The sequence below is a fragment of the Amblyomma mixtum genome, chromosome 5 (assembly GCF_055824585.1).
Source record: "Amblyomma mixtum isolate Tamu chromosome 5, ASM5582458v1, whole genome shotgun sequence".
Classification (NCBI taxonomy): domain Eukaryota; kingdom Metazoa; phylum Arthropoda; class Arachnida; order Ixodida; family Ixodidae; genus Amblyomma; species Amblyomma mixtum.
Window position 1 is genome coordinate 56,084,688 of NC_143016.1, and position 288,358 is coordinate 56,373,045.

A 288,358-nucleotide genomic window follows, 5' to 3' on the forward strand; every position below is an offset into this window, starting at 1 on the left:
CTGGGCAACCATCTCTTCCCAGATATTTTACATTGATGCAGTGCTCTCATGTTTCCTTTCTGCATCGGAGAAGAATATATGATATGTAAAGCTCACCTGGAGCAGCGATGTGTCCTCGTCCGATATTGGCGCGGACTAGACCATGAACCTGACCAAAAAGCAGCATGATCATCGTTCTCTGCTTCCTAATTAATGTTCTGCTCAGAAGTTTTCTTGTGACCATTAAACACGGCGAAAATTAATTGCAGAAACCACAGGGCAAGTAAGTGCGCAATCGCCTGAGTAACGATCGCTAAGCAGTGAACACCCTTGCCCAGATGCATCGACCTATATTATTGCATTTTCCTGACTGCGAAGTATTTCGTTATATCGTACAAAACGGCCCCCGTCCCCTCATTGTAAGGCTCTTCCGGACCCTTAGGTATGTAAATAAAAAGCAAAACTTAAAATATGCGTGGGCACTGAGCTCCAGATAAGCCATTTGTGCACTTGGTCCGGTGGTTACTGAGACGTCGAGAAAGAAAGCTTTTAATAAAAAACATATTTGCCGGCGTTTACCCTTGTGGTAATGGAATTTCAGTCACACTTGAGTTGGAGCGAAATGTCGATGCCAGTCCTAGTGTTTAGTAAATGTGTGTTAGTGTGTGTGGTGCGTGTGTGTTCGAGGGTCAGGGCAGTGGTGGTGTAGGGGTGCGGTAGGCCCCACGCTCAGTCATGTATCGCCACTCATACATCCATACAGGGCGGGCGTCTGCCGTGACAAGCGCGACGAGATAAACGAGAGAGAAGTGGACGGTGAAAAAGAGCAATGCGCGAACGACGCCGCAGCCGCCGACGACGACGTGATTTCGCCGAACCTCCTATATACAGCTCTCGCTGCAAAACAGGAATCTTAGGCAGCTTTTTAGAAACCGCCGACACACTGAGTAGGAGGTAGCACAGGCGTACTCACTGTTCTGCAAATGATGAGAGTCAAGCCAGCCAGACGCATGCCGAGGCAAGGCCCGATCGAAAGACGCAGCTAAGGACGAAAAGACAGCTATCAAGATTGAAATGGAAAAGGGTTCACTCACCTGCAGCCAGATGTCAGCGATATTCTTGTCTCAGGGGCTTGGGGCTTGAACTCCATGGGCGCTGAGTCAGTGCACTGAGCTGTAAGAGTTCAAAAAATGCATCATGACAATAGGCAAACCTTAAAGGCGATTGCACTCTTCAATGAGGGCATTTCCACTTCAGAGCCTTGCCGACATCGGAAGCCTACACACGACCAACTGCCGAGACGATGTCCCGCGGTATTCATTCTCAGAAAATTTCCCAAAGTACGAATTTGTACGCCGGCAAGTGCAGCGTTTTTCAAAAGTCCCCTGGCCACAAGGTCGGCTGCTGAGCCGCAGAGTAAGGCTTTCTGTGGCACTTTAACTACTCACCTCTAGATATTCTGAGCTCAGGAGCTACAATACCACTCGTGCTGCCAGCATCCACGGTGATATGGAGACTTGCGACTTAGATTTTACAAGCAAGGAGTACAAACGTCCGTATCACCGTCATCGTCGTGATACAAGTATGTTCATCACGGTCTAAGCCCTTTCCCGCTGATCGCCGATTAGTCCTGTACGGCGCCAGCCGTGTCCACTCGAAGAGAACGAATTCGCTAATCGCATGTCTCTACACCTAACTCTGCCGTCTCCGGAAGCGTTTCACTTCACTTGGAATACTTGTATTTGGGCGTGTTGGTTCATAACTTTTCAGGAGGACGCAGGGGCGCAATAAAAGACACGGACATAGAAGTAGACATGGACGAGCGCTCGTCCCTGTCTACTTCTATGTCCGTGTCTTTTATTGCGCCTATGTGTCCACTTGGAATCCACCTGCTACTTTACTTTAAATCACCATAGGTTCTGCCCATGTCCATTTCCTCCTACTGATTTTTACTGTATAGATGTCCATTTTAATTTGTCCTTTAATACGTGGCGGTAGTGGCGCAAATAAATTGGTGCTATAGCTTACGAGAAAGCTCCTTAACCATACCTCGTCTGAGCTTAGCCCTCGGTATGGCATGCCAGGTCCGACGTTAGTACCATATTGTTGCGCGTATACCTGTGACCGGAGAGCAAGCTCCAATTCCTTTCAGTCGAACTTCGCGACGCTTAGCAGTGAACTCTAATTGAATGCCACGCAGGTCGGTCCAGATACCTGGAGGAATAAGATAACAGCACAACGCTGCGCCTCTCGCAAGCGCTCGCTTAACTCCGTCGCTTGCACTCCCTATACGTGAGCAAACGCAGATAACAGCACTCACCCGAAGATGTGCGTGCCTTTACGCTCGCTTGCTGTGGTTCTTTCTTTTTACTCCCTTCGCATTTGTATTATCCCGAGCTGCGCGTCACTTGCACAATCGTTTACCAAAGGTCGCTAGAGAGCTCGAGCGCGATACAAAGGCTTTCTTTCGCACTCTCCACTGGAACGCTGAGAGACGGCGGCTCTGATGAAAAGTATGCGACATAGATTACAATCCTTATGAGATCGAGTGCAAACGCCCACAAGGAAAGGTCGACGGCTGACGAGAGCCAGAAAGGGAGACAGTTTCGAAGGAGACGGGATACAGGTGCACTTTCTTGGTTGACAGGTATGGTCTCTGTATGCCATCTCCGTCATCATGTGTCCGCCCCGTCCCATTCACGCCCCAGTCCAAAATACCAGTGCTCATGCGATAAAAGGTGTATACAGTCCCACTTGATCAATGAGTTTCTTTCCTTTTCGTTTTCAAGTTTTATGGAGATGCACTTCGATGCACCACTGCATTTCCTTCACACACTTTGTCTTCTGAGTCGCTTAATGACGTACGTGAAGGCATTTTATAATGTGATTGCAAAATTTGTTTCGCTATTAACTTTTCTTCCTCTGATTTCAAAGTTCCCCTCAGGCTATAGGCGTGATCAAAAAAAGTGTAATTGCCGCAGCATCATGTTAAAGGCTGTGACGTGCTTCTGACGTGACCGAGATTTCAGGCCCCATGCTGTCGTCAAAATGTCCACATCTAGGCTGCGCGAAACATGAGTGATAAAATTTGAACCAACTTTGAACGAAACCACAGGCGATCCACTACGGAGCCTTCATACATAATGCAGCGTTGATTGATTGATTGATTGATTGATTGATTGATTGATTGATTGATTGATTGATTGATTGATTGATTGATTGATTGATTGATTGATTGATTGATTGATTGATTGATTGATTGATTGATTGATTGATTGGGTGGGTGCATTCATTCACTCATTCATTGGGGATAAATTCGAGCAGTTGTGAAAAACCAAAAGCCCAAAATCCTCAAGGAGAGTCGCACTTTTGGCTGCCCACCAGGGCACTAGGCACTCGAGCCGGGTGGCCCTTTCTTCTATTTCGCGGCATGTGAGGAAAGCTTGAAGGTGACATCAGAAAGGCTGGGTACCACTTCTGCTAACGACAATTTTAGTACCCCGCTATTTGTTCCAGATAGGTATAAGTGCTTTCATATCTCACGAGTCTCCAACATCTCCTTCACGCTTGCATAGGCATATTCCTTCTCTCTGCACGCACTGCAGAAGGCCACTGGTGTTCGAGAGTTGGCTTCATAAGCTGTAGCTTCCAAAAGCTGCAAATACTGGCTTGCGTATCAAGTTTGCATACAGTAGCTTGCATTGGAATTCAAAAATTTATTAAGTATTTTATTAACTAAACAAATAAATTTAGTAAATTCATTCAAAGTCGTTTGTAAATTTAAAAATCGGTTTGTTCTCTTTCTTTGGAGGGGTGCAGACCTCTCCAAACATGGCGATTCGGAGGTGATGAAGCGAGAGGCGATGATGGAGATTGCGCTCGAAAAACTAGCCACCCTGTATACGCAATGCCTTATGACCTCGAGCGTACCAGAAGCTTGGAAGAACGCTAACATTATCGTAATTCATAAGAAAGGAGACGTCAGGGACTTGAGAAAAATTAAATACCGATCAGCCCACTGTCCGTTACCAATAGGTATTTACTAAGGGAATCACTAATAAAGTTGGGACAGCCTTAGCTTTCAACCAACCAGATGATCAGGCAGGCTTTTGTAAAGGCATTCGACAATAGATCATATTCACACTATCAATCAGGTGATAGAGGTATGTGCACAATATAACCAGCCCCTATATATAGCCTTCATTGATTAACAGAAAGCGTTAGACTCAGTGGAAACCTCAGCAGTCATGCAAGAATTGCGGAATCAGGGTGTAGAACAGTCTTATGTGAAAATAGTGGAAGATATTTATAATGACTGCACAGCTACCATAGTCCTTCACAAAGCCAGCAATAAAATTCCGATAAGAAAGGGTGTACGGCAGGAAGGCACGATCTCGCCAGTGCTATTCACCGCCTGTTTACAGGAGGTATTCAGAGGCCTGGATTGGGAACAGTTGGGGATTAGAGTTTTAAACTGCGATTCGCTGATAACATTGCTTTGCTAAGTCACACAGGAGATGAATTGCAAAACATGATCCATGATTTAGACAGGCAGAACAGTACTGTGGGTCGAAAGATTAATGTGCAGGAAACCAAATTAACGTTAAACAGTCTCAGAAGGGAACAGTAGTTTACAGTTGGTCGCGAGGAGCTGGATGTGGTAAGGGAATACGTCTACTTAGGGCAGGTAGTGACCGCTGATCCGGATCATGAGAGAGAAATAACAAGAAGAATAAGAATGGGGTGGAGCGCATGAGGCAGGTTCTAGTTCTCAGATCATGAATGGCAGTTTACCAATATCTTTCAAGAGAAAAGTATATAAGAGCTGTATCTTAGCGGTACTCACCTATGGGACAGAAACGTGGAGGCTAACGAAAAGGGTTCAACTTAAGTTAAGGACAGGGCAGCGAGCTATGGAAAGAAAAATTATAGATATAATGTTAAAAGACAGAAAGAGGCCAGACTGGGCCAGGTATCAAACACGGGTTAACGACATTCTAGTCGAAATCAAGAAGAAGAAATGTGCTTGGGCAGGGCGTGTGTTGCAGAAGCAAGATAATCGATTATCGATGGTTTTTAGAGGTAACAGTCGGTATTCCAAGGGAAGGAAAGCCTGGCAGGGGGCGGCAGAGAGTTAGGTGGGTGGGTGAGATTAAGAAGTTTAAGGGAACAGGGTGGCAGCAGCTGGCACAGGACAGGGTTAACTGGAGAGCCATGGGAGAGGCCTTTGTCCTGCAGTGGGCGTAGTCGGACTGATGATGATGATGATTCGCTTCCTTCATCGGCAGCAAAACATAAGTTTTCTATGCGCACATTATGACAGTCATAGAGGTGATATACCGAATTTTTTTTGCGTGTCCTTTTGTGGAGATCAGTGTTGCGTTTTTCGTCAGGTACAGCTCCAACTGCATGACTTACAGTACCCCCCCTAGCGCTTCACTGTTTCGCATGAATATTCGTTTTGCATGAATATTCGCTCACGCAGTCCATTACCACAGAAATATTCGATTCGTACTCGCATCTGTTCGTTGATTATTCGATTCGTATTCGATTGAGTCCGCACAGAAGCTACGCTATTCGTATTCAATTCGGTAGCGAAGCCAATCTCCTCGTATTTGATTCGGTTTCGAAAAACTAAATTCGCATATCCGTAAACATAGGTTCTACCTACTCCTTTTCCCGTCTTCCGTGTTTTGTTTTTTTTTCCCTCCTCAGACGCTTTTCTTGCCTTTCTATAGGGTTGTATGCTCTGGTTCCGACGAGGAGACCGCTCAAATATTTCAGGGACTATTTGCAGTCCTGACTGGACGAGAGAGTTCTACCTTTCACAGTGCTGCATACTATTTGCGAAATGGAGCACAGTTGATGGAACAGATTGGGTGCATGTGTGCGTGCGTGCGTGCGTGCGTGCGTGCGTGCATGCTTGCTTGCTTGCGTGCGTGCGTGCATGCTTGCTTGCGTGCGTGCGTGCGTGCGTGCGTGCGTACGTGCGTGCGTGTGAGTGAGTGAGTGAGTGCGTGTGAGTGAGTGAGTGCGTGCGTGTGTGCGTGTGAGTGCACTGAGGGTCGACCGCCTCTAGAAATGCTCCGTGTTGTCGGCACAGGCTAGGCGATATAATTTTTCATACTTCTCTCAACGCCCACATTAATAAACGCCTTTATTGTTGGTTGACCTAAGCTGAACAAGCCGTTTTGTTGGCCAGTGAGGAATGCTGTGCCGGCCAACAACATGTCGACAAACATCAGTAGAAGACGCCGGAGTGTTAAATGCCACTCTTTTTGTATCGCCTGAAACCTTTTTTTTTTCTGCATAGTTATTTACAACAGTCCGTAGAAACAACTGCATGCCATACTTCAGTCGGCGAGAAGGTCCAAAATGCCACTGCAAGTGAAACGCCGCATATGCCGCGTGTAGCTGATTTCTGAAGAAATGTATCGGCATGGTTAGTATGTGATGCTGCGGAAGCACTTGGAGCTGTCGCACAGGCCTAGATAGCAGTAGCCTTTATTTGAGGTGAAAAATTACACAAAATTGGTCCTTGATTACTAGGCTAAGGCGGTTTCAATCGTAACGAAGCCATCCAACCCTCAGCAGCAGTGGCAACTACTTTCAGAATTTGATTGATAACACTTGTAATCCAATACAAGCAAGTCATAAGAGCGATATTGTAGGTACAATACATATTGAACATGTATGTATAACATATTTTCAACAGAATGCAAAAAACACAATGGCCGCCGCGGTAGCTCAGTGGTTATGGCACTCGGCTGCTGACCCGAAAGACGCGGGTTCGATCCCGGCCACGGCGGCTCAATTTCGATGAGGGCGAAATTCTAGAGGCCCGTGTGATGTGCGATGTCAGTGGACGTTAAACAACCACAGGTGGTCGAAATTTCCGGAGGCCTTCACTACGGCGTCCCTCATAGCCTGAGTCGCTTTGGGACGTTAAACCTCATAAACTAAACTAAACTAAACAAGAAACACAATAAGTCATGATGAAAAATACAGGAGAATGCCTGCTTATGCACATCACAAACGAAATAAATCAGTCAGATGAAATAAAAATGAGGATGTACCGCTAAATGCATTTTACAAATTCAAAGTATTATTTGACTTTGTACAGAACAAAATAGGATACATATGACATAAGACAGCTTCATCAATACCTACTTAAGTTACATATGTTCAATGCTTTTTTGATTTCGTGTTGTGACGGATTGGCCGATAGTATTTCAGAAGTGACAGGATATTGATTCAGTAGACTTGGTTTTGTGTGCATAACCTGCGATCTCCATAATTCGTGCGTGATCTGGACATTTGTATTACGTCTTGCCTAAGTTCATACTTTCGGGCACTAGAGTATCATGGCATGACGAAGAAAGTTGCATCGCTATAAATAAAGATTGGCAGGCACAGAGAAAGAGATGCAGATTGAAACATGCGCAACATTTCTAGCAAAAATTATCAATATTGAAAAACTCTAAGGTACTCTTAAGGAAATATTGAAGGTAATGGTACATTCTTCCGATATGTAGAGAAGTCTTACTTTTAAAGTGTTTCCATGACTCGCATGGAGCAGTTAAGACTGCCATAGAAAACCAATGGGGAACGCTTTTGACGATAGCAAAAATGTTAATGTTAACAAGTTAAAATGTTAAAAAGTGCAAGCCTGTTGACGGGATATGGGCGGATATATTCATTGTTATAGTGAAACCTTACAATATATAAAAAAACTAATTGCGTTCATAAACTCTTTACCGTTCAAAAATTCATTTCACCAGAGTTTGGTATACGCAGCTGATGTTATTTATAACCCGTCATCATCATTTGCCCACTTACGTCCAGTGCAAGCCAAAGGCCTCATTCATTGACTTCCCCTTAACCATTTCAAGCGCCGTTGGCCATTTGCCTCCAATAAGCAATAAAACTATTAAATTTTCATTAGTCTCAACAGAATATCACAACTTCGTGTTTAGCCCCATATATAGTCTGCTGCCAAAATAATTCAATCTTCTTAAACTTAAATCTTAAAAATTCTTAAAATTTACGTAATAACAAATTGTAATAACTAAACGCTTGCGTTAATCTAGGATGCCAGGTTGATCGAGCTGCACACTCTTGAAAAATCAGGCGGGCAAAAATTCGTGTCTTTTCGACCACTTTCTCGTTCATTAAGGCTCACTTCGCAATTTTGTAGCGAAAGCTACACTATGCTAGCAAGAGCACATTTCGCGGTGCCCGCAAAAGACCACTACTGCGCATGCGCCGTTACCATGGCAACCATGGCGCCGCAGCCGCTGCGCCGCACTGCGCACGCGCAGAGTCGCGCAGCGCAGCTGGAATATAAGCCGGAAGCGATGCGCTCGCTCCTCAGACGCTACCATGGAGGAAGTAGAGCGGCCGTGCTCGTCACGGCAGCAGTACAGGCTGCGTAAAATTGAGCCTTCCGATCGAGAAGTCGTCGCATGGTACAAGGCCGGCCGACAGCGTGAAAACGAGGCAAGAAAGGCTAAGCGGGTGGCCGAGACGCCTGAAGAACGAGAGGAACGTCTCACGAAGAGACGCCGCCAAGCTGCTGAACGACAACGACGGCGTGTCGCTTCCGAAATGCCAGTAGATGAAGCTACCTTTGCTACGTATATGTCCTGGCCTAGCTGAGCTAACCCACTGCCATTTTTTTTTCTACCTAAAGAAGCCAATCTGGTCAAACGTGGACTCACTTGTAGTGAATATGTGGCGGTTAATAGCACGGGAATATAAAGTTGATATAATTGCTCATTTGTTAGGGGGCACTAAAATGTCACTTTTTGCCCCATGCCGCGTTTTGCCCCCACTCTCCTAACTTGCGTTTTGTCCCTGAATTATTCTGCTCTCTCTCTCTCTCTCTATCTTTGCGCTCAGCAAAAGTTGCTAATTTGAGTGAGCAGCTTCCGTATAGTCACCAGCGCTTGGGTCCGTCATGCCACTTACATTACTACACTTCCGCATACCAAAACGGAGTTCGATAAGTATGAAGTGATGCTGAATACGGAAAGGCCTTCCTTTCCGTGTTCATGTTCATGTCAGTGCTGCTCACCTTCAGCTCATGCAAGTTCAGCTCACCACCGGAACACTTTTTCCCTCGACGTCATGGATGATGTTCCTTTGCACCAGATGACGTCACTCCGTGCGAGTAACACTTGATCGAGGATATCCAAGGTCAAATCGAGTCTGTTCAGCGAAGCGTGAAAGCTGTTTGTGGCGTGTCGCATTCTAAGCGCGAGCAGAGCGCTGTGAAGAGAGTACAGCATTCTTTTTTTTATGTTTTATAAAGAGCATGTCGCGAATGCTTCAGCCACGCACAAATAACATGCAGCGATGAGCTGCGAATGTCGAGTTTAAAATAAGGCATTAAGGACATACCGAGCGTGCGGTGACCCGGTTGCACACGGGACTTTTGCAAGACTTCATGAAAGAGCGGCGAAACTGTAAAGGTCAAAGTTAAGCGGCTCGATGTACGGCAAACATTCTGTGCTTAGCGCGCTTAATTAAAGGCGCGTAGCCGACGAAACACGTCACCAAAAATTTCGACGCTCCTTCTTAATCCTGCGCTGAAGTTTGCAATGCCGATCGCAACTTCCGAGGCATTTCTCATGTCACGAACGCCCATGTCTGCCGTATTCTGTGCCGAAAATTAGAATTTTCTTGTCTCACTGCGCACAAGTGCCGAAAAGCACACGGAAAAGAAAGAAAGCCATTCATACTCTTGCAAGGAATGGTACGGGACACATGTTGTTGCATCGTGAACAGCAGGAAGGTTATAGAATAGTGGACATCCTCCGCGTTCATTCTCAGGCACGAGTATGTAGCATTTGCATTGGCTGCTTGGTAGTCAAACCTGGACGAATAAGCAAATGGGAGCTACTAGGATGAAGCGAGTTAAGACAATAAAATATTACCACTTTGTCCGTGTATTGCCAATATGACAACAGCGAATCTCAGGCTGACTGCACAGCGAATGTCTTCTAGACGCAGCTTTTCTGGACAAAGCTGTGCACGCATTCTACTATTTAAAAAATTCACAGAGGCACTAATTACATTATGTGTCGGTAATGCGATAGCGCTGGAAGCTGTTGAAACCTTTACCGAAAGACCGAAAGTAATGACGCTTTCCTCCAGCCATTGGACGGATTTTATGACTGATAACGCATTTTTTTCCTGATCGGGTTTGTGGACGCAGTAAGCCGGGCAGCGCGAGAGCTGGTATCTTCTTACTGTTCATATCGGGTAAGGCTTAGAGCAGCTCATAACTCGTTGGCTGAGATAACAAGGGATGCACCCTCATTAAGTGCGACAGTATGTTAGTGCATTACATGGCTAATTTTTCGTAATTATAAAGACAGCACGCGAGTGCGCTACACTTAACATTACGAGAAAGAGGAGAGAAAATTTGCTGAATACCAAGTCTGGTGATCCAGCTCTGCCTAAAAGCTTTCTGGAAGCACGCCAACGCTGCGTCGATTAGGAGCGGCAGTACAAGATATTGGAGCTGTTTTGTTTGTCCGGCAAGTGTGTTCGATGTGCAACGTTCACATTCTTGGTATAGAAGCCGCCTCACAAATATGGGGTACTTCTTAACGTACACGCTGCGAAAGGAAAGAGTGGTTTGCTGGACTACTACCACACAGTGTAAAATGATGCCTCTCCCTACCTCAGCGGAACTTTATCTGGGGCTGTAGTTTCTCAATCTCAATTTCGAAATGGAGTTAGCTCGAAGAAAAAATAAAAGACATGGCGCATCGAGGTGACGAACGCAATTTCAGGGCTATAAACTGTTATTTGAAAAGAAGCTCATGACTCATGCTTAATGGAGTTATCGAACACATCATACCTCATCTACCCTTCTTCTCGCGATACCGAAAGACTGTCAGCCTTGTGACAGTCTTTTTCCACCTTTTCTGTGCATTCTTCCCTTTCTTTTCAGCAAGATGGCCTCGGGCCAGCAGAAGGCCGTCGAATATGGCGTCTTCGGGGCATTCATGGCAGCCAGCCTGGGCACGGGCCTCTACTTCGCGCTGAGGAGGTGCTGGGCCAGAAAGCGCAAAGGGGGCACCACCGACGACCGTGCCGGTGGCAGCAGCAGCCAGGCGGACGAAGAGTTCCTGGGCGGCCGCAGCATCGGGACACTGCCGCTGGCGCTGTCCGTGCTCGCCTCCATGGTGACTGCCACGGGGCTGGTGGGCTTCACGGCGCACTTCTACGCGTACGGGATGCACCTGCTCTGGGGATCGGTGCCCGTGCTTGTGATGTTGCCCTTCATCGCGTACGTCGTCATCCCTCTGGTGCGGAGACTAGGCGTCACTTCCGTCTTCCAGGTGAGAAGGAAAATGATGCGTATGAACCACGGTGTCCGCAAAAGAGCTCGAGACCCGCCTGGCAGTTGTAGGGGTGTGTTGAAATCGAGACAGGAAGCTGATATCCGAGGCAGGAAGCCATTAGATCACTGTGTCAGCATTTAGCCGTAAGACCTCTGAGTGGCGAAAAACTGTCGGCGCGGCTGTAGGAAAGTACAACAGCCACACCGGAGCTCCTGCCGCTCCCTACCACCGAGCACGGACATAAGAACAGCCCGAACTGGATGTCTGCATGACCGTTTGAAAGTTGATGGTATCGCCCTAGGACGTTCCATGGGCGGCAGTTAAGTAATTGGTGTCAGAAGTGCTGGCCTGAAATTGACTTGTATTAGAAAGTACCGTAGAATAGGCCTTAACGTGTCGCTGTGTTGCTAGTATTGTCACGTGTCGCTACTGGTAATCTCAGTGATGTGATCAAAAATTAGAGCCAAGCTGCTTTCTACAGCCAATCCACGCAATCCATGCAACCAATTTCCCATGCAGAGCGTTAGCATAGCACAATGATCATGTGTGTGAAATTTAGTTTGTACAGTACGGTCCACCGTTAAAGAGAACATGCGATCGCGTGGCCTCCATCCGTCGCGAAGCGCTACCACCGATAGCCGGCTTTAATCGGAGCACAAGTCGCATCAAGTCGCAGCAAGTCGGAAGCAAATTCTCACCATCTCTCAGCGGAAGCTCTTCGTGAAGCGCGGAGACCACGGGATCTCATGTTCCCTTTAACAGTCGGCCGTACTGTACATAGACCAAGATTCGCCGAAAAAAATAAAAATGGGTTTAGCGCCCCTGCACCTTTAAAGATCAATTTATTACCCAACAATGATTTTTTTTTTCGGTAAGACAGCGCTTCCTCTTGCCCGTCATATTTTCTCATTGGCGTATTTTTGATTATGCATCACTTTCCGGAGATAAATTAACTTAGTTCTGTCTTATGCTTTAGCACGCTATAAAATTCACAACTGACGGTGTTTTCGTTTTATCTTCATTCTTCCCGAGCAGTACATCCGGCTCCGGTTCGGCAACAAGGTCGGCATCGCAGCCTGCGTTGTCTACTTCATCCTCAACGTACGTGGCCCCATCATGCGTTCCCTGCTCTTGTCTTCGCGTAATTCAGTTCGTGTTTCTCGCAAGCCCAAAATACTGTTATACATGCCGAGGATCTAAACGCGGATGTGCAAATGAATGAGACGACACAAACAGACAAGATGCCATGGTCGATGCTTTCGTTCGTAGCTTTTTCACATAGTTGCGGGCTTACTGGCCACAGTTGCCGCCGAGATTTCGTTGCTTAAAGAATACACAGCCGCTCTTAAATATTAAAAAAAAGGAGAGAAATGAGGGTGGTGTGTGGGAGGGGGGCATTAACAGAAAGAATACTGCACAATGCCGCTAGGAGACTGTGCGGAAACATAAATGTGCGACGCATTGCAGAACAAGCTTTCAAAGGTTACGGTGAAAGAGAAAAAGCATGAAAATGTGGGCACTTACTAATCTCTGCCTATACAAATAGTTTCAAAATGCCTTTGGAAAGAAGTGGGTGACGTCATCTGATACCTGTTGTATACGGAAAGCCGAACACATTAATCACCCGTTAGCTCTCTGTTGTGTGCCTCGCGTGAACATTGCTATGTGAACACTGCTAAATCATGCGCACGATCTTCTCTTGTGCAGCAAATCCAAGGAGCCGTCAGCATATTTGCGGCTGCTGTTGCGATATCTACATGTGAGTGCGTGTTCGTTTGTTCTAGCTGGCCCCCCATGCTACTTTAACACAAAAGTGAGCAATACGTGCTTATGTTGACACTTAATACGACAAGCTTCGCACGCGAAAATTTCTCGCTGAATTTCGGAAAGGTTCTGTGAAAAAGCCCCTCTTGCACCACGTTGAAAACTTTTATTTATAGCGTGGGTTTATAAACGCATACTCGGCCTATGCGCCACGCCCATATATTTTAATCAAATTTATTGAAAAGACAAAAGATCATAACCGAGCAAATGGTTTGGTTCCTATTATTACTGCCTACTTTCACCCCTTTAGAACTGCTCCGCATATGTCCGCACCAGAAGACTCAGAAACACTGCTTCATGATACTAAGCATTGAATGAAAGCACGCTAGCTTCGAGAAAGCCAGCGCCTTCTGCTGTTGGATTGTTCAAGAGCCGTTTGTTGCAGTTATTAGCTCTTCGTTCCGGACTTTATCCAGCTTTCGCCATTTCATTCGCAATATTTGAGTAGTAATGCGTCTCATCCACTGCACGAGTGCATGATAGCCTATAAGCTGCTTACGCTCCAAGTATAGTAAGCCCCACACTATACGTTATGCACTACTCTATGATTGTGATAGTTATGAAGGTCATATAACGCTGCGCGGTAGTAGGGTCGATAGTTCAGTAGCGTGGCTTTTTGGGCTTGTTGGTACATAATTCCAATACACTGTAGCGCAGCAAAAGACGAGGACACAAGAGCGCTCGTGGTGTTCGTCTCTCGTCTCTTGTGTCCTCGTCTTTTGCTGCGCTACAGTGTATAGGGTCTATAGTCGGATACAACTTAAGTCTGCAGTGAAGCTCCGCTCACATTCAGCCTGCGCGCACAGAATTCTTCCACGACGAAAAAGTAGTCCGCTTCTTAAACGTTTCTTGCTACCTGAACAAGAATCTTGTCACAAGAAAAAAATTATAAGCTCTTGAATTTTGATACGTGGATTGTTCGATATAGTCAAACATTAAAAAGCTGATTTCGTTGACTGTTGCGATTGGCCAGGGGAGTAATACAGGACGCCGCGGGTCGCGGCCCAGAGTTAGCAACTGCTGTTTTTTTTTCTTTAGTTGTAGCCTACTATAATAAATCTTTCCGGTCTTTCTCGTTTCCCGAAATAGGCCTAAAATTCGATACGTTTTCTAGCGAACGTGCATTATTTAGATTGGCCACACATGTAAGTGTTGAGAAGATGATCAACCGAACACTGCTTAATGTGCAATCGCGTAACGTTGTGCCCAGTTTTCGGCGTGCCCCTGATGTACAGTTCCCTGGCTATCGGCGTATCGGGTACACTCTACACTGCACTGGTGAGTAGACGCTCATTAGATTCAGCTAAGAATAACCATTTTGCATTACATACCATAAGGTCGAGAAATCGGAGTGTTGCTGCAAAGAAACCTTCAGCTGCCGTCTGCAATGCCGAAGAGAAATGCATTTCTGATCGCTTGTCTGCGGCTAAGAAATTACCAAATATTTTTAAAAATGCTACTCTTTTTCAGGCTAATAGCATCGGCAGGCAGGAAAAGGCTATCACCTTCATGATTGAATGAATTCCCATGAATTTTCAGCAGTGTTCTGTATCTACTTATGAAGAGTCACTAACTGTTCCGCGGCGGGGTTCTTGTGGGAGCCATGGTTGTGAAAACATTTTAATATGACATAGCCAAAAACGGTACACGACTTCCCTGAACAAATTTATGTGCTTCGAAATACGCATTGTGAATATGTTTCTCAGATTTTCCATGTTTATTTTTCTACCCCTGCCTCCTGATGACATTTCATTTTAAAGTTATACATTCTATCAACAAGCAGATAGAATAATAGCGGTTGTGCAGGTGCGCGGGTCGTATGTAATAGGTGCAATATCAGTCAGACAAAGCCTAATTTTTGCTTACTATACGCAACGCATGATAAACACAGTCATAAAATATACAGAGCACAGCCTTAACATATCTTCCCAGCATAGCTTTTCAGCTGACACCAGTTCTTAGAACGTCTCGCAGCTCACACCCCTGCTGCTGCGGATTCATTACTGCAATGTCGGTCACCCGTCACCATTTGATTTCTTTTATTTCTACCTGCAATCAGGTGGCCGTAATATACGGATCGAACACAAATATTAGCTCTCCGAGCGAAGAAGCCTAAGACTAAGTCGAGGATTTCTAAAATCAAAGTTTGAATAAAGGCTCTGCGTTTGTCTTTTTTAAATAATAAATCGAAAAACAAAAACAACAAAGGGTGGAAGGGAGATTTAAAATTGCGGAGAGCTATTCTTGACATTCACTCACAGCCCCGACACGTTCATCATGAGGCCAAAGAACAAAGTGCTATCCGCTATGCTCAATTCGAATTCTCCATATGGCACTCCACTCTCAAACCGCATCTTCCTGTGGCAGCCGCTTTCGATGCATATTAAAGAGACAGCGAAGACAATTTGAAATTGGCCTGTATCAACTTATGACTGCGTTCTAACCACAAAGAGGCTCCATTCTAATTGAAAACGGAGCTTCCATAAGCTAAAAAAAGGTGAAGTTATAAATACATGGATGGCCAACTAGGTTGTCAGGAAAGTACTTTTCGCGCATAGCGATCACGGATTCCTTCTTTAGTGTTGGCGTCTCTCAGTCAATTCAAATTCTTTATTTATGCTTGCAATCGCAAAAAAATCTGTGTATAACACGGTCTGTACCCGTAACCATAGGTTAGTCATGGGTCCAAAAAATTAAATACAATCGTACAGGCACTCCATCAAATGCACATTCCCAACCTGGAACAGCTGGGAGAGAGTCATATACAGTGTTCTGCAACTTTATCGGCACAGGTTTGAAAAATTCTCCCGCCACAACCGTTGGCTCGTTTGTGGTGAAACCGCGCACAAAGCTTCCTTATTGTTGTCCGTTTTAAGGCATAGTAAGTATAAAAGTGGTACTTACTAGGTTTGGTCACGCGAGATGCGAAACAAGAAGCACCTGTGTTGAGATCGAGCCGCCGTCATCGAATTTCTGCCGAAAGATACTTATGGCGTCATCTGGCATCGCTGAAGGAAAGCGCCGCGAAAGCAGACGGCAGAAATACGACGAGACAATGGAGAACATATTTTTTATTGGTAAATCCCCGTCAAGTCATTTAATTTGTTTACGATAGTTTCCAAAATGCGTTGGCCGAAAAATATTTCACGCGCTTAAGCAGACGACATGGCCCGAACGACGCATTCAAAGCACGGTGTAATTCAAAGCAAGCCGCCGCGCTCGTTGCAGCGCTCGCCTCGGCGCTTCCGTCGCGGCGCTTTCCTTCAGCGATGCCAGATGGCGCCACAAGTATCTTTCGGCAGAAATTCGATGACGGCGGCTCGATCTCAACACGGGTCGGGTGCTTCTTGTTTCGCATCTCGCGTGACCAAACCTAGTAAGTACCACTTTTTATACTTACTATGCCTTAAAACGGACAACAATAAGGAAGCTTTGTGCGCGGTTTCACCACAAACGAGCTAACGGTTGTGGCGGGAGAATTTTTTAAAACCTGTGCCGATAAAGTTGCAGAACACGGTACATGAATACAACTCTAAAAATCAACAAAAAATATCACAAGGAACGATTGCATAATATCGAGAAACATCGTACATGTTCAAAAATATCAGGTACACAGCTGGCTGAGTAAGTTTGTCTTACAGTATGCACGCACCTTTTTTTTTTTTTTTGCTGTAGGAGCAAAATTTTGAGCATATTTTACTTCTTGCGGAAGAGTATTCCATGTTTCCTGCTGCCGAAAAAAGATCAACACACCCAGAAAGAATGGCAGAATCGATTCTTACAAAAAATAAAAACTGGACGTAGCCTGTCCCCCATGTCCCTGCGTAGCATGTGTAGCGGCGGGGACAAAGTGCGAGCCCTTGGCGGGCGTCTCCGTGTCGCCCCAGGGCGGCATGCGAGGAGTGGTGTGGACGGACAGCGTGCAGGGCATCCTCATCCTCGTCTGCCCGCTCACCATCCTGGGCACCATCGTCTACGACTCGGTGCACGCCTCCTCGTCCGGCCGGCTGCTGCCCTTCCGCGACATCGACGTGAGGCCCTACCTGCTGGAGTGAGCAGCCCTCTTCTCCCTCGCGCGGTGGTCATTTGAAAGTCACTACACGGCTTTCTTGATCTTTACTTGCACGCTAAAGCTGTGCAGAAGGAGACACTCTGCAACCGATCTGTGGCCTCTTCACATGTATATTATGCTGACGGGTGCAAGCAAAGGAGGGAAATTTTTTTAGTACGAAAGCACTACTTCACTAACAATCTTGAAAAAGCAGATGGGTCTCTGAAGCCGCGGCCTTTGACCATTGATCGTTGACCGTTGGCCGTAGACCCACGACCTTTGATCTTTGAGAAGAAATGACTTGGGCTAGGGGAAGGTCACGTGGTGCGGAAGTTTAAAAGAAATTGTCTTGGAGTAGCAGGTCAGGGCCATGTTACCACCAGCCGACCTCTCCTCCTTTTCCTCTCATTAAAATTCCTCTCTCGGTCTTGGAGGACAATATAAGGCAATGTCTAGGCAAGACTAGAGTTAATTCGAAGGACAAGCCAATGTTTAGGCAATAGTCAAGCTGATTCGAAACCAAGTGTTTTCTCACGTCATACTCGGTTTAACGACGTCAAAACTCCTGTCATTCTTTTCGCATTGGTAAAAAGCTCTCCTTCTCCAGTTCCCTTCGGCATCATTACACCGAAACTGCTCTTCTTTCGATTCATGCGCCTGGCATTGGTAAGGCCCTCGCAAAAACGATGCGCACATGCACTTTAAGATGTATTTCAATAGCAACACTGGCAGCGCCCATGGCTGCAACGTCAAGGGGCTTTCATCAACGGACATAAAAGAGTGCTATATAGAAACAATTGAAAGTCTCTTATGCGTACAGGCAGCCGCTGTTTTACCCTTTTATTCCTCGTCGCGCCTTTTACATTCTGATTACAAAAACTGTCTCACACACGGGTCAGTCAGGCCAATAAGAGTAACATGTTTTTTTGTTGTTTTTTTTTATTAAACGACATTACTACAGGAGCGCTTTCGCCGCTTTCTCTGCGAGTTTAGAAAAAATCACTGTCACACACTTGAAGATTTCATCTGTTCTTAAAACAGCATCCAAAGTGTGTAAATCACGACTCACCGACACTGAAGCGAACATCGTGCTAATCGCAACTCTCTCTGCATGGTAGCCCGACTCACGTTGACGCGCCAAGATTTTTCTCGGTGAACCTTTACGAGTGCCAAACGAGCGAAATCTCATCAACACAGAGGAATTCGCCTCGCCTTTTCACGGAATACTCATACGGGTCAGCAAGGGAAAACAAGACTGACTGTCGACAACTGTAGTTGCTTTGTGCAGGGCCCGCTTGGACTTCACCAACGACGAGAACGTGTGGGCCTGCGCTGTGGGTCTGCTGGCCGGACATGCCTACCGCATGGGCATGGACCAGATGGTGGTGCAGCGGTACGCGTCCGCCAAGACACTCAAGGACGCCCAGAGGTATAGGATCGCAGTTCTGCACGTGCCAGTGTTTTAGGCAGGTGTGCGTCTGGCTGGCAGAGGGATGTTTTCGTTCCCAGCAGCCATTCTCTCCTGATGTTCTAACTTGTCTTACTGGCTCCCCGAACAGTTATTTGCAAACTTCAAGCGAGGCGTGCGCTCAGTACGAGAGAGGGAAAGAGTTTATTGTATTTCGTTGCTTAAGAAACACGCGGTTTTATCTATGTACAGGGGAGGTTCCATAAGCAAAATTCCTAAAGCGGTTTCTTATAAAAAATATAAACATAGCTAAACAAAAGAAGCTGCACCCGGAAAGCTTATTTATATTATTGAATTTTAGCGCGAAGAAAACACGCTGCGTGTTCTAGGGACAAGCAGAACGACAAATGCGTTGCTCGTGCAGGTGAAATGGCACTTCGTTTTCATGCAGAAGCGAGGGTTTTGTACAGAAAGAAACAGACGATTATTTCCTTTTAATAGCATAAAGGCAGCTTAACCAAATAACGCCACGTCTAAAGCGTCTGGCCTTCACGAGGTGGGGCCAGAGACCATTTTCTCCAAGGATTTTACACCAGAGAAACCGAGCACCACGCCAGGAAAAGATTGCACCCATCGGTAAAACGTCGGGTTGGTTCACGGTGATGCACTGGGAGATGAAGCCACGCACACCCCGCATACGAGATGCACAGTCAAACAAATAAGCCATCGTGAAAGAAAGTTTTGTAAGAATATTTGTTTCCTGCACTTCAAGTAAGAAAAGTACAAAAAATTAAAGCTGCATATTTTAAACCGTGTATTGTGACATCAAAGGAGAAAATACACAGGTAGAAGCTGTTCGATAATAAGGTCAAAGGGCGTATACGTAGAAACGATGACGGGGTGAACCACAGCGGCCGTTGCGCTCCCGGCTCGCGGAAGCCGTACCGGTCGCGCTCAGGAGAACCGCTCCTTGGATCTCCTGTATTTGATTAGCGATATATGGGTTCGCACAGTTGCATAAGCGCACCTTGATTACAAAGTGTTTACTAATACCTCAATATTGAGAACTATAGTTTAAAAAAAAAACATTCCCCTGCGCTTTCCTTGGTTTCGATTCCTTTTGGAATCCTTAATATGCAAGTAAAATTTAGTTTAAGTTGCTCTTTAGGAAGAATTCACAACCACCGCTTTGAAATTGGCAGCCGTTTACACTTTGCCCACTTTGAACAGGACTGCCTTCTTGGGTAGCGCTCTCCTTGTGGTGTCTACGTTCCTCCTGGCCGCGGTGGCCATGGCACTGGTCTACTGGTACAAGGACTGCGACCCGCTCCTGTCCGGAGCCATCAAGAACATCGAGGAGGTGAGGAGGGGTCAAGCTTCGCGAGGGGAACGCATCTGTCCGGACTGTGGGGCTCAGTATCAGCAATGCAAGCCGAGGGGATTAAACGACGCGTCGACTCACGGCGCTAATTCGACGTACGTCCATTAGTTCGTTCACATTGCCAGAGATTAACCCCTGGAGCGCATAAATCTAGGATAATCGATTAGCACTATCGAGATTAGCACTATCATGTCATTCTGTTATCATTAAAGCTATAAAATTCTCGAAAATGTGGGCAGGGATAATAAAACAATTGTGAAAATAATTCCGTTCCATTTTTCTTCAACCCTTCGTCTAGCGTTCACTCTTCGTCATTCGCCCAAGCCGAGTGATATACAGCCAGCGCGTGGTTTCGGTTCAGGCAATAAAGAAAGGAGGGAAAAATAAGAATGGAATGGAATCAGTACAAAATTTACATATTTATACCGCTTTTCGCTGCGTTCCCTGATGTGCCGCGAAAGTGAGCACAAGCATATTTCTTCGTTCATTTCCAGATCATCCCTTATTACATCAACCAAAGGCTCACTGCGTTTTCAGGCCTCACGGGACTATTTCTCGCCGGTGTCGTCAGTGCCACACTAAGGTATTTTCTCTTCATGTTATCCCAACAGGCCGCAAATCTCCGCGGATTTCTTGACATGCTCTAGCATTTTATATTTTCAGCACAGTGTCATCCGCTATCAACTCCCTCTCCGCCTCCGTCTTCTTGGACGTGCTCTCACCCTTCATTGTCATGAATGAGGGCTGCTCCAGCATGACTATCAAGTCTCTCGGTGAGTATACCGCGCATACCTACAACGACCACATCTCAGCCTGTTCTGGGCATTTCCGTCTTACCTCCAATGGAACCAGCACAAAATCACTAAGCTATACATTTTCTGACTATGCTCCGTGCCATAAATACTAACCAAGGAAGGGCACAATTACTTCACCACCGGGCAAACTGAAGCCGTTTGTAGCTGAGAGGCCTGTGGCTACAGAATTCCATACGGGCCCATCAACACCATTTTAATACCCTGAATTTCTTAGAATTCTGTGCGTAGTGGAGAGATGTACCACGCATGGATAGCGCCAGGCAGACTGTCGCATTAGTACGGCTTTGAAGACCGTAGAGTTTTTTGTGGGTGTTAGAATCTTTTCGTGCCGACATTTTTCACATCGTCGGCTCTGCAAGGCGTGACGATGTTACGCTTGCCGCTGAAATAGATTTCAATCAGACCTCTAAGTATCACAATGTGTTTCTGAATAACCAACTGAATTCTTAAGTACCCCGACTACCACACTACCACTCTGTCACCTTTCTTTGCCTACGCAGCGTTTCTTTTCGGCGCCATGATGACTGGACTGGCGGTAGCAGTTCCCTACATCAGTTCAGCTGTTCGTGTAAGTCAGCTCACTCTTAGTCCTCTTGGTGTGCGGCATCTATTATGCGAGCCTGATATTGTTCGCAGGCCAATTGCGTTTAAACAAATTTGATACAAGGTTTAAATACGCTCTAAATAAAACGAAAAACGAGAATCGCAAGTGAGGTTTTGTTGTCATTTATGACACCAAACTGAACAAAGGCAGTTTGTTTTAGATAAAAGCGTGGATGCATCTGTATCCTGCTGTGTCCTGCGCACGGGATTGAACAAAAAGGCTAGAAGGTATACGGAGTAAGCATGTGTGTCCAGCAACAGGAAGCTACAGTCGGGTACAACTCAAGAACGAAGCGGCAGATGTCCCTCAAAGGAGACCCTCCAGCCAACGGCGTCGACCGATTTTCATGACGCCGCGGTTAATCCGATTAAGCCGTGGTTATTCCCCATTCATCTACCACCCCCTGCGAGTTCACTCAATCAGGTCCAAGAGGGTCGGTCATGGAGGAGAATCACTCGACGCTTTTGGCTGGAGGGGGTTTTTTAACAGGGAAAAGCCGCTTCTTTCTTGAGTTGTACACGACTATAGCGCCGTGTGATCGAAGAACCTCTAAAACCATGTTTATAACAACAGCAGAGGCCTACATCTCATGCATTTTGGCCACTCCTGGTTGAGCATGTCAAAAGTGAGCTAAAACAACACATACTATATCTCAACACGTTCATGTAATGCAGGACGAAGTCTCGGTAAATGCGCTTCTTCAGCTCGGGACACACGTCGTTCAAACGCGCTTCCCTACCCCCCCCCCCCCCCCCCCTTTCCCTGCATGCGCAGCTGATCATGGTGGTCCACAGCAGCGCGTCGGGCCCCTTCATCGGTCTCTTCGTGTTGGCCATGGTATTCCCATGGGCCAACACCAAGGTGAGATGGTTGCGAAAATTTTCGCTCAATAAAACTTCCTACGTTCACATAAAAGGGGTTAGTGAGCATGGTGCATATGGTTGTTACTAATATCACCGTGCATCTTTGTAGTTTGTTCGTTCATGCTCCAAGCCGCCGGCAGGCGGCTTTGTCGTTCTGTTTGAGATGCCAGATGCCACCAGACTTATCTCGTTTGATCGCGGGCACTAACAACTGCTTCCATAATTTTCCAGATTGTAGTTAGCTGCTTTTGGTTCCTTATTTCGAAGGTTCCTTGCCAACTTTAAATTGAGTGTGGCCAAGAACTGCAGGCATTCTGTTCGGCGACCGCCGAGCACGCTTGTTTTTGCTGCCGCCGAGTCATTAAGTACATTGTGAGCGCAGGTCACCGCAATAAATAGTTTTCATTTAGAACTTTTCGCTGTCTTCCTGCCGTCAACACAAAGTGACAATATGCTAAGATACATGCTGCACTGCACTGCTTTCGAGATGAACTCAAGCAAGTTAGAAAATTTGTTCGACAGAAACTATTTTTATCCACGACTGCCTAAATTTCGGCAAAGCTCTGCTTGGTTATATTACAACCAGCAAATAAGATAACAGCTAGAAAAGAAATCACAATACGACTGGTCTATGTTGCACAGGCGCCAGCAGATGTGGATTTCCTCGATCTTGAGCTCGCTCACAATCTTCTTTCGAATCACTGACAAAAATGCTGTGACGTGTTTCCATCGCTAGGCAATCACCAGACATGCGCAGAACGTGCTCTTCGGGAAGTTCTGATAAAAAACCTCCCTCTGGCCAGCCACTAGAAACTGACCATGAAATGCGCTCAACACAAGTACAGACGACCATTCCAAAAACTGCAAACCGTTCCACGACGCGAGCCATGGTTTATATTTTTTTCCCAGCTTTGCATAGCGCTTAAACCATATGGAACATTTTTCAATTCAAATCGATTTTATTTCGCTGGATGCAGTCAGAAAAATATGCATGTGAATCGTCTGGGTCCTTAGACTTCTCGTATAGACTTGGGCCCATGAAGTATAAATACAGAAAATAAAGTAGCCAGACAAACTCCGGATAAAACTTTAGCAACGAAATTTACGCAATAGTTACATGCACAACAAAAAAGAGACGAAAACGAAACGCATTTAAAGCAACACTGGTTGAAAATGGCGTCGCATACATCCAGAAATAATACAGTAGTTACACATATAATGCAAAAAGATAAAAGTGTTCTGCACATATATTTACAATGGGGTCTGATGCTGGTCACACCGGTACAATTTCTTCAGTTCGCCAAGAATGCTCATGAAAGCCTTGTTATTTCATCGCCGCTATTTTCCCTTCTCTCCAGCAGTGTAGCCTCCAGCAATCCAGCAATGTAGTCTCATTACTCCTATCTAATTTTACGCACGCAGGTAAGCCTGAGGTAACGCATGCACGAAATTAGGCGTGCCCCCGAAAGACAGGAGTAAGAATTACGTTAGGTAAATGGCGCCCAACACTCGCCACCGCGCGAGCCGATTCGCGCGACCACCCTCCTTTATTGGTTGGAACCGGAACCGGGCAAGGGCAGTGAGCTCATCTTGGCAGCGTACACGCTGAGCCGCTTCACGACAAAAGCCTGGGAAAGGACACGGAGAGACAAAACAGATCAGCGGAGGCAGGATACGACAGCACAAATTTTATAAAACAGTCAGCGGCTCTACGGCCTAAATCTGTTTGTAGCATAAACCCGCACTTTAACGTCCCGAAGCGACACATATGGGCTATGAAGGACGCTGCGGCCGAGATTCGAACCCGAGACAATGTATTCAGCAGTCGAAAGTCAAAGCAACAGAGCCGCCGAGGCGGGCAGAGATGCAGGTACAGAAGGAATAGGATTGAGTTGTCCCTTGGTGAAGGAGTCACGCTGTACAGAAAAGCACCTCCTTGCGTTTTCTTAACAGGCAGGGTGAACTGCGTCCGTTATTCGGGCGCATAGTATTCCTAGCCTCCAGTCGCGTGTTTTTTATGGACCCCGTAACAATATTATTAGCAGGCTCACTATGAATCATCCCTTGATTGACTGACAGCCGTACTTTCAAACGCATCGCAAGTTGTTCAGCCAAGAGATCTGTGGTATATATATAGGGTCCTTTATTTTCGGGTATTATTTTTTTCGGAATAGAAAGGACGGGGGGTGAGAGCGGAAAAATCGGGCGATATTTCTTCAGCTCAAATTCAAGTATAAATTCAGCAAAATGCTTCAAAATTCGTGTTTTATAGGGTCGTTTCTTGCTGCAAAAGACAATTTGCTATACAGGGTATCCTGGCTAAATTTAGCCAAGGGTTAAAAGATAAAATATTTGAGGTAGGTCAGGGAAACCACTTACATACACGTACCAATCGGTTTGCGCATAATAGGCAATTTTTTGTTCCGCAGTTATTTAATTAGAAATTAAGATAATTTTTTCTAAGCGCGTAAAATTGACTTCAGACAGCAAATGTAAATGACAAAGTTGGAGAGCACCTTCAGAAACCCCCATTCTATTTATTTACGATAGATAAAGTCTCACGTGTATCGTTTTTTCGAGCTCCAAAGAAAGTCCGCGAAATACAAAAAAAAAAAATCACGTGACAAGCGCATTATAATAATAGATTCCAATCATAATAGATTGGAATAACTTGCCATCACACATAGCTATTGAGGTTAACCCACAATCGTTTCAGCATTCGCTAAAGCAAACCACGGACTAACAGATTTGGTATTTTTGTTGTATTATGTGCATTTACTGAGTATTTTATTCTGCGTTGTTTGTTGTTATTATTTGTGTACATTACTAGTTTTAATTCATTATTACGTGTATTTTGTTCAAATTCCTGTGCCATATATTTATGATTGTATCGCCCCCCCCCCCCCCCCCCCCCCCTATGTAATACCCTCGCACGAGGGCCCTTAGGGGTATTGTAAATAAATAACCCACCACGGCGGCTCCATGGTTTTGGCGTTGGGCTGCTGATCCCAGGGTTGCGGGTTCAATCCAGCCCCGGCGGCCGTATTTCGAAGGAGCGAAATACAAAAAAAAAAAAAATTCGCCTGCGTTCTGTGCTATGTCAGCGCCCGTTAAAAAAACCCAGTAGCTCTAAATTAATCCGCAGCCCTACACTACGACGTCCTTCACAGCCTAACTGTCCCTTCGAAATGTTAAACCCCACAATTTGCGATTTTCAATTTTTTTTTACATTTCTGCAGCGCTCAATTTTGCGCGGGATATAAAATACTTTGTTACGTTGGTAACTTTATGAGGACACAGAAATGGCAAAGTAGCCGCCGCGGTGGCTCAGTGGCTATGGTGCTCGGCTGCTGGCCCGAAAGACGCGGGTTCGATCCCGGCCGCGGCGGCTGAATTTCTTTGGAGGAGAAATTCGAGGCCCGTGTATTGTGCGATGTCAGTGCACGTTAAAGAACCCCAGGTGGTCGAAATTTCCGGAGCCCTCCACTACGGCGTCTCTCATAGCCTTAGTCGCTTTGGGACGTTAAACCCCATAAACCAAACCAAACCAGAAATGGCAAAGTGCACTACAATATAAATCGTTTAAGCCAACTATTTCAGAAATCTTTTAGGGGTGTAAAATTCCATGGGCCGTATATAAATTCTTGCGAGAATGACGGAACGCGTGAGAAAGGAGCATTACTCTGCAGGAATCCGGGACAGCGCTTATCCAGTGCGGCTAAGCGTAGAGTCCTATCATGTTCTGTTCTCCAGCCACACGGTCATTCTCTTTCTTACGTGTTACGGATGACGTCAACGCGCTATTTTCGAACATTAAAAGCGATGCACCGCATAGTGGTGGCCAAGGAAACTATACGCGATTGTCCAGAATCCCTTGTAATGGAAATGATATTGGATGTATAAAGCACCGGTTTCCAATCTGTTTGCTTGTCAAGCGTAACCATTAGGTTTAGTACGACCAATAAGTTACAAGGCTGTACTAAAAGAAAGACAGTTCCCACTTAGAAACTTTTAGATTTTATTACACCAATTGAAGTGGCGTAGCTACGGGCAAGAATATATCCAGGAACAATATTTTCTTTTTATAATTAGGAGGAAGAAAAATAATGCCTGGTACATAGTTTTCAAGTTTTAATGTAAGAAGTATCTGTGAATATTGAGAGATACTCTGAGCGCAGAAGTAACCTGCCAATGAACTCATATTGTTCGGCGATACTCTTTGACTAAGACAAAAAGAGAGAAGAAACTAAAATCCGTCTCTATGCGGACACCTATGAAAAATTAAAAAAAAATATGACATATATGCATGAATTGCTAGACACTAACACCACAGACAAAAATATTACGGACTGATGTATTAAATCTGTTTTTGTTTTTTTGTTTTTGTAGTCGCATACGGTGCAGACGGGTAACTTGGACATGGGAAGGTACCTACATCAATGACGACGTTGCAGATGAATAGGCCGCACGACAGGTACATGATAACGTCCTGGAAGTTTTAAAAGGAGCTTGTTAAAAGTGCGGTAAGCGAAATGTCGTTTCTAACAACCACATTGATTGTGAGCACATCGCTGCGTCGAAGCCTTCGGAAAGCTGCAGAATATATTCCTCGCAAAATGTACTAAACTGAGATCAAAAAATAACAATCAGATAGTGTGACAAAACGTAACTTAAATGGGGATGAAGTCTGGTTCATACAAGAAGATAGGTTGATTTGTACAACAGCAACTTGTAGCATAAGCGTGGTACGTGGCCACGCCTAAAAAAGTGTAGATCGCTCTTTTTTAACATGCACAGGAATCTAGTAACTAGAGAGATTTAGCATAGTGCGAGCCGCGATCTGCTACCGTGATCCGCTTGTGTGGGGGGACCTACGGCTCCTGCGCATACGCAGTCGGCACCTCGAAGAACTCGGTCGCGGTAGCGAAACGCAAATAGCGTCGTGTTATATCTCTATACTATCACCGAAACAAGCTTACCGGATCCAACCGTATGACATGCTGTTGTAGCGGGGAAAGGAAGAGAGGGAGAGAGAGAGAGATAGGGGGGGGGGGGATAGAATAAAAAGCGAGAGGTCAGGATTGAAGTTCCTTACGTAGGTGTTCCAAAATGTTTCACAAGAGTAGTCTACTAGCTGACTGTGGCGTAAAAATCGTTCGATGCCATCAAATTCGAACATAAGTTGCATTAAAATAGACTGAATATTGAACTCCTCAGTCCAACGAAAATCAAACAAAACAATCTTAGATCCGTGTACGATTCGCACAGTTATCTTCATCACGCCTGATATGAGCATTATAGATTATAGAGAAGGCTATATCTCTTCCCGTTTTTTTTTTTTGCGTCTCTATTTTCAATTTTTTTTGTGTGTTTCACTCACTTCAACGTAAAGAGCCCTTAACGCGACGCTCTTTGTCTATTAAGCGAAAATAAATGCACGAAAAAATACTTACTTCCTCCCCATCATCGTCGGGGTTGTCCTGCGTAACCAGGGTAACAAATATCAGCCTACAGATATTAATCTGTCGACGCATTTATGCTGTATGCAGGCGAGGCGAAAATTTAATATATTGTAGTCAAGGCACCTCTGACACACAACGCATGGTCAGGATAATCACTTAATCTGAAACCCAAATTCAACTGCAGTGGGTTCAAGACAAAATGAGTGCGACAGGACCGGAATAAACTCAACAGAAATAAGAGGGGAGCAAACCAACTCAGCTCTAGCAAGCTTTTGCAAACAGCGGTGCCGGAGCCACAATCTATGACTACTGAGTATTGAGTTTGCTCCCCAAACACTTTCATCCACCAGAAGGCTTCTTCCTGAGATCACTGAATGGTGCGTGTTACGGCGCAGCGATCAGCGCTGCAAACTTCAGCACAGGTTATTTCCAGCATATGACCCTCTTTTCGACAAAGACACACTCGACAAACAGACACTCTACTCTAAAAACCTCATTGTCTTTGAGTAGCATGCTTTGTCATGTTACGTTAGCGCAGGTCATTTGTGCTTATGACACGTGACGTCGTAAGACGATCGCATATGAGGTGGATTGACGACGTTGTCATGCTTACTATGTGTTGGCGCATCACCATGTTGTTCAAGGCAACGGTCTTGTTGCTGGCGAGCTGCACAGGAACGAGCAAAGAAAGATTTCATCATCATCGACATCATCATCATCATCATCATCAGCCTGACTAAGTCCTCTGCAGGAAAAAGGTCTCTGCTATATCTCTTCAATTAACCCGCCCGCCCCTGTGTCAGCTGAGGCCACCGTATCCCCGCTAACTTCTTAATCTCACCGCTCACCTACCGAATAGAATGCGTCAGTAAGGTTAATTAAGGTTAAGTCCAAGCTCGCCTTCCAGCTTTTCCTTCCGCTTGAGATGACGCGATGCAGTGTTGATGAACGAAAATTGCACAAGGCGTCATGGTTACCATTAAAGACGCAGTTAAAGACGCTTCGCTGCAAGGCATAGCGATGACAGGTGAAGCACCTCCTCGTACTATGCACTATGCCATTCTGGGTGCAGTGACTGGGGCATACTCAACCTTGAAAAGAAAGCATATATCTCGCACAGCTGACGCATCAGAATTGGCGTTAGAAAACCGACACACTACGGAAGGGGAAAGTAACAAAAAATAGTCTCGCAGAAATAAGGTTGCGATGCACATGATGATAGAATAACAGGCGGCATGCTTCCGGTGAATTAAAAATTAAAAATAAGCATTGCGTAAAACATTTAAATAGTGCTTTCCTAATGTACAGAACCGCGCTAGTTGGAACATACAGTATATTTCTCAAGCAGCAGCGCGAACACAGCAGGAGAGAAGGAAGGAGACACTGGCGCTTCCGTTGTCTCACGTCCGTGTGGTCTTGCATGTTCCCTTCTTTCTGTAGTAATCGGTCCCAATTTTTCAAACCAACGTACCGAGTGCGTATTCTTTAAGAACGGAGCTCAGTGCAGCAAGCTGGACGTTTTCTTTTATAGCAACACCTAAACGTGGATTAGAAGTGGCTGTGGTAATTACGCGTGAGGTAAAATGCAACTATGCGACGCCCAGAGCGTCAATGCATGCATGTCCGATGTGCAGGACTCATGAATCAACAGATATAAAAAAGACTACCTGAGCGGCAGCGGAGGCAGCGGCGAGCACCTGGTGAGAGTGTAGCTGAGAGCGTAGCTGAAAGAGACAGAGAGAGAGAGAGGAAGCTTTAATGCCAGAAAAAACTTAACTGTCGCTCAATCGCGGATTCCACCACAATAGTCAAGCGTAGAGAAAGAACTATAAGTGTGCTTTCTAGCAGATTTTTGTGGCACACACTGTAGATTTTTCAGACACAAAAAACAGAGTCTGTAAATAGAGAAAGCATTTCATTAATAATCTTACCTGTACTAGTGTAACAGCCTGTCAAATCCGATTTTTCTTATATTTACCATCGGTCAGTATAAAGAAGATTAGTTCATGAAAATAAATGTTTCGTAATGTTAGTTGCCGCCTTTCAAGTTATACTCCCGGCCTGTTTGCACATCTAAGGCACACGTACACGAAAAAGACTGCGTCTTAAAAAAAATATCGCAGCTTAATGATACTAAGCTTGTGATGGGCACCTCTTCTTCATCCGTCGTCTCTGTTCGCGCTGTAAGTTTTTTAAAATTAATGATACTAAAGCCTGGAATGCCATGCCGGTTAATGTAATACAGACATTAGGCTTCCCTAATATAAGTGAACTGTGCTTTCATCTGCGTTCTGTTACCTATGTACTTTGTTTCAACGTTCTCATATTCCTATTTATTTGATTCCGGTTTATTTTTTTGTTGTTGGCCGCATTTAAGGTCACCACTTTTTTTTTTGCACGCAAGAAAGATAGATTCGTTTTTCTGTATTTGACCTCTCTGGCTGCTTTTCTTTAGACCTCAAACCCCCGACCAGCGACCACACATCTCCTATTGGCCAAAACAGTGTTCCGCGATTAGGGCAACAGAGGAATAAATATGAAATCACACAACTGCATTTAATCGAACCTAGGCCCTGAGCGCTGACGTCCACGTGACTCGCTGTGTCGCCATCGTCACGCTTACCGATGAGACCGGTGCGTGTGCCTGCGTTGCGGCGCCCGGCCTCACGTACTTGACTTCGATCACGCCACGAAGCTGCAACGTCGAGACGTGCTAACGTCAGTCAGGACGGCGTTGACATTCACATTTAGTCAGTGGAAAAGCACGAATAGTGCATAGAGTGCACCCTAAATATATAGTCATAATGATCACAAAGGTCTTATTCACCTTCATTATAGGATTAGCCTTCCCGTATTGAAGTGCCCAACCAAAGTTTATTTTGTAGGAAGATGGAACAAAATAAATAATCATAACTACCGCTTTGATTCCCATGTAATGCACAGACAATTTTATTATTTCCTTAACTTCAGTATCTGCCCAGCTTCTGTTACTCCGTATGAAATCAAGAAAAAAAGTGAGGGTGTTCTGTAGCAACAGTTTCATATTCAGTCAGAAAGTAGATTCTCAGCATAGGTTTCTCGTGAAAGTAAACTTAGAGTCGCGAACTGCATCAGCAATTAGTGCTCCTCTTCCCTCGCTGTACACCGCGACAACTTTTGTACACAGCGCCGAACCACGCCTTCTCTTTCAACGCAGCGAATGCAGCCCCCCAGTTGCACTTATTATTTGCATCTTAAGATCTAGTATATTGGCAGCACTTGCTATTTAGAACATATTTCTACCATAAATGTACATTTCTAACGTTCGAGGGTCACAGAAAAAAACTTTCTTTGATTGGAACAATTTTTTTAGGCATGCTTGGTTCCAAAAATCTTCACAGCTGGCGCCACCTGTTTCAACGACCGCGAAAAACGCGAAACAAGTTGCAGCTTGCGACGCGGATTTAACTAAGAGGAAGAATTATAGTGCCTACAATAAATTGTGAGGTGTGACATAGTTACAGAGACTTCGCCCCTGCACCTTTGCATATCTGCATACCTAACTGAAATGTTGCGTTGGTTTGGGTTGCCTCGCCTGAGTGCATAGCTGAATGTTTTTGATCTAGCAAGCGAAGATAAGTCGTTAGTTCACATTTCATTCACCGAACGACGCTAGTGAATTTGAACATATTGTCACGTTGTAGTGACGGCAGTCCAGTGGTCAGGAAGACACTATCCAGTCTTGGAAACGAAGCTCTTTATTTGGGCTGACTTGCGCCCGCAAAATAACTGAATCACTCGGCGGCGGTGTAAGCAACAAACGTGCTCGTCGGTCGTCGAACTACGAATGTCCGCCGCTCGCGGCATCGCTCAATTTAAAGCCGGCAAGGAAACTTCCAGATAACAGGTCAAGATCATCTACGGTAATCTGCAAAAACATAGATGCAGCCTTTCATGGCTGCGAACAATCTAGATTAGTCTGGTCGCTTCTCGCACCACGAACAAAAGTGATAACGACCCTTTCCTGCTGCCTTGAGCGTGAACGAACACACACTGCAATGATACGTGGCATAACCCCCCTTCCAAAGAAGCATCGTCTCGATGCTTTAAAATGAGAATAAACACGGACAATGAAAACTTCCAGTCCTTTAGCGTTCATAATATGGCTTCAGGCGTACGACATGTACGACTTCCGGGCGTGTGCGGCGTCGCTGAGATGCTGTCGTGCCGTCGGGGATGACTTCGTAGTCGAGGTTACCGATGCGACGGAGAACCTTGTACGGGCCAAAGTAGCGTCGCAGCAACTTTTCACTCAATCCACGGCGGCGAACTGGCGTCCATATCCAAACACGATCACCTGGCTTGTAATGCGTGTCTCGTCGGCGCAGATTGTAGCGTCGGGCGTCGGTGTGCTGCTGGTCTTGAATGCGAAGCCGCGCAAGTCTTCGGGCTTCCTCGGCGCAATGAAGGTAGGCGGCGACGTCGAGGTTGTCTTCGTCAGAAACGTGCGGGAGCATTGCGTCGAGTGTTGTAGTGGGCTTCCTGCCGTATACCAGCTGGAATGGGGTAAACCTGGTTGTCTCCTGGACGGCAGTATTGTACGCGAAGATCACGTAGGGCAGAATGGAGTCCCACGTCTTGTGTTCGGCGTCGATGTACATGGAGAGCATGTCTGCGATGGTCTTGTTCAGACGCTCTGTGAGTCCGTTGGTTTGTGGATGATAGGCAGTTGTCCTCCGATGGCTTGTCTGGCTGTAGTTTAAAATGGCTTGCGTCAGCTCCGCTGTAAATGCCGTCCCTCTGTCTGTGATGAGCACTTCGGGAGTGCCGTGTCGCAGGAGAATTTGCTCGACAAAAAATTTTGCGACTTCTGTAGCGGTACCATTAGGCAACGCTTTTGCTTCGGCGTATCGGGTCATGTAGTCGGTGGCCACGATGATCCACTTGTTACCTGATGATGAAGTCGGAAAGGGGCCGCGGAGGTCCATTCCTATTTGCTGAAAGGGCTTAGTTGCAGGTGGTATGGGGTTGAGGAGTCCGGCTGGTCTAGTCGGAGGCGTTTTGCGTCGCTGACACTCACGGCACGTTTTCACGTAATGGGAAACGTAGGTAGCTAGCCGCGGCCAATAGTACTTCTCCTGGATGCGGTGCAACGTGCGAGCAATGCCGAGATGCCCTGCAGTCGGTTCATCATGACATGCCTGCATAATTTCTTGCCTAAGATTCTTGGGCACGACAAGAAGATGTACTGTCCTGTTGGGCGCGAAGTTCTTCTTCAGGAGGACATTATTGTGAAGGACAAAGGACGACAGTTGGCGCTTGAATTCCCGGGGAGGCGATGCGGTCTTGCCTTTCAAATAATCAACTAGGCTTTGCAACTCAGGATCCGAGCGCTGCTGCTGCGCGAAATTGCTGGCGCTTACCGGTCCTAGGAAAGCATTGTCATCTTCTTCTTCCGGTGCTGCGTCTACGGGGGCTCGCGATAGGCAGTCTGCATCGGAATGTTTGCGGCCAGATTTGTAGACTACAGTTATGTCGAATTCTTGAAGACGCAGGCTCCATCGAGCAAGGCGGCCGGAGGGATCTTTCAAATTGGCCAGCCAGCAGAGAGCATGGTGATCGCTCACAACCTTGAATGGTCGTCCGTATAGGTAGGGGCGAAATTTCGACGTGGCCCAAATAATGGCGAGACATTCTTTCTCTGTCGTCGAATAGTTGGCTTCGGCTCTCGACAGTGAACGGCTAGCGTACGCGATAACTTTCTCCTCTCTGCCATTTTTCTGAACGAGGACCGCTCCTAAGCCCACATTGCTTGCATCGGTATGAACTTCGGTTTCGGCGTTTTCATCAAAGTGCCCGAGCACAGGAGGGGACTGTAAGCGGCGCTTCAGCTCGTTGAAAGCTTCCTCTTGCAGCCTTTCCCATTTAAAAGGCACGTCAGCCTTGGTAAGTTGGGTCAAAGGTTCAGCGATGCGCGAAAAGTTCTTGACGAATCGCCGGTAATAAGCGCACAATCCAAGGAATCTGCGTATAGCTTTCTTGTCATTAGGCTGTGGAAACTCTGCGATCGCAGCCGTCTTCTGGGGGTCTGGGCGAACTCCATCCTTGCTTACGACGTGACCAAGGAACAGCAGCTCCTCGTAGGCGAAGTGGCACTTCTCTGGTTTCAGTGTCAGGCCTGAAGACTTGGTCGTTTCCAGCACTATCCGAAGCCTTCTGAGGTGGTCTTCAAAGTTTGAGGAGAAGACAACAACGTCATCTAAGTAGACGAGGCAAATCTGCCACTTCAAGCCTGCGAGCACCGTATCCATTACTCGCTGGAACGTCGCTGGTGCAGAGCAGAGGCCGAATGGCATCACCTTGAACTCGAAGAGTCCGTCTGGCGTGATGAACGCAGTCTTCTCGCGATATCTTTCGTCGACTTCAATTTGCCAGTAGCCGCTCTTCAGGTCCATCGATGAGAAGTACTTAGCGTTGCATAGCCGATCCAGTGTGTCGTCGATGCGGGGGAGGGGGTAGACATCCTTCTTCGTAATGCTGTTCAGGCGGCGGTAATCGACGCAGAAGCGAAGGGTGCCGTCTTTCTTTTTCACTAGGACAACTGGTGCTGCCCAGGGGCTCCTTGATGGCTGGATGACGTCGTCACGTAGCATTTCCTCAACTTGCTTGCGAATAGCTTGGCGTTCTAGCGGCGATACGCGGTAGGGGCTCTGTCGCAGTGGTCGGGCGTGTTCGTCTGTGACAATGCGGTGCTTGGCAAGCTGGGTTCTTCGCACATTCGATGCTGATGAGAAGCAATCGCTGTACTTTTGAAGAAGACTGCGTATTTGTTCTTGTCTGCTCCGTGGTAATGCCGCGTTGATATCAAACGTTGGTTGATGGCCTTGGTTAGATGGTTCTAGGGGTTGGTCGGGTAGGGCACATATGTCTCTGATGTCTGCCAGCTCGTCGAGGATTGCGATCGTCGTACCTTTGTTTAGATGCCGGTATTCTTCGGTGAAGTTGGTTAGCAGCACCTGGGCTTGGTCATTTCGGATTTGGGCGACTCCCCTTGCGACGCCCAGTCCTCGATCAAGGAGTAACTGGGTGTTCCTCTCGACGACGCCTTCGGCAGTTTCGACGTCTCCAGTACCTATGCAGGCGAAGACACTTGATCGGGGCGGCACGCTCAGTACTTCGTCAAGGACGTTTAAGGCAACGCGATGAGTCGCTGTCGTCGCTGCAGATATGGCTTTGTCCGTGGAAAGCTTGATCGACTTGGATCGAAGGTCGATGATCGCCCGATGTTCATTCAGGAAGTCCATTCCTAAAATCACGTCTCGCGAGCATTGCTGTAGGATCAGGAAGGTTGTCGCGTAGGTTCTCCCATTTACAGTAACTCTCGCGGTGCAGCGTCCTGACGGCGTAATCAGGTTACCACCTGCGGTGCGGATCAGCGGGCCATCCCAAGTTGTTGTTACCTTCCTGAGTCGGACAGCGAGTGGCCCACTCATGACGGAGTAGTCAGCTCCGGTGTCCACCAAGGCAGTAACCGCGTGATCGTCGATCATAACTTCAAGGTCACTTGTTCGCGTTTTCGCATTGCACGTTGTCTTCGGTGTACGATCTCGGCTTCGTCGAGTAGTGAGGCTGCGGTGGGCGTACTGCGACGTTACATCACTGGGCAACGGTAAAAGCTTCAAGTCTGGCCGCGTCGTCGTCGTCGTCGTCGGTGTCGTCGTCGTCGGAGCTGTCGTCGTCGGAGCTGTCGTCGTCGGTGTTGTCGTCGTCGGTGTTGTCGTCGTCGGTGTTGTCGTCGTCGGTGTTGTCGTCGTCGGTGTTGTCGTCGTCGGTGTTGTCGTCGTCGGTGTTGTCGTCATCGGTGTTGTCGTCGTCGGTGTTGTCGTCGTAGTTGAGGCATGGTCTTGAGTACGCGTCGATGGAGGATCTTTATCATTGCGCTTAGAAGCAACCTCACCTCCAGAGGCTGCTTTATTTAGTTTAACATTCGGGGGCTGGGGGAGCGTCCACGCATGGCGTAACCTCGGCTAGGAGATACAAAGCGCGGGGACGATGGCGACGGGGAACGTGATAGGCGGCTCGGCGATGAGTATTCTTCCCGACGCAAAAACTCCTCGATTTCGGCTGGTCGCTGGCCGTGTCGGGGTCGTGGAGCGTCGTAAGAGAACCCTCGGATGCCCAGTCTTCTGTATGGGCAGTGCCAGAGGACGTGACCGGCTTCACCACAGTGGAAGCATAGTGGGCGGCGCTGGTCGGGAGTTCTCCACTCGTCGCATTTCCTCGGCTGCGCCCGTCGCTCGTAGGACGGGCGGGTTGGGGCGAGTGGGCGGCGGTCCAACGCAGCTGGCTGAGGGCGATAGGGGCTTGGGTCCCGTCGTCGAGGGGCAGGACGGCGCACAGCTGCGGCGTAAGTCATGGCTGGGGGCTGCAGAGGCTGCGTGGGTGTCGGCGTCACACCCAAGGCCTGTTGAACCTCGTCCCTGATGACGTCCGTGAGCGATGAAATTTGCGGCTGCGTTCCCGTTGGCAGCAATCGTCGGAGCTCCTCTCGCACAACTTGACGTATAACATCCCGCAGGTCATTGCTGTTAGCGGTGTCCAGGCAGCTTGCTGAGAAAATGCGCTGCTGGCGGTCATACTGGCGGGCTCGGGCATCCAGAGTTTTTTCCATCGTGGATGCCTCTTCTACAAATTCCGCGACAGTTTTCGGTGGGTTTCGGACGAGGCCGGCAAAGAGTTGCTCTTTAACTCCTCGCATGAGCAACCTTACTTTTTCTTCTTCCTTCATGTTTGCGTCGGCACGCCGGAAGAGACGCTTCATTTCCTCAGTGTACACAGCAATGGTCTCGTTTGGGTGTTGTATGCGAGACTGTAGCAGCTGCTGGGCTCTCTCCTTTCGCACAACGTTCGTGAAAGTCTTTAGAAGCTGCTCCTTGAAGGTTTCCCAGTTCGTGAGGTTAGCTTCCTCATTCTCAAACCAGACTTTTGCTGGTCCCTCCAAGGCGAAGAAGACGTACCTAAGTTTCGTAGCATCATCCCAGTTGTTGAAGGCAGCCACACGGTCGAACTGTTCCAGCCATTCTTCGGGGTCGGCGCCAGGCGAAGCGTCGAAGGCTGGTGACACCCGGGGCTGGTGAAGAATGATTGGAGCCGTCGGCTGGGGCAAGCTCATGGTGGACGTTCCTGCTGGCTTTCGTTTCCGGGTAAGGTCAGGCAGAATCCCGAAATCAGGTGCGTCTCCTAGCAGACGTCGGCTTGCGCGGTGGACTGGAATCAGGTCCTGCGGTGAATGACTCGAAGGGCTGGCGTCGCGACTTGCTGGGGGTGTCCGGTACATGGAAGGCTACCCAGCACCTCCACCAGATGTCACGTTGTAGTGACGGCAGTCCAGTGGTCAGGAAGACACTATCCAGTCTTGGAAACGAAGCTCTTTATTTGGGCTGACTTGCGCCCGCAAAATAACTGAATCACTCGGCGGCGGCGTAAGCAACAAACGTGCTCGTCGGTCGTCGAACTACGAATGTCCGCCGCTCGCGGCATCGCTCAATTTAAAGCCGGCAAGGAAACTTCCAGATAACAGGTCAAGATCATCTACGGTAATCTGGAAAAACCTAGATGCAGCCTTTCATGGCTGCGAACAATCTAGATTAGTCTGGTCGCTTCTCGCGCCACGAACAAAAGTGATAACGACCCTTTCCTGCTGCCTTGAGCGTGAACGAACACACACTGCAATGATACGTGGCAATATTTACAAAACTAGATGTATATCGAATATGTATATCGAATATAGTTGCGCACAGGGAGCTAGGACTACTGTCTAAGTTATGAATTTGGCCGAGAAGATCGATTTAACAGCTACAATTTATCACCAAACAGCTGTACCCAGGGATCCTGTCAGTGAACTGTAATAGGCGGTGGTAGTGAGGATGAGTGTAGTATGCTGAGTTTCCGGATACGCGCCTCTGTTATTGCCTTTACGGTGCCTTTACAGGCGTAGCCACAATGTTTCATAAAAGCAACGGACTATTCGATGACAAGTCTGCATATCACAGAATTATAGTTCGCCGCATAAAGGAAGAGTAGAAACTGCGCTTGAATTTCACGTTCAAACCTAATATTGGCTGAAGTTAGAGCCAAAGGTGGACGTGGGCAACTTATTGTAGACTTCGCTACGTATTTCGGAGGTGAGAGACATAGCTGGCTTTCACTTGAAGATGTGACGCACACATGTGTTGTCCTACGCTTGGTTTCTCAATTTTACACTCGACTACGCCAACATGCCGCAGTATTAAAAAATGTTGCGCTGTATGACAGGACAAATCGGAAAACCGCGGAGCAATAACGTGCGCGACTGAAAGTTCCCCTCTCTAACGCGAATCGATAGGGCTGATAGAACAAAGTCAGTAATGGGATGGAAAAAAAAAAAAGTCGGAGACGACTTATTTTGGAGCTACATTCTCCTCGGTGTGCAGGGCCTCAAGGTTGTGTTTTGCAGTTCGCGATTTCAAAGTCTCGTGGTGACTCCGCGGGTTAGTAGGACGAACACAAAGCAGATGTTATACCTCGGCGTTGAAGAGGGCCAGGAAGATGAGCAGAAAGAGGGGCCGCGTCTTGCAGGCGTGCATCATCATCGTCATGCCCTTCTGGTGGTCCTGCGAGGCGCGCCAAAGGGAGGGTGGCGTTGGTGGTGCGCGATCAGTGTGTCGTTGCCCATGTAGTAACGGCGTCAAATAAGCCCCCTCCTTCATGACAAGCTTTCGCAGTATTATAGGCGCAGTAACCCCAAGATACAAGCAGGAAATTTTCTTTTTTAAGATCTGTCAGCCTGGGTATCCGACAATAAAGAGCATTGAGTGCCTGTAAATGCGCAATTGTAAAAACTCTTGCGATGCCCGAGACGCTGACAGCGATGTGCTGAAGGCTAGACACAGACAAAAAGAGACGTTTCGGCTCCGCTACGGCAGCCTTGTTCACGTATTAACTCTAAACGCGGAGTGCATGCGTAAAATGCGCACACAGTCTGCGCCTGTATACTCACGGACACTAGGACGGAGAAGAGCAGAATCACGACGAATATGCTAGTCCCGAAAAAGATGACTCCGTAAGTGAGAGACACCACCATTTCTGCATGGAAAGGAAGCGCGCGGGAAATAATGAAAGGAGTGAATCATGGCGACCAGTTAGGAAAAATCAATAAAAGGAAATTATTTTACGACACTGTGTTTATCGCGTACAGAAATTCGTATTTCACACCAGGGGTGTAATTATGGGTCACATTTGGAGCGGGCCGTCCGGGACAAAAGGGGGGGGGGGGGGGGGCAGTCGCATTTGAACCATGTAATTCTTGGTGATTTTTAATTGAAAATATTAGGCTCACAATTGTTTTATTATATAAAATTCCTTGCTCGGGCGGTGGCCCCATAAATCCGCCCTGGTGATAAAACAGTCGCAAGGCAACTGCGGAGCTCTTTCATAAAAGAGCTCTACACAGTTCAGCCTTGCTCTTCTTTGTTTCAGTAAAATCACGTCCGTTTAGAACCTAGGTGCGTTTTATTCCGTATCTTTTATTCTTGTTGTTTTTGCTTTTACATCATTTCTTTCCTCCTAAGTGCTACTGCTTCTTTTTTTCGCCTCAAGACGCCCTAATCTGAACTGAAACAAGACAGAACATGAAACGCTGCTTTAGGCGCCTGCTCTAATCTTGACTAAGGGCTGATCTATGAGCTGTCCACCTCCATCATGGATCCTGCATAACCTTGAATCCGACATTTTCAAACTTTCCCGCCGTCGTCAGCAAGGAACGTTGCTGTCATGAAGGCAGCTACACAGGCTGCGTATACATAGGTTGCACGTGTCGTCACTTCCGCCCCCATCAAGCGCTTGCGGCCATGCTGCCGAACCATTCGGCCGTCCCCGCCCGTCCGCCCTGCGATGCCGCACCACTCCTCGGATTGTTTTCTTACCTTTCGAATGCGATGCCTGCTCCGCAGAGGAATGAACCGTTCAGTGAAGGCTACTGGTCTGAATTTATTCGATCGGCGCGTGTAGCTACGCAGACGAAGTGAAAATTATTGACGATACAGATCCGTACACGCTACGACCGGGAGTTGACGCGACGATGGGCGTTGATGTGCTCCTCGAAGTGGCCCACGGGGGATATCGTGTACTCCTTCCAGCTTTGTGAAGTTGGAAGTAATGAAAGCCTTCGAATCAATGCGCACACACAATGATTTCTACAGCAGGTGGGTGAGAAGCCTGTCTGCGATGCGCAAGCAACGAGACGAAAAGCTCGGCCTCGGCACGCCGCTTTCTCTGCCGTCATTGCTCGCTGCGGTCGCAGCGATCCGAAAAGGATTGCCTATTCCTGTAGCTAGGATGCAGCGACACGGGACCCAGTCTGGGTTTGTGTTTTCAGACAAATTAGATGGCGTCAATCAAAACAGCAACATTCAAGAGTGTAGCCACTGCTTCCCACGTTTTCGTTGAAAGGGGGTTTCTGCAGAAATGGTGCAAGGCGTGGTGTTCACAGCGGGCGACACAAAACGGCGAGCAGCGCAGAAGACGGCCAGTCCAACCCAAGCGATCTCGTGCAGAGCGGCGGCACTTCGTCTTTCAGCGACGCTTCGTCGTCGTTGGCGCTACGGCAGCGATCGGCCTAGGCGGTATCAGGCGCGCCCGTCGTGGTTCGCTACATCGTAAACATTAAGTTGACGACACAAGCCTCTTACCTGTCACAAAGTGCACTCCGAACACGATTAAATTTGTGTTGTCGGGGTCCAAATCATCGCGCTTAATGCGAGCCAGCCACAGCTCGCGCAGATTCCTACTACATGGAGCGCTCGCACTTGCATGCCTGCGATTATCTTGCGAATGCAGATGAAGTTCGTGTTAATCGGCTTCTTGTTTCACCTGGAGCTGCCGCTACAGTCATAGCAGCCAAGGGTGGCACACAAAACCATACCGAATCTACGGATGGACGAGAACCGACAGGCAGCGGAAAGCTAGAGGCGGCCTGGCAGTGGTTCGGCAGCATGGCCGACTCGCAACCGACTGCCACCGGATGTGACGTCGGTGCAAGCTATGTATTACGATATTTGTAGATGTATCTGTCGCCCTGGCTAACGTCTAACAACAGATAAATCAGGACCCCCGCCCTCATCGCACAGAAAAGTTCATTATCAGTGAAATTTTAACATTATGCGGCTAAATCTTTCAGCCATCAATCCGCTGTCATGCCATTGGTATACCACCATTGGTCTCTCGTTCTCCAATGCAACGGTGAGGAGCTGGTGTTGGCTGAGTTGGTGCAAAAGCATTTTCAGAAATGTTCTATTTACGATTTCAGACACATTGAAACTCACCGGGCTGTCAGTCTCTCTTGGGGAGACCTACAAAAACACCGAACAAAAACGTCTAGACTCTAGAGCACAAAAAAAAAGGAGATGTATGATATTTGTAGGACTATATGAATCCCGTCCTCCGTCGGTAGCGTGGCCGAGCGGTCTAAGGCGCTGGTTTAAGGCACCAGTCTCTTCGGGGGCGTGGGTTCGAATCCCACCGCTGCCAATATTTTTTTTTTTTTTTTTAACCGGCCATTATTTTGTTCAGGTGTTCTTCTCAAATAGCCACCGGGATAGACACCCAGGTGCTCTTTTTTTTTTTCCTCACCTTCCCATTGCAGGATGGATGCTGCGAAGGCTACTGTGTTCGCGCTCTGAAAGAGAATGCAAAACACATTAATGACAGCGGTCACTATTCACGAGGCAGTAACAACTATTCACTTGGCGGAGGGCAAAATAAACATTGCATAGCTAAGAACACCGTGCGTGTCGCTCCGAAACTCACCCCACAAATCACGATCAAGCAAGTGATGCCCACTTTGGTCTCGCACGACCACATGGCGGCGGGACTACGTTGAGATTCTGCACAAGAGAAAAAAAATGTACAATTCTTTTCTAAATAAAAGCTCCGGTGTCGTTGCTGCTGTTTCGCATGTGGTAATGCGACTTCGCATGCACAACACCGACGAGTAAGGTTGCCTGTTACAAAGTTCGTTCTAGATGCAGCAGAAATACGTCAGCGTCAGACACAGTGGCGAATTTGAATATTGCCTTGCGATAGGACGACTGTAGGACATTTGAGGAATTTTCATCCTCCAGCAAAATACAAACTCAGAATATCCTGTTCGGAATGAGGACGTTTGACTATTTGAGGACGTCCTCGGAACGTTTGGTGTTGTCTGGGACGCAACAGACGATGGAGTATATGCCAGGTGTCCCAGCTAAATGTAACCAAGCTTTTAAAAAACACGGGGTGTCCTAGCCGTCTGAAACCAAATGAGGGTTGTTTACAGTGGCGTGACCTAGTCTGCAGTACTTTTTTCGCTCTTCAAGGTTGACTAATTAGTTAAGCTTAATTGACTAACTTTTTAATTATTGATGTGAGGAACAAAGCGTCAATGGAAAAGTTGTAGATCGCTTTGAGAAACAGCTTACTGAGACATTTGCAGCAAAGTAACATTTACGTAAAGTAGTTTTTTTACCGGCCTTTAACCATAACCCGCACAATAAGAAAAAGCTTCCACATGACAGCTGTGCCACTTCAACGTCCCAAGACGCGCCTTAAAGAATAAAATCCGTTTTTTCTGAGGTCCTCTCCTCGATGCGACTTTGGGTGCACATTGGGGCAGAGAAGTAAGCGAGCAGCTAGTCACGTGATAACTTTCTTTTAAGGCCAATAAATGGAGCTACGAAAATCGTAACTTGACGGAAACAGCACTACTAGCGGTTTTTCGAGGCGATCTAAAACTTTTTCATTTACACTTTCTTCCTGAAGTCAATAATTAAAAAGTTAGCTAGTTAAACTTAACTAATTAATTAACTTTGAAGAGCCAAAAATATTCAAGACTAGGCCACGCGACTATGAACAACCCTTGGTTTCACTAGACTAGGACACTTCGCCTTTTTTAAAAGTTTGGTAACATTTAGCTGGGACACCCGGTATATCGCATTTAGAGTGCGATAGCGCCGTGGTAGGGGCCAAGGCGCTTTTCTCCGTATGTTGGTGCAAACACGTCGGTTCTGTCAGCCAGCCACTGGTATCAACACGGCAAATTCTTCTTTGCGAGTCGTCCCTTCGCGTAAACACGCCACGCGCATCCGTGCACCTGGCAAGGTGTAAGTGCAACTGCCGCGCAAAATCTCAGCGTGGCTAGGTCTCCATTTCGCGGCTGCAAGTAAATTATGTAGTTGGGTTGGGAGGTGTAAACTTTTGAGCCCTCGCAATCTTTATCCTGCGCCAGACCGGAGGCCAGTGACTACAAAAAGTCTAACTGGAAAATGACTGAGCGCGAAGCATCTACAAAGGCGGATGAGTCTAATTGCGCAGCTTTGTTTGCTGGAAGTAGAGTTTCATCTCATCTCTCTTTACTGTTACCACATACGACTCCATCATATGACCTGTATAGCCCGCTTAATGCAGACATTGAATGGCGTGATACAAATTTGGTCGCCCTGTCTAGGTAACGTGGAATATTCTGCACGAAAAGACAACGCGGGAACGGAAAGCACGATTCAGGTACCGGCCTGAACTGTCTTGCCTTGCTTACCGCTTTCACACTAGGCCTGGCGGGTCCGCAGTCTCTTCTTCTTCTTCGCTTCACCTTGCCCGCTGAACGCATGTAGGCTCGCGCGAAGCTCTTCATCTCCTCTTCAGCATGATTCACGTTTGCTGCCATGCGTTCTGCTACCCCGCCGCTCTGTCTTCGCTTGCAATCACCAGGTTTTCAGGTTCTGAATCCTTTTTTTTTTGTCTAACAACAACTGTGCACAGTTAGGGCCTCCGGAATAAAGGAACTATAGAAGACATGCTGAAGTGACATCATCATCATCAGCAGCCTGACTACGCCCACAGCAAGGCAAAGGTCTCTCCTATGTCTCTCCAATTAACCCTGCTCTTTGACAGTTGCGCCAATCGTATCCCCGCAAACTCCTTAATCTCATCCGCCCCCCTAACTTTCTGCCGCCGCCTGCTACGCCTGCCTTCTCTTCAGCGGTTATATCTGGCCTTCGCATTACATGCCCTGCCCATTTGTTCCTCTTGATTTCGACTAGGACTAGGATTTAGACTAGATAATTTATTAAACACCGATTTTCCCCTAGAGTTCCGGCTTTCATTTCCGCGCGCAGTGACGTGAAAGCGCATATGACTAGTGCCAGTTCTGTGATTCGCAGCTGACTACGGAGCAGCGAATAACAACGCCTGCAGCCAGACAATTGGAGGGGACACTAAAGCTCCGCCTTAAAGGTATCACACGACAATGTTAATGGGTTAATGCCCCAATATGCGGAACTGGTCATTCTCGACTTTACGTTCATTGGTAAATTGGTAAATTGGTTTTTGAGGAAAGGGAATGGCGCAGTATCTGTCTCACATATCTCGGCGGACACCTGAACCGCGCCGTAAGGGAAGGGAGGAAGGTGGGAGTGAAAGAAAAAATGGCTGAGGCTTAACTTGGTTAAGCCTGGAGAATGCGAAGCATCATCGTGTCGCGTAATTTGGAGGCGCACAACCACAGCGACGGCGCGAGGTGGGCCCCCGTTTCTCCACTGTCGTGACGTCATCGTGTCACGTGGTGTGACGTCATGTATCACGTGATGTGGAGGCGCATAACCACGGTGAAGGGCTGAAGTGGTAGCTAAAGTAGTATGCTTCGCATAAAAAGAGAGAAAGAGGTGCCGTAGTGGATGTCTCCGGAATAATTTCGACCACCTGGGGATCTTTAATGTGGACTGACATCGCACAGCACACGGAAGGAAGGAAGGAAGGAAAAACTTTATTTTACTCTAGTCCTTTTTCCTGCGGTTTGGGAGCATCTTCAGAGACGTTTTCTCCTTGATTTTACCCCCAGGAGTCTTCTCTGTCGAAGTCGTCCGCCTCTAATCAGTGGTCGGTTGCCCTCAGTCCAGGGCTCCGCTGGCCACTGCCGCCCGTTGAGCTCGCTGTACCAGACCTTCTTGGTCTTCACAGCGGTCGCTGGACAGCAGAGTCTCCCACTGCTCCGCACTCGGGTTTTGTATTTTGGGGACCACGTCTATCTTTTGGCAGGCCCATGTGATGATATAGAGAGTAGGTTTTCCGTCGCACCAGGGACATTTGTCTGCGTATATGGTAGGGTGCATTTTGTTTAGTATATGTAGGTTTGGGAAAGAGCCTGTTTGTAATTGTCTCCAAGTGACAGCTTCCTCTCTGCTGAGAGATTTGTGCGGTGGGGGATACCGCAATCTTCTGCCTCTGTAGTTTTGTAGTATGGCCGAGTAATCCCTGGGTGCTGGCGCGAGTTCCGCGGGCTCATCGGATGCTCGGAAAGTAATGTATCCTCGAGCTATCCTGTCGGCCTCTTGGTTTCCTGCCACCCCCGTGTGCCCCGGTACCCACACAATTTTGTGTGGGATCTTGTCGCTTTGTTCTTCCTGGTTTTTAATTCTGTCGCTCGCTGCGAGGAGTATACGGAGCGCGTGACGACCTATCCTGCCATTCATGTAATTTCGGCAGGCTGTTTGAGAGTCGGTGAGTATTGTTAGCGACCGCCCGGTTCTATAGCCCTCCGCCACCGCTATAGCAACGGCTACTTCCTCGGACTCTGCAGCTGTGCAGCCTCGGAGAGACGCGCTGGTCATTTCGCGTAAAGACGAATCGACCACCGCCGCCACAGCGATTTTGGTGTCTCCTCCTCTCCAAGACGCGTCTGCATACACGGTCGTGGCTTGAGGAGCGTATGTTCTTTCGATGAAGTCGGCCCTCGCTTCTCTTCTGCCTCGATGGAGGTTGGGATCCATGTTTTTTGGTATTGGCGCTACCTTGAGGGTCTTGCGAAGCTCGTCGGGGATCGTTGCCGTCCTCGTCATTTCTCGCATCTGCTCGCGGTATCCGAGCCCACGGTATCCGAGCACACGGGCGCCTCTCGCGTATCGCCTCCATTCGAAACGCGGCCGCCGCGGTCAGGTTCGAACCCGGGTACTCCGGCTCGGTAGACGAGCGCCTTACCACTGAGCCCCTGCGGCGGACTACGTGCGTAGGCCCTCATACCACTCCTGGCGCAGTGGTGAGGCGGTTTAGCGAAGCGGCACTGCCCTACGATGACAGGTGCTGGCACCGCGGTGGGGCTTGTGCGACCCAGGCTGCACTTCCCAAGCAACCTATCGCGTCCAGTCATTAATTTAATTGCCACCTGCAACAGCGGTCAGTTTGCTTACAATCCGGTGGGCAGGTTGTGATGACATCACAAGGTCACGTGAATGAGAAAAGTATTTAATGCACAGAATAAATCGCGTATCTGTTTTTTCAGCCAGCGTCCGTTCCGGCGGACGCGGTTGTTGCGACGCGCGTCTTTACTCTCTCTTTTACTCTGTCCTCTTATCTTCGAACTCTCTTCTATCTGCACGTGGCAGCGGTGGTGGCTCGGCAGGAGCCAGTTGGCAGGCCCGTGCACTTTTCCTTTTCATTCTTCTCTCAGTCGCAACCAACCACCGCGGGCCCTCATTGGGCCTAGGTTGCCTCTCCGGCATTTTTCGCTCACAACGCCGCCTCTGCCGCCGCCGACGGCGACGGATTTTCTGAAGAACTAGAGCCTTAACGCGTTAAACGCGTGGGCGGTGCGCTCTCCCAAACTCCACCGGCGCATGCGCATTGTGCACGCAGGGTGCCGCCGTGGCCACGACGTTGACGTTGGCCTTCCAGGCGTGGGCCGTTACGGGCAGGCTGCTCTACGGCACGAAGCCACCCAGGATGCCCGTCTCCCTGGACCGCTGTCCCGACGCCGATGCTCACCTCCTCGCCGGTAACTTGACCATGACCACGTGAGTGCTCGTGTCGCGCGCGCGGAAAAAAAAAAAATTCATTCCTGACGGAAAAAGTGAAAATTGGCTTTGAAGAAAGGCAAGACGCACATGTAACTCTCACCTTTCGGTGAACACTCGAACCGCGCCATGAGGGAAGGGAGGAAGGCGGGAGTGAGAGAATTAAGTAAACGAGAGAGCGACGTTGTAGTAGAGGGCTGCCTGTAAATTTGGATAAACTGTTAGGGTTATTTAACGTGTACTGAAATCGCACAGCCTATGAAAGCCTTGCCTAATCCATCGAAATACAAGAAGAAGGAAGGGATGAAAGAAAAGGAGAGAAGCGAGCCATATAATGCAGGGCTCCGAGAAGGAGGGGATGAATAGAATGTGAAATGAACAAAAAAAAATGCAGTTTCACTCGCAAAACGCTGTTCTTCGTTTACGATCTCCTAGTCTCCTTCGTCTTCCTTTTGGCACCTGAAGTGTTATAATCCGGATACGGCGTGCAGAGCTAACCTAACAGCGGGTGAAAATCCGCTGATGAAGCCCTACAGTGCACAAAAAAAAAATAAACTCCCAAGCCTTTCGTCCATTTTCGGTGCTAAAAGGAGAGGTAGCACTAGGCCAGCAGCTATACCTCAATTAGCTGAGAAGAACTGACACTGTACTGCTCATTGTTGTCAGTCAACAAGCCCAGACATCCGCATTACTGAGTCCGACTTTAAGCAGAAAGTATGTCGGACATTGCGATCAAGTGAAAGGCAGTTTTCACTGCGCTCATCTATTTCCTTTGCCGCAGGATTCACGGAGCGGAGTCCGTGTATCCAGTGTACCGACTGTCCAGCTACTGGGGAGGCCTGCTCTCAGCGTTGGCCACCGTCGCCCTTGGCCTCGCTATCAGTCACCTCACCGGTATGCGTACATGCTCGTGCTGACTGCTATTCTCGCGGTAATATGTTTGGAAAGCTTAAATAAGTACCTAGTGTTTTGATCGCTAAATCTCAAGCGATTTAAGGAAACAGCGTCACTGCTTTCAGCTGTCGTCGCTGCCATCAGTAGCGACAGGACTGAACCCACCGCTGAAGAAAGGCTTCTCGATTGGATTGGATTGGAGTAAACTTTATTTGTGCCTGCAGTTGGACGCTCGCGCGCCCCGACGAGGGCCTACGTCGTCTACGAGGCTGCCGTTACTCGGCGCGGGTCTCCGCTCGCCGTTGCCGGCTCGCTGGATCCCTGCCTTTCGAGCGCCCCGAGGACCTGCTGGACGGCCCATAGCTGTTGGTCATGGTCGTTGCTCTTCGCGGCTGCCTCCAGCCGCGGCGGGATTGTTCCTGATCTTGCTTCCTTTGGATTTTTGATGCAGTCCCACAGGATGTGCGTGTGATCTGCCGGCTCCCTCCGGCAGACTCTACACGTATCGGTCGGGTAGGTCTCGGGGTACATGCGATGCATCAGTCTCGGGCTCGGTAGCGATCCGGTCTGGAGCTGTCTCAGTAGTACCGCCTCCGCTCGACTCAGCCTCGGGTGCGGGGGTGGGAGAGTCCTGCGAGCCAGGCGGTAGGCCTTCGTGATTTCGCTGTAGTCGGTCATGCGGTCCTTGGCTCCGAACCACGTCGGACGGTCTGTTGCCGGGGCGCGGTTGGTTAGCGCTCGCGCCGCTGCATGTGCCGTCTCATTGTGGTTCGCACTGCGTTCCGACGCGTCGCCCGCGTGCGCCGGAAACCACTTGATTCTTACTCTTCTGTCTTGCAGTTTAGTCGCTCGTAGTACGCGCTCGGCCTCCCTGCAGACTTGGCCTTTGGCGAAGTTTCGCACCGCCTGTCTCGAGTCACTCAGCACCGTGTAGCAGTCTGCGTCGGCAATGGCCAGGGCGATGGCCACCTCCTCCGCTTGTTCCGCTCCGGCGCCTCTCACGCTCGCTGCCGTCTTCGTGGCGCCGGTCGACGCCTCTATGACGACCGCTGCGAAGGCGTTCCGTTGGTATTCGGCCGCGTCCACGTACCGCGCGTGCTCGTCGTTGGCGTGCAGGTCGATGAGAGCCTTGGCCCTCGCCGCTCTTCTTTCCTTGTTATACTCGGGGTTCATGTTCTTGGGTATGGGGTCGATTCTGGTCTGGCGTCGGACCTCTTCGGGGACGGGGAGCTTCGTCTGCGCGTCGTTCGAGTGTCCTATTCCCAGGTCGTCCAGTATCTTCCTCCCGGCTTTGGTCGTGGACAGCCGCTCCAGTTGAGAGGTCCGTTGCGCTTCGGCTATTTCTTCGAGCGTGTTGTGGATCCCGAGTTGTAAGAGGCGGGTCGTGCTCGTGGACTCGAACAGGCCCAGCGCCGCCTTGTACGCTCTCCTGATGATTACATTAATTTTGTTGCGTTCGTGTTGCAGCCATCTATGGTAGGCTGCAACGTACGCGACGTGGCTGATGATGAAGGATTGGACGAGCCTGATTAGGCTCTCCTCTCTCATGCCAGCCTTCCGGGAAGTTACTCTTTTGAGGAGTCGCATAGCGTTGGCCGCTTTTGCCGTGAGACGGGCGATGGTTTCGCCGTTTCTTCCATGCTTTTCGATGACCATGCCTAGGGTCCTGATTTTGCTGACCTCGGGGATCACGTTGCCGGATTTGGTTACGATTCTGATTTTTTCGCATTCGCGTTGTCTGCTCTTGCATCTGCCATTGTTGGTAGGTGGGAGTATGAGGAGCTCCGATTTGCTCGGCGAACATCTCAAGCCGGTGCCTTCCAGGTGGTCTTCTATCGCGTCGACGGCTGCTTGCAGAGCGCCCTCGATGTGGGCGTCACTGCCGCCGGTCACCCACAGTGTGATATCGTCCGCGTAGATGGTGGGCTTCTCGAAATACTCTCCAAATTACAACAGTCATGCGTCAACTCCGGCAGCCTTTCGCGAATGATTGCGAATTTCCTAACTTCGTCCACCTGTTTCATCCTCTGCCGCGCCGATTGCGTTCAGCTGTCCTGAATACCTACCTACTACTCTAATCAACCACCAATGATAAACAGTTATATGCGCCATCTGTTCTGCCCAAATCCACTTGTTCGGCAAAATTCTAGCTAGACCACCAAAACAAAAACGCAGCTGGCCGGCATCGACAGATTACCGCCTCCTAATGAATGACAACGAGGCTACTTTCACCGAAAACGGAACCTTCTTAAGCTAGAAAAGTTCCAAGAATTAAAAAAGTCATTGTCACCACCGGACAATTTTGCAAGTAAACTGCGATGACTTCATCCACCATGGAGAAGAGCAGGAATGCCGGGAAGATCAGGTTTCGTTTTTGGCTTGGCTGTTGTTTGGGCATGAAACATGAATTCAGCCAAGACAATACAGCTCTTCTCAAGGCATACCTCGAAGAAGTGCTGTGAAATTGTTTCCATACCGTCCTTACACTTACGGTAAATTTATTGAAGGGTAAAACGCACAATTAAAATAATTTAATCTTGGCGCTAATGAGAGAATCGCTGTGCAGCTGCTGATTCAGATGCAGAATCCACATTTTCGGCCCAACACTATGCCAAGCCGAATAAGAAACCTCGTCTTCTCGGCAGACCCGAAAGTTCAGCATGAGCTGACCGAAAGGTCTAGAGCGGCTTCCAGATCCAGTGGACTTCCGCAACAGCGGGACCGACCACCAATTTTAGTTGCAATTAAAATGTTTTACTCATTACCATCATTCCCGGTGTGGACGAACTCACATAGACGGTGGCACCTGCTTTCCCTTTAGGTATCAATGAGAAACTGTATGGATGTCAGTACCGATTTTCGTAGTCTGATTCCCAAGGCTAGGCTGCATAGCCATCTACTTCTAAACAGTGATCACGGAGCCCTTTGCCGTCTTGACGGCATCAGTTCCAAACGAGAAGTGGGAGAAAAAAACGACGTTTATTTTAAAATCAAATTTCCTCAATAGTAAATGTTTCTTTTCGTGCTGAACAATCGTCACAATAGCCTATGAGTCGAGTTTTGCAAAGAACAAATGAAGTTTTGTCCTCACTGTCGCTTTAACGGGGTTTTATTGACTCCGTTGATCTTGCTGCTCTCGTTTTATCTATGCGTTACGCGTAGCTTCTGCAGCATTACGGTATGAAATGCATGCTGGGGAGACTTCCGGTTGAGGGAAGTAGCTGCAAAGAAACACAAAAACAGTAACACGTTCTGCTGGGCAAGTTGGTTCATCTTGGTAATGTAAAAGCTTTTAGCGCAAAACGACTAAGAAAGGACGGGGACAGAACACAGACACAAAGGAGCGCCATAGAAAAACATACTTACGTAAGTATGTTTCTCTATGCTAAAGCATGCAAACCTTGCTGCGCTGCAGGAGGCCAGAGGAACGTCAAGAGACACGTACCACTGACGAGTGACGTCTTCGTGAGGATTTGGAGGAAAGCCAAGATGCTGGTGGATGCCGACTTGGTGAGTCCATGGCAGTTTGGTGGTTCGCTCAATGATTCGCAGCCAAGTGAACATTCAGCCAAGGTCCTTTGCAGCCGCGTGGCATTCTCGAGTCTGTTGAGACTTATACTGCGCCTTGCGCGAAATTCTGCGTCTTGCATGGAAACAGCGCGAGCTTTCCTTCAGATAACACGAACGCACAAACTATACAGACTGTTGCAACGCTAAACACGCACCATACGAAAGCTACTTGTTATGGGGGGCCGCCAATACTGCAGGTGACGCGGATATATAGTTAATACTTATCAGATCAGGAAAGTACTATCGCACCCAGTATGAGCTGCACCGCGCGAGCGCGTGGCCGAGCGCTCCGCTAAGTTGTACAGCGGCGCCGATCATGATGTGTTTCCGAGTTAACGGGCGAGAGTTTGGCTGTTCCAGCAAGCGCGCTGGAACCCCTCGGCCCCGTTTATCTGAAGGACATTGCTGTCATTTTTGTCTTGTTCATTTTGTTTTCGCTGAAGAAGAATCTGCCAGATGATACAGCATTTCTGCCACCGACCAGACATGGCGTGCGAAACTTATCAAGGAATGAGCGCTTCTTTCGTGCAAAAAGGGCTATGCAATTACTTTAGACATGACTTCAGCAGTATTGGGCACCCGGGGCACATGCTGCGAGTTGACGAACGGCTACCGTTATCATTTTCGAAACTGATATCACAACACTAAGGCGAGGGTGAGGGTGAAAGTAAGCAGAGTGGAGGTGATGCGCGCTTGCAAAAACAGTAACACGTTCTGCTGGGCGAGTTGGTTCATCTTGGTAATGTAAAAGCTTTTAGCGCAAAACGACTAAGAAAGGACGGGGACAGAACACAGACACAAAGGAGCGCTACTCTCAACTAAATTTATGGCTAGAAGAAACAGTCATTTTATACACTAGTTCCAGTACAGAATCTGGAACAAACTTGGCTGTTCATTGTAGATCCTGTGATCGGGCACGTACATGCGTGCCATTGCTAAAACATACACGGGTTATCGGAAGAGGCAATGATGAGGCCTCTCGGTTGTTGACAGAGGCGTTCCACATCAGGAAGAAGGGATCGTGTGTGTGTCAGCAGCCCCTCGGTGAAGTTGTACTCTAACGAGTACAAGTTTTTAGATAGGATTATCTTACAAGATGTGTGATCGACAGCGTCGCCTGGCGTGTGCGAATGTACGCAGTCTTCGAAATGTGAGCAGATTCTGTACTGGAACTAGTGTATAAAATGACTGTTTCTTCTGGCAATAAATTTAGTTGAGAGTAGCGCTCCTTTGTGTCTGTGTTCTGTCCCCGTCCTTTCTTAGTCGTTTTGCGCTAAAAGCTTTTACATTACTTTGCAAAAACAGAACAGCTACACTCTCTGGCCGCCGCGGTGGCCCAGTGGTTATGGTGCTCTGCTGCTGACCCAAAAGACGCGGGTTCGATCCCCGCCGCGGCGGTCGAATTTCGATGGAGGCGAAATTCTAGAGGTCCGTGTTCTGTGCGACCTCAGTGCACGTTGAAGAACCCCAGATGGTTGAAATTTTCCGGAGCCCTTCACTACGGCGTCTCTTATAGCCTGAGTCGCTTTGGGACGTTAAACCCCATAAACCAACCAACCAGCTACACACTCCACAGATAACTGGGAAATACGGCGCGATCGGCGCCACTGTAGTACAACCTTACAGAGCGCTTGGACACGCGCTCGCGCGGTGTGGCTCATACTGAGCGCAATAGTACATCAAAACTTGGTATTGAAAAAGCAAAAGGCCGTCGTATCCCATCTCTACGTCAAATCCCAGCGCGAATAAGAGAGTGGCTTAACCGACAGAAGCATTTCACGGTGCGCGTTTAGCGTCGCAACTGTCCACACTTCCAGATACCGCGGTTGTTAATGCGAAAACTGTTGACTGCTGTGCTCATACTCTAACCATCCTCTGCTTCAGGAGGAACAAGAACGATCGAGGTGCGAGGACAATCCCGTGCATGTCTTCACGATCGAAGACAAGCCCGACATCTTCCGGACAAAGCTGTAGGCAGCCTGGTGCACTGCTTGCGAGCGATGCCTGGTTCACTGCCTCCGCTGCAGCCACGCATCTGCCCAGCCACGTCAAAGCGCGAGTGAGAACGCAGTTGCTGCTCGTTCCGCGCGCACAGCGTGTTGCACTTTGGTTTTCTAGAACCGTGAAGTATTGCTTTGTGTACTTTATCCAACGAACCTTGGCCCACAGCCGCCGCTTAAGGTCAGCATACGCACTGCTAAGGGGGGAAAATGCAAGAGGGAGCAGGCTTAATATCATTATCATCATCTTCTTCACAATCATAAACGATCGTTCGCTACGATTACCAATCAGTCCAAGAAGTTAAAACGAGAGCTTCGTAATATATCGCTGATCGCAACTGCAAGGTCAGATTCATCCGCTGATAACGTGCGAGGCTGAGAACAGATTCGTCATTGACGACAGAAGCACAAGCAACACGAAGTTTTGGGCTCTCATGCTCCACGTGATGTCACGGAAGCCATCTTGTCGTATACCGTGGCCTTTCGCCATGTGCTCTATGTACAGTTGAACCTCGTTATAACGAAGTTTAAGGGCGCCGGCGATTACTTCGTTACAGCCGTAGCTTCGTTCCCGTGTTGACCGAGCTTTCAAGGAGAATAGTCATTCTTTCGTTGTATCCATTAGCTCGTTATAACGAGTTCGATTGAACAACAAAGTGGTGGCCACTGTGACTTCGTGCACTCCCTATATCATTGTTACGATGGAGTGTCTCTACACTCACCTTGTCTCGTTATGGTGAAAAGGCTTGGAGAGAATACAGCGATACAGGCTATCAGTTAAAAGCAAATACATCTCAAGATATTTCGTCGCCTGTCAGAAACTTTGGACGGCAAGCAAATACATCCATGGGTCATTCGACGCACTGGTCAAGCATCGAAGGGCGGAAATCACCTTGGGACATCCAGTGGCTACGATCGTCGTATACTGCGCCATATCTGTCGCTGTCCTCTTTACCTATAACCAAACCGTAAATTCTGAAATCTTTTGCAGGTGCAATTTTGCGCCCGTAAAAGGTTTGGTTGAGTGCTGTTCCGTAGCTGTTTTTCGGTCCCTAGTTTCCAGCGATTCCGCGAAAAATCGCGGGTTTAAGCACTTTTGGCGGGATCGTCTGTTATGTCACATTCTTTTTTTTATGCTGCTGTTGTTACTGACTGTAGAAACTAGTGTGATAAAAAAAAATTACTTTAATGCGAGGCGGTAGTTTCAGAACGAAGAATTTTAAAAGAAATATTACGATAATAATGCAATCTCAAACTGTTCACACCAATAGTGAACCCCCCACAAAAAAAAAAAAATAAAAGAAATCTCAGACGGCACGCTAAAGTAAGCAGCAGATATGTCGACGTATTTGAAAAGCAAGGTTCAGATGCGCGCGCCACAATAATTCGAAGCCAAGCCTCCGATACTTGATCGCACGAAGCCTCCCAGGCAGCAGCAGCCACCGTTTCCGCAGTGCAGCCTCTACTCGGTGTTTCGAGCTGTCCACTCCTGCACCTGCTTGCCCTTCTTTGCTTTTCTCATTCCACTCAACTTTTTCAGTGTCTTCACTTTCTCAACGAACTGAACTGCCTCCTTTTCATATCCACAGTCACCTTCTCCTTCACACTTGCACGCCGCGCGCATTGCTCCAAGGTAATTGAAAAGCTGGCTTCTCCTACCAACTCTGAAGTCTTGTGGAAAAGGTTGTTTTAGCTACCTTAAAAAATTCTCGGGGGGGGGGGGGGGGGGGGGAGTGAAAATTCACATTATATTCCTACCTTGGTTCCCAATTGTAACATAAAGTGTATTCTGAAGTATTAATTCATGCCTCCCGCGAAATTTCGCGGATCCTTAGTTCCCAATTCCAGGAATTAAAAATTTTCTGCCGTAGAAAGTTAAGGGCCTTAACTATAAACACACAACCCTCTAGCCTATGTGGTACGTGACTCGAACAACTATTATTGTGCGAGCCACATAGGTGTTTAAGGAATGTAGCAGGAATTGACAGTAGTATGTGGTTACACTGGTTGGTGCGATCTCAAGAGCATAAAAAAACAATGCGTTGGCACAGGGCACAAGCCAACACGCTATTTTCTGATCATAATCTCAAACAGGGGCAGTTGTAATTCACCATTTCAGACTAGTTATATGTTACGGCAGTTGTAGACAAAGCTAAAACTGTGATGAAATGGCTGAGGTAGTGCAGAATCTATGCAGCATATGTGCAAAGTGTGCCTCTTCTTGTGGAGCAAAAGCAATTGTTCTGTATGAATAAAACATGTTTCTTGCACATGTAACATCTGTTTTCTATATCTGGTGATAGATGGCCATGGCCACGAATAAATGCAATCTATAGCCAAGGTATAACTTTTGCTTCTTCTACCGGCATTAGTCAGCTATATTTTACAAAAAGACTATTTCAACAAGCCATATGCAAATGGGGTAAGGTGACTTAACAAGAGAAAAGATGGGTGGCCCACAGAAACCAAAAATCGGTCCAAACGTGGGCAAAAATGAAGGGGTCGTTGAAAGAAATATTTGGCCGCTTGTACATGCCTTTTTCTGTAACTTCGCGCCCAACACTTCTGCGTTGATGCAATCTAGTAATCTACATAGGTGACTGAGCTTGGCACCCGATTCAGGGTTAGCAACGTGCCAACGCAAAGAGGCAACCAAATTTGTATTTACACCATGCCGAGGAGCCATAAGTAATGCAGCAGTACCACAATAGACAAGCGTAGAATGGAACCAGCACCACTGATGTGGACCTATTATTGGTCGCCTAAAATACCATGGACACTGGATGGACCAAGGGCGCATGGAAGAAGTTGGCACAGTCATGAGGTGTACAGTAGACAGCCATCCTTCCTAAGAATAAAGGTGGCAGTGAACATTACTGACCCTTGGAAGCTACCCCACCTTGCAATATGAAGTGGGATTTTAGAGAAGATGGATGTTACGTGGCAGCGTGCCATCAAGCCAAGATAAACCATTTGAGGCTAGTTTCCAACGTTGGCACACTACAGCTGGTGCAACATCAATTATCCTACGTGGCACTTGATGTGTAATGCTCATTGCAGAACTTGGGCGTGGGCATGCTTGAAGTGTTTAATGCAGCTCAAACGCAAGACTTAAAACTGAGAAAAGTGTATGTTATGCAAGTATTTTTGCTTAGTGGCTGCAACAGGGCCGTGCTAGCATATATAACAGATCATTTGTAGGCACCTTGAAAAATTCCATCTTCTGTGCAAAACCATGGTGACATGAAGGCACCTGTGTATTACAGCAAAGTTGATAACTGATCAGGTCATGAAGAAATATAGGCAACGTTAGTAGCTAGCTCTTATTTCAAAACAGAAAAAAAAAAGATTGTCCCATTTTTTACTCCATGAGTTCAGCGAATCTTACACAGAAACACAAAATATTAAGGAATCATAAATGCTTGACTCTTGTGACTTTTATTAGCCGCACTTAAAGTGCAAATGCCTCACAATAAGCTGTACAACTCCCTAAAAAAAAGTTTCTTCCATCAAGCAACAGCGGCATGCACTGCGCTGGACAATAATGCGCATCCTTGTATAAAAACATACATATAAAAAATAATAGGGCAGCAACCAGAGCGGAGCGCCCTTTGGAGAAGTTTGCGATTTGCGCTGAATACTATCTTCTGCCAGCATGCACACATACACACACACATACCAACACAATGCTAAGAAAACAAAATGAAACAACAAGGCATTTTAGCTTGATTGTGAGCATGGCATAACAACAATGAATCCTTTCACACAAATGAGCAACAAAGATAAATTGTCACTTTCACAACACCTGCCGACAGAAGGCAGCATCCATGCACATACATCTGATGACCAGACTTGGCCGTTCATGTTGAGCATCCTGGAAATTGGTAAAGTACACACTTGCACACCGTCTTGTAACCAACAAGACTGTTCACTCCGCAAAAGCGTGAAATGCTACGCACAAAAACTGAGAAAGGCAGTTAGCACTTGTTCCTCAGCCGGCACTAGCACATGCATGAAGCACTTCCCGTACAAGCGTCTCTCACTAGCAGCATTGGCAACGACAGAAAGGGTGTGTAAAACAAATAAAACATTCATAGGAATATCTTACAAAAGCAGTGTACCGTGAAAATCAAGCAAACATATTAAAGTAACCGTCAATCTTAGCGGACTAAAACATGTTGTAATGGTCACAGTCATAGCCCTTTGCAAAGTGTACATCGTAAAAAAAGATTTCCTGAATTCACTGCCCTAGCAAGATCTTGCATTTGTACAAAATCAGTCTGTGAAAAGAAATACTACGATGCCCTAAGTAGAAAGTTCAATTTATTACAAAAATTCATTAAGGCCTAACGAAACCAAGGAACAAGGGCTCATAATAACACAGGTGTACACTCAGTAACAAGCATGATTAAAACAATCTGTCCACAACTGCTTCCAAGTAAGAAACATCTCCATCACTCCATCAGCACAAAAAGAAATGACTACAAAGTTTGTCCTTAAATTACACTGTGGAACACCGAACCATCACATAGTCTCGGCGTCTTCTGGGCACATTTTGCTCTTGCCACAGCCTTTGCCCCCAAGGAGCACCACCACCGGCGTAATTAATGCAGCCTCTTGGAGAGCACAGCATATGTATGTTTCATTTGGTATGAGGTGGGAAATGTCTAGAGTACTTGACAAACATAATTGTTCCTTGTGCTGACGCATCATGGTGGTCAGACCGGCGATCCTTTGCTTTCTGATTTCTTGGACTTTTTCTGTCGTGTTGACTTGGACGACGACTCAGCAGCATCTTCAGACTCAGACTGTGTCTCAGATGGTGCCTCAGCGCCTCCCGCTGTTCCATTTGGCAACTCGCTTCCTGGTGCACCAGCAGGTTTTGAGAAGCCTCCACTGTTCATCTTCTCAATGGCTTTTCTCAGCTTTTTACACGTAAAGGAAAAAAGGAGCCTTTAGTTGAACACTGCTGCTTTTTTTTTTTTGCTCTGACTGCCAAAGTGTGGCTATCATCTGTACGGAAGTACAGATCACTCTGTGCTTGTGTTATTGCTCATTCGAACTTTGTCATCAAGCAATTCTTCAAAAAAGAAAATAAATGGGGAATGTGAGGCAAAAGCTTCCTTAGCACAATGAATGCGCCCAGCTTACTTCAATTTAACGGCATCACATCAATTGGAAATGCTTAATAACCACATGCTCAAGTGTCAGAACAAATAATCATCAGCCAAATTCACCGCAGCATCTAATGACACAAAGCGAAAGGTACACAAAGACAAGAATGCACATACATGCAAGTACAAAATGAACAACTAAAGAACATAAACTTTAATAAAATTTGAGTCTTTTAGTGTACTACCTGGTCAGAACCAAAAGCGGACACCATTTGTGAAAAAATAGACTTAGTCAAAAATACACAGCTCACCGGAGTTTGTCTGCAGCTACCCAAAGATAAAGAGAAAAGTTTTTATCATCAACTAAGGTTGGAGGCCTTCAGGGGGTGGAGCTCTTAGCTATAGCTATTTGGATGGCCCAGGCAATCAGGACACGCTGGTCATCCAGAGTTGTGCTAGACAGGGTGGGTTCCCGTTGGGACAGGGAGGAGTGGGGTATGGGGCGTGCTGAGAGAGGATTAGGGCATTACTATGTGGAATGATAGAAAGCTGGATATGTGGCACAAAAAAGGGTTATTTGTGGGATAGCGTGTAGGGTACATGCTGTGCATAAGCGCGAGAAGGGGAAGTTTTATTCAGGAATTGGCGTCAGAAGGCGAGAGAAACTCTCGTCCTCATCCCCTTTAAGCTAGGACTTCCACAGGCACTACAGCCTCACTATGCGGCTGTAAAACCACTGAGCAAACCACTTGGGCTCTATGTTTTCGACAAAGGCTGTACAATTTTTCACCTACCTAGTTGTGTTCCGCTTAGCTGAGCAACTCCTTACACATCATACCCTGTGAATTAGGGTTCCTCCAAAGCGTACGCTGATGTGCCCATTACACGTTAAGGTGACGCTGCACTCTTGGCGATTAACGCATGTGAATGTTCGCATGCCACTATTTCAGAACATTACTTTGTTGCCGTGCTCCGTGCAGCAAGGTTTATGCTCTTGCGAGGGCTCCATAGGGCTGACCAAAAATGGGCACCTGCCCCGTTAACTGTCTCACGATGGTTAAAACACAAGTTACAAAACCTATCTAACACTGCCAGTGAGCATTTTATTGTCTTTGCAGACACAGCTGAGAAGTTGAAGGTCAGAACATGCAGTCAACAGCACAAAGTGAGCCTACCTCTTTGAGAGCCACCACTCCTATAAGACGTCCTATGGCTGTGACATATGCATGCTGCAGGCCCAGCATAGAGAATATGGAATGCACCTTGATAAAAGAAAGAGAACAAAATGAGCTCAGATTAAACTGCGCACGGCACTGCGAAAGATCTGAAGCTTTCTTTTTTCTTGCAACATAAAAAAAAAGTTTGCAGGCAATCATTGTGATTGACGGGGCAGGGTCCGCACTAACAGGGCAAATACGGTTGTGTGATGGAGCGCAGTACCTATTAGTCAGCAGCGACCTTCGAGAAACCTTAGCAGCAGACGGCGCGGTCGCTGACTGCCACTCCACAATTCCCCCTCCATGCATTTCTTTCTCTCCATTTGCCCCATTAAGTTCCTACTCTCCACTTCCTCGAAGAAAACACCGAGTTTTTTGCAAACCGACACTGCTATACTGCTAGCAAAGTAAAAGCATGGGCAAAAGTGTGCACAGATAGGTAAGAAAACTACTAGGGACATAGTTTACTGCGTTAACTAGCGTTAAACTAGCGTTAAACTAGCGCAAGATGTTCTTTCTGTACACAGGGCTCATGAGGTGTTCAGTATACCTTGATAAGTGTGGTCCGCTCAACCAGCTGGAAAGGTGCTGGGTCAATGTGACAGTGCGCATAGTCTATGGGCTGGGCCAGTTGCTCCTCTTCCCAGGAAAGTTGCTAGGCAACAAAGGCAATCAAAATAAATAGGCATAATTGGCTTCCAAAGCACTACAAAAAATGCACAGTAGTATAAAACAGATAGCAAGAAATTAAAGTTATAGCAAGGAATTAAAGATAGCAAATGAAATTAAAGTGAAATAAAAATCGCAGATACTTTTCAGCGCATGCTTTTTCTGCCTCCCACTGCTCTATGACTATTGCATTCAATAATAAAGCATGTCTGTCATATAACAAATTATAGTACCTAGTAGGATATAGAAATATTGCCCGTATACCACTTTATACCCTTAAAATGTACCACAAGTATCGATCTTAGTGCAGGAGGATTGATAACACAGCAATGTGCTCTGCTTTGTGAATCTGCATGGCTGAGTAATACTTTCTTGTTGTCAATACGTCCAGGAAGTACTTGGAATATTTCACCTATGCCTACTTGAAGTTTTAATGCGACAGTGTTTTAAAAAATTAAAACAAGGCAAATGCACACTGTTTTCACTGTTTTCAAAGAATACTGTAATATTATCGGTATAAAAAAAAGTAGCACATCAGAGAGTCCTAAAAGTGAATTAGACCCCATAATATAGCATTCAAACAAAAATAAAAGATCAGAAAATCTAAGATGCATTCTAGCAAATAATATGACAACAACATGACTGAGCCTATAATAGTGAGACTTACCTCCTCTGGTGACATGTCAATAATCCTTTCACGAGGCTGCGAAGAGAAAAAAGTATCATCAGAAGATTACAGTATATTCGACCAAATCACATCATCTCTTCTCTTGCTTAGAGTGTTGGAAGCAATGCCACAAAATAAGCAGCCACATATATTTTCACATAACTGTTACAAAGCATGACAGGAAAAATGAAATTAAAGGTAGACACACTGCATGCCAACATTATTTAGAAAGACAAATATATCCAGAAATAACAATTCTGTTAATCCTGAAAAACTGTGATAAACTGTTCCAGAGGGCAGAAAAAGAGCCAGAAAACTCACCAGCTGCACTCGCTTTGTGCTCGTGGGAGTGTTGGGCAAACTGGCATCCTGCCAATGGAAAGGCATCATGGCATTATCAAACATTAATCACAGTCAAAATGCAATACATCGGTACACATCAGAGAGGAGATGGACAAATGTAAAATCTCCTGCAGAAAACACACCTTCGGTGGATCTAAATTTAGTAAATGTTTAGGCCTTGGCACAAGTGTTCACAAAAAAAAAAAGCAATACAATGCCAGGGTAAAAGAAAGAATGGTTACCGGTGAAAGTTTACTCACCTTATCGGGATTTACATCCTGGAGGGTTAGTGATTTCCTGAATATAACTTCAAATGCTTGCCTCAGCCTTGAATCTGAAAAGTAAGAGAGAGATTGATTGGTTTCCAACTGTCTTCCTTGACTAAATGATATCATATGTTACATATTCTTAATTAATTTTCTTTCCGTGCTCCATTATACAAATCAAGTGCCCTCAGTAGACAAGAAGGCCAGGCATAAAATACTTGAAAATAAAGGTAGCTAAGTAAATCTGCTCATTCTTCTCTAAGCTGGAACTGTCTGGTGCACTTTTTGCAACGATCCACATATGGCAGTTGTCACATCTAGCATTCCCCACAAAAATTTTAAATACATTCATGAGGAAGAATTGAAATGCACTATCATCAGCCAACTGCAAATTGATCAATATCTTCGTCCGAGTGTTGTGTGTTTCTTCTCTAAGTGAACATGTTTCTTCGCTGCAGTTACGATACAAGAATATCTGTATAAAAAATTTAATGTGACAACTTTTCATTCAACGTGCTACATTCTACCCCATGAGTATACCAAATGAGATGAAATACCTTGTGATGTTATTGTTGAGTATGGAGATTGCATGCCGTAGTCTTTGAGGATAGACTTTTTCGGTGACTTTGGTGTCAGTGGAGGAGACGGAGGAGGTGAAGATTTTGGAGATGGCTGCAAATAAAAAACATGTGGCATGAGTACGTTTGTCTCTAGCAGACACTACTAAAATCAAAGCAACAACTTGTGATAATCATTAAGTAAGCAGAGGTAAAGAGAGAATGAGTTGTTGGCTAAAAGGCTGTGGCACTCTGTGCAGAGCCAAATCGTGCGGGCAATCAAATTTCGCGAGGTCTATTAGTCCAAGACCCAACCCATCTTTTTTTTTTGCAGTAGACAGAAAATAGTACGTTGTGAGCAATAACATGACCTTCGCAGCGATCGGCTGCTCATGACAAATTGTGCTCATTTCTTGTCATGTGTGTACACTTACGTTTTCCAGCTGATACAGTGGTTTGCGCCCAGCTTATAAGCCGCTACTGCGGTCTGCGCACTGAAATTGTACACACACACACGCAAGGACACACTGTTTCTAGCTGTACGGCGAGTTTGTGAGCATCCTGTGTTTTCTTGTTCTAACTTTATTTTTCACAGCCTTGCCAGTTCTCTTCAAACAAACTTTTTACTTCTCTCATACACTAATTTTACAACACCACTATGCTTTTTTAAAGTTGACAAGTAAAAATAACCTGCTAAAAAGAAATGCCATGCGAGGTTTCATTTTCGCGATCACAGAACAAACGAACATACACGCAAAAAACAGCCGCAATCTCAATTCTGACGCCGGCAAGCAGCCTTCACTGCATGTTCGGACGCTATGAGGCGAAGCACATGTATAGGAAGCACGAAAGAGGACCAGTACTAGACAGGTTTGGTCGCAGGGAAAGCAAGGTTTGATTTGATTCATGGGGGTTTAACGTCCAAAACGACTCAGACCGAGAGACGCCATAGTGAAGGGCTCCGGAATTTCGACCACATGGGGTTCTTCAACTTGCACAGACATCACACTGTACACAGGCCTCTAGAATTTCGCCTCCATCGAAACTCGACCGCCGCGGCCAGGATCGAATCCGCGTCTTCCGGGTCAGCAGCCGAGCACCGTAACCAGTGAGCCGCCGCGGCCGACGGGTCGGAGTAGAAACGAAAAGAAAAAGGCTGACACACCCTTCCGCTGTTGGTGACGGGAACCACCTCGAAGCGCGACTGGCGCCGCTGCTCCATGGGACTCTTGCGCGCCGTCATGTCCATGGAGCGGCGCCGGGCCACCTCCTGGAGCCGCCGCCAGCGGCCCAGCTGCAGCTCCATCAGCCGCAGAAGCTCCAGCCGAGGGATCGAGCCTAGCAGGATCATGGAGTCTGTACCACACGACAACAGACGTTAAGATTGCAGGGGAGAGAGAAACACGAAGGTGTGCCCAGTGTGCATGCTGCCAGAAACAGCGCCTAACACGCAGTGTTCATCTGCGGTACCAGCAACGCAGGCAACACGGTGCTTGCTACCTGGAGACGCCTGTCGAAAAGCTCCCGGGCAGGGCTCGTGCCACACGCATACACGTTTGATCAACCCACAATGCAGAGACGAATTCGTGCCAGCAATGACAAAGACACCATAAAGGTTTGGGCAAGTTGCTGCGACATGCTCTGGAAGGAATGGCGTGGCAAGGAAAGACATGGACGAAGGACGAAATAAAGAAAACAAAAAAAAACCCGCAAGATTCCATGTCTTTCCCTGTCACGCCATTCTTTCCAGAACATGACACAGACACAACGTACAAGATAAATAAATAAATAACAATGATATCTTGACAAGACATGAAAGGACGCCGTTGGACAAGGAACAGAAGTCGTTCATCATGGTCAAGCGAGTGATGCATGAAGCTGAAGTTAGTGAACACAGGCCCTGTGACTACCCCATTATACATCCACTAAGTACTGCTGGCAACATAATGAGCCCTAACTTATCCCAATACCTGTTTGCTATGCTCTAGAACAGACAGCTGCAGTTCAGGTGAGTTTCAATAATTCGTCTGCCCTTTTTCTCCTCAACATTAGTGCATGATAACACTGAAGTTAACCAGAACAAGTAAGCAGTTCATTACTTGCAACACCAACAATTATAACGTGGAATGACAGAGTATCGTGAATGTGCTTGTTCTGCCAAACACATCGGACGGAGAAAGCCATTTTTCTTTCCCTTGTGGAAGCAGTGGAGAGGAATGGATGCAGTACTCTGAAATAATTTCCCTTAACTCTCCCCAAATCAGGCTCGCCCTGACACAAAGCAAAGACATCGTGGGAGCTCACCGGGCGATTCAACGAGTGGAAAGCAGTTGAGGCGCTTGTTGGTGCGCAGCAGGTGCTTGAGGTCCTTGTAGGTGGCGCCCTGCCAGATGAACACCACGTCACGGACCATGATGTCCTCCACGTAGATGTTGTGCGCCCTGGATCACAGAAGCCGCCAGGGATGAAACAAACAAGAAAAAGAAAGCAAGCAGGGAAGAGAGCTCAACGAGGGCAACTGGTGTGCACTTAATAGTAACCTTGAGGGGCGCAATGCACCTCAGTGCATAATGTTTATGTTCTTTGTGTGCAAGGCCTGACCTACCGCACATGATCTCCCCATTAGTGATGCTGCGCACCTCTTTTGTGACGAACAACTTTTCGGGCTTGCATTGCGAAGCTTTGGTGCTGGTGCCAGGTGAAAAGACTAATTAAAATTCATTGAAGACACTGCCAGCGCTTTCGTTGGATGTATGATAGTGTATGCTGGCTGAAGACAAGAAAGCATCGTCTGATCACCGCATAAGGAGGGATCAGTATGAGAACTGCGACACGAAGGATGCGAGACACAACTGCTCGCAGAGCGAGCGGAAACGGTAAGGGAAAAATAGAAGTCAATTACCTCTGTCCAGTAGAACCCAATTATATCGAACTCAGTTAGATGGAAATATCTTTTATATCGAATAATTTCTCAGCACTGCAAAGCTAGAATATGAATGTATAAAAAAAATGTATGGCTATATCGTACAAAAAGTGTTCCTTTGTTTATAAGAGCAAAATTAAAGTGCCATTATAATGTTCCCCGTTTACGAAATACTGTCTCCTATTATCCTACTTGTTTCGCACATAAACCTGTTAAAAGCTTCATTTACTGTTTGCTGTGAAAGTTGAGAATTATTTACCATATTTGTATTCTAAAATGTGAGTACGTACTACGTGCCCTTGCTGTCCATGCAGAGCTACAATGATGATCTGATTTCCTGTTTGTTTGTTTTTTTCCTGTAATCGTCACAATGTATTAGAGTCCTAATATTTGCTATAGAGTGTTTTAGTGCAAAAGTATGTTTTGATGTTCAGGAAGAGCAGGCCATAGTCAGGTGGAAAACCACCTTTTGCTTGCTTTCCCTTGGTTTACTCGATGTAAATCAGAAGAAACCAGAATTAAAAAAAAAAATTAGACGTCACATGCGACAGATCGAACTTTGGGCAGTGCCGGGAGACTCAAGAAGCTGGCTTTCCCTCAACATATCTCCGGGGGTTAGCTTCCCCGCAGGTTAGATCGAACTACGGACAACTCCGGTCGACTCAAGAAGCTGGCTTTCTGTCAGCACATCTCCGAAGGTTAGCTTTCTCGCATGAACGTGTTGGTGCTAAATATTGGTGCTACGTAGCACGCGCAGACCAATGATGACGCGGATCTACGATGACGTAGCCGGCGGGCGCGTACCTGGCCAACCATAACGTTCATTTTTAGCCCACTGCGTCAGTTATGCCGGCGTTGTCACGCATAATCCGCGCTGTGAAGTTTGATTTTAGGAAACGCCTAATTGAACGCTTCCTGCAGAACCCGAGGACTGGAAGAGACCCAAAGATCGACCCCTTAGACGCCCTGCCTCTGCTGAGTGGACCGTGGAATGATGTAAAAAACGAAACTATGCAGACCTGCTTCCGACATTCTGGTCTCTGCTTTCCCGAAGACGGAGCAAATTCTTTGTCGGGTGAGCTCAACGAAGCCGTCACCGGCCTTGATACTTTGTAGAACCAGTTGTCCGAATTTGCTGGCACTATTTGTGATGAGGCAGCCCTGCGCGTCTCCGCGGACGACGACGTTGAGACCGCGGAAGAGCTTGCGGACGAGATATCACTGCCGACATCGCGGATAACCAGGACACCACTGATGCGAATTGCGACGAGGACTTTAGAGAACGTGTGCCCACGTGCTTCGACGTGCTCCGTGCGCTCAGCATGGTTCGTCGCGATTGCGCGTCGATAGAAGGCTGCGGTCTCTGCTGTTCGAAGTCCATCGATAACATTGAAAAATGTGTTCTGTCCGAGGCAGTGACGATGAAGAAACATAAAAAAAAATTCATGACTATTTCGCTCGGTAATCGCACACAGTAAGTAGCTGCCAAAGAAATATTTTTTTTCATCTCAATGTTTGTATGTTATTAAATTTACTGCTACTTTTATATCGAATTACACATTATATTGCCGCGTATCATTGTAGTGCCCGTTCGTTCGCGCAAGGCAGCAGGAAAGGGGTGTTATCATTTTTGTTCGTGACGCGAGAAGCGACCGGACTTATCTCGATTGATCACAGCCATGAAGAGCTGCATCTACGTGTTTCCAGATTAGTCTAGATGATCTCGACCTGTTATCTCGAAGTTTCCTTGCCGGCTTTAAATTGAACGATGCCGCGAGCAGCGGGCATTCGTAGTTCGACGACCGACGAGCACGTTTGTTGCTTATGCCGCCGCCGAGTGATTCAGTTCTTTTGCGGGCGCAAGTCAGCCCAAATAAAGAGCTTCGTTTCCAAGTCTTGTTGGTGTTTTCGTGACCGCTGGACTGCCGTCACAACAACGTGACAATATCGAACTCGTAGGCGATTTTTTTTTTATTTTGCGAGTTCGATATATGCGGGTTCGACTGCATATGCTGGTAAGCCACTTAAATGACTACAGGGTGCCTCACAGCGCCTGAATTGTGCATTAGCAAGTGAGCATTGGCAAGTTGGGCACGGAAGTAAATATCTATCGAAGATGGTAGAAGTTTCGTTTTAATGATGCGCCACGCTGAGCGGATAGCACGTGCATAGAAATACTGCATGATAATACTTCAGTGCTTCCGGCATCTTGTTGGCGATAAGACCAAAGCGCTTTTTTGCCGCTCCGATTGTCCGCGTGTCCCTTTTCCACAGCTGCACGCAGTTCGCGGCACTGAACTTATTTATCTTGTCTTCAAGTTCCGAGAACGACGAAAAACGGTCGCCGACTGCGAAAACCACTACGCTGTCGTCACTGTGCGCTTGCGGCTGCCCGAAATTGGGCACGTTCGCCATGTTCACTGATAAACCGCGCACGATAGAAATAAATGCTGCAGGTCACAACACATGCGAAGCAAGACGGAACAACACGTGCGAAGCAAGACGGGGCAACTATCCGCGCATCGACGCACGTGCATCAGTGCCGCGTCGGGCAGTGGTCACGTGACAATGCACAGCCAATGAGGTCGGGCAGTGGTCACGTGACAATGCACAGCCAATGAGAAGCGAGTGCCGTGAGAAATTCGCAAACACAATTCTCACGGCTGCCGGGCAGTGGTCACGTGACAATGCACAGCCAATGAGAAGCGAGTGCCGTGAGAATTGTGGGAGCGGAATTCTCACGGCTGCCGGGAGAATAGCCACTCCCTAGAAAAATACTACACTCACTCGGATGACGTAGAAAGAATAGGCGGCAGGTACGGGAGCTTCTTCAGCTTGATGATTAGATCATACACTGAAGGCTGAAGCATCTGGGATACGGCGTTTGCTATCAGCACCGCTATCTGCAATAGCAAAGGAATAAAAGAAGGTTTCCCCAAATAGATTAGGTGTCGCTCTCAATGAAAGTCAACAGAGTGCGCAAAAAACTGAGACAAATCAGAATCCGCACCTTCTGTCGCGCAAAATTGCTTTGTATGTGTTGCAGGAATCACTTTTTCTTTCCTCGTTAAAGTTATGAGCGCATTAACCACGCTCCGGAATTCAAACCTTCGCTTGGGGGGCACGGCTCCGGTCAACTGCTCGAGACTGTTGCGCATAGGGTGCGTCAACGTCCGCGCCGCCGACCGATCAAAGCACCCTATAGTCGCACCGAACTCACAGAAAATCCCAGCGCAAGTCCCGCGAAATTTTGTCCTCGACAGATCGTCGTCTTTCAGCGTTCAAAAAGCATACCATACGAGTCGAGGAGGGCTAACGGTATCGTCTAGGAGTCAATTTTTGCCCCCTCTGCAAAGTGCGCAAGAAAGTAACAGACGGTGGCCACTAGTTACACACGGTGCGCACGTTCACCCGCCTTTGCTTCTCTCTCATCTCTCTTTTGGAGCGTTAGCTCTGCTTAGCTCCTTCCTCAGTTTTGCGCCGTCGGCGTGGGCGCCGTCCGCACCATAAACCTTGGCAGCGTGCCTAGATTCTGCGAGCAGGGTAACGGCGCGGCGTGTTTAACGCCAGCGACGGTGGCTCGCCCGGCGTACTTGGCAGAATGCCAAGATTCTGCTTTGCCCGTCGGCGCATGCGCTTTGGTGAAGCCGGTACACGCTAAGCTGCATATCTGTGCCGCTGCTGTATCTTTTTTCCCTCTGTAACAAGCTCCTCGCATAAAATCGCAAAGCCCAGAAACTTTTATACAGGTCCTTCCAAACAGCCATCAAGCTTGGGATTCAAGGCACACGCGACGAACACTACTCACCATGACGGGCAGAATGTGAGACATCTGTCCGGTCATCTCGAAGGCGATGACAGCCGTCGATATGGTGCGGGTGGCGGCTCCGGCCATGGCAGCAGCACCTGTGAGCACAGATGGATAGAGGGAGATATAATTCAGCGGTGACGTTTTCAAGACCGGCAACCAGTTAAGTAGATAAGACGAACGGAACCGAAGACATAAAACTATCTGTCCCCTTCAGTAAACCTGCTTCGTTGCATTTGCGTTGTGTCCAGTATAAGCTAGGTCTTTACCATCTTGCCATTTCTCTCTCTCTGTCGTGTGCGTGCGTGCGTGTGTCGCATATAAACCTCAGGAGATTCGCGGTGAAACTTCAGAACGCCGCGACCGAATGCCGCGAAAGCCTTTATACCCCAGTAAACTCTACCCCTCCCTTGCGATGCTCTATAGATTTGTAACACGACGCAATTCTGATGCCCGCTTGCTCTATCAGGAGAGGCCTACACCGACAGTCGCCGAGGAGCTTAAGCATACGTATGAAGCGTGTTACGATGGGCAACCGCCAATGGTGCGCGAAACGATGCACTTGCATGAAGCAATGCGGGCCATTGAACCCAACGAAACTCTAACCAGTACGTGATATATATTTCGAAATGACTGCCTTCCTGACTCATATCCTTCTGCCAGTGACGCCTAAAGCAACGTTAGCCCTCGCGAACCTGGTTGCGGCTTGCTGAGGGATAGTGCAAACACCTGTTTGATTATCCACAGTTGAGAGTTTTTCGGAGCAATTTTCTTCCAGATCCCAACACTCGGCGCTTCAGCTGTCAGCTGGGTAGCGCTGAAAGGCGAGAACTGCTAAATGCACCGGTAATGACGCCGACGCGAAGCTACAAGCTTATTCCATCACACACAACTGCAATGCAAGGCTCCTCTGCTTGTATGAAGACAGTTATAATGACGTGGCTGTAACCAACGGATGTCTCCAATGAGTAGCTACTCCAAGCGCCGTTGCGCAAACACGACGCAAACGCATGTCACGGCGGTGCGCAGAGCTATCCAAAGACGCGTTTTCCATTTGATCACTTTTTCAAAAGTTGACAGCGCTTAACTGACGCGCAGACGGACACGGGTCGAATCACTGAAGCGTGAAGCCTAACCACAGCACAAACGTGAGCTTAAAGCGATGATTGCGGCAGCATGAATGCGCACAAGAACTCAAAGGCGTGCTTGTCCTTTTTAAGGACTGCGTCCGACGTTCGGCCTCGCCCTCTGTCAGAGTGAGACTTACCCGCCACGGCGTAGCCGCCAGGGATGACCTTGTTGATGTTTTCGCCCATGCGGATTCCCTCCGGAAAGAGCACGGCCATCGTTTCACCGACGAGTCGCCCGAAGGCGGCGCCTGAAACAAACAGCCGAGCGCATGCCGCTTTGTGACCTGTCGCTGCTCTCTGCCACGAAGACTGCGGCAACGTAAAGAGACACGCACGAGCATTCGCACAAGCGTTCAAGACACCTGAACAAGTGCAGAGTACCAGAAAGACACGAAGAAGACTCCCGCGAATTCTCAACTTTAACACTTTTAAGGAAGTCGTGCGGGCGGAGACCAAAGTGGTTTAAACTACAAAAAAGTTTGTATGGTTAGTTTATATTACTACGAAAAAGTTTGCATGGTTAGCTTGTTTATATTGCCACGTGCTATATAGATACACGTGAAACAATATGTGAGCGGCTCAATGGAGTTCTTGCATCGAACACTGCATGGTAATGAAGTTCTTGCATCGAACACTGCATGGTCCGCGTCGATATAGCTTGCTCGTGTGTGACGCTAAAGCCCCACCTCGATGGACACTTCCGAGGCGTACGGGCGGAGCGCCTACGCGCACGGGCGTACGCTGGAGCCTGTCTGCGCATGCGCGAGGCGCGACGCGCGAGCAGGCGCGAGCGGGGCGCAGATATCTGTACATGTCAGATATCCGCGCCTGCGCACGGGCGCTAGCGCGCGCGTCGGAAGCGGGGTCCGGTTGACAACAATCGGAGGACCGCGGGGCTCTGGAGGACTCTTTTCTTCATAGCTTCGTGTTCCCCGAACTTTTCTTCGCGGTTTAATTCGTCCTTTCAGCGCCCCCCAACCATCTTTTGTTCAGGGCTTGACATTCCTTCAGTCGGCTCGGGAGGGGGAGCGAGCCAGCACCAGGAGCATGGAGGTGAATGCCACTTTTCGACGCCCGTCGCGGCGCGTGCTGGGCGCGCAGGCGCTTCGCGTGTACGCCTGGGAAGTGTCCATCGAGGTGGGGCTTAACGCGTACGAAAGCGCAAGAACGAGCACGTAGAGCGCGCACGGAAAGATCTGGCAGCAAGCTACACGACATTACGCAGTGCCAAAATTTTAACAGGTACTGCTGATGCCGTGGGCCCTACAGAGGGCCACTGGCCTTGCCTGTCAACGGCGCGCACACAACTACAAGGAGTGGCTAGTGAACTTAAAGCGCAACAAACTTTCTTCGTGTTAAATCTTCGCACACTTTCCACCTCTTCACCACAAGCGGCGCTGCTCGTGGCCTTGACTAACTCTAGCCCTAACCCGACTCCATGGGTCTTGCTCTTTATGGAGCTCAAAAGCACACGTGACGAATGGTCGGAGTTTAGAGCCCGCTAGGACGATCAACAGCGAAGAGCTTCGTCGTACCCATCTTGAAGACGGGTATGAAGAGTCCCAGCGGCACAGGAATGGTGGCGGCCAGCGCGGTCATCCAGAGGTTCATGAAGATGAACAGGCCCAGCGTGAGGAAGACGCGGCCCTTGGTGGTGCCCCAGTGGTTGACCACCATGTGCTCGTCCACGCCCAGGTCGCTGGACGTCCACGTGAAGTTCGAGAACAGGTCGTGCACCGCCTCGTGCGTCGTCAGCTGCAACAGTTTCGAAAGGGGGACCCCAGAGCTGTCGAAGTTGCCATACAGTCGCGTCCCCAGCGCCAGCCTTCAATGCCCAGGAAATGTCGCAAAGGTTACGTGTATCCATGACTGCGGAAAATCCGTTTCGCTAAGTACAAACGCTTCTAGATTGTCCCATCTTCGAGGACACACTTTTTTCTCCATTTTCAGTATTTCAGGACAGGACAGCAGGCCACAGTCAGCATTTCTATCTATTCGTGAATTAGACAACTGCCAATCAGACCAACGTAACAAGGATCTTGTAACTTTGAATACGAGGACCCTGAAACCGAAGCTCAATCGTTGATTCCGCCAGCGACAAAACCGCGTGCGATCGCAATGATGCGCAAGGTTCAGCAGGCTGACGTCTGTCCCTCGCTTTGCTCTTCCCAATCCCTTGCTGTTTTCTGCGGGCCTGTATTGTTCCGCTCACCTGGCTTGCACACTGGTCACGGGGAGCAAAAAGCTAGCGGGATGATGTGGGTATGCTGTGTTATAGCGCTATGGATCAATTGCATGTATTTTCCGGTATAAAAAAAAAGGGGAAAGCACGAACGACTCACCATGCCGAACACCCCGATTATCCAGTGACGCCTGCAGTTACAGTCTACTCTCAATGTGGTTTTCTCGCGCGACAATTTTTATCGCGTCCCACGGATCTCCCACGACTGTCATATCCAATAAATGCACAGAGATATGGAGCCTATCGCTGTCACAATCACAGAAAAGATAAAATTACCGAAGAGAATCACTAAACCCCAGAGCAACTCATGCTATGATGGACGCCGTAGTTCAGGGCTCCGGAAATTTCGACCACCTGGGGTTCTTTAACGTGCACTAACATCGCACAGTACACGGTCCTCTAGAATTTCGCCTCCATCGAAATTCGACCGCCGCGGCCGGGATCGAACCAGCGTCTTCGGGTCAGCAGTCAAGTGCCATATCCACTGGGCCACCGCGGCGGCCATTCTCTGGCCTCATTTTAACGCATTTAAGGCAGAAAGCTGTGCAAGTTGGTGTTTAGACAGAAAAGACGTAGCACTAGCGCAAAACTGCGGCTATGCCCTAGTACTAGCGCTAGTACTATGTCCTATCTCATTTTAATGACCAGTTTCTATGGGGAAAACCGAAAAGCACAGCAGTGCCATGCAGTATTCACCGGCGCAGAAACACTTGCTCTTTAACTTTTTTTTCTCTCTCTTTTCCCAGAGAACCACGGTTGGTCGTGTGAATTATAGAACGCACCTGATGGTCCCGATGAAGCAGATAAAGTACTCTGACACTGGCCAGGCGACGAGATACCAAACAAGTCGCACCCGTACGCACATCGAAGTTTCGAATAAGCAATTTGATACGCATAATGTGCGCAAGGTAAGTAGCGAGACGACGAGTAAAACACGCTATAATGGTGCTCACCTCTGCTGCCATGAACTGTCCGAGGCCCTCGGGGAAGGTAGCCGATGATATAAACACAGTAATTATTAGTGGATACAGAAAGCGACTGGAAGAAAGGAAAACAGCAAAATGAGCCATTTCCATCTCGTGTTTATACATCAAAGCGTCAAACAACGTATTCATATCTCGCGGAAACGACAACCATTTTGCTGGAGGCGAAACGCGAGCACGCCACTACCAAGGCATCGGTGTGCGCTAACCCAGGCGGCACATCACAACGGTCCTCAATTGGAGGTACATTGGCAAACAGCGGTTCAAAATAGTTCAGCACTGCCAGTGTTTTCCCAAGATAGGCTATGCCAGACCAACAAACTGGACCAAGTTATTCCATGTTCTCCCGACGTTGGCCGTACCGTTTCTAAGTCACATTGGACCAGGCTGTCTCATGCTCTCCCGACGTTGGCTGTGCCATTTTCAAAATCTGGCTGTATGGGACCATGTTGTATCATGTTGGTATTTGCCGCCCCATTCCAACGAAACAGGCTACGATGGACCAGTTCGCTCCCTTTAGTCCCAATATTGTCCCAAGCTGGCTATACTACGTCGCCAAAGTAAATATTTTGCGCTGATTAATCATTTCAAGACAAATGTTCTTTCAGTGCATCATAGCATAAAGAGCTCCAGATGACCGAAATCGATCTGGAGTCATCGACCAAAGTGCGCCTCATAGCTCGCAGTGTACCGATGGCGCCTAAAAACACGTTAAGCCAAAGCATGCCCAAAAATAAAAATAAGAAAAGAACGGTTCGAGGGCCCTTGGGCTAGAACGCCAGTACTGAAAGGTACCGCGGTCCGCCACTGCAACGACGCGCACTATGCAACGGCGGCGTAGTCAAGGTATTCGTGGTAATCTAAACAAGCAGCACGTATCCCCTTTGAGAAAACTAACCGAGCAAGAGGTTTTCGCTTCTCAACCGTATAACAGAGCATTCACGGCACCCTTAAGTCCGAAAGGCGTCCAAACGTGAAGGCAAGTTCACATTACTTTACAGAGATTCAGAGCTTAAGGGCTGTCATAAGTACTTCGCTGCGCGGCTAAGAATTAAACCACCGTTGCCCGGTTACTTTTGGCAAATACGGTACACTGCCGGCTAGATGGGCCTGCGAGAGGAGTCAAGGACACGGAGCTAGGCACGAGGCGCCGCTCTGACGCAGCGGCCGGGCTAAACACAGGGCAAATAAAACGGCGCGAACATACGTACTTCCTCTGCAGGAAGGCGCTCATGCGCTTGTGCTTCCGGTTGAACAGCACGACCCTCTTGTGCATGTAGACGAAGGTGGCGCCCAGGACGCCACAGGCTGCGCTGTAGGAAAAAATTCCATGGGCGGGGGGGACGGAAGGAAAGGAGAGACGGGACAAGGCTCGAATGAACGCACCCCCGAACGTGGATAACGGCTGCGCGCACAGGAAGCAACCAAAGTGACAGCAAGGCGACAAGGCTTACCCCATCACAGCGTAAACGACTAGTTCGACGAGATCAAAGGGGAAGTCCATCCGGAAATTTGTCCTGAATACTGCCGTTATCGTGTCTGCAGAGGGAAAGAAGAAAAAAAAAAGAAGAGGTGGGTACGAAAGAAAGAGTACTTATCAAACATCACGTATGGATCACTTTCGGTTCTCCTGGCGTTAAGGGGGAGGGGGGGGGGGGGCAATGAAGACAACTCCACACAGTTAACGTTCCAAGTAAAAACTGGTTCTCTGGCTCTTTCTGGATATGATGATGTTTGTCCAGCAGTAAAAGGCGCGACTGTAGCGGAGAAAATTGCATTTAAAAATCTTCCCGCTACTCCATTCAAACTCGTGACGTCCTTACCGAAACGGACAGGTGGCCACCATTTTGAAGTGAATGGAGGTGTAGTATAGCCTTCGGGATCCGCGAAAATCAGTCTGTGTCAGCGCCCGCATTTTACTTGAGCAATCGGCCTGGAGTGGCGACACCGGTATGTCGTGTTTTGGTCATTTCTAGTTTGTAAAAAGTTCCGTTTGCGGTCACAAGTAATTGTTTGTGATTACACCGCCGCACCCCATATATACACGCAGACTTCAATTTGTAATTGCCCTTTAAAATTGAAGGATCTGGACAGGACTGCGCCAATATCTGAACAGAAGTGTTATACGGGGCAGGCACGCCACCGCACAAGGCGAACGCCAGCTTGGCTGGCAAAAGGATGGGAGAGATAGAACTATGCACAGCTCTGCTGCTGCAGCTGGTGATCGGCTTTCGACTCCAACACCGCTATGAAATGGAACGCGAGAATCAGTTCGCTCCTCCACTTGCACGAACGCTATATCGGACACAAAAGTAACTGAGACACGAAAGAGGCCTCATATTTTTTGTCACAGAACGACCGAACTCTGCGCACAGAAAATGACACGCGAGGTATAGCTGATGCGCCAACTTCTACACGCGAGTCAAATTTCAAACAATAGATCCTGAAAGCGACATCGGCGATCCGGGTACTTTTGCGACCTGAGAGAGCGCAGCGCCGTATAGGGACAACGATCCATTGCGTAATGGCAGAAATAAATAAAACTGAAAGAAAAGCACCGCGCAGTGCGGACAGCCGTTCACGATGCGTTCTACAGAAAAGGCGGCAGCGGCGCGCAGTTTCCTCTGCGACGTTGCGTACACGCTTGACGCCGAGAAACAATGAAAGGATGCACCGGCAGCGAAGGGAGATCGCCACGAGAAGCGTACGCGCAACTGTGAAAGTGACACGACTGTACGGAGAAGTAAAGGATGCCGAGAAACAACAGAGGCTGTTGCGGCACCGTCCGAGGGGAGAAACGCGTCATGTTCGAGTAGCGTGGCCGTCAAGTGAAGCTGCAGCTACGCGCTGACGCAGGCAACGTACGCAACACATCAGCAGCAGAGGTAAGAGCCCGGCTGGGCGCATACCGCAGCCCGTACAAGAAGGTATACATTTAATACAAGTATACGGTTACATGTATACAGGCTACGCAGATTGTATACAGCTATTATGCAGGAAGATATGCCGGTCTTACGCAAGAAGAAAAGAGGTACGAGCTGAAGCTTCTCGGTATCCAGTTTCGGCTGCTGTACGCAGTAAGAAAAATTGCGACTCACTTCACAGTAGACTATGATTTAGTTCGGCGCTAGAATAAAACGCCACCCGGCGATGGAAGAATGCATTGTGAAAGTAGACAAGAAAAAAAGAACAGAAAATAATAGTGTACAGTGTAAAAAGCAAAGTAGTTGTGATTATATGCATGCATTTCATTTACTGATAACAAGACGCGTATTTTGACAGGTTCGCACCTGTCAAAATACGCTTTTTTTTTCATTTTATTTCTACGTTGTTGTACACGGCATGACAGCCTACACAGAAATAAGAACACCACCCTTACAAAAATTTTTAGATAGCCTGTAGACTGTCCATAGACGTCTGTGTATAAAGTTTATAGACTTTTTATAGACAAATCCTATAGACTACTCTACATACAATACAAATTCCACAGATAGTCTATAGACAATCTATAAATTAATGGTCATATGCTTTTAGTAGACTTTCGTCCATAGAAAGTCAACAGACTATGAACAGACAAAAGGAAATGTCTACATAGAGACAATATAGTCTATTAAAAGCCTGAAGAAAGTCTATAAACCATTTTCATAAGAGATATAGCTCAAGACAATACATAATCTACAAGTTTTGCAGTTTTTATTAGCTCTTATGAGGTGCCCCTATTAACCCTGAGAGAGTTTGTCCACATTTCGTGCATAATTCGCAAGCACAGCAGAAAGAAAGCGTATTTCGAAAAAAAGAAATGCTGTCGACAGCAAGATTTGCTTCCGAGACTTAACGCGTTTCTACGCTTGCAACCGGAAACAAGCACCACCGTCCGCGCTCTAGAGAGGCAGCGAAGCTGCAGCTTTCTATTTCTCCATCGAACGCAGACATACAAGGCTGGCAAGCGCGAGACAGCGCACCGCCGTGCACCGGCATATCGCGCGAACTACCGGGGAGCGATCAATTTCACAGCTGCGGCGAAAACAGGATGCCCAACGCTTCGTGACGGAATGGGCGTTTTTCGCAACCAGCGCAGGCAGATCCGATGTGGAAAACAAAAAACAAAAAAAGACTACTTCGCGTTTCGCACGAAAAGAGCCCTTCGCGCGTTTTTATCGAGATCCATATCCCAGGGCACTATATACACACGAGGTTCGACGCAAAATATCTGATAGCCATTAATTATAAGGAGCGCTTATGCAGCTGGAATTGGGCGGGGCACGTAATGCGGAGGTCAGATAACGAAGTCTGTTATCCGCGGTGGAAATTTCTGACCGAGACGAGCAGATTCAAGTCGCTTACGACGAAATTATGAGTTTTTTAACATTTCCACCTGGCAGGAGGAGGGGGAGGAAAAAACGAAAGAGGTGGCATTAGCGATCATACCCAACAATGCTGAAAAGCATTTTTGAACGGGAAAATGTTTACGAAAGCAATATTTTTTTTATATAGTGCAAGATTTCACTAATAATCAATACATGCACAGCTCTCCCGTCGGCAGGCTTGCACTTTTTTTACTATTATTTCATTAAATAGTCTCTCTCTCTATGCCACCGAAGAATGGACCATTACCTTCAATATTTTCTTAACAGTACATTACAATTTTCCACTCTTCAAAATTTTTCTCCAAACTTCTACCTTTATAGATCTGGTCTGGCGGTCTCCCCATTGTGCCCGTTCTGCGGAGAACCCGAAACGATAGATCATTTCTTGTTGACCTGCCGCCGTTTCTCCTCTTTACGGAGCCGCCTGCTATAGGGCATCCGTTACGACAGCTCGGTCTAAGTCTGTCAGCTGGGGTTGTTTTGTCTCTTGGTGCTTCCTCCCTTGGGCACAGTAACTGGAATGTGCTCTCCGCCATTCAAACTTTCCTTACAGACACTAAACGGCTGCCGTACTAAGCTCTTTCTCATGATCATTATTTCTCTGCAACGAAAGCTTTCCAAGCATGGCATGTATAGCCCGTTCCCTATTTCAGTCACCGATCTCACTGTATTTGTTTAGCTTATTTCAATTTACACATCTGAATTTCTTTCATTTATTTTTTAATTATTACTATCATCATTAATACCATTACATTTTTCCCTCATTTATTTCATTGTTTAACATTCTGAGCACCTGTCAGTCGCCGCCTGTGTCTTGGCCAATCCCCCGCAGTGGGTGCGCGCCATTATTTAGAGGACAACAAAAACAACAACAACAGCAAGGGCGACTCGGTGTACGCACCTTGTTCCTTGAGCCAGACTCCCAGCAGCTGCCAGACGAGGGCGCCACAGGCGGCGGCGAAGAAGCCGCGCCAGTAGTTGCGCACCGCGAAGAACACCGAGGTTACCTCGATGCTGAACAGCACTCCTGCGAATAATGGGCGCGCAGAGTTTCTTTTTTGCTGCTGTTGTTGCTGCTTTTCGCGCCAGCAGACGAAAGTGAAGAGAGAAAGGAGAAGGAGAGCTCAGGAGACACCTGGCTGAGAAAGAGCGAGGGTATGGCAATAAATATAAGACATGCAACCATAGCCGAAACATGTACCGCTACTTGTATGTTTAACGAAACGGAAAGCACAGCGCAACAAAATATAGCCGTCAGCGATTTCAGCAAGGCAGCCGAAATTTTGGTCCTTATTATATAAGTACTTTTCCGTATGGGATACCTGGTTCCCTTCATGCGTATTGCTTCTGCGCGGTGACCCATGCAGAGAGCCGGGCACGTCGGGGCAATATAGCGGCCAGCCATGCGTGTGGATTAAACCATGCAGCTAGCCTACACCAAAGTACAGTAAGACTGCGCTAATTCGACGCCCCTTATTTCGGACACCCTGTCCAGACCCGTCCAACGTAAGTACTATCTCTATGGCGTGACCGTCTGAGTGATAATCTGAATGTCCCAGAGGGCATACTGTATGTTGACTGAACCGGCAGCCAGAGCGAACTACACGTGTACATTTGGCGGAACTATGTAAATAGTTATTGCCACGCAAATTTAATTTCTCTCCCGAAGCAATTTTTTTTAAAGAAATAAAGGTATATCGATGAGGGACACTTTGTTGCACTAAAACACGTTGCTGGGCGAGTTGGTGCATAACTTGAGATGATGAAGCGCAAAAAAGGACGGCACACTGAAGTAGGGACGACGGGAAGCGCATGTCCCGTCGTCCCTACTTCAGTGTCGTCCCTACTTCAGTGTGCCGACCTTTTTTGCGCTTCACCATTTGGAACCAAACTTTTTTACGTTCTTTTTTGTTTTATTCGTCGGTTGCCCGAATAATTCGACACTCGGGAAAATGCGGTCATTTTCTCTGGCCCCGTGAAATCCCCATTAACGGGGTGTTACTGTACTACCGCAGCACGTTTATTCTACCCTGCAGTGTGTCTCTTACTCCCTCAAAGCAGCACAAAATAAAAACAAAGGCAGAGAAAGGAAGAGGGAGAGGACAGAAAAGGAGAGGAAAAGCTTCGCGGTGATTATGTATGACCCCCGCAGTGGTGTGTGCCGTACCGCCCAGCGGAGCAGCGAAGGTGCAGGCGACGCCGACGGCGCAGGCAGCGGCGAGCATCTCGCTCGTCCGAGACTCGTTCTGCCCGGTGGCGGCGGCCGAGGAAGAGGAGCGGTCACCAAGTCGCGGACGAGATCGAGGGTGCGACGGAGAAAAGGAGGAGAAACGGAACAGAAGATAACGTAAAAAAATAAGAAAACACAAGCAAAAAAAACGATACAAGTAGGCGCAAAAAAAAACTAAACAGAAAGAACACTGGCGGAAAGAAAACGAAAAGTAAAAGGCGGGTTGGTTTCCCCCCGCGGTCACAGGACGGCCCCAAAAAGGAGCACGGCCCCAAAAAGGAGCACGGCCCCAAAAAGGAGCACGGATCCGAAAGCGGGTCCTAAACAGTGCGTGAGTGTTTACCGCCACTCCTTTTTGTCCCTCTCTACCTCTCCCTTTATGACTTCCTAATGACTCGCTTCTCCCCTTCCATATAAGTTAGGGAGCAGTTCTGCAGGCGTCCACTAAGAGTGAAGACAGTTACCGCGCCTTCCCCTTCTTCACAGTCCAACCTAATTTAATCTGTCTAACGTATTTTTTTCTGAGCCCCCCGCCCCCCTTCCGAAAGATGGGAGTAAATTTGAGATATAAGGGAGTAATACTCATTAGCAGCTATACCCAAGCGTAGCATGCATACGGATGCACATATAACGGGCCACTTTTCGTTCCGCACTGACGCCGCACGAACGCCCTTCCTGTAAGTACGGAACGAACACACGCACTCTGGCGACAATAGAAAAGGCGCAAAAGGGATAAAGCGTGCCCCCCTCACCTCGTAGATGCCCTTGAAGGAGGCCACGATCCGACTCAGAACCGTGGCTATCATACTCGATATGTGCACGAATGGTCCCTGCGGAATGGGGAAAGCACACGACGACGGTAGAGTGAAGCGCATGTGCCAGATCACACATTTCAACACTTCATACCACGTCCCTCTTGACTGAAAGGGACTGGTTGCTGAAAAAAGAAAAATCTTCAACTGGTACAACCTTTCGTTGCTCACCTGGCTGTCAAATAAGATATACATAGCGACGTTAATAGCTGTAAACTATGCTAAATTTATTTATGCCAGGGACAGGTGCTCATAGTGTACTTCCAGCTACCTTTAACAAAAAAACCACAGGCGTGTCTTTAATACTCGTGCCAATTCAGTGCCGATCACGGCATTGTGATTTACGCTTCCATATTTTTACCTAACGTAACGCACCGGTAGGCCCAATACGGCGTGCTTCAGGTGCTTAGATGCGCGATGTACGCACGAGTGAGTCCCATGAGCACAGTGCGCTGTGATACATCAGCCACGTCGGCACTCATTAGTCGCGCCATGGCGTATACAGTAATAACAACCGCCACAACGGCTCGATGCGTTCCGCTCAGCCACGCCACTACGTTTCCACTTTACGGCTGCGATAGCCAAGTTCAGGCACTGGTGAAACTCGAAATCCTTCGTGAACCGGTATTTTGGCAAGCTTCGAAAGGGCATTTCACGTAGCTTAAAGCTTATGCAGCTTTCTGCCCTTGCAAACCGTGCCTGCTTCGATTTTCCAGCACGCAGACAATGCAACAAAAATCCTGGACTACCACAGGTGTATACAAATTTTTCCGTCCAGAGCCAGAAAGTTTTAAACCAGCGGCGTATTCAAAAGCACTTTCAAGTTTGTCAGTGAGAGTTTAGCAAACGTGCGAGACCGCGTCTGGAGAGGCAGATGGCGAAGCGCCTCTTCTCTGGATTATCGCAAACAGGTTCCGCCGCCACTTCTATACCGGGCTAGCGCCAGTAGCGCGCGACAGTCCAGTAAGCAATATGGCGACCCCATGCACGCAACCTGCTCGAGGTGCGGGAACCGTACCTCCGCCCAACACCACAAGACCAAAGCCGGACTCCGTTTGTCCAAGACGGCTGCGAACTCAGAAATCGTTCTCTTGACATCGTTCAGTCATGAAGCTGTAAAGCACCACTTTTCCCCCGCTTCAAAGAGGTGGAGCAGTAGAGACTCGTATGGCCCACACAATCGATGGAGGGCGCACCGAAGCCTGGAGGAGGAGAAGGAGGCCACACACGCACCTCTTTCCCCAGCGGCAGTCCGCTGCCGAGGGTGCAGGTGAGCCCGATGATCTTGGCCACCAGGGCCCGGAAGGTGAGGTACTCCTTAAGTACGACTCCGCGCAAAATGGTCTTCATCTCGGGGATGCCGGAGCCTGCACAATGGAGAGGAGGGCACCGCTATGACGACCGCAGTTACTCCTGGCAAAAACTGCACAAAAAGTTTGGCACACCATTTGACGCGAAACTACAGCGTGCGTGATGTGTTTCTTTTCTGTTTTCTCCCGCACGCTCCGGGACACAGTTACAGTACGGCTCACTGGCTACGGTGCAAACCGGCTTAACTGGCCCATTAAGAATGCCGCGAAACAGTGCATCTACTGCACAGAAAGCGTCAATGAAACATGCAGTGGCTTATATAAGCTAGGAGCAGGATCGCCAAGAACAACATACCGCAGGCGAGACGCATTTCGCATTCGAGACATACTTAGCACAAACACACACACTGAGGAGACGCCACCGAATCAAAGGTTTAAAAGCAAGACTGGCATACCCCTGTAGCTCGTTTAGAACGGGACGACGGAGTCGAACTGAAATGTATGTGGGGAAACTTCCCGCATCTACAGTCACAAGGGGCAACTGGCAATGCAGTAAAGATGACAAGCTCGGTTTGTTGGTTTGCGCCGAGAGGCTACATGCTAGCACGGAATATGAAGTAAAGGAGCTACAGAAATTGATGAAGTAAAGGAGCTACAGAAATTTAATGTGCCCACATGGCAACGCAGGCCTCACGTACTATCTCCAACTGGACAACGCCGAGAAACAAAGTTGAAGGACTCTTCAGGGACGCCTGCAAGGCAGTCCTTGGTCTACCCATCCGATCAACATATATTTTAATATATTTTCCTCCACGAAGCCAAACCTCACCTATCTCCAACTGTACAACGCCGAAGGAAGGGAAGGGAAAATATTATTTACACCAATAGTTTTTCCTGCGGTTTGGGGGCATCTTCAGAGACGTCTTATACTTAACCGGCACGGCCCGTTTCAGATAGTAATTTATGTGATAAGGCGACACACGCTGCACTGACGCTGTTAACTTGCTCAGGAGATACAGAGAGACAAATCGCGAGTTATATGCATCCCACTGTTACGTTCTGTGTCCCGCTTATTTTTTCTTCGTCCGTGCATGCCTTCAATGCTTCAATACTATCAGTCCAAGCAGCCATTAAGAAGAGCCTGAACTCGCAATGGCGAAATCAAGCGTGTGAAACTGCGACCGAGGCATCCTGAGCATTTAAAACTGCAGGCGGAAAACAAAAAAACAAGTCAGTAAAAGCGTACGTACCTATTGCTTGCGGCGCTACTGTGTGAGCAAATCCAGATGAGAATAATATTAATAATACTGGGAAGAAGACCCAAACGACGTATTTCAATATTAGGTTGTCCGTCAGATCTCTGTGCAGCCATCTTCTTGCTGGAGGGAAGGAAAAGCAGAAGAGAAGAGATGAGTCAACACGCGCGCATCAGCGAGATTCGGAGGCGACAAACGAGTGCCGACTTGCGCAACAATTAAGGCCAATTAAGGCGTGCATCAATTGGATGGGAAGTGGCTCCTTGACGGCGAAATGAATATATGCACAGCTTAGGCACGACTTCGGTTCCCAACATGGGCAGCTATTTCGACAGTTATGAGCGTTGTTGGGTTTGCTACCGTTCTCGACCGTCTATTTCGAGCTTTACAGGCGCTGATGGCACGGTTAAGAGCTAAACCCGGAATCGACCGAGATGTAGATTCCTACGTCTTCGCGTCAAAAAAAAAGAAAAAAAAAAGAAAGGCAACGGTCACATCCGGGGCAAAAAAAAATATAAAATAACAGAAATGCTCGGATCAAGCGATCAATCGCTCTGGCTCCTACAAATTACATTATTTCTTATCTACCTCAATAAACTCAGCATAGGCGACAGCGAAATCAAAGACCCGACAACCGGCTTTCTGGGAGAACCTTAAAGAACCTGAGACCTTGACCGATAGCACGGAGAGTTTAAAAATTAAGTGCAGTGAAGTTACCTACCGTTTGCACTTTCCAAGTTCGTTTTCAAAGCATATGCCTCCGCAAAGCCTTGTTGCACCCTTATAAAAATGGTTTTTAGATTGTCTGTAAACTTCTTGCAGACTCTATTGCCTTCCTATAAATATTTCCTTTTGTCTATTCATAGTCTACAGACTGTCAAAACACAAAAGTCTATTAAAAGTGTATGGCCATAAATCTATAGATCGTCTATAGTCTGCCTATAGAGTTTGCATTGAACATAGTTTAGACTATAGGATTCGTCTAAAAAGTCTATGACTTCACAGACAAAAGTCTAATGGAAAGTCTATAGACTGTGAAGAAATTTTTGTAAGGGAAACAACTAAGTGAAACCAGCCATACACACATAAAGAGGTCCCTAAATTTCATAGTAAACGAGGCTGCCCGCGCGCAGCTTTGTTTCGGTTTAACTGAAAAGCTGGCCTGTTCAGTGCGCTAGCGCTGCACCACATGAGGGGCGAAGAAGAGGAAGAAGACACGCACTCTTGAGGAACATGGAGATGCCGTAGTCCATGGAGAAGCTGATGAGCGACGAGATGACGCCGAGGAGGATGAGGAAGACCCAGTCTTCGCCGAGGCGCGCGAACGTGTGTTTCCAGATGCTGGACAAGAAGTCTGCCGCCGAGAGAGAGGGGAGAGAAAAAAAAGAGAATGCGGCTGTCAGAAAAAGAAAGCAGCAAGCAAACCACGCGTATTATTGCTGCCGTTCTACGCCGTCCCGGCGAAACTCTTAACAGCGGACTTACCTTACGCACAGAGAGGACAGTGCGTTTCGAGGCAGGGACTATCCGCAAGAGATGAAACAAGAAGGAGAAGACGGAAGTGCCGACGCAAAAACACAAATGTATTAGCCCCTGGAGAGGTGAAACAAGCGAAGTTACCACTTCTAAAGGACAGCCTTTGCGCCTTCCAAATGCAATTTGCCTAAGATCTTCTCATTTTGTTGTTTATGGTTTAGTTGTAAATTTCTTGTTTCATTTGTTGCTGATAGTACGTAGAGAGAGAGAGAGAGAGAGAGACAAAGAAAGAAAGAAAGAAAGAAAGAAAGAAAGAAAGAAAGAAAGAAAGAAAGAAAGAAAGAAAGAAAGAAAGAAAGAAAGAAAGAAAGAAAGAAAGAAAGAAAGAAAGAAAGAAAGAAAGAAAGAAAGAAAGAAAGAAAGAAAGAAAGAAAGAAAGAAAGGTGATTAATTTTATCGCAATTAAATAAAGAAAGAGGCGGTCTTTGACGCCCATACAAGCACATGCGTACTAAGGTGGATGGGCTAAGGCCTATAGGTGTAGCCACGGGCTATAGTCGGACACCCCTCTACCCCAACTCACTTCCAATCTTCTCGTAAAAGTGTCGTTAGGATAGGTCTATTTCGGTCATTTATTCAAACTCCCCATTGGTCCAGCTCAGGCGAGTCCACACGAATTCCGCTGCGCACAGCGGGTGCGGCTCAGAGCTAACAACTGTGCGCGCTAGTTATTGCGCGTCGCCCAGCCACACCGTGACGTCGCGGACTGCACCTGCGGCGGCAGCGGCCGTGAGGGAAGCAATGCGCGCCCGTACGCACGCACGCACGCACACACACACACACACGCCGGGAATGCGCGCATCCTGGCTCCGCGAAAGCGCATTCCGGCCTCTCGCGCGAGCAACAGGGCCGCTGCTTCGTTCCGGCCATTGTGGCGGCGACCCGCGTCGGGAAGGTGCGCGAGCGGCCGGGGCTCTAGGCGCAGCACCGAACGACGCAGTCGCCGTTCGGCTCGGCGCATTGCCGGCGCGTAAAGTGCCGGCGCGGCGCAATGAACGGAGCAGTGCGCCGCGCGTGAAATGCCGTTGTGCGTATACACGGACAGCCCGAGTTGTCGACCTATACCCTGCATATACGATGAGCAGGGACAGGTCGCCTCTCTTTTCGCCCATACGTGCAGGCAAGCATAGTTACCATTCCTGTCCTAAGTGGCAGCCTATCGGAACTGCATCGATCCAGCGACAACAGGGTTCAATATATCTGCAGAGAAATGAACAGACGAAAACTCTTTCGTCGAAGCACATGCATAACTACTGCGCAACGTGACGACGACTCTGCGGATAACTGAAAAACACAACAATAGTGTGACGTCCAACCAAAACTGAAGTCGGCCTTTTCCTTTCTTTTTTCTTTCTCCGTTCTTGATAAGAGCACCTCCTGCTCATTGCGCATTCTTAGTATCATAGCCTGTTAATGAGTAATCATTCTCTTAATGAACCCAATCAACTTAGTTAACCCATCGGCAAGACGTACGAGGCAAATGGGAAGGGGTTATTCTCTTACCCAAGCGCATCTCTCCCCAGAGGCAGCGTCGTCCTCTGTGCAGCTGCAAGGAAGTTAGTCGCAGCGCGCCATTTCTATACAGCGGAGTACGGCCTATATAGAGCACACGTAGCGCGCAGAGACGAACGGACCGTGGCGCGCAAGATGACACCGCGGCGGCCGTTGCGTCGGAAGCGCGCGCGTTAGCGTGCTGCAACCCGAATCGCGGCGACGAAGTCGCCCCGAGACATTACTCTCTGCACTGCTTACAGCTTTCCACACAGCATCGGCTGTATACTGAGAACCAGTTTACAAAGGCCGCGTGGGATGACCGCATGGGAGCGCGAGCAAGCTCCCCCACCAGAAAACAGAGTGAGCGGACCTTCCCGCTAAACAGTAGTGATTGCGAGCAGGTGCAGTGACACACTGGCTCGTGAACTAAAAGAAGCACCTCGCATTTGTATGCAAAGGCGCGATGCCTTCGTGACTGATACATCCGATTCTTTGTTAAGCTCATGCTCAAAACGAACTGTCCAGCTGTTTGGTTCCACACACTTCACTTCACCACAGCGCACAAAAAAAAAAAAACGAACACGAACGAAAGACACCACAAAGCGCTAAGAAGTTAAGTTTTGCAGTGTTTTCTTTTAGATGTCCACGTGCTAGATACGGGTTCTTTTTCTGAGGCGCGTGGAGCGCCTGTTCAAACTTAACTTAGACACGCGGTGTCGTCAGCGTAAAGTTTGCGCCTCCGTTGCGTATGCGCAGACCAGACCATCCGTCTCGTCTACAGGATCACTTCCCCGAATCGAGGGCTTCGAGAGCACGAAACCGTGCGCCTCGTACAAGCATTCTCACTAAGTCCCCTCGTGTACTACCTCCCGTGTCTCACACTCACCGCAGGGGACCTCGAAATAATAGGCTCTCTCATCCGCAAAATTTATAAAGCCACCCTCTATATCCCAGCACCTCCAGTGCACGGCTTCAGGCACTATTCCTCTACAACACGGCGGAGGAACTCGCAGAAGCCCACTCAGTGGGCAAATATGGGCGCCTCTCGCGCACGACGACGGGCCTCCACATCCTCAGCCCTGTAGGCTCCACTGTGAGGCCCTATTTTCCCCCCAAACCTCCTTCCTCTTCAATCCACCAACACCTGGACGTTCGCCTCCTTCCCCGTAACATGCATGCGCCGTCTTCCATACCGGTCGGCGGCGGAAAAGGGACACAAACGTGACAGTATTAACCAGGAGGTGAAAAATTACCGACGATTACGTTACTTCCTAATGCGAAATTTGAGCGCAGCAAAAAGCTGTTTCACCTTTTCGATAGATTGAGGCAAAGATATCGAGCAACACATGTATGCGCTATCACAGAGTTTTTTTTTTTATTTTTCACACGTATTCCTTTAACAAAGATTCCACTAACAGTTCTTGACAGTCATGAATGAAGCTTTGTGGTCGGAGAAATAGACTGATATATGTTCGACTTGGTACACCAATGCTTGATTCTCAAAGACGAGATCTATACAAGTGCCTCGCGAGGTTGTCACAGCCGTGGGACGCGTTACGAGCGAGAGGAACGGGATGTTCTCCCGCATAAGTGTTAGGAAATTGCTGTTTGTCCTTATGTCAACATTAAAGTCCCCCACTACTAACATCGGTGTGGATCGATGGACGGTTAATGCGAGTTGCAGGAGGTGCACGACGTCTTTCGTGAGTGCGGTAGGGGCGAAGTAGGCAGCTACTACCAGCAAGCCGTTGGGCAACTTTGCGGCGCACAGTTCGCCAACTTCATGTGACGTGCCAAACATTTCGACTGGTATTGCAGAGAGACCTGTGCGCAAGTAGATAGCGACTCCCGCCGCTCTGTTGTGGTCTCTGCGAGCACCACAGCAGTATAGGAAATCTATGATTTCGAGAGGCTCTTCGGGATCCATCCAGGTTTCAGCAAAGCAAAGTACAGAGGAATGGCGCAGAATGTGATCGTGGTGTACGTCCTTGGCATGTGCGGCAAGGGAGCGTACGTTAAGAATGTGGTTGTGAATGATGAATCAAGTGCTGCCAGCGAATGACGCGTCCATTGGCTGTCTGCGTGTGTTACTGATGTGTGGTTAACATGTTAAGCTTCGCCTGTAAGAGTGGAAAGCGACAGCGTCTTGCAACGCTGCCAGGGAGTCCACAGAACGCCATCGCCAATTCGGCTGTACGCCTTGCTGGACGGTAAATTTATTTTTTGAGGAAAGGAAATGTATCTCTCTCGCATATCTGGGTGGACACCTGCACCTCGCCGTAAGGGGAAGGGGGAAGATGGGAGTGAACGAAGACGCCGTATTAGCTAGACGCGCCTTTGTTCATTCCAAACCATTCAGCTGGCATTACGGAGTGGCTAGCGTGCTCGTATCGCACTCCGGAGACCCTGGTTCGATTCCCCAACTCGACCAATTTCGTTCTCGGTTTTATAGATTTATGCGGTCTAACTAGAAAGGTTAATTAGGCTATTTCATATTTACATTATTGCATTTCTATCCATCGTGTTCTGTCATTAACCTGTCAATTGTTGGAACTGTCTAGGATGTTCGACACAACGTATATGAAACGAGCAACGTCTTACTGAGTGGGGAAGTGCGTGGTGGTGGTGGGAACGCGGCTTCGTACTTATGTTTTTTTTTTTCAACAGCGTCTCCTTCCGCGGACGCTGTTGTCGCTGCGGCACGCGTCTTTCTTTTCTTTTCTTCTGACCTCTTCATTCTCCTCTGTATTAATTAGGCTAATTGATTAATTAAGCAATTAACTAAACTCAGTCCAACTTAGTTGCAGCATCACTATACGATCCCTTTGATTGGTTGCATGGTTACTAGCCAAAGTACAATTGGCCCCATTTGAAATTCGCGCACTGTGACGTCACGAGCATTTCGACCAATTGAAAAGCATGACATTGGGGGCGGAGCTGGTTACGAGGCCGACGCCGACGACGACGCGAAACCCAGGAACGGACGCCAAAGAGCTGCGCTCTAAAATGTGGATGCAGCCTAGTATCGCCACTGAGACCCCTTTGCGCTCGCGGTCTCGGGCCATACCGACTGCCTCACCTACTCCGCCTCCGTCGTGACCGCCTCTCCAGATATCGCGCTAGCCATCACCTCCTCCAACCCTACATTATCAGCGACTCGGAAATCGCTAGCAGTAATTTCTCTAACGGCCGGATATCTCCCATCACCCTCTGCCTCGTATAACCTATCACCCCCTCCCCCCCCCCCCCCCTCCCCCTCCCCTACCCACACCATCCAACCATTCTGGACCCTCGCAAACTCCTCACTCCAAGGGAAAGAGGGGGCGCACTCACGCCCCAGGCATTATTATACGGGCGGGGTCCAGTTCCTATCCCCATCACGAAGCGAAGTCAGCGAGGGACCAGTTGACCACCTATCACGAAATCACCCAATATTACCGACCTGACCACCGTCTTTACCCACCGGCCGACAGGTCTCTATCCCGCGCGCAAGAGATCTCCCGGCACCAGCTCCACACGCATGCCTTCTCATATCCAGCAAGTCTCTCCCATATCTATCCCACCCTCTACTCTCCAAGTTGCAGATTCTGCGGTGGGCACGTGTCCCTATCACACATCATGTGGGACTGCCCTATCACCCCTTCCACCTAACTCCTACAGTGGAGCAGTGGTAAACCGCGCTGCGCAGCCCGGAGCCGGGCCTTCAGGCTCGGTTCGTCCAACGGGCTGACTGTGTCGCCGAGGCGCATATAAGCTCATAGCCACCCGGCGGAGTTGACCTGTTGCGTTATGAGGGACTCCGCCCGTCCCATTCAACTAATAAAGTTTATTATCTGCTGTCTGTAGCGCCTCTCCCCTCTGCGCCATATTTTATGCTCGCGCATTTAGCCTTTAGAAAGAAAAGCCTATGGATCCAGCCAGCTAGTCCTGCTAAGCTACGCTTTGTATGAACTCGGACGTTTTCTCATGGCCACGGAAAGGTCACCGTTTTTATTTTTCCTCTTTGTTTCCTTTTTTTTTTTGCCAATGAAGATTGGTCGAGCCCTGCACTTCGGAAATCGAGAACCGCCCTCCTTCTCCCCTTCCCAAACGCGCCCTCCCAAGAATCGCTCACCTAAAAAAAAAAACAAAGAACCATCACGAAAGCTTACTGAACGCGGACAAACATTCCTGTAAGAAGCGGCCCCGTATTACTGCTCCCGTTAGAACGACCTCCTGCACAGCCTCGGAACGTCCCGACGAGTGACGGCGTGGAGCTAGAGACCGCACCTGAGCCCGGATGCGCGGCCTCCCGACAACCCGGCGCAACCGTTTGCCCGTGAGCAGGCGCCTCCGCAGCGAATGCGTTAGCACGCACCCACAGCGACACACACACACAGCGGTGCGCGGTCGAGCGGAAAGCCGCGACCCGGCTGCAGCACCGCGCAATGCTGCGAGGGCAGCCCTAAAAGCGAGTAAACGCGGCCGGCTGCCACCGGCGTCCGCCGGAGCCGACACGCTCCGGCGCCTCGGCGCGTTCCACCTGATCCGCGCGGCCTTCCTGGAGGGCCACCCGCGCTGGGGTCCCCACACGCGACACGAACGACAGAAACCACGCATCGATACGCGCAATCCGCAGCCTTCCCGTCGAACGCTGCATGCGGCCGTAGATTTGCGTTGCTCAAAGGCTACGCACTCTAGGCCAGAGATGGGCAAAAACGCCGCCCTGTGGGAGAGTTCGGCGTGAACGCGATCACAGCTGTAAATAGTGCCTCCACCCGCTATCCTGTCTTACTATCTTTGTTGCACCCTTCCTGTATCTAGTATCCCACATTCCTATTAATTAGGCCGGCTGCAGATCGGGTGCGTGATGAATTCACGGCAGTCTACGCTGTCTTTTCTTCGTTTCTACGTTGGTCTAAAATTACTAGTAAGTGTAACAATTAGTCCTTCGTCCTTGGCTTATTAGGAAATAATGTTTACTACTCCCCAATGAATGGAAATGCAGCAGTCAGTTAGTCCTCGACGGACTATTTAAACGACTAATCCTCGAAGGACAAACTCCAAGACCTCTTTTAGTCCTTCCTGGTCTAGAGTGTGGGATAACCTGGCACTACAGCTTTCACTGCATATAAATTATTGATTCTCGAGCTGAATGTTGCGGCTTAAGCTGTAGCCATGCGCTTTTGTGTAAATTCTTTGTGCGTGTTCTTTGTATATGTTGACAAGTCACCACCAAGACTAATTGGTACGCTACTTCATAGCCAGTATTTAACCACGAAGTCCGAGTAAGGTGTGAGTGTCATCGTAGGGTTGGTTTCTTTTTTTTTCTGGCGCTGTTACTTTCCACTTGTTGAGTGCTGGTACAGGGTGTTTTATTTCACATTTGGCGGTTTTGTTCATGTGATTTAAGACCATTCAAGTAAAAGCTGAGCGTGCGTTGTTGGTTCTGTGGGTATTTCAGAAAGAATTACCACTGCGGTTACACGCAATGTGTTCAGACTTGTATAATCTAAATCCCGTAGCAGTGTGTATTTTAAATGTATTGATATGAAGAAAGCAGAGCGATAATGGTTGTACTGGTTTTCTATGTGTCTCAAAAGATAATCAATACAGCGACATTGCAACGGGAATTTAATAAGATGTTAATAAAAACAAAACAACCAGTTTTGTATACAGGTCAACAAAGCCTCGATGCATTTTCAGCAGCCATTCTCTTGTATATCAATAAAAGCACAATAGCTGCTATTGAATTTCGACTGGTCCGCAAAAGGGCGACACTTTCTTGTAAGTGTGTATGTTCCCACCGGGCAACCTTTCCGGAAGTCAGCTTGGCCCGCGGGCTGACTTCAGTGTTGCCATGCCAATTACCCTAGTAAGCGCCTTGTAGTCAGTGAACAATAAAATAGAAGGCAACAGACAGTACACTAGCCGTTCTTTTTTTTTTTCTTCAGGCCCTTAAACATGGATGTAAAAAAATAAAATAAATTATTACCACGCCGTTCCGCGTTCGACCGCTGGCGCACTGGGACCCCACTCTCTTAAATTGCTGCAGTCGGGAAACGCTGCCAGCCGACGCTTGAAAAATGGCTGGGGCGACGACACGGGGCTCTTGCCAAGTTCACAGACGTCGCCAAAGCGGTTAACGCTTGTCGCGCAATATTTCCGTCGCGCCGACTAAGCGAGCATGATTAACTGCCGTCATTCCCAAAGAGAGGAAGGGGGGAGCAAGGCCAGCGGGACGTCATCGCCGCCAGCTCGAAAGCCGATCCCGCCCCGTACACACAGCCGTGCCGCACAGGGCCCTCCGTTCCGTCTTACTCCGGTCCCAGTATACACACGCCGTGTGCTGCATCCAATCAAGGCCACTTCCGTGATTTCCCGCCCTGTCACCATTGCAGGGCGCGAAAAAGTCGCGCCTTTATACACAAGGTCGGCATGGCTACGCGAGCGAGCGCACTATAATACAAGTTCGCATTGGCGGGTCGCCCTTGGGGGTCTCCGCTTGGGCGGCTTTGCATCTGAATCACTCGTTATCCCCTGCACGCATCATTCACGACACTGCGCCGCCTCGCGGCTTAGGAGATTTTTTTTTTCCTCCCTCAATTTCTATCCGATGGCATTTTTCCTTTTGCTGCTTGTTTTTCTAATGCGAAGGGAAACGAAGAGCGCATAACCGTGCCTGCTTCTCCGCTTGGTCGTATATACGTGTTATCCTAAAGAACTGGGCATACACACAGTGCAGAACCCTAGAGTCGTTCCTTGAGTTATCGCGCCTATAAGACTCATAACCCGCAATGCCGGAGTTTTCTCGGTCAACTACGGCAAACTTCGATGCACACGTTCAGTTAAATCATTTTCCTCGAACCTATTTCGCAAAGCATGGCTCTCGAATACAAATAAAACGTACAATTTAAGTTCGATCGATACTGGCGCACTGCTTTCGTTCCATCCTGCTTTCTTGCAGATGAGCTCCACTCTGCTATCTTAATTTCGTATGCCTCTAGGGGGATTACACGTCGCACACCCGCACTGTCCTTGCTGTCACTCCTTCTCACATTAACAATCTGGAAGGATTAGGCACCGTTCTTGTGACTAACCGTCGCGACCACAATGACTGCTGTCAATATGGCAGCTGTCATGATCACTGCGGCAGGGTCAGACAGGGTGTGCACCAAAAGAGCCGAGCTTAAAGGCTGCTACACGGGCACGACAGTAGAAACCAGGCGTACGTGCTTTAGTGAGACAGAAGCGAGGGGAAAGAGAGAGAGATAAGGCCACCCACCGAAGCACTTTCGCTGCCACTCCGGCCGGTAGGGCTTGAGTTCCTTTTGGTCGAGCTTCTCCTCCTTCTTGCGCAGCTTCTCTAAGGTCTTTAGCCGAAGCGCCTCGGACTTGGCGAATGCTCCCAGGTCCTCCTTGTACTGGCCAAACATCTGCGAGGGACCGCCGCCACGGCAGAGACACACGCGGGCCGGTTATAAGCGGCCACCGCGGACACGCAAGGCCCGGCAGGTGTGTATCGTGCAGTCACTGAACCAGGTCCAGCCGTGATTATTTCACGCTCACCGTGTACTGGGAAGGGATACTAAAATAGAATACAACACTCCTGCAGGTTAGTACAAAAATCCCTAGTTTCTTTTCACGTTTGCGCGCGCTCGCGCGCTACATACACTGTTAATGCGGACAGTAAGGTCCAGAATACAAACAGCAGCTAAACTTAAAGAACATACAAAGTCATGCCTCCAAATCTGCTCGGTTCGCATTCTGTTTTAAAACTCGCGACAAATTCACATGAGTCCTGAGGAGACTGGTTCAGGGTTTGCACGATGACACCTCTGAAGGCAGGTTTTATGCAGCAGATCGATCGAGCTTAGAGCGCAGTGCGCATGTGCATCTCGGAATGGAAACGTTGCGCGTTTACACTTGGACCAGCCACGAAGCAAGCGCTCTGCAAACGCAATTTCGTCGGTGCAATTGAGCTTTCGAACCAACAAGCATGCGCTGAAGATTCGCAGCTTCGCGACTGCTGCTCCAGGTAAAGGTGCTCAGGAAAAACGAAACGAAGAAACGCAGCTGAGCAATTTTTCGCATAGTCTCGGAGCAGTGCAATGAAATTTTGACAGCTGCAACTATAGGAACACCACCAGGCCTTGAGGTGCTCGTTCACGATTACTCATTATCCAACCGCAGGGACCTAGACGAATGCCTTCTACACTAGAGCCACAAAGTAACTAGACCATGCAACACCAATTAAGTTCCAGTTCTTTTAACTTGCTCTCCGCTTATTCGAGGAACTATCTGACGCAAATATACACTGCTGAGATATTTTATAAATTTGGATATGTTAAATGCAACCACAGTCCCCGCCGCGAATATATCGGCAGTGAGTTTATTTAGATCTCGTCTTTCTAGTTACCTGGAACAGCAGCTACACAAAGGAATATTGAGCTATGAAGACATTCATCTTTTTACCCCGAGATCATAGATTCCATAACGTCTAGTGCGTATATACGGATATGCAAGACGCAGGCATGCTTCGCATGCAAAAAGCAAAAAACAAGTCGATGATGCTGGATTCCCCTAAAACGCAAACATCGAAGGTGCCTCTACTCACCCATGGTCCAGCGCATGTAGATAGGCCAGCAGGCAACGACTCCGTACGGCAGTGCCGAGCAGTACGCACAGCAGCGGCTTAGAAGACTCACAGTGGCCGTCTTCCAGGACAAGTACGGTCCATTCTGTCCCCGCCCACCTCCATTGAGTGGAGTGGCGAAGCAGCTGTACAACCTTAACGCAGCCCACAACGGAACAGCCCTCTATCAGGCGCTAAACAAACGACGAAACAGTGTGGGCCCAAGGCAGCCGTGTTTCAGGTGCTTTCTTCACGGATCGTGCCAAAGAATACCGTGACGCGTCAGCGAAATTAATGCACCTAATTATCTCCTTACGGTCGCTGTTAAGTATGAACCGGCAGCCCAGAGATACTTCAAAAATGAGTAGTCCTATAATTAGTACTTCGCTACGTTGAAAGGCAGTCTCTTGTAGACATTCGCTAGTTTAGAGTAAAAAAAACTCATGTCTGTCGGTTTGAACACAAGCAACACGTTTTTGCCTATACGGAGCTGCAAGCACGTACAGTCTTTGTCAAAAGTAACCAGGCTCCATGGTTTGCTTCTCATTCGTATAACAGAGCCTTCACGGCTTCTCTAAAGGACAAAAAGTTATTTGATGGTGAGAACAGGGGTTCTTCTTACCATACAGAGATTTAGAGCTTGAGGGCTGGCATAATAGCTTTAATATATAACTGAGAAGAAAAAAATGTGCAGCCTGGTTACTTTTGACAAAGACTGTACTTACTAAAGCGGGAACGCCACCAGCGTTTGTATATTCCGTACAGCAAACAGAAGTCTGAGCTAAATGCATATTCGCTGATAGATCAGCGGGACAATTTGCAATGTACAGTCGGAAACCAAAGTCTCTAGAGTTGCAAACAAAAGGAGACAGCTTTATTATTAGAGGCCGGATCAAGACCACGCCTGTGGATGTGAAAGCCGAAGTAACGTTCTTTAATTTGTGGTAGTGAAATGTTGTGATCGCTAAAAAACGTGTCGCTTCTGGGCCTAAATAACTTTCTGAACGTTCTAAAGGCTTTTTTCCAGATGGTATGTATGCCAGTAGTTTAATCCCCAACTTTCGGCAAGAAAAGTCAAAAAGTGGTACACTTTATTTCTCCACTTGCTCCGTTCACAAACCAGCTGTTCTGCCCTTGTCTCCCGCATAAACAATACTGGGGTAAACAGAGTTCGAGCTTCCGGCCAAAACTGTCTCCTTAAACAACCGTCGGGACAGCTTCGATTTTTCAGAGAACATAATATTGAGGCTGACGGCAACGATATATCATTCAACCGCATGACATTAAACAAAAAATTCCCAGCAAGCGGCGATACTGGCCAAAAGGAAACCAGAAATGGGTTTGGAACGTTTTCTGACTGTACCTCATAGCCCGAGTCGCTTTGGGACGTTAAACTCCAATAAACCAAACCTAAACGTTTTCTGACTATACCGGTAACCTACAACAAGCACGGAGAATGCTGCTAATCTCAAAGCGAACCCTCCCAACCAGCCTGCCGGTTGTCCCATGCGCTTCCCTGCACAACACACGAGTCTCCAGAAAATGCACACCTTACGAGACGAACAGAGACGACTTGCGAACGTTGAGGGGAAGAAAACGATCATGCAAATGAGTCAGAAGAGGGCAAATACAGGCTGGTTGGTACATGTTAGAAGAACTGGATAAAACAGCGCAACAGAAGACGAGACAAGAGCGCTGGTGTTTATCCTTATCTTGCCTCTTCTTCTGTTGCGCTGTTTTACTCCATTCTTCAAATGAAAGTCCTCATGTTTGTCCGCACCACAATCGGTACATAACATCCTAGTCAAGAAATTCTATTCTGTAACAGAACTCAATCAGTACCGAATCGTAGCACACGCTTTATCTAATTAGTCTCGTCTCCTCAGCGAATCTTTTATGCGACTAAATCTGCATCTTCGCATCTTTTCCTCTAGCAGAAAAATTTGCCCCAGTTGTCCCTTCAGCACAAAACAACTGAAGAAAACTTGTCAAGCCATCAAATGTACCGTCGAGCACTGATCATAGCCAGAAGGTAACATGTTCCATCTTTTCGCCACTCATTTCTGTTTTTCAATTCCGTCGTTTCGAAGACGACGGTGGAGTGCTCCGGATTATAATAGATCACCTGGAGTTCTTTAAATTGCATTGACGTCGCACAGCACACGGGAAGCACCGGGACAGCATAGGGACAGCATAGAGATATCACAGAAACAGCCTAGGGACACCACAGGGACAGCATAGAGACAGTATAGAGACAGCACAGCGACAGCGCAGGGATAGCTCAGGAATAGCACAGGGGCAGCACAGGGACAGCACAAGGACAGCACAGCGACAGCGCAGGAATAGCTCAGGAATAGCACAGGGGCAGCACAGGGACAGCACAAGGACAGCACAATGACAGCACAGGAATAGCATAGGGATAGCACAGAGACAACAGAGCGATAGCATAGGGACAGCTCAGGGGTAGCACAGGGGCGGCACCGGGACAGCACAGGAACGTCGCACAGTATGGGATGTGCGTGCTTGGAGAAATATTTACTGCAGCGCTGCCTCGAGCTCTGGGCCCGCCTCACAAACTTTTGCTGCCGACTGTGCCAGACTAGTGGCAACTGAACGCCTGAATTTGTATTTCTTGTTTTTATTTCTGCAGCCACTCTTCTTTGAAACACCTTGGGAAATATACGACACCAAATCCAATAAACAAACACGCATTCGAAAATATGCATGTCAACGTCGTGGCGACCACCTCTGTCGGCCGCCTAAGGCAGAGCAGGTGATATGCCTTGACGTGAATACGTATGCACGTACAGGTCAGCGATAGCAAGGAGGAGATCGCTGCGAGCACAGGAGGAGGGGCAGCGCCGGAGAAAACTTCTCGAGCTTACGCGCATTCCCGACAGTCACGCGAAATCGTGATCGCGCGCCAGGGTTCACGCTGAAATCACGTCGCGCAGCCAACTATGGCGAGGAAAATCCACAATCAGCTTGGATGAGACCTTGACGCGCGTCAGAATAGAGAAATGGAAGCTTTCTTTATAGCCATTCAATGTCATACGCGTACACTGTTAGACAGAAGAAAACGTTTCAAGAGCTGCTTGCCTGCACACGCGTAGAGCAGCCGAACGAATAAGACTCTCGCGACATCTGCGGTAAGACGTTAAATAACATAGTATGTAAACCGCTAAGATGCGTACCTTTATAAAACTTCGCTCTGGAACAGTTGGTACATGAACTTTGCGGAGACCGGTGAACGCAAACATAACTACAAAGCACACAGGAGAGAGAGGACGACCAAAAGCGCTTCTGCCCAAATTACAACGCATAAGCAGAGCCCTTCGTTTTCGGGCAAAACCCCGGTTTCATCCGCTTCTTGAATCCCGGGCTTATTTCTAACATCTCAGGTTAAACACGATTTTTTTTTCTTTACCCGGAAATGCACCGGCAGGAATGTACAATTTACCAGAACAAAGCTGTAGGCACCGCATGAAAACTATAGCCGCTGTCCTTTACTTATCCTAAAATAGTGTTTTCAGTTAACTCTTGACGGTTTCAAACATCCTTAATGCTTGGTTTAATCTTCTAGTAGGTTCGAAAAGTACGTTTAGGAAGTGAGAGGCGAGAACATATAGGTATCGACTGTATATATTCTTAACATCACTGTACCCAGCACTACCGACTCTATCGACGTCTTGTTCCGAAGTGGCTGAAAAGTTAAACGGCCGCCGTGATGTTGAATGTTGGCGCAGTGCACCAACGAAGGCATGATCTATAGTACAGACTCGGCAGTGCTGCACACGAGTACGGTAAATTGGTCAACACCTCTCAGCAACTGCCCTCAGCATAAAAGAAAGTGTGTAAGGGACACCGTTGCGACACCCCCTTTTGTTTCTTTAGCTCAGCAGGTTATCTCTTTAACACTCGTACTCTGCACGCGATGCTAAAATCTCTCAGCGTTGACACAGCTATATGATAAGCCGCCGTCATATAATGAAGGAAGGGACCTGCAAAGCTGTCCGCACGCGCAAGAACTCGTGATCGGGACGGGGCCGGTGCCCTGGCTATCATCGCACATCGGTTATCCTGACCAACCTGCACACGATAGGCAGTGGGTCGCGAGCCGTTCTTCGGGCAGAATTGGGGCTTTAATGGATCCCTGATAAGCTGACGCTGTGGCTTCAACGCCGCTCGGCTCTTACCGAGACGGGGTACACAGTCGTGCTCAGAATAAACCGCAACACACAAAGGGAGCCTGGAGCTCATTTCATAAACCAATGCCAGCGTATAAGGGGCACGCAAGAGGCTAATTCAGCTGCGCGGTTCCATTAGTGTTCCAGCTTTTTTATATTTATTACAAGTTTTATTGTGATTTATATCACGGTAAGCCTGTTTTGAGTGAGGCGCACTACTGCCGCCGCCCGAGCGTTGCAGGTTGTAGTCAGTTCAACACAACAGCTCTTACGCGACATACTGCGAACAGAAAAAAAAAGGTCGATTTGAGTACACCAGCGGCGGCTTCATTTGCAGTAAATAAAGATGTTTTCGCTACTACTACTATAGTCATAGTTAGGACACACACACGCGCACACACACACACGCGCACACACACACACACACACACACACACACACACACACACACACACACACACACACACACACACACACACACACACACACACACACACACACACACACACACACACACACAACCCGGTGGGCAGCCTGCCAAAAAGCAGGCTCGAGAAAAACACAACTTCTAAGTGCGGCGAATGGTCCACTATAAGTGACAGCGCTCTAAAAAAGCGAAATTACACTGCGACTGGTAGGTTTGAGGTGAAGCGCTCGTGCTCATCTGGCTTGTTTGTTTACGCAGCTTCACTTCGAAACAAAAACTGTCTTCAGAAACCAGCAGCTGCAGGCACCAGGCGTCGCTACTGTCTGCTGCGCAGTGCGCCCTTCCGGCGTGGCGCACAGCGGCGCGCGCTACGCCGTTCCGTGTCTGATGCTGGAAGGCAGCAAAACGTGCGCAGCAGTGCAGAGCCGTTATTGCGGCGGACAATAACGGTGCGGCACTATCTCGCGTACACAGCTCGCTGCCGCGGTGGCATACCAAGTGAGTTAGTTCCTTGCGCAGGGGAAGACGAGAGAGAGGGCAAAGCCCGAAGACAGAGGAGAGAGGCGGCAGTGCCCCTGCAGGAGGGAAGGGGGCTCCCTTTTATCGCCGGCGCATCGAAACGGAGCCAAGGTCGGCCGTCGATTCCCCCCGGGGTGACCTCTGACGGAATGGCCACCGATATTCATATGCACCCGCGTACAGCAGCAGCACACGCCGCCTCTTTGGCCCCAAAACAGCCGACTTTACACGGCCGGCTATCGGTTATGGCGGTGTTGCCGACAATCACGGCGTCGATACGTACTGTGCTGCGATGCCAAGACGACATAAAACCTGTGGCAGCACTGGCAAGGCTGAGATTACTCTCACGAACGGTGTCTGACCTAGTGTTCGGTGAAAATTTTTTTGCGACTGCGTGTGCGTGCATGCTGACAGAGAGAGAGGAGGAAATGGAACATGTGTACTAATGGTCAAAAACTTAACAATAATGCATCTATTAAAGTTGAAGGTTGCTTCAGTCTCCAGCGAAGCGCCGCCCACATTCATGGCTGTCACACACTGTTCCTCGGCGAGAAGGAAGTATACGTAGTACTTCTTTGTTAAAGCTTTTCTTCCCTAAACAAAGAGCTAATTATGAGACAAAAGGGCAAGATTTCTGACGCCCTTGGCCTGTTTAATTCAGCGGAACGTTTGGGACATAAGCTGTCGTAGCCAAATTTTTTTTTTTTTTTTTCAGTTGTATCTATACTAAGCTACAGTCCTGCCGGCAGACTAATTTAGACGAAGAATCTATAGTATACGGTGTTCGGCAGAAAAAAAAAAACAAGTCAACAGTGCACGGGTCCCTATGTGGTATGACAGAAGAGAGCGCAAAACGAAAAAAAAAAAAAAAACGGCTGTGTGCCTCGTCGCAGCCACGGATATCGAACTTTAAAACTTATTGCGACTTGACAGCCGCACACAGTTTGTGTGTAGAACTCCGGACGCCACCGGCAGCACCGTAGCTTTTCTTGTCGTTTTGCTATAGGAGTAAAGGCTTCTTTGCTCCTTTTATTTTTTGTTATTCCCTTCTTCTTTCTGTTATTCTTTCTCTCTGTGTTTTCCGTACGCCTTCTTCCCTGCTTACTCAGTGTCTCACTTTCGCCGAGACAAGCGCACACGTTGTGCCCCTTCAGGAGTGCCGTTATCAGCTTGCAACTAGTCTTCTTCCTTCACTTCTTGTCTTTTCTGCATCCACAACTACGTCAATGATATGCCAGCCCTGGGAATTAACTGCGTAAACAAGTGAGACGATGCTTACAGCCAAGCGGCACTGCTTGTGCGTGTCACCCAAGATTGTGCATACGTATGAGTGCTGCCCGAAAACCTTCGCATATACAGCATTCACCGGACGTCATTCAGAGCATGTGTTGTCTTCGTTGTGGACAACCGTGAATTGATGCTGAGCCAACATTCGGGGAATAGTCGCCTCCTTGCTTTTTAACACTACTCCATGCATTGTCACGCTCAAGGTTCACGTACGATAACCGGCCGACAACATTGGCTGAATGGGGTCCTTTGACGGGGAAGAGCCGCATTTTTTTTTTCTTGACTTGTATCCGACTGTAGCTAGCCCCGTTTGCATCAGTGTAGAAGCTCACGTCCAATACTGCTAACGCAGCAAAGAAAGAAATAAATAAACTAAAAAAGGAAGGAAGAAAGAAAACGTCGCCGCGCACCGTCGTATCTTCGTCGAGTACGGCAGACCGCGCTCGTCTGCAGCTACCGAAAGACGGCGATGATGACTAAAGCGCCGACGGCGAACATTTCTAAAAAAGACTGCCGCCCGGCACCCGCCTCCACTGCTCGTACGACGCAGTTTTCAAGACATTTCAAGACCGCCTCCGAAACGGTCGCTAAGGCATTCGGCGGGTCTCGTGGAGCTACAGAAGTGTCTCATATGGAGACGAAGACTGCCCTATTCCCACACCTCCGTTAGATGACCACAACGGCAGGATGGAAAAGAGGGATGGAAAGGCACGGCGGCTGCTCCGAGCGTACGGGAATTTCCGGGCCACCGCGTCTGACTGGAGCCGAACGTACATTTCAAAACACAGGGAGACATATGCGCGGTGCGTGTTAGGGGGGGGGGGGGGGGGGGGGGGGGGGGAAGCAGCGCCGCAGAGTGAGACCACAGCGGGAACCACGCACAATAAAAGCCCAGCGTCGTCCGCAGACAAGAGGCGAGGAGCTGCGCGTTTCCTCAAGGGGCACAGCCGGGGGGGCCAGCGGTACGGTGACAGTCGTAACAACAAGGGTATGCCGCTCGCTCCTGTTATCGGCCGGGCGCGTCGACAACGACCGGCCACTGCTCCGCTCCCACAGCAACGCACTCGGCGGCTCTCTTTCTGGGTCGCGGACACACGTAGACAACGACAGGGGGGAGGAGGAGGGTGTGAGGGACACGCCTTTGCGCCTCGGGGCCCCGCGCGAGATCGCACGTCAGCGCAATCTGCGCGACTCTGCGGACGTCGGCGCCACTCGAGATTCCCACTGACGGAGGGAGCAGAAACCGCAGGCCAGGATAGAGAGCAGCGGCCCCCTGCGTGCGGGTCCCACCGCGGGCGGACGTCATCCCGAGGGGACCGGTCAGGGAGGGCACCGGAAACTCCTCTTGAAGGAGTTGCGTGTTTACCGAGGTGCGCGTGCGTTGCGCGGTGGGCACTCGAACGGGATGAGGAGGCCAAACACTCGAAAACACGTCGACCCTATCGGCGCGTTGTTAGAAGCTTTCGTTATCCGCGCACTTTGGTTCGCTTGTTTCTTTAGCAGGCTTGCCTACTATACTTGGATTGTCATTTTTACTTTTCGCGCTCTTATTTACCTGTACATATTTACGCATTTCTGCGCATAGAAAGCACAGTTAACCGCGGACGGCGAGTGGTTCTCGTGGGGGAAGTTTTTACACGTACCGAAACTCCCCTGCATTCGACAGCATTCACTACCGAAGAATAAAGAGCGTGAACAAGGAGAAAATTTACGTCAGAGTTGGCGCTCGTGCTGTTCGTCTGTTACTGTATCTTTCGTCTTTTGCTGCGCTAGTTGTTTCTATTATCTCTGTAGCGAGGTCTCCTCAAGCATAGTCCATCCAGTATGCGGCGTAATGGGCGGCACATATGCGTTCGCAAACAAGGCGCTGAAAAAGTAGTGTGCACAAACACCGGCAAGCACAGCCAAGGCGCTCTTAGGTGATAGTCGTGAGAACACCCGCCAGTCAATAGCATTTGCCTCTCGTTCATATTTTACGCCTGTACGAAAAGAGAGCCCATTTCAAGGAAGGCATAGATGTTTTGCTTCACGGACCGGCCGTGCAGGCGACTCTGCGGAGGTGAACAGTACTGATCATATCTATTGCAATGCATTTGGGAAAGTTTAGGTCAGGATAGGGTGTGAACAAAGGCAAGGTGCGGTAAGTCTTACTCAGGCGGACGCCTGAACCGCGCTACGATGGAAGGGATAGCAGCAGTAGTAGTAGAAGCAATTCGGGCCATAACACGTCTAACGCAAGATGATGTGGGTTAGATTTTTTTTTTTTTTTGAGTGTATATGTTGATCTGATATGAACCACGCATGCGGATGTGGTAGCTAGTCAAGCTACTGTTCAGCAGCTCTTTTTCTCACCTCCCCATGTTTTGAACAAACACGAAATAAACCGCGTTTGTGAATGGACATTAGTATTAATGCCTAGAGCACCAATTCACCAAAATATGGAAGGAAGTAGTGAAAGGGCAGATCAGTGAAGGTCTTGTCGCATATAACGAGTTTACATTATACGACTGACAACGTATAAAGCCCTGCGTGGGAATACATATTTCCAGTAGCGTAACTACGGGACCATTACAGCATAACTACATAGAACCGCTAGAAGCACCAACGCAACTACTTCCGGCTGTTGTTCCCCCTCTATCCCCTAGTTAGCCGCCAGGCGTAAAGAGAGACACCGTGGAACGCTCCGTTAAGGCATGCACAAACCCTTTCCAGGGCACGCGAAGTGTAAGAAGAAAATGAGCCGGCATGGAAGCGACGGGGACGGAAATAGGCCGCACAGCTCTATACGGGACATTCGCACGCGCAATGCGATCGCGGAAGACCATCCAAGCCGTCCGTGTCACTGCTGCCGGTGCAGCCGACGCGCATGTCCGGAAGCGCGAGTCATTACATCCTTCCCGTGTACGAAAAAGAAAAAAATCTAAAAAAAAAACAACCATCTGAGCAGCTGGCCTCCATACACCGGCTTGGAGTTGCATTTCCAGTACGTGCTGGTGTTCATCGCGATCGTTAAGTTACGCTGCCCAGTGGCGGTTAATCGTTACGCGGAATGTGCAGACGTATACCGCCGAATGCACAGCGGCAGTCACTGTGTCATCCTGTATAGCAACTTCATTTTCGAGCTGCGCAGAGCACGACCACAGAGCAAAGGACATACACACACAAACAACACAAGCGTAGTAAGTGGTGTGTCCTTTGCTCTGAGGCTGTTCTTTGCGCAGCTCGGAAATGAACTTCAATCGTACCAACTAGCCCTACAGAAAATGCTTCTACTGTATAGCAACGCCGTGGAGAGAAAGTCCCGCCGGTGCCGGGCCGAGAAACTTCGTCCGTCGAAAAATACTTCATCAAAGTTCGCACTTTCCTTGGATAGACCGAATCTCAGCTAAAGGATAATTGGTAAGAGGAGGCTCCCCATCTTATACAAAAATTTCTTCCAGACTGTGACCTGGACTCCGGACGGTGACAGCAGCAGTTGACGACTACCGTGAAGATTGTGCGCAAGCCGACATAGAGCTGCCAGGCCATAGATGTGTGCCGCAAATTGCTCTATTTTAATTAATATCTAAGCGTCGCAACGGTGGTGTAATAGCCGGCAGAATAACTGCATGCAAGTCTAAACCCACCAGTAGCTAACAACAACAAGCGGCCTGAATGCGTTCCTTTCGGTAAGCCAATCGATAAATTAAACCCTGCTAAGCCAACGGATAAACTAAACCCTGCTAACCAACATTATAGAACAACGAAGAAAGAGAGCCACGGAAGCTTCCATTTTGCTCCTCGCTTTGCCAGAAATCAAACTCTGCCTGTGCGTGTGATGGCAAGGGAGGGAAGGGGTCTGAGTGGGTGAAGAAGTCAGCAGACGAGCGAGTGACCGAGTCATCAGCATACATGCATGCAATGAACTAGAATCCTAGTTCACCGTAAGACGGGTGAAGTCCACAGCAGGACGAATGTACCTCTCTGACATTTCCCATTAGCCGTAACCTCCAGCCCCTGTCACTCAACTGCGGTAATTTTTCGTCTTCCCGCCTAAATCTGCCACTCCCTGACTATCGATCAGCTATCTATTAATTGAAAAAAGTTACTGATGCAGTGAATAAGAGAGCCCGGACGTATTTCTATACCCGGCGCAAGAATACGCTTCAATGCCTCAGCACGTGTTACATATGTCCTTCCCACATTTTCCGACACGTTACACTTTCTCCGCAGCGTGCTTGCATGCCCCTTTTCTGAGGCCGATATCCTTGCGCGATACACCGTACACGAGTAGGACATTAATAAACGCGCCAGACAACCTTCTCTTTTCTCTACCTCGCTAGACGCCATGCACGCACGCTCCCGCGTTCCCAGTAGTCAGCACAATGCGTGAGCACCACAAAACGAGCCTTTTCTATAGCAGTATATCATTGCGCCTAGGAATGCCCGAATCTGTACCAAAAAAAAAATGCCGATCTCTACAAAGGAACGTCAGAGCGTTTCAACACCTTAGCATGCGCCAAACGACGCAACGCAACGCAAAGCCTGAAGAAAAAAAACAGGCTTTCGAAACTGCTACGCGGCGCCGGGCCAGGCGCCTCACATATGCTCTACAACAACCACTCGACGATTGTCGTGCACTTATCAAGCTAGCCCGCTTCGCAGGTTCAAGAGAGAGCAAAACTGCATAAAGTGTTGAACAGTATTTGTTCATTTGTGTGGTCGTATAGCGGGTGGTTGCACAAATACTACATCAGGCTGGCCAACTCCTGCTTTTCCCGAGGAGGCACGCTTTTTCTTCCTTCCCTCAACGAGCCTTCCTGTACTGTGGTTGAACCTTGACTAGCACACCCTTACTGGCCCTCGGATCTGCTCGCCAGGATCAGGCTATACTGCAGGCCTCGTAGTTCAAATTCCATCAGCATTCAGTTTTTATTGATATCTTAATTTGTTGTACCAGGGGGCGTCAGAGAATAAGGTGGTCATTAGGAAGTTTGCGGGTACAGGGAGAGGCGACCTTCGTACTGCAGTGGACGTAGGTGGGCCGATGATGACGATTATCACTAAACAGCGTGTGATGCCTATACATTACTGGAATCAACGACCCCCTAACCACTTCCCACTTGACCACAGGTCAGCTACATGGTAAACGTATAGAAGGCAGCTCCGCACCTACAGGCAGTCGCTTCACAAAGGCTGTCCCCATGTTTAGCACCGTCGTCGAGCGGGCTATACGACTGCCTTCTATGTGCACAGCTGAGGTTGCGGCAGCCAAGATAATTCCCTGGTTCTTTTGTCAGGAATACAAACTTATACCAGGCAAACTCTCCTTCGCCCGTTTCCCTATTCGCATCCACTCGCGCTGGGCCGAGCCTCACGGCGCCTCCTGCTCGGGGCGAGACACGCGTTTTCAGGCTCTACGATCATTACGCAGGACGCGCACGCTCACAAGCTGCTCGCACTGCGGAATCGCGTTCACGTCATGCACAGAGCGAGGCAGAAGAAGCGACAAGTATGCGCAGGAGCACGAGAGGGGGGGCGGGGGGGGGGGGGAACTCGCAAAAGAAAGCAAGCGCATACGCAAAGCCGCATTCCTGCAGGCCACAGGGCCCGCTTTCGCCCTTGTTGACGGAAGTGTAATGACGTAAACAGCGGGTGCGCGGTACACAGCAGACGCGAAAAGGGGTTCATTTTCCCGCTCGGACGCCGCGCCGCCTTGGGGTCGGTCCACTGCAATCGAACGCGGAGAGCCACTGCACGGGTTTCCCCTTGGCTCCGGCGGAGCGGTCTCCGTCATCGACATCAAGCAGGAGCTCGGAAGAACGCGCAGTCCGCTGACCCACCGTCGACACTCGTCTCGTGTCGGAGAAGGAGCCCGCGAGCCCCCTTCCTTCAACACGCACGCACGGAGGACAGTGGGTGTCGCAACGACATCCCAAGAAGGTTAATCGACGCAAACAAGGCAGCATCCAGGCAATTGGAGGCTGTCCGCGCTGGTGCGCCAGCGGCCAATCGTTTCCGCTGTACCCGCAGACGCGGGGAGGAAATAGGAATCGCGAAGAAGGGTTGGATGGATGCTTGTGGTGAGTGTTCATGCCTGGCAGAGGATACGCGGAGTAGTCGTCCGGCAAAATTACAGCGGGAGCGGCGGCGCCGGATCATCGGCGTCGTGACCTCTGAACTCCTGCTGTTGACGCAGTTATGGCGGCAGCTTAGGGTCCTTTTATAGCTTTTTACTTCTTTTTTACAAGTTTTTGTACAGAGAAAGAACAAGCCGATGTACGACAGGCGCCAGCGTCGACTCCGAGCGTACATTCCAGCAGCAAACCCGTAAGGTGGATTCACACGACGAACCGAATCGCAGATCTCGAGGACGAACAGTGCATCCCTTGGCTTGACGCTACGGACTCAAGCCGAGCAACTCGCGTCTTCGGAGGGGAGGGCGCTCTTATGCGAAGCATACTACTTTAGCTACCACTTCAGCCCTTCACCGTGGTTATGCGCCTCCAAATCACGTGATACATGACGTCACACCACGTGACACGATGACGTCACGACAGTAGAGAAACGGGGGCCCACTTCGCGCCGTCGCTGTGGTTGTACGCCTCCAAATCACGTGATACATGACGTCACACCACGTGACACGATGACGTCACGACAGTGGAGAAACGGGGGCCCACCTCGCGCCGTCGCTGTGGTTGTGCGCCTCCAAATCACGTGATACATGACGTCACACCACGTGACACGATGACGTCACGACAGTGGAGAAACGGGGGCCCACCTCGCGCCGTCGCTGTGGTTGTGCGCCTCCAAATCACGTGACACGATGATGCCACACCACGTGACACGATGACGTCACGGCAGTTGAGAAACGGGGGCCCACCTCGCGCCGTCGCTGTGGTTGTGCGCCTCCAAATTACGCGACACGATGATGCTTCGCATTCTCCAGGCTTAACCAAGTTAAGCCTCAGCCCTTTTTTCGCTTTGGCATCTGCTGTTGTCTTCCTGAGTGTGAAATGATTTCAGCACGCGGACAGACCCCTGACTTGAAGCGAATTCGAACGCGACCTCAACCGTCGTGTAAATCCACACCTGTGGTGTACAAAAATCTACTTACAATTCTTTTTTTTTTCTTTAATACTGGGACTTGAAAATTAAAAGCGCCCAGCAGTTTAACGCTGAATGCAATTCGAAATGCCTTTTTATCTTTCTTCGAAGGCAAGATTTAATACACGCTTGCTAGAAGCGTACAAGAAAATGCTGCGACACGCGAATAAATGAAAACAATTTGGTAGATTCAAGGCACAGAGTCTAAATACGGACGCGTTCTACATCCCCTGTCATGCCACCTGAAACGGCTCTGGCCATGAACCGTATACATGAGAGAGGTCATTAAAACATCATTTTGTCCAATAAGATCACGCGGATAAACACTGGGAAGAGTTAAAGGAGAAGTGCAAAAATAAATAAAGCCGTAAACTATACTTTCTTTATCCCTTTTACCATTAAGAAACAGTTAATGTGGATATTTGGGTGCAACTGGATGGCACCGATTGGAAACGTACTTCTAGCTTTAAACAAACAGAAACCATGAGAAAGGAGACACGCTACAGTCCTGACTAGCGCAGGACATACTCAGGTCGGAGACAACTCAAGAATGAAGCGGCAGATGATACTCAAAGCATCCCCTACAGCCAATCGCGTCGACCGATTGTACCTCTTCCCCAATTCTACCCTTCTTCCCTTTGACCGATCCCCTTGGACCTGCCATTGTATAGGATACAACTCAAGAACGAAGCGGTTTTTCACTTCAAAGGACCTTCTTCCAGCCAATGGCGTCGGCCAATTCTCCTGACCATAATAGCGTGACAATGCAGGGAGCGGCCAGATAATGCAGGGATGGGACAATCCCCGACCATGGAAGAAGGAGCCTATCCCCTCTCATCTGGCACTCCCTGCATTGCCACGCTATATCAGGGTCATGGGGATCGGCCGACGCCATTGGCTGGAAGGGAGTCTTTTCCTGGGGTAAAAATGCTTTGTTCTTGTGTTGTGTACCACTATAGTGTGAAACCACACAGGGTGGCAAATGAAAAGGGGAGCAACCAAGGCTTAATCGGATTAACCCCGGCATCGTCAAAATCGGTCAACGACATTGGCTGGAGGACCTCCTCTGAGGGGCATCCGCCGCTTCTTTCTTGAGTTGTATCCGACTGCAGTCTACACGACGCTGTGTTTGCATCGTTACCATATTCGCCGCCCTCGATCGGCAAGCGCGTGAGCCAAGTGCACCGCACTTAACAGTTGAAAGGAACCTGCACCATAATACGAGGCCGGTCAAGCTTATCATACACACACTACGCCAAGTAACGAGCCAACGGTGTCGAAACGGAGCCTCTGTACAGGGACACACATCGGCTGGACAGTGCGCACAAGGCAGCCAAATACGAAAGCCCGCCTGTTGCGTCCGCCGGACAGCAGAGAAGAACTATACGGCAGCGTGTCACGCGCCAAGGACCATCATAAAGGAGACGGGAATGGCCGGGACCTCTAGCAGCGCGTCGACATAATGAAGGGGGAGGCGTGACGCCCCTTTCGTCTCGCGCCGTAACAGGATGCGGCGTCTCCATCCTCGAACAGGGGGACAGCAGCGCGCCGTTCACCCGCTTTCGCCAGAGGAATCAAGGAGAGAGAGTGAGGGGGTGCTCAGGTGCCAGCAAAGTAATTAGACATCGCGTGTCTTGTCGGCTTGCCAGCAGACGCCGGCAGTCTCCTTCACCTCCCAGGCCAATCGACGACTGGCAGCCGCCAATTGTACGTCAGAGGACGGCGCCTGCGAACGTCTGTCTGCGGTCGCTCTCCCGCGGGACGTGTACGCGCGAAATGAGCGTTGATTGCTGAAAAAGCCGACGGTGTCGTGCCCAGTTCGAGTGAGTCCCTGTTTACCGCCACATGCGGCAGCGTGCGTGTACGGCAAATGAACTTCGCCAAGAATAATTCTCAGAGTACCGCCATAGTAAGCCAGTGAGCTTTTGAGTACGGATTTACCAAAATTAATGTGACGAGAGAACCATACACTATATCAAACCATAGAGATATCAAAGTTGAGTATCATTTCTTGCGTTGATGTATCTTTTGCCTGTAGTTGTCTGCGACTGCATTGTTTAGACGCAAAGTGTGCAGCACAAACTAGCCCAGCATCAAGGCCTCCGAGGCCTTGGTGCTGGGCTCGCGGCCTTCGCAAGCAAGTGCCACTACGCACAAGGAAACTTGGAGCAAGCGCCTTCTCCGAGCCAGTTCCCCAATAATAACAAAGAAAATAACTCCAAACCACGAGCTCGGAAGCGGACTGATCACAGTAGTTCGTTTCCTCGACGCGGATGTGTCACGCGATATATCATGCTGCGTCACAACGACTGCAGCGCCTTCGCCTCCAGCGGCAGAGCTCGTCGGAGAGGAGAAAAGAACGATGAAGGAGTGAGCACGTCATCATGCGGGTGAACTTCACAAACCCAGCTCTCTAGAAGCCATTTCCTCTCCTTTCTCTCTTCGTGGACGCCAGAGTCGGCTGCACGTGACTGCACTAACTAAGCCCTGGCCAATAAAAGCTACCCCGTGCTGCCACGTGGGGCCGACTTTCTCCTTCTTACTTCTTTATGAGCCGGCCTGAAACTGTTCATGTGGAGCCCGCTAGCTTTTCTTTCCTCCATGACCGGTACGTTGTTTGAAGGCCCCATCCAGGTGCATTCACGCCACGAGCAGCCGAGTGCAATGGCAAAGCCACGGTCCTTCATAGCACCCGTGTCGGGCAAGTGCGTACTCACGCGGAGTCGTGAGCCGCGCAGGCCCGAGAAAGAAAGCCCTGCACGGCAAACAGCGACGCGACGAAGACCCCAGCGGTCGGGACGGCGACGCCGGGTCGTCGCCGTCTACAAAGCGCCGCATCAACCCGGATTCTTTTGCGCTGGTGACGCAAGCACCTCCGGCACGTGCCACCGACGGCACGCGAGGGCTCTCTTCGGGCCTTCTCCGGCGCAGCTTAAAAAAACGCTCGCCCGAAGCCACAGGCACAGCGCCGCCAAAGCGCACGCGACCGCGCTCGTGGCGGCCGCCGGAACCTCCATTTGCATACACAGGCCTATGCGCGGCGCCGCGGGTGGGCGTAGGAAGATTTGCGCGGAGAGAGGTTGCATCGCCTTCGACGTGCGTCGACTCAGTTGCGTGGCGCTGTTCGCATACACGTGCGGCGCGCTCTCGCACTTGATCGCGCATGTATGATTTCACGTCAGAAAGAGTGGGCGCACGTCGCATAACAGGTAAGGCGGCGCTAAAGGCGAAGAGGCTCGTTCTTCAAAAATAATAATAAAATAAAAAAAGCTGGGTAACTTTAACACAGCTGAGCTTCCACGCTCTTAAAGCTACATACCTGTCTGAAATTGTGACAGCAGAACTTATCGACGCTGGGAATAAATGCATCTGATTCTGACTTGCAAAAGTGTCTAACAGAACTCTTTACAGATATGGATACAAAGCTTTGGGCTGCCGCCCTTTGTCGCGGCTAAGCACCCTCCCCCTCCTCTCTCCCACCCCCCACACCCCTCCATGGACAAAGGGAAGGGGGTGGGGGGATAGTCGTGGATGAAGTATACAAAGCGCAAAGAACCAGGCACTCCGATCGCCATGCAGCGAGGATACCGGTATCATCTGCATAATCACTGGTTCCGTTATAGCTCAGGCTCCTTCCGCCGCCAGCAGCGATGAGACCATGACCTGTATCTATGCAGCTCCAACAACACGCCATCTCTCTCTCTTTCCCCTAGAGCACGCGTCGCGCGGTTCCCCTTTTCCGCTGCAACTCGGCTACCGTGCAGAGCATACGGCAGGGTATTCGGTACGAGGAAGACCTTTAAAAAAAAGTGCCCCCGCTTCGGGCACTAAATTATTATCGGATAAACGTGCAGAATACCGAGGTGAGGGAGCCGAGCTTTTCATGAGCTCCTGCACTGCACAAGCACAAGATTGCTTGGGACAAGCGAAGGCGCGATGCCATGCGCGCACTGCGACTACCAGGCCTTCGGAGAGCAATCCTCTTTCGGAGCCGTCGCGGCGATGGCTCCACCGTTCGGCCCGTTTCCCAGAAAAAGAGCGACGCGCACACACGCTTCGGCTTGCGTTGCGCGACGGCGTTGGCTGGCGCGCGCGCGTCACACGCGTGGCGCAATGCCACGAAGAGGAGGTCTGTGCGTGCACGAACGGTGCGTGGTGACGCAAGTGCGATTGGAGGCGGTGCGCGCGCCTCTCATACGGCCGTCTCGCACCGAGGTGCAGCTTCCTGTGGCTAATGCGGCAGAGGCTGTACACGAGAGCATTGTGACGAGGCCTTCCAAAGGTGCACGCTGTTGTCATGCACGCGCTCACGAGCCCAACTACTCAGGTCTGAAAGCCATCGAATCACGCTCGCACTACCACCCTCTGCTGCACAGTTCGAGAAAGCCGTGTCGGACAGACTATAATAACGGGTTTTCACGGGACGTCGGGAGGTAAGCTAATATAGGTGCCGCTCTTTCAGTCTCGCCTTACCCTCTCCCTCAAAAGAGTTCGCCGGCAGGCTAGTTATGGCCCTTTCTCCCCTCGAATACTAATTTCAGTAATTGTATTCACCTCGAAGAATAGGTGACCCACCAAGGAATTAACTGCGTGCCACCACCAAGGAACTGTGTGCCACTGGACGAGCAAGAAAAGTGCGTGCCTTTGTAAAGAAAACATGTAAATAAGCAGGGTCCAACGTCAAAAAGAAATGCCAGGACGGCGAAGAAACAGTGTGTCAGCTAGGAGCTGCGGGGTTCGACACCGAGCGGCCCGATCCACAAAGCTCACGCCTGAGAGTGGGCCCCTTGCCTACCCGGTGGCGCCGATGCCGTGCCTTCCCACTTTAGCGCACGTGCGGGGGTCGGGGAGCGATAACGCTTCCGGTGGACATCGAGCGGCGTAAACAGTTCACGGAGGCAGTAAGAAAAGAAGAAACGTCGGAGGAAGACGTATAAACTTGCCTCCAGAATATTCCTCCTTGATTTCGTTATCGTTCATTAGACCTGTCTCTGTGTAAGTAATCTGCTATCGTTCAAACCCTACAAAGTTTGAAAGAAGTTAGTTCAGTGTGGTATGTTCACTACAACAACAAAAAAGAACTACAGTTGATCCTTACTAGCAGCCGAGAGATGGCCAGCCACGAATTAACCTCACTGATCTTAGGTTAAGCTACGCTAGGTTAGCGCACATACCATAAAAAGAGCGCGACAATTGTCTGGTATACTTTGGGTGGACATCTGAATCTCTCCGAGAGGGAAGCGATGGACAGACTGAGAATGTCGACAGAACTTGGGCAACTGAACACACAGCGGTGTTTTTTTTTTTTTTTAGGTTGTCCGACTACTCCGGCAGTTCTGGTCACACTGGAAGTAACCGGGGAAAGGATTCTTTAAAGCCCCACTGAGCACCTCCTCTAGCCGCCGAGGCGTCTGCCGCAAAGCACTTTCCGATTTCAAGCTACACGCGAACCATCCATCGAACGGGGAGAGTGAGGAGAACCGGGTTCCCCCCTCCCTCCCTCCTCCGCCCAGCAGCATCACCACCGGCCGCGCTACTCTATTATACGCACCTCGCGCGTCGCGCCGAGGGGCCGGCGGCGAGAGCGAAAGTGTTCGCGGCGGCGTCAACGGCACGGCGCCGCCGACGGGCGCAGTCGGCCAGCGAGACAAAAGACCGGCGGCGGGAGTCTGCCGCTGCTGCTGCCTCGCGGCGGGCGGCGCTGAAGCCAGACGGCCCAGCGGTGGCGGCGGCGACAACACTGCAGGAAAAACCAGTTTCCTGAGCACCGACGACCGCCGCCCCCCGCGGGAAGACCCGCAGCGGGCGCTCCTCGGAGCAGCCAGACACGCAGCGCCCGAGATCGACGCCGCCGCTATGAGGCGGACAGTCAACCCCTACGAGTGGGAAGACCGAAGGCTTTTGGCCCCGATCACGGTTTTGTACTTGCCTCCGCTCCGAGACAGCAGTGTGACAGAGCGCGCGCGAAGAAACAGTAGAAATACCCGCGGGGGTACAATGCTACATTTATAACCCAAGTGCCAAACGGCGTTTTCGTCGACAAGGTACTCTGCCGATAGAAGCGAAGCGGAGTCCGCCACCACATCCACATCATCAAACCACGAGGAATCGAGTGGAGTCTCGTTCGTCTAAGCAAAGAGGCCTGCCTCACAAGAGCCGTAACGAGACGCAATAGTCCCAGAAAGCATGAGTGGAGGAGAGAGCAGCTTGAAATGGCTGTCAAACACACGAGGGTACTTCCGTAACGAAAGCCTAGATTAATTACGAGGCACGTTTGCAAAACAAACCGCTGTTATGTACGCGCCGGAGCCTACGGCATAACGCGTCTGTTTGCAAAACTTTTGATGAGGACGACCGAGGGAAGCAGCTGGTACACGTCACCGCACGTGAAGACGGTACGTGGTCGCCAATTAAAATAACGCAGGAGAGAGAGAGTGAAGGCGAATGGCAGCAGGCGTTCGGCTTCCGCTAATTTTGCAACTCGGCGTTGCCGTCCGAGACAGCCGATGACAGATGAGGCGACCTCGGCTCGAGACAGGCCGTCACCGGCGGCTCGTCTCATTAGGTAATGGCGGCGGGAGGATGTGCTCAAAACGCTGCGCCCTCGCGGAGTGGAGTTGCGCGGATGTCACCGGAGAAGGGTGCACGAAGGAGCTCCCAGATTTCTTGTCTTTCTCCCGGGCCGGCAAAGCACCAGAAGAGCACCTACTACAGCGCTGTGCTCCGTGTTCTTAGTGGGAAGGAGACACCATGCCGGAAGACGAAGTGGAGCGAAAAAGCGGACAAGAAGGCGGGGGACGCTACAAAACGCAACCGTCCAAAGACGTCTCAAAAGCTACTGCGCACCACGCATCGGGGAAGTCTCCCGCGGACTGCCTCAGTGCGGAGCCGTAGGCAGGTCAACGAGACATCGAAGCCAAGTTACACTGACTATCGGGAATGCTTCGCTTTCATGGAGAAAGCCCTCAAGCTTTAATACTGCTGCAGAGCGGTATCATGTCATTGCAGATCTTCAACGTAATGACGATGGTCGTACAAGCACAAACAAGGGCCGCGACGGAAGGCTAGTTCCTCCGCCTACCTATGTTTCGGCAAGAGGACTTGTCCTCCCCTAGACAAAGACAACCCTTTTCGATGGTCATGACGTTGCGCGATATCTGTGTGTGTGTTCTCAACCGCAGCAACAGAACATCCGCTGCACAGCTCGACGAACATGCTACCCTGCATTTGCCGAAAACACGTCATCGTTCGTCTACATCACCCCAGCATTTCGCGGTACTCGCATTGTTCCGCCTCCCGTTTCAATGTATGCGAGAGCACCCTCCAAGCAGACCCAGCACCCTATCTCGCGCACCGACGGAGCGGAAGCGGCGGCGGCGGCGGATCGGGAAGCGGCCCATCCGCTCTACGCGGGCACACAGCGCGCCTCGCGTGCTCGACGACGATAACGGACAGCTCACTCGGCGCGACGGCAAGCGGTGAGCCCCGTCAGCCTCCTTGAGGCCGAAATCTGGGCGTCTCCTTCGCGGCGGTAGCAGAACAGAAAAAGATGTACCGACAAGCACACGCCACTGCCCCACTCCCCGACGCTCGAGGTGTTGATGTCGAGAGAGAGGTGTGCGTGCGTGTGTGCGCGGGGGGAGTTGGTGCAGTGCACTGTCTGCTGCCCTTCCTCCTTCCCACGCCTTCCTCCTTCTCCGCCGTGTCAATAAGGGCGACGTCCTCCCATTCAATTATGCGCCGCAGCGAACGGCTGTCTACGGGGGTGCCGCGAGCGCTCCCCTCTAACCAGCCGAGCAGGGCAATAACAATTGGCGCGTCGCGGAGGTGCTCCTGCAGCTGCATACGCAAGGAACGGCGACTGTGAACCTTTCTCGACTAGCTTCCGTTGAAGAAATTTTCATTCAAATGGTACGCCTGATTCGCAGAATGTAATCTACAATTCATTCATTCATTCATTCATTCATTCATTCATTCATTCATTCATTCATTCATTCATTCATTCATTCAAAATGCAGAGGGGTGTCCTTAACTCTATGCGCGTGTTGCGTCTATAGGCTGGGTTTGTATGATCGACTCCGTTGATAGACGACAGATGGGATGCTGACGAGCTCATGCCTGGATGATCAGAACGCACTGGTTCAACGGTCCGTTTGCTCAAGAATGACTGTGTATGAATGAATGACGCTTTGCAATAAATTGTGAGAGGGGTCCTTAGTCCAGGATCCCATTACAGACGGCCGCCTGTCACACCCTTTGGGTCAGCGCGCTCTGGTTCTCCAGGCCTGAGCTGATATCAGCATTCCCTTCCACCCAGCAGGAAAATCATTTATTTCATTCTGGAAGCGAAACAAACCACAGCACTCGAAACAACAGCTGTCGTGAAGTCTACCATGAGTTGTGTGCCTGTTCGGAGGAAAAAAGTGAACAGTGAAGTCTCAGCGTTACCACCACATTGCCATGTACAGGCGCCTGGCAGAAGTCATGGCAGACAGCTGATTAGCAGGCAACCCTGATACGCCATAAGCGCTCCTTGTCCTACTGCATCGTCTCTTTAACGGTGATCATCCTTTAGTCACTGAGCACCGCGTCAATGAAAAAAAAAGAAAGAAAAAAACGGTCCGACGAATCGACACAAGCATCTCGAAACATGTGAAATGTTTACGCAGAGAAGTAAAAACCACGTTGTAGCGCTAGTACGTGCCTTTTCTTTGCCGCCTGTTACATAAGGCATTTCGTGCATCCACATGGCGATGTGTAGGAAGCGCTTCTTGCAATGGTACGAAAGTTTTAATATATCTTATATGGAAGATGAAAGTGTTCCACTTGCGTACTGTCTTTGCCCAAAGTATCCAGGCAAATGGGGTTTATTTCTCACCAATGTAGTGCAGCAATCATGTCAACCCTAAAGGCCAATAGGTGTCGAGAAGTGGGGACAAGCTTTCTCCTTACCTTAAACGTATTTATAGCTAAAGGGCTGCCTAAGAGCTCCGCTACACGGCTACAGGAAACAAGTCAGCTTGCCTGGTGACATTTGACAAAGACGGTGCGTACAAGAAGTCTTGACTGAGCAGGATCCTTCTCCTAAACCCGGTCGCCCTTCTGTGTCGCAGTAGACGACATTCAACGCTACACTTTATTTCAGAAACAACGCCGAGTGTCGGCGGCTGGGCACATCTATAGAGTGCGAAATATCTTCAGTCGGGCAACTCCTGTGCACCGCTGACCCATCCCCTTATATACGGGCATTCGTCCAATTGGAACGCACAAGGTGTCGCCCGTTTCCGTTACTACCGGTCTTTCCGGAGGAGGCGCAATCCTTCTTCGCCGAAAGCGGAACGAATGCCGGCACAAGACTTCGAAACTGACATCGTCCGCGCCTGAAAGAACAGCTTTCAATAACCGCAAAACCGAAATCGGGCCCTGTAAACCATCAGAGGTTTCTACTTTTTTTTTCGTCATCAGGCCGGCCTCCAAAATGGGTCCGGGACATTTCGAACGGACCCTCGTTACCTGACGCAGCCCGTGCGAGGTTGCGAAGCTCGTCGGTGGAGATAGACACGAAGGGGCCATCGTCGCGTGCATTACCGCCGAGAAGAAAAGGGACGCGTCTTATTTTTCCCGCTCTTCCTCGGAGCCCCATTAGCGGCGCGGGCCAGCATACGCACTTTCCATTGCCTCATGCGTGGACACCTTTTGAGTGGCCAGCATATATGCGCCACACCGTACAAGCAGAGGGAAAGAAAAAGATAAAGAAGAAAAACGCGAATCCAGGCAACGCTGGAGGCGCGTGGCGCGCGAAAGCGTGTTTTCGTCCTTGCCGATGGTGCTGGCGTGATTGCCGGCGGCGGAGCTCTCTCCTGCGATAAGGGGGCGGGCGGTCTTCGACGGCTCGCCGATCGAGAGTGCTTCGAGTTGTGCCGACACCGCGGCCGCCGCTGCGGCGACGACAGTACTACATATTATAGTGGCGCGGGCGCGAAGGAAGCCACGAGGCGCCCTTCTTTCTTCTCGAAGCCCTCGCATTCCGCACTGAGTGGTGCGTACACGCTCGCAATCCGTGGCCAGAAGTTGTACAAACATCCGGCACACGGCAGAGAAGCGATGGCGTCGTACGTCAAAGTATACAGCATCCCCTGGAATTGGGGTTTATCATCGTTCCCAAAGCGTTCACCGCGGTACAGACGTAGGGTCCCAAAACACTTAGCGGGATGAGATCTGAGAGCTACTTTTCCGCAAAACCCCGCCACCGTGGCTCAGTACCTATGCGTTCCTCACCTGAGTCCCACATTCTATGCATGAATACGAAACTATATGGGACTAAAAAATGGAGTAATCTGTCCTCTAGAGCCCTTACTTTCATAAAAGGCAGTGCGCTAGAGGACAGCTTATTCCCTTTCCACTCCTTTCTGTTTAGACTGCAGGCATCGCGGGTTAGGTCCCGGCCGCGGTACTACTTGAATGAAAACCGGGACCCTCCAAAGCAGCGAGCCCTCAGTCGTCAACCGCTCGGCTTTGGGTCAAAAAAATTAATACTTAACTTGTTATACTAGAAAGAAATAACTACGGCATACGTTGGCCAACAGTGGTCCCTGCACAACCGTTGCGGCGGGACAGGTGATGCGAAGTACTTGCGAAGTACCTTCCCCCAATTCACTTTCGCCGCGTCAGAAAAGTCCGTCGAAGAAGGCGCCACCGCGGAGACTATAGCTATCGATAAATGTAAGTTGTACAACATATCAGATAAGGATGTACTACAAGAACCCCCTCTACAACGAAGGTAAATTTGACTCGCATCGTTGTCGCACGATTACCGAGGCGGCCAGCCAACTTCGTAAGCGAATACGCCTACCGCATATGGTGGCCGTTAACGACAGGACACTATCGCATCCCTGCCGCGCGCAAAAGCCCCCATCGCGAAGAGCAGCGCGCGCGCGCGCTTAACGCTCCGACGAACGCATTAACGACGCTTTCTTTGGCGGCCGCGTCAGTTGCGACACCGCCGCCGCCGAACGTGCAACTGGCGCTCGAATCAAAAGCAGCCTTCGCTGGAAAAGCCTGCGTTTCACGCCAGCGGAAGAGCATCTGCATTCAGACGGGAAAGCATGAGTTCCTTGTGCTGAGAAGGTATACATCGCCGTCCTTTCATGTTCCCGCCGTGCTCCTCCTCGTGCACTTTTACGCCTGCGCGCCATTTTTTTCCTCACTTCCGCATTTGTGATAGGCCCACGCGATCACGTCATGAATCGCAAGGCTACAGTCGAATAAAACTCAAGAACGAAGCTGCTTTTCGCCGTCAAAGGATCCCCCTCCGGAAAATGGCGTCGGCCAATTGTCATGGGCCTGCTAGGGTGACAATGCAAGGAGTGGCAGATGAAAGTGGACAGTCCCCTCCCAGTATTGTCTCACTAGCAGGTTCACGAGAATCGGCCGATGCCATTGGCCGGAGGGGTGTCATTTGACGACGAAAAGCCGCTTTGTTCTTGAGTTGCATCCCACTGTCGAAATGATTAACATTTTGTTTCCGAAAAGGATATGCTTAGCGCATGCGCAATACACGGCTCCACTGCAGACGAATGTACAAGAGTGACTGCATGAACGATCATACTCAGTGAAATTTACACTATATATATATATATATATATAGAGAGAGAGAGAGCATAAAGTACTTGACTGCTTACGGGAGTATATAGCGAAGTATACGCTTCATTACATATACTTCGCTATATACTCCTATATATATATATATATAATCCAGGCGCGAAACAATGGCAAAAGTTTGTCGTTTTTTTCGGTAATACGTTCTGACACTTCTTAGCGCGTTCCCACTGATGTAACGATGGAAAAAAAAGGAGGGTATGACGAGGAAGGCGGCAAGATAGGAACGGAAAACGTCGCCAACTTCTCAGTGCCGAGAGAAACATCACGAGACAGGCACACATCCAGCCGCAACCTGACAGCGAGAACCGACTGTTTGCGTCACGACACGACGCTGCGCACGACAGAAGAACGCGCGGCGCTTCCGCCCGCGCCAATGCCGCAACGTCAGGAGGAGGGATGAGTACGCCCCCATGGCTTTCGCCGGGAGGACGGGTAACGTCGGAAACGTCAGACGACTACGCTGCGTCGCTAGCGTAGCAAAAAAAAAAATAAAAAAATAAAAGAGGGCGACACAAAGGCGGAGCCCGCGTGCTGCGCAAAAACAAGGGAGAATCTTCCATTTACTACATTCGCTGTCAGGAGAGGTAAACCACCTCTCTATGCATCCTTCACCGCACTCAGCAGCACACCTTATTGATCAGGTGGGCTAGGTGACGTTACGCTGAGAAAAACAAAAAAATACGACAAAAACAAACACGTCATCCGACCTGTGTATACACTCGCAGAGCTCGGCTCATTTCATCCGTGGTGGAACGTTCTCTGTCGCAACTCCGGCCTGACTGAGGCAAACGGCCGCCGATATATAGGATGCACGAAAGTAACTATACGCGACAAGAGCGCGCAAATATATGACATCGGTCTCGACGCTTCGGCTTGTACCGTACACGGGAGAAGGTGAATTGCTATGAAGAAAGGAAGGAGGAGGAGGAGGAGGTAGAAGAGGAAAGGCAGGGAGGTTAACCGGAAGAATAATCGGTTTGCTACCCTGCACGGGGGGGGGGGGGGGGGGGGGGGGGGACAGGAGTGAGGGGATAAGGAAAAATAAAAAGAAAAGAGAGTAGCAGAAAACTGAAGTCACTATGAAAAGTCAGTGTTCGTTGAAGTCACAGCCTATCGTGCGGTCAGAAGTTCGCAAGAAGCGCATGGAGAAAGCATGATGGAAAAGCGCAGTATAACAGCACTACTCAGAATGGACACCTGAAAATTTTTTCTTCATACAAGAAAACGGCGCAGTAACTGTCTCGCACCTCGATGGAGACATTAATCGGCATGACGACGCCTGAGCAAATACCGAAAGACGAAAACAACAGATGAAAAATTGGTGCAACGTTTACGGTAACCTAACGCGAATTTCAGCGACGAATTGGTTGGTGAGCAGCTGGGTGCAGCGGCGTCGGCAGTCAGAAACGCTTGTTGCGACGTGGAGAAGTATAAGCCGACGGTAATGGCGTCGGGTCGCTGCGGAACCACAGAAGATATCGCACACACACAACTGTAACCAAACAGGGCGTAGCCCGGAAAGGACTAACAATGCCGAACGACTAAACCAAAACCACCACCGCGGGCATTGTATTAGATAGCCATGCATGCATTCGTTACTTATATGTCTCTTTGTTCATGCTTTAGCACTCTAGTCCACACTCCGCAAAAATGGCGGCGCGTATCAAGTATCCACTGACTGGTCGAGAGAGGTCCCGTGGCCTTGTGACGTCACCACAACCTGTCAACCGGGGCAGGTTGGAATTAAATTAATGAAGGATGGATAGCTGGGCGAGTTTGTAATAATTCATCGTGGGGAGTAGAGCGCGCACAAGACGAAGGACGAAACAAGAAGACTACACAGACCAGCGCTGACACACAGCGACTACACAGCGCTCGTCTGTGTAGTCTTCTTGTTTCGTCCTTCGTCTTGTGCGCGCTCTACTCCCCACGATGAATTAAATTATTAAGTGGTAGAGAACGCGTATTCTGGTGACGGCATCACAACCTGTCCATAGAAGAACGAAAAAAGAGAAGAAAAATGACGGGACGCAGAAATGACACAGAAACCCAAAGTAACAACTGGGATCTCTATAAGTGTCTGTTTTTTTTTTTTTTTTATCGGCCTCAAAATGTCGCTTCGTTTGAGCGCTGCGCGCCTCCGTATAGTAAGGGTTAGTTTACCATTCCGGCTTGGACTGGGACGGTCCGGCGAGACAGCCCTTACTGCCATGTAAACGTTGAATACTTGGGAATGTGCTACCTGGAGGACGTGGGAACGGTAGGAACGGTGGAAACGGAGCGGACAGTGACCGCTAGCGGTGGGTGAGCGGTCAGTTGAGGCGGGAGCTCGGGAGGCGACGGACGTCCTCCCGCACGCTCGATTAGGACAACGGATTGTCCTAAGTCTCACGTATATGGCCCAGGTGGGGTTTGATTTCATTTGATGCACTAATCCTTTCAAACTGTACCGAGCACGTTTCTGCCAGTTCGTGACTTAATAAAATCAGCTTGCTTCCTGGTTTTAACCCGTGCCGATCGAGTAATTTACAAGGCGAAGAAAGGGGACGGGAACTATCGAGAAGAAGCAGAAGCGACCGCCATCCTACCGCTAAAGAGGAGCAAAAAGAAAATAACGAAAAAAGTTTTGCTGGCCACAAAGACACCCCCAGCAGCAAAAGCGCACGGGAATTGTTGCCTAGCTGCAGCGAGAACAACGCGGCGAAGCGAACCGAACCGAACACAGCTCGCAGTGAAAGGCGAGCAAACAAACCACCTTGTGTGAGAAGCCCGCAGCAACCGCACCTTGCTTACACACCAGATTTGTGCAGCGCGCGGGAGCCTGCGGGATGGCACCTGTCGAGAGAGAGAGGCCCGAATTCGCTTAGGTGTACAGCTGCGGAACGGAGTCTAGACACACAGCACAACGAAGGATAACAACCGAACGCGGCGCCATCTCGTGTGCCGTGTCTTTGATCAACTTCGTTCCTTCCGGTGAGAGTTCAGACGAAGTTGTTACCGATCGGATCTGTTGCAACAGAGTATCAGGTCAGCCGGCGCTACACAGTGGCCAATCACCTCCGCCGACAGCGCGATCGGTACATATTACGAACCACTCATACCTGAGAACATCTTTGTGGTCCGAGCCCCCGATAAGCAGCGGCCAAAAGCTCCCACGCCGCTGCGCCAGCTCGCCGGCAGCTGAGAGTGTAACCGGCGGTTACAAACACAGACCGGTGCACGGGAGCGCGCTTCCAGGCTTCTTCTAAAGCACACCTCCTGGACACTGAACTGCTTCTCCAGTAGTTAGTGAGAGCGGCGACAGAGGACTGATAGATCGTGTAAATGGTTTGGTTTGGTTTGGTTTATGGGGTTTAACGTCCCAAAGCGACTACGGCTATGAGAGACGCCGTAGTGGAGGGCTCCGGAAATTTCAACCACCTGGGGTTCTTTAACGTGCACTGACATCGCACAGTACACGGGCCTCTAGAATTTCGCCTCCATAGAAATTCAACCGCCGCGGCCGGGATCGAACCCGCATCTTTCGGGTCAGCAGCCGAGCACCATAGCCACTGAGCCATCGCGGCGACAGATCACGTAAATGTACCACCAATTCATAAAGGCGCAATTACGGAGGAGTAATTTGCCGGCAGAATTGCGCAAGGCTAGTGCCACGTGTAACCTGCAGTAACCTCGACCGAATGACAGAACAGAATCCCTGATGAGCAAGCTACGTAGCGCCGACTGCCGTAACGCTGCAGGGGTACTCGTGAGACGCAGCGACGAAGAGGCGCCGCGCATCGCTCGCCGTGGGAAGGTGAGAGCACGCAGCCAAGTCCCTACATCAGCTGATCTAGGGACTTCAGCCGCCGCAACAGGCAGCCGTCTCATGGGAAGCGCTCCTGTTGAAAGCCCTCTCGGTGGTGGTTGTTGTGGCTGCTGGTCAACACTGAGGGCGAGGAGGGCCGGAAAGGATGAGGAGGAAGAGGAAGAACGCGCCCATCCCTTATCTATGCGCGAGCACGAGAGCAAACAAATAGGTTTGTAGGCGAACGGAAGAGCAGCGCAGCGCGGAGATAACTCGCAGGGGCTGCTGCAAGGCAAGAAGCGTGGCTGAAGGCTCGCGCGCGCTGCGCTCGCTCTGTGCAGCTCGACACCTAAAAGCCTACCCGGACAGACAGAGATAAAGCGGCCCAAGTAGTGCCCGCACTACACCCGGCGGCGTGTGACACACGAAAAATAAGAAAAAAAAAGCGCACTTCCCAAGAAACACTTTGGGCTCTTCGTCATTTCCTCGCCATCTCCGCGCGACCGGGGGTGGGGAATGTGTACCTTTATCCAACAATTCACAAAAACTAAATAAATTAACTACGAGGGGAAACGGGGGAGGGAGGCTTAAAAATTCGGTCCAGAGTAAAAGTAATTCCATAAAAACCGTTCCCTGAGTCTTAAGCATCATTTTTATTTTCAGCGCGACTGTTTTCCTCGAATTCATGTTCACGAGACTTAGTGGCTTTGGGACGTTAAACCCCACAAAAACCAAAATCATGTTCACGAGCGAAGTACGCACGCTACTTGTTCCACTTATCCGTAAGAAGCGGCCTGTACTGCTTGCTGCAACCGCCGCAACGCATGAAGTCCTCATACTAGCGCCATATTCCAGTTCGGGGCAATATACGACTCATATGAACAGAATAATACCGCCTTTTCTCGCAGGCATAGGTCTATGCTTCTAACCTTACTCCTAACCTTTTTTTCATTTTATGCGAAGCATATTGCTAGAGCTACCACTCACGCCGTCGCCGTGGGACCCCCACGTGACACCGTGACGTCACACCACGTGACATCGGATGAGAGAGCCGGCCTCCACCTCGCGCCGTCGCCGTGGGACTCCTAGCCGTCACGCCACGTGACACCGTGACGTCACACCACGTGACATCGGATGAGAGAGCCGGCCTCCACCTCGCGCCGTCGCCGTGGGACCCCTAGCCGTCACACCCGCGCATTTCGAACACGCGTTCACACTCGGTGTAGGTGAAACGCTCGCTCCACCGGGCAGGCAGACGCGGCTTCCGTGGCAATCCAGGCGCTCACCCAACGCGCGTCTCGGAGTTAGTCGGCGTTCCGCTGTAGCTATGCCGTTGTCTTCCCCCACGACGAAGGCTTCTAGCGGCTGTATTAAAATGACCAAGTATTCAACCAAGGAAAGCCATGTATTACCAAGCCTAGCCACTAATATGCTTCGCATTCCCCAGGCTTAGCCAAGCTGAGACTCAGCAATTTTTTCTTTCTGTTTTCTTCCTCTAGAGCTCGCCTCGCAATATAACCGGCCCAAAATCGACAGCGTGAAAAAATGCGCGAAAACCGTCAGGGGACCAAATCATTCATACTGCAAAAGAAGGAGAAAACGCAATATAGGCTCACGAGCCTTCACGCAGCAGCAGCAAGAACGTGACTGTCGTAACAAGCAGAGACAATGTGACTTCAATGCAGCACCCGGGCGGTGCAAACGCTCTGGTCGCCCGACAACGACCCGCGTAACGACGACTTCAACATCGCCGAGGCCGTGCTCTCATCCCGAATGGACCTTTTCGCGGGACCACACACCCCGGGCTCTCTCAGCGCTATTGTGCGCATTCTAAATAAATGCCCCTTATTACAGCGCTTTACACGTGAGCCCGGTTGTTTGTTTCAGCAGCGCGCCCCACTCCGGTCGAACGATACCATCGCCCGCGTATGCGCGCTGCATCGAAATAAGATGGCGCACGACGCGCCTCAATACAGCCCGCGGAGGAAAAAGAGTGGAGTCCCTCTTTTAATCAAGGCCACCCAAACGCGCGCATACGAACGGGGGCCACCGCGCGTGACAGTGAAAGCAAACGGAAAGAAAACGACGCGGCCACTGAACGGAAAAAATAAAAATAAAGACAAGACGCAGGACAAAGCGCGGACGAGGAAAAGAACGCGGGCCTCGCAACAGCGGCCGTCCGTCCGGTCGAAGGCAGGCATATCGGGCGCATCGGGTGGTCTTGACGTTGCGTAGTATGCGCACCGTTTCGTATATACATGTACTACCAAAGCCCTTTTGATAGCCCCAGCGAGAATCAAGAAAGGGAAAAAAAATGGGCTCGGGCGGGACACGTTAATGCAGAGAGATATAACAATGAGCTGTTAGGGAATATTTAGGGTACGGGGTGTATTTCGAGGGGAATGGAAAAGTAGCCAGAAGGCACCATGTGTCACTCGGGGGAGATGACCTCAAGAAAGCTGTTGGGATAAGGTGGCAGCGGCTAGCGTTGTCACGCTATATCGCAATGGAAGAGGGATTTGCCCTTCCGCGAGCATGATCAAGTTGATTATGATGCATGCACTCTAAACACAAGTACGCATATATGAGAGTAAAAAGGGTTAAAGGGAGTAAGGTGACCTCCAGTACGCGCTACTCTAAACGTCAATACGCCTATATGGGAGTAACAAGGGAGTAAGCTGTACTCTGGCGCACTCCGTTATAAAGGGAGTGCGCTAGAGGACAGCTTACTCCCTTGTTACTCCTTTCTGTTTAGAGTAGATGGTAGGTATTCCCTTTTTACTTCCTTCTGCTAAGAGTGTAGAGGACAGGTATTCCCTTTTTACTGCCTTCTTATAGAGTGCAGATGACAGGTATTCCCTTTTTACTCCCTTCTGCTTATAGAGTGCAGATGACAGGTATTCCCTTTTGACTCCCTTCTGCTTATAGAGTGCAGATGACAGGTATTCCCTTTTGACTCCCTTCTGCTTAGAGTGTAGATGACAGGTATTCCCTTTTTACTCCCTTCAGCTTAGAGTGTAGAGGACAGGTATTCCCTTTTTACTGCCTTCTTATAGAGTGCAGATGACAGGTATTCCCTTTTTACTCCCTTCTGCTTATAGAGTGCAGATGACAGGTATTCCCTTTTGACTCCCTTCTGCTTATAGAGTGCAGATGACAGGTATTCCCTTTTGACTCCCTTCTGCTTATAGAGTGCAGATGACAGGTATTCCCTTTTGACTCCCTTCTGCTTAGAGTGTAGATGACAGGTATTCCCTTTTTACTCCCTTCAGCTTAGAGTGTAGATGACAGGTATTCCCTTTTTACTTCCTTCTGCTAAGAGTGTAGAGGACAGGTATTCCCTTTTTACTGCCTTCTTATAGAGTGCAGATGACAGGTATTCCCTTTTTACTCCCTTCTGCTTATAGAGTGCAGATGACAGGTATTCCCTTTTGACTCCCTTCTGCTTATAGAGTGCAGATGACAGGTATTCCCTTTTGACTCCCTTCTGCTTATAGAGTGCAGATGACAGGTATTCCCTTTTGACTCCCTTCTGCTTAGAGTGTAGATGACAGGTATTCCCTTTTTACTCCCTTCAGCTTAGAGTGCATATGACAGGTATTCCCTTTTTACTCCCTTCTGCTTATAGAGTGCAGATGACAGGTATTCCCTTTTGACTCCCTTCTGCTTATAGAGTGCAGATGACAGGTATTCCCTTTTGACTCCCTTCTGCTTAGAGTGTAGATGACAGGTATTCCCTTTTTACTCCCTTCAGCTTAGAGTGCATATGACAGGTATTCCCTTTTTACTCCCTTCTGCTTATAGAGTGCAGATGACAGGTATTCCCTTTTGACTCCCTTCTGCTTATAGAGTGCAGATGACAGGTATTCTTTTTTGACTCCCTTCTGTTTAGAGTGGTATACACTTTTTGAGAAAGCCCGAGGGCCACTACCATGTTCGACAACGGTCAGGACTGTGGAAGGCCTCCACCAGTCAGATGGGAGTGAACCGAGGGACAAGGTCTATCTGTAGTGTGCGTTAGCCATGTTTCAGGATTCCGCGCCACTGCGCAGGAATGAGCCGGCACGATTGCGACACGAATACAGTGCGCTGACTGTCAAATGGGTCGAATCGCTCGATATCTCAGCGCTGCAACGACGCGCCACAATATGACGCACGCTAGGAAAGGGTGTCAAGAAGGAACAAAAGAAGCCAAGGCTGGCATACCATAATCTGACACGATCGCTATGCGAGGTTTATCTGCCGCTTTGCGCTCCAAAAATGGAATGCGAAGTCCTGACACACATAACAATGAACTGCTTAGTGACCTCGCAATTGACAGAGCTTTGCTGCCAACGTCTTACTTTTTCTCAAGATACATACGTCGTATAGGCAATAGTTATGCAAGCGACCGAGAGTATATAGACCTGGACACCGCGTTCACCTCCGACAATGAAGATAAATCAAACTACTGGGAACAATAGCGTGTTTAAACGAAAAAAAAAGAAAGGCAGAGCAAGCACAGCAAAAAAGGGTGCCGCCATTCACAGCGATGATTAAGTTGTCCAACAATACGCGTCAAATCCAGTGTCATCATATACAACAATTAATCAATCTCTTGACGCCGAGCGGCGCGGTCACCAATGAGACAAGCATCAGACCTTTGTCTTATTGCTTCGCGAACAGATATTGGCAATAATGCGGAGACCGACTGGCAGTGCAGGCGACGAGCCTTTGGCCATCCCGCGAAGAATAAAACTGACGTGAGAGCTTTAATTGGTCCCTTCAGAGCCATGGGGTCTTCTTTGCATATCACTTCGCAAATACAGACACACTTCTTCCTTTCCCCATCACAAAACGCTTCAACCTACCGTTAACCGCGTTTACATTAGTACGACAGAATGCGTCTTTCGAAAGAAAGAGCAGATTTTGAGGACAGGAGCGACTAGTTCGCTACTGCCTCATCAATCATTCTCAACATTCAGTCATTCTATACATTCATAAATTGCGGGGAGTCCTCGTACCACTCCTGGCACAGTGGTGCAACGGTTAAGCGATGCACCATTACACAGCCACCGCTGGGGCTTGTAAGACCCAGGTTGCTCGGAATTCCGAGCAACCTCTCGCGACCAATCATTATTTAACTGTCACCTGCCGTGGTGGGCAGGTTGCGATGACGTCACGCGATCACGTGATCTAGGTGGCAGGTGACCATCTGTGCGTCACTCACGAGCTAGTCGGCAAAGTCGGGCGAGTCTAAGTTCAACAACTCCAATTAACGCAAGAACAGTAGGATAATTAAACAGAGCGGATACGGTACAGCCCGGCCAATTAGCAAGCAGCTCAACAAGCAGCACCTGCAGCAACATGACACTCGACTGCTGATTATCACCAAGCACAACGATGACGAAGGAAGGCAGCCGAAAAGTTCACCTTGATGTATACAACCATGTCACCACCCTCCGTATAACATTCAGCGCACACAGCACGTCGCTTACAAGTTACATACGCAGCTGACTCGAGTAGCAGGGGCGTTCGACAGACTCCGGAGAACAAACTGCTGAGTGGCCTCTAAGGACATCGTACGACACTTCTCAGAGACCCTGCCGCACACCGACGTCTTTGGGGCGGGCTCTTCACGAAGCAAGACGAGCGCGTGCATGCAGAGATAGCGTGCATCACCTGAGAAGTCCGTTACAAAGGCGTAAGCGTATCTAAACGGCTACTGGCCTCTGCAAGCACATGCTCAAGTACGCGCACACGGAATTCTGCGACTGCGTATATCTCTTCAATGGAGTGTTTGCTTGCAAGGCTCTTTCGCATATTACTGCTTTACCTATCTGTTCTCGCTGCGAAAGTGTAGCAGATATTACTCTAATTAGGTAAGGAGTACGCGTTAAAGTGCTCCACGCGGAACTCAAAGCCTTGATAAAAGCAACTGGTCAAGTGAGCTTCGGGCGAACGCTTGAACTATACGAGAGCAGATTTGAAACGGGGGAAATGATTGAAGTTCACCAGAACCACATCCGCGCAACTATATACGAATGCAAACAAAATCCAAAATGAGAATGCTGTACAGACTCCGTACGCGACTACTCGCAACGATTCGCAAACGTGAAAGTCAATTACAGTCATTTACATACTGCTAGTTAACAATAATAACCTCGACCGAAATGGCGTCACGACCAATCAGAGACGGTGCGTTGGTCTCTATAGCGGCAATTATCTTAACAACTATCACGGTGCCTGATAGTTTTTAGAGCGAAAATACTGCTTAGTGATAAAGGTGAAGCTTTGTGTGAAGCTTGACCTCGAGGTCAAGCTTCACATAAAGCTCGACCTTTATTTGCCAAACCTTGCAAGCTTTATTTTCCAAACCATAAATAAATAAAATAAATACTGCTGCGACTAGGATTCGAACCCGCGGCGGCACGAACTGATCAGGTATACGCTGGCCACTGCACGAGAGCACTACATATGCTGTCGCCGCAGCCGATCGCGTCTCGTGTTAAACTGCATCACACTCTAGTGCTGCACATTGTCGACTTCTTCAACTAATCCTGCTATCGAACTAATATCGTCGCCAGACGTGCCGACGACCCAGCAAAGCAAAACCATGAGCCAACCAGGAAAAGCACATGCCTTCTCACGTCTACTCGGTTTAACTACGTTAAAACCCTACCACTTGTTTTGTTGCTGCTGTTTTTGCTCTTCGCGGCCGTCGAAATTAACGACACCGCGCGGCCGTTCAATTCTATAGAACCCCCGCTCCCACTAACGTTCTTAGAAATCGACAGCACCGTTTCGCGGAAACGCCGGTCGTCTCAAGGGTCACCATCATTTCTGCACTCGTTTTGCAACGGTAGCGCGCAGCACGACCCGGAGTTTGCACACTTGCGGACACCTCTTCTTTTGTTCTCTTTTTTTCTCGCAATCCCGACGCCGCCGCAAAAAAACGTTGCCTCAAGACAGAGAAACAAAGCCGTAATTCAGCGATGCATGGCATGCAGTTGCCCTTCGCGCCCTCCCGTGCGCAAACCCTATAGTATACGATTACACGTGCTCGAGGGAGAAGAAAAAAAAAAACAGCAGCAACAGCTGGAGCGAGGTTACGAGCTGCTCGAATAACAACGCCCCCTACAACACCTCCCTCCTGCCCCTTCATCTCATTCTTCTACCGCCAGGCAAACAGACGCATTCCGTTTGGCAACTCCGTGGCGCAACCCACGGGCCCAAGTTCGGAGCGCAGTGCAACTCGATACGAAAGAAGCAACCCCCCGAAGTCGGTAACCGGAGACCCGGTCTTGTATTCGGCTAAAGCGCGCAAACGACTACGCACTATCGAGGACAACTGAAACGCGAAAGCGACAATCCGCCTTTTTCACAACATGTGGCGCCCTCTGGGGAATGGGTGAAAACTGGTTGAAAAGCCATGCACATGCCGCGTAGCGAGGGGGGTTATGATCGGGAGCATAAATGCTACGACGCGTAGCGAAGAGTCTCTCTAATCGGGAGAAGAAAGGCGCCGGGGGAGGCTTCGCCCCAAGCAAAACCGGTCGCACGCCGCAGTAGGAGTTGGCAGTTTTCAACCAGTGCATCTGGAGGAGGAGAGGCCGTACGAAAAAGGCGGATTTAAACGCGGACTGCGGAATGAGAAGATTCTATAGTTGAAGAGGATTTCACATTTGAGTCGCTATAAATAGTCATTACTTTCAAAGTCCGACGACCGCTCACTCGCTTTCAGAAGGACATACTGAACCCTGTTTATATTCAATACCGCTTCGATATTGTTCACTGCCGCTGGTGAAAGGACAGTGGGGACGGACCGTTTCGTACCGTTTAAAATATCAAAACAGACAGAAATATAAAAGTAAGCTCCTAACTAATAATTGTATACAAATATAGAGGTCTTACACTTCAAGCAGAAAGGAGTAAAAAGGGAGGAGTAAACTGTCCTCTATAAAAGGGTGTGCTGTACAGGACCGCTTACTCCCGTTTTTACTCCCATATAGGCGTATTCAAGTTTAGTGTGTAATGACAACGTAAACAGGCGCAATAAAAAAACGTCACGAACAAGAAGCAGGCACAGCGGTATACGGCCCGCAATACACAATCCACAAAAATTCAATACAACCGCGTGCCGGCTCCACCTGTAGACCAACCCTCGCATTTTTTCATCTTCTTTTCTTTTCTTTTTTTCCAAGCAAAAGGCAACCTGAACAAGGTTGGAGCCTGCCCGTTCTTCCGCCTCAAAACTGAGGGATTTGGAGTACGAGTTGCAGTGAAGAATCTGTCGAGCCAATAACGAGAAGACCGGATCGGCACTGCGCGGTTATAACAGCCCTACACTGGCCGGATCGAGGCGGGCTGGCAACGTGAGCTCTGCTGCAGGGGTTCAATAGTGTGGAGAGGCCTGAGCGCGCTCGAAACCCAAGTTAACAACAGAATAGCCGCATTGGAAACGCAAATCAATGCCACACTTACGGCGGCACTCAACAAAATTAGCCACCTTGCGGCATCTATCCCAAACCTCATAACCGCTCAGTTCGCTCAACTCACCCGCGCTCCCAAGCGCGCTGGCCCGCTCAAAACCTTCGCAGGCCGGCAGCTCAAAGCGTCTAGGCGTCGAATCGCCGGAGAAGAAGAAGAGGTCCCCTGTGCCATCCCCAGTATAGAGAACGCTCCTCTCTTTGGAGCCACTGGCTCTCAAGCCTCCTCTCTCCAAACTCACAACTCTACCCTTGATCATGGCGGGCGCCCCTAGAAATAGGAAGCATCCGCGAAGCAATTCGATCCCTATTCAAATTGTACAGTGGAACTGTCGCGGATTCAAGGCACGCACAAAGCGAGCCGATCTACGCCTTTTCCTTACAACTTTCTCAGCATTACCTGCTGTGGTGGCCCTTCAGGAGCCAGGAAATGGCGCCACCCTTGCCAGTTACACGGTGTACCAGCAGGATGCGCAGACCTGCCTCTGCGTACATAAAAATTACACGGCCTCCCAGGTTGACCTGGATCTTAGCGCTGATTTCTCCTATGTAATGGTGACGATCCTTCCGCTACGCAAACAGGACCCCCCATTGCACATACTCAACATTTACTGTCCCCCAAAGCTACCAAATGTTACATTCGCAGACATCTTCAGCCGGGCTTTGAAGGTCGCGAATCGGGATCCCCTCATAATCGTTGGGGACTTTAATGCTCCCAGCACCTTATGGGGGTACACACGTGAAGAGAAACGCGGACGCAAGTTGGCGGAGCTTGTTTCCACACTGGGCCTTACTCTTCACACGGATCCCGCGCAACCCACTCGTATAGGTAACTCCGTTACACGCGATACGTGTCCGGACCTCACCTTTACGAAAAATATTCGCTATGCAGATTGGAGGAACACCGAGGAATCCCTCGGTAGTGACCACTGCATAATTACCACTACAATCCATACCAAACCACTCACAAGACCACAGGCCAATGCAAAACTACCCGACTGGACCAAATTTAGGAGCAGCTACACCAATCCTCAATCAATAATGGACCAAGGATACTCAACGTGGTCCCAACACCTGGTATCCCACTTGAAATCAGTCGAGCAAAATGTTCAACTCTCAGAGGCGAGCCCGGCGGTGGATAACCACCTCCTCCACCTCTGGGAGGCACGACACAGCCTAGTCCGCCGCTGGCGTCGTCAAAAACACAATCGGAAACTCAAAATTCGCATCGCGGATATCACCCAACAGGCGGCACAATACGCGGCCCAACTCGCCGACTCCAATTGGGTGCACCGATGCAACACTGCAGCTCGGCAAATGTCGAGTCGGAGTACGTGGCGCCTCTTCCGCGCCCTTATTGATCCGGCACAAACCCGTACTGAGACACAAAAACAGCTTCAAAGGGCTATACATAACTTCACTGGAGACACGGCCAAACTGGCCGATGCGCTCCGCGACAAATATTTGAGTATACACCAGGATCCCCGTGGTCAGGCGTACTCGTATGCAGGTTCCGAGAACGCGGATTTGGATCAACCGTTCCAGCTCCATGACCTAAAAGCGGCCCTGGCTAAAATGAAGCGAGGTACAGCACCAGGCCGGGACAAGGTGACGGTAAAGCTTATTGCCAACCTCCCAGATCCCGCCTACGAAACTCTCCTCGATTACTTCAACACTATCTGGATTGGAGGCACAGCACTCCCCATAGATTGGAAAACGGCACTAGTAACTTTCATTCCCAAGCCAGGTAAAGCCATTAACACCGACAACCTCCGGCCCATCTCCCTCACTTCGTGTGTGGGGAAGCTGATGGAGACTATGGTCCGCGACAGATTGTCGGCTTTCCTGGAACAGCAAAACATTTTCGCAGACACCATGTACGGTTTCCGCCCACACCGATCCGCACAAGATGTCCTGTTGCAACTTCACAAGGAGATTCTCGACCCCGTCGAGCACCCCAGCAATGATAAAGTAGTCGTCGCACTTGACCTGCGGGGGGCTTTCGACAATGTGACCCACGAGATCATCCTATCCCACTTGTCGCAAACAGACTGTGGGCGCAATACTTTCAATTATATCAAACAATTCCTTACAGATCGCCAATCCTATATCCGGCTGCAAGACACAGAATATGGCCCATATCAACTTGGCACACGAGGGACCCCACAGGGAGCTGTCCTCTCGCCATTACTATTTAATCTGGCCATGATGAAGCTCCCTACCCAGCTGGCAGAGGTCGCCGGTGTGCAGCACGCTCTGTATGCGGATGACATCACCCTCTGGGCAACACAACAATCGGTTGGAGACATCGAGACCAACCTGCAACAAGCGGCAGCTATTGTGGACGAATACGCTCGTCGCTGTGGTCTTGAATGCTCCCCGAGCAAATCTGAATTTGTGCACATACGCCCCAACTCAAAGTGCACAACCAAAATTGCCCTTTCCCTACTTAGCGGACCGATACCTGAACACGAGGAGATCCGGGTACTGGGGCTTTTCATTCATCATAGGCGCAAGATAGACACTACCCTAAACAAGCTACGTAAGGTGGGGGACCAGGTGGGTCGGATGCTCCGCCGGGTGTCCAATAAAAGGGGGGGACTACGATGCAAAGATGCCCTGCGGCTGGCCAATGCATTCGTGACCAGCCGGATTTTATATTCGGCTCCCTACCTCCACCTACGCAAATGCGATGAGAATGCCTTTGAAGTAGTTCTCCGCAAGATTTATAAGAGAGCGCTCGACCTCCCCATAACGACGTCCAACAAGCGTCTCCTCGGTCTGGGGATGACCAACACCTTTGGGGAGTTACGAGAAGCTCATCTTAACAATCAATACTTGCGCCTAAGCAAAACACCTGCGGGGAGCCGCCTTCTGACCCGCTTACACATATCCTACGCAACACATACAGAAGAACGGGTCCGCATCCCTGAAGCCTGGCGCTTTGCACTCCAGGTGCGACCCCTTCCGAAGAACATGACTGCAGACACCCATGATGGTCGCCGTCTCGCGCGGGCGGAGGCTATTTCTCAACAATATGGCCTTAAGCCAGGTGTCTTCTATGTGGATGCGGCCGGCCCACACCATGGGGGTTGGTACACGGCGGCCGTCATCCACCAAAACACTACAGTTCAGGGCCTTACTTTCCGTGCCCCAAACATTACATTTGCGGAAGAGATCGCCATTGCACTGGCCGCCGCAGATCCAGAGTCCCGAGTCATTATTACGGACTCCAGGGGCGCCTGCCGCAATATTGAGCAAGGGTATATTCCAGACCGTGCTTTCAAAATTCTCCACGCATGCGAATACACAGGGTTTCCGACCCATCGTACCATCGTGTGGGCTCCGGCTCATGCGGGTCTTGAGGGGAACGAGGCAGCAGACGCTGCCGCCCGCGCGCTTACTCACCGGGCGTCGCCTCATCCGCAGCCTGATCCGGAATTCAATTTCAATCCGGCCATCACCTTTAAAGAGATCACCTCTCTTTATCAAAATTTTCATGGTCTCTATCCCCCTCCCTGTAAAGGCCTCACCAGGGTGGAGGAGCGCTGGCTTCTCCGCCTCTATACCAATACTGTACTGTGCCCGGCAGTACTTAAGCACTTCAATTCTTCTTTCTCGGGCGCGTGCCCACACTGTGAGGAGGAGTTTTCGGACACCTACCACATGGTGTGGGCATGCCCTTCCAATCCTGCCTACCCACCCCTCCTCCACCCCACTCGAGAGGACTGGGAAGCTGCCCTGCGCGGCTGCTCCGAACTCCATGCCCAACAGGCATTGGTAGCTAGAGCCCGGGCCGCTGCGGAAGCTACAGGGATCCCGGACTAGGGATCCCTCCTGGTGTTTGTAAGGGGCGGGCCCTTCCGGCTCGCCCCATCGACCTCTCACTGTAAATAGAAATAAAAGTTTTCCTCCTCCTCCTCCTGCTGCAGGGGTGCACTGCAGCAAAGATCGATCGCATTTCGCTCGCGGTGCGATTCCGCAGATCGCGCGTGCGCGAGCATACTTAACTATACGCACACAGAGTGGCCAAAAAAGAAAAGGCCTTTCTGCGCACGTTTAACGGAGCTGCTGCAGCTGCAGCAATTTGCATCGAACTGTTGATCACACGCGCGGGATTTTCCGGGCGTGACGACGCTTACCTCGATACGCAAAACTAAGCACTTTCGGTGACTAATAACGGGATTTCTCGTGACAAAGAAATCAGCCATTAGCGCCGACCTCGCAGAAAGCAGTCATGACTAAACGAGGAAGTGTTCTTTTTCCCAACGTTCGTCTGCTGCTTTCTCTCTCTCGCTTTCTTTCCAGAAGCGATCGTGGTCCTTGGCCTCCAGCCTATGCGGTATGAATATTCCTAACGATAGGCCCCCCCGCTCGCTTCCGCCGCAATATGGCATCGGCCTAGCGCGCGCACACACTGCAAGAGGCGAAGACGGAAGAGAGAAGAAGAGAAAAAAAGAAAGAGAGGCGCGATACAAGGCAACGACGGCGATCATCGCATGGACGCCCTCAATCTCCGAGACGCCGCGGCGGAGAAGAAAGTCCCCGGGCCGCAGCACGACGGGCACGGGGCGCGCTGCACTGCAGCGACTTTACTGCAACGGAAGGGGCACGGTCTCAAAGACACGCTCTAGCACGCCGCTAACGTTATGACCGTCGTCAGCTGGGGGAAACGGAACGGAGAGAGAGAGAGAAGCAAACAGGGAGGGAGGAGAGGATAGGAAAACCTGTTCCAAAGCGACCCTCGAAGCAATCGCACAAACCGACAGCAGCAAGCAGGCCGCGCACTGTCGTTTTCAATTGTCGTGACGCCATCATCGAGTCAAGGGAAGAAAGCAGCCACGGCGCGGTTGTATATAGAGTGCATGCCCTGCCTGCCCGCACAGTATACGGTCTCGTGCGGCACGCTCCCAGCATCGTTCGCGATCCTCGCCAAATGTTGCAGGGGCTCTTCCAACATCTACCTGCGTATACTTTCTCGCGAGGTCATAGAGCTTGAACACAAAGCTGAAAGAGTCCGTGCGCCGGTACTGTAGAGTAGCTACTTTTAAAGAAGAAAATTCAGTCCGACATAGTGCGGAGCTGAGAAACTCCGGATGCAATGCAGGCTGTCGAAGAGATTGCTTTTTTTGCCCCGGCAAAAGTGACTGTCCGGAACACATTTTCTCCTACATCCTAATCCCCGCGAACTGTCGCAAGTGCGGCGCTTTCCGTAAGTTCCCGCACCGCCTAACAGGAACAATGGGCCAGCCATGCTGCAGGACCCGTACTGAGTTGCCGACGCTCCTACAGAGGCTACCGAGAGCAAAGGTTCCACGAGATGAGGAGGTAAAGAATCCACGCATGTGAAGGCTTTTTAAAAAAGAACCAACGTAAATGAGTGCCATCTCACAGCGTGGCACACAATGTGTTAGCAAACTTCTTGGAAAGACAGTCATGCCGATTGCTTCACTAAAGCGCCGGGGATCCGCTAACGTTTCAGATCCACTGTTAAGATATCTGATATTTATGATCCCAAAATGGTCGAGATTAACCGGACCCCTCCATTACGGCGACTCTCTCCCTCTCTCTTCTTTCTTTCACTCCCCACAACTCATCCCTCACGACGCAGTTGAGGTGTCCACCGAGGAGCGAGAAAGTTACTGGGCCTTTCATTTCATCATTACTAATAATTAGAGGCCGGATTTTTAGGCACTAAAAAGCACGTTTTAGGCGCCATAAATAGGCAGCTAAAATTGCATTTTAGGCACCTAACGGAGAAAAATAGGCACTATAAACTTTATCAAAAGTGCACACAGTTCCGAACTTCAGCGCGCAATATCTGCCGTAAAATAAAACAAACACAGCAGGAATGATTTGGGACCTTAACCAAGGTGCGAACGTTAGAAGCCGTTTTTTTTAAGGCTGTAGCGCTACTTTTCGTACAATACACATGCTTCAGCAGAGCAAAAGGGACGGTTACCAACCCTTTTAAAACACTTTGATATACCTCGAAACAAACAATTCGCTTGTCGTGTACAAAAGTAGAAACAATGAACACCTTAACAGGAGGCCATGTATTTGGAAATTGATAGAAACATTGTCAATTCAAAGCATCTGACAAATGAGTTCAGTCTTCGCGCACACAGGAATTTAACTTATTTATTGCAGGCATACACGATGCTTCAACATTAAAAAATATGTTGTAATTTGTGTAAACAGTGTTTTATAGTTTGTGGCTTCACGTGTCTGGAGCCACGCGACTATCAAATGGTGCTTGCCATTAGAAGGGTCTGGAAACCATAAATACGAGGTGCTAGAAAATGTTACACGCAGTGCTGCTTGATGCGGAATATGCCGAAAAGAATCATAGTTCTGCAGGGGCCTACGTACATCCACGAGGATCCACGGTAAAATAAACAATCCATCTAGAAATTAATGTTAAAGCTATGGAAGCAGTAGCAGACAAGCACGAATGCGCTTTCATATGCATGCACGACTGCCAGCTGTGTAGTGTGGCCTGCTCCAACAAGATTACTGCCAAATGCCATTTGATGAAGATGGCATGCGGCTGGGTCACAAGGAACTAAAATAAGGCAGGTTACCCAGGTGGAAATTTTAATCAGTTAAACTGTTTCCAGCAGGTTTATGGAACACTTTACAGTTAGTTTCAATTGGAACCAACTGGGAATTATTTGGACGAACCTATAACTTACTCCGTATACTTTCCGAAATGTGGTGCCATCTGGTCAACTACCACTTTAACAGCCAAAGTCATCAACAAGCTGCCACGATAAAATGGCAGAAAATAGGAAAAAGGTTGCTTCGATATTTTCGGCTGACGCGGTTGGTATTGTGTACGCAGCCGGCGTAGGTGCAGTGTTCACCATAACCAACTGACGAGGTCATCTAATGTTGCCACGTGTGTGTTCTACTCAAAACCGAAATGGATTCGAAAGCAAACAGAATCTGAAAGCAAAACCACAGCGTATTTCAGGCCCCTTTTCTGTAAAATAGGGCATTTTCAGGCACCGACGTCGGAAATAGGCATTTATAGGCACTGACACCCAAAATTGGCATTTATAGGCATTATAAAAAGAGTATTAAGCATATTGTCAACACCTAAATCGTGCTCATATGTAAAAATGGTGCGCCTACGAAGCGTTGAAGAAAATAGGCATTTGCCTAAAATCCGGTCTCTACTAATAATATAACTGTTAAGAAGCCATTTTCTTCCCGGTGATGCGCTTCACTCGGTGCCGTTGATTCCCGGCTGGCTTTTTTAAACCAGGCCCAACGAGTACGCCAAGACGGAAAGAACGGGAAGATACCGTCGGCCTTCGAAAGAACAACAAGAAAAAAATAAAACAGCGCAGTGGGTCAAAGTCGGCAACATTCGCAAAAGCGGAAACTACGCGGTGCACAGAGCCCGCGCGCGCAGAGACCACATTGCGGTTGCATTTGCATGACGACGGCCAGTGCGCTGCTGTCAGCGAGACAAAAGGAATCACGGCGGTATGCGGCGGCGACGTTTAGACAGCATGGCGGCTTGCCAGCGGCGACCGCGAGAGAGCCGTCGCTGCTCTGACGGGCTCGTTACACGGGGCGAACGACGGCAAACCAGAGGGATTCGTCGCCGACAAAGGAAAACACGCCACGCGCGCGCGCGTGCGTTCAGAGCGCGCGTCAGCCGAAAAAAACGGTTTGCGCAATACGCACGGAACCTCTACATCCGCCCGAGAACAAGAAACAAAGCAAATACACAGCTCGGCCCCTGGGCGCATCGCGGCAAGAAATACGGATCCGCGCAATAGAACGACGCTATTCTGACTCCATTGTTTGTTTTCCTCCCATCTTCGTCACTATAGTCGGATACAAGTTAAGTCTGCAGTGAAGCTCCGCCCACATTCAGCCTCCGCGCACAGAATTCCTCCACGATGAAAAGGTAGTCCGCTGCTTAAACGTTTCTTGTCACGTAAATAAGAAGCTTACCTCAAGAAAAAGATTATGAGCTCTATAATTTTGACACCTGGATTGTTTGATATAGCCAAACATTAAAAAGCTCATTTCGCTTACTGTTGCGATTGGCCAGCGGAGTAATACAGAACGCCGCGGACCGCGGCCCAGTGTTAGCAGCTGCTGTTTTTTTTTTAAGTTGTATCCTACTATAGTTGCGACGCCAGGCCTCCGCCTTTGCTCGTAATGATTATCATCATAATCCCAACTACGTTCACTGAAGAAGAAAGGATTCCCCCACTGATCTTCAAATAACCCTGTCCTGTGCCAGCTCTGCTCATGCTATACACCACTGCAATCTAATTCCTAACTAACCTGCCTAACTGAAGACGCTACGATCACCCACGTTTAACGTCGCCACTGGTTTTGAGTCAGCAAAAAAGAGCGGGTGAAACAAAAACACAACAGGATGGAATGGAATGGGACCGTTGCATTACACAGGCCCGGACGTCGAGGAACCCCTCGGGAAAGCCCTGACGTCACGCGGCATTAACTCACAACGCCCAAGAACAGGCATCCAACGAAACAATGCCGACACAGCTACAGACACACCCTGCAGCTGTGTGCATCTTCAACTTTAAAGTTTGGGCCCATTTAGACGGAAGCTTTAGTCCGCAGTTCAACCTGCGAAAGGATTACATATTCCGCCGCCTTTACGTGGTCTTCCAGATTACGCGAATGGCGCTCGCGGTCGCATCCATAAAAGGGGGGAATCCATTCGCGTAGATCTGAAGCAGCTCAACTGGGCTAAAAGGCAAGACGTCCGCCGACAGCGCGCGATATGCAAAACACGGTCACACACACCGAGAGAGGGAAAGAGACGGGGGAGAGGGTCCACGCTTGAGTCGGCCAGCCATAAAACGCGGCCCGGTGCTGCGCGTGCTTGCGCTCGCTCGCCAGGCGCGTCTCCGTAAGTGGAGCGTATCACCTCCCTCCTCAAGCCGTAGCCCTACGATCACCCCCCCCCCCCCCCCCCCTCGAAAGCTCGCGTGTTCGACTTGTTTCGTCTTTTTTCCGTTTATCAGCGAGGCAGGAAATGCCCAGCGTTGCTTCTGGAACATAGATGCGCGAAGCTGAAGCCGTTCCATCTCATAGAACATGAGTGCCCGTAAAACAGAGATATGCGAAAAAAAAACAAAAAAAACTAAAGCTTCTCGGTTGGTGTATCACAAAGGCTTCTCGTCTCAGCCGCCACAGAAAGATTTGCACACGCTACTTGGCGAGGACACGCTGCTACGACCGCGGCAGTTTTCCCGATCAGCCTCGACAAATATCTCTACGGAATAAAACACTGAAACGAAACTGCGAGCTAGAGAAAGGCGCGTCATACAGTTATTTTACCGCCAACCATGCACCGATCAATCACTAAACTCATAAGCATTATCACCGTTTGTTGTATCGAAATCATTAGAGCCTCCGCGTAGGACAGGAGGTTTCTAGGCCTCGATGCATTGCAAGAGAACCTCAACTTGCCCGCGATGTTGAAAGTAACCGACGCTGAGAAAACGCGAAGTATGTTTCCCGCGTAGGACTATGAACATGTGAAAAAAAAAAAAAAAACGCTACTTTTCAAGTCACCTCGAGCACCCATCGAGCGAAATGCGACAGAATAAATAACGACGCCACGGTAAAGCTTGAACCGAGAGGCAATCGTGTCTTTGTCTCTCTCTCTCGCTCTTCGCTTCATCATCAAAAAACGACAACGTTGCTCTCACAATAAACAACGAATCACGCTCTAACCGGGCCGCGCCGGCTAACTCAAATCACAGACACTATAGCGCTTGAGGATTTCCTAACGAGACCGCAGGCGTCCTAAGGTCAGAGAGAGGATGAACAGAGTAAACCTCTTTAAAAACTCTTTTTTTGTTCGCACTATCGCTCAGTGGAACAGCTTGCCAGCTCTCGTCTTTTCCGCGCGTAATGTTCATGATTTTGAAGAACGCTTGTCAACTCTCATCTGAGTTCTGTTTGTAATCCTACGTCTGGTGTTTTATAATATTTCTTCCTGTTTTTTTTTTCTTTTTGACAATGTTGTTCATACAGCAACCTTTTACTTTTGACTGCCTTTATGTTGATCATTCAGGCGTTTTGTAGTGTTTGTCTGTTTTCTTTCTTTCTTTTTTGAAGTTTGGTGTGATCTTTGGCTGTTGTTAAATTGCCCACTCTGCTTGGCCCTCGGGCTGCAGTATTTTGTAAATAAAAATAAATAAAAAAGCGACTATTCACATGCCGAAGCCGAGTTACGGAGATTTCAAAAAAAAAACATTTAAAACCGATGACATCGGAGAAAATTTTATAGGCATCAGGAAAAACTATGCACTCTAAACAGGAATCCGCCTATATGGGAGTAAAAAAGGGAATGAGCTGTTCTCTAGAGCATTCCCTTTTTTATAAAAGGGGGTGAGCTAGATGACAACTTTACTCCCTTTCACTCCTTTCTGTTCGTAGTGCACATGGCGGGGGCAATGTAGTTCCGCATTTACTGTAGTAACAAAGAATAGGTTGGGGCAACCGAAAAGGAAATAAAAATAATAAGCACCATCATCATCAGCCTGACCACGACCACTGCAGGACAAAGGCCTCTCCCATGTCTCTCCAATTAACCCTGTCCTTCGCCAATTGCGACCACCGTATTCCCGCAAATTTCTTAATCTCATCCGCCCACCTAACATTATGCCGCCCCCTGCTACGCTTGCCTTCTCTTGGAATCCACTCCGTTACCCTTAAGGACCAGCGGTTACCTTGCCTTCGCATTACATCGACCGATTAACCTCACCAGCGGATCAAGAGCGCAAGTCAGGGATTTTACAGTTTCGGAGTGATTATTGGTCGCTGAGGGTGCAATACGAGTCCTTTTCACGTACAGCAATGAGTTGCCGTGATCTGCGTAAGAGAGCGGCATTCAACATGGCCCAGAACACTTTCTTCAAAGCGGTACAAAATTTTGAAGCTGAGTTTAAAAAATATGAAACAGCTGTGGCCAGTGTGCAGCTTTGTATGCATGAAAATCGGAAGGTAATTTTAAAGTAACTGTAAGGTAATTACTTTATGTGAGCAGTAATTGGTAATGTAGTTTAATTGCGCTTGCGAGTGTTTTGGAAAGTAATTAGCATCGCAATTAAATTAATTTCCAAAACAAATTTTGCCACGTATGTATCTGTGGCAGCGCAGTAAACCACGCACACTTATTCGTTCGCTTTCAAGCGTCTAGCAAAGAAAAACTCTCTGCTTTTCTATTAAAGGGCATCTCTCTCTCTCTCTCAGGAGAGAGCAGAGTAAAGCTGCAATTAGCGACCGCCTATTCGGTCCTCTGCCTATCCGCGGGTTCTGCTCATGGTGACAGCCGTTGGGGTCCATCCCCAGATCGTCTGAGGGCGAAGTATAAAATGTGTGATCCGAAAACTGGCACACGTCGGCTGCTTCCAGGACGCTTTCGTGAACGGCCATGTATCCTATCTGGTTCTTGTGTTCTGGAAGTTTCATTAACTCAACCAACATCACGTTAGCCGAATATTTTTCTTTCCATACGAACGCAAACGCATCTTTCACGCAACGCTCTACACAGCGCTTGCTCATAGCGGCTAGGCACTACCCATCGAAAAAAAAAATCAATACATTATCTGTTAACATTTTGTGAAGGTGGGACTATCCTACGACCCACGACTGACGCTCATTGAGGACATTACAAGCGTTGCTTTTGCAGACAATCGAAAAACGCCAAAGGCACGTTTCCATGCACCTGATCAAAGACTGAGGCCAATTTCTATCTCATAGAAGTTTGGCCCACTAATCCTGGCTCCAATATATATAGAGTGGAAAGATTGGACCACTGATGCAAATAACGTCTGCTGATATCTTAAACGCCTGATTTAGTATAAAAACAATTTTTTTGACGAAGAATTGGCCGCAAAATTTACGAATGTAGCTTTTCTCATTTCTCCCCCAGAGACCTCTCTTTTTTTTAGGCATATCATTATCATTCGATGCGTTCCGTTTTCCTGTCGTCTGCTGGGTGTAATTTATCGGATCCGCCCTTTGGCAAGCCACTGCCTTTGGCCGTACCACCTAAGACTCTCGCGATACCAGAGAAAAATAAGTAAATAAAACATTTATCGGCGCACATATCCCTTAAAAATTGCTTGCTTTTGCGAAAAACTGGAGAAAGAGCGCGCCCCACAAGCCTGAGGCGGTGCAGGCCTCGCACACAAGAGGCCTCCCACTGGGGAGGACGACAATGGAGTGGCATTGAAATTGATGGCAGCTCGTGAGCGACGACGCCATTTATCGGTGCCCGCTGAGAGAATCAGCGCGCGTGATGAACGATGGAAGAAGGTGAAGAAATCCCAGCGAGTTGCGCCTCTTCGAGAAAGGCTCGCGAAAAAGCCGCACCGATACGCTTTCGTGCCAAGACAAACGGACGTTAGGTGTGTAAAGGGAACGCTCACACGGACGTCCAGGCAAAACCACGGCGGTGCCAGAAACGAGTTCGCGCGACCGTCTTTTCTGTTACGCCCTATGGTGAAATGAACGTGACACACATACTTTCCCGGACGCGTACAAGGCCCCGTCATATATGTATACTCCAGTGGCAGGTGGTTAGGAGTCACGAAACTATCGCCAACACTGTCCGAAGTAGCACGCTTACTATGTCGCCTCCGTTCCTAACGGAATTGCGAAGACACCTGGAAGCTCGCGTCGTCAACAGTGGCCAAAGGAAATGCACAAATAATGCCTTGCGCTAGCCGTTTCGTGAGCGAACCATGTGATTCCATTCCGGGTTCCCCTTCCGATTCCATTGTCTATCAGCACTATATCTTGTGTCAGCTAGCTCCTGCTGATTCGCAGATCTGACGTTAACAAAAAAAGAGACAAGAGTCGAAGGCAGTTCTTGTAGCAGACGAGCCCCGTTAGAAACTGATTTCTTGCTTGATGACGATGAAAGCAGTAGGAAATATAGCAATACAAATACCGCTTCTGTGCAAAGAATGTTAAAAAACGTGCAATACCTATATTTTAGAAACGGGAATATTGTGGATTTAGTTAAAAGCTGGCAGGGTATTTCAAATCGCAACAGCACGCAAATACTCGCAGTCAGTACAAGTAATAGCAAGGTGGCTCTCAGAAACACTCTTCTTATGGGGATTTTCTGGGCAAGTTCGTGCGGGGTCGGTGGTGTAGCTGAACACGCTGAGCAACAAAAGCCCCTTACTACGAAGGTCTAAGAGGAATCGAAGTCCGAAACCAATACAGGAAGAGGAGGAAAAACTTCGTTTGCACATGAAGTCCATTGTCCTGAACAAAACGCACACAGAATGGCCCCGCCCACACCTTCAAGAAAGTCTCATAGGAGGCTCGGGAACGTCGAACACTGGCAGTCCGACTGTTTCCCTTGCGTGGTGACCGCAGCGGTGGCGGAGTGGCCTCACATGCAGAAGGCGCAAGGTTCGATTCTCAGTGCTGCCAAGTACCCACAGATAAAACAATGGGTACAAGCTTTCCCCTGGCCTGGTGCTCGGCTTCTCTTGGGTGAATTGACTGCAGCATGGGTCTTTGACTTCACCTTGTCTAAATAAAAATACCTCTATAGTCGGATACAACTTTAGAAGGCAGGTGCTTTCCCCCGTCAAAGAACCCCCTCCAGCCAATGGTGTTGGCCGATTCTCATTGTCCTGCTAGCGTGACAATGCAGGGAGAGTGGCAGATGAAAGGGGATAGTCCCCTCCCTCCATAGTCGGGGATGGATCCCTCTCTCCATTGTGGCACCGCTCCCTGCATTGTCACCCTAGCAGGGTCATGAGTACCGGCCGACGCCATTGGCTGGAAGGGGGGTCCTTTCACGGTGAAAAGCCGCTGCCTTCTTAACAAGAATGGAGAAGCAGATGCCCCTCAAAGAAGGCCCTCCAGCCAATGGGGTCGACCGATTTTCATGCCTCCCCTGTTAATCCGATTAGGCCGTGGTTAATCCCCTTTCATATGCCACACCCTGCTATTTCAGGCTAGCAGATCTAAAGGGTTCGGTCACGGGGGAGAAACGGTCCACGCCACTGGCTGGAAGGGTTACTTTGAGGGGCATTTGCCGCTTTGTTCTTGTAGTTGTATCTGACTATAGTGCAATGGGGCTCTTTAGACAAAAGCTGTCCTTGCGCCATTAAAACTCCTAACCATCATCATCACTTGCGTGGTCTTTGTCAGAAGTCCCTGTCGCGCGTGGGATCAGCATCTGATAGAAATTTTTCTGGAAGATATTGGCCCAGTGCGCGGCAGGGGCAGCGTTCAGCCTCGCACCTCCACCAAAGAGCAAGTAAATTCATTGGTGGAGCAAATGGAATCGCTTGCTCGGTAACTTCGCAACTAGTTAAGATCTGTAGAAATAGCCACACCCTGTTTGACGTTCCCGAGCAACCGATTGGCAGAAGGTCGTGCACAAAGCTCGCACGATCGGTTTTCTCCCAGGCCTACCATAATAAATTCTCAGCCCAATGTTGAGGGGAATCCCCTAAGGTGGAGTACATTTGAAACAAGGGATTAATCATCCCCGCGTGTTCCGGGCAGTCGCTCTACCAACTAAATAACGAGGACGGCTGAGTAGATAGTATGCGTCGAGGTTGAACTGATCAACAACTTGGAAGTGGGAACGGCGTTTGTCTAATGTTTATAGGAATCTCCCAAAGTGTAGTGGATAAGAAATAATTATTACCCTTGGGTTGACCTACAACAAAGTTATTCGCTCAAGCATGACTACGATATCAGCGATTCAGAGTGACGGCATGGGTTTCTGAGGTGCTGAAAAGCGCAACGGCAAATAAATTATCCTGTGTGTCTGAGTAAAATCATACTTAACAGTACCGATTAATGATACTCTGGTAATTTGCATTTTTGATGCCCTATATATCTGTTGGAATGGCAGCAAGAACGAATCCAGTGTACCGAGCGTGCGACGGTCTTGTTCGTTAAAACTGTTTCAGTCAAGATTCCAACAGCACCATATAAGCTGCACCTTAGGTATTTATAAAGACGAGGCCACCTAGCATATGATAATGGCGTAGAAAGAAAAGAAACCCAAGCAAAAGTAAAATCAAAAGGAAGGTATCGCTTAGCGTAGACATAGTACTTGTACTTTATTCCATAGACGACGCTACTCATGCATCTTGACTGAGGCAATTACGACAACTGTCATCGCAGAAGCATCCAAACAGGAATACTTTGCGGCCTTTTTTGTCTTCTCTCTAATAACAAAAGTTTCCATTCATGTAACATGGCTCGTACTTTTTTTTTTTTCAACTTCGCATTAGTAGAGTCTCTGTTGATTTCAAGAAGAGATACACAATCTCTTGCACTGTGGTGTCCACCCATATCGAGAACCCGAGAAACGTCATCTCCACATCGGTCTCATGAAGTGATAAGGCCGATAATTGTAAAACCAGCAGAAAAATTTGGAATTACGTGTTCAACGCACCAAACTTTCTATTATCGAAATACAAGGACAGTGCATCGTCTCCAAAAGGAACACAGTCGGCGAAGAACAGCGCTCCAAGTATCCTCGAATATCCAGCGAGGCGTGCGCACAGTGCGCAAGCCAGCAAATAACACCTTTCAGAATCGGCTAACAAAAACTCTCGGCATCAGCTGCTGCAGATTTCCCGCGCCAAAGCCTCCGAACCGCGAGCGGGCAAATGAAAACTAAAAGAACGCCCAGAGCGAGCTAGTCTCGAAATGTAAACGCCACCGAACACTGGACAGATAATGCGACAGTTCTGACCCATATTTCGGAGTTTCCGGCGGGCTGTCTGCTCCCGTAATCACCGGTTGTCACATCTTCCTCGGCGGTTTACGCTTCACCGTGCAGCCCGACTGGGTGCGCTGATCGCTGGCGACCGAGTATAGCCTTTTATTGATGCACAATGAACGAGTCAGGTAGCGCGACAGCTGATCGACACAGAGTTCAGTGAGCCGTGGCGCCACTAAAGAGGACTCATCGCTCATCATCACCAGCACCGCCGCCCCGTGCAGCTATAAGCACGTGCGTCGACCCATCGTGCGGGGGTGGCGAGCGCCGGGCGTCCCCGGTCTTCCGCGCGTTCACGGTCTCGCCGGCGGACACCGCGAACGTCGCGCACGCCTGAAGAACACGCTTGCGTAACTAAGGCGGTCCTTATCTTATTTCCGAAAGCTGATAGCGTCACACTAGAGACATCGCCCGGTTAGCGACGCGCAGCAAGACTTTTCTCCCAGACTCCTTCGAAACATGGCTGGCATCGCTGAAATACTCCGCGCTTTGTTTCCATTCCGAGAGACACTGCGATCGTTAGTGCAAATAAGAGGCAAGCGAGGGCAGCAGGAGCCGCGGTGGGAGATTTGAAACTGGTTTACTTACAAGAGTGTGTTCAAATCCGAGCATACTTCGGCCGTTGAGGAGCTGCTCCTCGGCCATGATGTTTTCGGCTCGCATGTTCGCCTCCTCCGGTATCGGGTCCTCGAAGAAATAAAGAGACAGGAGGTCACATCGGTGTCGCTGGCTTCTCGGCTAGGGCGAGGCGGCTCAGTGACAGGCCGCCGATAAAGCAGACACTGTCAATTTCACCACAGGGACCACACACACGCCGCACGCACACATACAGGCGCTTGCACGTCCCCGCATAAGCTCGACCACCGACTGTGAGAGCGCGAGGCGCGCGGCGCGCTGTTGCTTGTCAGCTGAGGAGAGGAAGCCGGGTCCACGGGGTCGTCACTTCCGGGAAGCCGGCCCACCAATCCGGAGACCGCTCGTGCGAAGCGGCGCGCCGCGCGTCCTGTTCACGTCGTCTGCGAGCCCCGAGCCGGATGGTGCGCGTAGTTTTTCGCTGGAAATTCCACGTAAAGTCGTAGAACAGCTCAAGCGTGCGTGACGCCGCTGCTATCGGGGGGAGATCGAACGCTAGAGTGCGAAAGCGGAGCATTGCATCTGTGCGATCCTGAAACTGAAGACCGCCCGCTCGGGTTCTTTGCGAGAAACGTTAGGACATCTGAGAATGGACATTGCATACGGCGCGGGAAATTCGAGGCGACCGGCACGTTCTTTCGCAGAAAGCAGAGCGGGCAAAAACGGCTCGCTAAAAATGTATCTGCGCTTTGTCTCCGAGCCCTGCACTACTACAGCTGGAGAGCTGTAACACAGCTGAAGAGTTTAAGCTGCTGCGTACGGAAAGGCGAAGAAAAGTTATTGAGATCTAGTACAATCTATATAAATCGAAGGCGTACAGATGCAATGTTTTTAGGAGTCCGTTTTTTTTTTCTTCGGGCCCGACGGCTCGAGAGGCTCGACGGGCCTAGAAACCATGAAGATGAGCTCAAAACATCAGTGTGCATGCAGTGTTAAAAATTAAAAACGATTTTAAACCGGCAGCTTCGGCTTCGGTAGGCGCCCGCGCCAAAGTGCACGTTGACGTCACGGTCGACAAGCCAACCTGGACTACCACAACACTGATGATGTCGGCGTCACATGCAAGCCCCGGTAGTTCCTGAGAGCAACCACTGAGTTCGGTGACGTCGCAATAATTGGGGCAAGTCTACCTCTACATCACTCAATGTAGGTAGAAATGCGAAGCTGCTCTTCGGACAAACTCAAATTCATATTTAATTAGCTACACTCAACTCTTGCAACTGAAATTTGCCAGAAGGCATCTCCGTGAGCTCAGGAAACAAACCATGTCGTTTGTTTGCGTTCGAAAGTTAAAAAAAAAAATGAAAATTGGTTTTGAGGAAAGGAAGGAAGGAATTTCTGACGGCGCATTTTTTCGGCCATTCGAGCGCTCATATGCGTGAAACACCGACGTGCGCTGATTGATTCTTAATGCACACGAACGTGTATTTATAAACTAGTCCGACTATTGCGGCTTTTTAGCGAGCCTGTTAGGGTGGATGTTAAGACAGCTTTGGGTTTTTTAATTCATGTTAATGGGCGGAAGTGGCGTTATATTCGGAGGTGCGCAGGCAGCAGGCATATACGCTTCAACACAAATCATCAAATGTACTTTGTCACAGACAGCACGAAACCGCAAATGAACAGCACTTTCGCTTCTCCGATGTCTGATTGCAAGTTCTCCTGCCTGGCGCAGCCTGTCAACTTCCGGTGGTAGTTTTGTACCTGGTGCGAAGGTAATGAATAGTAGACTGCGGTGAACCTGTAGACGCACGCTCTCTCGTTTTTGGAGCATACAGTTTTCGCTCGCGTGTAATGGAGGAGTTAGCAATACAGCCTCACTCTATGTTACTCTGGGATCATTCTTTGAGAAGGCGATTCAGGAGGGGGGGTATCCCTTTTATTTGCACAATGCATGTCGTAAACCCTCGTCAGTGCGGTTTTCGCACAGAACGTTCCTTGTTTGGCCCATCACACCCTACAAATTTACTTAAATTTGCCCCTGGAAACAGTTGAGACTTCGGGGAAATCGCAATCCCTTCTGTACGCCTATTTCTCGACTCGAAGCTCTCAAACTCCGATCTGGAGGTTCAAAGATAATTTTTAATACTCAGAGGTATTGATACGCGACAACAGAAGCTATACTTCATGTCTAAACACTATCTAGTTTTCTACAGCAAGTTCAGCAAGCATGAGTATCCGAATATGCGGCGTAATCTAAACAAGCCGAGATGCCGCCGCTCGCAGTCGTTTTCGCTTCGCTACATTCACTGCAGAAAGCACTAAGTCGGAGGCAGGCAGACCATCTGGATGTCGAAACACGGAGTTGTGTCACAACTCGCTGCGACGTTGATGGTTAGGTGGAATGCTCGCCCCACTCCTTGGGTGTGCCAGTATAAGCGCGATGTTTGCCTTCAGCGTGTACCACGTATCTGCATCGACGGAAGCGTGCACCTGAGTGACACGCTTAGCGCCGGCATGCGTAACGTCTCGCGCGTACACTGCTTCTCGTCGGCGGTCTTGCAAACGCGCGCACGGTGAACGCTACATCTTTTTTTCCTTTCGTTCGTTTGTTTCAGCCTCTTTCAACGCGAACGCGCATTCATGGATTTACGCATGCGAGCACCCAACAACGAACTGCGTAAAATACGCGTACACACTACGTGCGGCATAATTCATGCTCAAAAGCAAGGCGAAATAACAGGACGAGTGCTAACTGTCCGACTGACGTCACCGCTCGTCCCGTGTCTCCTTTGCTACCTCCTGTTGTCTCGCTTCGCTTCTGAACACGTATTATCGGGGACAAAAGTCCCCGGGACGCGTGAGCGACAACTGAAGCCGGTATTTGTTTTAGCCACGGTGGCTCGGGACTGTACTTTAGGAGGTAAAAGTTCGTCTTATACGTACTCTGGTGTGTGGCAGTCAAGTGAGTTGATATATTTGGCCGACATTGTGCCTATGGAAGTAAAGCAGGCTGCTTATCAGGCGTATCTGGGGCCGATATTAGAGTATGCCTGTCCAGTTTGGGACCCGCTCCATAGTGTGCATGTTGACGCAGTGTGCATGTTGACGCAGTTGAACCCATTCAATATGTTGCTGCTCTATCTGTTACGGGGAAGTTTGACAGATTTCTCACCACTATAATAGACAACTGCTCTGTTACCCTTTAAATAAGCGCCTTAAAGGGCTCAGAATTAGATTGTTTTTTTTTTAGCATTTTTCACAAACAGGAATTAATTAGTGCCTCAAATTACTTACAGCAACTACCTTATGTTTCTTCTCGAAATGAAAAGTTCGAGAAATGAATTCTTTCGATGGGCCAGCCTCAACTCAAAAGTCGCCCATACATCCGCAGTTGCCCAGCACAATGATCACAAACACTTGAAGCGACAACTGCGCTAATCGATCGCCATGCCTTCACCCGCTACAAAGCTGAGGGCCGCACCGAGCAACACAGGTCCCGAAGCATGAGGCTTGAAGTGGCTTCGGCCTTGGATTAAGACATCCCGAAGAAATTAATAATCGGGTACAAGTCAAGAACAAAGAGGCTTTTTCCTGTCAAACTACCCACTTCCGGCCAATGGCGTCGGCCGGTACTAATGAACGTGAGTGTGACAATGCAGGAAGGGAACTATCCCTTTCATTCTGTCACTCCCGGCACTGTCACACTAGCGTGGCTCATGAGAATCGGCAGACGCCATTGGCTGAGACGGGGTCCTTTGACGGGGAAGAGCCGCCTTTTTCTTGACTTGTCTTGGCCGACGCCACTTCGCTCATCCCTGGAGCACTTGGCACAAAAGGACCACTGAACGATAATGAAAAAAAATAAAAAAGAAAGCTCACAACCTATTTAACCTTTCCCGCTGGACTCATGAACCCTACTTCCTTCTATTAGCCAAAAGGTCCATCATAATGCCAAATTAATATCATTTGTCCATCCGCTTGTAATTCGACGTACCGAGCGGCAGATTTCTACGAGGGCGACGGGTTTAATGCAAGCCATGTTTCAATCGTGATGTGCGTTTATTAAAAAAAAAAAAAAAGAAGCGTTATTGTTCAAAGTGAGCTAAAACAGAGTGTTTTGTCAGCCGGCCCCTTAGAGAAAGGAAAAGGACCGCCGATTTTACCCAAGCAGTCTTGTATTCATGTAGTGAATGTACGCTCAATGGTCAAAGTATGACTATAACGTGTTTGCATTCCTTACCATGGCCCAGTTTATAAATATTTCCTCGTCAGACTACGCGTACATTACAAAACATGTCTGACATTCTTGGCTTCTTGGAAAAAAATGTATTAGTTCTGCAGCGTAAGTGTTACTGGGGAGTCGCAAGGTACTACCGGCGCTCTCAAGTACATAGTCATGTATGCGCATGCGCCCTCCAAGTTGGTTGCTTCGCCTAAATCAGCCTGCTGCTCCCATTGGCCGAACAACTCCCGTGTTTCTTGAGCTTCACCGCAAGGTTATTTGCAGTTCTGACTTTTTTTTTTTTTCTTAAGTTCCTTTACATTGAAGCTGACAAACCGAAATTGCACTCAGGTCTGAAAAGGATATGAAAGAGGGCAATAAAATAACAAAATAATAGAACAAAACGAAATAATAGTGTTTTTGCGCTTCTGTGTTAGCTAGAATTTATTCTCAATTTGTTGTTGCCCTTTGAAGCACGAGTATTGTCATACAGGGCCGAGCCAAAGGGCGACTGTGCATGATAGCAGTTAAACTAATCCCTGATTACAGACAGCAGTTTTCTTGTTTCTTTTTTTTTATTTTTCTCTTTTTTTCATAGGAGGAAATGGAGTGCAAGCAACAAGCTACAAAACATGCCTCCCCTGAAATCTTCACAATCACTGAGCGCAGTAGCCCTTCGTCTTATCGATGCCAGCCCGAGCTTATAAGCGGTCCCATCAAGTGCCCAGCGCCTGTTCATTGTCGCTAACTGGTTCCTGTATATCAAACGATAGCACGTGCCAAGCAGCTGTGTTTTTGCTGTTTTTGTTTAATAGACAGGAAAAAAAAACTATAGCAGAAATTCATCTGAGTCGACCTGCGTTCATCGAAGACACCCATACACTGATGGTCATCGAGTCTTAGAATCAGGTTCAGTATGCGCCGACATCGGTTTGACCTATACTTCGTCTCACGAGTTTTTCACAGTGGCTTGGAGTGAAAGCTACGAGCGCGAGGCGACAGCTTCCTTAAATGCGCCGTTCTCACGCTCTAACGAGCCAACCTAAGCTTAAAAGGCGCCGCCTCGCACCCGTAGCTTCAACTTCACTGCTAACAGCTTGTGAGATGGAGTACAGACTACTACAGACAATCTGGTCAACACTGGCAGACCTCTCCTGCCAATTCATGCCGAGCATTCGCAGAGTCCTCTTCCTTCCATACACGCTTCTTCTGCACCTTTGGGATGATCACAGCCGCAATTAAAGCGCTCTGTGAGGACACACTGCGTGACATTAACCAAGACCGCAGTCACGGTTTTCGGTCGCGCCAACTAAACATGTCTGCGCAAAATAAACGAGTCTGTATAGCATACATCGCGGTCGGCGTATCTCAGCCGTATCATATCGCGAAGCGGGCAGCATGGTTACAAAACTTCATGTTCGGCAGACCCACACGACTGCGTCCACAGACCAAAACCCCAGTGGTTGACGGGAACTGAGGAAGGGGTAAAGCGCGCGCGGTTCAAGGAGAGTGAAGAGGGGGCGCGCGCGGTCAAGCGGTATACTGAAGCAGGTCGGAGGAGTCGTAGAGGGTAAACCAAGGTAAACCTCTCACTAGCTAGCGCACACTGCAATAGTGCACTCACGGCGTAGATGCCGGCCATGACGCTGCCGTTCCGTCTGCGACGGCTGCGACCGCTTGCACCGACGCGTATACACGTGTGTCTGAGCGGGCGCCCATGCAACTCTTCCGAGACGCGGTCGGACTATTTCTGCTGGGAGCCCGAGGAGCCCAGGCCCCGACTGAGCACCTCGCGGCTAAACTTGGCTCCGATGAAAACAAAGGGACAAGCACGCGGAGGAGGAGGAGGGAGGAAGGAACGAGGCAGGTGTCACGGCCGCTGCGCGTGTCGCAGAGACTTGCGAAGCAACGCGCAGATAATCTCGTGCCAGAAGAGAGGGAACGGACAAGCTCCCTTGGCACCACTTCTCGCATACGGAACCGGGCAGCAGCTCTGCGTTTTCGGAGTTCTGTCTTTTTGCCGTCTTCACTGCAAAGCAGTTCAGTGGGCGCGGCAAAAGCACACGCAAGCCCTGCTGCGACGTTGAGCGTCTCTATTTTATTGGTGAGAGAGTATTGAGCAGTTCAGTGGGAGCCGAAAAATCGATCGTTGTTGCTGACGTTGTCGTCGTCGCCAAAAAACAAAAAGAACAAAAAACTGCTAACGATGAAAGGAAAGGCTGCTTGCTCCGTGGACACGTGCACCACGCCATCAGAGAAGGGATGAAGAAAGGAGGGAAAGAAGAGAAAGAGAAGAAGACGCCGTAATGGAGGGCATGTGGAGGGTTCCGAATTAACGTCAACAGCCTTCAACACAGGATGCGCGCGTATTTTGCCTCCCCCCCCCCCCCCCCCCCCCCATAGAAACGCACACACCGTGGCTAATGTGACACATGATTAAACGGGATGAGAGGGAAGGAGCGCCAAAACGATGCGTTTGGGAAGAGTGAATAGGGAGCGAGGAAAATTGGGGGAGCATTCGGGCGCTGGTAGGGTGGCTGTCCGCTCCCCCGAACGCGCATCGAGGCACCGCGCTGGTGCCCAGTCGCGCTTAGCGTTGTGAACAGATTGTGAGGAGCGGAAATGCGCAGTAAGTGTCGCGCGAAGCGCAAGCTGCCCATTTGGACACTCGAACTTCGTCGCGCTTAGAGGAGGCCTAGGTCATATATAAGGGGAGGAAAGGCACATGGTGCAGCTGACTCGTCTATAGCAGTGCAAAACGTGCCCTTGCTGTGCGTTATATCCGACACATACGCACACAGTAAACACCGCTGTGATAAACGCTGCGTCGAAACACGTTGGCTCCGCTGTCACTCCTACGTTCAATAGCAAATAAGGCAAGGTATCGTGAAGTTTATTTGTTTTCAAAGCCAAGTGCTTATCTCCCGTTTCCACTCAAGCCCCAGCTAAAATGTATAGATATCGCGCATTATATACAGCCACCGACAAGTCCTTGGGATCTTATCGAGGAGCTTTCGACAACATTACGTAAGAGGCACTTCATGCCTGCAAACAAAAGCAGTAGTACATGAATGCGGCGCTGCTGCGATACACAGTTCTTTGTTTTGTTTTTTACGTAGTCTTCAACGCCTATGAGGATGACGTGTGTCGCGTCTCAGCTACGCACGCTACATGGTGACCGTGGATGCCTATTGCGTATCGATCTTCTCTGCTGCAAGAACAAAACTTGTCGAGCTTGGTTTCTTGGGCCTTGGGTGCACGGTGTGTCAGGTCGTCGACATTACGGCGTAGCCAAGCACCTCTTAGCATGCAAATGTGATCGTCATGTTAGAATAGGGTCTAAATATTGCGCCAGCGAAGCGCTGCCAATTCCCAAAAGGACTGAGGAAAACTCCATCTGATTTAGTTTCTTTGTAAAAATCGACTTTGTGGCTCTTTCTGGATGTGCTGATGACTGTTCGCCAACAACAACAACAAAAAATACACGTTTCCCGCTGAGGACCAAGGGCGTCCGCAGAACTTTTTCCAGGGGAGGGGGGCACCCGATGTCCGGGGATGGGAGCGGTGGTTAGCATCAAAAAGGAACTAGTGCATAAATAATATCCGTAATTCCGGGGGGGGGGGGACGCCCCTTCCGGACGCCCATTCTGAGGACAATGAATTTAAAAAAAAAATCCAGCCTTTAACTTAAACTCGTGGCGCATACACCGAAAAGGTCTACGTATTATCGTTTTGAAGCGAATGGCGGTGTAGGCTATAGCCTCCGGGATCTGCGACAAATGTGACGCATCACAGCTAAATTGTGAAATCGGCCGGTATAGTAGCGACATCTGTATTTGATTTTTTTTTTATCTTTTCTAGTTTATAAAAGCGCCGTTTTCAGTGAAAGCAGCGTATAAAGCGGTAATTTATCGAGCCTGGCCAACTTCAATTCGCGCTCATTGTCTCTTTGGCGGTTATTCTACCACTTTGCGCACTGTATGCAATAAACGAAAATGCAACCATGTAATTTGCGTTTTTTGTCACATCGCCATGTTGCAATCGATCCCAACATTGCGATCATACTTCAGGGTATACTTCAGACTCACTTCAGAGTACTTCAGAGTCATACTTCTTTTACACACCATGGGAACTAACTGAAGCTGAACGATGATAGTAATAAATAAATGCGACACGATAAAGTCACTGTGAATTGCTCACGGAAGTGCAGCAAGCACCGCTTTTTCTTAACTAATTTCGGGCTTAAAATTCAGTCGCTAACCCTTTAAGGCTCTGCTTGTTTTTTCGAAGATACGTTGTCACCTTAATAGTGTATTCATGTCTCAAATAAGTCAAGTCGTTTGTTTTGCAAACCAGAACACTAACAGTGAAATGTTTACCTGCATGTAAAAAATTTAGTACAAATGTCAGTGATTTCGAATTTTAACAGCAAAATATAGAATTTGTAAGATAAACCGGCAGAGGTTCGATGAATGACTTTCTATTTCGAAGATGCTTATCAAGCTAGGAATCTAGGAAGAAAAAAGATGGTAGCAAAATCTGTCTACATAAAATTGGCACAGCACGTGCTACCAAGCGTATTTTGAGCAGCATACTGTACTGTGTTCGCTAGCTAGCATAAAAGCCTCCTGATTATGAAATAAAGGTTGCTAAATTCGCCTAAAACAGGGATATCACTGGTAATTGTACCGGTTTCTAAGAAAATGTTGCGAGTTTGTCGAGCACAATTGTGTACAAAACACCGCAATGGGCCAATGTGATTCACTATGGCGAATATAACCAACAAACTGTCAACAGCAAAGCACTGAATACGTGTCGCCAAGAAAGCACTTCACAGTACACTGGTCCTGCTAGAGACCCACTTGATAACTGACTCATTTTTATATTGTTTCTTGGTAGTATAAACAAGATTTTTTTTTCGAATTCGCAAACCACGGAATAGAGAAAATATTCGCTCATCTTGCGCAGATCGCCGTGCTTCTAAGCAATGCGGTCGGCCGTGCGACGCCCGGTGACCCATCACCATTGTGTTGATGCAAGAGGAGGCCGAGTGGCGCCGCCACATTCGCTGAGTATAATTAGTACGTTGCGATTCCGGATTGGCGACGAAATATGATTTTGCTCAATCATAACCGCGTATTCTACGAGAGACCGTTGTCTGGATGGAATTTTGGGTAATTTCGACTTTAATGTAGCCTGTGAACTTTGTACATTTCAAACTGGGTAATTGGGGTGGAGGTGGGAAAGGGGGGGGGGGGGGGGGAGGGGCATCATACTGCTTGCTCCAGCTGCCGTGATAACAGCGGAGCGCGCCGGAATAAAGGGCGTCGGCTAAATTGCGCTTACATGGGGTCCGGGGGCGTACTTTTTAGTAGAAGGCTTCCAGCAAAGAGCTTACACTACGTCGAAGTATCGAACCGATGACCTCGCGCTCAGCTGCGGAACGGCGCGGACACTGATCAGGGACTGCTGCGGGTCGGGGGGCGCATTTCCCAGCATTATCGATTACTATAACTATCGGCAGCGGAAACGTGAGCGACGATACGCCTTGACCCATAGCATCCTCAGATTGCACGCACGATCGGCCAGGCGCCTGGCTCCATGGTGGCTACATTCATATGCGCGCAAGAGTATGCCGTGGCAAGTATATGTTGCACCGTGCGGTCTATTCGTAACGACAAAAACTTCTCAGGGCAAATTTAGCTCGCCCATTATGTTCGCTGCATTGTGTTCGAGAAAACGTGCTCCCGACTGATAATCACGTGTGTTCTGCTCATTGCCAAATAAATAAAAAAAACATACATTTTAGGAAAATGTTGATCACTACAACTCGAGCCATGCAGTTCGTGTCCGGCAATAGAGCCAGACGTTGTGGGACCTCCAAAGGCATATAACGAAGGGCTACAGAGCTGTCCGAATTTGACGAGATCGTATAAGCAGAATGTTGAGGGCAGAGAACGATCACATACATGGTCTGTTCTGAAAGTAGTAGGACTGGTTTTTTCCTGGGCGAACGGGCGGACGAGAGGCTGTCTGCGCGTGCAGGATCGTTGAAGGGGGATATTGGGAATGCTGGAGAAAATCGGCAGTAAGCTCTCGGCCGTTGAAGAGAGGAGGTCGCTTGTACTGTGAACCCCTGTCGAAACGTCTCGTCACGCAGAATCGTCGAGCGTTTTTACTGGATCAGCGATACGCGATCAAATTTTGAGTAAATCTTGGTAAAACGGGCAAAGAGACTCACAACATGATTAAGGAGGCCTACGGTGACGCTTCCATGGGTAGATCAGGTGTTTTTTGAGTGGCACAAGCTTTTCCGAGAAGGTAAGGAAAGAGTGGAGGAAGACGACCGCTCCAGACGCCCTTCGACCAGCAAGACCAACGAAAATGTGTAGTGAGTGAAACATTTACTCAACAGTGATCGTAGAATGAGTATCAGAATGATTGCTGATGACTTGAGCATTCCTCAAACCCAAGTTTTTGAGATCGTGACAGAAAACTTATCCATGAGGGAAGCGTGCACGAAGTTGGTGCCGGGAGTGTTGTCAGCCAACCGGTAGAATCTTCTTCATCATCTGAATGAGGCCCCGATTTTTTGCCCAGCACAAGGTGGCAACGCTGCCTCAGCACCCCTACAGCCTCGACTTGGCCCCGCCAGACTTTTTTCTATTCCCGAGAATAAGGTTTGGTTTTGGGGGGTTTAACGTCCCAAAGCGACTAAGGCTATGAGAGACGCCGTAGTGAAGGGCTCCGGAAATTTCGACCACCTGGGGTTCTTTAACGTGCACTGACATCGCACAGTACACGGGCCTCTAGAATTTCTCCTCCAAAGAAATTCCAGCCGCCGCGGCCGGGATCGAACCCGCGTCTTTTGGGTCAGCAGCCGAGCACCATAGCCACTGAGCCACCGCGGCGGCGATATTCCCGAGAATAAAATCGACGCTTGAGGGGAAACATCACGGATCGGTAGAGGTGGTTCAACAGGCCGTGACGAGGGAGCTAAACAGCATTCCGGTCCAGGCGTTCCTAGAGGCGTACGAAAACTGTAAAACTCATTGGCAGCAGCGTGTAGGTGCGGAAGGGTGCTACCTTGAAAAATTGTAATCGTTTGTACTATTCTCCTGAATAAATTTTGTTTAAAAAAATGAGTCCTACTACTTTCAGAACAGACCATGTATATATGGACAGGTCTGAACTCACGCCTACGGTAAAACTTGGTGACAAAGAAATGACGATCATAGCGATTTCCAGAAAACAGATCTTTCTTTTTTCAGCCCTCGCCGGCGGGAAATGGACCCCCCCATTTCGTTGATGCATGTGAAAAACAAACAAAGCTTACGTAAAAGGTACGAGTCTGCAGACATTTCGCACTGCAGAACCCGAAGAGACACAGACTCACTTCACGAGAAGAGATTCATCATGGGGATATACGAAACGCGGTGATCACTGTGAATTGGCTGAGGCAGTCGCGTTTCGATGGAGGCGAAATTCTAAAGGCCCGTGTACTGCGATGTCAGTGCACGTTGAAGAACCCCAGGTAGTCGAAATTATTCGGAGCCCTCCACTACGGCGTCCCGCATATCCTGAGCCGCTTTGGGGAGTTAAACCTCGTAAAACCAAAAACAAAATCTTTTCCTTCTTTCCCGAGTGAGAGCACAATCTGCACGTTACCCCTCGGTGCAAGTCGCTTGTGCAAAGATATGTCACCACCTCCCGCACGGGACTACACGCTTGATCATCTTGGACCTTGTGCGGGTTTTCGTTTAAAACTGTGCTCTGGCCTTCTTACGGATGGTTCGCACTCCGCGTCCTTGAGACCTTAGTTTCAGAGTGCAGACAATCCGATTCCCCATCTCCCGTCCCCTCAATTGGCATTCTGGCGTTTACTAGGGGAAAAAAAATTCTGTGATTACTCCATACACATGCTTCTGAAAACAATATAGCACCCGGACTAAGCAATTAAGTAACGAAGCTGCTTGCAATGGCCTACACAGCTGAAAGGAAGTACGTATCTAATGGTTATCCACTGGTGTATCTTAGACGAGCGTGCCTTCATTAGGCGTCTGCTCAGGAGAACTTGATGCCCTTTCCACCCGCCGCAGTGGCTAGTAACTACGGCGTTGGACTGCCAAATTCAAGGTTGCGGGATCGAATCCCTGCCGCGGCGGCCACATAGATGAACGCGAAGTGCAAAAAACGTGCTTGTTCTGTGCGATGTCAGCGCACGTTAAAGAAATCCAGGTGGTCTAAATCGACCCGGAGCCCTTCACTACAGCGTCCCTAAAAGCCCATTTGCCGATTCGAGACGTTAATTCCCACACATACGGCCACGACTTTCTGCATAGCCGTGGCTTTGCGGCGGCAGCGCCAAATGTGCCTTGCTTTCTTCGGGCTCGATGTTCGACCTAGAATGCATTTTTCTGCTGCACCGGCGACCTGGAAGGAAAGGTTCCATGAGTTAACGAGCTATAGTTATGAAATACGGCCATGGAGCGACAATTAATCCGCAACGGTGAGCCATTACCCTCATCTAAAGCGTGCCATACAAAGCGACGAATGAGTAGCACCACATCTCCCCAGCGTGGGATGTAGTGAAGCCAGAAGCGGAGGTGTGCGTCCTGTATACGGCGCCATGTACTGGCGTTGATTACACGGAAGCGTCAACATGGCACTCGTCCATCATATCGACGGCGTCGCATTTCTTGCGTAACAGGAGCTTTCTTGTTCTCGTTTGCTTTCTTTCTTTTTCTTTTTTTGGTGATCCTCTTACACGTCATTCGTCGTATCCGGAAAGAAAACACCTTTGCTAAGGCTCAGCCCGTGCCACATAGTGGAAGACGAAAGGGTGTTGTCTGAAAACACACACGAGATCCCCCCTGACGGCCTCGTATTACGACAGAATCTGCGCTAGCGACGTCGTGGAACAAGTGAACTGTTATTTTATACGGCGAAAGCCTTTAATGGCTCATACTGTCGCCCGTCCGTTAACAAAGCGTGTCACACGCGTTTAACTCGGGAACTAAAAAGATAGAAGAAAACCAATGGTTGCTTCAGGTAGAGGAGAAAAAAATAAACCCAGAAGCCAAGTTTGATGGCTGTAGAGTGATTAGTTAATTAATTGCAGTAAACAAAAAAACGACCAAAAGTGGCCGTGGTCGGGTTGGGAGTGACACGAAATTTGTATCACAGGAAGTGCAGTACCATGTGACCGGAAGTGTAGGCGCAGCCGATGTGTGGCGCAAAATTTGGATGAAAATAGAGCCACCTCCGGGTGATCTAGTTACCGCTCGTTCTCTCGAGCGGTGGGAGACCGTGCTGGCTAGCTCTGACCCCAGAACGCAAGTTTTGGCAGTGGAGTGGGCTGACAAAGTCGTCGAGGGCTGCGTACTCTCGACCACTTAACGCGACCTCTTACAAATGTTTTCCAATCAATGGAGCGAGGTGGTTCGAGTGGAGTAATTGTGAATTAAATGTAATTAATCGCAATCATTCTCAAAAGCAGCATGCCAAAAAGGCTTTCACCTCTCAGCACTTTAGTTGCCAAAGTGTCTTGAATTTAAAAATCTACTTTCGCTGCTTCTTTGTTGATGAATACTTTCTTTCTTGTTTCCGTACTGTCAGATTGTATCATTTGTGTCGATAATCACAAAATTTTGTGTTTAAACGGACTCAACTCCAAATCATTTCAGTTCTTCAATGGATTCGAATTGCACCTTCGCAACTATATATGGCATATTTGTTCAAAACAGAAAGTTCTTCATTCAGCCGAAGAAATCGCAATTGAATGAAGGAGTTGGCGACCCAAGACAAAGTTGTTGAATTCGTAACGCCACGCATGACGAGTCATGAATTTCAAGGCATTTCACCGGCTGCAATTGGCAACACAAATGAGGGGCGAGGGGGAAGGCAGGGTGTGCTTTCCAATTTTTCGCACACCTTTTATGCTTTTAGAGCAATTATTCGCGAGCAATGTCTACTCGTCGCCTGCTTTTTGCTTCCGAATACAATTATTTTAGCTCCCTCCCAATAAATCGCAGCAAGACAGGAAGTATACTGTCACGCTCCGAGTGTTGCCATTTCTTTACAGTAACGAGGCGTAGCTAATCAACTTATTCATTGTAAAATGTTTATCACCAGCAGCGCGGAAGAATGCATAGCAAATTGCCACGGGTAATTTAATGCGCTACTGACTCTCAAAAAATCTCTCTTGACTCTCTTGTGAGTGAAATCAGCGCAGCTGAAATATATCAGTGGCCATCTGTCAATATAGGTTCACATTAAACTGGTATTTACAGAGCCTTTAAAAGGACCATGAAACAGTTTGCACCAAGGGTAAGGAAGACAAAAGACTGATAGATATAAAATCGCCTATCATCCTCCGGCAGAAGTTTCCGACCTAGCTTATGCAGTACTGGAGATGTTGGCTATTAAAAATGACCCTCTCTATTTTCTCTCTTGAACTCTTATCTTGAAGCGAGCAGAAAAAAAATCGTTCCTGTCTTGAGAGCATAAATAGGTGCAAGTATGAAATGTATTTACCCATTTATTTCAGGTTCCCTCGCGGACTAGAGGGCATTAGAGAGGGGAGTAAGCAGTTACAAAATAGTGCATGAGAACAAAGGGGAACAGGTTATTTACAATAATGACTACCGCATACCGATTAAAATTCTGCGACGCCGTTATACAAAATTACAAGGTAAAGGGAATACAGGCTGCACAGTATTATAAAAGAGATACAGACGCATCAAAATTTTGGGGAACAGAACAAAACTGTACAAGCTGATATTAGAAGTTTGAGATTATTTGAAAGCAGTCATAAAAGCAGTTACAATACAAACGAATTGGAATGAAACAAGCGGGAACAATGTCTAAATAGTATTTGGAACAACAAAAATAACGCATATAGTACGTGGAAAATTGGCGCCATCGCCATGTAGGATTACAGTGTGAAGAAGATAATTACAGATTACAGTGTGAAGCCCTCTCATCCTTTTGTTTGAATCGCTACTTTAAAGAGTTATTTTCGTCGCCAACGTTAACCAAGCGCATAAGTACAGGATTAGGTCATTGGGGTCAAATAGATTTATAGCTAAAAGTCATTCCGAAAGTTTAGCATGCATCGTAAATATATGATTGAAGAAAAATGTTTAGGTTCTGAAAAACGTTTCACTCACTTTCCTAGGACATTACTAAATAATATCTATGCGTAGTCGAAGTATAATATACGGGGTGTTTCAAATTACTCAATACAGATTTTTCTTTCAAACGCCATGGGATATATAATGCAGTTTGCGCAGATGGATCCTACAACATGACGAACATTACGTACCTGATAGAGCTCTATAACTAAATGATTAATTCAACTTTTTCATTTTGATTTTACAAGGCAAGTTTATATTTTAAATTTGAAGACTGGTGAAGCAGGTGAGCCACGTTTTCACATTTTCTTAATCGCAGTGTGGTTAGAAGTATTAAACGCCAAAAATACGCACTTGAAAGCTAGTGCAGGTGGCTTTCCCGCATTTATCAGTTACAAAATGGTGTCTCTGATCGTCGTATCGTTGCGAAAATCCTCTGAACTGCTTCTAGGCCATAAAATACACAAACGGAGTTTTTATTTGGTGCACTGGAAATGCGAACGACGCCATTTTATAAACGTGCAACGCGGGAGAGCAAACTCAACCAGTGTTGAAACGGGTATATTTGAAGTTCAATATTTTGAACAACATTTCCGATTAAGAAAATTAAAAACGAGGCTTACCTCAGATGATGACGGTCTTGAATTTCGCAATAAAATGTTGCCCCATAATATGAAAAATGAAATTCTAATTAGTTAAATTAATTTAATTTATCATTTAATTATATAGTCCTATCGCGTACAGGCTCTGGAAACTGGAAGCGCGCCGATCACTGCACTTTGCGAAGCGCTGCCGCCGACAGCCGGGGAGAATCAGCGGCGAAAGCGCATGCGCAATAAGCACGGCCGGCTGCTCTTTCAGCGCATGCGCCTGGTGCCATGCATTTTCGCGTAGTTTTCCTTTAAGTGTGAAACAGCCTGTACATAATGGCCGCCATACTGTACAATCTACCTGCACAAGCCACACTGCTGCATCTATTTATTTATTTATTACAGATACCTGCAGCGCCCGAGGGCATTATTGCAAGGGGGGAAACACAATAACATCTGCTCATTTGGCCGAAAGTACACATAATAACAGAAATACAATCACACAACTAATAGATGAGGAAAAACAAGCACTGAAGGAAGACAACCAAGCTCCAGAAATAAAATAACACTAATGAAATGAAAAAGACACGCGCAAGACAACTGCGCGCCGCGTCACACATCAGATAAAAATGCGCGGAATTGACCTTCCGTGTAGCACTCAGTGACGCCGGCTGGTAGCCTGTTCCACTCATTGATCGTCCGTGGAAAGAACGAGGTTTTGTAAACATCTGTGCGACACTTAATCTCTCGGATCTTCCACTGATGATTAACTCGTCTAGAAAAAAAGTGAGGTTGAAGCAGATACCGGTCTTTGTCAATGCTCAGCTTTCCAAAATAGATGCGATGCATGATTTGTAATCTCAAATGTTTCCTACGGTTAGCTAAAGAACCCCAGCCAAGGTGGTTTTTAAAGGGACACTGAGGAGAGCACTATTAATAATTTTTTTGTAGTAAAATCCGATAGTTCGGCATGTCATGGCTTTGTTGCCACTTGGCCGGCAGCGAAAGATGCATTTATTTCTAAGAAATTTGGATTCGAAGTTGAAAAAGTTTTTCCCGCCGCTCTGATTCAAACTTGGGATTCGTCTATGACGACAGAGGACTAAGAGACGTGAAACATGACGTGCACATGACGTAACGCAGACTCCGTGATTTCTGGCTGCCAGCAGTGCGGCCTAGCAGCAGCCGAAAAGAAAGTTACCGCCGGCCGCACGTTGAAGGCATCTCTCGGCTATTGCGGCCGTCGCTACAGTCGCTTCGATTACGTTTGCACTGGCGTTTTGCCAGCGTTACGATGGATCTCGTTCTCGAAGTCGTCAACGAAGTTCTCGCAAATAGACACCTTTAGCAGACCGTGTACCTTGTTACCGCTAGCGCAATACCGGGAGCCCGCCTACCGCCGGAAAACAGGCGCTGATTTGTCCCGATGCTTCAGGAGCGCGCGTAGCAGCCGGGCACGTGGCGCCATCTGGCGACGTCAAGGAGATTTGCGCATGCATTGGCTGCGCCTCAGTGATGCATGGTTTCTCGGTTCCTGGTGTTGCTAGAACCATTCGTTCTAGCAACACTGTTTTGTTCTATGATCTCATCACGCTTGTACTTGCGAGTTTGGCCTGTGGCGGCGATACCTGTATTTTGGTTCTTGCTCTTTTCAACGTTACAAGAGCTTTGTTGTCAGCATGAGTGGCGTTTTTGTAATCAGGAGCTGGTATTCTGTCGATACAAGCCAACTTCAATTTCTCCTCAGTGTCCCTTTAAGAGACGTGACCCTAGTTGAGAAGCTGTAATTATTGAACACAAGCAGCATTATTTTGGACGCGCTCGAGCATATCACATAAGTAAGCAAACTGGGGGTCCCATACAGGGCAGGCATATTCAAGAATTGGTCGGATGTAAGTGAGATACAGGCTGCATCGTTCGAAAATACATGGGCTTTCGAAAGCATGCAGGCAAAGCAACCCCTCCAGTGCACGTAACTTGTCCAAAAAGCCAGATTTTGTCGAGCCACAGGGCCAAGGGTAATCGCGTTTTCTAATTTCTAAAAACTGATATGGCTATCACTAAAGACCGGCTACAAACCTCTAATTGCAACTAAGCGCCTAAGTCGGCTAGTTAAGAAGTTAACCACTAAAAATTGGTTAACCAGCTTGCTACTTAAGACGATTCACCAGTTTTCTGGTGTCCGCCAACACTGGTAATACTGTGCCACAAAAGCCATATTTTAACCCTAAAAAGCCTATCTATGAAAATTTTTGAAAGTGTTCGCTGAAACACCCGGTATATACACACACCTATGCGGCCATAAATCCTCTACTGGGCACAGCAGCGATCAGTGTGGTGACCATGAGATTCGAAAGAGCCATAAAAATTCTGCACATCTGACCCCGGCAAGAAGGAATGGGCCGCCGTAACCTGTGGGGACGCGCTTTACTCGTCCCCTGTTGTTCGCTTCCCAGCAATGCACCCTCAACTCGTCTACTGTGGTTCGTTTCCCCGCAGTGCACCCCTCTTAGCAGTGTTACTTTAACTAACAAGGGAGGGCACCGACGTCGCAGCGCCACGAGCGTCACGGATGGCGTATTTGCTGCGCGCGGGGAAGACGACCCTCTTCGGCTCGGGATTTGGCCGCGTTCGAACGTGTCGCGCGGCGCTCCGCTCTTCGCCAGCGGGCGCGAGGCCTCGTGGTGGGAACTAGTGCACTGCATGGGCTCGGGCCGGCCCAAAAGCCCGGGCCCGGCCCGGCCCGTGGGCCGGGACATGATTTGTTTTTCCGGGCCTGGGCCTAAAGTTGCGGGCCCGGGCCGGGCTTAAAACTGCGTACCGAGCCGGGCTTGGATCCGTACAGAAACGGCCGGCGTCCGACTTTTCATTCACTATTGCAGAGTGAAGTACACAACTGCGGCATTGGAGCAGCGACACCGATGGGCAACGAGTTATAGTACGCGCTGAGAAAAAATATGCTTTAGTAAAACGAGCTTCTGGGCGAGTTGGTTACTTTGCTTCCACATAACTGCAGCGTAAAAAAAGACGTGGGTGTCGTAGGTGTTCGTCTTTTTTTACGCTGCAGTTATGTGGAATCTGAGAAAAAACCTGAGCTTTATTCATTGACTTATTTATTTCCTTATTTTCACGCCGCGGTGGTTTAGTGGTCAAGGCGCTTGATTACTGAGCCGGAGAACCAGGCTTTGCTCCAGATTTTTGAGCCTCTCCTGGGCGCGGCCATTTTGCACCGACTGGCGCGCCGCGGTGCGGGCGTTTCTTTGGGGACTGCGGGGCTGCGGCAGTTCCGCGGCCGCGCCTGCATATAGCCGCGCTTCGGGCGCTAAAAAAACATTGTCGAGCATACTTCCGCTGCGTGGTTGTGTTGCAGGAAGTATTTACGTTATCAAAGCGATAACATTGACGCGTTGTTTGACATTCAGGTTGATTGTGCCGGCGCTTAGAACGCGCTCGTGCTTAATCGAATTCCGTCTTGGTGCTCCACCGCAAAGAAACTTTTTATTCAATATCAAGAATTAGGTGTGCGGCTAGGATGCAGTTCCAATTCCCATGCACTCTTATTCCTTCCTGCCGGCCATAAAGCCCCCCCCCCCCCCCCTTCCACAAACAGCTTTCTTTTCGCCGCGCCAGTTTATCAACAAATTACCGCTGTGAGGTCAACTGAGTCGCAGCGCCAACAGAAAACAAATTTTGTCATGGTTTATGCAACCTGGTACATAAAAACGTACTTCCGCTTAATTTATAAAAGCTTGAATAGATATGAGCAGCTAATCCAGCTTTCACTAATTCTGAGGTCCGAAGTCGCGTTATTTTATTCAGGAGCTCTCGCCGCGTGTGAGAGCGCTGCGTAGGCGTTTGGCTAAGTGGGGAAAATGTAATGAAATCGCGCATATTTTCCTATGAATAATGTAGATACCGCACCGCTGCGGTGGCTCAGTGGTTACGGCTCTCTGCTCTGGCCCAAAAGACGCGGGTTCGATCCCGGCCGCGGCGGCCGAATTTCGAAGGAGGCGAAATTCTAGAGGCCCGTGTACTGTGCGATGTCAGTGCACGTTAAAGAACCCCAGGTGGTCGAAATTTCCGGAGCCCTTCACTACGGCGTCCCTCATAGCCTGAGTCGCTTTGGGACGTAAAACCTTAATAAACCAAACCAAGCTAATGTAGATACCAACAGCAGAAAGATACTATAGATAAACCTTTACCCCCCAGATACCTCTGACATGCGTGCGGAAAAAGCAGCTGAAATCGGTAGCGGTCGTGCTTACAATCCTGTGCATGAAATGTTCTTAATGGGAACAAGAGCAAGCTCAGCGCAAGGATGCTGAACACGTACTGGTGATCGAAAACACGCGCTCCGTCGGGACAACCTTCAGTCTGCAGCTCGCCTATCCAGTTACTACTCCACTGAGTCAAGTCAATAGATCTACATTCTGATGCATAATATTATCATAGATGATATCGCACGTAAAAGGCGACAACAAACGACACGACAGCGCAGAAATCTTCTTCGAAGTGCCGGTTTAAAGTCCGTATACTACCTGGTCGACTACCCTCGGATGTCACGTTAACGAGTAACTGCGCACAATATAACCGCAGCACTGTCTGGAAGAGGGCAAATGTGAGTAGTGACGCACAGCACACACCCTCATACGTTAGCTGATGGAGCACAAAACGGCAGAAGCGAACACGTAAACATGCGTTCTAGGCGCGGCGCCGGCGCGACCCGCAGTCCCTCGGGCCGCGCGCGCCGACAGATGGCGACTGGCATCGAGAGTAGGCGCGCGTCCGCAGCCTGCGTGCGAGGGTAAAAAAATCTGGTCTGCATCGAGAGTAGGCGCGCGTCCGCAGCCTGCGTGCGAGGGTAAAAAAATCTGGTCGGTAAAAAAATCTGGTCTGCATCGAGAGTAGGCGCGCGTCCGCAGCCTGCGTGCGAGGGTAAAAAAATCTGGTCTATAAGACCAGATTTTTTTACCCTCGCACGCAGGCTGCGGACGCGCGCCTACTCTCGATAAGACCAGATTTTTTTACCCTCGCACGCAGGCTGCGGACGCGCGCCTACTCTCGATGCAGACCAGATTTTTTTACCCTCGCACGCAGGCTGCGGACGCGCGCCTACTCTCGATGCCAGTCGCCATCTGTCGGCGCGCGCGGCCCGAGGGACTGCGGGTCGCGCCGGCGCCGCGCCTAGAACGCATGTTTACGTGTTCGCTTCTGCCGTTTTGTGCTCCATCAGCTAACGTATGAGGGTGTGTGCTGTGCGTCACTACTCACATTTGCCCTCTTCCAGACAGTGCTGCGGTTATATTGTGCGCAGTTACTCGTTAACGTGACATCCGAGGGTAGTCGACCAGGTAGTATACGGACTTTAAACCGGCACTTCGAAGAAGATTTCTGCGCTGTCGTGTCGTTTGTTGTCGCCTTTTACGTGCGATATCATCTATGATAATATTATGCATCAGAATGTAGATCTATTGACTTGACTCAGTGGAGTAGTAACTGGATAGGCGAGCTGCAGACTGAAGGTTGTCCCGACGGAGCGCGTGTTTTCGATCACCAGTACGTGTTCAGCATCCTTGCGCTGAGCTTGCTCTTGTTCCCATTAAGAACATTTCATGCACAGGATTGTAAGCACGACCGCTACCGATTTCAGCTGCTTTTTCCGCACGCATGTCAGAGGTATCTGGGGGGTAAAGGTTTATCTATAGTATCTTTCTGCTGTTGGTATCTACATTAGCTTGGTTTGGTTTATTAAGGTTTTACGTCCCAAAGCGACTCAGGCTATGAGGGACGCCGTAGTGAAGGGCTCCGGAAATTTCGACCACCTGGGGTTCTTTAACGTGCACTGACATCGCACAGTACACGGGCCTCTAGAATTTCGCCTCCTTCGAAATTCGGCCGCCGCGGCCGGGATCGAACCCGCGTCTTTTGGGCCAGAGCAGAGAGCCGTAACCACTGAGCCACCGCAGCGGTGCGGTATCTACATTATTCATAGGAAAATATGCGCGATTTCATTACATTTTCCCCACTTAGCCAAACGCCTACGCAGCGCTCTCACACGCGGCGAGAGCTCCTGAATAAAATAACGCGACTTCGGACCTCAGAATTAGTGAAAGCTGGATTAGCTGCTCATATCTATTCAAGCTTTTATAAATTAAGCGGAAGTACGTTTTTATGTACCAGGTTGCATAAACCATGACAAAATTTGTTTTCTGTTGGCGCTGCGACTCAGTTGACCTCACAGCGGTAATTTGTTGATAAACTGGCGCGGCGAAAAGAAAGCTGTTTGTGGAAGGGGGGGGGGGGGGGGGCTTTATGGCCGGCAGGAAGGAATAAGAGTGCATGGGAATTGGAACTGCATCCTAGCCGCACACCTAATTCTTGATATTGAATAAAAAGTTTCTTTGCGGTGGAGCACCAAGACGGAATTCGATTAAGCACGAGCGCGTTCTAAGCGCCGGCACAATCAACCTGAATGTCAAACAACGCGTCAATGTTATCGCTTTGATAACGTAAATACTTCCTGCAACACAACCACGCAGCGGAAGTATGCTCGACAATGTTTTTTTAGCGCCCGAAGCGCGGCTATATGCAGGCGCGGCCGCGGAACTGCCGCAGCCCCGCAGTCCCCAAAGAAACGCCCGCACCGCGGCGCGCCAGTCGGTGCAAAATGGCCGCGCCCAGGAGAGGCTCAAAAATCTGGTCTATAGCCTCGGCGGCCGCATTTCTATTGAGGCGGCAAGCATGACAGACATGTACTTTGTAGTATCATTGCTCGTTGAAGAAACCCAGGTGGTCGAAAAGCCCTCTGCTTCGGTGTCTCTCGCAGCCTGACTCCCCTTGGGCCTTTAAGCCCTCAAAACATAGCTTTTATTTTATAGCTATATTTTTCTCATGTGAGAAAATTCACAAACTAAAGTACATTTGGTTTTATTTTTGGTCTGCTGACCGGAACTTCTCGTAAATGAAATAGCCAGAAAAGCTCGCGAGAGTTTGTAAATCTCATCTCATAACTACATCTATCCCTCCTCGCTTCTTCAGCTTGGTTGTCATGACAAGTATTTTGCGCTGTATGTTATCACGTGGCTCGCGCGTTACCTTCTGCTCCACCAGTGAGAGTAAAGTTCATCCGGCCTTAAAGGGACACTGAGGAGAGCACTATTAATATTTTTTTTTATAGTAAAATCCGATAGTTCGGCATGTCATGGCTTTGTTGCCGCTTGGCCGGCAGCGAAAGATGTATTTATTTCTAAGAAATTTGGATTCCAAGTTGAAAAAGTTTTTCCCGCCGCTCTGATTCAAACTTGGGATTCGTCTATGACGACAGAGGACTAAGAGACGTGAAACATGACGTGCACATGACGTAACGCAGACTCCGTGATTTCTGGCTGCCAGCAGTGCGGCCTAGCAGCAGCCGAAAAGAAAGCTACCGCCGGCCGCACGTTGAAGGCATCTATCGGCTATTGCGGCCGTCGCTACAGTCGCTTCGATTACGTTTGCACTGGCGTTTTGCCAGCGTTACGATGGATCTCGTTCTCGAAGTCGTCAACGAAGTTCTTGCAAATAGACACCTTTGCATACCGTGTACCTTAGCTGCATTCGATTCAGCCGTGGTTCTCTGCACCGCCGGAACCGGTTCACGGTGCGCTGCACCAAAGCGCTCGATTCATAGCGCCCCCTGCACCACCGTCCGCGATTGATTTTGGTGCAGTCGTGGTGCCGCTTCGGTGCAAAGAACCGCGGCACCGTCAGAGACGGAGGTGCAGGATAGTGGTGCGCGTGTTTGACGGCGTAAGTAGACGACGCGCGCAGTCGACGTTTTGTTTGTTAACATCAATGGCCAACTAAAGGAAGTTTTTCCCGTTTCTCGCGACAGCCTGAACAGCCTCTTGAATTCGAAGCTGAAATACCTAGCTACTACGCTTTCGTAGTAGTTGGGGATTCTGTTGCGGTCGGTCCGAACTGTGTTGCTGCAAAAGAAAGCACCACGTCGGCTTCCTCATCTTCGCTGTCTGACGACTCAGAAGATTCCATAAAAGTGGATTCGGCGATGTCGTAGTCCATGACTCCACGAGGCACGAAAAACAGACGCGACGCACCGCAACACAACACACCACGACGGACGAGAACCGGATAGCAGACGACAAGGCCTGTGCGTGCACGCGCTCGATTGAAAATCTCCGCACCAATGATTTGTGACGCTGCTGACGCGCTGCACCTGCACCAAGAAACTGGAATTGCACCGCGCCGGTACCAACGGAACTTTTTCAGAATTAGTGCAGAGAACCAGTTCTGAATCGAACAGACCTCTTGTTACCGCTAGCGGAATACCGGGAGCCCGCCTACCGCCGGAAAACAGGCGCTGATTTGTCCCGATGCTTCAGGAGCGCGCGTAGCAGCCGGGCACGTGGCGCCATCTGGCGACGTCAAGGAAATTTGCGCATGCATTGGCTGCGCCTCAGTGATGCATGGTTTCTCGGTTCCTGGTGTTGCTAGAACCATTCGTTCTAGCAACACTGTTTTGTTCTATGGTCTCATCACGCTTGTACTTGCGAGTTTGGCCTGTGGCGGCGATACCTGTATTTTGGTTCTTGCTCTTTTCTACGTTACAAGAGCTTTGTTGTCAGTATGAGGGGCGTTTTTGTAATCAGGAGCTGGTATTCTGTCGATACAAGCCAACTTCAATTTCTCCTCAGTGTCCCTTTAATTGGCCATTGATCGTTCGTCATCCCAAAACATAGCTATTCACTATTAGAAATGAATTCGGGATGAACATATTAGTTTAGGACGCATATAGTCTTCAAACACACACCGTGAAATAATCAAGCCTTTTAGTTTTTCAGTTCTGCTGAAAGGCGACCAGTTCGGCTACGAGTTCAACCTGCGAGATCGCGTTCACTAAAAAAATGTGATCCCACTGCTTGCTAGGCAGCTTTAATGTTTATACTTCGCGGGCGGCAAAATATAACTGATTAAAATAATGAGGGAATGCAAAGTAGCCTATTACACGCGTATGCAGCCGTTTTTATTTGGCTCGCGGAACTTCCGAGTTTAAATTTGCCTACCTACACGAGATCACTGTCCAAAAGACGGGCCTGGCGAGCACTACTCTTAATCACTTCCCTCTGGGTTAAAAAGAACCAACTTTATTCAAGTCAAACTGCGGTTTTAGAACCTTTGTCGGCCAGTTCCTTATCGGTGTAGTAGCAGTCTACTTGCTCAGAGTGAGCAGTATATCTCAAGCGTTACTGTGAAACGGGCCGGGCCGGGCCCGGGCTGGGCTTCACTCCGGGATTCACGGGCCGGGCCGGGCTCGCTAGAGCGATAATTTAGCGGGCCCGGGCCGGGCTTGAAACCGTGGGCCTGGGCCGGGCTTCAGGTCTAGGGCCCGGACCGGGCTTGGGCCTCAGATTGAGGCTCGTGCGGTGCTCTAGTGGGAACATTCTCCCGCCAGCCTGTCCCGTCCTGCCTCGGAATTTCCCTCTTGCCCTAGCGTGGGCGAACGTTCGCTCGTAACCGTGCTGGTGAGTCGGACGTCCTCAATTCCTCAGCGTATTTTGTTGCTAGCTGGCGTTATTGTTGTTAAATGCCAGAGTGTCGTTCCTTTGTTCCCTCATAGCAAGGCCCGCCCTGGTCGGCGTGCGCTCGGTAGCGTACGCAATCGCGGGGTTCAGCGGTTAGAACTGTGTCAACCGCGGTTAAACGGGGGAAACGTGTTTATTTCCCCAATTAAAACCCCACAAGCCTTGGCACTTCAGCTTGCCGTAATCAGATCACAATATGTCCCCATTCACAAACCGCCTACAGGTTCCTGCTTCTGACCACTGGAGGGACCAGACCTCCTCTCAGCAACTCCCATTTGGACGCGAATCCAGTCTAACTCCTATACCGCGCCCACCCTGCTATGCCCCCTCACCCCAACCCAACCCGGGAGGACTGGGAGGCGACCCTGCTCGGCTGCTCTGACCTGCAGGCCCAACGGGCATTGGTTGGGCGAGCCCGGGCGGCGGCCGACGCCACTGGGGTCCCGAACTAGGGACCTCCACCTAGTACTTGTAGGGGCTGGCCCCCTCTGGGTCAGCTCATGCATAACCTCCAGTAGTGTATGTGTAAATAAATGTTTTACTCCACCACCACCCAGACTCCCAGCATTTTTGAATTTATCCATTCGGAAGCATCTGTATCACTAAGTATGGGCGTGCTCAGCACACACGGCAGTCCCCGCCATTCCCTCTCCAACCCTACCCTTCAGGGAGGAAGCCCTGTGGGCCGCGTACCTCGAGAGCCAGGTCGCCTTGGTTTTCCGGAACCAGTCCGAGGCTGCCTCCCAAGGGCTGCTGGAATAGGAGGCCCTCCTACAGAGGACATTTTCGTGGGTGCATACACTTCGGGACCTTGACAAAGTTGGCGCTTGTTTTCGATCACGCTCACGACGGGGCTTTTAAGCATTGAACTCGCTGACCGTCAACAGGGCCAGATTTAACGCAGTAACATAACGGAATCTGTAAAGACGCGACAAGAGCATGAGCCTCTGCCACGCGTCGAGCGAGGAGTTTACGTTTTCGTAGTTTCTCTTGCTTGGTGCCACGCAGCGCCGTGCGCCTAACGAGGCCGCTCTGGGTCTACCCATATACATCACACTGGCCTCTTTCTCACTCTCGCCGCGGACCTCAGCCACGTGCCGAGCCAGACACTATTCTCCAATATTTCCCAACCCTGTGACCCGTGCCGAGAGCGAACAACGCTTGACGAAAAGCTACAGCTACCTGCGTAAAACGCACTATAATATAGATATGAGAGCGGATGAGCCGGCGTAGATGGTGAATGCCAGTATCTCGGTCCGCAGGATGCCACAAGATCCCGCCGCCTTGCGAGCCAGGCGTGCGAGGGCAGCTTCCAATGCCCGTCTTTGTAATTGTTGACGATTTCTTGAAACCGCGGAAGCGGTCGGCTAGGCTCATCGGTTGGGGAGGACGCGGGAGGTGCCCGGAGGATAAGCGCTCGGCAGCCGCATTCGCAGCTTCGTTACCTGGGAGTCCCTGGCGGGCCGGCGCAACGGTGTAATATAGTGGCCGGCGCCCACACGATGCGTCCAGGTGTGGGCTCGGCGTCTCTACCTTGCATTGGAGGTCTGCGACCATGAGGGCGATAGCGACTTCACCCAGGTGGGCACTCTCGGCGCGGAAGCAGAGCTCATTGGTTTGCAATTTAGGTGGAGTACGAGTGCCGTGTATAGTGACCCAATGGGGTCGGACCTGGACGTCAACGTAGGACACGCCGGGTTTGTAATCATGTTGCGCATCCAGCGCCCGAGTATGCGCTGTTCTCCGGCCTTCGTGTGTGCGTGGATTCATGTTGCGTGGCACGGGTTCGACCCATAGCCTGTGCCGCCACAGCTCCGGGATACGGAGTGGTTCCTCCGGGACACAGGGCCCGCTTACGTTGAGGCGACCGCAGTAGACGCCGTCCTGGCCCAGTCTGCTGCAGTCTCGTGTATTGACTCATGACACGAACCTCTCGCAACTCCAAGTAGGTGTTGAGCACCTCCAGGGCTGTGGAGGTGGCAATCGGGAGGTCCAGAGCTCGTTTCACGACTTTGCCAATGAAGCTGAGGACCGCGGCTCCGAGGCCTAAAATGGCGGCAGTCCTGATAGCGCCACCTGTAGCGCAGAAAGCGAACTGCCCTGTCCCGCTCGCGCCGTAGCAAGGCGTACCCCTACTTCCACTAGGCACCACGAGATGACTCTTCGATAAGCAGACCATTTTCGCGCGTTATTTGAACTACGAGAGAAGAATCAGTGCCTTGACGACAAGGTAGGTAGGTAGGTAAAAACTTTATTGATGAACCAAGTAAGGGAAGGAAGTAGGGGAGGTTTGGTTGGCCTGGTTCTTAATCCCGGTTGGCGGCCATCAGTCTATGACTTCTGGCCACCTTCTCCGCCCATTCCACCAGCCTCTTCTGTGAGGCCGGCTCGGAGCTAGAGACCGCGATCTCCCAACCTTCTAGGTCTGTGAGGTTCCAGCGAGATGGTGGTTGGAGTTCTCGGCATATGAAGAGTATGTGTTAAAAGTCTGCTCTCGGAGCCCCACAAAGAGAGCACTCGGGATTGTATTGATCCGGGTGTATTAGTGCCAGATAGACCGGTGAAGGAAACGTTCTGGACTGGAGTTGCCTCCATATAGTCTGTTGTTCCTTCGTGAGGGTGTGGTGTGGTGGTGGATATGTGAGCCTTTCCTCTCTGTAGTGTAGCGTGATTTCATTGTAGGTGATTAGTCTGTCCCGCGCGCAATCCCTCTCCACTGTTCGGCCTGCTCGGTTGACGGACGCTCGAGCAATAGAGTGCGCCTCCTCGTTTCCGGGGTTGCCTGCGTGGGCTGGCACCCAAACTAATTGAATTGGTCTGGGGTCGTGGGGGTTTGATTGGAGAATTTTGTAGGTGGCAGAATGGATCTGTCCCTTTGTAAAATTCCTGATTGCGCTTTTGGAGTCGCTCATTATGAGTGTGGCAGTAGAAGATGCTATGGCCAGTGCTATGGCCGCCTCTTCCGCTTCAAGAGAGGTGGTTGCCCTTATCGAGGCCGAAGCCTTGTGTTTGAGGTCGTGTGACACCACGCTTAGGGCGTACGCTGGGTGGCATGGATATTCTGCCGCGTCTACATAGGCTGCGTCTTCGTTGTCCGCGTGTTTTTTATACAGGGCTTTGGCGCGTGCTTCTCGTCTTTCCCGGTTGTGGGTTGGGTGTACGTTCTTGGGTAGTAGGTGGACGATTAGCTTTTCCTTGATTTGCTTAGGAATGCTGTGGGTGTTGTCCGGAGGGGGACCCGTTGGTTTGATGTTTAATGCGGCTAGAATGTGTCTGAGGATAGTCTGTCCAATTGTGCTGTGCGGTGGGCTTCAGTAAGTTCTTGTAGAGTGTTGTGGACCCCCATGCGGAGGAGTCTGTTGTTAGCGGTCCCTTGTGGGAGATTTAGGGCCGATTTGTAGGCCTGTTTTATTAGCGAGTTTACTTTGTCCGCTTCTATCTTTGTGAGGTGAAGATAGGGGAGTGTGTATACCATTCTGCTAATTACGAATGCTTGCACTAACCGCCTTAGGTCATGTTCTCGCATGCCTCGGTGCTTGTTTGCTATTCTTTTGATTAGCCTGATGGTTTGATGTGTCATGATCGTGAGTTTGGAGAGTGTCTCTGTATTGAGGCCGTTGCTTTGAATGAACATTCCCAGAATGCGGAGTTTCTGTACCTCCGGTACTGGGAGGCCGTCGACCTTCACGTGTATGAGGGGTTTCCCTTTTTGTGACGGTCCGCGGTCGGGTGGAGCAGCAGGATTTCGGATTTGGTCGGCGAGCATGCGAGGCCTATACAGGCCGCGCACTCGGCTACCGCGTCCGCTCCCGCTTGGAGGGTTTCCTCCATTTCGCCGACATTTCCCGCGGTCGTCCACAGGGTGATGTCATCTGAGTAGAAGGAATGGGACAAATGTGGGATGCGCTGTAATTTTCGTGCCATCGGCATGAGGGTAATGTTGAATAGCAGTGGAGATAAAACGGAGCCTTGGGGTGTGCCCCTGCTTCCTAGGGGGAAGGGGCCCGGAGGATTCCGCGGACCCAAACCTTATCTCCGCCGTTCTGTTATTCAGAAAGGCGGTTATGTAAGCGTGTGTTCTAGTACCTACGCCTAAGTCAGATAGGGCGCTTAGTATGGCTTTGTGCTGGACGTTGTCAAACGCTTTCGTGAGGTCTAGGGCTAGTAGTGCTCTCGTGCGCTTGGCGTGTCTGGGGTGTAGAATTTCTTCGGAGATCTGGAGCATCACGTCCTGCGTGGACAGGTTGCTTCTAAATCCCAGCATCGTATGGGGGAAGAGACCCTGGTGGTGCATGTGGTTTTGGAGACGATGGAGAATAACGTGTTCGAGGAGTTTCCCCAGGCGAGGTGAGCGATATGGGACGGAGGTTCGCCAATTGAAGTGGTTTTCCTGGCATTGGAATAAAGGTGACCTTAGCGTGGGTCCATTCCGGGGGGAGGGTGCCCTCCCTCCAGTTTTTGTTGAACAGTTTGGTTACGGCTTGGATCGAATTTTCGTCCAGGTTCCGTAATGTTTTGTTCGAGATTTTATCTCCGCCCGGCGCCGACGTGGTGCGCAGTTTGTGCATAGCTGCTCTCACTTCCCAAGTCGATATGTTTTCGTCGAGCTCGGGGTTCGGAGGGCCTGAGTATTGGGGGAGTGGGGTCCTAGGTGTGGTTGTGAGATACCTGTCTTTTAAGTTCTGGATCAGGGTGCTGTCGTCCACATCTAATTTGTGAGCGATGCGGGTCACGTTACGTTGTTGGAAGGCTTTAGTGTTCTCTGGTTCCAAGAGGCAACATAGAAGTTTCCACTTGTCTTTCAGTCCCAGATTTCCCTCCATGCGGTTGCACATCTGGCCCCACTGTTGACGGGTTAAGTGTGCTGCATATGTCTCGATCTTTTTTACTAAGGCCGCTATCCTTAGTTTTAGAGGTCTATTGTGTTTGTTCTTGAGCCACCTTTTTTGCATACTGGAGTGTGCTTCCCACATGTGAAGAAGTCTGCTGTCCACGATGTCCGTTTCCTGATGGCTGGGGACTTGGGATGTGGCACTTTCGACGTCCTTCGTGAGCGTATTCACCCATGTTGAAAGATGTTCTATCTCAGCAGGGGATTCCTTCCGGAGATTCCTGAATTTATCCCAATCTGTGAATGTAAGTTGTCGTTTTACAGAGGGGGTGATTGACTTCAGTACGAAGGTTGTTTCAATGATGTAGTGGTCGCTGCCTATAGGGAGATCTGCGTGTTGACCCACTGACATTCTGCGATGTTTTTGGTGATTGTGAGATCTGGGGTGGTGTTTAGCTGCACGCTGTTTCCTATGCGCGTGTGCTGTTGTGTATCGTTAACGAGGGTTAGGCCCTCATTTTGCATTAATGTCCAGAGTTGTGATCTCTTTCTACAGTTATGCTTGTAGCCCCAGCTTATGTGTCTCGCGTTAAAATCTCCTAGGATTAGTAGCGGGTTTTTCGCGCTGATCTTTAACGCTTTTCTAATGACTGCGAGAAGGGGGGCTCCGCTGCTTTTTGGGGCGCTGTACGTGTTCAGGATGAATAAGCTAGAGCTTCTAGTTTTTGGAAGGAGCTCTATCAAGTGGCAGTCTATATTTTCTTGTTCGATTGGGCGATCTGTAGCGGTGTAGGCTCTATGGACAAGGGTGGCTATCCGCGGGGTGGTGGATGTGTTTGGTTGGTGAGGGGTAGTTGAGGAGTTTTGCAGGGGTTTGCGTCTCCAGCAACGCGATTACCGCTGGGATCTCCGCGTCGGAGAGTGATTGTATGTAGAGCTGCAGGTTGCTGCGTTTAGAGCGGTAACCTCTGCAGTTCCACTGCCACACTCTAAGTTCCTTGCGTGTTGCTTCCATCATGAACTAGCTTAGCGGGGGCGATTGGGTTGAATGTGGGTTGGGTGGAGGAGAGTTTGTCTAGGCTGCTTTGATGGTGAGCAATGATAGCATCTTGTGCACTCATCTTTTGCTCGAGCGCTGCCAGGCGGCTGTTGACTGTTGCTGCCCAAGTTTTTGTTTCCTTGGACATGTTTTCTATCTTTTGTTCGAGGATATTAATAGCCCTAAAGATTGTCCCGAGCAGCCTTGACGACAAAGCAGTAACTCGATTGGCGTACTATCGTTTGTTCACTCGATCGTTGGCTCATTTGACGCCTGCCGCCTCCCTTTGCCTCTGCCGCCTTGTGCCCGGGTTAAAAACAGCAAAAAAAAAAAAAAATCGCTCACCGCACGTGTACAGCTTGTGAAAAGGACAATAACGATACTGTGAGCAATATTACAAAATTGGCCTTTTGAGTTGTAACAGCGTTTTTTCCAATATAGCATTGTCAGCGGTGTAGTGCAGCTGAGACGAGCTAAATGGCAGGCTGGTTAACTAGTATTGAACTTTTAAATGATTACTGTTAGGCTCCTTATTGCGCACCTCGTAACCCACGGTAATATAAATATCAGCTTTTGGAATTTCAACAACGTAGTTCTCGTTGCCGCTGCAGCGCATGGAATTTTGGGGCAGCACATGGCCGAAGTGAAACCACGTGGCCAGTCGGGAGCTGCATAAGAACCACATGGCATCCACACCGCTGTGTGACGCGCGCTCGTAGGCGTGGTTAGCGCTCTTCCTGGCAGAGCAGTTTCCCTTTCAGCATTGTTCCACCCCAAAATTCCGTGCGCTGCAGTGGTGACCAGAAAAGCATTTCCGAAATTTGATAACTCGTTAGTCTACGGCTCTCACGAGGAGCAAAACTCATGGCGTAAAGACTGTTTCACATGCAAGAGACCAAGCGAACAGAGCAACGCAGCACGGCAAAAGGCTTCAGACTTGAAACGATGTCGCTCTCGCTGCTCGAAACAGGTTTTTGCACCGTGGAGGCAGAAATAATGAGTGTTTACGCTTGCACGCGTAACGGGCACCAATGTACAGCACTGCCATAAAAACCAGGCAGCAACTTTAGATGCCTTCAGGCTTCCATGCTCCTTGACACAGCGAGTCATCCATTCTGAGACTTCATTCTTGGCAGCACCAAGATAGTGCAGCCGAAGGTGACCTCTGAGCATCATGGCATAACCTCTGCAGTGCGCTTTTCCTCGTAGAGTCCTTTCAGACATACCCAGTACACGCATGCGCGAAAACCTCTTTGGACGGTCTTCAACAGACGCAGAAAGCTCGTGTTACCACTGTAGTACCGCCGGGTGCACACAAATCTATACTTCCAAGAAAAGTTTTCTTCGCAACGCTGCCGAAGCTAGGGAGCCAAAACATGCCCTTTAGTCTCACACAGCGGAACACAGCCCTGAATGAAGCAAGCAGTCCCCTCTTATAACATAGTGCACTGGTAACAGTCGTTATTTAAGGTGCACTTCTGTCATAAATGCACATTTTCAGCATCAGACTGTCAGGGCAAGAACTCCTTGCAGTTACACAAATCTTCTGTAGATAGTACCAGCCACACCATTGCTCGAGCTAATCATGTAGCAAGCAACGTCAGGTGGCCGTCCTGTGGCTGAACTACTGGCGGAGTGACATGGATGCTCCGTCCCTGTAGCTTCCTATTTGCTGCCAAAAAAAATGTCGCAAAGCAGAGCGCATTATGGTGAAGGCAGCAACAAACCCTTTTCCAGCCAGCTTTCCCATTACTGCATAACAGTGCTTCCTAACAGGTCAAAACTTGTCAGCGTGTGTAATACTATAACAATAATAAAAAAAGGAGAGATGGAGACGTTATGCCGGTTTTGCACCTCAAGTTTTTTACCATTGCTAAAGGTACACAGAGGTGCATGGCAAATCACCACAGGTAGCAATTCATGTTCTCCCAACAAAGCTATTATGACGCTGGAAAAGTAGTAGCTTAAACTCTCTTTGTATTACAATAGCATTGGCATGGCTCTTTAACAAAGCAAGAAGTGTGGAGTGTTGGTTCATCATGTCAGAAACCTCTTGTCAGAGCTAGTTGAAACTATGACTGACAGGTATTCACTTTGCACAACAATTGCAGCAACGTCTGCAATAGTTTTCTAACAAAGGGACTGCAAAACAGACTTCAAAGCTTTATTTCATGGTTGCAGAGGACACAGCTACTCAGGTATGAAATATTTCAGCACACGATTTCGAAACCGAGTGAAATGGGAGAGGGCTTGGGTCAACAGAGGGCTAACTAAGAGTTAAGTGAAGATTTTTGTGTGATGATCATTACAATTAAGCTTTCTTTTTCCTTCGGTAGGGGAAAAACAAGACGCAAAGCTGATGTAATGTATAATGCAAGCATACCAACAGCAGCATACCATGGTTGCTCAAAACACACACTAACACAACTAATGAGGCACAGAACTATGAAAGAGAAAGGGGGAAAAAAATCACGCCTCTTTCTGCCCATGCCTGTGCATTTGGAGATTGGTATCCAAACTGTTACAAGCACAGGACCAATTGTGCTGTGGATACCAAGAATACATCCAGGCTGGGGGAATAAAAAAAAAAAGAGGGAATAGCGCAACCGGGTCAGACAAATTTACACAGAGGCCAGATTAATATCTGCACAATTGTAGAAAGGCCTGCAATTCCATTTTTCCCGGTGCATACTCATGAATAGGAGCTAGAGGGTGCGGCACTCCCAAGACACGTGCCCTGGAGGGCGCAGCTGAAACAAAGTGCGGCCATAGATGGAGAGGGGGACATGGCTGAGAGATCAAGCTGCAGCTGCCAGGTGGCCCGCTCAAAACTCTCGGCGATGGTACTTGTCTGGATCAAAGTAGGATGTCACAACCACACGGTTGCTGAACTTGCGTCCTGTCAAGCTCTGCTGTGCCTTCTGGCAGTCGATGACAGAGTTGAACTCGACATAGGCCTGGAAGCGTACACAAACAAAAGAATGTGTCACACAGCAGAAAAAAAAGCCATTCAACCACAGACTCGCACTAGAGAAAAAGGAAGTGTGTGTGCGTGCATGTGGGGGGGGGGTTATTAAAGGGATGAGACACCAAATATTTGGTAGGCGTGCTCTTTCAAATGCTCCGTACTGCCCCAGGACGTGTGACAGATGCTCGCTATTCATATATGCACAGTAAATAATTTATCATTGCATTAATTATACTGAGCAACTAATTGTTGGTCATGTGGGCCTCAAAAGTAGTGACATACGAGGTCTGTTAGAAAAGTATCCGACTTTATTTTTTTTTTGCGAACACCTGATGGATATGAAACAAGCGCGCTTGCACCAGCCGACGTTGAACCTTCGTGCGCATGTACGAATATTTTCCGGCCTGCCGATAGCTTCAGTCGCTGAGACGCAGCGTTTGAGTGAGGCAGTGCGCAGTGCTCTCGTCGGTTTTTTATTATAAGGAAAATGGCGGAGCGACAGGAGCAGCGCTACTGCAACAAATTTTGCCAGAAACGGGATGAAAACCGAGTGGGAACTGTTCGGAATATTCAGAGCCGCTTTCGGTGAAGATGCTATGAGCAGCATACAAATTAAACAGTGGTACAATTGGTTTAAAGATGGCCGCACATCGGCGGAGAGCGAGCCACGCTCCGGTCGGCCATCAACATGTCGAAATGACCAGGTCATTGCCGAAGTGAACGCTGTGGTGATGCGGGACCGTCGTGTGACTATCCGAGAAACTGTGGAAGAGGTGGACATCAGCAATTTTCAAGCACATTCCATTATCCCCGAAGATTTGGTCATGGAGAGAGTTGCGGCGAAATTCGTGCCGAAGCTGCTCACGGTGGAGCAAAAGCAGCTGCGTGTTGAAGTCTCGCAGGACATGCTATATTCCACAAACAGTGATCCCTAATTCATAAACACCATAATCACTGGTGACGAGTCTTGAGTGTACGGGCACGACCCGGAAACCAAATCCCAGCCGTCACAATGGAAGCATTTCATGTCACCGAGACAAAATAAGGCCCGCCAAGTGCGCATCAATGTCAAAGTGATGCTGACAGCTTTCTTTGACTCCCTCTGGGTGGCACACCACGAGTACGCACCCTACAGAGTGAAACAATGACCAAAGAGTACTATAGGTGCATCCTCCGTCGCCTACGTGGTGCTGTGCGGCGCAAGAGACCGGAGTTGAGGTCAACAGGAAATTGGCGCATCCATCACGACAATGCTCCTGCACATTCCTCACACTTGATTCAGACTTTTTTGGCGAAAAACCAGACTACTGTAGTTCAACAGACTCCTTAATCTCGTGATATGGCCCCCTGCGACTTCTGGCTGTTTCCCAAAGTCAAGAGGATATTGAAAGGAGCGCGATTTCAGACAAGAGAGGACATTATGGCTGCAACGACAGCTGAGCTAAACTCTATTCCGAAAGAGGCCTTTTCGGAATACTTTCAACAATGGCAGCACCACTGGGAGAAGTGTGTGGAGTCCCAAGGAGACTACTTTGAAGGTGATTAGGTTTCCAACGCTCCAGTTATGCCAGTTTTTTTTCTTCGGCCAAAGGTCGGATACTTTTCTAACAGACCTCGTACAGACTGCTGCATCATCTGCTCTCGTACACATGAGTACACATGCTGTGAACACCAGGGCCTTTTGAAATGATGGCAAACTTGGCCGGTAATGCGATATGCTGAGAAAAGCCAAGCGATCAAGGGATGACACTAAGTTCTGAAACCAAGCAGCTCACATGGGACAGTCTCAGTCAACATACAGACTATGACAACACGGTTTCGGCATTGCATTTAGCTTTGCCACACTACACTGACACCAATGCTCGGTGGACGTCAGTCAATCCCCTGGCCACATTACAACAACGCGATGCCTCGCTGTCCGCACCAACCAACACCAATCTGTTTTCACTTCGCTCCGCCCGCGCTGCGAGACTGCTCAGGGTCCTGTGGCTGCTGATTGCTGCTTGTTTAGCTGCTGCTTGATCTGCTGCTTGTTTAGCAGTCAGTGTATCCGCTAAATGAATGCTTCAAGGTAATTGTACAAGATCCGGAATTTACCGCACAAGTATGTAACTCCCCCAGGAATGTGCCCATGGCGACAACTGCACCTTAGCACTATATTTTGTTTACGCCTCCGCAAGTGTATACAGGCAGCAAATGCGTGCTTGTTCGGCGTAAAATGTAAGCTATGTTCTACTTACGATGAAGAATCTCGTTCTCTTTTGCATCGGTAGTACAGTTAAATGTTTACACAGTGCGATAACTCTGCACGGATCACCGATGAATGCGAGTGCCAGCCAAACTGTTGCCACCGTGTAGGTCCAGAATTTCTCACTCATTGTAACTGCTTTTTCCAATGCGCCCAATGCTTGATTTTACACTGCTTCATTTCGAGTATGTTCGGTGCCCATTTGCAATAATTAAAATGGCCTAATTTGCTGTCGACAAGCGATGCCGAGTACTGCTGCCAGGCGCCTGTAGCTTTGTTCGGCAGACTGTGTCACGCAGTTTAGCAGTGGCGCTTCTCAATCAAAGTATGTTAGTCCTAGGATATATGTGGGTTCCTTCAGGTCACTCTTGTCAAAACTATGGTCGATGACCAATTGTATTCACTAAAACTTCTATCCACGGACTCGCTAGGCCTGCTCGCACCAGTGTTGAAGAGTGAGCACATGAAACGTAGTGTAGTGTGCCAACTGTGACAGGTTCCGCTACCGCCATGCGCCGACACTACGCTGCACCTGACGACGACGAAGTTATGCGCCGACACTACGCTGCGCCTGGCGACGACGAAGTGGCCCCGCTCTCTTGGTGCTGGCTACGCCCGCCTACGCTGCCAGATCCTGCACGGCGGTTCGGTCTCTTGAGGACGCCTAATAAACGCACCCCTACAGTAGTAATAATGAAACGGATAAGGTACAGACAAAAGCAACTAGTTAGGTCGTTGCCTCATCAACGTATTGTGCTCAGTCGCCTATGCTGGTGCCTCACCGACTGCACATATCGTATATTGCCGATTATAGGTAGACATTTTTTCGAAAAATGACCTTGCATAGATGGCGGTGAACTTATAATCTAAGTGGACCTGTACTCGTCGATTATTAAAGCACTTATGCGCAGTGTTAAAAGAAGTTTCGACCTAGCCGCAGCTAATATCACGTCCTGTACATGCATAATTAAGCAATAGTTATCACACACGGTGCAAAATCTAGTCGGCTTAAAAAAAAATCTCTGCCTCTCCCGTAACCGAGAGTAGAGTAAGCATGAAATGTTTACGGGCCTAATGTCATCTCGGTGGACACCCGAACCGCACCGTACAGGAAGGGAGGAACGCCACAACCCGTTCAGCGCGATGCCTTGCCCTTTGAACGCAGCGCTTCTCCCCCGGGCCCCTGTGCGCCTGCGCGGCTTTGCTTCGATGCGCGAAGCCCCTAAGAGATCACGTGTGACAACGAAGTGTATCGTGGCATTTATGTGCTTTTTGCACGCGTTATGAGAAATCGGAAATTATAATTCCGTGCATTATCAAACGCACAGCGACTGATATCTTGATAAACATTGAGAAGGCACTGGCAGCAGTTATTTTTTGTGACTCCTTTGGAGACCAACCGGCGCTTGCATGCCGGTCGCGTAGGAGGGCTTACAGAGTCTCGTTAAATCTCGTTAAGTCTCGTACGGTGCCCGGATGTTCTCGTTTCAGAGCCCGGATGACTGGAATTCAGTGCCCGGATGAGTGGATTTCAGTGCCCGGATGAGTGGATTTCAGTGCCCGGATGAGTGGATTTCAGTGCCCGGATGAGTGGATTTCAGTGCCCGGATGAGTGGATTTCAGTGCCCGGATGAGTGGATTTCAGTGCCCGGATGATGGCTCTCGGTCTCGGCGTGACGTCACCACACTGCCGACAACGGGGGCTAAAAGCATTTCATGCTTAACAGGGATTCGAATAGGAATGGGCAGCTCAGAAGTAATACATACGCAAAGCCAGCAGTCATAGAAAAATAGAGACAACAGGCGATAAAAAGAGCATCGCCGTGTGCAGGCCAGCTGACTAGCGACAAACAGAACAGCCAACGGTTCAGTAATTTTGGATTCCAGTGCCAAAGGTTACCAGAAATACACGGCGACGCGGCCGCACCAATATCTCCAATCCTGTCTTGAGCACACACACAGGCATTCTGGTTGTGTGGCGCAGCAGGGAGCGTAAAATATTTGAGTAAAAGTTTTTTTTTTCTTTTATAAACCCGGACAGTAAATCCGGGGTGTGAAAATTACACTGGTAGATATGATAAACCATGTGACCAGTCACATGCACATCAAAGCATTTTCACAAGTTTTTGCATGCCTTTTTCCAATTCTGCATTTCACTTCACCGAGGTGCCAGTCACTAGCAGTGGTGTGTGTGGTTTGTGTCTCTGCCCCACGGACGCCAAGATGCCACTGCAACCTTGGCAACTACACAGCGTGGCCTTCAAGCGACAAGCAATCCTCTATGCCGAGACTGAAAACAATGTTGCAGCAGAGTGGAAGTTTGATGTATCAGAAAAGAGTGTGAGTTGGTCTTCTGAAAAACTTATTGGCGATCTAGGGCCGCAGGGTGAGAGCAGTGTCGACCTTATTTGAAGTCAATGCTCTTTTTTTGCCTAGAGGGTGGGGGGTTCATGAGCTGGGGAGGAGACTTATAATCGGCAATATATGATACTTGCTGGTTAGCCCACCAACCATCGCCCACACAGTGCATGGCCGATGCCGCATGTTGGCATTGATAGTAGGTCACGTTACTGCGCTGTGATGTCACCAATATTCACCGATATCGTTCCAAGCAACTGATACAGTCACCAACTATTGCGCTAGCGATGAGTCTCTATCGTAAGAATGAACACTCAGTGACTATTTGGAGCTGAATTAAAATACATATTTAAGTGTTCGTTTACTCCACTGTGGCTGACCTAACATACAGAGGAACCCCATAACAAGCTTTTTATAGCCTCAATATTTCGTGCCTCAACCCCTTTAAACATGCTTTTTGCAGCTCTGGGGACTCTGGTGGACGTCAGTGTGAAGAGGGCCAGAACAATTTTTTTTTATCAGCAGGTTTTTGAACTTTACATAACCTTTCCCAACAATATCCCACAAAATATGCTTTGAAATTTTTACTCCTAATTTCTGGCTCTACCAACTGACCTTCTTTCATGGTGTGCGATTATTACCCTGTTAAAAATGGCTTTGGGTACAGTTTGTGGGTTGGTACGCTTCCTACAATAACGAAACAGCTAAAAAGTCGGCATTCATCTTGACATATTCTGATAGAATGCGAAACCCACGTTCAGAGACTGGACAGACATCACACACACACACACAAAAAAATGTCACCTTTCCACATCCGGGCACGTCGACACCTTCTATAGGCCGTGGAATCTCAATACTCTTGACGACACCGTACTTGTTGCACTCTTCGTGGATGTCCTCAAGGATGTCCTCGTACTCCTCCTCATCCTTGAGCTCCTCTGGGCACACAAGGTTCATGAGACAGAGCACTTCGGTCGGAGGGCCTGCGCCGCCCTGCAGCTGCAGACCAGGAACCTGAATCTGCACGGGGGCTTGCTGCACAAAAAAAGTGACAGAGGGATGCGAACAGTCAAGTGAAAGTTTTTGTGGCAGGAGAATGGGCTTCAAAAACATGAACACCGAGCTTCAACTCACGTTCATTTGACTGTTCTTCGCACCAACACTAGCTCTTTGTACAATTAGTTTCTTGTCGCCAAGCTGCATTCCATTGAGTCCCATGATAGCCTGCAATGCAAAGGAACAAAACGTACTTCAGTACAGGACCAACGAGCTGCAAAAATCCAGCGTGATTATGCAGCATTTTCCCAACGCTTGCATCAATATCCACGTATAACCAAATAAAAAGCGTACAGCTATGTTTTTCGTCACCTAAAGCTCCACACTTCCTGAATTATTAGTGCCTGTGTTGTAAACTTTTCAACCACAGGCAATACGTGACAGCTATAACATGTCCAAAAAACTTCAGAGCCATGGTTACTGTAACAGCAAGAAAGGCATAAGGCATTTAAAGGTCACACATCAAAACCATGCAGCCTCAACTTTCACTCCTGCCTGTGCTTCCTTTGGTGTTCGATATGCACAGACATATTTAGATTCACCAATGCACACGCAAGTGTCTGCAATCTTGCGCTCCTTAAAGTTTGTTGCACTTTTCAAAGCATGTAAAAAGCTAAGGGTAAGGCAATCCTTTGGGGAACCCTATCCTTTTGTTTCCTTTAACTTTCCCACAGCTAGTGTTTAAGGGGAGATGCGGATCTAGAAATATTTAAAAAAAAAGCGAAAATTTTTATTTTTCAAAAGAGCATTTTTGGGTTTAGAGTATCTACCTACAAAGTATCTTGACCTCCAACTACTAAAAAATGATATATTTCATGCCTCCGAAGCGCCGATTTCGGATCAAAATGCGGCAGAACTTTGCGCCCATCATTCCCCACAGAGCAGCCATCTTGGTCTTTTTCGAAAGGAGACGCTCTTCCCTACATCCTGAAATCCTCTTGCAACGTCCGCATGAGGCCTCTACAATGACCTATGGAATGCTGGTGCATGCACTTCAAATGCGCTTTTCTCAACTTCCTTGTTTTTGCCAACATGACTAGCTTTATGGAAGTTTTCGTTATGTTTTATGGCGCAATTTCAACTAATCTTACACCACAGAATTCAGAAAGAGCTAAGATATAGAGCTATGCTATTTTTTTATGGCTGAGCCAAACATATCAAATTTTGTGAGCAATAATGTCACCTAATTATGTTTTGGAATTGTAATGCTTCGACACAACTAACTATTTTTATGGGATGATGTACAGCCCCCGTTAACAAGTATACAGCCCAAGGGGTTTGCTCCTAAGATGTTTAGTGTGGCTCCCTAGCATATCAAGCAGTCCAAACCTTGGGAGGATGGAGGACGAAAAGCCATTCCTCTTTCGAGATTAAAGTCACTGAGTATGCATAACGAGGCATGTCGCAAGCCTCACAAGCAAACCCCTCAGGCTGCATACTTTCACGGGTAGTGTACTGCAATAACAATATAGATAGCATAAGCAAGTCCTTGGCTAGAGCTCCATTTCAATCGGAACCAAGAAAATCTTAAGGGAAAGCGTCTGTTCCTTTATTTTTTCAGGCACACTGGAGTGCATGAGTTGAGGGGGAGAGGAGGACGCTCACTTTTAATAACCGACATCTTTAGTGTTAGTAAAGCTAGCTCAAAAATTTTGCCAGTGGGGTGACAAGTGATGGAATACCTATCGCATGTGCACTTTTCTTGCCTTGGTAAACATAGTTTCATAGTTCCTATAAAAGTTGGTCTCCTGCTTGCCTTGCGTGACTTGTCAACCGTGCACCAGTTCGATTCCAGTAACAAGCAAAAGGCCTCTCTAAGCTCTGGCTCACAAAACATTATAACAGGCTATCTTATGCAAATTTAGTGAACATTTACACTGCTCTTGAAGTATGCACATTTGCTCTACAAGGCTTTCCAAGTTATATTTTTCTCATATTAAGCAGCTTTCCTATCTCCACTCCAGCATGGACCCAAATATGTAAAATGTAACGATATGAGTCAATGCAATCATGTACTATCAGCATCAATTGAAACGCGAACGAGCCAATTGAAACGCGAACAGCACAAGTCGCAGATATTATACTAGGGAGGCAAAATACATGATCAGTTGATTTTCCCATCGAAGCCGAAAAGACCGCTCTTCTGAAATGTTAATAGCCCACGCCTGTATTTCACCTCCAGTCTCCAATATGCTTGAATTTTTGTGCTCGCGTTCCAGGTGTTTTGTTCGCATTTCATTTGACGCTGATAGTACATGCATTCTCCATCAAACTTCAGACATGCTATCAACAGAGGCATCATGCACAGAGAGAAGAAACAGCAAAGGCGTACACACCTGGTCTGTTGTGGAAACCTCAACATACTCGCAAAACGCGTAACCCTTGGAGAGTCCAGTAGCGCTGTCTTTCACAAGATTGAATGCACGCAGCTGTCCGAATGACATCAAGAGCTCCCTCACCTATGGGAAGGCAAAGGTGGCCAGCGAACGTGTGAGAAACAAAATGCACGCACTGCGAAGTGCTGAGTAATGTTTCGCAAACAATGCACACTGCCGCACCAAGATCAGGGCAAGAAAGCACTGCTTCACTCCTAAAACCTGTTGCCACTTCTAAACAATATAGCGATTGTGTTTCTCACAACACAGAGGCCACCAAAGGCAGGCGATTTTGGCCCCAAGTCTGGCTAGCACATAAAAACCTACACTAAAGCCCAGAACACAAAAGGCCCACCTCTTAAAAGTGCACTAAAGAGAGTTCTGAAAAAAATCTGTTTTCATTTTTTCCCGTTTCGTGAATAAATAACTTATGTAGCACACAACACAGCCACAAATTAAGCCCATGGAAACAAAAATACATGTAGAATATTTGCTTTTGCGAGACTCAACCTCTGGTGAAAAAATACCGCAAAGGGAACACAAAGGACGATGCAGACAAGCTTTGTCCTGTTTGCCCGTCATGTTCCCTTTGTGCTATTTTTTCATCGCGAACGTACACCAACTCACTAAGTTCCGGTATTGCTCTTCACTTTGCGATGGTCAATGAAAATACTATAATCCGTGAAGACACGCAAAATAATTTTTGTCACTCTTTTTGGACATGACGCAAGTTATAGTTTGATAATGTCACTACAAATTGTGGTTGAGAGAACACAGCATTAAATAACAAGGCCCAAGCGAGCAAACATGTTTTCCCCTAGTCTGCTGCTACGTGAGGGATCCGCCCGACCATCTGTCAGCAAGCTACACATATTCAAAGATCACTCTGCATATTACTCCGCAAATGGAAGAGCGGCAAGACGCCATGCAACCGGCTGAACAGCACCTCACGCATGCTTTTCGCCATGGCAACCATGTCGGCTAACTCCTCCCACAAATCTGTGACGAGTTAAAGAAAAGCCGGGATGTTTAATGTAATTTAATAGTGAAATCGGCCACACAAGATAACGATTCGAAGTTCCTTAGAATGCTTGGAGCATGTAGATCGAGTTTCCACGATAAAAAGACACTCAAAATCCCCTTTAGTGCACGTTTAAGCACATGGATAATGGCAACAGACACAAAAAATAATTTACTCCTATGCTGTTTCCATACGAGAATTGCACAAGCTGGCCTCCAGTCAAACTTACTGGAATTATATCAGTATAACACAGAGCAGCTCCTCTATGTTCGCTGATGGACAACCTATCCTGGTTAGAGACTGAAGGCAGTGCTTTCTTGACCAGCAACCAGTTACCATGTCAGGGCCAAAGAGCAGCCACACAGAGCAAATACTGCCGGGTGCGTGCTGTGCAACTAAGGGCATTGCGAACTAAGGGCTGAAGCGAGGCTAGCTACTTGGTACTATTCTCCACGCTGCCCACAGCAATGAAAAGCAAGAATACAAAATAAACACTTCCAAGAAAAACGCTACATCCCTAAAAGGTCCCGCTAACGCCCATTCATCTGTCATGCGACTCCTTTTCTTAGCACTGGTAAACATTGAAGCCTCAAAGATCATCTGCATTTCATTGAGCGGCAAACTGAACAGCCAACCACCACAATGAAGCAGGGCTTTAATTGAAACAGCTTCACTTCTCATTTCCATCTGTTTCTAGAGGCTGACGATCATCCTTAGCCTCCTTTCTTCAGGAAAATGAAACATATTCCCTTATGAAAAGGCTAAACGGAAAGAGAACAAAAAATAAAAGAGAGAAAAGCGAAACATTTCTCCACAGAATTCCAGTGCTCATTCATGCTCAGCTATTAAATTCATTAACAGAGTGAAAGGTAGGACAGGAATGGAGGAAAAGAAGGCGGGGCAGAAAAAAAAAAGCACAGAGACCAATGCGCATAAAATTATAAGTGCATAAGTAGAGAAGTGAAGAGACTGGTGTTCTCAACATCCCTGACATAGCATTACAAATGCAGATTTCAGCTGTATTTCCAGCATGCGGTTTTCAAGAAATATGTCAAAAGTGGAGGAAGGGGGTGCAAATGAACATGGGAAAGCCATAGAAAGCAAAAAGAACAAGGCCATAAACAAAAAAAAAAACCTGCCCCGCTTCAAGCCACCACCTGGCATCCTGGTTTATGATACTACTCTAAATGTTGCTCCCCAATACCCTTCACAGCTAGAAAGCAATACAAAGTGCTTAGCTATGGCTTCACAGTCAGCCATATTTACAAAAAGTACATGCAAAACAAAATTTGATCTCATTTACGCTTGTTACAAGAGCAGTGCAGTTATTTCAGATATTGGGGACACAAGACAGAGTGCTAATAATGCGGCAATGTGCCATTCAGGCTACTCGACACACATACACGTCCCCTGCCCTCTGAATGTTTCCAGCCCCGGAAAACAGCAATGAACAGTGAATATGAAGCTAGACACTGCGCACACAACAAGGTACTACAGCCAATCAGTGCGAAACACCCTCTATTTTCACAAAACTAGAGTTTGCATGGCAAGTGCTCTCCCCCTAAGCCACAGATGTTGTAGCACTTAATTTTCTAGGCGCCTAAATTCCTCTTCAGGCTGCAAGTGATTTGGATCAGCTCCGACAAAGGAGCCCCCATCATAGCCAATCTAAACCACAGGGCCCTGGTGCAAACAGAGGGCAGGTTCGGTGCAGTTCAGAGAAAACTGTGCGACAATCCCCTACAAGGCGGCAGAGTCCCAACATCCGCTGTCTGGCAAACTCTGACAGCAGCGCTGCTCGAGAGCATTGCCACCGACGATGCCACCACCGTCGCCTTTTTTCTCCTGCAAGAGGCCGTCCCCGACGAGAGCATAGCTTAAACTTGCCTCACAATTAGTGGCGGGGGGGAGAGCAAGTTGTGTGCGATTCTCGAGATTTGGTTTAGCAACTACGAAGGGGTAATCACCCTCCCAACCTTTGCTACGAATCCAAAAAAGAATGGGGAAGGAAAAAAAGAGAAAAAAAGAAGGAGGTGAATGAGTACAGAGTTTCTCCAACCATGACTATACTAGCACTGCTTGCTTGGCCACACACAAGGTGCTTGGCCACACACACACAACGCAAACATGCACTGCAAAATGAGAAATGCTCACACATCAAAGACAACAGGACTTAGAAGCTGCACTTCTTGAAAGTTCACAGCTTCACAGGCTTTAATCAACTGACAAATCCCCAAATGTTCAGCGAAACACCCGATCAACGAAATGGCGTTTGGACACTTATCAGTGCATCTCTAGTCATCACTGTGAGCACAAGATGAGCACCGCCCAACATGCAAGGCACATTCTATACCGAGTTTTGTAGCACATACCACCCATGTGTTTACCCTGTCCACAGGCCTCGCATGTTCTAGTGGGCCAGTGGGTTTCACAAAACCCTGCTACACCAATGACAAAATAGACATGCACCAGAATTAAACAGTAGCCTTAAACAAGCTGGCCTGAAGTGAGTACGCAGTCAAGTACGCACAGTGATGGCTAATCCACCCAACCTACTACCTAAACAGTAGCCTTAAACAAGCTGGCCTGAAGTGAGTACGCAGTCAAGTACGCACAGTGATGGCTAATCCACCCAACCTACTACCAATACTGACCACACCTGGGGCAGCCAAGGCCCCGGCACAACAACAAAAAGGCCATGTGCTCAAGATGGAGCGTTTCATACTTACATATTCATGTTCCCAAGGGAAATTTGGTAACCTAAGAATGGCAAATGAGCTCACAACCACCCACAATATGAAGACCTTGGTATAAACATCAATCAATACAATACACAATAAAAGAAAAGGCAAATACAGGGAGAGAAGCTATAACTGCAGATTCAGGAATAAAAACATGTGAACAGTGTAACAGGTTGGAGGGAACAAAGCTGGGAAAGAACTCTGGCCAGCACAAATTCTGTGCACACTGAATGACAAAACATCCCGAGATTTCGCAATGAGCAAGTTTATTAGTCTTGCTGAGGTTGGTAGTAAACTACACGCATATACACAAATCCATGCCAACAAGTTGGCAACAAGTTGGTACACCACAAAGTTAATGCCCAGCTTTGAAAGGGGAGTAGAAAACTGCAACACACAAATATGCACACATACACACGAAGAGGGTGAAAAGAAAAAACAAAACTGATGGCCACCATACCTGGTCTTCATTTAGATAGTTCGGCAATCCCCCAATGAATATTTTATGAGGAGAGTCCTGCACTACCGTTGAAATAACACCTGAAAGAGAACCCAAATCCAGTTGTCTCCCGCCCTCACCCACCACAGAGCTCCTGGGGAAGAATGAAAGGGCGAAAGGCACAGGGGGAGAAAGGGGAGGAAAGGGGAAAGAAACCGAAAGAAAACAATGCGGCGGCCACGAGCGACACTCTGCCTAGACGGACGACATCTTGCTGGGACCAGCTAAACCTAACAGCGATACAAAGCAAGCCAATATGGCTGGTCACACAGCCCTCCGCCAGCAACAGTGACCGGCCAGCATTAATTAAAAGAAAGCAAAGCCAAAAACAAAATGCAAAATACTGCGCCAGTTCTTTAACAACAGATGGCCGGTTTAAAATAGGACTGCAAGAGCACTTCTCATGCCAATGGCTCTCCATGCGAACTGACTGTTCTGGCATCGCTATCACGACCTTCGCAGTCGCTGTAGCAAGAGTACGCACAAGAGAGACCTCGAGCACCACTCGAAACTTGCCAGAAGCTTAGATGTTTTATGGTATATAAGGTGTACACAATGCCATGGCTGCAAGTAAAATGTGGTGGGAAAAATAAAAAGATATCCAAGTGAGAGGGAGAGAAAAAGAATGCGTCTGCCCAGAGACTCCACTGATGCGGGGCTCGGACACCTGAAGGCTTCTAATGCCCCTTTTTTACCTAAAACTGCGCAGGAAAAAAAGGAGAAAAGAAAAATTCCAATTTTAAAATGGATAAAGGCAAATTGTGACATAAACTGCACGCTCAGCAAACATTACAAAAAAAAAATCTAGGCAAATTTACCGCGACTGTGATAACTTTGTCAACACTGGCTTATCAAGTGGCGCTTGGACTAACTCTACGCTAAAGAAAATGAAAGCTACCGTAAAAACCGGAATATAGGTCAAACTTAAAAAAAAAAAAAAACATGGCAAAAAGTCGACCCCAGCCTTACATACCGGTCATTGGCGGAAAAACAACGGAAGTCTTGCAACAATGGGCGGCTGCAGTCAACAGCCTCCATCACCATCAGCAGCAGCGCGGTATGGCGACGTTGTGGCACCGCCAATTTACATTTCTGTTGTCACAAAGTTATATTGGTTTGTGGCTGGGTGTTGCCGGCGTGGAAATCTCTCCCGCAGAGATGGTGCGCAAGTCTTTCCGAAAATGCAGCATAAGCAATGCGCTAGACGGCACAGAGGATGATGCTCTATGGGACGTGGGCAGCGAGAAGCAATCGTCATCTGACTCGAGCTCGGACGACTCTGATGACTCGGAGTAACGCTTGCGCACTTCGTGCCCTTCTCTGTACTGTACACCAGGCCAATTCTTTAACAGTACCATGCGACCATTGCCTCTCGTGTTTGTCAGCACCTCATCACGGAGCAGTGAAAGAAGCGAGAGTAAGTGCATGTGTACTGTGGGGACGCCTTTGTCCCCTGCGTTCGCTTTCCCTCAACGCACTAGTTCCCTGTATTTAGCGCCCCCGAAACGCACTCTTCTCAGTTTGGTTACTTTAACTAACAGGGGAGGGCGCTCGCGTCGCAGCGACACCAGCGCCGCGCTCGCGGGGAGCGACGGGCTCTCTTCTCTTTGGGACCAGGAAGCACGCGGACGTTTCCGCGCGCCGCTCCGCTCTTCGCCGCGGGCGTCTCGTGGTTGGAACTTGCTCCCGCCACCCCGTCCCGTCGGGACTCGGAGCTTCCCTTTGGCCTACCGTGGGCGAACGTTCGCTCATAACCGTGCTGGTGAGTCGGACATCCTCGATTCCTCAGTGTATTTTGTTGCTAGCTGGCGTTATTGTTGTTATAGCAATAAATGCCTTGTTTGTGTCAGCCAGTGTGTCGTTCCTTTGTTCCCGCAGAGCAAGGCCCGCCGTGGTCGGCGAGCGCTCGGTAGCGCACGTGACCACGGGGCGGGGTCCGCGCGGTTTTGAACTGTGTCAGCCGCGGTTAAGCGGGGAGAACACGTTTATCTCCCCCAATTTTAAACCCCACATCTGGCAGCCCAACGTGGGGCCTGCTCTTGGAACATTGGACGCCGGTCTGTTCGGTTCGAGGAACGCTCTTTGTCCGGACTTGACAAGTGGTAGGCCTAGTGTGAATTTTGATCGCTAGGACCTGCAGCATGCTTTCTTGAGTGCGAGGTGTATTGCGCTGCAGCATGTTTGAACTTTTCGACATGCTCAGCATGTTTTTTTGTCAAGTTTTTCTTTTCTGGAGTACCTTCAGCCCGAGAACCACTTGGTCCGCATCGAGGGAGCGCGAGGCCTAGCGCCCGCGGAGTTGCCGAGCCCGAAGCGAGTGAGTACGGAAGCCGCGTGGGTGGTCCGAGTTTTCTGTATATATTTTCTTGCTGCCTCTTTTTCGACTCTGGGAGTCGCGGTGTGGGGACGCACTCGTTCATCCCCTGTGGTTCGGTTTCCCGCAGTGCATTCCAAGTGTAGTTAGCTCACCCGAAACACACTCTTCTCAATTTGGTTACTTTAACTAACAGGGGAGGACGCTTAAAGCCCCTAAAGAAACTAAAAGTAGCGACATCTCCTCCCTCCTCCTCCTATTCCGGCGCTCCTTCTCTCGGCTTCTCCCGGGCGCCGACGGTGGCGGCACCTAGGTCGGGAGCAGCTAGCAGACGCTCCCAACCGTCGCCTTTTGGCGCCCGGCAGACCGCGCGCCCGAATAAACTTTGTGTTGCGTTTTCTGCGTTGGCTTCGGTCAAAATGACATCATGAAATGAGAGATTGAATATCAGTTACTGTAATAACTGCCCAGACCAACGTTGCATTGCTTTATAGAATCTTTTTGTTCTTCGATCGCTTTGACTGCGGAGCACACGTTGGAAGTGGCGCGCGCGAGCGAGTTCGCGGCACTTGAGTGACTATCATCGCTCGACGAGTGGCTTTCTCGTCGCTAGCGCTTTGGCGCGCAGAAGACCGCGCGTCCGCATTATTTTTGTTGCATTTTCTGCCTCCGATTCGGCCGCATTGAGATTGTGGCGTGGGAGATACATGGCACGAAAAAAAATATAGAGCGTGGCCTTTCGTAACTGAAAAAAGAATACACAAGTGTTAACACGTCACCACTCCGCATTAAAGGCCATGAGGAGCTTTTCCAATGTCGAACTTTGGAAATGGTCTGGATCATTGCGCGCGCCCATGCGCTAGTGATTCATTTGACACCACCTATCCACGTTACATAGCTCCACGCAGCGTGATTTTCGCAGGAATACGCGGCAGCGATGACGGCCTAAACCCAAAATGTCTGAAACTATGTTTTACAGAGGTCCTTGCTTGCATTCTCAAGTATTATCCACGCAGGTATCGAGTATTCAAGCGACAGGTGCGTTAATGTGCCTAGGCACAGTAACGCCCGATTTCGGCTTAGAGCCCTGCTTGAAAAATACATTCAGCAATGCGTGCAACATGAAAGCTAGACCTTAATCGCAAGCAGCATGAGCAGCAGGAGCTTCAAGAGCAAGTACCACACCTTTGGTGTCGAGTTCGTGAGCGAAGGAGTGCAACTCTAACAAAACAAGTACGTCTAGCGCTGCGTTCAACATGAAAGCTAAACCTGCACCGCGAGCAGCATGAGCAGCGTAGGCTCAAACAGCGAGCACCGCCCCTTTAGTATCGAGTTCGTGAGGCCAGCAGTCCAGCTGCAGCAACACAAATACGGCAAGCAATGCGCGCAACATCAAGCCTAGACCTGCATAGCGAGCAACGTAAACGGCGGGGCTCAAACAACATGCGAACGAGCGTGCGAACCAGCGTGCGAACGAGCCCGACTGCAGCCAAGCCGACACGCCGCGCAATGCGAGCAACAGCACGGCTTTCGTACCCGCTAGCGAACGAGTCTGTTTAAAATCATGCCAAACGGCATTTAGTGCGAAGAAAGACTGCAGCCGCTGGCGTTTCACACCAAATCATCCGAAAAAACACTACTGACAACTGAAAAACGAGCACAGAAAACGAAGCGCGACTCCCAGCCCCGGCAATGGCGCCGGCGTCTGCAGCGGAGCCAAAAAGCGCGCGCTATCACGTGACTACGGCGCCTCGGCCAATGGGAGGCTCGATTCTCCTGCGGCGCGCCAGGAGAGGAGGAGAGTCGGAAAGTTCAAAGCTTTTCGCTACTTTTGTTTCATTGAGGGGCTTTAAGGACGCTCGCGTCGCAGCGACACCAGCGCCACGGATAGCGTTTTTCTGCGCGCTGCGCGCTCGCGGGGAGCGACGGGCCCTCTTCTCCCTGGGACCGGGATAGCGCGCGGACGTTTCGCTCGCGGCTCCGCTCTTCGTCGACGGGCGTCTCGTGGTCGGAACTTGCTCCCGCCACCCCATCCAGTCCGACCTCGGAGCTTATTATCCCTTTGCCCTAGCGTGGGCGAACGTTCGCTCTTAACCGTGCTGGTGAGTCGGACGTCCTCGATTCCTCAGTGTATTTTGTTGCTAGCTGGCGTTATTGTTGTTATAGCAATAAATGGCTCGTTTGTGTCAGCCAGTGTGTCGTTCCTTTGTTCCCGCAGAGCAAGGCCCGCCGTGGTTGGCGAGCGCTCGCGACCACGAGGTGGGGTCCGCGCGGTTTTGAACGGTCAGCCGCGGTTAAACGGGGAGAACGGATTTATCCCCCCCCCATTTATAAACCCCACAGTACACATGTGCGTATCTCGCTTGTTTTGCCGCTCAGCGCCATTAATAAGGCGCTGACAAGCACGCGGGTCGATGGTCGTGCGATAGTGTTAAGGGGGGACACTACCCTAAAGAGTGAACTTCTAACCGCTAACTCATTTCATTGAAACTTGCGAATATCACTTCTGTGACCACCTCTTCCAAATTTTATTATTCAGCTGGGGGCTTGTCTTGAACATTGTAGTGCTTAAAATAAAATGGGACGATTTGCAATCACGTGAATCTATTTTTCTCATCTTTTTCTTCAGTCAACTGTCAGCTTAGAAAAACTATCATTTCAATATTACTTGATAATATTGGTATTGTAGCAGGTTTTCTGGAGCGAAATTTTATGAGGAACACAACTGTGTGCTCAGTTTGTCTATTTTTTCCCTTTCTTCACACTAAAAAAATTAGCTCATTTCATTGAAACTTGCGAATGTCACTTCTGTGACCACCTCTTCCAAATTTTATTATTCAGCTGGGGGCTTGTCTTGAACATTGTAGTGCTTAAAATAAAATGGGACGATTTGCAATCACGTGAATCTATTTTTCTCATCTTTTTCTTCAGTCAACTGTCAGCTTAGAAAAACTATCATTTCAATATTACTTGATAATATTGGTATTGTAGCAGGTTTTCTGGAGCGAAATTTTATGAGGAACACAACTGTGTGCTCAGTTTGTCTATTTTTTCCCTTTCTTCACACTAAAAAATGAGTTTATAAAAATTGATGCAAAATGAAAATCCATTGTCATTCTTTATGTGGTATCATTCTTTCAAAATATAGGAGAACTAAGCAAAATAATTCCACAGTTGTGTGCTCTGGACATTTCCAATGCCACATAACACAGAAAATTGGAAAAATTCACTTATATTTTAAACAATAGTTTTCCTAAGCAAGCATAGTCATCCTTGGCACAAAGGTTGCATAACATGCTTCATACTTATTCTAGAATAATTACATTTGGCAGAGGTGGTCCCAGCAATAATTTAAACTAGCCCCCCAAGTTTCAATGATATCGAGCAAGTGGTTCAAAAGTTCACTGTTTAGGGTATGTCCCCCCTTAAGAATTGGCTGGGTGTACATACGAGCGGCATCTAAAATGAAAATAAATACTGTCACTATTATGCAACCGGTCAAGTCGCATTTGTTTCAAGGTAAGGGTGTCTTTCGGTACTTTTGCCATTGAAAAAGATTTTTTTCATTTTTAGAATTGGCTAGTTGGGGGGTCGACCTATACTCCGGTCCGACCTATATTCCGCTCTTTACGGTATGTCCTAAGCTGATTCAGCACCTTACTATAACTCAGAGCATCTTATAACTACAATGAGATGCCATGACTAACAATTTCACAGCAATCTGCATTAACAGCCTACTACACTGAGATAATCGCGGCTCCATTTCAGATGTAGGATAATTAAAAACACTGATTCTGAAGTGCTGACTTGTGGCACTGAGGCTTGCATAAACAACTCACATTACTGACACACTGCTACCTGATTACACACCGACAGCATGCACAATCCTAACACTGACACAATTCAATATGAAAATGTGCAATAAAGCTTTCATGGAGCAACACATCGACAAAATCCGGTTACCAACACTATTTCCGAGGCATTCAACACACTGTGAATGCCTGCAGCTTATGTTAAACATGCAATTAAAGCAGTAAACATGCTGAGGAAAAGAAGAAAGGGCAGAGAAGACCTCACTGCTTTGTTCCTGGACCACCCAAATCAAGATAGAATTTTTTAGTAATTAACAATACACAAAAAAAAAAAATCCTGGTTCATGAAAGAATGGACGCGACTGCCATATTCCAAGGAATCTGACCACCTTACTGCATTAAGACACTATACTTTCCATGCTGTTATGCTGATATGTAAGAAAAAAAAAACGTTATGTACCCACAAACATGACATATGCCAAGGTCCCTTCAGTAATGTGAATAGAATACTTCATGTTGCTGCAGCTGACTCGCTATGGCCAACAGTATTACAGCATCCTACTTCATTGCCAAATCGACCACCCTTACACATTTTTAACATTTGCTTCTTATTCTTGCACAGTGCCACCACATTTTTCCCACCCATTACACCAACCTTCCTGCACTGCTACTCTTTCTCACTGGAAAACTGTTTCTATGTCTGATTTAGTCAAAAGTGTGCGATGGGGAGGCACAGCTTTCTGATAGCGAAACCATATGCAGTGCTGCATAGCTCGCCATTCATATTGTCTCAGGATAGTAACACAGTTCCTTGGAAAAACTGATTTCTTTTCGAAAGGATTAGGCACCACTCTCTCAGCTATATACCGTATTTACTCGCATAATGATCGCACTTTAAAAAAAAAAAAAATTGACGCAAATTTAGGGGTGCGATTATTACGCAGGGTAAATTTTTTACAAAAAATTTTTGAGCACCGAAAACGCAAACAAGTCACAGGCAGACAACCCTTATTACACGGGCGCGCTACCCGCGAAACGCAGTTATCGCGAACCGATCTCGGCTTACGTCGTTACGTACGGCGAAAAGCGCAAGAGCTGGCCCACTTCAAGAACGTACTTTCTTCGCATTAAATCACGTTCCAAGAGCAACGCATCAAAATAGGCAGTGTGTATAGCACTGCGCGACAGCGCTTTTATGCGGCCTTCGATCTCGTCCGATAGCGCGGCAACAGCGTACAACAGCAACGTCCCGTGGTGCTCAAGCTACGAATTTTACCGCCGTTACGCTGAAAAATGTGCGGTCCCTGCCGCATCGCTCATGTAGTACTTAGGTGACACGTTCGCAACGCTTGGAGCACTGGATTCCGCGCGCTTACCGCAATGGTGCTGCCCGCGAGAGCGGCGGACGACGGCGCTCTGTCGTTAGGCCTAACTTGTTTCGTATCGAAGCCACACTGGACGGCGCTTTTGAACTGACCAACGCTATAATGAATGTTCTACTTATGGCGCTGCCTTACTCACAACCTCATTGTTTAATATTAAAAGAAATATACGGTCGATTTCAGCGACGCCTTCGCAGCGGAGCTGGCATGCATGCAGATTGGGTCACTCGCGCTGCAACAGCGGCAGCTGCTACGCGGCTGCGAACGTAAAACTAGCTTGTATCGCAGTTATTACTCCTACCAGCAACTCGGTACAGGCCCGCAATCCTCAAGGAGGATTCACTTTTGACCTTCCCGTATCCCACGGCTTATTATTTACGAGAACAATGAAGCTTAGCCGGATCACCGCGTCACTTCGTTGCACCGCAACCCAGAACGGTGGCGAGACTTGCGACAACGGCGAACCGCGATTCGAGATAACCGCAGTAAAGTTTGGTAACCGCGGTTAAGCATAACCGCACTTAGACTGCCCGTGTGACCGTAGGTGAACCAACAGGCGGCTGCTGCTGCAATGCTGACAGAGCAAGATGGTAATCTGCACGTGCCATCTGTCAGACAGATAAGCAAGTATGATCATCGTCGGCTAGACTCGACATCGTTGACAAATTTCCGCGGCAAGTTCGGGGTGCGATCATTATGCGAGTAAATACGGTAGCTCATCCTTGTTCACAGCTCCACAGATGCTGCATCCATGTGTCCGTTTTCCTTGCCTCCCCAGGTATCTTGCTAATGCTCGTGCACTAAAACTGTAGAGAAGGTGGCAGCCTTAAAGGAAATTATTTTACTTCTAAAAAGCCACGTAAAGAAAAAGGCTGCAATGTTCGAAGACATTGGGACTGGCACAATACAGCAAACCTGAAACCAACTTCGCTTCATTTTTGTATTTATATTAGCTTAAAGGACATCACAGCTGTGCTCCCCTCTTCGTTGCTGCCTCAAGACCAGCGGTATCATTTCAGTTTATGACAAAGGATGGGAAAAACAATAATGGAATGAAAATACTACAGAATCGTTATATCATACTGGCCCAGAATACTTTCCCCACAGTTATACACATTTATTTTACTACATACCCACCAAAGTGCCAATCATCAGAGTCATAATTAACAATTCCCACTTCTCTGCAGTAATGCTCATCATTCTCTACTGCATGCATGCACCCGATGGGGCATAAATAATAATGAGTTTGCCTTCCCTTCCTTCAATGTCGAAGCTACAGCAAACAAAAGTGACATGCCTGCATAGCCAAAACAGCCACCGAGCTGTAAGATCATATCTAGCACACAAGTGAAGTTTCCAATTTGTGTTGGTTTCCCTCGCTTCCTCGTCAACTGTTCTGAGCAGCATTTTCTCAAATTTCTTTGGAAGACTTAACCATCGACAATGCCACAGGAAACTCATTAACTCTTTCGTTACCACGCCACTGTGCTTCGATCACCGGTGATAGAAAAATTCGAAGCGCTACGGCAGCGCGACCGCGGCCGCTACGGACTTGCTGAGTCATTCGGTTTGTTGTTCACACATTGAACTTAGACTTCCTGTTTAGTTTATATTTTTGCCAAGAGCGTCAATTTTTGAGACGCGCTTGAAGTTGGGGGTGCGGCGTCGGGAGCTCTGAACAAGCTGTCATCATCGGGAATGGTGCTCGCTCGAAAAAACCCCGTTCCACTCAATTCTGCTGCGTTTGCACCACATATTTTTGATGTACCGATTAGCACGGACCCTGACGACGATGCTGTATCGTCAGGTATTGTTTCAAAGCTCAAACTGGGCAACGAGAGCCCAGAACGCTCGCCTGTGCGTTCAGATTCCTCGTTCCGGTCTGTTTGTGCGAACCGAAGCTCCTCATTATAGCCTTTACGGCGATGTCTTTACGGTGATGTGGCGCCATGTAAGTTGTTCTTCGGAGACTACAGTTTCGGTTTCTGCGTAGAGTGCAATTTTCCCACGGCGCGCAAATTTTTGAAACGCCCTTGAAGCGGACGGCGCACGCTCGGAAAAACCTTGCTGCGCGCAATTCTACTGCGTTGACTGCAATTATTATCTATGCTACGAGTAGGAGAGTCTCTGGTGACGATGTTGCATTGTCGGATTTTGATTCAAACGCTGTAACTGCGCAAACCGATCCCGGAACGTTGGCCTGATAGTTTCGCTTTCTTTTTCCTGTCCGCTTGTGCGGGCGCATCTGGTTTGTTGTTCTGACGGTTAGTTCCATTTTCGGCCTAGTTCGTAATTTCCCCGCCGGTCGAGCATTTTTGAAGTGCCCTTGGAGCATAGGCTTATAGCGACATAATACGCGGTGAGGATGGCGTCGCGTCGAGGTCGGGCGCTTCGCGCGCTCGGAAGAGTCCCGCTGCACGTGATTCTTCAGCCTCTGCAGCTGATTTTCAAGATCCTCCAAGCAGCAGTGACTCGAACGAAGATGTTGTAATGTCGGATTTCGATTCTGCAGCTACATCGCAGCTATACTTATCGCATACTATATATCGCAATATCGCACCTATACTTTGCTGTGTTTTATATTTTTTTCCAATTTTTGATGTAAATTAAATAAGTTTTGATCTGTATTTTTTAAACCACGCTTACCAAGCTTTTGTTTGGTGCATAACATTACACTTCCAATTTTTTTTTGTTGGACTGTAAAAATCATATCAAGGGCACTCTCAAACGAGCCTTTTCAAGAGGCATAAAGAAAAAAAATTCTAGCTCGAAAACTATTCAAGTCATAATTTTAAAACTTTAATGCCATGTTTTAGAAAGAATTTGAATTGTTTTGTAATTTCTAGAATTTTTTTAGTACAAGTGTTTGGAAAGTTATTGTCATATAAACACAAAACTAGTTCTTTTTTATTTTTTGTTGTGTTTACTGATTTTTTTTTTCACAGCATTTCAAGCAGAATATGTGTTCAAATAAATTTCATTATAAAGCGCATTCTATCTCTATTATTGTTATGCATTTTATATAATTTTATATATCACACTTTTTCTAAAAAAAATTTTTGTCTGAGACATGAAAAATGGTCCCGTGGTAACGAAAGAGTTAATGAGCAAACCAAGAGCTAGGAAAATGCATGCACAGAGTTGGTGTTAGTTAATCTGGCACTGGAAGCTGTCTTCTTTGCTTCAACAGGTGCCCATGATTTTATGAGGTGGCAAAATATATTTACAACTACAGTAAGTTGTAACTATAAACTATGGTAGAACAATTATACAAGAGACAATTTTTCATAGTTTATGTATGTAAGCCTAGCTCCAGTGAGTGACAACAGAAAGCTGCGTTCCAAGCCCGCCACAGGAACAGAACTTTTTGAGATGCTCATCCCCCAACAAAGATCAATAACATTTTGAAAGCCCATTTACTAACGCTACCATTACGAGTCTTATAGCTTGTATTCTTGCTTTGTCTGCAGAGGTTTTTGTTTCTGTCCATGAGGAGTTTTTTTTAAACACCGCTTAATGCACTTGGCCTTGACGACAGTAATAAATGAAAAATCAGATCTAAAATGTGGCAGAAAGCTGAAACTCACCAAATCATTAGCATCCTCACCTTACCGACACAGCCAGTGTTCCCAGTTTATACTGCTTTGTAACTATGGCAGCATCCACTGCAGCTGCCACAAAGTGCGTATATCATTCTTCCCCATCAAGCTCTTGGTTGGTCACCCGGGACAGAGAGCAGGCAACGCAATACAACAGCACAAGTACGAGTAGGTCCAAGTTTCATTACTACTGACCGTGATTTTTTACCGTCACTGGCATGAATGTTAGGAGCAGTGAAACATGTAGTTTAAGATTCAAGCTATGAAACTAAATTTTTACAATACAGTAGCCGACCGATATTTCGGACTCCATTAATTCGGACTAGCGCGATATTTCGGACTTCGCTGAGGAACCGTCGCACACCTCATAGGAACGTGTACATTTTCACGACCGATATTTCGGACTTTGTGGAGTCTAAAAGTTCGAATTTTCGGACTAAAATAGACGGCAACAATATTATGGTGATCGTTTTTCAACTGAAAGTTTGTTATTTCGGCCTAATATACACACGAACAGGCATCGCTGGCACAACCAACCTGTTTTCCGCCTCCATGAAAGGCGCCTTTTCTTGGATTTTAACAGAATCGGCTCGGCGGGAGCAATCAGACTGGCTTGGCTATTTGTTCTCCATTGTTGCCATTCGAGATAATGAGATGCTCTCCATTGCCATCGAGATGGCCTACAAAGGGCGCGCGATCGCATTGAAAACGGTACAGCAGGACAGGTGCAGCGTCCGTCGCGGCTTGGACGACGCCACCCGCGGTGCGCATTAGAGGGGGGAGGGGGGGACTGCATTCGGAGGCGCTCACTTCCGCTTGCGCCTTCCCGTGGGTTACCCATGGGTTTCCTCTCAGTCATCGTGAATGCCATCGCCCCATGCAAACTGACTGTTCTTGCTTCGCGCAGCGAGTGCATTCATTCGTGGCATGACCACGGCTGCGTCGCAATATCTGGTATCACGATGTGATAGGGTGCGGATATGAAGAAAACATGGCTATGACTCTGATAGTGTCTAATATTATCGCTTGTAGGTGAAACATAGGGAGCAGCAATTTTCGCAATTTTGAAAGCCAGTTTTTCACAGAAAAGTTCATTTTTTTGAGTTCACGGATTTTTCGGACTGTTCGATTATTCGGACCATTTTCCGGGTCCCACCGAGTCCAAAAAATCGATCGGCGACTGTATACAGACTTACACTGAGCACTCCCCGATATCCATGCCAATCAATTTAAGCATAATCTGAGTTATGAAGTCCATGAAATAAAGGATAGCCTTTCATCGGCGCTTTGCCCCAGGTATCAAGACAGCCATTCATGCATTTGCAAATTGGCATTAGCTTATGCTATGTGGCATTAGAGCATATGCGTAATAAGGTTTCGTAGTATTCTTGAGACAATGCACTGCTGTCATATGTACTAAGAGCGTGTTTGTTTTACACTCTTCTAATTTGTTGCGGCATCATTTAACAAGCTAGGCTAAGCAATTTCAACGAATAGCAAGACATGTGGGCAAAATCATCGTGGCTTCCAAGCTCAGCACTTGTGACTGCAGTGGTGCTTCTGTTTGTCTAGTATGTCACTGAAGCCTAACCAAAATACTGTAAAGCCATGCAAGACTTCAGAAGAGGGTTGCATATGGAATGCAGCATAAAAATGACTTATGTTACTCCTGATTTTCGAATGCCATAAATAATAAAATGCAGAGGTGCTTTTGTTAGTGAAAGATAGACGAACCATAACATTCGAACAATACGACCTCATCTGTCTGCTGTGCATAACCCAAGAGCCCTAGGCTACTGCATCTGACAACGCTATGATCTACCCCAGAGTAGTGCTTTTACTAGAAGGAAGGATGGCCGGGTGGCCGGAGATGCAGCTCAAGACAAAAGAGAGAGAAAGAGAGAGAGACAGGTGGCACAGCTCAGTGCTGCAGACAGAGAGAAGCTGCTCACCTGGGACGGCCACGGAAGGCGTCTCAGACATGCCAGGCATGGGCTGGTAATCATGTGGCCGTCTGATCTTCAAGCTTTGGCCCTTGAAGTTGATTCCATCAAATGCCATAGCCTGGGTTGTTTCGTCAATCGATCGGAACTGAACGAGGTGAGAGAAACAAAGAAAATATTCTTTAGAGTCACTGTTACATTGGCACATGTGCGATGCAGCACACAATCATACAGAGGTCAACTGCTTAACCATGTTAGCTGATACTGTGGTTGTATTCAAATACCCTGTACCCATCCCTACTAAGTCTAAAAAAATAGAACGCTTCCGCGGAACCCTATGGTACCTTCAGAACACCCAGATCCACGCATCGCTCAACCCCAACCTTTCAGTTACGCACTTTAATTCAGGGCTAATCACAAAGTAATTGTTCATTGCACACTGTTCCACTGTACAGCCAGTCATTAGTAATTGAATATGGGCATTTCTTCAGTGGCCATGTGTCTGCATGCTCCTTTTTTCACGCATGTTAGGCAGGAAGGGATGGAAGCCAAAACGTGGGGTTACCCGCAATCTTTTCAAAGCCGGTGGGGTTCCCAGAGGCTACAAATATTGAGAACCCCAGCTGCACAGTGGTACAGACTGCTAGAGGCAATTTTTATGGCATGATCAGACCCAAAATAAAATGGGAAAAGGTAAGGCGGGGTCAAGGCATGCACAGATTTACGTGCTCAAGGAATCCAAAATACGCTCCAAGTAACCGAAGGGTTCCGTGGAGCCTGCTACATGAGCTCAGCATGAATGAATGACGATTCTGATATGCAAGGCCACCAGCAAGTTGGTAGCTCTGCATGGCTGTACATGATTATTTTGTGCAGCAGTTGGGACAAGCCAATCTTGGTCTTGGAACTTGCAAGTAAGTGTGCTTTTTTTCATTGCTTTCTCCCTTCAATGGTTGGTTACGGCAGTTGTGATCAGCACAGGTTTTCTTGCATTCCGTCTCGCAAGTCAGATGAGCGGTTAACCAGTGTTTCACGACCCGCTGGATAAGGCTCGGAGAGTGGCTCAGGCAGAGATTTTGATGCACACTATAAAGACTCCAGGTAGCCATCATATTTTGCTGCCAACTAGCATATGATATTCACCACGCAGTAAATTTTACAAGGGCTGACCCCTGGTTAGAGGAGGCCACATTCATCCCATCCGTCACCATTAATGCTCTGCACAGGAGCAGTTGTGAGGCTCTTGCCACGCACTGTTGTCACACATCTTGGACAGAGAAAACTTTCTAGCCCTTCCACATGCGCCCATCAGATTATACCCTACTGCTGTAGCTGCATTGGCTCGGAAATGATGTGTAAAACACCATGTACGGTGCCTTGCAAATATCAAAGGCTCTGTACGACAGACCTTGCAACATGCAATGCCAATGTACGCTAATGCTAAGCATGCTAATAATGTAAATAGGAGCTCCAGCTTTTCTAGGATCCAGCACAATAATCCCCAAGGTTATTTAGGAGTTCCCAATGTTTCTGTCGTACAAGGCCAAGCCCCACAATAGTTACAGACTGTGTACCGTATTTACTCGCGTAATGAACCCACTCGCGTAATGAACCCACTCGCGTAATGAACCCACCCCCCACTTTCTTAGACGAGAAATGAATTTTTTTTTTTTCCGTCGCCGAAATAACGCGCACCCGCCCTGGGGGTCCATGCGTCGTGTGTGTGCATCTTCGAGTTATCTTGGCGGAAATGACCGGCGCTGTCGACGACCATAAAATTGTCAGATCGCACCGTGATAAGCATCTTTTGAAGCGAATGATGCTGAGCACCGGCGACACGAACAACGCGGGCATCGACTGCGTGCTTCGTTGGCGGATGCGCAAAAGGGATTTACTGGAGCATCGTCTTTGAAATGGGGTGACGCAGCTTCCATTACGCTATTCTATTTACGCTATTATTTTTTCTTTGTATTTCAAGACCCAGTTTGTCAAACTTTTCTAATTCATCGTTTTCTTATAGCGATGATGATGATCGTGCACGTTGCCGAGTGGCTTCCATGAAATCGAAAACGAAACCTCTGCTTATAGCGCCATGCCTGCGCGGCGGCGGCAGTGCGAAGTAAAGACAAACGCACTTCAACGGCGCTGGTCGCCATTTCGCTAGCACTTCGCTTTGTTGCTGTTGGAGTTGAGTGCGCGCTACGGCCTTGGCGTTATTTCGTGCGTGCTGTGCGTTGTGTGATGGGGCGTTACGCTAGTTACACGGCAGCTTTCAAACTCAAGGTTGTGGAGCATGCCTTAGAGCATGGAAACCGTGCGGCTGGACGGCATTTCAGTGTGGACCCCGTGCGTGTGCGCTACTGGAGGAACCAGCAGGACGAACTGAGAGCGACGAAGAAAGATCGCCGCGCCTTTCGAGGGCCGAAGCAGGGCAAGTTTCCTCGCGTGGAAGAAGAAGTCTTGAATTATGTCAAGAGGCTCCGCAATGAAGGGTGTGCCGTGTCCCATGAGCTCATACAGAATCACGCTCGGGCCACTGCAAGAGGCCATGGCATTCCCGCAAATGAATTTAAGGCCAGTTTTGGCTGGACGACGCGTTTCATGCGACGGAACGGGCTGTGCCTCAGAAGGCGCACAACGTTATGCCAACGGCTGCCGGCGGATTGCGACGACAAAGTGCGTGATTTCCACCGCTTTGTTATTCGTGTCCGTGAGGAGAAAAAGTTTCTGCTCTCGCAGATCGGGAACGCGGACCAGACGCCTATATGCTTCGACATGCCAAGAAACAGCACGGTCGATACCAAAGGTTCTAAAAGTGTGCTGGTGAAGACGACGGGCGCTGAGAAGCAGCGGTGTACAGTGATGTTGGCGATAACAGCGGACGGCAGGAAGCTGCCTCCGTTCGTTATCTTCAAGAGAAAAACTCTGCCAAAGGGAGCTCTTCCGGCTGGTATCCACGTTCGCGCACATGAGAAGGGGTGGATGTCGGCTGACCTGATGTCCGACTGGTTGAAAACAGTCTGGGGACGGCGGCCCGGAGCACTTCTTCTGCCATCGCTGCTTGTTCTCGACAGCTTCCGCGGCCATCTCGAAAAAAATGTCCGCCGCCGAATGACCGAGTTGCGCACGGACCTCGCTGTCATCCCAGGTGGCCTTACATCACTGCTGCAGCCCCTTGATGTGTCAGTGAATAAGCCCTTCAAGGACAACGTGCGGCGGCTCTATGCTGAGTGGATGGCCGCGGGGAACCACGACCTTACTCCCGCAGGCAAGATCAGGAGGCCCACCATCGACATGCTGTGCCGATGGGTCCTAGAAGCGTGGAGCATGATATCCACTGAGGTCATCATCCACAGCTTCAAAAAGACCGGCATCTCCAACAGCCTTGACGGCACTGAAGACGACGCACTGTGGGCCGACGCCGATGCTGACGATGTGGCAAGCGACATTAGTCGAAGTGACTCAGATAGCGAGACCGAGTGAGGTCTTAAGTAGCCAGAGGCTTGTGAATAAAAATGTATTTTTATTCACATTCATCGCGTACGTGTTTGTACTATAAAGGTAAGGTTGTGACCGCGATTTTCCTCAATGTGACATGAAATTTCGACCTTCTCAAAAATTTCGAAAAATTTTTTCCCGCGTAATGAACCCAACCTAAATTTATGTCAATCTATGTGGAAAAAAGGTGGGTTCATTACGCGAGTAAATACGGTATTGGAGAACTTGGGACAGCATAATGCCTTGGTCCACAACGAGTTTCCCCCAAATCCTTGCAACGTGAAGCCTCCTTCCAAATGTCATCACTATGTTTCAATCACAGTACAAGCGAAGTTGTCATGAGGAACATTCAGTGTCCCCAGCATTCATGCATCCACGAGGGCCAAACAAACACATAGATGAAAATAAGGTCTCCCTCTCCTGCTCTGTAAAAGCATGTGTCGGTGTTAAAAGTAGCCATGGCCCCATATTTTAAGCCTTCACTGCCAGAGAAAGTCAAGAACAGGGGACCAATCAATGAACTACCATGCCAGTGCTTACCTCTAGAAATGCAAAGTTTTTGTCCAGGTTGATTTGGCATGCTAGCACAGGATTGCCTGGTGCCTGGGAGAAACCACAGGCATGCATCTGGGCATTGAAGTAGTCCATCATTTCCTCCTGAAAGGGGGAAAAAAAATTGTATGTTACTCAACTGCAAAAAAAAAAAAAACACACACACACGCAACAAAATGCGTGAAAAATAGAAAAAAAAAATGATGGCAAGGTTGTCAATTAAATTAGCCTCAAAAAAGCTAGTGCAAGAAAAAGATCCTTCAACTAAGCAGAAGCTCGGGCTAGCTGGTAATTTGTGACTACCTTAGTGTCAAAACTAGAGCCCCTAGTGTAGAGTCAAATGATGCTACAGCTAAATAATGCGACAATGGATGCCGCTACAAGCAGGAACTTTCACTTCCTGGTCAGCAGCTCATGTGTAAGAGAGCTGCGGCCCGACAGAACACTGCAAGCAATTTCACTTATTTTTTTCTTTTCTCAGGAAGTGAAACAAAATTCTGCCTTTTGACCGAGAAACAAAATCAAAACCTGCAAGTCAATGTGCCTGCCCTGCTGCAATGTGCTTGTCTGATCCGATCCGGGCTGACCACTGTTGCAGCCCATGCTATCAATGCAAAATTATGTCTGCATCAAAATGATAACTGTTCTGGGCATTACAATACGTCTATACATTATTACCAGAAGCAGGCACTGAAGAACGACCACCCTATTGCATTTTTTGTGGCGCTAAATTTTGATCAGTTTATTTTGTTCACCACTACAATTGCATCGCCTTTTCATTCTTTCGCTCGCAATGTCTGTTCGATGCTACGAAGGTTGCTCACAAAGCTCCTTTCGAGACTTTTTAGGAAGACGTGCACCCATTTACAAGAATTTTCTATGCTCCTGCTTCAACTGAGCACAGCCAACAAACTTGGCTAGTTTGATAATCATCGACTACACATGTACCCATCACCGCCATCCAGCTTCTTTTATTGAAGGGCTTGCCCAAATAAACAGTTCCGGGTCTTTCGCAAGCCTGCTGGTCTCGCTTCTGGTCCGCCTGCCCGTCCCCACTAAGTGATATTACATTTGTGCCACAACCCGAACAGTGAAATGTGTCGTCGCGAGGGAGGAGCACTTGCCTCAGAGCAGCCGAAGGGTATGTTCCCCACGTAGAGACGGCGAGCCTGGCGTGTGATGGTGCCCCCCACAATGGGTACTGCGGCTGGTGGCTGGACGATGGCTTGTGCAATGGGTCCTGGGCCGGGGCCCCCTCCCCCGCCAAGGCTTCCTATGGTCGTGGTAGTCCCGCCCACTGTGGCTATGGCGCCCGTAGCTGCCAGCATAGTGGCCGGAATCTGTCCAGACGCTGCAGCAGCACAAGACACCAGCCGTGCGGGTCATACACACGAATCCTGGCACCAAAAAGTCACCTTCCCCTCTGGAAGATCTCAAAATGCTCGATGTATCTTTGGTTTAAGGCAAAGCCTCTGCATTTCGTCAGCAATTAAAATAATGGATTTGCAGCGCAAATGAACCAATACCACCCGACACTGCCAACATCAATACTCCACCTATTAATATGCACTGATGGTACTAAGTGCTCAAGCGCTCTCTGAAAAAAAGACCTATGGTGGTCATCCCTATGACATAAGGTAAGCCCAAAGCCAGCACCTGTCACACCCATTAGAAGGCAACAAGACATGACAGATGGGCCATCAATTTTTCCAAAGTTTTATGCCATGCATCTTATACCCCTGTCACACTAGCACATTTGATGTACTTCGAATCGAATTGGATTAGCATGTAATGTCATTAGTCGGCTGCTACACAGGGACATTTAATGTCATTAGGTTCAAATGAGTTTGGGGAACTCATTCGCAATTGATCTTGAACTGAATGTCTACTCTGGACACCAGACACGCAGCAAAAACAAACAAAGCAAAAAAAATATTAATTTTGGTGTGAAACTATTCGCAGTAGATGTTGTCATGGTTAGCTATTACTCTCGGTCTCAGCAGCAGCCAACAGTAGCGGCTGAGCATGAAGCAGGGCCGTTCCCGCTCATGTTGCCCATTTTGGGTTTAGTGTTTCTCGTTGGTTGGCATTCCGTGCAACGTTTAGCTCGGAAGTACTTCAAGCTGTAACTGAGCGCTTCACCTTTTGGGAGTTATTTCCATGCTTTGCGTTTCCGCACTCCGCAGTGCCAGCCATTCTGCTTGTTTACATTTATCAGATTTATGGCTGACTTTGCACTTGGCTTGGCTTTTGATGGCTAAAATGCTGCAGAATGGCTTGGAATATAATTTAAAGCCTATAATATCATACAGAAATGTCCTCCCCCCTTTTGAAATACTACACAACAATTTCAAACAATTTCGTAAGCACTGATATCTTTTGCAAATTACATTATTTTTTACAGTGCGCCGCCAAAAGTGACCAAATGACATTCGATGTAACGAATGACATTCAAATTTGCTGAAGTGACAAGGGTATTACGCACCACCCTCCATACATCTCAAAAGTACCTAAACATGTGCACATGCTACTAAACATGTGCACATGTTACTAAACATGCGCACATGTTACTAAACATGTGCACACGCTACTTTAACTGTTTGAGTGTGCAAACAATACTTAGCACAAGTAAAACTGACAGCACTACACAAACGGCTTTTAGTTATGAGAGCCCTAGCAGCGACTCCCAATAAATGCACTTGTCAGACAAATACCCTAGCTGAAAACGTTTGCAAGTGCAAAGCACCCTACATCAAAGCATTCTCAACAGCCCACCTTGCATTGCCTTGTACTGGAGAGGAGTGATGTGCTCAAACCCAGGAGGTGGCACATCCCAGTAGATGGATGGCTTCCTTCTGCGAGACTTCTTGGCTCCGCCTGCTGCAGCCCTGTCCCGACTACGGCTGCGGCTGCAAAGAAAGCGAAGCACAAAATTACACCTGCGGAAGAATGAAATGCCATCTTTATATTCATGTAACAGTGCAAACAGATTGACCACAAGCAAGCCCTTGACTAAGTAAGACCGAGGTCTTCAACTCTGTCTGAAGTAGAATATCGTATCACAATGGTTAGTGACCCACCTTCCAGGTTCAGTATAAACAGAGTAGTGGTTAAATGGAGGACACAGGGGCGCAATAAAAGACACGGACATAGAAGTGGACAGGGACGAGCGCTTCTATGTCCGTGTCTTTTATTGCGCCTCTGTGTCCTCCTGAAAAGTTATGAACCAACACGGCCAAATACAAGTACTTCTGTGGTTAAATGGCTTGGCTCTATGCTCTTCAGAAGAACGCATGCATGAGTAATCAGCTCTACAGTGGAAGGGTGCACAGAAAGTTGTTTCACAGAGGTGTCATTACTATAACTGCACATAAACTCGAGATGGAAAACAACGAAATAAAGCACCTCCTTCTCCTTGTCTCCCTGGACCTGGAACGGCGCCTCCGCTCACGACTCCGAGAACGAGACCGACTCCGCCGCCGTCTACGGTCCTTGTCTGAGAGAGAGCAAACAAAAGCCTCCTATGCATCTGCAATTCACCACAAAAGAAAAAAGAAAATAGAGAGAGAGAGACAGAAGCAGCGGCCCTCAACATGCTTGAGGCCATGATACTCTTATACTTGACTACTTTGCCACGCTTGCTGAATGCAAAACTGTGCTCATGGTGTACCATCAGTGCAGGCTCTTTAAACAACCCTGAAACGATGCTGTCTGCTCTTTTTGTTTTTTCCAATCCCTTGCAATCTTTCTGGCTTAGGTTGCTGCTAAGAGATTGCCCTGATAGTGTGCTAAACATAAAATGTCACTCCCGGTCGTTTTTCTTACACAAGAAGCAAGCACATGCATGAATGCTTCGCTGAAAAAAAAAATATCACAAGTTAACAGCTTTTCACATACTAAAGCGACACCGTGGGCTACAAGGCACAGCACAGCGGTGAGCTTTATAGATAAATTTCAAGCATCTGGAGCTTTAGCTGCAGTTAAATATATAATAACGAAATATGACCCGTGCCTGACTGAGCCTCAAGAGCCTAACACATGATGCAGCACAAGCTAAGTTTGGTACACCCTCCAGAGGGGATTTGGAGAGAAGCCTGTGATGAAACAGCAGCTATTGAAGAACAGTGTCTTGAAAAGCTTTCCGAGTGCTATGCAAGACAACACTGACAACACTGCGGCAATGCATAAACTCAAGATTGTGACCATTAGTTGTAACTCAGCTACAGAGTAGACCCACACACTTCTTTCCAAAACATGCCGCAAAGGGCAGCAGGCTCTTTTCCTCCTATTCCACCACTTGGAATTAAAAAAAAAACTAAACCCTTCCTTCTTGTAAAAAGAATGCACCCCACCAAAGCAAGACCTAGAATGGCATATGTCAAACTATGGAAGGGTGAATCACGCAAAAGCTGCTGAAGGGCTCCTTATTTCATTACAAGAACCAACTGTTAATTATACACTATTCACCTTACAACATACAATACCACTACGATGGCAGAAAAATTTGAACAGTCTACTGATGAGGGTGAAAGAAGAGTGCAAAAGCTTGACCTCCTGTATATTAACACATTGCAAGACTCTAACATGCTAATAATGAATATGATTTCCGGCTACGATGTCAACTGACCCACATCACTCCATAGCTACGGAACGGGAAGCGGCAGCAGTGTCTGACATTATATTCTTGGGATAAAAAATAACAGGAGATGGTGACTGCAGCCATAAAATCAAAATGTGCTCGTTGCTCAGGAAGAAAAGGTGTCAAATAAGCACAGCACGCTAGGAAGCAGTGATACTATTATATTATCAACAAAGGTTCACATAGTCAAAGCTATGGATTTTGCATACTTGTAATTAGGGGTTGGACACTGACTTAAACAAAAAAAAATACGCCAAATTAAAAGGACAGTACTTTTTAATACGAAGTTATATGGAATAGGAGTTACATTCAGAAAACGGAGAAAATTAACAGATTAAGTAGCGCAGTTGTGCGTTTAGAGGTATTACTCTACTACTTTAAATGCCTCCGCAAACCGGCAGGCTCCAGTAGTCAAGCTGGCAGGCTGTTGCACAGAAGGCCATAAAGCAGCCCAGCCAACTCCCAGACACCAGAAGCTCAGTGCATTCTTTAGCTATTTTGTTAAAGCTGGTCGTGCAGCTCTCCTACCCCCCACACAGCACCAAGCCATTCAAATGGGTTTGTTTGAAAACACCGTAAAGAGCAGGAATGGCAGTCAGCCAAATGCGAAGCAAAGGCCTTGAAAGGACGCTTCCTTCCCGCAAGGCAAAGCAGACCTGCGGGCTCCTCAGGTTTGGAGAGGGGCGTGAAATGTGGCAGCTTTCCACAGACTGACAGTAAAGAAGCGAGTGCAGACAGCCGCAGATTGCATGTCAGCTCTTGTTCGGCTGCCGATGTCCTTCTGAGTGTGTGGCTTGTGCTGTAACTGTGCATAAACAGCATCGTGAAATACATGTGGTGCTTTCGAGTAAACAACCTCTTGGGCACTGGCGTGCTCCTGGCAAGGTGCCTTTTTGGCGCCAGAAGGGCAGACTCGACTCTGCTCTTGATGGAGTGAGGGAGAGAGCAGACAAGGTCAAGCTTTGTGCAGTCGTCAGTCGAAAGAACGAGGAACCACTAAGCTTTGCACTAGTTAGGTCAGCCAGGTTGACAGGGTTTCGTGCAGAGCGAGCTCTGGCTTAACATTCCTGATCGCTTTGTATGATGGTGACCGCTTTGGTTCATCTGTAAATCGTGAATAAAATGTGCTATACATTGTGCTTATTAACTGCCATCGCCTACTTAGGGCAACTAATGAGTTAAGTAGGCTCCTCCACTACATATAAGGACAAGGATGTGAAGCCATGCAAAAGCACCATGAAAGAGTGTCATGTTCTGGCTACCTCGATGGTTAAGCGGCAGTTCCATCACTGTTGTCAACACGCGGACCACGTGAGGCCAGAAGTCTCGTTCCACCTAGTGCAGAAACCCAACGTTATCCCGACAACGCAGCTTTTAGAAGCCAACTTCCACTTGCGTCTTTGTCTTAGGGTTCTTTCCGTTCCTTTTCTAATGGCAATGGATTTCTACAAGTACTAAGTACAACAATTTTTGCACTCATTGCTGGTAAATCAAATGATTGAGCCGACTAAAAGGTGAGAAATTCCAGGAGACTTTTGACCACACAAGAGTGGCACATATCACCGAAAAAAAAAAAAGGCAATTTGTTCCAAGAAAATACTTGCAAGGAAAGAAAAAAAAAAACTGTTCTGAAATGAGAACGAGGCAAAGTCAGCTTAATTTTCGAAACTAAAAACTGGAAAGTCCACCCCTTACTTGTAAGGTGTGGCTGTGATCGCTGGACTATAAGGAAGGCTGAGAGACTAATGTGGCTCTGGAAAAGGCAATCTTGACAGTCCCTTGAATTGCAAGGAGACCAAATCAGTCAATCCTAACGAAAACCAACCCCAGACTGTTTCTTGGAAGGTTAAGTCCTAAAACAAACTCCAATACTTTAGCCACATGACAGCCCAGAATTAATCAGCAAAGGCCCCAATGTTGCAAAAGACAGAAGGCAAAAGGAGACGAAGAAAAATGGGGCCTAGATGAACTGAGAGTGCCATGCCTGAGCAACATAAGCCTGAGCAAGTTTTGAGTGACAGTTGAGAGCGTAGCCAGGCAGGTTTTATTCCATGAGGTCGCGAACAGTTGGACAAGACTGCCTGACTGAACCTCCACATCTTTATTATTATTGCAGCTGCAAAAGATCAGAAGTGCAAGGATGACAAAAACTATAGTGTAATGCCTGAGCACAGGTTTTGTTTTCATGCTGAGTGGACAGAAGACAGGTGAAGATACTCCGTACTAGCCTAAGGCACTAATGGTTATAGTTAGTAAGTAAGCGAGCAAGAAAGCAGGCGGCATTGCAAAGCACATAAAACAAAAACTGGGCTTTAAGCTGTGAATACTTGGACAACTTTCTTTTGGACAAGAGGGAGGACTTAGGATAACTGCATTTTCTGGACTGCGGAATTGGTTATCCTATCTGACAATATAGATGTCAGAATTACAAGACAACAATATGGCAAACAATAACACTATTTTAGTTTTATCTTCACACAATACACTGATTTTTACCAAAGCTCGCATGTATAGCCAGAACAGAATGCACACACTATCAAAAATAAAGGGCCACTTATGTCATAAAAAAAATCTCACTAAACTTAAAATGAGAGATGCCTAAGGAAGTCAAAGACATAAGTGCAGATTGTAACTTTCAATTCAAGATTCAATTTAAGTCAGCATGCCTACGCTATGAAGAAATTCCTTTTTCTGTGTGGCTCCAGTAAGCTCACCAACCCTGACTGCTCAAACATTATGGGCACCTCCAAGACCATCGTTACCTTGTCCTTCTTTTGCAAGACTGAAAATTACATATGTAAACCGGAAAAAATAAATGAATAAATAAACGGTCTAAAAAACATTCCTTCTACTGCACAGCTGGTTATGTAAGTGTATGGGAAAATGAAAAAATTTAGGGGGACACTTGATCACTGATTACGTGTGACTATGTGACAGTATTGATTTGTGTCCACCAACGAGCTGACCCGCTCCCACAGAGACACTTGCATTTGTTGGACCACAGTTCGACTTCCGTTTGGTGGCAGACTCACACTGCAACTAGCAATTCCGTGTGTAACGGCCTTTATTGACAGTTGTGAAGGCCGGTTAGAGCGAGCAAGGACAGGTCCGGACCCGGAACAGTTCACGCTCCGGGTCCAAATGTAAAGAGGAAGATCATCAGCAGTCAGAGCAGCAGAACCGAGGCGAGGCGCGAGACGAGAAGACGATGATCGGCAGCTGAAGCAGTAGAGCCGACGCGCGGCGCGAGACGAGAACGTGAACTGTTCCGGGTCCGGACCTGTCCTTGCTCGCTCTAACCGGCCTTCACAACTGTCAATAAAGGCCGTTACACGTGCAACATCTCAAACAAATTCGAATGCAACCAGCCCCTTACTTGTGACAATTTGGGGAACCAAAATCTTTGATTCAAAACCACACTGCTCGTCAAGCTGATGAGTCATTCTAGGAGTACATATATACAGGGAGTGACGCTATGCAATGTCTGAATAGCAACAGCCTCAGTCGTGGTTGGAGTCATCTCACAACATTCAAAAGCATTCTTTATCAATTCTATTCTATTTCTTTATAGTTGGTGCAGTTGTAAGTACTAGTACTAACTATTACCGGTTAACAGTTCATATTATCTCGCCTTTGATAATGTCACACCATGTAGATCAATAGAGAGTTTTGCAGCGCCACTTTGTGGGCGACGCTGGGATTTCGTGTTGATGAGTCAACTAATGCTTTCGAATTAATAATAACGGCGGCAATGCAGTTGCGTACACCCAAGAGACACATGGAGTGCCATCCAAAACTTGACCATGTGAACCCACCTTGCTGTTATGCTCTATGAATTGCAGCTTCCAATAAAATAAGCTAAAATTTTTGAAATCAGCACCCAAACACAGCAGATGAGAACGAGATTTCTGATCTAACTCATCTGCTGCATCATGAAAGCAAGAAATGTCATATCCTCATGGCACCATGAGGACATCACACTGCTCAGTTCACTGCAGTGCTTAGTTTGTACACTTGGCCAAATGACTGCAAAAGCACTGGCTGCAGTTACGAGAGACTTCTAGCTCAATGACATGTAGACTCAGCAGATGTCTGTGTTGAATACCTACAGCAATACGGTGCATACGATCCAGGTCAGAAAGAGCTGAACACATGACGTTTCTGCCTATGACTTCGTTGGGCAGACCATACACACAGGATTGTTAAGACAGCGAGAACAAGCGACAGCAGATAGTAACAGGCCTGATGCCTTCCCACTTTGCATGTAATCTCAGCAGTTTTCCCTCCATCCCCTCTCAAAGGCCAGGCAAATATTCAGGTCATTCTGAATTAACGTGATGTCACAGAGGCGAACACCTTGACCGATTTTATGCGAGAAGAAATGCATCAGTGTCAGTGAAACAACATATGAAAGATTTAACCTCAATCCAGATCATGGAAAGAAACTGCTGCAACATCGGACTGGCCCAGAAGTCGACTCCTCTGTTACCTCACTTTAGAACCATAACATAACGTCAATAACAACCGCAAAAAACAATTATTCTACTGCATCCATGTCTCTTGAATCTTCGGTTCTATCGCTCAATGTGTAAAGTGAGGGGTTAGAGATGTTTACTTCGAAGTGTCGGCCTGCATTGGTGAATGTGGACCTGCCGTGCACAAGCTGTGACTAAAAACATACACAAAAAACTGCAATATTCCGCCACGATCAAAGCACGGACTACATACGGCAGTGAATGAAAGCGCCGTGTTGCGCTGGGATGGGCTGAGGCACTTCAGATGCCAAAGTTCTATGTATTATATTTAGCTGTGTGCCACGCGTTTACTGAACACTCGAATACAACTGCTACTAAATCGTAAGTGGGGATCTGGGGGAAGTACTACCGTCGAACATTGAGCCACTCGACTAAGCTTGCAATTTAAAACGCGCATGGCCATCGAAACAGAGAAGACGTCTGCGACGAGACACTCCAAAAGGTAAAAGCGCAAAATCACTGGCTAAAAGGATTTTTTGCTCTCTCACACCGAGTAGGAAAACACCGCGCGCACACCGCGGGAGACCCTACACCTGGCTGCAGCGGGGGGAGGTGGGTAAAGATTTACCTGAAAGACTCGTTTGTAAGGTTCCTAATTCGGGCGTTAAAATTATGCGCAATGAGGGTGACTTAAAACAGCAAGCAACAATACAACCAGCGTCTAATGCAGCGGTAGAATTCCAAGCGCGTAAGCTCAGTAGGCTTAGGCAATGAGAGCGCCAGCTACTCACCTTTGTCGAGATCTCGTTCTTCTCCCATTGCAGAGAAGCAAGAAGACTTTAACAAACAATTTTCGGCACCGGCCGCCTAAACGGCCGACTTCGTATAATCACAAAAGGGCTAAAAATTTGGACACAGCGTCACTTCAGCCACTTGCTACAGAATGCACCATGCACAGAAAACCGGCATTAGATGACGTACGAAGTTAGGATCACGTGGTCTCGATTCGCTACTTTGTCAAATAGACTTCTCAAGACTGCTAGCGCTGCTAGCTTCATTGGCTTCATGGCAATGTGGAGCTTTGTCTCGCAATATCTATCCACAGAAACACAGGTTTGTGAGGCGCTCATGGGGTTTGGAAGAGGCGAGCGTGGTTTGTATTTTGCATTATAGTCTTTATATTATTCTCTCTAGCCTCGAATAACGTTATGAATGAGCCTGTTTTGTTTGAGAGAAGACTACTGTTTTGCGGTGCTTCTCAGATTCAGCTTGGTGCCGTCCTGTCCTGTCGGTAGTGTGTTGCTTGCACAGCGACGATGTTTGTTTCAGACACGGAACACAGCGGAACGATTCGTGCCGGGAGGCTTTTTTTGTCCACTTGAAACAGTGGTCCTGGCTCTGCAGAACTACTCTGTTCGTGGTCATGTCTGCCTACGGGCCACAGCTCCCAGACGGTGAGCCTGAAGAGTAACCTCTCACGCGTACCGTCATAAAATCGGTGCTGCGTTCAAGCGTCTAGGTTCTAACGTCTGTTTTTAGTGCATTCCTAAGAGATGTTTCTCTTAATCAGCTTTTCCTCCAAGGTTTTAAAACCGCATCGACCAGCCGCGGAGATGCTGGATCGACTAGCGCCATCATCGGACCGGTGCTTCCGCCGGGCTTCCAGCTGCCGCGGCAAGACTCTGGCGGCGACGGTGCCGAAGCACCTTCCGAGGCGAAACCTAAACAAGATTTGTACGGGCCCAGTTTGCCGCCTGGATTTGCGGACACATCGCCTAAACCTGCCATCATCGGACCCGTCTTGCCGCCTGGTTTTTCGGCGGCTAAACAGAGCTCGGAACAAGACGAGCATGACGACGACAGTGACGGCTCGGACGATGTCATCGGCCCGATGCCGTCCGAAGCCGTTGGCGCCGACTACGCAGATGACGGCGCTGCACGGGATATCGACCGTCGAGCCACAAGCATGAAAAGACGTCTGGAGGGAAAGGTGCGTTTACTTACCGCGTTCGCGGCGGCTCTGCGGCTTTGACGTTCGGCTGTGATCCCAAGGTCGCGGGATCGAATCCCGGCCACGGCGGTCGCATTTCGATGGATGCGAAATGCAAAAACGAAAGTGTGGTTTGCGATGTCAGCGCACTTTAAAGAACCTCAGGTTGTCTGAATTAATCCGGAGCCCTCCACTGTGTCGTCTCTCAAAGCCTATGTCGCTTTCGGATGCTAAACCTCACTTACCATGCCATGTCGCGTCAATCAAGCAAGCTAAGGCTCATTCTTCCGTTTCTTGTCTACTTGCAATGAAGAGGAAAGATATTTAATCACAAGTATGACACTTTGGCCTCCTAACTTGCAGTGAGAAAATTAATTTTGGTTTTTTCAACCAAGCACTTGTTGTGTATAGAAAATAGCAAAGAAAGCCGCTCCAGCGTTAGTCGGCATGAATGGCAGCTCAGCGTGCAAATTATGGTCTTTTTTTCAATGTGAAGGATGAAGCAGAGCCACGTCGAGAGGAGTGGATGACGCATTTACCAGACAATTTGGGCCTTCGAATTGGACTTGGAGCCAGGACCTTCCGGAAGAACATGGAAGACCCAACGGCTGACCGTTCTGGTTGGACAGACACGCCTGCAGACAAAGTTAGAAAGGCAGAGGTGTGTTCTGTGTGCTTTTCGTTCTTTTGACCGTTCACACAGTATTTTCTGAATATGTAAGATATACAAGTTAACGGATGTGAACATGAGAAAGCATTCTTGCCTTGCTGTGGAAGTTTAAAGATGTGAATGCAACTAACATATTTTGTGAGAACAAGTAGAAAAAATGTAAATTTAATGTCACTTGTTGAGTTTTCGTTTATTCTTCTGTAAAGGCAGCGTGAGACAGTGCCAGAGTCTGAATTTGAAAAGGAGCCACACAGTCTGAACACTACAGAAGTTTGATTCATTAAGCTTGAGTCACAAGTCAGTGGCGATTGACGTCGGACTGTGGTGCGTGTTAACTATTCACTGTAAGCTTGTATCAGTAGCACTGGTCACGGTCTTAGATTTTCTGTTTACCCGAGGGACGGAACTAACGAATGTATTCAGAAGCCATTGTTGAAGATATTGAGCGCTATATTTTTTGCGAATTCCTAAAAAAATGTTTTTAATTAAAAAAATTAAAATCCATTAAAAAAAAATATTCACTGCTGTGTCCTCTCTTGGCTCTTGTCAAATAGAAACACATGTGAAACAACTCATGTAATGTCTCGGCCTGAGACCTTTGAGGAAATAAATGAAATGAATAAAACTCGAAACAAATTCATATAGTGTTGGTTCTCAGATGCTGCACATGTCACATGAAAGCTGACACTTGCTGTGTTAAGGGACATGACTACAATCTCAATAGCTGTGGCTGGCCCCACAGTGGTCCACTCTTCCACCCTTGGGTAGTTTAGAGTGCATTACTAAGCACTAAATGATATTTATAGTGATTCTTCCAGCAAACATGAAGACATGGCTCATGTATATTCTGTGATGCAAATGGTAGTGCATCTTTGAGCTGGTGTTAAATTTGTCAGCATTCAGGAAGGTGAAATGATCTGTTTGCCTTTGTGCCAATAATATCGTTCGGATATTGTGATCATCTTACAACTGTACCGATCTGGGCACTTACGTTCACCTCTGTTGCTTCTGGTGCTCTTAAATTAGTTGCTGCCGGTTTAGCAGTCTTTTCATTTGTTTACCACAGCAGAAGAAGTCAAAGAAAACAGAGGATGATGTGGAGACGTCACGGCATCAGAAGCGACACCGACAAGAAAAAGAGCTTGAAGAACAGCTGGAGCAGTACACTGTATGCACTTTTCATTTTTGCTCGAAGTGGAATTTTGCTGTTTTGTGCATTTTGCAACTAATAACATTCTTTACCTTTCTTGCCACAGAAGGAGAAGAGGTCAGAGTCTCTTCTTGACATGCACCGTAAAAAGAAGAAAGAGGAAAAAAAGGCAAGATAAAAATATATTTTCATGTTTTTCTTTTAGTACCATTGAAATTCAGTTTGCTTAAAGGAACGTAATTGGCTAAATTGAAAGAAGAAATAATTTATTTCACGTGTTTTAGCACGCACTCTTTCTAATTCTGAACAAAATGGTATAGCTTGTTTTCGTTTCAATGGTATAAAAGTGAGTAAATCGGAGCGGTTAGAAAAGGCATTCGTGTCATTTTTTCGCATTTCTCTAACTACTAGCCTATAGGGAATTCCATAAAAGCTGCAGGGCTCTGTACAGCACCGTGATTAAGAGCATTAATAACCATTAAGGTTGTTATGCAGTATACAAAGCAGAACAGGTGAAAATTAAACCCAAAAAGCTGAAGTTATAGCAGCATATTGTGGCCTCCATTGCTTGAGAAGTAGTTTAACGTTGCGAGTTGCCTGGATTGCCTGGAATTATTGAGACACTGTCAATGGTACAAAAAAATTTCCTCTCAAAAGCTCTCTAGCCTTTCCCTCTACCCCCACCATTCGTACCAGACTGGAAGTTGCTTATCTGCATTGTTACTGCAAGGTTCTTGTGATGTGCTGCCCAGTGCCCGCATTGAATTTTCATTCTTTTGGTTGTGTGCGCTAGGCAATTGCTGCTGGTTTAGGCGAGTCACTTGGTGCGCTTGTTTCACCTGAGGCCAAATTTTGGATAATTTTTGTTTTGCAATTCATTCCATTATAGCTCCTTGCCGTTGGCCAGCCCCATCTTCGATGCTTGAGCGCCCAACCGACATTGCTTGCTTAGCTGTCAATCATGACATCACAAGTCACCACTAAAAATGGTAGAATGGCGAAAAAGAATTGCGGGAAGAAATGTTAAAAAATTTGGCCCCTGCCGCCATTTGCGGTGCTGAAGAGTCTAGCCATTAATTGTCATCTTTCCAAGGTATCAGTGGTCTTGATAATGCGACCACAAACATATTGCGAGGGGGGAGTTTGAGACCTCACGAAAATAATAATAAAAAAAACGATTATATAATGCGATCTTAGCCTGTTCAAACTACAGCCGAGTGTTCCGAGAGAATGGAGACGGCATGCAAAAATACGTAAGCAACGAATACACTGATATTTTTTGAGAGGCAAAGCTTCAGAGATGCACGCAACATCATCGGGCGCAGCAAAGCTTCCTACTCTTGAACGCATGAGTCTTCCATGCAGCAGCGGCAGCTGTCACTGTCGTGACACCATTGTTTATTTCGTGCTGCCCAGCCCTGTTACCGTTTGCCCATCTTTCCTTTCCCTTCTACATTCAACTATTTCAGTGCCATGACTTTCTCAGCGGGCCACGCCACGTTCTCCCCACGTTCATGGCAACTCTCCTTTGCCCATGTGCGCCGTGTGGCCCCAAGGCTGTCGAAAAGTTGGCTTCTCTTAGCAGCCTCCAAGTCTGGTGGTGAAGCTCAGTGTAGCTATTAAAAAAACGTGTTTTATTTGACCTCAGTTCTGAATGTAACGCGAGACACGTTCCGAGACCCGATGAACTAAGCAAACAAAAAAAAACTTATTGTATACATATACGTAAATATAGTAATTAAGCACATGGCGCTCTTCTTGAAGAAAAGGCAGTTTATCCTTGTGAATCGTAATCCTTGGCAGAAGGTTTGGCCGACCAATACTTAATTGAAAGAATCAGCTTGTGAAGTTGAATTGTTGCTTGCTCCAGAAAAGCAAAACCCGGCTAAATAAAAATAGGAATCAGCCTGTGAAGTTGAATCCTAAGTGAGCCGTTTACAATTGCTTGTTCCACGAAAGGAAAACCCCGGCTAAGTAAAAATACTCTCAATTTATTGTAGTTGGTTGCTTTTGTGGCAAGGTCCCACCTTTGGTGTCTTATTAGGGGCTAGGAAGTGAACCTGTGATTGGTGTACAATAGTCACAATGCAAGTGCCTCGTATTCTCAAGCTTATCTCTGGTGTCACAGGCAAAATAGAAAGTCATGTACCTCAGGTGTTGGATGTGCATCAACTTAATCTTGTGCTCTGCTTCTGTCCAAAGCTGCAGTGGCTTAGTGGTGTTGGTGTTTGTCTGCCGATCCCAAGGTTGTAGGTTCGATCCCGGCTGCAGCGATCGTATTTCGATGGAGGCGAGATACAAAAATGCCCTTGTGCTGCATGATGTCAGCGCACATTAAAGAACCCGAGATGGTCTCAATTAATCCGGAGCTCTCCACTACGGTGTCCCCATCGCTCGTGTCGCTCTGGGACGTTAAACCCCGCAATTAACTATATACCTTCTGCCCAGAGTTATAAGGGATGGTGAGGGCAAATCAAAGTTAGTACTATGTATTGATAGATTACCACTTATTAATGACAAAAAGGCTTATTTCACTGAAAAAGGGGCTTTTATAAGCTAGAAAAGACAAAAAAAATTCAGTGCAGGTATTGCTGCAACCAGGTGTTTTCACAAGCAGACTGCGGTAACATCAAGACAGTTTTTTAGCGCGGATCTCGGAGGCTAGGCTACACTTGGAGACTGAAATCATAAGAGTTTTTGGTTTTGGCATCTCAGTTTTGAAATGAATGGCAGGAAAAAAAAAATTCTCCATTTATAAATTCAATTTTCTCATCAATAGGAGTGCCTTTTGCTGCTGAATGTCAGTATAACAAAGAATCAATTTTTTCTATGGTCTTTACTAAGGTGCCGAGTGATCAGGAGCAACGCAATTTAGCTTGTAAATACGTGGTACTCTTTACAAATGTTCTTTTCTGAAATTTTGTATGATGTCGGGGTTCCGTGTGAATTCATACTAAATTGGCTTGCTTGTTTGGCATCCCTCATTCTAGAATGAAGCGAAAGAACGGCGGGAGTTCAATCGGGATGAAGATTTAAAAATCAGCCGGATCGACTCCAGAGCCAGCAAAGCACTCATCAACAACGCTGCTTTCCTCAACTCCAAGTTTTCATCCGGTGAAAGGAAGTTTCTCTGAGCTCATTTCTGTACATATGTTTTTCCCAAAGAACACATTAAACATGACCTGTGTCAGTGTGTGCAACTTCCGCCTTGGCTTCTGCGAATAGAAACTGCAAACTAAATTGTTAGGCATTCAAGTTCCTTTGTGCAATCAAGCAGTCATGCCCCTCACAATTATCTCCTCTCTTCTTCAACTGCTGCAGTAAATAAGTGGCTGCGGCATTGGGATGGCGAGTCCATGGCTGTGGGATCAAATCAGCTGCAACAGCCACATCTCGGTGGAGGGGAAATGATGTCAGCGAATGTTAAAAGAACCCCAGGTGGTCAAAATTATTTGGGAGCCTCTCACAATGGTGTCTCGCATAACCCAACTGCAGCCCACATGCATATGGGCTATGTCCACAGTTAGGGAAAGGGGCAGAGCTCTAAGCATTTTCCGCTCAACCATTGACTTGCCATCGAGTGCACTGATGAAGTGACTGCTTTCCCTGAGGACAGGTTCAATTAGTGCCATTGCATTCAGAAGAAATGAACACGTCCTCGGCTAGAAAAGCAGATGGGCTGCCAAGCCAGACGTCTTGCATTCCAACAGACAGTGCTCACCAATGGCATGTTTTCAGAGCACACCATGTGGACCATGCCAGAGTCCTTCAATAAAAGTTCTAGTGAAGGATTCTGACCCTGCTAAGGTTTTCAAGGTCACCGGGAGGCCTGTGAACGCTAGCTGGTGAAACAATGCTGTGAAATATTGGAAAGCAACCATGAATGCACATTTATTGTGCAAAAAACCTAGGAACTCTGCGAAGACATGAAATATCAAAACAGATGTTGCTCATTGTTCTGTAGTTGCTTACATCTTTTCTGCAATAAATGCGAGTGTTAAGGCTTCCGTTCTGCAGAAAATCCAGCGGCAGCGCCGTTGTGAGCAGAAAAGAAGGCGACTCACATGCCACCTACATCACGTGACCTTTTTGACGTCATCACATCCTGCCCACCATGGCAGGGTAGGTAAATTGGCGATTGGTTGGGTCTCGCCAGCCCCACTGGTGGCTGTGTTTGAAACAGCTACCTGCTGGACGAGTAGTACGTTCACTTAACTTCTGCACCACTGTGCCAAGTGTGATACGAGGACTCCTTGCATTCTGTGAATTTACAGAATGACCAGTTCCGCATATATGGGCATGTCTGCAGAACCTTGGCAACGGAGGAAGAGTATCTACGTGGGGAGGTTCTCTAATGGTATATCGCATTGTACTCAAGGGAAGGTTAAGCGTTGCATGATCGTGAAATAAAGAACAGTATCCATGTCTGTGAAGTGATATGCAAAGAGGACTCCAGGCCACTCAAGGAATCCATTTACGCGATTGCGTTGTTAGACGGAGTGTCCCTACGCATAAGGGCTTAGGTCTATGTTCCGTACTTCATTGCGGAGCAGAAGCCTCTCATGAACGTTGCAGGTTATCAAAGAAGAAATGCATTCCATGCATGCCTTTAGCCAAAAATAACTTGAAAAATGCTATGGTACACTCTTGTTGCCCCTTTCTCCATTGTTTATATTTTACACAAAACTGTGTTATGGTGTGCAACGACAGGAAGTTACTAGAGAACAAAATTGGTGAGGAATTCAATTTTCTTGTGGTGGAGGGAGTGTGCCCTTTGGGATCAATTCACACAGTGCTTTGTCGTGATGCCTCAGTAAAGCATCAATCCTTTCATTGCAATTTGCATCACAACATGCTTTAAAATAAACTCCACAATCGGAGGAAACAAATGTTACTAGGAGCCAGCCATGTAGGGGGATTCGCAAGGATGTCTATCCAGCACGGAGGTTAGTAATTTGATCTCCATTTTCTTTAAAAGGCTGTACTTTACCAAGGCAGCTCTAGATTGCCATAAAAGTGAATTCAGTTTAAGCGTGACATTATTGCACACTTTTCCAGCAGTGAAAACGTGTGAAAGTTTGCAGGGTATGCCAGTGGTCTGAAACATACATAGGCCTTTAACTGACTGACAGGGGTGTGCGTTATTCAAAATTTTTAATCGTTTGCAAATAGCATTTACAATTCGATTCGCACCTCACTTTTATTATCCGATGCAATCACTCTTCATCTGAATTCGCGGTCAAATATTGCAGCGTATTCAAATGCTTGCTAGTTCCAGTAACTTACACTTGTCACACAAGTTAACCTCAGCATTAACACCCAGCACCGCACGGCAGAAGCGCGCGCATTACCGGTAGTGCTGGATGAAATCATGCCAACCAAGCGGCACGGTTGGAGTGGTTTCGTTTTCGCACTTTCGGTTTGAGTGCATCAAGGGGGTTGTAGCCCTTGTTTGAAGCCCTTTGAGAAAAAATGGCTGTGGCTTAGCTTAGTTAAGCGGCGTAATTGCGAAAGCAATATCCATAGCTGCGCCATGGTTCAGCTGGTAGTGTAGTTGGTGGTGATGCATCGGTTATACAATCCAATCCAATGCAATCTAATCTAATCTTATCTAATCCAATCCAATCCGCGGCGGGTGCAGGAGTTAGGCATCAGCCACCACGCGCGGCCTCGCCTCGCGACGGCACAAGTTGGAGCCCTGCTCTTGCAGCTGTGACGTCACACCGCTAGGCGCGTCGCTCAAGGTCAATGGTAGCTACCGCGGCCTCGCCACGCGAGGAGCTGAAAGTGAAAGTAGTATTGGTTCGCAATAAAAAAGGGGCTACAACTCCATAGGCTGACGCAACCATCAGTTGAGAGCTAAGCAGGGAAGCGGGCTGCGTGCTGTCGTGAATGCCATGTTAGGAGCTTGTCATATCGTCTTCAGGCGTCGTGAGGAAGTGTGCAAGGATGGTACCGCTCACGTGGTAGCTCCGTTCAGCACTTTTCTATGTTTTGGCAGCATTGCTCTGCACCTTGCCTCTCCACTAATAGACTGCCGACACCACTTCTCCAGTAAGGAAGAACCTGGCCACCTTCACGGTTCGGTAAGCTCCAATCATATAAGCATCAAGTCAAATTGTCATACGAGACTTCGTTCACAGCAAAATGTTGTTCAAAGAATTGCGAATAAGATATTAGCCGTCTACAAAACAAGGAGTATTACTATTAGTATTGTAATAAGGGACCAATTATTCATTGTCATCCACCCGAGCACAGCTATACGGCTACAAAGGAAACCTATACAGCTTTCTCAGAAACTTCGTAGTTAAAGAAAAATCCGTCCTGGTCCTGGGTTCGAACCCGGAACCACCGCTTCACCGTAACAGTCGCTCTACGAACTGAGCTAACCGAGACGGCAAGCTTATGGTAGGGCGAGACCGAATCGATCAATAACTCGAAGTGGGAACTGTGTTGGTCCAATGTTTAGGGGAATCCCCCCCAAGGTGGAGTAGATTTGTAATAAGGGAGCAATTACCTAAACATTGGAACAATACTACTAGTACTACATAATACCCCTCCCTTATTTAATGCCTTATACACATACTAGTAGTTGTGCTAGTTATAGGTGAAAACAAAGTTGCAATTCGCTCATTTCCTTTTATTGATTCTCCTTCTGTAAAGACATCTTTCAGTTTAGTTTACTTAACTACCTGTATTGATATTCAAAACTATTTGATTCGATTTGCAGCTAGTTTTCCTTATCCGTATTCGCTTTGCAACTGAAAATTTGATGTTTGCACACCTCTGCCGATTGAGCTTACTTCTATTAATCGGACCATGGATAAAGAAAAAACACAGCCAGTTTCAAAACTGCTGCAAGCAATATGCCTGCACAGTCGTTCGTTAGCACAGCACTTTGGTCACAGCACTTGAGGGTACATGTGTGTTCATTCACTCATGTTCAGCTGTTTGTAAACAAAGTTTCAGTAGGCAATCAATTTCAGATACGTAGTGCGCTAGGTTACTCTCAGCAGCAATGTTAAGTGCGCAAGCATACACAACATTTACTTTCTGTTCGTAAAACATTTTCATCAATGTGAAAAAAAAAAAAAATGTTGAATGAGACACTCATAAATGGTTGCATAAAATTCATCTTTACTCATCACTATATGGACGATGGGAACGTACACACACAACAAGAAGTAGAAAGGCACTCCCACGGCTTTGTTCTTGGTTGGAGTAAATATGTTTAGTTCTCAATAAATAGTGTCCACGCAACCAGACTCTCGCTTGTGACCGTAAGAGCTACGCCTCGCACCACCACAAAGTCCAAGTGGAAGAAACTTCGGACAGCACACTAACGTGAGCTCTTCAACAGCTAAAATGTGGAGTAGGTGACAGACAGGGTTACTCGAGTTATGTAAATGACACACCCCTCTTTGAGAGAGGAAAACAAAAAGAAAATGCTCGAAAACACTTCTGCATAGATGCTTCTCATCTCACAAAGAGCTTAGCCTAGATGCCCTTTTGTTTAGTCACACACACAGGCATACAACTTAAGCATATGACGCAAGCGAACCATCATTGTATTCCCAATTCTCGATCACCAGAGTTTGTTTTCTCAGCCAAGTCACTGAATACAATGTGCAGGATGCCACAGAAAACATCCCTCACAATACTCTTGCGAAACAAAATTTTGCTGTCACTACTTTCCCCTGGAGCCTTCTAAAGCCCACTGATGTACACAACTTTCATGAGCGGTATACATGTATGCAAGGCACTGAGGCAGTAATGTGGCTGCCAGCTGTTAGTACATATCTTATACTGTTACAGGCTTCAATCTGCTACAAAACTTGCTCCATGAGTTAAACAAAAATAAAAGAAGAGAAACTGCCGAAAGCACACGGCCGCCAAGCAATAACGCTGCCCTATTCCAAAGTAAAACACCACCGTAAACTTGTCTCACCACGACCATCACCATTTTCTTGCAAAACTGCACACCTACTACCAGTGAACCAACACCTCCTAACAAGTCTTGGTGTCTTCATATGCTTTCACACACCACTATAGTACACACTGCCCAATGGCACAGGGCTTCAGCTTGCAGAGTACACACAGTGCATGCCCCAATTTGTACAAAAAGCAAGAAAACAAGAAGACATTATTTGTACATGTACACATCTCGAAGAGGACTTCGTGCGCCACTAAACACCAGCATCTAAATATCAGCAACAAACAAGAAGACAACACACTGAAGCGGTCCTGCTGACAGGAAGTTGCACCTTGCACTGCAATGCCATTTGGGAAGTACACAAGACACTGAAGAACCTAGAAAAATTTGTTGCCGCTGCCCAAAATTTGTTACTACAGGCTACAAGAGGTTAAAAAGAGAGCAGGAGGTTTGGCTCAACGCTAAAACAGTATGTTCAAATGGGGAGTGTAAGGAATCTGTTCTGTTTAACAATTATCACGAAAACAATGCAAACTGCAATTTTAAACTGCAATTTTGCACCCGGTACACGTGGTGCCTTGTTTTAAAACCAGTCGGGCAGAAACAGAAGCTGTTGCGTTGATCACTAATGACACACAGCTTAGACCTGCACATTGATGACGCGCTAATGTAAGCGACCTAGAAGGACTGTGAAAGGCATAACAAGATCAGCACAAGGGGGGGGGGCAACCACAGAGCAGCAACTCTTGAACACAGTGAACAGCAGTAAGCCAGCCAAGTACAGCAGTAAAACAGAAAAAGCACACATACTCAAAGCTGCGAACTGAGAAATGATTGCCTATATGCAGGTATGTATGACAGCATGATGGCGACCTTAACACATGAACAAGTTGGCGAAATGGGAGTCCTTTTTAGCTCCCATCTAAAGCAAATGAGATGAGCACTCCCACATCCTGTCATGGGGAAAATATACAGTATACAGGGTGCCCTTAGTTTAACCACATTTTCTTTTCCTTTAAAGACACAAACTGCTGATGGCTGTGTTTACACCATGGTGTTGCTTAGCTTGAAGTGGCGAGCTGTAAAAATAAATGCAAGGCAGTTAAAAAGATAACAGCTCTGTGCCACAGCACTGCTGGAACGTGCCAGTGCCAGTAGATAATGAATTTTCCAACAAATTGCAATTTAGAGGCCAATGCAATGTAAACATGCACCAAAGTTCCACAACCAATTGCCAGGTTTTGCAATTATATAACTTTGATGCTAAATTCCAGCTATCTTGCGAGTAATCACCACAGCCGGCGACAAACCCACGATAAATATGCCCTAACACAATTCTTTTTCCTTAAAGATAAGATGCAAACTAAGATGACACCTTGTACGCATGTAGGTAACTTGCAAGTTTGTATGTAACACATTACATTAGGTATATTAGATATATATATATTTATATATATGTATATAATATATTAAAAGTACAGAAATACTACACTGGGAGAAAAAGAAATGAACAAGGGACAAAAAGAAAATGTAAAGGAAAATACAGTCAAGCCCACTTATAACAATATTCAAGTGCCATGGAAATACCATTGTTATAACCAATAATTGTTATAACAGGGTTGTGCCAAAAAAAAAGAAAGGATGACAAACTTCAGAACATTTATTGACAGTAAATACCCAGAGGGGTTTGATTGTTCTAATGCCTGTAAAAGCTCGTTAAATCGAACTTCAGGGAACCGGAACAATGTTCACCGATGACCAAAGCACCGCCATCACTGCGCCACCAGGAGCTTTGCGCACCTCCACATCACAGGAATCAAGCCAGCTTTTTGGAAGCTATTCTTATGGGAAATTCAAGAAGCATGCAGAACCAAGGGTGCGGTGACAGCTGACAAGAGTAAAACCGCACTGGCTGCATGCACGCGCGCTGCACTGACTGATTAGGGGTACGCATGGCGTGCGTAGCCAATACAGCAGCTCTCCTGACGCGATGATGCCTGCCTCTTTTGCTTTCGTGGCGTTGCTGCGCCAGCTTAGTCCATTGGTCGGCCCCACACTTGCACGCTTTTGTGTTGTAAGCATGGTTTTGCTGGTGTGGTTGTAGCATTTCTTTTCTTTTTCTGTAATGGTTGACACTCAATTACCTGATTTAATCGTTATAACCAATAATGTGCCTTGACAGCATTGCTATAAGCAGTTTATTTTACCATAGAACACATGGCAAAGCTGATGGCGCCATGACCGACCATTGTTATATCCGATATATTGTTATAACCAGTATTGTTATAAGTGGACTTGACTGTATCAACAAACTGCTCATTGCCACAGGTGGATGAATTGCACACCATTTGAATGTGCGATATGAACCGTAGCAGTAACTATTTGTCCTCTCATTTTGTTCACACTGCGATTGTTCAAAGCACAGTTATGTTTACCTAAACTCATCAGCATGTTTTGCACTGTTCTGATGTGTGGCAGCAGAGAGCCCGAGGCTTGTTCACATACGTTTTTGCTCAGCATCTTGAAGCAGAAGCAGAAGAATGAAGGCATCCTTGATGATAAGGAAAAATACACAATGCATGCGTTTGTACGGCGAAAACGGGGGGACATGATACCAGCAGTGCACACATGATGCAGTGACGACAGCAATGAAAAACGCCTCATTTCTCCCTCACAAAAGCTTACTGGAGTAATCCACTATAATAGTGTCACAGCAGAATGTGGGTAAAAAAATAAAAGCACGTAGGAAGGGGAAGGACATTGGCAGACTTGGGCAGATTGTCATTCGGGTCTGTAGATGGCAGTACACGAACAGAACGCCAAAATTAAAGCGGTCAAATTCTCGGAGGCCATCTTAGCGTCTATACATCCATCAATAAATAGCAGCTTTACGTTGTCACTGGGGAAGCTGCACACATGAAATGAAGCAGACACCTTAGTTTGCATACACGATACGCGAGCTGAAAGTTTCCAGCTAGGAAATGTACCCTTCCACACCAGTATGTATTGTGCACCTAGAAGAACATTATTTTGCATCAATCAAGCCTTCAGCAGCATTTGAAGTTACACTGCCACTCTTAAGTACATCTACAAAGGAATGCAATAAAACTGAAGTGCTTTTCTATATTCAGACAAAGCATGCCACTAAAACTAGAAAGCTTGGCCTCATGCAATTTGCAGCCACTGCTGTTGTGCAAAGGCTCCCTTAAAAGGCTTATTGTGCCAACAAGCTTCGCAGTATACAAAACTGGGTCTGCAAAACAGTTATAGGCTTCCCTTTCCCCCCAATGCTTAGGGCAGTCCTGACAATTCATAGAGAATTTGCAGGTGGCATGGCAGAATCACTCGATGAGAGTAAACTTGTGCCACTGCGCTCCATGCGAATCCAATCCTTGCTTAGGCTTCCTACATCGCTGGGACCCGCAGGACAATGCGAGTTGGAAACACTCGGACCTGCCAGTTTGTTGTGCTCGTAGCTGGCCACATATATTACTCTTGCTGATCAAGTCTCAACAGTGGCAACGTGCAGCCCTTTTCACACTGGAATGAAACAACTGCGTATGCAATAGGGCCTTTCCTTCTGCACAGAGCACTGGCAAGGGTCCTCACACCTACGACCACCTTTCCCTTTCTTGTATGTATATATATATGTATGTATAAACCAAAGTGCAGCACTCAAAGGGCACATATGTACAGGGCTTCACAAGTGAATGAGAAGGACCTTGGCTGACCGACTAGGAAGCAACGTGGCTCACACTCCCACCGTAGATAGACACTGGTTGTTACTGATGCCTGTGTGCCTGCGTTCTGCCCATGCTAGTAAGGAGCATGCGGGGGACAGCCACCGTAATGGAAGAAGGCGCTGGATGTTGGCACATCTACCAAGGCACCTTGGGCTGGGCGCGACGCCAGTTCCGTTCCCTCATAGCAACGGAACCGTTCGAGTGCGTGGGAAGGGCAGAGAGAGAGAGAGAGACTGTGTGAAAGTGACCGAGGATGACAGTGAGAGAGAGAGAAGTGGCTAAGGCACGTCCATGCGGCTGAAGACACTTCCATTGGCACTGCCAGAGGGCGGAGGCGGCGCTGGCGCAGGAAGAGGAGGAATGTTGAGATCACTGGTGAGGGGGCGCGCCAGCGACGAGGCGTTTGGCACAGAGGCTGTCCTCTGCTGCTGCTGCCGTGCAAACATGAGCAGGTAGTTGTCATCCCCAATTGGTGCTTGCCTGCGCAGGGATGCCACAGTGAGGTGGGTGGCGACTGGGACCACACATTACTGGCAAGTGATATGCAAGCAGTACCTTCTTTTTCACCTTTTATGACTTCCATGCATAAAAAAGCAACAAAGCAAGCTTGCTTTACATACTACGTAGCAGACTACTAAACCAGACTACGAAAATGAAATCTACACCCAAGTGCCTTAGTGGCTCACCTATGCTGGCTCTCAACACACTGACTGCACCAAACTATGTACTCTCTCTCCGTGTTGCATGCAGGCGTGTGTGAGAAGAGAGGTGGCACTCACTTGGAGCCATACTGTGTCTGGCGGTACAGGTGATGCCGATGGCGCTCATGCTTGAGCTCCATGGTCTCTACAAAGGTCTTGATAGAGGACAATGTGCTCAGCAGGCTGGCCGGATCCTCCAGCACGAACCCAGACGGCAGCCTGAACTCAACGCCCTGCACAGTGGGGCCCTGCAGCTGCTGCCGGCACGTCTCTGCAGGGGAAGGCACACACGTGGCTGCTCATGTTTGTCAAGCATGCTAAGTAACTGGACAAAGCATTAGTGCATGTGGCATCATGCATTTAAAAAGGCCCTTAGCACAAACTGAGCACACACATTTTGTCTCCTAGTCCTGTAGAGTGCGACATGGTAACACTGTAAACGTTGCTCGTAACACCAATATTCAGGTACTCTGTGTTTTACTTAGCCCAAGAAATACGAGACACTGCACCGATGGTGTCGCTACTTAACAGTGGATTGCAGCATGCGATATGACAAGCCTAATGACAGTGTGCAGGAACCTGATGGTAAGGTAAATGCTGAGTGCACTGCGAATTTCGTCAAGTAACACCAAAGTGTCAAGGGGATGCAGACACCAAATTTTTGGTTTGCATGTTCATTTCAAAAGTGGCATATTGATAGCTCCAGTACACAGGATACACAGCTTGGGATTTACCCTATTTACCGTATAAACGCGTGTAAGGGCCGCACTTTTTTTTCCAGATTCGGGGGCCAATTTTCGGGGTGCGGCCCATACATGCGATGTACGAAAATTTTTTTTAAGTAAAAACACACCAGTCAGGGAATGAGCGGCATTTATTATACGTTCAATCGTCACTCGCGGAGTATTTCGACTCTGAGCTGGTGCTGAGCTCCGGTGCATGCTCGTCTAAAAGAAGCCGCGCAGCATGTCTGCTGTCAACGCGTAGCCGTTGTTCTGCACTTCCATCACATAGCAGAGCAGCTCTTCTTCCAGTTCGGGAAACTCGCACGGCTTGCCTCGAAAAGCGCGCTTTTTGCAGCTTATGTTTCTCAATGCACCTTTTTGGTTGCACGATCATCGGACGTGCTTCTCGGCCACGTCGAATTCCCTGTCCGCCGCACGCTTGCAGTGTTCGAGAGCTAACTCCCAGTCGTGTAGCTGATAAGGTGCTTGCCCATCGTGTTAAATCTAAGTTACTCGGCGGCAGCACGCGAAAGCCACAACCACCACAACTGCGATAAACGCGCGAACACGCCACAAAAGGCTGGAGCTGGCGATACTGATGCCGATGTAGATAGCGAAAAGTCGCGACGCATAAATGTCGCGGCGGGGAAAAAAAAAAGACGATGATGATGATGACTACGGCCTCGGGCGCCATCCATTGACGGTTTTTGGAAGCTCTTGTGCGCGTGCTTGGCCTCCGCGATCAAGCCCTCCGCGATCGAGTGCTCAGTTGTTCGCAGCCGTAGCCGATCGCGGAGGCCACGGGGCATGCATTCAGAAGGCTATTCCCGCCTGAGTCATGGAAAGTTCGGGTGCGGCCCTTACACGGATTTATTTTTTTTTAATATTTCCTTCGGGAAAGCGGGGTGCGGCCCATACACAGGTGCGGCCCTTACACGCGTTTATACGGTACTCATGTAACTTGCATGCCTTTTTTCCCTAAAAATAAGGCTTCAAAAAGGGGGCGCGAAAATTACATGGGAGATTTCATGAACATGACCTAAAAAACTTTACAAAGGTCATAACGTGCATTGTATATGGTATAGACCGTTTACAGGGCGCAGTTCTTCCGTTTGAGATTAGATGGCGCCACAGGTACGCTCGGAACACGGCGTCATTACTTGCCTCGTAAGTCGCCGGCGTGTATGCCTCGACGCAGCAGTGGAAATGTAGAAAGAGAAAATACATGCTCTGTTGTGGATTGCAAGAATTGCGACAAACAGGTAAAGGGGCGGGATGCGATCGTTTGCGAGCTTTACGGAACCGAACTGCGCAAGGACGTACTGCCCCTGACTGCGCCCGTTGGACATCCACCCTTTCCGAACGGGCGAACGCAACACAAATGTTCGCAAGCGCTAGACAGCGAATATAGAAGGAAATGTCTCGACCTTGGAAAATCTCCGAGAGTAAGTGCACAACATAGCCGCATGAACAAGCTGTCCCGCCACCGAAACGTCACAAAAAAAAAAAACGACTTACGCTCCTATACCGCTTCTGCATATTGTGCAGTGCATAACTGTGCGAGCGCTACTGTTGAACTTCGCTCCAAGTAGCGCGGTTTTCGTGGACCGCAATCGGAATAAAGCATTTGTGTAACGGCTGCTGTGCTCTGCGGTTGTCACTTCCTCGCGATCCATGCGAGACAGTCAATAGAAGTGACTCCGGCTGATTACTTACAACCAACGAGACCTCGAGCATTTTCATGTCCGCATATCGAGCACGGAGCGTACCACAATTTTATACTATGTGAGGCTGATATAATTGTAAACTTCTTGTAGTGAACGCTCTGCCATGCGCGCGTTATAACAATTATATCGCGGAATCCTTGGAAACGATTGCATGCAAGCTTTGAAGGCTGCTTGATGCATGGTACTGCATACATGATCAGGTAACATTTGTTTGGTTATTTTTGTCGCCTTCCTTTGTTTAGCAAACCAACAAAATATTTTAGGCTTCCTACGCACCTTTAACAGGTTGTAAACAAATGAGTAGGATGTGCATGTGAGCGTTTTAGAGCAGTCGCCGCATGCATGTAGACAATACGACAACGACCTGCGCAGCCGCAGGGTCATTAAACCTTGCTGTTTTAGATAATAACAATAAAAAAATATTAAGCAAAGCCTTCAGCGGCATTCAGGCGATCCACCCATTGCCTCGAACAGGCGAGAGCTCAGCCGCTCTTCGCGACATGAAGCCCGATCACGTTTTCATGCCTGAAGTGATCAAATTAGGGTTTTCACATGTCCTTCGAAGCTTCGGACCAACCACAGTGTCGTCTTCCCACTCCTTTACAACCGTATCAGCCGAAACACTGCCTGTCGGAAACGAAACATCAGACGCAGCAGCCGTCGCGACGAGGCGCGCGCCGAGCGGTCAGGAGGCGAGTAATGGCGACGTGATCACGTGATCAAAGATGGCAGCCCCCATGATACGCCGCTGTAAAGCGTCTATACTGCTGCGTATACGTTGACCCTGCAAATTGTACACAGCACCTGCAGCTACCAGGCATGCATGCAAGCAAACACACCCAGCTGCCCAAAACACACCCACGATGCCAAGCATTTTCAGCCCCAACCTTTTCTCTCTGCTGTCACAAAACAATGACGCCTGCAAGCACTTCTGTGGGCACAGATGCTCACCAATGAGCCGCTCAATAACTTGCATCTGGTTGAGGAAGATGGAGTGGACGCGCTGCATCTCCCGGTCCGTGTCTATGGTCACCTTGATGTCAGCCAGGTTGTATGATGTCACAGGGGAGCAGCCGGGTGCCGTCTCACTCTCCTCCTTGCAGCTGCGAGGCAGGTGGGACAAACATTGAAACAATAGAAGGCAGAGGCAGAGCACATTTGCCACTGGAAGCCCTCAGTGCACATAATGCAGCAGAGTAAAGGCAATGAGCAGTCAAACAACTCCCTGACACTTGCAGGCAGCAGTGCAAGTGCATGGCTTGTTGCCCTGACAAGGGGGGTGGGACACCTCGGCATCCAGTGCAGAACAACACAGAGAAACTTTACTGAGTCATTATCCGCACCCAAATGAAGAAAATCAATTTAGGGGTGATCAACTGGATTGACGTGGAGGAATGCAACGGCATTTTTTTTCACTCCTCGGTCTATTCCAATTGACTCATTTTTCTTTCATTCACCAATCTATTCCGATTCTGTTCATATTCCATTTCTATTCGTAATCCCATCTTTCAATCATTTTTGTCCGAGTCATTCTTAGCATGGCACATCTCTCCTCTAACTACTACAAGCGGAGGGAGATTTCCCTCTCTCACACCGCCTGCTGCGGTTGGTAGGAAGAAACTTCACACAGTCGCCGGTGCCGCCAGCCAATTTTTGCTTTCGCGGCACTCCTACTGTTACTGCATTTAAAAAAAAAATGTGACCAGCAGCATGTGACTGATGGAGACAGTCAAAAGCAGCACAGCGCTGCCTGACAGGCATTACGTCACAGAGGAAGCCCATGTGAAATGAATATGTGAGAGGGGGAACTCCACCCCCTGATCTGGCACACCGCTGCTACAAACGCTTTGAGTAGTAAACTTGGAGCCAGTGGACCAAGGGGAGATTTTCCTCGTCCTGTTCATACCTGCACAGCGCGCTAGAGCAATTTCCAACAGGTCCACGCCGGAGTAGTACTGACCAGAGCCAGTGGCCCTTGAGGAATGCCGCTGGGTGGTAGGTGTGTATGCGGCACAGGTTGAAGTGGCAGATGCGGGTGAGAATGGTGCGCCACTCCTTCTCCTCCACACAGTTGTTGGCCTGGATGTAGAGCGCTCGAGACTTCTGAATCACCTGGAACACCTGCAACAACAGAGTGCAGGTGGGCATCTTCTGCCAGAGGTACTACTGCAGGTTCCACACCCTCGACCAACTGGTAGCTTGATAGAGGCTACTTTTAGTTGCTGAAAGTGGTTTTGCCCACAACTAAAGAGAGTTCAGATGCATGCGCTTAAGGGGTGACACTGGTCTTGAAAAAAAAATTTTTATTAATGAAGTCACAGTTACGAAATCTTCAGTGAATATGTATTTTTGTGTGCTGATTCTAAATATGGCATTTAATTTCATGTAAAACAATTCTTTGAGCACTTATGCACTTTTTATGCTAGTATTTTGCAAAGAGTTTTGAAGAAAATTTGCTGCGGGAAACTCGCTGAAATGTATGCCATTGGGTTCTCTTGACACTAAGGAATTCAATAAGGGTGAAACTGTCTTCCTGCCTATCATAGAACTTATGTTATAGAGCTTTGAAGTTGTCGCTTCAGAAATGAGAAGGAAAATGTGTATTCCTGTTTCTGAAGTGGCAGCTTCAGTACCCTATAACTCAAGTTCTATGAGAGCCAGGATGATAATTTTACCCTTATTGTATATCCTTGGCGTCAAGAGAACCCAATGGCATATATTTCAGCGAGTTTCCTGCAGCAAATTTTCTTCAAAACTCTCCGCAAAATACTTCCATAACAAGTGCATAAGTGCTCAAGGAATTGTTTTACATGAAATTAAATGACATATCTACAATCAGTGCACAAAAATACATGTGCCCTGAAAATTTCATAACTATGACTACAGTAATAAAATTTTCTTTTCAAGACCAGTGTCCCCCCTTAAACTACAGTACCGAGACCACGCATTAACAAGACCAGCTGGGCCAAACAGCTTGCCCAACTGCATTTTGTCGTATGAAAAAATTGTAAGACGATTACGATTTTCCCTGATAGCTCTGTCGGTGTCTCAGGCACTGCAGGCTCATCCTTTTGCTATTACTGGGTCACTGGCACATTTGGCAACAATATTAGTTCGATAGTAGAATTAGTTGAAGACAACAAAGTGCAATACACAGCGCGCAAGATAGCAGGATTATAGAAGAAGACGATGATGTGCAATGCACTGCACGAGTGTGTGTAGCAGTTTAACGGGAGCCGTGATCAGCTGCGGCAATAGCCTAGCCTGCAGTGGCCAGCGAAGCTGAGCTGTTCGCGGCACCGTGGTTTTGAATCCCAGTCGTGGCAATGTTTATTTTTATATATTTATTTAAGGTTTGGCTCAGTTACACCAACAGCGGTGATGCGGCTCAACCCACGAACAAGCGCTTAAGAGCTGCACTCTAAAAGTGTTCTTTATAGAGCACGGTAGTCCCGATTTCCCAAACCAAGCCACCCCAGTTGTATAGCTTTACTCACGACTAGTTTTTCTAATGAACTGTAGCTTCATCTACTAAATGTGAGCCACATTGCCCTACCATGTACAAGCACTAGTATTACACACGATGCCAGAGCGGTCAGCATAGCCAGTTTGTGACGCTGACATGCAACAAGCCTGAGAGCGAAAAGAGACGCTTCTGCCATTTCGCCCATTTGCAGTCAGAAGCTACTTTGCAATTTCAACAATGTGAAGGAAAGCCACTGCTCTGTAAAAACACTTCATCAAGAATTAATTTCTTCTGTTCTCCAGTATCTCTAGGTTACTTAATGACACTTTTGAAAAGTGTGGTACTGCATGTAGCATTATTCTCCAAGTGTGGAGACCACAGCCCGCTTGCACGAAGCAAATTAGTCTAGTTCCCAGTCTAGCCTTATCTGCGATATTAGCTGGACACAACTCAAGAACGAAGTGGCAGATGCCCCTCAAAGAAGGCTCTCCAGCCAATGGAGTCGGCCAATTTTCATGACGCTGCGGTTAATCCGATAAAGCCGTGGTTACTCCCCTTTCTTCTGCCACCCCCTCTGCGATTTCACTCCGGCATGTTCAAGGGGGAAAGGAGGAGAACTGGTCGACACCACTGGCTGGAGGGGCACCTCTGAGGGCATCTGCCACTTCATTCTTGAGTTGTATCCGACTAGAGACCCTTAGCAAGAGTTGAGGATACTTTTGAAAAGTGTGGTACTGCATGTAGCACGCAAGAAGCACACTACATAGTCTAGTTCTCAATTTAGCATTATTCGCACACTAGACCCTCAGCAGGAATTGAGACAAGGAGAGGCACACGAATGGCTCATGTTGTCGGTGGACTCCTCAACTGCTTGGGCGAGAAAAATAACCACCAGGAAGGCCGACTACAAGTTTCAGTTGGCAGCTGGCGTTCTATCTGTCCTTTGACTCCTTGTGGCACAGAAACTTGAGCTAGTAAAAGACCCACCCAACGCTCAGCTGGCAGTTGCAGCATTTACCGTATTTACTCGCGTAATAGGCGCACTCGCATAATAGGCGCACCCCAAGTTAGGGCGCGAAAAATCAGATTTTTTTATTTCCGCGCATAATAGGCGCATCCCGAACTTGGCACTGTGATCCATACTGTATTTACACGATTGCAAGCCGACGCCTCGCCACCCCCCGCTTCCCAATCTTTATTTTAACAAGTTTTTTACTGAACTGACTACTAGTCCTCACTAGTGCTGCTGCCGTCGCAGCTGCTGCGGACCCACAGCACGCACAACGACATCGCGTAGAACAGCCGCACACAGTTTTCAGGGATGCTCACTTTAATCGTCTGTTTGGAAAGCTTCATCTCCCGTCGGAAACGTTCCCAACTTAGGCCCGCGAAAACCTCGGCGCTTGGAGTCGCGTACGAAAATTTAGGGACGCCGCAGTCGCAACTGCCGCACTTCTCGGCCACGTCATATTTTCCGACCTGCCGCACGCTTGCGTGTTCGAGAGCAAACTCCCAGCTGTGGAGCTGTTAAGGTGCTTGCCCGTCGAGATAAAACAGCAATGCGGCAAAGCCATAAACCATGATAACTATCGCGCTACCGCAAATCCCGGCACTTGACAGCAACAACAACAACAACAACAACAAAAAAAACGAGCTGGTGATGCTGATGGCGATATAGATAGCGAAAGCTCGCGGCGGAGGAAAACGATGATGATGATGAGCTTGGCCTTGGGCGCCCTCCGTGGGCGGCGTCTGGAAGCTCCTGTGCGCATGTCTGGCCTCCGCGATCAAGCGCTCGTTGCGCGCAGCCGGAGCCGATCGCGGAGGCCTCGGCGCATGCATTCCGAAGGCTATTCCCGCGTGTGTCGTGGAAAGTTTCGGTGCGGCCCTACACGGATCTTTTTTTTTTTTCAATATTTTCTTCGCGAAAACGGGGTGCGGCCCGTACACGAGTGCGTTTACGCGGTGTGTTCAATTTTGCGAGTCGAAAAATTTCCGGAAATTTTACCCCGCATAATAGGCGCACCCCGAACTTTGAGCCGGATTTTCTGGAAAAAAAGTGCGCCTATTATGCGAGTAAATACGGTAGTTGGCATTAGTTTTTTTCCCCTCACAGCACTGTTGTGTTGTTGAGCTGCCCACTAACAAAGTGAGCTAGTTACTTGCCGTTCCTTTCTTCAAATACAGCGCAGGGTCTAGAGTATGGATAAGGCTAGACTGTGAACAAGGATAGACTGCAAACTAGACTGTCTAATTTGTTTCGTGCAAGTGGTTCCTCGATATATGAAGTATGCCTAGTAGCGAATTGTCTGTCTTCACCCCTTTTCTCTTTTTTGCTGAAGGCTTGAACTTGAGCTGAAAAATAAAAGTTCTCTCTCTCTCTCTCTTTTTGCTCACAGAAAACCACACAATCTTTGCTGTCCTAAAAATTTCTGTAATTGTAACTGAAATGCCCATTTCCATCTGACCTCTCTCCGCAGCGAAAATATGCGAAGGGTCCTCTATGCTTTCTTTTTCCAAGCTCAAACATCTTCGCCAAGCTACTCAACGCGGTTCAATCAGTACTGCAAACACCTCCACACCTCCAGTGCTACTTTTGAATCACAGGAAACTGCAGAAGGCCACACAGAGAGTACATGCGTTGTTTCGACAAATGTGTTTTTTCACTCCTTGATATCCTTTGACCAGCTTTTTGCTGATGCTACGAGGGGCACTGTGCTCTTGGTCCTGCACTTTTTATTTTGGGAACAAAGATACACATGGCTGCAGTCCACTCGTCAAACGGATGGCAAGAGGTAGAGAAGTTTAACGTGCTAATAGTTAGCTCATAAAACAGAGATGCAAAGATCAAACTTACATTTTTCATCTTGAAGGAGTCTTCCTGCACTTTCTCCACTCCCAGGATCTCGTACAGAGGAATGGTGCATAGCGGACTCGAGTCTGTGGAGATAGATGGTGCCACAAAGAAACGACTGAATGACCGAAAAAGCAAGCAATCAAAACACTAAACCACATCTGCAGTAAGAACACACGGTGCCAGGTAGAAAAAAAAAGGGGGAGGGCAAAGTGGAGCCATGACACACTTATTTTATTTATAAATGCTGTAAGCCTCCACAGGCTCATACAGAAGAGGGTACAAATCCTAGAGAAAAAAAAAACAAAAGCAGTATAACAAGGAACATTGAGCATTATACAGCTATTTATACATATGACAGAAGCCAACAGCCACAGAAACCAAGGGGCATAGGGGATTTTGTTTTTTAATTAATATTTTTTTATTTTGTGGTGTTGATCAATTTAGAATATTACTGAATATGTTATCGCTTAAAGCTAATTGATAGAAAAGCAGAAGAAAAAACAACCACATGCCGCCGGTGGGATCCAAACCCACGACCTCCGAATTACGCGTCCGGTGCTCTACCTCTGAGCTACGGTGATGGCCGTCAAACCTTCTGCTTTCGCGGGTATTTATGTTTTTTTTTTAGAAGTAACCTAAGCTTGAGAGTGTTCATCAGCGCCACCCACAGGTATGACGTAGAACGTCATCGAACTGAGCGGGTGGAAGCTGCGTGAGAACCCTCTTATGCTTCCTATGGCGTCAAGGCTGCCAGAACCGAGGCCCTCGCTAAGCAATTAAGCAAACAAGGGAAGGGGAATGAGGGGCTCGTTATAAATATGACAGAAGCCAACAATTCCCCTTCCCTTGTTTGCTTAGCTATTTATACAGTTATTTATACAGCCATTATGCATACACATCTGACATGCTCGTCAACTGCCCCTAAAGTGGAGGTGCCCGAGAGAAACTGCCTCAGAAGAGGCACGGCAGACGAAAGCATGGAAAAATTGTTTGACTGCAATGGTTTTTCACTCCACTGTTGTAACAAAGTTCTGTTGAAAGGGTGGTCAGGAGCCACACGTAAAAGTTTACAAGAACAATGACAAAGACAGCGAGAGCATAAAACAAATAAATAATATCCTTCAAAGCATAACTGCCATGTGGAAGTAGACAAGTGTGCATTCCTTTTAGGAGCAACAAAGCTGCTCTTTTTCAGCTTGGTAACAGCCATAATGTAACCAAGCGACTGCACGCAACTAGATGCAACAATGTAACAAAGGTGGATTACAGCAGCACTGAAAATTACTGTCAAACACCATTTGTAAATACAGTTAAATGCAATTTCACAACACCAAGTGTCATGCCGACAATACGTGTAAGGCAAGCTCTGACCAGGGAGATCTTAAAATTGAGCACACCCCAGCAGCGGCGGTTGAATTTCGATGGAGGCAAAATACTAGAGAGGCCTGTGTGCTGTGCGATGTAATGCCAGGTGGTTGAAATTTCCGGAGCTTTTCACTCCGGCATCCCTCCTAGCCCGAGTCACTTTGTGACATTAAACCCCCATAAAACTAAACTAAACTAAGCTGAAGTAAAACAATGTGAAAGCAAAATTCATGACTTTTCTCTCATTTTGGTACTTCACCTCCTGGTTTCCGGAAACGAATGGGCATGTTGTAGCTAGTTCTTCTGGCCAATGAGCAAAGAAAATGCAGTGATGCATGACCTGGCACTCAAGCAGCTATTGACATGAGCATGAAGGCTGGCCCTAAAATGGTGCAATCAAATCCAGGACGTCCTAGAACCTGAGCCTTACCTTTTGTCTTTGAGTAGTACAGCTCCTTGGTAGTGAGGCAGAAGTAGCGGCGCTTGAAATTCTTGAGACCAAGCTTGTTGCGCCCTTGTGCCCTTTTGGTCATGGTTCTGCATGAAAAACAGCCACAACTTAGCCATGCACCAAGTGGCATCTGAACAAACAACCCATCTGCTTAGCGAAAATGAAGCCTGGGCTGCTAGTGGACAGCGACGACTAGGGCTAAACAGCTAAGACAGTGATGCTCAGTGAAAGGATCAGAATCAGATGGTGCTGACAAAACCATTGCTATCTAACAAATCGCTAGCATTTTTGCTAAACAAGCACGCTGCGTCACTGGAGAGGGCAAAGAAAAAAATGGGGGGAAAGAATCACATTTTCCTTCGAAGATGCAATCACTGGCGTTCTTGCTCTCTCTCTACAAACCAGCAGCTAAATGCTAGAGTCATAAAATGATGAAACCAATAAAATGCCTGCACCCAAAATTATCTCTGCCCACGCAATACATACCCCTTTACACCTCAAAGTCAGCGTAAGATTTAGCTTTTGATAAGAGTTGGAATTCTTTTTATATACAGTACTCAGCATGGCAGGGCACACCTACCCCAATGAAATGAGGTCAATACAGGCAAAACAAATTCGCTTACCCTTCTTTCAAGACAATGGACGGTGTGTCAAGATTCCTCATGGGGACGTTTTTCAAGGAAATGAGTTCCAGGTACTGGCAAAAAAAGCAAAAACGAGAAACACAATTGATTGATTTTGGACCCCATAGCTAAAAATATGCGAAACACTAGCAATTTGTTTTAAGAAAAATTGGGACCCTCACCAACTAACTATGGTGCATCAGCACACCTGTTTTTTTAAGTGGATCCCAGAGGCCACGCTACACCGCCATTCACTTAAAAACAGTGATCATGGAGTCCCTTTCGGTGAAGATGTCATAAGTGTTTGAATTCGGTGGCAGGAAAAGTTTTGCATGCAAGTTTTTCGGCGATAAATGTGCAAATAAAAGCCATAAAAGTGATTTTTATGAAGAACAAAAATTGCATGGATTGTACTCAGAGTGCCTTTAAGTGTGGTGAGGTACAAAACACCTTGGAAGGACAGCCTGAAAAGACGCACACTTCAGAATGCCAACTGGTCCTTTCATCTCAAGCATGCATTGCACACATAATCAAATAAGACAGAAATCGGCAGCAATGAATAAAAGACATGCTAAATATAGTGCTGATATGCTGCCATGCTCAAAACAATGTGCACATGCGGCATAAAAGCATGCCACGCAACAGGAGTGTGATGTCTTAAGCATGCATATGCTTAGAGATGAACATGACAACCTGATGCTGACATGGTAAAGATTATTACACGTAGGCTCGACTATTTGTGGTTGCATCAGTGAAGACAGTATAATTCGAAACAAAACGAAACAGAATGAGAACTCGTTAGCAGGACAAGCTCAGAGGAGTCACCATACCTGCCTCACGGACTCCTTGTGTTCCTCGGTGATGAAATTTTCATAGAATTCCTTCATGTAGTCCTCCTTGTAGAAAGGCTGCGCCTATGACCCAAAACATTAAAGTAGTGAGTGACCGAATCCACTGGAAAAAGTTTGACAAGCACCGAGATAAACCTTATACCGTATTTACTTGCATAGTCACCCCCCACTCCACCCCACCCTTTTGGCAGAAAAATTGACATCTATCTATCAATTTGGGGGAGGGCTCCATCAACATCCATCTGCCCACCCGCTCACTTCCGTCTGCTTGCTCGTCCATCCATCCATCACCAACAAAAGTGCACTGTCAAGAAGTTGTGCACCCGCGTTCGTGTGTCACTGGTGTTTAGCATCGTTTGCTTCAAAAGGTACAGAAAGACGTGTCACTGGCATGGTCTTACTGCACGTCACAAAAAGTCCTTGAAGAGTCAGGGCAACCATATTTCTGGCACGTTGTTTTCGAGGATCATGTGACGTTTATTTCAAACGCAAGCATGGGAGCGCATGTGAGCATCGTTTAAGTTGCCTCTTCGACTCCGATTAGCCTGGCTGCGTGAGGTCTTGCACAACGAAAACGGGAGCTTTTATAATGCGTGGGCAAAAGAATTTAAGCCAATTTAAACCAACTGGAGGGTGTCACAGTGCGAGATTTTTGATTACAAGATGCCTGCATTATATATGACAGTTTCACACAGTCTCTTGAAAGCCATATAATCGAGGTTCTACAGTATTTTTTTTTAGCTACCTGCAGAAATGGTTGATGTCACCCGGTGGTGCTAGATTTAAAATTTTCTGCTGCCTTCAGCTGTCCCATGGCCCTATTACCGTATTTACCCAATTCCAACGCGCACCTTTTTTCGGGGAAAATACGTCTCAAAATCGCATGCGCGTTGGATTCGAGTGCAAACCGAAACTGCCCCATAGCTGCCCATCGTCATCGCCATTATACGATGTGGGAGCTCACTAACTGCTGGAAACATGGGAGCACGTTTGCTCGTCGTTTTCTGCGTCGCAGGAGCCGTTTTCAACCGGTGTGGCGCTTGTCATTGGTCGCGTGCTCAGCGACCACGGACCGCGTTCACGGCGACGGTATCCCGTGCACTGCCGCGGGCGGACGCCGCATCACTGCCGTTGCACGATCAAGATACGCGGATCGAAGAATATGTTGATGAAACAACGGTTATCGGAAACGCGTCATTTCGGCGGTAAAGTTCCAAAAACGATGAGACTCCTTTCTGTTTTGCGGCCGACTCTCTGACAGAGATTACATCGTCCGCAGGCGGGGCACGCCGCGCCGCTGACGAGGTCGTGCATCATGCCGATCTCACAGATAACAGCGCTCCCGCGCCTGTTTTTACAGTCGAAGATCTTTATCTTTCGCTCAGACGCACTGACGAAGTCATGGATGCTCCGCAAGAAGCATCGCCATTGCCGCAGTTACGCCTAGCAGCAGACGAACCTCCCGTAACCGGAGCTCTCCGCTTGCGCTTGGGGCGTCTTCCTTTATACTGATGCTTTGTCAGGAAATTGCGTGAGCGAAAATCTCGTTTCTCAGTCACATCCATAGCGGAGATAGGAGAAAAACCCGGGCAGAAGCGTTGGTTCACGTCTCGGTGGCGGCAGAACGAAGAAGCTAGAGCGTCTGCGCCCGACCGTGCGGTGGAATGCTCGTAGCCAATGGAAGGGCTCCGATCGTACCACGTGATTTGAAGGGCCAGTCGCGACGCTCGACTCGGGCGGGAAACGATCTTTTTTTTCGTATTTTTATCAAGAATGCGCCGCTGCCGAAGTGGCTTCTTGTAGACGATGGGTAGGCCTACTTCCCCGCGAATATTCAAGAGCGGGCGACGGCGTGGAGCGAAATGCGGCGTTCCCGAAATTCGGTCAAATTCGCACTTTCGCAAGCCACCGCGAGTGCTTTAATTGTATTTTTTACTAACTTCCCATTGATTATCGGCTTTGATTTTTTTACACATAAAAGAAGAGGCTTGGGGGAATACAAAACGCAAGAAAATACAAAATCGACTATCGAAAAAAATCGCGGTTTTTTCACCCGCACCTCCCCTTAAAATATAAAAACGGTTGCAAATTATTTTCATTCGTGGAAGTCACATGCACGTTAGAAGCGGGGCTTGTAGTTTTTTTTTTTTATTATTACCAATATCGGGCGCGCGTTAGAATCGGGGCTTGAAATTTTTTTTTTTTTTTTTGGTGCCGTAAATTGGGTGCGCGTTGGAATCGGGGGCGCGTTGGAATTGGGTAAATACGGTATTTACTGTTTCTTGGACAATATAAGACTCAGTGAAACTACAAAATCTGTGACCATAAGATGCTCACTTCTACGAGCTGAAACCTGAGCAGCCAAGAATAAAAACAGTGTGCCTAAGCATGGATCTTTAACAATCACTTCTTGACTTACTGATGTGGAGCTGACAAGGTTCCCCAGGGTTTGTATGGACTTTGACACCAACGTAAGGGTCCTGTGAGACTGTTCATCCTGGAAACACAAGTGTAAAAGTTTAACTCAGTGAACCTTGACCAAGAGCGACATATAAAACTCTTGCATTTGGCTCAAGCCTGCTGAGGTATGTTTATTCCCAAAAATAAGATATGTACTCTGTGGAAGCTGGTAGTGACAGCTCGTAAGGCTGAGGCTCAGTTCGCCAAGCTATTTTCATGAAAGAACTGCATGTGTGGACTAATTGGGGCTGCTGAACTGGCCAACTACACAATCAATGATGTCCCAGCCAGTCATGAACAGCACTTACAGGAGTTGCTCTACACCTGTACAATATCAGTGGGCCAGGGTACACTGGCCATTTTCTCCCCCTCAGCAATAGCCCCCACAGTGCCTCCCACAACACTACAGTTCTTGCAATTTAACTAGGGCCACTTTTAAAGTGCTCAACAACTGCAGAGCCAACACTTGGCACTTTTGTGACAGGTGTCTTGCATCCAGCACAGCCTCAATACAGATGTCCATATTAGTTATGTGACATGCTGCTGCTGCCTTCCTGCTGACAATTTTGTCCAATTCAAAAGATAAGGCATTTGACATTATCAGTAAAGAAGACTTGAATATGGCTAAATTAAGTGGATAATGGACATAAAATTACTAAGGGTCTACGAATAATACATTTTTCAAAACCGCATCGAATATGAATTGAATATTTTCACAATTATTTGCTACCTATGTGAATATTCATATAAAAATTAATAACAGTGGAACACAGTGAAGCGCTAATAACTGTGCTGCGGTTCAGTGCTATACAAGGTTTGTGTAGTTATAGCTATAGCTATCAAATGATGCAACATTAGTGTCCAATCGAGGGTATGCAATATAAAGTAAGAAAACAAACTCTATGACAGTCATGTCACACTTAGAAGACAATGACATCTTGCATGACAGTAACAACAACTGCTGATGACGACCGCACATAAAACTAAAGCGCCATATCTCAGAAGGCGAGATGGGGGAGAGCTCTGTGTAAGCCACGGCTTCTATGATAGGGCACAAAGGCCAGTTTCGCACAACCTACCTGAACCCTGCCTCAACGTTGACACGTCACCCGACCTTAAATGTGACTGAACCATGACGGTTCAGTTGCATTTAATAAATTCGACAACTATTCGAGAAGCTGACAACATATTTATTCGTTCAAAATAATTTTGAACATATACTGTTCGATTCGTTCAGTGTATCGAATAGGAGGATATCCGATTCACTTTTTAAAAAATGTCGAACATTTGCACACACACACCAGCATATCACCAAAAGTTCAGTGTGTCACACATCAACCATTGCTTCCTAGCTGATATCTTTAGAAAAGCAAGCTTTTAACAATGGCCACAAAACAAAAACAAAGAAACAGCCAGCACACTAAATGTGCTCGCTCAAGACCATTTGTGTAAACAAAAAATGACCATTACATCAAGCATTGTTTTTAAGAATTCTGTTAAATGTTAGCAGCTACAAAGTCTTTACATTGTAGATATACACACAATGTCATACTCTTTACTCATTTACAAAGCTTGCACCGGCACGGCATTATCACACCTGTGCAAAACAGCAAGTGGAAGAGACACCACCACAAGGAGGCACACTCACGATGGGTCGTGATGCCAGTTCAAAGAGCTTGGGGCTGAGGATGGCTGCAGCGAAGAAGCGCAGGAAGAGGAAGACCGAGATGACCGAGTACTGGAGCTCTTTGCGGCCCGGAAACCGGTCAGCCGCCAGGCCACGCAGCATTGAGAACAGATCACATAGCTCCCACGGGCAGGCCACCCACGAGCCCACAATGGCCTGCAGCGCTGACCCCACGTAGCCACGGAGGTGCGCCTAAGTAAGAGGGACACCAAACGCCAAATCAGCTTGGGATTCACAAGGTACTGCATTTGCTTACATGCTGAATGCACCTGCCATTTATTTCTTTTTGTTGTCGAAAACATTGGATAACATACTCCCCCAGCATAACGAACATGCTCCCAAACTTCTGTAATGTTCCTTTAGACAAAAAGTGAGTTCGATGGCATTGTTATGTATGCTCACAGTTCACTGGGGTTGTGAAGGCAATGCTGGAATACACTCGGCAGCAGCACAGATATCAAGTGCTATCAGCGGTCGAGAGCAAGAGCAAGCACTGCTCATAACTGGGCCCCATAGTTAAAACATCGTGGCCCACTTGACAGTTATTATACAGCTCTGAAAAATGGTGCAAGCACTGCAGTGTGTACGCCTCTGCATGAAACGAAGTGCAAACACATGCAATCACAATGGTGGTACTTGACCTAATTTATGCAGATGCTGGTGGCACAAAAAGCTATCGAAGACGCACACAAACGTCTCCTCTAACTCAAGTCTACTTTCAGCTGTAAATAGCGGATTAACTGCACGGACCTACAAACAACATTTAATGGCCCCAGAAAAGTCTCGAAAGTACACTGTGACTCCATTGTTGTGTGGGTGCCAGAACAATGCTATCACTGATTGGTGTCTAAGTGCTTCATTTTCAGAGCTGGCACTCAAGTCCACAGCTCAAGATATCAAATTACCAGCCAGGTACTCAGTGCAGACCAGAATAAAAGAGCACCTCACCTCATTCACTTTCAGTGACTCGCCATCTTTCAGCCTTGTGGGGTCAATCTCGCAGGACAGCCGCTCAGACAGGATCTGTTGAAAAGGGGGAGGAAAGGGAGGGGCTTGAATCAAACAGCTGTGAAAGAGAAGAGCAACTGGCACCCAGCAGAGCGCAGAGGGTCATTCGCTCAGCACAACGAAAGAACACAACGCGAGACTCTTACCTTGGCCACCACTGTTTTGAGAGTATCTTGCAGGTAGAGCATGCCTGTCAGCTTCATGTACTCGTCGACACACTTGGAAACCAGTGTGTTGCCTCGGAAGATTGTGTGCGGGTCCCTGCAGTCAGCCAAACATAGGATAAAGTGTAAAGCACTCGCAAGCAAAAGCACTACATGCTACTTCGACTTATCTGGGATTCACATGCCGTTACAGAATACACAATAATACATGTTCACAACACTCTGGCAACGTAATGCCTTCCGAAGAAAAATGATGACAATGCTACCTGTCTACACATGGTACACTGACCACATTCCAAAAATTGACTCACTATGCCAGGTCTTTTTATGCAATTTTAAGCCACTTATACACATGACCATAAATGGCACAAGAAAATTATAAGCGGCGGCACAAACTCGCCTAAGAAATTGAAAAAAGCTGAACACATGCACAACAACTGCTCCAGTGTAAAAACTGCAGAGCTTTGTTCACACTGTATATTACTGTGCCATAAAGCCTACAGACTCCGCAGCTGGCGCAGCTAAGATGTGAAAAAGACTGTTGAACCGCAGTCATCTTTGCAAACCAGGGCCCATCAAGGAAGCAACATGATCTAAGACAGGGTTCTCCAATTTTTTTTTTTAGCCTCGGGGGAACCCCAATGGGTTTAAAAGGTAATTGGAACTCCATGCGACTTGCCTTCCGTCTCTTCCCGTCAGGCATGCACGCAAAAAATGGAGCATACAGAAGCAAGGGCCTTCAAATAATGCCAAATTCAATTAACACTGGCTGTAGAAAGAGCCTGCTCTATGAGCGGTTACAGTATAAGTCCCAAAATAAAGTGGGTAAAGGACAGGAAGAGGCTGAGCCACACAAGGATTTAGGTGCTCGGGGAACCCAAAAACCACCGCAAGGAAACCAAGTGTTTTGCAGAACCCAGTTTAGGAGCCCCAGTGCTAAGAAAAGAAAAAAAAAAAGCTTTCTCAAAGGGGCATTTGAGCTGCACCCCACTGCAGCCTACAGCGCTGTTCTTCTAGAATGCATACAGCCGAGTCCATCAACATCGTAACTGTCACACGCCATTCGTTTGTTATATCTGGATGTTTGCAGTAAGTGGACTGGTCACAGTCATAATATTAGATGACAACCACAAGACAGATCTTCGTGGTGCGCTGTCTATGCAGTATCCGCAAGTCGCCGTTGGTCTGGCTAAGTTGTCACAGCGGTTGACACATTTTCCCGTGTCGCGATCAGTGGGGCAATCAGCACCGCGCATTTCGGCCTAGTGAGTCACATGAATCCTTATCAAGCATAGTCGTGTCATCGAGAGTCTACTGTACAGATGCGTGGATTGGCTCTGAGGCATGTTTCTGTCATCCGCAGATTAAAAACGCATTTCATAGGTTCCAATAAATGAGGATTCTGTGGGATTAAAGCGGCTGCCCCAACAACCGTGCAGAAGGGCACGCCCGTGCCCGAATTCTGCCTGCTCTGTGCACCCTCCCCTCTTTGCTTCTGCCTCCCTTCCACCAACAGAGCTCTTGCAGGGCATTTAGGACATTCTGTGCATGTGAACAATTGTGGGAACCGCAATGCTCTGCAAATTCTAGTGAAGATATGGCCTTACTAGAAGTTAAAAAAAAAAAAAACCTGTAGACAATGATGCACATTTTTCTCAAGCATGCTTTCCAGCTACTACGTTTCTCAGCAGATATGTTTCTTTCCATGGTACCATAAAATATGTAACAGTGGGGTTCTAATGTATTTCAAATAGTGATTGCTCCTGCCATGCACAAAAAATGCACAGATGCCTCAAGCACACTGCTTACTTATCCAGCTGCTGTTATTTTAGCTGTCATGCACACACCTGATCTTTAAGTTACTCCCTATTTGACTACACTTTCTATCACAGGAAGCATACCCTAACCGAACACAGTCAATCTGGACCTCACAAAACATGAAATAGGTAGGACCCTCAAAATACCGCAAAAAAAAAGCGTATAATACGAAGTTTCTTTTCCAAATTTTAGCACGTCAAATTTCCACCTCGTATTATATGCGGATCCAAACAATTTCTGGTAAAAATCTGTGCGAGACCAGTAGGTTTTGCAAGGCCCGCTCGAAGTGCCGCTCCGCTTGGCTCACTAGGGACGGCGGTACCGAGAGACCTTCCCATGGCATTGCTCACCACTATGCCTGCTGTAGCAGATGCCTTTGCCGTTACACATTCCTAACAGCCTTGTAGTTAACACATGTTGTTGCAAGGGTGTGGGAGCACGGGACAAAAAAAAAGAGAAAAAGAAATGCTCACGTTGCACCAGCCACCTCCCAGCTAGCCAGCGCTCGCAAAAGGGGCAGTACGGAGCTGTGGCTCTTGAAGATCTTCACCAGAGGCTGGGCTGCATCATCCTTGTGCTGCACCATCTCGCCCAACACGTATGCTGCACTCGACGTCACCGGCTGCGAGAGGTAATGTGCAAAATGTCTGGCACTCAACTCGAAGCCCGCTGATCAACTTGAGCTGAAAGATCTGACAAAATCCAATGACGATCGGAAGTCCCCCACTGCCGAAGTTAGCTCAGTCACATAGATTTGGTTTTGCTTTTCTTAATTTCGCGACATTCCACGGCTGCCATCGGATGCGCGCATCAGCCAGTCAGGCCATTTTGAATGCTGCTTGACGAGTCAATGGTCTCTTATTTTTATTTTGTCACGCCATTTGAACACCCACGCATATTTCCCTCACTTGCATCCACACGCTTCTTCTGTTCTTCCAGTACGCTGAAACGCACTGTTCATAGTCTGTGCACTGAAGCATCCTCAAAATGTGAAGGGGCCATTTGTGAAGAGGCACCACCGCTTGTGTCACACTGTGAAAAGGGCCACGGAGGCCTTTACGATTTTCTAGGAGTTCTTCAACATTCATGGCTGTGTGCGCAAAGCGAAGTACTTGACAAAACCACTAAAAATCATTGGTGTTGCTTGGTTTTCATCTCGAATATAGACTACCATTGTCCAAGAATTCATAAGATAAAATTACTGTGTTGCAAATAGATTTCGGGCAGTTTTTCGAGAGATTTGATAATTCAAAGTTCTGAATAATTTGTACACTTTTTCTGGCCCCTTGAAAGACAACTTAATGAGATTTTAATGTATAACAAAGCCTTATTGTTATTTCAGAAAACTGCAACTGAATAAAATGTTCTTGTTATCTTACCTCAACTAAAAAAACATTTTCCCACTAAATTTTGCAATGGAAAGGCACCAGCCTCGATTTAATACCTCATTAATTCATTCCAGGTTGATTCAGAAATCCATATAATTCAAACTGCTGGCGTGGTACCGGCTACCACCCATGTAAGCCTAGGGTTTCAGACGTCCGTTATTTCGAACGGACTGCTGACGGGGCACTGAGTAAGAGGTACGATTGGCACAATTCAAACACAGCAGCCCTCCTCTAGACTGAATTGCACGGTGCGGTCTTGCCTGTGCTGCCGCCGCTTAAAGGGACACTGAGGAGAGCACTATTAATATTTTTTTTATAGTAAAATCCGATAGTTCGGCATGTCATGGCTTTGTTGCCACTTGGCCGGCAGCGAAAGATGCATTTATTTCTAAGAAATTTGGATTCGAAGTTGAAAAAGTTTTTCCCGCCGCTCTGATTCAAACTTGGGATTCGTCTATGACGACACAGGACTAAGAGACGTGAAACATGACGTGCACATGACGTAACGCAGACTCCGTGATTTCTGGCTGCCAGCAGTGCGGCCTAGCAGCAGCCGAAAAAAAAGCTACCGCCGGCCGCACGTTGAAGGCATCTATCGGCTATTGCGGCCGTCGCTACAGTCGCTTCGATTACGTTTGCACTGACGTTTTGCCAGTGTTACGATGGATCTCGTTCTCGAAGTCGTCAACGAAGTTCTCGCAAATAGACACCTTTAGCATACCGTGTACCTTGTTACCGCTAGCGGAATACCGGGAGCCCGCCTACCGCCGGAAAACAGGCGCTGATTTGTCCCGATGCTTCAGGAGCGCGCGTAGCAGCCGGGCGCGTGGCGCCATCTGGCGACGTCAAGGAGATTTGCGCATGCATTGGCTGCGCCTCAGTGATGCATGGTTTCTCGGTTCCTGGTGTTGCTAGAACCATTCGTTCTAGCAACACTGTTTTGGCTTATGATCTCATCACGCTTGTACTTGCGAGTTTGGCCTGTGGCGGCGATACCTGTATTTTGGTTCTTGCTCTTTTCTACGTTACAAGAGCTTTGTTGTCAGTATGAGTGGCGTTTTTGTAATCAGGAGCTGGTATTCTGTCGATACAAGCCAACTTCAATTTCTCCTCAGTGTCCCTTTAAATGGTATTATGCTTTTCAACCAACGCCAGCTTCCTCAAAAGTGCATGAAGGCTACTACAGATCACTTCTACACCTAACACAGCTTGTTCAAAACAATGAAGTTCCTTTCAAGATTGATTAATATCCCTGTAATGAATAAAAATTTTGTTTCTAACCGCTTCAGGTTGAACTCGTTGGTTGACTGCTAAAATGCCCACAAAATGATTGGAGGTGATGGTGGCGCCACAACATCTTCGTGTGAGATAATGAAACCTCTCAACTGCAATTGAGTGTGCCAAGTAGCAGCGGCGCAACTCCTTTGAGTTCAATAGCGATTGAGAATCTCAAAGGTTCTCCACTGAATAGCCTTTGAAAATGCCTCGATAATTCGAACTCGGTTAATTCGAAATCCCGGATAATTCGAAGGTTTTCTGCGGTCCCGTATTTTCCAATGTAAATTTGGCCGGATAATTCGAACAGGCGGCCTGCGCCAGCCCGGTTAATTCGAAAATTTGGACTGCTATGCGGCAATGCCTGATCCATGTTTCGCCGCAAACCCGGCGAAACGACGGCCCTACGGAGCCACGAGGCAAAGCCACATAGTAATGGTGATGATTTGGAAGCTGATGATGATGATGAAGAAGACGATTTGGAGATGTGGAAGCTGCTCTGCTTCGCTGGCTGCAGAAAGCAAACGCTGCCCACCTTCCCGTCAATGGGACGCTACTGCGGGAGAAGGCCAACGACCTAGCTCTACAACTTGGGCACGAGGAATTTAAGTGCAGTAATGGATGGTTTTGCCGTTTTAAAGAACGCAATAATTTAACCTTTCTGACCGTCTGTGGTGAGAGCGGCAGCACTAACGAGAGCGTTGTCGAGGATTGGAGAAACCACACATTGGCGCCGCTGCTTAGCGAGTACGGTGCAGACGACGTTTACAACCTTGACGAGGCTGCACCTTTTTATAAGATGCTGCCAACAAAAACATTCTCAGTGAAGAACACCGCCATCAAGGGTAGAAAACAGGCCAAGGACAGGATTACTGTGCTGTTCGGCGCAAACATGTGCGGTAAACACAAGCTGCCACTACTGGTCGTCGGGAAGACGGGGAAGCCTCACTGCTTCAAAAATGCGCGGCTGCTGCCAAAGGATGAACTCGTCTACAGGCACAATAAGAAAGCCTGGATGACAGGTGCAATATTTGAAGAGTACGTGCGGCAACTTGACCGCAAGTTCGCGGCCACGGGCAGGAATGTCCTATTTGTCGTCGACAACTGCCCGGCACATGGCGACATCCCACATCTCCAGGCCATCAGGATGGTATTTTTACCTCCGAACACCACTGCGATCTCATAGCCGATGAACCAAGGCGTCATTCACCACACTAGGAAGATTTATCGGTACCACCTGCTCAAGCGCATGCTCCTTTGCTAAGACAATGGCAAGGAGTACTCCATCGACCTCCTCGGAGCCATATGCCTCATGGTGTACGCTTGGAAACAAGTGGAGCCCACATTGATCAGGCGGTGTTTTGAACAGGCTGGTTTTTCCAGTGAAAGCACTGTTGATGCCGATGCAGACCACACATGTACTACTACTCTTGACGAAGAAGGAGCAGAGTATTGCGACCGCATCAATGCGCTCTGCGCAGAGGATGAGTCCAACGCAGTCGGCTTCGCCGAGTATATCAACTTTGAGAGCGAAGGGCAGACTGGCTACTCTGACATGGAGAGTGAGATCACTGCTGGTACGAACATGCGCGATGACAGCGACGATAGCGACGACGACACCGACGAGCCTCCCCGAGCACCTGCTCTTGGTGAAGTTATCGGATCGCTGAACGTTATCCACAGTTTTGTTGAGTGCCGCGGTGGAAGTTCAGAGATGTTTCGTCTATTTGACCAACTTGAGAGCATGACCTTAGGAGCCGCAAACTACCGGACGCGGCAAACCAGCACCTCTGATTACTTTCAGTAGTAATTCAAAATATGCCGAATAAAGGTAACACGTTCCTGCAACGAATTTTTTTGCCTAAGACTTATTTCTTGGTGTGTTCGGTTAATTCGAAAACCCGCTTAATTCAAAGATTTCTCGCGGTCCCGATGACTTCGAATTAACGAGGTTGTACTGTAATGTCATTTGCAAGCTTAAGTCAGGTCATTCGTCTTTCAAGAGGCTTTTAAGCTGTCTCCTCTGGCATTGATGGCAATCAAGTTGCCGTTATTATCAGTACCTGCAATATAGTTGCTGGGAAGATGGTTATATGAGCAGTATTATTATTATTATTATTATTATTATTATTATTATTATTATTATTATTATTATTATTTGTCTCTACAGAGCTCATACTGTGCTGGTCTAAATATCAGACATCCGTCCAAGATTAGAAACTAATACATGCACTGTTGTCAGCGCTGTCCACACAACCTTTACTTGGGGTAGCGGGCAAGTGTTCCATTACTTAGTTACCGTTAACCTTTGTTTGCTTTAGCTCTAATGCAGCAAAACTTCAAAAAGCTTTAGCTGCAATCACAATTTAGCACAGTTTAATGAAGACCAACAGCGCTGAAATTTTTCATGCAAACAATGCCAAAAAAAAGGACACACCTTCCTATCAGGTGAAAGTCCACACCTTCACATCAATGCACCCTACAACCACACCCCCACATCACACCTTCACATCACCACACACCTTCACATCTGGTGACATGAGCAGTAGCTCGCGGAGGTCCCGGTAGAAGTGACTAGAGAAGACCCGGTCCGAGGTGAAGAACAGCTTAAGCCGCAGAGAGCCCAGGGAGCCCGCCGCCGTTCCATTGGCTGACGACGACCCCGTGGAGGTTGGTGGCGAGCGCTGGCCTTCGGAGCGAGGCTGCAGCAGGTACCACGCTTGGTGGGAAAGGCCCCGCTCCAGGCCCAGGTCACGCACGGGGATGCGAACCTCTCCGAGAAAGGCGCTACCAAACATTCCGCCCACTCCGCTGAGGTCATGCTGCAGGCACACCCTGAGGAAAAAAACAAACACAGAGGTGATCAGAGCGGGCCTGCACGAAAAGCAACTTCTACGAAGACAAACATGCACGGATATTTTGTCAAGTTCAATAGCAAGAGGTGCTATGCAGTGGTCACTACATGAGCAGTGCCGAGTTGAAGGACTCGCTGCCGTAGCTACTCTCTACCACCCGTGATTGTGCTTCATGTGTGGTAGGGAGTAGCTACAATCAGTGATCCATCTGCTCTCAATTGTTAATACAGTCCTGTGAAATGCCACGCAATGTGGTCAAACCACTAGAGAGGCAACACAAGGGCACTGCTACATTCATCTCAACTGCAGCCCAATCTAAAATGCGCAAAAGCACCATACAATATATATAGCCCCCCTTTTTTATGCATGCATTAAGGGCACCATGACAAGTACATAAACGCGGGTACACAAGATGAGCACTGAAAGTGCTCCAATTAAAAAAATTACAAGTTCTGCACATTTAAAGCTCAGAACATCCAAACAGGGATATGCATTAAAACCAAAAGGGAATTGAAAAAAAAAAAAAAAAAATGCACATCACTCTTACAGTCCTGCACACAAGGTATGCTTCAAGTAAAAGCATGCTCACCTAAGTTCAAGATTACTGAACTCATCCTTTATCGATCGGATCTGCTTGTCTGAGCGCTGTGGTTTGAGCTGTAACGAAGAACATAAAAAAAAATATCATCAAAAACCATACAAAAATGCAAAAGTTATTACAGTACAATTTTTTTCACAGAAATTCGCTGCTGGCAATCGCTGCTGGCAATAGCTCGCAACCGATTCAGGCGACACCTCATTGCAGCTCCCCCACCCCGATCATGTCAGCGGGTAGTATGGGCAAGCCTTCATTGTGAGCTACTGCGAACAGCGATTCTTCAAAAATTGTTTCTAAAGTATGGGGTCCATGCAGAGCTTCCAAATTTGACTCGAATGCCTGCAAAGACAACTTCTACAGATCGGTTCCACTAGAATATGCCCACCCGGATCATTTCAGGGTCCCTTTAAGGGGGGACGAGGGTCTTAAAACTGACCTTTTTATTTGTGGATAGAATCTCATGAAATTTTGCACACAGATGTGTTTTTCTCTTGTGATTTCAAAAATGCAGTCATAATTAAGCTGGTGGTCTTAGATCAAAAGTTATTTTAAATTATAGAGTGTAATTAGGTAATTTCTTACGCAGCTTTAATGAACTTTCTCATTGAATTTTGTTCCTTTTAATTACATGAATTGAGAGCTAGCAAATTCCCATACCTGATGCCATTCTTACTTTTTTTGTTTAGGCCAAGTATAAATAGCAATTTACAATTAACGTAACGAGTTGCAGTGTAAAATACTGCAACCTTTTACTCTTGACACGGTATATCAGGATGACATGCATTTATAGAAAAATGAAGAATGTCATCGGGTAAGGGAACTCTCTGCCTATCAATTGATGTAAATAAAAGCAACAAAATGCGAAGAGAAAGTTCATTAAATCTGTGTAAGAAATCACCTAATTACATTCTAGACTTTGTATGATCTAAGACCACCAGCTCAATTATGATTACATATTTGGAATCAGAAGAGAAAAACACACCGGTGTGCAAAATTTCATGAGATTCTAGCCATAAACAAAAAAGTTAGTTTTAAGACCCTCGTCCCCCCTTAAAGGATCTGTAATGTTTGAAACTAATTTGAAGCCCTCCATTTTAACATGACTCATGGTATTTTCCACTGAGACATCCTAACACCGTGCAATATTTATGCACCTTCCTGGCACCCACGTGAACGGTGAAAGCTGTCGTGTGCACTCACATCGAAGGCGAAGGTGTCCTCAAAGCGGGGGCAAACTGTTTTCCGACGCACTTTACTCTTGCGCGTTTCCTGCTTGGCATTGCCATGGCACAGCGTCACTTGAACGTACGGGTTGCACGAACCATTCACCAGGTTTAGGTCACTGCATTCCGTCACTCTGGCAAAGGAGAAGAACGGACGAGATGAGCACTGACAACAAAAACAGTGACACATCAGAAAGGAAAAACAGCAAGCACGACAATAAATACTTGCCTCACGCAGAGTTTTGCACAGGGTCCATATATGGAAGACTTCGTGGAAGGCTCTAACCTAACTGAGATGTGAGCTTTGCCCTGCAATGATGGAGAAACATACAAGCTGTGAAATATGACATTACACTGTGAATCTGACAAGGTCAAAAGTGAATTCAAGCGGCTTGTAGCCTCAAAGCGCACAATACAAGCGCGTACATAATGCAGGAGCAGAAATTATGCTAATTAATTCCTATTAACCCCTTAACCGTTTTGGACGAGCTGCGCTCGTCCTTGCCAAGCCGTCCCCAAACTGTTTTGGACGACTGTAGCTCGTCCTCGCTGAATAGGTTCTTCCTTTCAGCGTTTCGGACTATCAGCACTCGTGTGTGGCTTAGATGGCATTTTGCTCGACAGATGGCAGCACTGACTTGTTTATTTCGTTTTCTTATACCGCATAAATGTTTTTTTCGTGTGGCAACCTGGGTTTTAAAAACGGCATCCGGCGGAGGCGACGCGTGTATTCCTGGCCCGTCTTCGCGGAAACGACGCTTTTATTCATCGTCATCTTCTTCAGACAATGGTGACTCAGACACCGAAGTCTACATTGTTTCAGGGAGCGAGGACGACAGTGATGACGTTATGCTGAGCAGTTTTTCCGATGAAGAAGAGGACAGTTCAGAAGCGAACTTTGCGAGCGCGCGTCAGTAGATGACGATCGACGTCAGTACCATCCCAACGCAACCCCCCTCGGTTTCCTTTTCTGGCAGTTCCTGGTAAGACGTTCACTATAAGCTAGCCTGATGATGGTCACTCTTTAATTTTTATCGCTCATTACTAGCCGGAAGTTGGTTTTCTGTATTGTGAGGAATAATAAACTTCAATATGCTAATTTGACTTTGTGTTTGCTCCAAATATTTTTTAAAGATCGAATGCATGCTTTTTATTGCAATAATAATCGAAATCAGGAATAAAAAAAATAAGCAGTTTTGTTAAAAAATTCATTAATATAAAAAAACGGTGAAGGGGTTAAAGCACACATCCACCAGAAATGAAACATAGCCAAAGCGTCATGTGCTGCTCAGAACGTGATAAAGCATTGCTTGCATCAAAGTGATGGAGCCACAAACATTTGACACCAACAGCAAAAAACAACAAAAACTGTTGCCGTGCCAGTTAAGTTTAAGTGCAGGTGGACTTAATAGGCCTCTGGAAGCTGAATGGAAGCTATGCGAGCCTCAGAGTCCGTGACTGCAAGCCACGCATGCCAATGAGACAACTGGCAACTTCAACAAGAGTACAGCGGGCGAGCAATGCTAAGGAAAAGTTTAAATGACATCTAGCAAACAGTCCCTCTGACACGTGCCGCAAGTGTGACATGCCATGTTTCAGTTCAAGTCAGGAGCGACTGCTGTTTGAGGCCAATGAACTTTCTGCCTGTGCAACGAGGAAGTGTGCGCATTTACAGTAGTCGTTCTGACCCGCAACGCCAGTACTTCTGCAGTTACAAAGCACATCAAAATATTTAAAACAGTATATGACTGATAATGATATGCAATAAGGCCTAGTTATAGTGAAACTGCTTAGACTCCAATGCCATTTGATCAGATTGATCATGCCATACTTTATCTGTAGCACCACTTCTATTGCAGCTTTCCACTACTCTACTGTCTTGATAACTACAAGCATCTATTACAAATGGACCTCTGAACATTGTAGTAGCAGAGGATTACAATTGGACCCTCTGAACATTGTAGCAGGAGGCTATGGGTTTTATTTCCAGTCATGTGGTTTGACAGTGAAGCCCTATCAATCATGACTCCTTTACAAATGCTCATTACACCTTTTTTCAGCTATGTTCACCTTTCATACACATGCATGTGCATTTTCAGCCACAGCAATGAGTCACACATGAACCTTTTTTCAGCTATGTTCACCTTTCATACACATGCATGTGCATTTTCAGCCACAGCAATGAGTCACACATGTAAGGTCAGCACAGAGGGGAAACTTTCACCTACCTGCACTTCTGAGTCAGCATCTACAGGCATGATGGGGAACCAGTTGTCCTTGCCATAGTATTTATGCATGCCCTCCTTTTTGATAGAGACCTTGCCAAGGATTTTGTCCTTGTTGGACGCTCGTTCTCGCTCAGCCACATATACTGACAGGTAGCGGAACTCGCGGGGTACCTCAAACTGAAAGTCTTCGGAGAAGAAGGGGCTACAGAGAAAAATGCATGCACAAATGTGAAGAAAGCGCTTTTAACATTCCAAGAACATCGCACTCCTTGATGGTCCTGCAGAAAGTATGCTTGCTTGCCTTTTTATAAAACCCAATCTCTCTGGGCAACAAGTTGCCTTGATGAAGTTTTTAGGCAAATTTAAAATCAAAGAACTACTCCTGGATGTTTTCAACTAGAAGTGGCCTGATTAAAACATTGCAGCAGCTTTATTTCCAGAGTGCCTAATATTTTGTTACATGAATTTCCAGCAGGGGCAGTTGTATTTGAGTGCTGAAAGCACTTATGGTATAGCCAGTCACAGAAGTAAATTGTGACATGACCAGGTTATGCTGGCATAGCCAAAACAGTGATGCAGTCTGATCTGGAAATGCAGTGCCCACCAGAACTTTACATGACCACTACAAAAACACAAAGCATGTGAAGTTGGCAGTCAAATGTACAGAATGTCATACACTTTTTTTTATTTACCCCATGCTTCAAAACTAACAGGTCACACAGTTATGCGGCTGACCAAGGGAGTAAAGACACACAACCTGCATTATGATCACCAGAATGAGACGTCAACAGGAGTGTTTCATCTCAAAACAACCCAAATATCAAAGCACACAGAAAGCACCGTGTGGTGCTGGGAAAAGCATGACGCCATGCACTTGAGAATAAGCGACCAGTGTTGTGACAAAGGGCAAAGTGCCTAAAACACCCAGTGGAAATCACTGTACAATTATAGCCCTTCCCTTGAAGAAAGCATACTCCTACAAAGATGATCAGTGATGAAGTAATAGACAAAAGAGCAGAAAATACAAACTTAGATGTTCCTTACCTTCCCCTGTGCACAAAAAAAAAAAGAAAGGAAAAGGAAACTCTCAAGCAAGAATATTGCACACTGGGCATTGCCATCCAGAAAGAATTAATCTTGTGCATGAAAAAATGCACACAAACTTGCAAGGTTTTGGCTAAAAATGGAGGGGAAGTATCTAAAGAAACAAGTGTTCCCACATGTCCCAACAATTCTCGAAGCAAATATGCCAACATACTAAAACAACACTTCACAAATGCACAGGCAGCTAATGAGAGTGATCATTTGAGGGCAAGTAAAGTTGACAATGCTGTAGCAAGCAGCTTTGCAAATGATGCTAGCATGTGTCTGATCAAACAAATTCACGCATGTTGTTCTTTTCGGAAATGCTGAGCACAATGCAGCTTTCATTTCCTCACTTTGGAGTCCCTCTGTTACTTCTACAAGAGCAAAAATTAAAAAATAAAAGATTAGGGAATGCCCACCCCAGCATAGCTACCACAGATCTCACACAATGCATCTAGTGGTAATGACGCAAGAATGTTTGCTTACTTTCGAAGCTGTAAAGGACAATGAGCCACAAATATTAGACCACACGTGCCGTCCAGCTTGCACTGCTCTAAATACCTAACACAGTGCCAGAAACATGGTTTCACTTTGAATAGCAGTCTAATTACGGAACGATCAAATCATAAATCTCTCACAAACAGATCTATATGCGGCCAATACGGCTGCTAGTCCATGCTGAACAATAAAAGTGGAGCTTTGAGACCGTTTTGTGCCTGTTTTGAGATCGAGATCACTCTGTCACAAAGCCCCAAGTCTACAAAACTGCTTGTCAAGCTCTTGACTGCCACGTTCAAGTTGACAGCTACTCGCTCGAATGTCACTTCTGAAAGCCAGAAAGGCGAAACTCGGAACGCACACAAGTCCTGCCGGGGAAACTGCTGGTTATCCAAGCAATACTTCAATACAATGAACTGACAACACACAACAAGAGTCTCTATTCTGAGGGGCACTCTGATTTTGGCGCAGCGCTGGGTCAGCCCAGACGAGGCCCGCTACAACAAGCGCTGCGGATGTAGGCGAGGCAGAAAACGTGTGCTGCATAATCAAGGCAGGCACGCACATCCGCGTGCAAGCAGCCGCGGAGAAAGCCAGACGGAAAACAGAATCCAGGTGTGGGTTGCCGGCGAAAACAGGTCACCCTTATCGGGTTCGCCGAGAGCGTAATTAAATGGTGAAAAAGCCCGTCACATCCACACTCGACTCCCCCGCAAGATAACAGGTGTGTGTGAGTGCTCGTGTCCAGCGTCGTGACACACACATCGGGCCGATAAAAGACGACGAGAGGAAGGAGAGGAGTGCGCGCTTCTTATCGGGCGTAAGAAACGGTGAGGCGATCAAAGACGATCTGCCTTCAAAGGGGACCGGAAACGGGCACGCACGCACGCGGCGCGGATCTAGCGCAACGCGTGGGAAAGGAGCGCTCTCGAGAAAGAAAAAAAATGGGGACTCACTTGAGGGTTTTCTCCTTGGTCGTCGTGCGAAATATCTCCTCTTGGTCGAGCTTGATGGCACAGTAGACGTCGCGCAGTTCCACCGAGCCATGGTTCCTGGGCGGCAGGTTCTTTGCTTCGCCTAGGAACGGGCCGTGAATAAAAAGAAAAGCCTCACTCGACACTAGGCCTCTTTCTTCGACGACGCCACAACGCAGCTCGCGACAATCGCGGGCCCGCCTTCTTGTTTGTTCGTTTTCGGTTTGGCAGATTTTCGGGTACCTGTAGAACCCGTGGGATGCTTCGAGAAGTCATCATAGGGCGCGGCATCGACGGCCGAGTCACCAACGTGCGGGCAGAACGGGGGTGTGACGATCGGGCGGCTTGCGAAACCCCATTCACAAATCCTCGCTACAACTCATGAATGAATGAAGGAAGCAAAAATTTTTTTTCCGGGATCATTCATAAGCGCCCAAGGTCGTTCTTGGTGCAAGCCACGAGGCCGACGAGCGGCGGCAATTAACGCAGCTTCGACAGACACATCACGATACACAGGCATGCGAAACGCATCGCTCGACTAAAGTAGAGAACTGACGCTACGTCGAAGCAAGCGACAACCTGTTGGATAGGCCTACTCGGGACTCCCGTTTCTGTACACGCTAAAAAACAACGAATTGCGACACGACCGCATTGACAAGCATTTAAACTGCGGCGCAGGGCTTTAAAAATTCAAAATAAGCAAAATAAAACAAATGACTTACCGATCACAACGCGTAATCGCTCTATTAACCGCACATCATTATCAGCCGCCATCTTCCATGTTTTACTTCACGAAATCTCGTCACTACGCGAGAAATCACGAGAACTGAGAGGCTCATTCATGAGAGCGCACGGCGGTACGGCGATACAAACAAAAGATTACAGGTGATAGGCATTCCGTGTATGCAGTTGAACACCACAAGGAATTGAAGAAGTATTTAATGCAGAAATGCTTTGTTCTTTTCTCACGGCCCAAAAGAATCGGAATACGTCAGTAAACGCGCTTGTTGCTATACATTTCTTACTGGCAGTTCTCACCACTCTCACTTTCATTATTATTTCCGCCTTTGAGGTGTATCGTTGGGTTCACTTGTGAGAACACAAATAACATAAGCATCAGAAAAAGCTATAAGTTGAGTATGCATTCGTGCAAGTGTTAAACGAAATTATTAAACACTGTCATGCAAGTCGCACAACAACGCAATAATTGTTCAAATAATTAAGCTAGTCGATTTGAACTGATAACAAGAATGAATAACGCTGATCTCGGCCACAGAAGAACAATACGAACATCTGTGGAACTTTTTCAAAACTTCACAGTTCTCGTAAAACATTTTTCCTGTTTGGGCGTCTGCTATAAAAAGAACTACGGAAAATGCGATGGTCGCACCACTATGTGTTGAGTTGAGGTACAAATGTAACTAATAATATGAGGAGTAAAGAATAATTTAATCAGTTTGTCAATAATTTTTGTGCTTTTAAGTGGATATATGTTAAAATAAGCTCTAAAGGTTTAGGCCTCATAAATTTATGTCTCCCTCGTTCTTCTTTTTGTGCCTGTTTAGTTGTTCGCTTGTTTACTTTCGGTGGGCGTACGGAAATGAAAGGCGCTGTAGATCCTTGCCAAAAACAGGCATGTGCCATTCAAAAATGCTTGCAAGGTAACTCAATATATGTTATGTTTACCTCTCTTTTACCGCGTAAAAATAGCACTGACGCAAAAAAAAAGCAAAAACGGCTGCTCCCTCGAAGCAAGCTGTACTGAGCATTGCGATCGATCGCTTTGGTTGACTCGATTTCGCGCCTCCATTGCACGCGTCTTAGCTGGCTGCATGCCTGTGAATACTTAGCACTGGTTTTAGATATACTATTGCACAAAAGTGTCCACTACATGCATGCAAGGGGATGATAACTATGCTGCACTTGCATGCATACCTCCCCACGCTTCCGAGATTGCAGTTTTCCCGCCGGTAACGTTCGGCGTAGCCGGTTCGAAGCCAGCGGTTTCACCTAACTGTTCGTCGGTTTTGTTTTATTCCCGAAGCAAACAACTACAAAGAAGAAGCATGCACTTCGTTCATCGAGGAGATGCTCAAGTGCTGTGAGAAGTGGAAAACGATGTCCGGTTGCTGCTCCGGATTCCTGAAAGACGAGAAGTTGAAGCACACTGCGACCGCCGTCGACAAGACGGTCGGCTAGAGCCGGCAGCGTCTGCGATTGTTCGGAACACTTTCCACCTCCCGCCCTCCATCCGCCAGCAAGGTGCCACGATGGTGCAACAATCGAGCAGGTTCAGCGTGGGCAAGGTGAAGTTGTACCACCACCTTGTGCTTGCGGGACTCATGCGCGCCGGGCTGATCGTCGTCGGCGAATGGCAAGACCAGAATCTGCAGGTCAAGTATACCGACGTCGACTATCATGTCTTCACAGACGGCGCGGCCTACGTCGCCAAAGGCGAGTCCCCCTTCCTCAGGGACACGTACAGGTACAGCCCTCTTCTGGCCATGCTGCTCGTTCCGAACGTGCTGCTGCACCCGGCGTTCGGGAAAGTTCTCTTCTCCGCAGTAGATGTTCTGGTGGGCTACTACGCCTACCACATAGTGCGGACAGCCAAGTTCAGTGAACGCAAGGCCGTGCTGTGTGCCTGTCTGTGGCTGTATAACCCGATAACCTTTGCAGTCTCCACACGTGGAAGCTCCGATTCCATCCTGGCACTCATTGTTGTCTTCTTCCTCTTTGCGTTACTCAAAAGCAGAGACACGGCTGCGGGCTTGGCCTATGGGTTTTCTGTACACCTCAAGATGTATACCGTAGTCTATGCACTTCCAGTATATTTGGCCCTACAGACCAGGCTGCCCTCAGGGTCAGCGGCCAAAGGAGAGTCGGAGGGCTGGCGCTCTTACCTTTCACGACTGCTGCTGCCCAACCGGCGGAAGCTCATTTTCCTTGGCTCCAGTGCAGCGTCATTCTTGCTGCCGACCCTCCTGTGTTACCTGGCTTACGGCCGCGAGTACATCCAGGAAGCGTTCCTCTACCATGTGTCACGGAGAGATGTCCGCCACAACTTCTCTCCCCTTTTCTACCCACTGTATTTGGCCACAGAAAGCACTCTTGGCAGCAGTGGTGGGAGCACCATTGCTGCTCTCTTGCCTCAGGTTCTGCTGATGGGTCTTCTGTCCTTCAAGTACGGCCAGCTGAGCGACCTGCCTTTTGCCCTGTTCTGCGTCACCTTTGTGCTTGTGAGCTTCAACAAGGTGTGCACGTCGCAGTACTTCTTGTGGTACCTGTGTCTGCTGCCGCTGGTGCTGCCAAAATTAGGTTTGAGTCTGAGGCGCGGAGTGCTGTTGTTGCTCATGTGGCTGGGTGGCCAGGCGCTGTGGCTGGTGCAGGCTTACTACCTCGAGTTTGGTGGCAAGCCCCTTTTTCTGCATGTCTGGGTGGCGGGCCTTATCTTCCTCGCAGCCAACACTTTCATCCTGTGCTTCATGATGGCCAGCTACCAAAGCCACATGCCCAGGAGCAAGAAGCCCAAGAACAAGTGAATGTGCCCATGCAGAATCTGACTTGTGTTTCTGACAGCAGATGAAACTGGGATCTCGCACACCTCAACAGCTTTCTCTGTAGCCTCGAATGTAGTCTCCACGAAATTGGAAAAATAGTGTAGTCCAGGAGAGGCGGCTGTGTCTTCAAGCCTGCGGAATGGTGTAGAGCATGGATAAAAGTTGCGACACTGTCGTGCAAACTTTCAACCTGTGCCCATTTCACATGGCCATGACAAGTGCATGTGAACTGTCGAGACAACTTGGTGCTTCTGTTCTGTAAAACAAGGACACCGATTATAACCAAACTGATGCCTGCATAGTATGTGAAGGTAGCAGATTCAGTGTGTGAGGAAGCAAGTTTTTTAAGATGCTTTAGCACTCTGCTATCTGTGCTTTTGGTGTAGTGCAGTGCTTGTAGAAGCACAACAGACAGGCCATGGAACTAGGTTGCCCTTTTTGCTTTTATTTGGCTTAGCCACTGCACCTGAGAAGATGATGGTATGAGTGCTTAGGCAACAAGCGTGTGGCACAATGAAGCTTGACTTAACTACTGATGCATGGGAAACCACAAAGTTTCACATGTGTATGGTGATGTGTTGCATGTCTCGTCGGAGCTAGTCTTACTCTAAGCACTTAAATCTAGTTGTTGCCATCATTAAGGCTTCAAAGACTCTGTGCTTCTCTGCGAGTGAAATTTGCACAATTTTGTTAAGTTCTGGCCTATGAAGGCAGCAAATCTTGTGTGCTTAGCTGTGGTGTGTGGAAGTGTTGAAAAACCTCTTCAAAGCAGTATGTGAGAGCTTGGTTGCTGTTGATTACCAAAGGACAATTGTTGGGAAGAACACTTTAAGGAACACTTCCTTCACAAGTGCAGGTTATGGCAGAAAATGCTGTACACAGTTCTTGCCCTTTTGGTGAAGAAGGTGTGAATGCTTGATCTTATAACTTTTGTCCTCACGACTCTGTCCAAATGCTGCTCATGCTGAAACAACTAAGCTGCTGCACAGCAGCATCATCGTGTGATGTTTTGAGTTTGAAAATTCCTTGAGCTTACCCTTGAGGGAGGTCCAGGAAACTCATTAATGAAGGGGAAAGATTTTTGCCAGCTTATAAAAACCAGCTTATAAAAACTTCCATCAAGCAAAGGGTTTAGGGAAAGAAAGGCCCAAAAAGGAGATCTGGCAGGGAAAAGGAAATAAAAATGCATAATATAAACCTATTCGGCACGAAATTTGATTGCGGAACATATTTAGTTTGGTGCAAAGAGCATAAAATTAGCAAATGGGGCCTATGATCTGAAGATTAGAAAATACTGTTCGCCTTTTTTTCAAGAGCAAGAGCAAATTATCGTTATTCTCTTTACAGCAGTCTCAGAGAAAAGGTCATTTTTTTTAAAGCATAATGCCGAAATTGCGATAAGAATTGTTTGTTATGTGAAGACATATGATAGGTTCAGGCCACAAGCACAGCTGAGAATGAGCTATGACACGCAAAAAGCACTTAACATTTTGCACTGGTGGTAAACTCGGGCGATCTGCTGCTCTGATGTTATTGTGCACGTTTTAGTTTCAGCAGTTGATATTTTTCACTAACACTGCAGGAACTTGAAGACTATCACCTAATGGGTCTTTTTACAATATTAATGGTAAGACATACTATATGTTGGCAATGTCATTGTTAATTCTTAGCATCGGTATGCACTACTTTCTTTTTTTTTCCTCTGAATCATCATGTCCTGAAGAGATTACCGAGTTTAAAGTGAGTGAAATGTCATAGAGAAACATCACCAGTACTAGGCATCATCATGCCTAGTACTTTCTTGAAGACGGGCGTTAGGCATCGAGCATGATATCACAAAATGGAATCAGTGTAGCAATGTTTGTTGTTTATGCCACCATCTTTTAAGTCCTCAAGTGGTTCTCTTCTGCCAAATGTAGATTAATAAACTAGCTATATTGTACTGATCTTTTAGAGTGCCCGCATGAAGGAAAAAAAACAGAAAATCTGTGATGTTTTTCATACTTTTTGAGTTATCAGCAATGCGTAAAATTTACCGTGACTTGCGCACAGGGACATTGCGAAGTGTCGGTTACATAGGTGATTTGAAGACCCCCTGCCTGTGTGACGTGTGGTAAACCTGATGCAGCTAACTCTGTTTTCACCTCACCTTGACCCCTTTCACAAAGAAGTGGACAGTGTTCAGTCGTTCCCTTAAAAGCCAGGAACTGTGTGTTTGCCATCTGATGAGTAGGATTTCTTAGCATAGACAGAGGTGCACATTCGTACTTGTAGGATACTTGGCTTGACTGCTTATATGAACAAGCGCACAAATCTGCGTACAGCATCGGGAGTCACAATTTTGCGGTGTACTTTCTAAGCTCCTTTGTATATGGTTTATGAGGGTTTGACGTCCCAAAGCGACTCAGAGTGTGATGGATGCCGTAGTGAAGGGCTTTTGAAATTTCAACTACCTGGGATTCTTTAACATGCACTGACATCGCACAGTAGATGGGCCTCTAGAATTTCGCCTCCATCGAAATTCGACCGCCGCGGCTGGGATTGAACCCGCGTCTTTTGGGTCAGCAGCCAAGCGCCATAACCACTGAGCCACCGCGGCAGGTTCTAAGCACCTTTCTTTTGCTTCTTGAGAAGCATGTGAACATCTTGGTGCATTGATTTTGGGAAGAAGTTTAGTTTTTTTTTGTGCAGTGGCAAAATTGCCTTTTCTTTTCATACTGTACATTTTAAAACATTCGAGACTGAAGTAGGTAGTGCCAATTGCCTGTAGTGTCAGTTGTGTGTTGAAAAGAACTTGCATGCGACTAGCCAGTTATATATTTTACTTTTGTATTATTGATCTCATAGTATGCTTCTGGTTGTGCAAGAAACTTGCAGTACCAAAGACAAAGGTGAAGCTGTAGTCATGTAGAGCACATTTATGCTTTGAAAACAGTGATATTTTCAGACTTGTGAAATTCTGAAGCACGTGTAAATAAAAACGACAGGCCCGCCTGACTGCTGAGCAAAGCTAGGCATCAGTTATCTTGTACTGCTGTCACAGGGCACTTTCAATTTTGATCGAGTTGGATCCCGATTGAAGCTTTAAGTGCACTCGACATGAAATGCTGCTACACAGTCCCACTCTACGTTGATCGAGTTGTTCTGCTTCATGCCAGGTGGCACTGTATGCATCTTCTTTGTACTAAACTAAAACACTTTTCATCAAAATATTGCAATTATTGCGGTATTGCAGAATATTGCGAAAGTGCAATTTTAAATCATGCACAACTAAACAATATGGTCGCTTATTATTTTGCATCTGATTGACTCCTGAGCAAGAAGATAGCCGTGGCAGCTTCTTAATCTGGATCGAAAATCTTGATTGCACTTCATGAACTGGCTTGAACTTCATGAACTGGGCTTAATTGAGTCTGGAAACTGCCTTTTACACAAGGGCACTCTGCACATGCATGCCTCTTCTCCAGCTCCATTGGTTGAAAACCACTAGCTCCGTCTGTGCATGCGTAGTTCATTATAGTGACAGGCGCATGCGACAGATGGTGGCAGCTGTCAAGCACACACTTGCCACTTCACAGGCACGGCTGGCTCCTTGTGGAACCAGATTGCGCCTGCGTCTCCCACAAGCGTTTGCTTTCAACCAGTAGCGGACGAATCTTCACCACACCCATGAGGGCGCCAATCTTGTGAAAAAGGCGGAATTACTGAATTCAATCCTGTTTGACTCAGTCAGGATCAAAAGTGCCTGTGTGCCAGTAATGCTGTGACCCTTCTAGTATCATGCCGGTGAAGCAGTAAAAGTAATAATGCAGCAGAATTGCACTGTCAGTTTATTATATCGGATAAGTATTCTTTATGTGGTAAATTACAAGAGGAGGTCTCAAAGTGTGAGAGGACCTTTCAGAGATACATGTGCAAAAAAATATTTCAGGGAGCCCAGTACTCACTAAAGCAAGGCTCTAATGTCTTGCCACGGTATACATGTCGACGTTTAGACGAAAAACTGCCCTTTTTTTGAGCAGACCTGTGGTGGCGTTGATACTTAAAGGAATGCTGCATTGAGTGTTTTGCTCACTTTGCATGCAGCACCTGTAATTAGGCACGCCTTCATGGTGGGGCTTGACAGAAGCTCTGCTGCGTAAACATCCTAGTCAACCACAAATATCTGTCGTTTCTTTTGGCTTACTATGTGAATGTCAACTGTGATCTACAGTTGTTCAATTATACTGTTCATGAGTAGCTATGCATATGTTTGCTACTGCAGTGACTTATACACATCTTGAAATGTTTATGGTTGAATGAAGCGACTTTTGTCGTGCGCATGCTTTTGGAAGTGTGATTACACATCACTTCAGAAATTACTTTTCTGTCACTCGCATGGCCAGAATCACATCGTTAGGAACTGCTTATTGCTGTGTTCCATTTTATGGTTTGTTTTGCATTCACCTATGATTTCGTGAAAAGCATAAAATAAACTGGCTGAAGCCGCAGTCCTGGCATTTACGTGAATGTTTATTTTTTTCTCTGTTAATGTGCAGTACAAGGCCCAGTAAACTATGATTAATGCATTTTTAAATGCCAAAGCAAATGTGTGGGCTATAAGGCACATTACAGTGGAAAGCTCCAGATTAATTTTGACATGGGGTTCTTTAATGGGACAGGGTAAGCCCTGTCTTTCCCATGTATTTTAGGGCATGTTTCGGCACACTTTCCGCAACAACCAATAGAGATAGTGCCTGCCTGCTTATGGTATTTTTTATCATTGCTTTCTGCCCTTTCGACTGAACCAAAACAATGTAACACTGTCAAAGTACTAACTTTTGTGAACTTTTCTCTCCAGGAATAGATTTAAGGCCACTTTTGGTGTTGTCTCCGTCTATAAATGAAGACAGATAACTGCACATGAGTAACTTTTGTTCAGTGTGGTCCCACATGCCCACATAAAGTATACACAAACACTTGGCCGTCTGCCTTGTACCATTTTGAAGATGGTACCGTTTATTCCGAAGTTTTTGGCTGTGCCAACATATCACTACCGATTTATTTTATAGACACGACCTCCATAGCTATTATCCAACTCATTTTGTATTTTTTTGCCAATTGTGTAGTTTCCTTGGCTTTTTTTTTTACTTGTTATGCTGCTCGGCCAGCAGAGGAAACTTGTCCCCAGTCAACTTCTCTCGGCTGGAGGGGAGAGGTACTGATTCACGTTACCCAAAGGGCTTTAGAACCGTGGCGCTTGCTATGTTACCGCCATTGAATGTTATGACAGCATCTATTGTTGACATCCTTACTGCCTCTGTTACTAGACAGGCATTTTTTGGATTTTGCTCCCACATGATGTGAATGAGGCACTAAAATGTTATCAAGGAGCCTAATAGCTCCAAGATAGGTTCTAATTATCTTTTTACTCCAAGCACGGTGTAAGAATATATTTGGATGCTGACACTGTGCCCGGCAGCGCAACAAGATCTTGTTCGCTGCTCCTTGCGCTTCTCACGAAAGTGGACAGATGGCGCCATGCAATGGAGGCTTCTCTAGCCTCTGAGCTGCAGCGACCGTAATGCAGGTGTTGCGCGATCGTTCGGTGCCGCGGCGTGTGGTACGTGCGCTTTGTTAAGTGCGGCAAGGCACAGGATTGAAACTCCTGTCGACAGCAAATAATTTTGGGCTACTTGTGTTTTACTTGCTCAGACTGCATAAATGGATGGAACAGCAGCAAAAACACTGCCCTGCGATCCTTCCGAGCTCGTTATCAAAATGTGTTCACCGCAAAGTTTTTTTCATTCATCCACACGAATGCTGAGAGCATAGTTAACTATACCAACTCTTAAATATGAAAGGTCGGCCACAACGCGCATGCTCCCACATCTGGGCCAAAGAGCCTACGCATACATTTAGACGTTGCTTGAGCAGTGTAATGCGCTGATGCTGTGAGATGATGCCTGCCGTGTAGAGGACATGATTAACTTCGGCCAACTGGGGTTTCTTTAATGTGCAGAGAAATCTCAAGCTGTGGTCTGCCTGAAGGAAAGACTGGCGTGTGCACGCAGAGGTAAAATAATTACGCGACTTTAAACTGGATAGGTGGATGTCAGTTGTAGTTGGCATGGTAAAGCGACTTGTTGACCTCAATAATGTGGGGCCATGAAATTCTTCATCGGGCGTTGCAGGGTCCGGCAAATTATGCAGCTGCATATTTGTTATGTTACCGGCATGTCTAACCAAGTTTTGTGTCGCCAAATGTACAGCAGGTGGAAACCGGCAACGAGATCGTTGACCGACATTAATTGCTCCGCTGCCATGGCATGCACAGCACCTAAGTACCTGGACCAGTGCACAAGACACAAGAAAACAAACATTAGCTCCATGAATGCCAATGAAGATGGAGCTTGCACTTAGTGAGGAAGCACCTCCAAGTTTAATGGTGGAAAAGGGCATGTTCATTGATCAGCTGACAAGCATGATGTACTCAAGCCACCTGTGCACAGTTTATTTTGAGGGCTCAATAATGGATCGGAGTCTGTCTGTTTTTCACAGGCCGTCCCCAAGGGCAGTCCGGCAGCGGCGGGTGCGGACCACTTACTTACTTGCTTGGCACACGTGGCTGCAGACTGTCATTTTCTAGGAGGCTTTCTTGAACTTGCTTGCTTTGTCAGATATTTCGGACATCCGGGAAAAATACTGGGCACGGCATTCGCCAACGGCACTGGTTTCTTGGGCGCATTTAAAAGTGTCTTGGCACTTAACCTGCCGTAGTACAATTTTATATCGTATGCTTGGAAAGGTGCTTCGTGCAGACGTGGCCCTTGGTTGCAATATCCTGTCTGCTCTGGCAATTGCCTGGCTCCAAAGTTCTAGGCGAGCAGGCTCTGACACAGCTTGAAAAAGTGACACATTGTCCGGACAACTCTGGTAGCCCGATCTGCAGTTGGGTACGAAGCATAATTGTGTCTAGTCAGTTTCTGGACCCGGCTGGACCCCTCAGGTGTGCCACAGCAACAACAAACACATCACAGCCACTATGTACATAGGCCGCGACGACCGTTCACGGCGTCGGCCTGGGCCATGTGTGTTTGCACAACGACCACTGCGGCTGGCCCAAACCGTGACACAAAAAGCTGGTTCTAGCAAACTTTGTCCGTGCACCGTGCCTGCCACAACGTGGAAGCTGAGAACCTGATGTTTACATCTTGTGATGCACTCTGGCAGTGCAAAGAGCGAAACATCGACAAACTAAGCCTATAACGGCACCGAAAGCCGTGCAAACTGCTCAACCGCGTCTGCTGCTCCGCAAGCGAATGGCCACTACTCCGAATATTTTAGGTGTTGACACTGACCGCTCGCCGCTGCCCCCACGCCGCTGCGGTCGGCGTATGTACTAGAGGGCGAACATAATCTGACCGCTCTCCGCCGCGGCGAGCATGCGCAGATTATGTTCGCCCTCTTGCACATGCGCCGACCGCAGCGGCGAGCGGTCAGTGTCAACACCTAAAGTATTCTTACACCGCGACTCCAAGTGAACTGAAAAACACTCAGCTCTGCTCATGGAATTGTATTTCAAATGGCTGACAAGACATTGCCTGTACAGTAAAGGTGGCCTGGCTACATACATGACAAAATTACTTTTGGAAAGTAATTAAATTAACTTAATAAAACCTATTATTTAAAGGCAAATATACAACATAGGAAGAAGAGTGATACTGGAAAAGATGCAGAAAAGAATGCCCTATCATAAATTAAACAAAAGTAAAAATTTATTTTTTGCCAATATTTGATAACCCTGTCCCCTTAACGAGCACCAAAAACCTCGGTACACTGCCATATTTGTAATTCACATCCGTTGAAATCAGCTTCCAAAGGAAAACATTTAACAGAAACCTTTCTGGTTGGCAATTAATTTTCTCCTCTTTTATCAATCTGGCTTTGTTGTCAGAGTGCACTACCATTTCTCAAGTTGCTTATGGGAAGCTGTCAGGCACTAAAGTCAAGTAAACTATGGCTTTATTACCTGGACCGTAAGCAACCAACTTGACTCCTTCGGAACAATTTTTTTGCACCTGAATATTCTATGCAAGCATGAGGAAAGCCAATTAGTTTGCTTTGAGATGTGGAAAACCGTTATTTTTCCACAGCTATGTACAAAAAGGCGCACAAACATCAACACAATGGTTGCAGAATTGTAACAAGCTTCCTACGCGTGAAGGATACAGGCACTTGAGGGACCATGCAATCACTTATTCTTTTCGAAGAAGCAGATAACATGAGAAACTCAGAATGAAGTGAAATGATAACATTGTTCTGTACGACAATGCCAAAGCATGTGCTGCAGATGGAGCATTGTTTTCAGCAATACTAGTGCAATCAGAAGCTAACATAAAAACACACACCAGTTACAGAGTGAATAGCATTGACTTTGTCTGAAACAAAGTGATCACTGTCAGATGCAGCACACACACAGAAAAAGCTGAGCGTTTGCCATGTGCACACTTGTGTACAAAGCGCCTGAAAGGGTCAAGGAGTGGTTGTACAAATGTTTACACCGCGACCACATGTCGCCACAAAATGAGTGCATAGCTGCCTTGTACAAATGTTGCAATTATGGCACAAGTAGAATTGCATGATTGCCTTTGATTGTCTGCACAACCCTTACGTTTGATGAGCAGCTAAGCTGGCACTTGAGTGGTAGCCTGTTGGATTTGTTGTGAGATGTATACCATAAAAGTATTCTGGGCTTCGTTCTTTACATTTCTATAATCCGACATGCAAAGCAGAAAAATCCCTAGGCTTTGAAAGCAAGTAACTTTTTGTTTGACAACCACTTAATCATCTGCAAAAAGCAGACCTTCAGGCACTAGAAATACATGTTACAGGCACAATAAACAGGACTTAGGAGGGCATGATTGCAGGCCGGTTGGCAACACATTATAAAGAACAAAAACCGGAAAAAAATAGGCTGTGTTTCTTCAATAAATGTTGAGTTAGTACTACCGTGTTGTCGCCTGTCTCAGCCTGGTCTCTTTTCGTGGTTTTTGTTTATAACTACGACAAAGGGGCACCTAAACAACGTTTTATGCATCAGACCAGCAGCAATTAGCACTGCAGATTTCACCACGCATGCGCAGATCACCGAATGCTGCTTCATTCGGAGAAACCAGTACAGTAAAACCCCATTAATACAGATTTCATAGGAGAGGAGAAAATATCCAAATTAACCAAATGTTGAATTATCAGGGGTACTGCAAAAGAAACAACACAAGTGTTCTGCACCAACAAGCCTTTATTTCTTGAAAGAATCTGTAATGATTGCGTCATTTCAGGAGTCTGCGTGGCGAAGTAGTTCTCAAGGTTCCACCAAATGATGTGGATGAACCAACATAGGGTATATGTTGCCTAGGAGCCTGCTTCTGCCCCATACACGTGCACGGCAAAAAAAAAAAATTGCCTTTTGTGCACGCACCTGATGTAATGTCAAATGATTCTAGGCTCGCCCCAGTCTCCGGTGACCTGTGCACATGCGAGCTTATTTGCCTGTCTGAATTACCCCAAATGTGGCCAAATTCCTTTAAATTAATGAGATTTTCACGCCACGGAATAGTATATGCCTTTACGAGGATTGCACAGGGTGTCCGAATTAAGCAGTATTTTAATTAACAGGGTCGAATTAATGAGATTTTACCACATTACAATCATATCAACTATACTGCTTCTCTGTTTACACTTGGGTTTTACACAGATGCAGCATAGGTAGTGGATTTTGTTTGATTTCAATTGAGAGTGATTGTTGCTTTCGCCTCAAAGTAGAGGAAGGTACAGCAATGTCTACGCCAGTCAGACCTAAGGAGCAGAATTTCACAATGAGAGCAATGATAGAGAAGTACGTGGCTAGGAAAGCACACTGCAATCACTTTTCAGTATGGGTTTTAGCATTATATTTAACAGATGTTTTGCCATTCTTTTGCCTAGAAAATTTTATTTGTGCTTGATTTCTTGTAGAAAGCAAGAAAATGCTGCTTCCAAACATGGCATTTAAATAAACAATGCCAGATGTATAGCTGGAGCAATAACCATCTCCTTCAGTAATGCAACACTCACTTTCACTTCACTTCACAGTGTTTCATGTTTAGTAGGCACACTTCCTAGCTTGAAATGCTGCACGCAGTACAGCAGGCATGAAAACACAGCTCGTGAAAGATTACCAAGCACCTAGAACAATAAAAACCAATTCTATATTGTGGGATAAAATGAACAAGTTTAGACTACAAGAGATTTTGAAAACTGAGAAAGAAGCCCCGCAGCAAGACTTTGGCAGGCGACATGAAGGCACTGGGTGTAATGATGAACTTTAGGCTCAGACTGAGAATATTAGTGGCACTGAAAGATGGAAGAAAGCTTCTACTCTATAGTATGCAACAGAAGCACAGTGTTCACCTTCTTTCACCTGAATCTGCTATTCTTGCCACAAACTAATGAGCACGAGTTAGAGGGCTCTATCATTGCCCCGGTAGCCGCATTTCAACACGAGTAGAATGCTAAAAAGCCCCAGTACCGAGATTTCCGTGCATGTTAAACTGAAATGGCTAAATTAATAAGCCCACAGTGGTTCTCTGGCATGTTCGAACATCAAATAGCCGTTTGGTCCAAAACTCACAAAAGCCATGCTTATACCTTCCGATTTCATATATCGTGGCCTCATTTGGGGCGATTTTTCTACGTTCACTATTCAGTGTGTGGTGCCACTGGACACACGGCCGTTGTTATTCGCTCCGCGTTTGCTGAAGGACAAAATTTCGAGCTGGCTTTTGGTCACTTCATACAAATAATGTCTAAAACTCTCATTTTCAGTCGCCAGTTTGGCCACTCAACTCATACACAACAGGTTTTTGTGACAGCCCCCGTGACGCTATCAACCGGTCAAAACCAAGTTTCGGTTTTGGTTTCTGGTTTTTGATCTTTTTAAGAACCTCTACTCAGTGTTTTACAAAAAGGTTTTTTGTACTGCAGTGAGGGCACTATAAGGAATGTAATATGATTAATGTGATCATCAACTTAAAACACTTAAAAAACCCCTGGAGTTGGCTTTTAAGGTGCCACGCAATAAAAATTGAAAGTACACTGTTCAAGTAGGCAAGGTTTCCATGCGTGTGTTGTGACAAAGGCTACGCAAGATTTGTAGCAGCATCGGACGGTGCATGTGCTCACGCAACACTTGGCGAGCATGTCACTTTGGTGAATACGCAAGAACCAACTTGCTCCCGCTCATCGCTGGATGTGCGAAAAGAAACTCTACGGCATTTCATAAAACAGGCTGTGGGAATGTGTGGAGAACTCACTGGAATGTTTTATTCTGTAGCACAAGCCACTTCTTTGGCAGTTTGGATAAAAGAAGATCTGGCTCTCGTCAAGTTTTACAACAAAAAAGGAAACGCGACGAAAAAAAGGAATTGTAAGTGAGACCCAGTCTCTGAGATAAATTAAGGCGCGCTGGTATAGGTGCGCGTGATGGCTATATCACTCTGTGGCTGTATCACAGGTTCTTTGGCATCAACATTGGGCGGTTGTCAAGTCCTGCAGCCAGCGCTCGACTTGCGTATCATGGGCGCGAAAGGCAGTCAAGTTCTTCCATGAGCTGTTGCTTCTTCAACGTAAGCTGACTGAGCAATCTTTTGAGTCTCTCACCTTCTTCCTTAAAGATCTGGCTGCAAAGTGAAGACAGAAAAAAAAAATATTGCACGAGACAAGTCAAGATGTGTCTAGCTATAAAATTCATGCAACAGTCAAGCTGCAGAATTCACAGGGCTTATTATTTTCCTATTAGAAATGATTTCATTATTCCAGCCAACTGGTGCCAGGTGCAGCAGGTAGGTTGCTTTCATTTTTGTGTACCGCCATTAACTACAGTTAAACATCGTTATAACGAAAAGGGGCCAGGTGATTACTTCGTTACTGCCATAGCTTCGTTATAAGCCGTGTTGACCGAGCTTCCAATGGTTGGTTTATTGGGGTTTAACGTCCCAAAGCAACCCAGACTATGAGGGACACCGTAGTGAAGGGCTCCAAAAATTTCGACCACCTGGGGTTCTTTAACGTGCACTGACATCGCACAGTACACTGGCCTCTAGAATTTCGCCTTCATCGAAATTCTGCCGCCGCGGCCATGAGCTTTCAATGGGAATCGTCATTCCTTCCTTATATCCATTCCTTCATTATAAACCATTTCAATATAAAAAAGGTTCGACCGTATTTCGTGACACTGTTCAGTGGCTTTTAATGAACTGTCAAACACTGCTACCACTTTTTGCAGACAACTAGCGTCTTTCACATTCCTTATTTCGGAAACTACTGTCCCAGTTTTGCTCCAATTAAATGATTTCTACTGGGTAGCAGAGGCAGGAAAATGAATCTGCCTCGAGGCTGCAACTTCAACTGCCAAGCACAGCATTCAGCGCACGTCACAAAAGAAAAATGCCCAGAACACACACTTGAACGCATCAACAAGTTTTCATGGTCAGAACAGCAGCAAAGACCCAGCAAGTTGTACTGGGCCAATTTATTTCTGAGAACAATGCTTCAGAATGGAAGACGGGGACTCCAACATATGCAAGGAGGTAGGCACTGTTAAGGCAAAAGCCTTTAATGGCTCATACTGTCGTCTGTTAACAAAGCGTGTCACACGCGTTTAACTCCTAAAAAAGATAGAAGAAAACCAATGGTGAGGAAAAAATGAACCTAGAAGCCAAGTTTGATGACTGTAGATTAATTAGTTAATTAATCTTAGGCAAAAATGTCGAAATTGCATCGAAATAGCGCGGATGTCGATATAGCCACGAGAACGGTGTGACGTCACATCCATCGGAAATCGTGAAGGCATAGTGAAAATTGTCACAGAATGGTAGGAAGAACGTCGGATTTGTGTCAAATTAGATGGGAAAATGTGTAATTAAGTGTAATTAACACTTAAGATCCCCGATAATGTATAATTTGGGTATCGCTATAACCACAGGAACGGTGTGACGTCACATCAACTGGAAGCTGTCACGGCAAAGTGTCGTCAGCTTTCGCCTCTCAACACTTTAGTTGCCAAAGTGTCCTTGCAATTTTTTTTTTTGTGTTCACTGACATAGTTCACGAAGCACATTTTTCGTCCTCACAGTCGCTACGTTCGAACAGGATAATCTGCGGAATGTGTCTTAGTGTGGCAAGCATACAGAGCCCAGACTGTACAGGTAATTCCGGGCAACTTTTCTATGAATCTTGATGGCAAAATCACGGCCGATATGAATTCGTAAAATTCCCTGGCCGCAGTGCAGGCTGCATTGCATTGTGTATAACATGCAGAATCTCGGGTGTTCCGAACAATCTCTTGCGCTGCCAAGGGTAATATGAATCCAGAAGCTGCAACCATTGGCAGCAATGCAAGGAGGTCACAGCTCCAAACGGTGCAGCTAAAGTGCGGGAGCAGCGAGAAAAGTGGGCGGCTAGGATGCTCTGTGCTCTATGCATGAATGCTGCAAGTGCGCCAGTCAAACAAAAGAAATTGAATGGGACACTTGCGCCTTAAAGGGGCCCAGAAACACAATCTTAGTTAACTTTTTTGCCTGTTGATTGCATACAGTGAGTTATAATGGTGCTATTAGCGTCAGTAATACCGCGTACATTCCGTTTTTTAATATTTTAATGTCCTCCCAAAAACAACTTCATGGCTCTGATGGTGTCGCCACACAGTGGCAGGTTTTTAACAGCGGATATGACATCACCTGGCGCGAGCTTGATGATCGGACAAACAGTAAATATACTGCAAATTGTGTGAATAAATAGAGACACATTTTGTCACCTGTCTGCGTTTTATATTAGATCAACAAAAACAACTTGCTTGTCTTAGATGAAAGCCCTGCAAAACAAGTAAAATAAAAATACACCACCAGGGGCGCTCTGGCATGGAAACAATGCTGCCAGTCTCAGCAAGAACGAGTTACAGAGAGCAGGCAACCATGGAGTACAAACTTCCGCGACGTGCTCTGGCTGGCTGTTTTGATTGGTTGCGCCAGGTGCCATCATTGGGAGAGCGAAATAGGAGTGGGAAGCCCCGCCAAAATCGAGTTGAGGGCAGCGTTCTGTTTGCTTGTATTTTGAAATTTCTTCACTGAATAACTCCCGTTCCTGTGCATCGATTCCTGTAATTCTTTTTAAGTCAGCATCTGTGTGACATAAAGCACCCACCTGAAGTATAGCTGGTATTCCCCCAGGCAGTGTTTCGCAGCCCCTTTAAAGGTATGATGTGATAGCTAAATGGATTAATGCCCATATAGCTGAGAAATGCGGTTTGTTTAAAATACTACAGAAATTTTATATTCTTTCCAGGATAAAAATAAAAATTAATGACAGTGGTATATTCTGTACTGGATGTAGCATGAAGGGCATTACAAGGTTGCATTTCTAATAATCCATGACATGAGATTAGATTTTTTACATAATGCAAAATGTGTGCAACTGTAACAGCTTTTATACAGTCATCCTGAGCTGGTGTCTGGTCAATATCTACCAGGCATGGGAGGTATCGATGATACATGTATTTTTAATACTATTTTTTGATACATTTTGTGCATTGGTATTAGGTATCGCTGGCCAAAAATGACAGTAGCGGAGCACGAGTATTGAAAATACACTTTTGAGTGTATTGCGTATTTAATGATACTTGATACTCAAAAAAAAAAAAAAAAGTGTGCCAGAGATTTTGAGGCTGCAGCGAGCCAGACTGAGCTGACGACGCTCGCTCAGCCAGTAGCGCACTAAAAAGAGGGAAGAAATGAGGTCAATGCCGTTGGCCCGGCCAGTCGTGTTTCTTCCTACGTTCGTTGTTTGACGCACAGAAGACAAATGTTGCGTCTCCGCACACTCTCTGGCCGAAGGAACAAGGAGACAGGCCCACCGTTATGGTAGAAACAACATCCCTTCACACCTATTTCAAGCTGCGGTGGTTGCCAACAGAAATATAAGACTTTCGCCTTCTTGCTAAGGGGCTTACAGAACGTTTGTTGTTCAGTTTGTAAGCACGACAAAGGTGCCACACGACAAAAGGTCTTCCACATGCGGGCCAATGGAGTCATCAGCACTGGCTGTTTCAAATGCATCAGTTTATCCATTCCTTCTATTTGGAGGAGCAATGCTACAGCAAGCCATAGTTCTGAAGGTGCGCTACTGAAACTTAAGTATACCTCGAGGCAGTGGCGGTCCCAACGGGGGGGGGGGGGAGGCGGTCGCCCCCCCACCCCAAAAGCCTTTGCATTTCCCGGACGTCCGTTTTCGGGCTCTCATAGGGAGAGATGTAATTTTTGACGTAGAGCTGGAAAGCTTTTTCCTCTGTGATGCGTCAAGTAGTCCCCTACTTTGTACGTTCACCATGTTAGCGGCTGTCTTATTTCACACAATTCCACGTTCTACACGTTGGTAGTTATATGAGCATAATTCGTAGTGATTGTCGAGGTATCGTGGTCCTGCTGTGTCCCCACCGTTGTCTTGCCATGCCGCCGGCGTGGCGACGGCGGCGGTTCCATTCACCTGCGGTTGCGGTGGCCAGCAACCTCGTCGAGGCGGCAAAGAGCCACCCATTCATGTCATTATCCCCCCCCATGGGACACGGCGACGCCAGTGAGGGGATCATCCCTTTTTGGCTTGACAAGGAGCGCCGACCAGCCGCCTTGAAGGAGGGTACTGAGGGCGGAACAAAGCCCCTTCCAAGAACTGAGTAATGAAGGCCGCTAATCGCACTGGTGAAATGTCCATGCAGGTGCTTTGAGGACATGCCGTGGCGGGATATGTCAGCCGTCGGCTTGTTTCCCCTGGTATCGAAATGAATATTGCTTGCGTAAACGTTAACATTCATAGAATGAGTAATGGTATAACATCTGTATCGTTCGCCAGTTATTTTTCAACAACAAAGCGCAAAAAAAGTGTTGTGCAAGTAAAAGAAATAAAAAATCGTTGTTTCTATTATTTTTATTCTTTGATATACAGAAATCTCCCCCCCTCTCCCCTCTTCCGCCCCC

At 47.8% G+C, this 288,358-nt stretch overlaps 8 protein-coding genes and 1 non-coding gene across 15 annotated transcripts in view; 4 read left to right on the forward strand and 5 right to left on the reverse strand.

The window, feature by feature from the left end:
* Nucleotides 1-2,465: 2,465 nt before the first annotated feature.
* LOC149342231 (sodium-coupled monocarboxylate transporter 2-like) lies at nucleotides 2,466-54,751 on the forward strand. Of its 2 annotated transcripts, none has more exons than XM_089544559.1 (16): nucleotides 2,466-2,626; nucleotides 10,943-11,333; nucleotides 12,372-12,437; nucleotides 13,044-13,095; nucleotides 14,371-14,438; nucleotides 17,048-17,211; nucleotides 18,500-18,640; nucleotides 19,850-19,979; nucleotides 20,495-20,583; nucleotides 20,664-20,773; nucleotides 21,316-21,383; nucleotides 22,194-22,280; nucleotides 46,423-46,580; nucleotides 47,362-47,474; nucleotides 50,890-50,984; nucleotides 52,929-54,751. In XM_089544559.1, exons 2-16 carry the CDS (start codon nucleotides 10,947-10,949, stop codon nucleotides 53,016-53,018), a joined length of 1,818 nt encoding a protein of 605 aa, XP_089400685.1. In that variant the 5' UTR covers nucleotides 2,466-2,626; nucleotides 10,943-10,946; the 3' UTR covers nucleotides 53,019-54,751. The 2 variants fall into 2 exon arrangements, with proteins under 2 accessions (XP_089400685.1, XP_089400686.1); XM_089544560.1 differs by having other exon boundaries at nucleotides 10,947-11,333.
* Nucleotides 23,228-28,459, reverse strand: LOC149342232 (uncharacterized). Its single transcript, XM_089544561.1, has 5 exons — nucleotides 28,358-28,459; nucleotides 27,736-27,762; nucleotides 27,262-27,282; nucleotides 26,718-26,771; nucleotides 23,228-23,910 (listed from the first exon to the last, which is right to left on the reverse strand). The coding sequence occupies exons 1-5, from the start codon at nucleotides 28,376-28,378 to the stop codon at nucleotides 23,830-23,832; spliced, it is 204 nt and encodes a 67-aa protein (XP_089400687.1). The 5' UTR covers nucleotides 28,379-28,459; the 3' UTR covers nucleotides 23,228-23,829.
* Nucleotides 41,208-41,289, forward strand: TRNAL-AAG (transfer RNA leucine (anticodon AAG)). The gene has a single exon. It is a non-coding gene; the product is annotated as a tRNA-Leu (tRNA).
* Nucleotides 54,752-56,463: 1,712 nt separating the features above from the next.
* On the reverse strand, nucleotides 56,464-154,319 carry ClC-a (chloride channel protein 2). The gene is made up of 25 exons (XM_089544562.1): nucleotides 154,207-154,319; nucleotides 148,373-148,471; nucleotides 93,232-93,382; nucleotides 84,160-84,291; nucleotides 82,932-83,060; nucleotides 81,605-81,738; nucleotides 80,312-80,389; nucleotides 79,497-79,575; nucleotides 78,231-78,356; nucleotides 74,417-74,501; nucleotides 74,174-74,275; nucleotides 72,933-73,017; nucleotides 71,273-71,492; nucleotides 69,875-69,985; nucleotides 68,608-68,705; nucleotides 67,587-67,702; nucleotides 64,181-64,317; nucleotides 63,042-63,232; nucleotides 61,877-61,991; nucleotides 61,314-61,387; nucleotides 61,033-61,080; nucleotides 60,712-60,747; nucleotides 59,926-60,030; nucleotides 59,334-59,420; nucleotides 56,464-57,969 (listed from the first exon to the last, which is right to left on the reverse strand). Exons 1-25 carry the CDS (start codon nucleotides 154,222-154,224, stop codon nucleotides 57,763-57,765), a joined length of 2,763 nt encoding a protein of 920 aa, XP_089400688.1. The 5' UTR covers nucleotides 154,225-154,319; the 3' UTR covers nucleotides 56,464-57,762.
* Nucleotides 154,320-181,908: 27,589 nt separating this feature from the next.
* Nucleotides 181,909-222,224, reverse strand: U2af50 (U2 small nuclear riboprotein auxiliary factor 50). Its single transcript, XM_089544568.1, has 11 exons — nucleotides 222,030-222,224; nucleotides 215,530-215,620; nucleotides 214,900-215,033; nucleotides 213,249-213,475; nucleotides 212,113-212,229; nucleotides 208,084-208,222; nucleotides 194,986-195,065; nucleotides 190,725-190,847; nucleotides 188,467-188,556; nucleotides 188,137-188,367; nucleotides 181,909-182,715 (listed from the first exon to the last, which is right to left on the reverse strand). Exons 1-11 carry the CDS (start codon nucleotides 222,055-222,057, stop codon nucleotides 182,584-182,586), a joined length of 1,392 nt encoding a protein of 463 aa, XP_089400694.1. The 5' UTR covers nucleotides 222,058-222,224; the 3' UTR covers nucleotides 181,909-182,583.
* Nucleotides 222,225-222,249: 25 nt separating this feature from the next.
* On the forward strand, nucleotides 222,250-228,248 carry LOC149342236 (GPALPP motifs-containing protein 1-like). 2 transcript variants are annotated; one of them, XM_089544569.1, is made up of 7 exons: nucleotides 222,250-222,391; nucleotides 222,568-222,692; nucleotides 222,822-223,228; nucleotides 223,725-223,889; nucleotides 224,965-225,066; nucleotides 225,155-225,217; nucleotides 228,039-228,248. In XM_089544569.1, exons 2-7 carry the CDS (start codon nucleotides 222,662-222,664, stop codon nucleotides 228,180-228,182), a joined length of 912 nt encoding a protein of 303 aa, XP_089400695.1. In that variant the 5' UTR covers nucleotides 222,250-222,391; nucleotides 222,568-222,661; the 3' UTR covers nucleotides 228,183-228,248. The 2 variants fall into 2 exon arrangements, with proteins under 2 accessions (XP_089400695.1, XP_089400696.1); XM_089544570.1 differs by having other exon boundaries at nucleotides 224,968-225,066.
* A 3,915-nt stretch (nucleotides 228,249-232,163) lies between these two features.
* On the reverse strand, nucleotides 232,164-269,631 carry RasGAP1 (Ras GTPase activating protein 1). Of its 4 annotated transcripts, none has more exons than XM_089544567.1 (20): nucleotides 269,475-269,631; nucleotides 268,735-268,855; nucleotides 266,195-266,396; nucleotides 264,196-264,275; nucleotides 263,944-264,100; nucleotides 262,735-262,802; nucleotides 261,813-262,125; nucleotides 257,101-257,249; nucleotides 254,792-254,906; nucleotides 254,586-254,660; nucleotides 253,599-253,829; nucleotides 251,910-251,987; nucleotides 249,470-249,553; nucleotides 248,640-248,713; nucleotides 247,996-248,102; nucleotides 246,201-246,283; nucleotides 241,838-241,998; nucleotides 240,829-240,980; nucleotides 237,504-237,696; nucleotides 232,164-237,204 (listed from the first exon to the last, which is right to left on the reverse strand). In XM_089544567.1, exons 1-20 carry the CDS (start codon nucleotides 269,524-269,526, stop codon nucleotides 237,003-237,005), a joined length of 2,697 nt encoding a protein of 898 aa, XP_089400693.1. In that variant the 5' UTR covers nucleotides 269,527-269,631; the 3' UTR covers nucleotides 232,164-237,002. The 4 variants fall into 4 exon arrangements, with proteins under 4 accessions (XP_089400693.1, XP_089400691.1, XP_089400690.1 ...); XM_089544565.1 differs by having other exon boundaries at nucleotides 237,504-237,720; XM_089544564.1 differs by having other exon boundaries at nucleotides 241,784-241,998.
* A 672-nt stretch (nucleotides 269,632-270,303) lies between these two features.
* On the forward strand, nucleotides 270,304-276,811 carry PIG-M (Phosphatidylinositol glycan anchor biosynthesis class M). Its single transcript, XM_089544571.1, has 2 exons — nucleotides 270,304-270,413; nucleotides 270,797-276,811. Exon 2 carries the CDS (start codon nucleotides 271,023-271,025, stop codon nucleotides 272,292-272,294), a length of 1,272 nt encoding a protein of 423 aa, XP_089400697.1. The 5' UTR covers nucleotides 270,304-270,413; nucleotides 270,797-271,022; the 3' UTR covers nucleotides 272,295-276,811.
* Nucleotides 276,812-283,629: 6,818 nt separating this feature from the next.
* The window catches only part of LOC149342239 (uncharacterized), a 12,529-nt gene continuing 7,800 nt past the window's right edge, over nucleotides 283,630-288,358 (reverse strand). For both annotated transcript variants that reach the window (XM_089544573.1, XM_089544572.1), the window contains exon 9: nucleotides 283,630-284,011. In XM_089544573.1, the coding sequence (XP_089400699.1) occupies nucleotides 283,906-284,011 (106 nt within the window). In that variant the 3' untranslated portion in view covers nucleotides 283,630-283,905. The remainder of the gene's footprint in view (nucleotides 284,012-288,358) is intronic.

Bases quoted from the DNA above. Each gene is read 5' to 3' on its own strand.
- LOC149342236 (XM_089544569.1), top strand. From the start codon at position 222,662: ATGTCTGCCTACGGGCCACAGCTCCCAGACG. The intron at 223,229-223,724 runs GTGCGTTTACTT...TTCAATGTGAAG, and splicing joins AAAGACGTCTGGAGGGAAAG to GATGAAGCAGAGCCACGTCG. The intron at 225,218-228,038 runs GCAAGATAAAAA...CCCTCATTCTAG, and splicing joins AGAAGAAAGAGGAAAAAAAG to AATGAAGCGAAAGAACGGCG.
- ClC-a (XM_089544562.1), bottom strand. The intron at 74,502-78,230 runs GTGCGTACACCG...TTCCCTCTGCAG, and splicing joins AGTCTGGCTCAAGGAACAAG to ACACGATAACGGCAGTATTC. The intron at 60,031-60,711 runs GTAAGTCTCACT...TTTGTTGCCTAG, and splicing joins TTGACATGTCACCAGAGGAG to CAACTTTCCTGGGAAGAGGA.
- RasGAP1 (XM_089544563.1), bottom strand. From the start codon at position 269,526: ATGGCGGCTGATAATGATGTGCGGTTAATAGAGCGATTACGCGTTGTG. The intron at 268,856-269,474 runs GTAAGTCATTTG...GCCCGTTCCTAG, and splicing joins GCGATTACGCGTTGTGATCG to GCGAAGCAAAGAACCTGCCG. The intron at 254,907-257,100 runs GTGAGCATTTCT...GGCTGACTGCAG, and splicing joins TGGGAGGTGGCTGGTGCAAC to GGACCCGCACACAATCTTCC.
- PIG-M (XM_089544571.1), top strand. From the start codon at position 271,023: ATGGTGCAACAATCGAGCAGGTTCAGCGTGGGCAAGGTGAAGTTGTAC.
- U2af50 (XM_089544568.1), bottom strand. From the start codon at position 222,057: ATGGGAGAAGAACGAGATCTCGACAAAG. The intron at 213,476-214,899 runs GTGGGCTGTTGA...GTGCTGCTGCAG, and splicing joins CCAGTACAAGGCAATGCAAG to CGTCTGGACAGATTCCGGCC. The intron at 208,223-212,112 runs GTAAGCACTGGC...CACCTCGTTCAG, and splicing joins AAAACTTTGCATTTCTAGAG to TTCCGATCGATTGACGAAAC.
- LOC149342231 (XM_089544559.1), top strand. From the start codon at position 10,947: ATGGCCTCGGGCCAGCAGAAGGCCGTCGAATATGGCGTCTTCGGGGCA. The intron at 22,281-46,422 runs GTGAGATGGTTG...TTGTGCACGCAG, and splicing joins TCCCATGGGCCAACACCAAG to GGTGCCGCCGTGGCCACGAC. The intron at 47,475-50,889 runs GTATGCGTACAT...GCTGCGCTGCAG, and splicing joins CGCTATCAGTCACCTCACCG to GAGGCCAGAGGAACGTCAAG.
- LOC149342232 (XM_089544561.1), bottom strand. From the start codon at position 28,378: ATGGTGATGCGCCAACACATA. The intron at 27,763-28,357 runs GTAAGCATGACA...CTGGTTACGCAG, and splicing joins TGGTGATGCGCCAACACATA to GACAACCCCGACGATGATGG. The intron at 23,911-26,717 runs GTAGGTACCTTC...GTCCTTTCCCAG, and splicing joins TCTGCAACGTCGTCATTGAT to GCTTTTGTCGTGAAGCGGCT.